We start from the raw sequence: 211,649 nt of genomic DNA, 5'->3' as shown, positions 1-211,649 counted from the left end.
TTACACATTTCATACAATAAAACACTGAAAAAAAATACTGTCTAACCATCTTGGTGCCTTGCTGCAGTCACTTGATAAAATGCCGAGCCTTTCATCCTCACTGCACAACCTGAAGGAGAGCAGAAGTTTCTGTATGTTGATACAGATGTGAAGTAAACGCCAGATTAACTCAATATTCTGTCAGCCCTGAGGCACTTGGTTTTATAGGTGAAGGGAAACAGACGTGTTTTCATGGCTATATGTTTGCACTTGTTAACACCATGCCATACCCTACTTTTCTGGATATTGATCAAAGCCTATCCTACTTTGCTAATTAAAAGTGTGCTCACAATTAATGTGTGATGTCTTCACTGTATCAGCACATATAATCTTCATTTAGGAAGTTAACTGGCTTATAAAACATGTAAATGTCTGATACTTAATGATATGAATCATTACATTCAATGCAAGAGAAAATATCAAGCTAACTCATATAAATAACTGGATGTGATTATCTTTAATTAGGCCTAATACATGTAACTGTGACTTATCACATTATATTCAAAGTATATACTCACCTTAAGTTTACTTTGAGATGGTTCACAAAACAACTTCGAAAACCAATTTCGAAAATCAGTTTTTGGTAATATACATTCTTGCAAACAAAACCTCAAGTAGGTTAGTTGAAAAATATAAAAAAACACACCATAATGTCATGGCCATTCAATGCATTTATTTCTGATATTATAAACAGAATTAACTCATTTTTTCAGGTCTGACAAAGTGGCAGATTAAATATTACACGCCAAAAGGCTCTTAAACCGTTCATTTCATCACAAGACTTTAACATGTACATATACATTCTTACACTAAGCTGTCTTCCATCATCACTGAGGTGTTGGTAATTCTGGTATTTCCCATCAGGCAAAGCCATTCTTTAGCAACAGTTAAAACTATATAAATAAACAAATAAATGTACATCATCTTATCAGAGACATGTTGTGGCAGTACAACTTCAATACAATGCTTCTATAATATAGCGGCATGTCACACTTTTATGAAAATGTCATTAACATTTTGAGTGAAAAGTCCTTGTTATCCTCTTTTCTTTATTCACACAATCGTTTAAGAGATTTTGAGTTTTTCCTTTTCCTATTTGCAGTCCATAACAAGTCTTTTAGGAGAAATATGTATTAAGAAGTCACAGAAATAATAAGCCCAAAAATTTAGCAGTGTACTGTTGTTTTATTTTTAACCATTTTGCAGTTTAAATATCTTATTCATTTTCTGTGTTTCAAGGGAATAAGCAGGAGCTGACAGAACAATAAAAGTAGACACTAACTGAATAATACAAATATTTGACTTCTCAAACATTTTTTGCAAGTTTTACTAGATCTCAGCCATTACACGTCTAAATATGTTGTTGATTATGCTGGTATGGATGTACAGTAAATGTCTTAATGTAGCCTAATTGATGAGATTAATGGCCAACAGCAATTGGCAACATTTTATTTTCAACATTTCCAGCTAATTAATCAATTTTTTGTATTTGTAATACTCTTTGACAGCGAATTATTATTATTTTAAATTGTAGAAAGATCTGTCTTTGGTAGCCTTTATTGAAGGCTTTAAACCTACACTACATTATTGATATATCTTTTTAGGTAGAAACCCTACATACGTAGCTTCAGTATTATGGCTTACAGACAGAATAAAACCGATCAGTCACTTCCTGTTTTGATGAGAGGAGAGGTGGAACAGCCTCGCTAACTGTAAATTAGTTGTTTTTCTTCGTAAAGCAAGGTTTGTTTGAAAAGACTGATGCCTTTAGCAGAACCCCTAATGCACTTATCACAATTATTCTTTCATTTTCACTGCATTGACATGACATTTTACGATGATAATGCTGAGAAAATTAAATAATTTTTGGTTGCTATTTTCCTACGTTTTTGACATTATTAAAATATTATGCTGCAACTCGTTCAGCTGAGTCCACTCTCTCGCACAGTGTCAACATTAGGATATAGGACCCTCTTTGAGTAATAAACTAAAATTAGCTAAATTTTTGCTTTATGAACGGACCCGGGAGTCACTCAGCAGTTACTGTCTCCATGGAAACCCCTATTTGCAGGTGTTACAGCTGATTGAGATGTGCTACTTCTTCCCCTTCTTCTTCTTTGATCTCTGTGGTGATCTCTCTCACAGTAGCTTCTTTACACATGAACACAACAGATGTTATTTACGTGTTGAACCTTTTCAGTTCCTTTCTTTATTCTATGCCTCTCAAGTGAATCTCTAGGTGATCAGTCTGTATTCTGTATCGAGGGCTTTGAGGCAGCACAACACAGGTGTTAATGATCACAACAACAAATATACACATAATAGGCAAAATAACCTCACACTCACATAAACATGGGTATATAGCTCATTTACAACGTAGTTTTTCGTAAGTGTTTCATTAATAGCTGTACAGCACACGTACTGCTCCTGCAGTGCTCATGCCATCTGTCATCGGGGGCCATTGTAATTTCTACAGCTTGTGACACAGCAGTGCTGCATGTTGGTTTATTAAAATACATTTTCAAAATGAACGTTCTGTTGAAAATTCCCATTTAAAAAAGAAATTCTCCCGGTCTAATAGGATTATCATTTAATGCATATATGTTGCCTGTGGTAAATGAAGAGCTTATCTGAAAAGTACATACTTATGATTAAACCAAACAATGAAAAAATGACGACCCTGAATCTGAAGCTTAATGGAATTCAGCCATCATTTATTAAAGTATTTACAGTACAGTAATAATCCTGTATCCAACTTCACATTTTCTTTTTATTTAAGTAGGAATTTGAAGTTTAGTTATTGAGTTGCTTTGTGTATTTTTTATTGATTTACTTGAGATACATCTGATCAAACCACACCCACAGTCTTTTTTTGTCAAAGATGTTGACAATCAATCTGAATATTTTCATAGTATTTAATGTTATTGGATCATTCTTAATGATACACCTACATCTAAAGTTGCATGAAATTTAGGCCATAAAGTATTATTGAGACACAGATATAAAAAATGAGCCTTTGTCAATAATTATAATCAAAAATAATAATTTTGTCACAAATATATTTCCCTGCTACAACACAAGCTTCATGAATTCAGAAATACATTCAGCACAGAAGGATTTAATATTCAGTGCTGCAGCTCCTGAAACACTTGGCTGAGAGTTATCAATGTGCTATACACCTTGTTGTTGTTCTCTTCCACCCATCCACACTCTCAGTGAAGTGAGTGCATCCGTACAGACAAGTTCACCCATACAGACCCACAGCTCAAACCTGTATTCATTCACCACATTCAGTGTACGATCCAAATGAATCACTCAAACAAGACGACGGTGATTCTCTAAACCGAAACAAACCTGTGCCATCCGAGGTATTTCATATTAACGGCAATAAAAGAAGAAACAAGAAAAATGACTTAAAATAGCAGCAGCCGTACCACTTCAGTGTTGACATTTAGAGAGCGTTTAATTTGACAAGCAGGGGTTTTGAGTGAATGTGAGATGAGAGGCATAAAAAGCATCACTGAAGCCTATTTAAGCAGATAAAAACAAGCCCTCTTTTATCTTCACGTATTGGCTCGCTGATTGGATTTGAGGGACCGGAAACGTTCGGGCAGACAAAATGACAGATGTGTTTTATTTCTCGACTCCCTAGTCTGAGGCTGGTGTTTGTGGGCTGGGGGCTCTGCTGGCATTAAAGCGCTCTCGCTGCCCACAGTGCCGTCAGCTCTACAAACATGTAAAAGCAGCCAGTGTGACGGGGGGGGGCGTGAGAGCTGAATGCTGATCATCTCGTTCACAGTCCGGCCACACACCAGCCACACTGACACATTTCATCACCTTTACTATTTACCAAGTTTTTATCTGCCACATACTTGTTGAATTATTCACAGAATATGCTTTTTTCCTCACAGAGTACTTGTTTCCTTTCTCATTTTCTTTGTGATTAACACTGTGTGTACAGCACATGATATCTCTGTGTGACGTGCTAAAGTCTGCAAGGTATTGCACTTGAGGAAATGAATATATATTGAACTGTAACCAAAATATAACAATCAGATATAGTCTTCTGTAATTTGGTTTAAAATATTGGTTTTGCATGCATACAACAAAGTCTTTAGAGAGGGTTTCATTGTCATTGAATACAAATACAATAAATACATGGTGATTTGAATTAACTTTGGCTCACAGTACTGCATATCTTTTGGAAATCACTCTCCCCAATTGTCAGTATAATGTGGACGTGTGACATGCAAGCATAACTTCTTCTACAACATCTTTCAAAAGGAGAACGTTGCAACAAATACTTCATGACATTCCTTATTGTTGCTTCTGAATGTCAAAATAAAGCAATGGCAGCTTCTTTTGATTGTTTTTTTCTCCCTTCACCTCAGTTCAATGTCTTATTCAACACATGATAAGGCAAAAATTAAATGACCAAAACAATTCATAAACAGCATTTAAAGATTTAAGACACCAAAGGGCACTCCAAGGCAGAGCTGCTGTGAGACGCACCGACTTGGCAGTTTTCCTAAAGAAACAGCAGAGCACTTGGATCACACTGAAGCTGAAAAACAGACGGATGCATGAGACAGATAATTGGTGAGACAAAGAGAGAGAAACACCGGATGTGCGAGAGAGAGTCAAAGCTTTAAACAAGTCTGTGAGGAATCTCTCTCCTGCTCCTCTCTTTTAAGACCACAGCCTCACCAACGGGCCACTTGGCTTGTGTAGTCCTCCGTGGTGGTGGGGAACTCACCCTCAGTCCCTTTCTCCGACCCTCCTCCCCTTCTCCCACCTGCATTTCCTCCCCCTTTGTGTTTGGGCGGCCATGGCCTCCCTTGCTCTTTTTGCTCCTTCAGCCAACGCTTCTCCTCGCGCCTCTTCAAGCGAACCTCCTGGTGCTCCCTCTGGCGGGTGAACTGGAATCGCTGGAGGAACAGGTCCTTTGCGTACTCGTACAACTGCACATCCAGATAGTTGAGGTCCTCGATGCGTCTGCGCACGGGCTCGCTCAGGTCCACGTTGGCGGCTCGCGTGCTGTTGATCTGCGTGAAAGCGGCGATGAAGCGCAGGCTGAACGTCCGCTCAAACATGTACTGGGTCTTGCGTTGAAACTCGGTCAGGCCGTAGAAAGCCATGTTCTTCAGGTTGCTCATGGCGCTGCTCAAAAGGATGTGGTTCCGCTGGCTCTCGTTCATGGAGGACAGGTTGTAGCAGCCCACCAGGCTCAGGTCAGCCAGCATGCGGACCTGTCGATTATTTGCCAGGTTGGACGGGCAGTTCATGAACTCCGTCAGGGTGACCCCGGACCAGTCGTCTCCGATGTAGCAGTTTGGCAGCTCGTCCTGGGTGGGCGAGCGTCCGTCACACATATGGAGGGCCGTCTTCCACGTGGCTCCTCGCTGGACGTGCTTCCACTCGCTCAGGTAGCGGGACACGGGGTCGCGCAACATGGTGATGTAATAGAAGTTCCTGCAGCCAAAACAAAACACAGTTAGCGAGTTGTGAGCATATCATTATCATTATCATCATCATCATCATCATCATCATCATCATCATCATCATCATCATCATCATCATCATAGAGGGCTGCCCTGCATTGTGCTGACAGATGGTGACTTTTGTCTGTGTATGAAAGTCCAAGGTTGAATGCTAATTGGCAAACTGGAAGTCTCGCTAATGAGATTATTATTTTAGTTTATATATATTGCCCTTGGAAATTACATCAGAGCAATGATTTTACAAATTTGAGCTAAAATCCTTTCCGTTCCACAGATTTCTCCCACCTGCCAAAATGCAGAATAATTGGGAATCAAGACATAATGGTAATCCTTGGACACACAGAGAGAGAGTTAAACTGACCCAACCAAATCCCAAATATGTCACTGTTAAAAAAATAACGAGGTTTCAGTTTGGCTGCCTAAAATACATTGCACTTTTAACTAGGTATCCAACTATTCATTTGTCACCCAATCACAGCAGGTCATTTTACAGGGGAAAACACATTCGGCTGGCATTTTGGTGGTGAAGAGCTGTTAAATTAGAGCTATTCTTTTTTATACAAACCTCTCCCCTAGAGAGTGTATATGTCCTCAATGTTTGCAAAAGGACAGCCACTGAACAAGGAAAACAAGGGAGGACGCTTAATATAGATTCATCAGTTTCCTGCAGTGTCAAAGGGACATTTCAAATGAGGACTCAGATGAAGCTCTGTGGTGCAGGAAGCTAAATATACATCTTATACCAATACCATAACATTTGTGTATGTATTACAAACAAAGCAAACATTTTCAATATGAATGTATGGTTACAAATCATAGTTGACTGTGAAGTTGATATTTTGCGTGGGAGTGACAGACTGCAAGACGTTTGACCCGACCTTCAAACTAAGGTTGAAGAACTCCAAGGAGATCTACTCAGCTGAACCGCCGGTATGTCAAAGCGCACTCTGATGGAAAACAAAGATTGGACAGGTGTTGTCCAGGTAAGCCACTCCTAAGGTGATGTCCTGTGAGTGCTGTATGAATATTTAATGATGCGACCCCCTCCCCAGAGACAGTCACGGCAGATAAAGTGGAGCACGGCACTGAGATTTCCCACTGACTCCAAAGCTGCTCTCTGCGCTTCTTTCAACACAGCAAACATCCGCACAGTCTCATAAAAGAGGCACACAAACAGCCTCCTGTGCTTACACTCTCTTGTCCTTCAGGGTTGGCTTCACACAGGAATAGTTTGCTCAAACTTTACACAGGTTGTTTAACACGAGAATATCGTTTTTGTTTGGATTACTTTATTTGTTTTTTTGTATAAACTACCGTTTTTGACCTGACCAGTTCTTATAAAGCAGCTTTAACACTGACATATCCCGGTCATAATCACAGTCTGCTTTACAGATAAATGATAAAAGGGCGGGTGTGTCAGGAGTCTATTCAAGAGCTGAACAAAATGTAATCCATTTGGTGATTGAATTATCAACCTTTTGATAATGGATTTAACATCTTTAGAAAGATTCTGTGGCACGCTTCTCCAATATGCAGATTTGCTGCTTGTTTTTGTTACATTGTAAAATTAATTCCTCTGGGTTTGAAACTGTTGGTCAGGCAAAAAAAGGACTTCATTAGTAATGAAAAAACGAATTAGCTAATAAGATGAAGTGATAATGGAAACAGTTGTTTGATGCAGCCCTAGCCAGTACCAGAGATCATGCTGGGATTGCTGTAAATTGCAAAGTGTGAACCTGCTCTCATACCAATAATTTACACATAAATAAAACCTTTTAATATATCCTGAAGTTAATCAGTTTGACAACAAAGTGTAAAGTAACAGTGTGAATGATGATGGGATATGGAAACTTAATTCCAAGAGTTCAATTCCCAAAATCGTGTACGTATATGTTCAAGTTTGCAAACAGCTACCATACAGTAAGTCAGGAAAGACGCTGTGATTACAGGCCTGGTGGCAGCAGCTGTATCCTGGCACTTTCTCCTGCTGGCTTCAGATACTCCCTCATTAGACTGTCTGAGACATAAAAACATGCAGCAAGTGTTGTTTGAGTGCACTCGACAGCCCGAAAGGTCAGTGGTGTGCACCATCAGTGTCAAAAAGCATCAGGATCAGCGGGTCTGCAGAGCTGTCTTGAGGAGGCATTCCCTGAGTGACACAGATGGCTGTCTTGAGGGGGGGGGGGGGGGGGGTAGGGGAATCAGGCCTGTCTTACCTCTGGCCTGTGTTACTGCAGTACCACTAAAGTCAAAGCTCACTCCCCATCAAAATGACCGTGAAAACTTTACACTGTGATGCTGATATCCAGCAGATAATTGTTGGTGCAAATCCATTGCAGAAATCTTAGAAAGCAGTTCAAATGAGACTACTTAATGACATGCTGTCTCTTCTGGCAACACCGAGACAAAGGAAATTAAAGGAAGAAGCATGTTTTGTAGAGTTTTCCTCATAATTTTTTTTATAAAGTCTTTAACCAGTTGCTAAATGTTGAGTGCATCAAAACAAAGAATACAGAGCCATCTTTAAGATTTATCAGCTTCAAGAATGTGTTTGGACCAACATCACATGAACATTTGGAGTATCTGAGATCCTCCTCCTCCTTTTAAAAACACCATAACCAGATGTGTGATGTATCAACACCAACACAAACACACTGGTTTATATTTAACATGTCGTGGGGATCAGTGATGCTGCTCTTGTGCATGGTGCGTAGAAGATGCACAAACTCAAAACGTGTCCACTGTTGTTGAGTGACAGGAATACCAAACCTGCATCGTGTGGAGGGACTAAATCTTTATCTAGGCTTTTGGAGGTATTTGTGACCATTACATTATATTGGTCAGTGGGGGAAGACACATTTCCATATTTCATTTGTTGGGAGGGGCTACGATCCCCTCCAGGTCCCCCACTGCGATGGAGTAAAGAACCCTGTTGAACTCTGGTTAATCATGGATCAATAATGGATAGGAGGCATATTGCAACCCATTCCACCCCAGAATACTCATCTCTAAAGCAGCAGCACCAGCAGCCAGACTTCAGCGGTGCACAGAGTAAATAGGGGCCATTGAGCAGAGATCGAAGAGGAATTCAAAAGTGTGGCTAAAAATGGAAACTAAAGCAAGGAATGATGAGGGCAGCAGAGGAACGAGCAGCTACAGCCTATAGCTACTAAAGCTGAATACTGAAGCTTGGTTTGATTTAAATGGTTATTGATAAATACAGCTTGCATCGAAGCTATGTTTGATTGATACATTTGAGAAGCAGAGGTTTGGCACAACAGTCGAGAAAGAATTATGATATTCAATTAAAACACCACATTTTGAACTGCTCTGTTTTTTTTTACATCTGATCTAAGGGCTACTTTATGCACAAGGGAAATAACATAATCTACAAGGTTTTCGAAATACTGCTTGGAAATGGGTTTTTAGTGTGCTCACACTGGTAACTGCCCAAAAATAAAGAGCATGCATACTAAAAAACAATTGAATGTGTTGTAGATGGAATATATTTTCCCACAATGCAATGCAACAAAAAGGAGCTAATTACAGCTGAAAAGCATCAATACTAATTGTGGATGGTAATGAGACACTTCCCGTAACACCTTAGAAAACAAAAGTGAATCATTGAACTCTCTGAGAAAAACATGTTTTTCTCTCTTGGTTAGATTAACTGGCAACAATAATTACCTGTGCTTAAACAGCTAAAACAGTATTATTGTACTAGCAGAATTATTGAAGATTAGTACAAACTCTGTATATAATTAGTATCTAATGTAATATTGAATTTTGGACACAGGGTCAACAGCTTAGTGGTCATGTATAACACAACAGTGTTTTGAGCCAAAGGCTAAAATCAGCATGCTAACATGATAATACTGACATTTAGCAGGTATGATTACCATGAAAGACTGATATTTCATCCATAGCCTCATGCCACTTTTACAGCTAAATAACAAGCCAGCTCCCTGTGAATATCGTCACTAAAACAGCCCCTGAACCCACAAATAAACAGTTTTATCCTAACCCTATGTCAGAGCAAAAGACAACTGGCTTTTAATTGCCCGTTATTAGCCTCATTGACACAATTTCAGCCCACTGCTTCTCCCTGATTGCAGGCTGCTAAAAGAGACATTGTACTCTCAGCCTGAGAAAGCAGATGAACTAAATTAACTTCTCAAGATTTTAATGTGTGGGGTTGGGTATCATTGCAGGTGCTTCAGGGTGGGAAAGGGAAAAGCAAAACAATATATCTGTGAGCCGGGCGGAAAGTTGCAAAGGCTAACACAGAGGGCAGTAAATAAGTAAAGACAGACCATGTCCCCGTACAACAGTGGAACTGACAGATGTTGGGATGTAGCCTGGAAGACACTCGATGTGTGAGTGTGAGTCAAAGTTTGAGGCATCTGCCGGTAATAAACGAAACTTCTACTTAATTACAATTTTCTAAATGTTCTGTTTTATATTTGCTTTATTTGTTTTATTTGCTCCCATGCAGCCGGAGAATTTAGAAAAATAAACCCTTAATATGTCAAGTTTTTCGCTCATTAAACCGTTCACCAATCAGCTTAATAGGCATGATTTATAATGGGGATGTCTTCTTTCTAAATAGATTTTTTATCTTGATAAGTACTCTTTTGGCAATAAATACAGCATGTAATAGAGAAATACTTAAGGCTTGTCACCATTATCATGTAGAAAACACCTTAATACATTATTGTTTAACGCTTATTTCAGAAGTTACACTTACTTTTTCAGGATCACTTTCCTGTTTGATATGTTACAACAGTGCGGATTTAATGTCACATTGGTCACGCAGCACTATGAAGCAAATGTTAATAAAATGAATGATGGTTCATACCTTCAACATTGGGTGTCCTCCCTAAAGAGGTATAATGTACTAGAGGTTGGGATGCATGTTAGGAGCACATTGTACAGTCAGCCCTTGAGAATAAGGTATTGTGTAATTTTGCACCTCACTTGACTCTTGCCCTTTTCTCTGCTCTGCTTTTCCTCCATGTCCTACATTAGTGTTAGACATTAGTGTTCCCTCCGGATCTATAACCTTTTCTTAAAGGTTGTCACATTAATCACGCCGCTGATTTCACTCGTCAATCTCCCTCTGTATCTGCTGTGGTTATCGCTCTCTATGCTGTGCGTGGTCTGTCCTCACTGCCCTCTACTTGAGGCACTGCATATAAAAAACACCATCGCCCTCTTTCTTCACTCTTTGTTTTGTATGGCTGTTTCCAAGCGACTCCTCATTCAGGTAAGTCATGGTAATAATGATGAAAGTTTATGGGAGGAAGGCAACATGGTGATGTCTGATTGTTTCTCGACAAACAATTTCAAGCTGGTATAGTTTTGTATTTAAAATGTGAAATCAAAATGTGGAACATATTGCAATCTGCTCCTGAGGAAATCAGTTATTTTATTAAACAACAGGATGACAAACAGGGCTACTGAGTGCACAGTTTATGGAACGTTATGAACCCTGTCTGCAAGAAAATATGTTTATTAAACTCATTTCCAAATGTAAGGTTTGATGACAATTTCCATTAACATGACAAACTAAATGAGAACATATTGTTCATAAATGTATATTGCAAGTTGCAAAAATGTTCATGTTTACCGCTGATATATTTCCACACTATTTCCACTTATAGTGAGTCCAAAACTTTGGAACTTTTAAAATATGTTTACAGTTGAGGGATTTCAAGCATTTAGGTATGGTAAAGGGGAAAATCTGGTTTAATGCAGAAAAATCAGATTTGTTGATTAAAAAGACGATACAAATTCTCTATAATAGTCACATCTTTATGCACCAGAAAATGAAATCTAATATATGACGAATGCTTTGTTTAGCAATAAATTAGCGATAAATGGCGTTGAGATTTCTATGAGCTCACAAATTGTCACAGGGATAATGCTGCCCAGATATTTCTTCATTTTTTGGGGGGGTTTTATATAATTGTTTTCGCTTGAATATAAATCAATTTGAACAGATATGATTCCCTTTCTTTTTTCATCAATAGAAACTTTAGACTTGGATTTAGACATTTACTAACGTCTACATTTTCTTTAGTATAACCTTTTTGGATGAAATACTCCTTTATTTCAACAATCTGTTTTGTTAACCGAACCTGACTCCCATCATGCAACTTCAGTAGACAAAAAATGTTTTTGGTGAACAAAAATGGTGACGGTCACAACAAGGATACTTCGGAAGACTACAATATAAATGTAATTGACTGGACACTGGGTTAAACACAAGACATATGGTGAAACATTTCCAGCGAATAGTGTCTGGTTGTGTTGCCCCACAGCCATCAAACATGATCTGAGCTGTTTATGTGATCAGAGCCGGGTGTTAGCAACACAGTGCAGAAATATGTGTTTGCCAGTGGCACTGCCCTCAGCTAAAATACCTCTCAGCTCTCAGTGAGGCGGCTAACCTCACTAACCAACACACAACACAAGAAGTTGCGCTCTAAAAATAAACATAAGGATGTACAATATGAAACCTCATCATTCAAGCAGAGGCTTCAAACTCAAAGGGGATGTAAGGACAAAATGTTTGAGTGTATAACATACAGCATAATGTTGTGAACTCACCTGAACACCTGATCTTACAAGAGCCTTACCGATACTTATTTGAGCAAAACCTGAGGACTCTTATAAAAAGCTTTTTACTTACCAAGATGTATTGTTCTCACGTGAAGCAGAGCCCTATGGGTATGCCCACCTGAGGGGAAAACAAAGCTGCCTTCCACTGCCCGCTAACAGCTCAGCTTTTACCACGACGTGAGCCAAAGATAATTATTGTTTAATTGGATGCAGAAAGGACCGAAGAGACAAGCCTGGCTGTGTCCGTTAAAAAATACCGTCTCAGAGCAAAGACAGAAGGGGAGATTGGGAATTCTTGCAATTAGAAATGCCGCTGCCCCTGGCAAGCACTCTTCTTCTAAACCTGCCATAAAAGTCCATTTATACCAATCCCTCCTTCTCCACCGCAACCCAGGATGTCAATATGGGGTCAACTGTGCGGTTAGGGAAGGTGGACGGTGGAAACATGTGGGAATTTACTTTACTCGGTGACAGAAGATGTTTTATCACTGTCCTGTCACTACTGCCCCTAAAAGGCCAACCACACTATATGACAAGCTAATTAACACTTACATTATCTTTGAAAATACAAACAAACAAAAGTGCAGATTGTCAGTACTTTTGTAAAGGTTAATCTGTTTAGGATTATAAGGGGATGGATTATTCACAAGATGTATGAAAACACCGCCAAAGTACAGCTACAGTATGGCTGGCACTAAGCTGTTTCTGATGATACAAATACAGTGTACACGAGCAGAACCATTCCAGTTAGTTCATATAGAAATAGGATATTTCTATATAAAGGTCATCTAAACACTCTTAAGTGGTAAAGGATGAATGTTTGACTGTTTTTTGCAGTAGCTAAATTCTCAGTGCTAGCCGCCATGATGAAATCTTGACGTAGTGTTATCATCAGTGGGGCCATAGCCTGAGGAAAGGCACATTTTCCTCCTATTTAGAACCAGCAGTGCAAAGAATATTAACAGACTGAGACAAATGTTTACTTTCACCTTCAAATCTATGGTGTATGCCCACATCCATTTGTGTTATTTACAATCTAATATACCTGTGACACTGAACCATTTTACTCATAGGAAAAAGAAGAGCCAGTCAGACCAAAGGAAACAATCAGATCAAATCTCGCTAGAGGGCATTTCAATGTACAGCCTCCTAAGAAATAAAGAATATCCTTTAAAAGAAATGTTTTGCTTAGCAGCCGCTACAGTCCTTATAATATTGGATTGTATTTACCAATTTCTGCCCACTATGTGGCCAAGGACAAATGATCAGACTTAGTTGCTTATCTTTTATTTCAATCACAGAATAACTACACTTTAAAAATAGTTGACTAAACTACACAAAACTGAAGGTATAAAGTGCCATTAAATCATGTCAAACAGTGCCTCTAATTGCTAAGATCTCTGCATCTAGTTTATCTAATGCGTCTGTTTGCCTATTCATTCTTCCCCTTCCTGATAATTCCCTTTCACTCCCTTTTCACTTACTCAGCATGCATTTCTGCCAGTAAATAGTAAACCGTTCACACCATGATGCTTATAGTCGTAAATATGGCATGATGTAAATGGAAAGTACAAGTAATTATGAGCTCTAACAAAATAATTTACCTCGCAAATCGAACTTGGTTTCTATAGTTATTACATTGACATTGACAGAGGCGCCTTTACTGAAATTACATGTGGAAAAGGAAAACACTTTTGAATAGATGGATGCCTCTAATCTATTTAGAAGCTAATTATGACGCCCCGTTTAGTTTGAAAAAGAAAGTATTAAATGCTGCCTTCCCCTGTTCTTATACGAATGTGAGGTTTGGCTAATTAGACAGTCAAGATTAAGATACATAGGAAACAGGGAGATAATATAGTAAAACACTTTGTTGGAATCTAGTGTTTATCATTGGCCTTAAAAAAAATCCAGCTATTATTTTTTTCAATAGTTTATCAGTCTTAAACGGCAGATGGAGTTTTTCTCAGTTGTCACAGATGTGGGAGAGGAGCACACACAGTGAAACCGGACCTCTGCATTTTAATCCATCCTATGACCGGCAGCTATTGTACAGCATCGGGGGAGAAACGAGGGGGTCCAGTGCCTTGTTCAAGGACTCTGATTTGTAGAGGGGGCGGCGACCCTCCGGTTCCCAAGTTAAGTCCCTAGAGACTAAGCTTCTGTCGCCCCTGATTAAACTGATTAAATGCTAAGTGAGTTGGACTTGTGTTCAAATGTAATTTGTCAGATAACAGAATATGTTTGTCCTTATAATATCTCTCTTTAATGTACCACAACATGAAGTTGATGCACACAACTAGATGTAGCTACATTTATTTAGAAAGTGTTATGGGTAGAGAACATATTTAGGGAGTGCCAGTATTAAATAACGGATGTTCTCTGCAGTAACTGTCCCAATCCTTGATGGATATTATATTCATCACACCAAAGGAATCAACAGGCATCTCCGGCATTGTGTAGTCATAACTGATCAAAAATGATACAGTTTAGTGCAGTCGAACTGTTGCACTGAAGAAGTCATGCAGATCATTCTTGTTACACACTCAGTAATGATGATGTTGCTTGTGAGTAATCTTCTGCATGTTGTTCATTACATTTTAAATATTTTCCTGCTGGGCTCCGTCACATGGTCGTGATTCCTGATGCTTCAGCCCGTGGCCCCATAATGTGCCGAGGAACCTTTACTCGACTTGACATTCATAGTCTGCAGGGCTTTCATTTGCACAAAAATCACTGCGTATGAAGGCAATTTAGCTCGCTCATTAAAAAGACATGAACGCCTCAGAACTTAATGGCATATCGCAGTAAAAGAGTGAGCCTTTAGAGTTTTGAGATTACATCTTAAGATTGTCATGCGTATAAAAGCGGACGGGCTGGGATTGACTTTCATCGCTCTTTGAATAAAAATGACCAACATAACAAGCGTGCCGTCATTCAGCTTCTTATCGGTGAAGTTCTGCAGAAGTCAGGCAAGCTATGTGCAAAAAAAGAGTGTTTCGAATCAATAATTTGTATTTCTGTCTGCACAGATATGAACCAAACGAAGGTGAACATGTATGAGTGATTGCGATCCAAATCAACCACAGCCAGCATGTTGCGTTTTGTTATCTCCGCTTTTCATTGTAAAAATCTAAGAAAGGAAGATAATGGATTGTTGTGAAAGCTTCGTGGGAAGTCTCCCCCCGAACAGCCTGGCTTCTCACGGTGTCACAAGCATTAACAAATGCATTTGATTCTAATTCGTCTTGATTAGTGCATCTTTGACCACTTAAGAGATGTTACAGTAAGTGCTATGTGCTTAACCTTGTGAAAAAACCCTGAGTGCTGCACCACACACCCTGTGATGGGATGTTTAAAGAGGAATAACTTCTCTAGGTAATGACTTCCTCCATCCCTGCGGTCTTTCATTTCAGCAGTCATGAAAAGAGACATGGATATAAGCGACGGTGAGTTGATTGAGACTCCTGAGGATTCTCCTTTATCAGTTCACTTTATGAACTGTAACAGTCTCAAAGCAAAACCATAAAGACAATCGCAATATGTTGTAATAACCGAGTGTGGTGTGCTCTGAACGTCGATTCACTACCGTGGCATTCTTTCAGTTCATACTTGTTTAATGGCTTTAGAGTGGGATTATGTGGCCAACCCCTGCCTGAAGCCTCTCCTCAGCAACTCTCTGGTGAGGAAATGTCCTTGGTTTGCGCGAGTGAGGGCGATATTAAGCATGCAAGGTCTCTGCGGTGCATCTGTACATCTCTGGACTGTGCCGTTTCTCTTAGACAAGATGCGAATGAAACTGGAGACATGCATTATTTGTAACCGATATCATTCCTTAATGGTGTCTGGTTGCGCTCCTCCTGGCAGCCCATAATGGACCGTTTTTGAGGTTTCTCGGCATCTTGTTCGGCTTTTGATGGTGATGGAATGGGGACAGAGGGTGTCACCTGGGAAGAAACAGGAAGAACGATGGGACCTTTCATTTACTTGTCAGCAAGCTGGCATTGCGAGCACATGACATGACGTGCATAAAGAGAGTGGTTGTACTGGGAGTGGCAGATAACAACAAGGGGAAGAATTGCCCTTCAAAAAGGGATACATTTCAGTCTTTCTTTTACGCGACAGAACCGGGACAAAAGGGAAACGTCACATATCTGAGGAGAGAATGAATAGCTCATTTTAAAAATAAGTGTAGTGGGTAACAGGTCTGAGTGAGTACTGCAACATAATAAATAATGAGTTACATAAAGCTTTTTGTGGCTCCCCAGTGAACTGTGCAAAGTCAAGTGACAGTCGGAGATGAACACTTCAATTTTGAAAAAAAATAAAAATATGGAGAGTTCGAAATACGTCATCTGAACATCTGATCCCTGGAGCCGGCTCCTCAGTAAGATTACGATTGCGATACACCTTTAATGATCCCAAGCTGAGATATTTGGGAGTTGCAGCAGTACGTGGAAAAATATATACAGATAAGTATTGAAAGTAACAGAAATAAAGAGGTACATAAGCTATAAAAACAGTGTACACCAGCCTTTGTGTGACATCTGTTGAGTTTATAAACCACTGAGGCACAGCTTTAAAGATTTCAAAACGTGTTTTCTATTAAGAAAAACAGTACAAGACTACTAGTTACATCATTATAAAAGGGGTTCTAATATGAAATTATGATAATATAAATATCATTTTGAGTAACCTAGTTTAGCCAAGGATGGATTATGAGGGAAAAGCCCCCAAGTCGCAAAGGAAGAAAATATGAATAGAGGTTTGTTTTTCTGTATTTTCATCTCTTGTGCGAGGTAGTTGTCGGCCTACAAAGAAATCAGACGCTGTGATGCTTGTACTTGTTAACTCTATTTCGAAAACCATCCATGATACTAACAAGCCAAAAACCTCTTGCTTTCTGACTGATTCTGACCTAATTGTGGTTGAGATGCCTTGTGTTTGACGTAGGCACCAAGTTTAAATAGGAGAAGGGAATGTGATTCATAAAATAGGAATGCGCATTACTATTCAATTACAATTTCTACCACTTTGTGATTTCCTTAAGCTAAGACAACACAGAAGCACCTCAGCAGTTACATCTCCCCGAGCTGAAACACAGGAAACCACTTAATGTCAGGATGTCAGCCATGGTAAACAGAACTGCCCTAACACTGTGAGTGTGGAGTGAGGTTTCAGGTAAGAGAGACTGCACTGTCTGAATAAAATGTCATTGGAGGTGACTCTGTTCTGATATGAAATACACCGGGTCATCCCTGCCTTTTATGCTCTTTGTGATGTTCGTGCACCCTGCAGTCTGACACAAAGGTCTGATTCACAAACACAAAATGTGACTTTGCCGTGATGGGCATCAGCACATAATAGCATGGAGGGAAACATCTTTACCAAGAGCAAGACCTATTACAAGCTGTATGCTTTGGGAAGGATGAATGCACCTCTAGAGGAACAGCTGAGGATGCAGCTCCGGGACGGCCCCATCTTCTCAAAGAATCTGAGCGGCTGTGTATCGTTAATGAGATCTGTCATCTAATTTCAGCTCCTGGCATGGCACCTACTTGACCTCCTTTGTTTCTGAGAACAAAGATTTAAGTAGCACTTAAGCGGTGTTGATACAACTCCAGAACTGTGTAGCAATCATAATAGATCTCATATTCTACTTTCTAATGATACGCCATAGTCAAAATGCAGAAATGTAACTCTATTTTACTGCCACTTCCAAGCGGGGTGTTTGAATACAAGTGTCTCTACAGGGGGAAATGACTTTACAATAACTAGAGAATAAATATAGGTTGGACAGGAAATCTAAATGTCCAGTTACATTGGTAAGCGACTCCCTTTTGTCGTAATTGCTTTTCTGTAATACGAGACCAATTAGATATTGTAATATGACAGCACCTCTTCAATTACTGTGATACTGAAGAGACTCCTGTCTAATTATGCCCTCCTTTTAATCGTCCTCTTTCAAAGATCTCTCGAAGAGACAGCGAAGGAGGAGACAAGGCGTGTACTCGCATGGTTTTTGAATTAATAATAAAGCCAAAGGAGAGACGCGAGTACACAGGCAGGCAGAGGAAAACCACAGTACATGTCACATCTCATAACACCGAGCGGGAGACACTGAGAGCTCTCCACGCCGCCATGAGACTCTTATGTCTCGGCCATCATTTCACACGCACAACTCCAGCTTTTCATCCTCTCAGTCCGTTCTTTTGATGTCCCAAACATTTCATTTAAATTCAGCAGTAATGTTTTTTTTTATCATCATTAGAGAAAAATGTCATTATCATTATTACATTACGTGTCACTTGTTAGACACTTTTATCCAAAGTGACTTACATACTCAATACACAGGAGCAATTTGGGGTGAAGTGTCTTGCCCAGACACACAACAATATGCTGACTGCAGCGGGGTTTGAACCTGTGACCCTCTGATCCGAACACTAACGCACAATCCACTGCGCCACACGTCTCCCTCATCATGACCATCATCATCACTTTTGGAGCAATTAGATAAAATGCTGAGGTAGGTCGATCCATCTACCTCTGGGTGAGTAAATAAAAAAAGTGATGGGGAATTATAAATGATATCAGCAATTATCTGACATACAAATCTGGTAAATGTACTCCTTATATCCGTTAGCGTAGCTCGCTAGCACCAGAAGCTAACAACAACGATCTCCGGTACCGGTGCGCTCTAGATCTTGTTAACGTTTAAACACACATTTTTTGGCATGGATTGAGTCAACCGGTACACCACTTGAAATATCTTAACTATCAGATGGATGGCCATGAAATTTGGTACATCCCCTAAATAATGAATGACATCTCATCTAGCGCCGCCATGAGGTTGAGTTTCGTTTAAGATATTGATTAATACTTGATGGATTGACATTTCATTTGGTACTGACTTTAACATCCTATTGAGGATGGGTTATAACAACTCTGATGATCAGTTGACTTTTAATTTAGTGCCATCAAGTTAAAATACTGAGAAATAACTTCAACAATCTGAAGTGATGTTGCAATGTTCCTGCTTATCGAGCCAGACGAAAAAATAATGAATATATTTAATCAAGAACAATTGAGCTGGCATTGATTTTATGACCATATTATTTTACCTGAAGAGACTGGAAGGTCTGCTTCTTTGAGCTGCATGAGAATGTATGACCTCTGAGAGCCGGAGACTGTAATACAACTAACACATTTTTTCATGCTTTTCTCACAAATACCCTAATGCTACCATCAATATAAAATGCTTTTTCAATAATGACTTTAATGCGGTTCGTTCAGATTATAAAGTGGATGTAATCATGACACATCAAAGTTTTAATTTGCTCTTAATACACATTTCTAATAGAAGGACTCTACTGGCAATTTAGCTGTCGGCCATGTTGAGAAAATTGAATGAGGCTTGGTATTGAATCGGCTCTACTTTAGCTTGATGTGTCCATGTATTTGCATATCCCACTATGTTCGATCCTAGAAATACAAAATGCTGATGTTCAGTTTTTGAACAGTTTATTGTCCTAAGGATTTGGTGTCTCCAAAAATCGAGCCAGGTGTGGTTTGAGGTTTCACAGTAGAATGAAGTGAGTGCCTGTTAGATATTAGTGTAGCTCGAGAGACATATGTACATGAGGCTGATTATCTCACTTTCTGAAGCTCATTTTAGTCTCTGCTTGGCACAGAGGATCAAGCCAGCGGCACTGGAGAGGTTTTAACCATGCCGATAATCCTGCCCTGCTGAGAGAATTCAAGAGTGTGTGTGTGTGTGTGTGTGTGTGTGTGTGTGTGTGTGTGTGTGTGTGTGTGTGTGTAAAAAATTAAGGATGCTTGCTAGACAAAATGAAAGGAAAATATAGATAAGGAGAACATGGAGTAAACATTTAAGGTGTAAAACACTGGTGAGAGGGTCAAAATATGTTGAATAATGAATAAATCAAACCACCAGGGGAGGGGGGGTGGGGTATTATTTTGAGAATCGTTTAACAAATGAAGTCCGTTTCAAGTATAAATTCCTATCATTCTTATTTTATAGATCTAATTAATAATGGGGAAGAGCAGAATAAACCATCGCCTCAGCATTGTAGACTAATCTAGTTTTCAATGGGTGTCACTTGATGCGAAGCCTTTGACATACAGTACACAAAACTCAACAAGAAAGTACCTAAAAACTGAACTTTTCAAAATGTGCATCATTTCATGCAATTTGACTGTGGGTCTTAGACTGTCAAGTTAAAACAAAACATGCCATATGAAACATCACCTTAGGTTTCTGGATTATCGTGATTGACATTTTTCCCCATTTTCGACCGCCCCCCATTAAGAATTTATAAGCAGTATAGCTAGATAGAAGAATAGGATCACAGAAGATCTGGCTGCTGTCTTCAGCGCACGTCGATACAGCTACTTATTACTCTAATGAGCACAGTGTTTGGGCTGCATACCCACAACTGTCTCTACAATTCTCATAGACACTTAGGATTTTGCCTCATGGTTAAAATCTTGCTTTGCTTTCATGGCTAATATGATAACGTCGGAGTAAATTATTCACAAGCGATATCTGCTCTCATGTTTAAGGAACTATGGCTATGATCAAATAGTGATGGTTTCTGTCAGCCAACTCTGTAAAAGCCTTTTATCATTCCTACCAAGAATGATCAAAGGACTCATGTAAACACATTTGTTCCATATACAGTCTTTTTGTTACAAGAAAACTGGAAATAGTTACCAGACGGGTTTAACTTTGAGCTGTAAATGCAGATTATATGAGTATGAGACCGCCTTCACTTCCTATGAAGGTATATTTAAGAGGACATACTTATTATGCTCATTTTCAGGGTTGATATTTGTAGTGCTGTGACATGTTTACATGCTTTAATGTTCAAAAAGCTCTTTATTCTTCTCATACTGCCTGTGCTGCAGCACCTCTTTTCACCCTCTGTCTGAAACCAGAGCGCAGTTTGCTCTGATTGGTTAGCTGGCCGGCTCTGTTGTGATTGGTCAAACGTTTAGAGATGTAAAGATCAGGCAAAGTTGGTTGAAGCGTGAACCAATAAAAGCATTACATAGTGATGTCACAGAAGTAAACAAAGGAGTCCATTGGAGGCGTTTCAGGCGGGGGCAGCGTGTGGGAGAGAGAAACTCCCTCTGGAGGGAACGTTGGGATCTTAGCCTTTGCAGACCATTTACATGCACAGAAACCTATAAAAGACACTACAGGAAAAGGAAACCCCCAAAATCATTACAGGGCCTCTTTAATTATGGAACTGGCAAAAGCTGACCAACTGACAGCTTTTTTTTTATTTCTAACATGAGATGACACATAGGGAGGGAGCAAAACCTAAATCCAGATCGGCATGACTCTAAGCCAGTGCCATCCTCATACTTTTTGCAAAACACTACAAAACATTAGAAATAGAAATCTAACATGATGTCCCTTTGACAATTCAAGGTACAATTATAAAGTACGGTCTAAACCCGCCCTTTATGAAAAGTGTTGAATGGTAATGGTTCAAATGTAGGATTTAAAACAGCAGTGTGTAACTACATCAAAGATAACAGGAAACAAGTTAGTGCCATTAGGGGACAAAATGAGTTTTATCAATCAAAAGACTCCTTTTGCAAAAGGTTGTGCTGTTGTGTAAATTGTGTCTGAGGTTTTTGACAGAATGATTCCTGATTACAAAATTGTACTCAAGCTATTCAAGAAAACAAAACTGTAAGAAAACACAATTAATAGTTACTTTCACACACAGCACTGCAGATGTCTCACAGTTTATGTGTTGCCAATGAATCATCACACATATTTCTAATTAGAATTATGATTTAATATTGGTAAGTCTCTTTCCAAACTTTTCCTATTCTCAGCAGATTAAAACTCTAACAACTTCTCTGAAAAACAAACACCAGGAATTAATTAAATCAGTGTTTCAATGACACAAAATCAACAAAAGCTTGGTTTGGCTTTGAGCCCAGCTGCCCTCTTGAGGTCTCTCTGGCACTGTGAGTGAGCAGGATGTGCAAGCTGAGACTCCCAGTCTGTGGAGAGCAGCAACCTTCGGCCTGTATTTACCGACAACAGACAGAAAACTCCTCCTCAGTCCGTGAGGTCAGCAGACAGTTATTTGGATCTGAGATAGACAACTGGCAGAGTTAGAGATCAAGGTGGCGGCATGGCGTGTGTGTATGTCTGCAAGTTGCTATGTCTCTGGAAAATAAGCTTGTTTTTTGTTTGGAAATAATTAATTTCAATCATTATACTCAATCTACTCAAGAATGCTATTAAAGTCATCAGCAGAAGGGGTTCAAGCAGCTCCACGTGTGATTCAAAATGGAAATAAGAAGCAGGAAAAAGCATTATCGTATTGTATGTATCGTAGCATGTGACGTTACAATTGATTTAATTTATTATCTTAGTAGTTATCACTAGATCAAGTATTTAATTTAATTTCACTGTACAATATTTAATCTTACATTCTGTTCTTGTATATCTTATTCTATTTACATGTATCCTGCATTTACTTGCTCACTTTCAACATTCTCTGCATGATTTAGCTTATTTCATTTTATTTTTCTGACATGTATATAGTTAACTTCATCTGCACTAATTGCACACTGGTCTTGCAACACAACCTGCACTAATTTATTCTAATCTATCCTACTCTGTTTCACTTTGCACTATTTTTATTTTTGTATTTGTCTTATGTCCTATATGGTATTGTACTGTTGGAGGAGCTTGGGACTTTTCATTGCCATAACTACACTGTAGCCATGTGCATATGACAATAAAACCGTTGAATCTTGTATCTTGTAACCATCTGTACACGTCTTTTTGTTAACTTGGAGATTTAAGTCTGGGAATCACAGACCTAATACATTAATGGTCAGTTTCCTGTAACACAAATAACCAAAAAAAAACATCAGACGAGAATTCAGGAACTTATGATGAACAACGTCCTTTTAAACCAAAACCCGTACAATTACGAGCTGAAGATTTCTGATGCCTGAAGACACCCTCAGGGCTTTTTAGGCAGCCTACTCTTAGAGAGCAATAAAGCAACATATGCAGATCCAAAGAACAGCACAACCCTGTAGAGCAAGACACTCACAGTGAAGGGAATACCTTTAAGACAATCTGATCATTGCAATATGCAAAGCACTGAATGAAATGGAAAAGCTGAGCACGTAAAGTGGAAATAACTGTCTGTTATCTAATGAAATATTCAACAGGTTTATTTCACTGAGGTCCAATGAAGGGTTTTTCAATATGCTTGGCCTTTGACTTGTGTAAAATAATCCCTGCGTCAGCATAACTCAGAGAAAAACAGCTCTTCAGTTGTGCAGTGAAAGGACTGTTTCGACTCTTCCTCTAGTAGGTGATTTGTTCGTTATTAAATGACGCTGGTAAAGTCAGACAACGCTGATCTTCTCTGGTTCTGCCACATTAGGCAATTATTCATACAGGTTGTGATGTGTGGTGTCAGACTGGCGGCCGTGCACTCTCAACGCTCCACTGACTCCATCAGCCAAAAAGCAGACCATCGCCTGCAACAGAACCCCACCAAAACTACTTTACAGCTCACAGGTAGAATAATGCTCCACTTCTCGCTTTTCTTTTAAAGCAACAATGACTTGTGAGTGACCTGCATGTATGCTTACAGTAAATACAAGACCACACCAAAACGTAATCAATTGGAAGCTATGAAGATTTTTCTGCTTCATTCTGCCATGTCCATGAATTGTAATAACTTCAATGATTATCAGGTCGAAATGAAATGTTTCCACTACGTTGATTTATAACCTGCGAATCTAATCAATTCCCATTAGCCTCAGCCCTACCTTGATACAGTGCTAATTACGCAAATTTAGCATGCTATATATATATTATAAACAAAGACGTTGAACACCATATCAGCCTAATATCAGCCTGTTAGCGTTAAAAATAACACATCACAATATACTATATCAAAATATAACAATGTTATAATATCTGTGCCAAGGCACATGCGGAGGTCTAATATAATTAAAGGGTTGTTACTGATTACAAAATAATAGTCCAGGAATCACTAACAATGTTAAAGGTTTATTACAATTTAGTTCTCTACACAAAAGTGGCTCAGCGAATCAAAATTATTTCCAAGGTCTGTCTGTGCACGTGCCTGTCTGTGCCGCTTTAAATTGGGTTCATTTTCATACTGACCAAATCCGGCATTTTGATAGCAAAGTCCAAAGAGTCTCAGAAGGAAGATCTACTTCTTTCTCAAGCACACAAACACAGGTCAAGTTAAGGCTGCTTGGTCAGAGGGAAAACTCTTTCAACAAAATTAAATGAAGAATTAAGTATTTTCAACACCTCTTACTGTTTGGCCTTCAGACGTTTCTTTAACTTAAATGATTTGTGTCTCTTTTATTGCTACTTGTTTAATTTAGTGGAAAAAAATACAATAAGTATTAACTGCATTAGCTCTCAGTAATCTGTGATATGTACCACCTGTATTTTGTCTTTTTTCGGTTTGGGGGTGTTGGTTATCAAGTATTATTGACTAATAAACACAGTCACAATAATCAGTGTATGGGCAAGGTCACACATGTACAAAATTAACATTCGCTTGCCGTTGATTTCCATTCTTTGTGACAGAAGGGGTGAAAAAGCATGTGCTTCCGGTGGCTAAGCAACTTTAATGAACTTTCAGATTGAAAACACAATTTTACACAGAAACAAGTGACATCATGTTTTGTGCATTTAATACTTTGTGTACCGTTCTGTTTTTCTTATGAGGGCATTATAACCACATAAGTTGATTTTGTCACAGACTGACAACTGAAGATGGTATTTTCATGATGAAATTAAAAGTGCCAGCAATCTCGCTCGTTTTGTAAATGGAATTGTATTGATTGTAAGAAAAGTGTTAGCAAGGCTTTAAATGGTTTCCCTATCTGTTCCTCTGCCTCACATCTTTTATAAGACACTGCAATTGTGAAATGAAGCCTCTGAAATCAATATGTGCCACAGTCAATTTTTACTCATTATCATCAAGATCCCGGGTATTATTTGGAGTCAATACCTGTAAAACCCCATCATCAACAAATACAGGAGTAGCTCATTCTAGCTTTGTTCAACTCGATATTAACACACAATTTCTTTGCATGCAAGCACCCATGGTCAAATGAGAGGAATTCATCTCAGTCTGTCATTTAAATGTTGCCACGGACAGACACTTCCTCAGCACTAAAGATTTATGATATCATAAAATGTGAGAATATATTTTTCATTACATTCAGGAGAACCATAAAAATGCCAGGGAGTAATTTCACACCGAAATGAGAAAAATCACATTTTCTCACCTAAAATTACAAAAAAGATCGAGACAATATATCTTTCAGACTTGTTACCCATTACTCTGGATTAAAAACTGAAAGTGCTGTCAGCTGTTTTTTTTTTTTTAAATGAACTGTCTCTGAATGAAGTAGTTCCAATTATCATTTTTCTAAATATCATTTTTCAACGCTTTGAACATCAGTAACACAATTCCTCTGACCTCTGAAAACGCACATATCTAAAGCAAAGAGCCTCTGCGTGTCTCAGGAAACTGAATGTACTGAAAGTGAGAAAATGTGTTTTTGTGATTTGGCTGATCTAACGCTTTCAATGCAGATGACATGAGGTCAATGCATGCAAACATGGGAGACTTTCACACATAACCTGTTAGTCTGTGTAGCTACATATATAATATATACCCTGGGTAGTTCATCCTTCCTCATGAAAACTGCAAGGTTCATAAATAAGAGATATATGTTTTACAATATACCATGTGTGGTGGCTGTCCATTTCCAGCCGCCTCCTTGGGGATGTTTTCCCTTTGCCTGTTGTGTGGGCGTGGTGGCTGTCACTCTGGCTCCCGGCTCACCTGCTGCAATCAGCTGTTCACCCTCACACCTGATTCTCATCAGCCATCTACAACGGCATATCAGCAGAGGCTCCACAACCTGTCGGCGCCAGATCGTTGTTAAACCACAGTGGTAAACCTCCAGGCTACTCAGCATTATCAGCTACCTTATTTCTGGATGTTCTGACGCTAACGTGTTTTCTTCCTGTGCTCCAGGATCATTCTCTGACCGCCGTGTTGTCGTCACCAGCCTCCACTTCCTCGCCACTCCTGCCGGATTATCCTTCCCGCACCTTTTGTTCACTAATAAACCCTTTTTGAACACTCTGCCGTGTCCTGCGTTTGGGTCCTCTCAGATACCGTAACACCATGATGTGTTGGAAATTAAGCTCAGTATCTAACTGTATAGTGTGTGAATATAAATGTGCTTTAATTGTATGATTAAAGGATTATTTGAGAATCCTGATGTCTTTGGTTTGTTATTGAGGAACAAATACTCCGGTAAACACTCACTTGTTAATTGTTAGTGTTGTAAGATGATGCTTGACTTTACTTCAGATAATCAGAGTAATGAAGGGATTAGTTAATAAATATTCAGCATGACGAATCGCTCTCCTTTGAAGGGGCTTAAAAAGAGAAACAATAAGTAATTAGTGAGTCATAGTTTGCTCATTGATCGTATTTTACAACTCACAATTTATCGTGTTACCAATCTTTCTTTATGTTTTTAGAGTTGCTCTTTGTTTCAGTCTATGAACCCTCCATCAGGCTGATCTCCACATCATTGGCTTGACTCCGCTGTCACAACAACAAAACAAAACAAAGCCAAAGTTACGACCTCTTGGTCCTGCCATGTTTTTTTCCCAGGGCTGTCGGCTCGGATCAGGGTGCAGGAGAACTGTCAAACTACTTGGTCTTTGAGAGTTTCTACAGAGCATTAACACTGGTCTTGGACATAGTGTACTGTCTGTAAGTCAGAGTGAAAGCACTTACAAAAACGATTAAAGGTGTGCACTGCAGCCTGTGTGGAGGTGCTGAGATTCTTTTATCATGAGACTACCACCATTATAAGTCAAAAATGCCAATCTAAATCTGAATAAGAGAAATGAACAATGAGAACATATCACGCTTCAATCATTTAAAAAGAAAGCTGCATCAAAGTGACTTTTAAACTAAATGTATTGCAGCATGTGTGGAGAAATAAGACGGAGGGAGCAACCTTGGTACACGATGTTTCATAATGTCCCAATATCAGAGTTAATGAGTCCAATAAGCTGCTGAAGACCTGTTTCTAGCTGTATTATTGATGTAACAAATATAGCTCTGCCGCACTATCAGTCAACAAGACATGTGAGCTATCTGTCACAGCACATTTCCCAGAGAAAGTCGCGGCCGGATTGATACAAATAACTACTGTTTCAATTATTTAGGCTCATCATGGTGAAATGAAGATTGTTCTGTCTGTATTGCATGAGACTGATGAGCCAGGATGAATGACAGAATGCATATTTAATATCTGCATATATTGTGTTCAAGGATATTTTCCCCTCTGCTTAGGACTTAGTAATACAAAATGACACAACAAACGGGTTCTTCACTGGAAAATATGCTGTTGGGGGTTACTTCAAGGCTTGCTAAATCATCCCTCCCTCTCGCACTTAACTTTGTGCATATTTTCACACTGTTCCCTTTTTCTTTTCACAGAAGAATCACAAAGAAAGTCACAGTCTGCAGAGCATTTAGTACAGAAGCAGAAGCTGAGAGGAGATTTTAAATTGAGTCGTCTGCAGACAATATTCCCAAGTTCTGTCACAATGCTGAGGAATCTTCTGCTGTGTAAGCTCGTTCTCTGTGTGAACATATGCAGAGGTACGGAAACGTTTGACTCTGTAAACAGCAGGAAGTCACACGGAAAGACACGTACATGTAGCAGGTTAGTTACCTGCAGCAGGTTGGGAATATCAACAGTTTATCTGATATGCGCAATACCTAGATGAAAGTGCAGATTTGTTTTGTAGTAAATACAGACTTTGTAACATCCTGTAAATACATTTTAACAAATTACTGGAGGTGTCTGTTCATGGAAAATGCAGTAATATAGGTAATGAAAATAAAGATCTTTAAATACATGACAGACAAATATATGAGCGCCTCCTAAGCCACTGAAGTTGTTATATTATAAAAGCAACCAATTATTTATTATATCCTTCTAACAGCTTCTAGTTTTATTGTTTATCGTACGTGATTGTGATATCAAAGACTGTCGTTATTTGTGCCTTGTGACAAACGTATTGATTCATTCTGTCAACGGAGTACATTTCTCTTTGTTTCATGTCTTTCTGTACGAGTACTGCAGGACAAGTGCTGCAAACATCTGTCCTATGAGTGGTGATTCGGATGTGTGTGAGCAGTGAGGCTTTAAAACAGGGGTGGGGAACCTTTTTCCTCTCAAGGGGCCATTTCAACATCCTCCGAGGGCCGTACAAATTGTTGACCTCTGCTTAAAAATACAAAAATCACAGCCCATTCATTTTGCCTTTCTTTCATGCTGTGCAAAGAAAAAGCAACCTCTTAATCCAGATATCTCACCATGACTCACGCATGCATGCACAGGCATGGTTGTGACATGACCACCAAAACAGAAAGATATGGACCCAAGATGTGTGCAAACGTATTTAGTTTCATATCCATGTGAACATGATTTAAGTGGGGGGGGGGACCTAACCTCCTCTAGGGGGGTCCGGGGGCTTGCTCCCCCGGGAAGATTTGTTGAAGTTAAAAGCATCAATCTGGTGCACTTTAAGAGCAACATGAAGAGATCTATGGATAGATCTCTCAACACCCATATGAAACAGAACTGTAAGCAGACTTTATTTTTCTTTATGGATATTTTACAAATCACTCCCCTTTCAAACTGTATTCTTGTTTATCATATAGTATTTTATACCTGTTTACTTTATTCTCTTATTTTTTATAACTAATAATGATCATATAAAGATGTGCCTTTACCTCACTGGTTGTAGAAAAAGCTTCTTATATTCGTTAGCATAGCTAGCTAACCAGATGCTAATAACCATCCATCCATCTTCTCCCGCTTATCCGTGGTCGGGTCGCGGAGGTAGCAGTTCCAGCAGAGAGCCCCAAACTTTCTTTTCCCTGGCCACATCAACCAGCTCTGACGCGGGGATCCCAAGGCGCTCCCAGGCCAGCGAAGAGATATAATCCCTCCATCTGGTTCTAGGTCTACCCCTTGGTCTCTTCCCTGCTGGACGTGCCTGGAACACCTCCCTAGGGAGGCGGCCAGGTGGCATCCTAACTAGGTGCCCGAACCACCTCAACTGGCTCCTTTCGACGCGAAGGAGGAGCGGTTCAACTCCGAGTCCCTCCCGGATGACCGAACTTCTCACCTTATCTACACATGTAGACTGGATGAGCGTACTCCCAGGCCCCCTCCAGGATCCTTGCGAGAGTAAAAAGCTGATCCGTCGTTCCACGACCAGGACGGAATCCGCATTGTTCCTCCTCAATCTGAGGTTCGACAATCGGCCTGACCCTCCTTTCGAGTACCTTAGAGTAAACTTTCCCGGGGAGGCTGAGTAGTGTGATGCCTCTGTAATTGGCACACACCCTCTGATCCCCCTTTTTAAAAAGGGGAACCACCACCCCGGTCTGCCACTCCTTCGGTACTGTTTCTGACTTCCACGCAACGTTGATGAGACGTGTCAACCATGACAGATGACTGTATGATCAGTATGACAGATGAACCGATCACCACTGGGCTTACAACTACAGTAAAGACACAGCCACACAAAAACTGCGGCATGTGTACGGCTGGGTATTGCAATTTCTGAAGTGCCGGAGCGGCGATCTGGTGCTCTCCGTCAGCACTACACCCCTGTCAGACGAGACATATACCACGTGATGACACGTTAGGCTCGTGTTGTGTTCAAGGACCCTGACCTTGGCCAGGAAAAACAGGCACTCGCTTGTTTAATTCTTTTGCAGTCTAGATTTCTTTAATTTTTTCTTTTTTGCGTGTGTTTATAAATTACCTCGAGGGCCGTACCAAATGGTCTCGCAGTCCGTATACGGCCCGGGGGCCGGAGGTTCCCCACCCCTGTTTTAAAAGAAAGGATGCCCATTTTAAGTATAGTTTAAAAAGTGGAATTTTCTGTTCAAATCTAAGCCAGAATAAATGTTGCATTGGTTGTGAAGTCTTTGACCCTCATTGACTGTAAATAGTAACCTGAGGGATGTACTGTAGGTTGTCTTTTGAATGTCAAGTGAAGAGGGTGGTTGCAACTCACAACTCCTACGATTCTGAAGCTAAATTAAAAGCCTTAAACTGATATCAGATAAATACAGTTATCTTACATTAATTGTTTAATTATTTTTGAGAATATGTAAAACTGAAAGCCACAGAGAAATGTTTCAGTCAGTCTTAACTCGTCATACAAGCAACTTCATGGTGTTTTAAAGTCAAGCTGCAAAAACATATTTTGTTAAACACATTGCAGCATAATGTAGTTAAACCAAACTCAAAATAAAGACATCTTCCACCTCCCCTTTTAAAACAACTTAGATCTATATTCAATTTCGTGACTTTAATTAATGAATGGAGATCGACATTTGGTATTTGTGGATGAATGTGATGAAACCTCACATTTTCCAATATTTTAACAAAGTTATGTTCATCTATATTGACACATCCCATTGCTTCACATTTCTCTTTCTTTGCTCTTATTTTATGAGATACTATGATCCAACCGTGTGTGTGTCTGCTCGATATGACACTTCATCCTGATTATGCAGTACCTCTGCATATTTTCACCCACTGAATGAGCCAATGGAGCAGGTCGGAGCAGATTTCTCCTCATTAGGAACAAGATTGAGAACACGGAGCAGAAGACTCACAGGTTAAATCTGCCCTCAGAGCCTTTGCATCTCTAATAGAAAATGTTTTCAAGATAAAGTGAGGAAAAGCAGCAATCACTAATCACTACTTCTACTCACAAATTGTGAACTCACAATTTGTGAGTAGAAGTAGTACTTTTTTAAGTTGATGTTGTCTTAAATTAGCTTTTTTTGGCTTTTATCTTTGACGATATGATTTGGTAATTGGACAATTTGGGGCATGCCTTTGCAAAAGTTGATGTTTCTTACAAAATACAATTAAACAATTGTGTTGAATTCAACTTCTTGGAGGAAAACCTTCATATTTGATGTGGACAACATACGTTGAATCGGAAAAATAATGAGCATATCTATATTAAAGTAAATAGTTGACTCGTTGCCTCAGGAGAACTGGAGGTAAGGGGCAGATTGGAATAACAGTTTTGAAGTATTACCGTGTTTGCCTCTGTTTTCACCCCGCCTGCCTTGCCATCTAGCATCTGAGGCTCCTCAGCCAATTACTGCTGGTGCTGTGTACTGTACCACTGCAGTCTCTGGGAGGACGTGAGGTCCCTGCCAGCCGGGGCTCAGGATGACAAGGCTTTCTGTTGTAGCCGAACATCCAGCTAATCCATCTCCTCATGTCTCATCCCCTCCTTAGACTACACGGAGCTCAAAGAGCCAAATGCTCAGTCATATTACAGCAGTCCTCCGAGGACCAGATGCAAAATGAGCAAAATTCAGACAGATCTTTTTTTGATGTATGTGATGTATCTCACCATATATTTCCTTGAGAAAGAAGTTGTCACCGTATTCATGAGAATGCATGGATTTATTTACATTAATCTTGTACTATCTCCTTCAGTTCTCCCGTTCTCAGCCTCAATAGCCATTCCAGCATGTGCTTTGAATATTTATATAAAGCGAAATGGGACATAAGGACGGTTGTGGTGAAGGATGAAATGACCTACTGTAATGTATTGCTCTTTCCCTGCCGTATGGAGACATATTCTATATTGAGTGATGTAGCATTCAGATAAAATCAAAGAATGAAGCTCCATTTCACAACAATGTTTCCCCAGGCAAAATGCAGTGAGACCAACGGAGGTGTTTTTAAAGGTGGTAAGAGAAAGAGAAAGAGAGAGAGAGCTGTTGGTAGTGTGAGTGCTGTGTCCTTGGGTTAGGTGGGGTTACAGCCCTTCACTGCTAATTACCACATTGAGACCATGCTGCTCTGTTTGACACTTCTCTCTGCAAAGCGCTGAGATATCAACACGAGCACTGACACAGTCAAAAGGTAAAAATACCACAAACGTCAGAAAAAAAACCTAGGCAATAAATAACCCTGGGAGTTGTTTCAGTGAGATTGCTCCTCGATACAGTTCTTCATCTGAATTTCATCTATGTCCCGATCACCTTTTTTTGCTCCCGATCCGATTCCGATCATTTGATTTTGACAATCTGCCGATACCGATTTTTCCCGATCTGATCTTCATGCAATGCATTAAGAGAAAAAAAAGGTAACAGATAACGGCTGGTCATCCAACGCGATGAATTCAGCTATCTTGGCTGTTCTTTTTTTGGCCTTTTCACTGTTCTGGGGCAGTTTCTCTTTCCTTTTAAAAGTCTCTGAAAGTGTTGGTTGTTTCAGTGCCGTTACCTACAGTAAGTGGCCGCTGTGTACTCGTCGTGTTGTTGTTGGTATTTGTTTCTCAGTTCAAACCGGAGAGACGTGATGTATGGAATACATATTTATTGCTACACGTCATATAAATGAAATGATTGCCATGATAATACAACAGGAGAATGGAATGGTGTTTGGCGATTAGGCCCTGGTTTGCAGGATAATCATTCAGGAGGGAAAGAACCGCTCCGATGAACCCCCCGGGGTCTAGACACTGGTGGTGGTGATAAGTAGGTGGGACCGGTCTGAAGGAGGAAGGTTTAGCTTTGTCCTGGAGGAGACGGGAGGCGAGAGGGGTGGAGGAGGGTTGCATGTGGTCACCTGAAATGACAACTGACAGGAAGGAAGAGCAGGCATTTAAGGAATTTAACGTGTGCAGCAATTGGCTGCTGAGGGGTGACGCCCACGTATTTAATGATGGGGGAGAGAGCAATAGGGTGACGTGTAAGTGACTCATTGTTAGGTCTTCCTTATTGAACTTGCGCTAAACCTTTCATTTCAAACCGGAGAGACGTGATGTATGGAATACATATTTATTGTTAGACGTCATATAAATGAAATGATTGCCATGATAATACAACAGGAGAATGGAATGGTGTTTGGCGATTAGGCCCCGGTTTGCAGCATAATCATTCAGGAGGGAAAGAACCGCTCCGATGAAAATCCCCAAAACCAGTGAAGTATAGAATAATGAGATGAACTGAGGTGATCTGGGGATGAAATAATAGATTAACATATGTATGCAGCAGGAGGCCGGAATCACTGCCGGAACTAACGGGTCATGCTGAGACTCTGACGGCCGAAATCGGTGCCGGTCTTATCTGAAAACGACCTGAGGGTCGCCTGCCTGGCTAGCAGGGCTTGACTACGCCGCCACGAAGGTCGAACGTCCTGCCGAAGCAGGGATCTTGTTTTTACAGAGACCGAAGTCTAAGGGGACCCACAGTCCACAAGACCGAAGTCTACGGGGACCCGCAGTCCACAAGACCGAAGTCTACGGGGACACACAGTCCAGGACCTGACGTCGCAGGGTATACATTTTTACACAGGCACATTTGACCACAGGCCGAAGTCTACGGGGACACACGGTCCACACAGACACGAAGTCCACAACCTAACGTCGCAGGGTATGCATTTTACACAGACACATTTGAGCACAGGCCTGCGATTAGATACCTGCGTGCAGGAGAATGTAGCCCGTGAAATGTAGATGCAACGTGAGACGAGACATTATTCCCTGTGGGCGGGGGCCCGCGGACTAGGACAGGAATGCAGTTTGAAATCCGATACCATAATGAAACATGTATACATGTAAACGTGTTATGAACCACCACCAGTTATATGCATAAATACCGTAGTTAGGGTCTGAGAGATCTTTGGGAAGCCAGTACGGCGCTGAAGTCCGGGCGAATGTAGGTTGTGAAGGCGGAGGAGGACCACCATCCTAGTTGTTGTAGGGATGAGGTAGAGAGACCTTGATTAGCAGCAGAGGTGGCTGCACCTATCCTGAAGGAATGTCCCGAGTATGATATAGGTGATAGGCTGGATTTAATGAGAACTTGCTTGGTTGTCGCACAGCACCGAGATGCGTTTACGGAACCACAGGTGACCCCATACATGGCATGCAACGGCGCTCGGAAATAACTTGTGCAGAGCGGAGGATGAAGCATGATTAGGGAATGACGGGGGCCATGACCCTGCGAACCACTCTCCCTGGAAGAAACCCCCAAAACCCACGGATGGGGCGGCATCCGTGAAAAACCTCATTGAGTCAGAGGAACACACGAGGTCATCGTAAAAGAAGTAACTCCGTTCCAGTGGGCGAGCAGGAGGGACCAGAAACTTAGGTCTGAGCGGCAGCCTTCGTCTAAGAAAACGCAGTCATGGAGGTTGTCGACTGCCGATGCTGCGTCCAGGAGGCGGGAGATGAACGATCGCCCCTGGGGGATGACGCGCATGGCGAAGTTGAGGTGTCCGAGAAGGGAGAGTAACTGTTGTTTTGTGATAACTTGTTGCTCGCAGTATGACTTGGTGATGTCCCGGATGCGTTGCAATTTGTCGGAGGGGAGAGACGCCTTCATGTCTATGGAGTCGAGGATGATGCCTAAGAACTCTCAGCGTGTGTCGGGACCTAACGTTTTCTCTTTGGAGAGAGGGACACCTAACTCCTGAAAGCAATGTTTAAGCTTGGCCAGTGAGATCCCTGAGCTGTCCTGTGGCGGATCTATGAGGAGGAAGTCGTCCAGTAGGTGAAGGACGGAGGGGATTCTGACGATGTTCAGCAGGATCCAGCAGAATGCTTCCGAGAAGGAATTGAAAATGCAGGGGCTGCTTCTGCACCCGAAGGTCAGGCGAACGGCAAAATAGAGTTTGGACTCCCACTTAATACCGAACAAATTCCACTGAGACGGATGAATGGGGATGATTTTGAAGGCATCGGTAATGTCCGCTTTGGAGAGCCAAGCTCCGTGCCCTGTGAACTTGATCATCTTTATTGCGTTATCCACTGAGGCATAGTGAAGGGAAAACTGATCTGGAGGGATGATACTATTGACGCTGCAGAATGTGCCGGAGCGGGGAGCGGACAGATCGAAAATCAGCCTCTTTTTCTCAGAGTATTTGCGTGTGGCTATTCCGATGGGATTTAAACGGAACACTGAGAAGGGGGAGGAGCTAAAAGGACCGATTATATATCCTTTGAGAAGTTCTTTGTCGATGAGCTGGGAAACTATGTTGGGTTCTTTAGCGGCTGACTGTAAGTTTTTTGCTACAAAAGTCACTCTGGGAGATGAGAGGACCCCCACCCTGAAGCCTTGGGAGAGCCCTGACAGGAGATAGTCAACAAACACGGAATCTGGGTGAGTAGGAAGCGCAGCTGCTAGCTGAGGGATGTTAATGGGAGTGGAGGGGTGATATTTCAAAATGTTTTTCCACCACGAGGTTTCTGGCGCAGAGCTACTGTGAGGCAGCGGCTGCGCCTGGGGCAAACGGACTTTGGGTGTGCATCCCTGCAGGAACTGCAGATATGAAGAAATGTACAGTAAGGGTGAGTGCAAACATTTTCGTTAAAACTAGTACAAATCCTATCTTCGTGTCTAGTCTGCACCTGACGGCTTGGTCTATCGTTCCCAGCATACTGCATGTGGGAGGCTCTGGGCGCGGAGAAAAGCACTGAGGGGCAGAGGGGAGCGATGTGGCCCTGCGCTCCGCAGCTGTTGCATGAGATAGCAGATTGGCCGCCGGTGGCCATCACGAGCAGCTCAATGTCCATCACTGACCAATCCAGGCGGATATTACCATGTGCTAGGTGGAGCGCTGTTTTGCTTGAAAAGCTTTTGTGGTACTGATAGAAGACAGATCTCCCGTATCTAATGTTAATATCGCCAATAATGGCCATGTACGCATCTAATTCTACTTTTCTCTCAGGGTAGACGGAGGAGAGAACATCACGGAAGATGCCGAAAGCGACCATAAATTGCCCTAAGCTGATATCTCTGATAAGCCTGGGGTCTGCGGCCTTAAAGACGGCGATGATATTTCCTCCTGTGGCGATGGCTTTATCGCACTCCGGGGAGGGCAGAATAAGGCTGAGCAGATTGACCTCCTTCCCTTCAAGAATTTTCGACCTAAGCCGTGAGGAGATGTTGGTGGCTTGGGAAATAAAAGGCCTACCTGAAGGGGGGGCTGGGAGGGCCGAAGCCAGAGAATAAGGGGGAGCTACTGCTGGAATGCGTGGAACACCCTGACCCGGCAACCCCGGCTGGACTGAGGCAGAAAGCGCTGCTCTGAGTGCAACGGAAGTTGAAGCTCCTGTGACGGAGTCTTCCAGGGCCTGGAGGCGAGCATCGATAGCTATCATGGAGCTCGCCAGGGATTGCAGGGAGCCGGCCACGCTACTCTCCATGAGGGGCGTGTTAGTGACACTCCTGGCCTGGCGAGCCTGGGAAGGGGTGGATTTTGGAGCGGACGGGATCCAGGAGGGCTCGACTTCCTGCCCTTTTTACCTCCGCGGCTGCGGCCGCGTCCTCGCCCTGATCTCTCTGGGGAGCTGACTGGAGCTGCTGCCCCAGACTGGGGAGCTATACTGGAGACCTGGTCCCAGAGCTCTCGGAGCTGAGAAAGAGTGAGGCCTGGGGCTGTGGGAATGCCCTGCTGCAGGAGCCTGGCGATGAGGAAGTATGCCTCTGTTGATAAGCCGCTGTGGGGAGCCGAACCGGGATCGAAGACTTCCAGAGAAGGTTCCTGATCCGAATTGTCCGAGTTGGACATCTTGAGCTAATTGTTTCTTACGGTTTTCTCACGAGGAGGAGTATTGTAGTACTACCACGGCGTGTGGTCACCTGAAATGACAACTGACAGGAAGGAAGAGGGGAGAGAGCAATAGAGTGACGTGTAAGTGACTCATTGTTAGGTCTTCCTTATTGAACTTGCGCTAAAGCTTCATGTGGCGTATTAGATTGGTCGTGTTGAACGTATGTTCTTTCCACCACGCGGAACCTCCGCCTTGCAAACATTGCATCTGGCCGTTACACTGCCTTCGCTTTCAATTTTATAATACTTCCAAACTCCAGACATTTTCTCTGTCCCGACTCCCGAGTCACCAGCTGAACGTAGCCTCTCGTTAGCTCACTGCTACTATTAGACACTGCGCCCTGCCCACTCTGTTGCCAGATTTGAGAGAAATAAGCAACCAGGTCTATGAAAACAAGCCCAAAAGAAGCAACACATACATGATGTTGTGTCATTTTAAACCAAAACTAAGGCCTCAGGATGACTTTAAGACGTGAACATGGTCATTTTTGTTTTGTAACATTAAATAAAATAATAAAAATATTTTATAAAAAAAAAAAAAAAAAATCCCCATCCCCGATTTTTTTCTCCCGATTCCGATCTTTTGAAAATGACGTGATCGGTTCCGATCCCCGATCACGTGATCGGATCGGGACATCTCCAATTTAATCCGCAGTGCTAATACATTTACGAACCCAAATTATCATAACTCGGCTATTACGATTTAAACAGAAAGTCAATGTTGTTGTAATGGTGCACGGATTAGGTTTATCAGCTTAATGAAAGAAAGTGAATTAAAGTATGACAATGTAATTCATACGCTTCCCCAACAATATCCGCTCATAGCAGCTAAAGCATGACCGATTGAGCCACTTTTTCAAAAGATGCTGAGAAATACACCAGCACCCTTTCTTGCAAAGAGTGAATTTGAACCAAACTTGTCGGTTTAATATAGGTCTAGAAGCTGGTTAGTTTAGCATAGGTACTCAATCCCAGCTTGATACAGCGTCAAAGATGGGGCCCCGTTCATTCCCATGGAAGTTGCTCAATAGCGCATGAAGCAAAAAAGGGCCTTCCTCGAATACAGTACAGTGTACCCGCGACTCTTACAATGAAGGCTTGATAATCAGCTCACGGCATATAGGTGCAAGCAGGGGTAAAGTGCTATTTTTTTTATAGTTGGGGGGTGGACCTACCATCCTCCAGGGGGGTCCGGGAAGATTTTTAATATTGAAGTTAAATGCATCAATCTGGTGTAATTTGAGAGCAAATTTAAGAGATCTATGGATACATCTCTCAACACCCATATGAAACAGAACTGTAAACAGATGTCCTTTTTCTTTATGGATATTTTACAAATCACTCCCCTTTTAAACTGTATTCTTGTTTTACTGTCATATAGTATTTCATAACATAATGTTTTTCATTTATTCTCTTATTTGTTCATAACTATATTGATCATATGAATGTGTGCCTCGGAAATAATTGTTTACATAACTCGTGACCAAACCGTTTGAGACACACCACTGAGATAACTGAGACTAAAGTTAACCTTCTAGTACTTTCTCCTTCTTTTCCCCCTTCTGTGTTGGTTTTTGTCAGTTTGTCTGTGTGTCTGGCCGTTTCTCAATCGCGAGGATACTGGCTTGGTAGTCGCATACTTCCAAGTCACTTCCTTCAGAAACGAAGCAAGTATACTTCCAAGCCACGGCTTCAGAAAACAAAGAAGAATGGAACAGGCTAACAAGTGTGCCACTCTCTCTAACGGTTTCAACATAAACTGTACCGAAAATAAATACCTCACGATGTCTATCTAATTATGAACTTGCTCTACTCTCACGGAACACATTTTTGGTGATAACAAATGCTACAAAGTAACATATTTACCAACACATGTTCTACGCCACTACATACTTACATTTAAATGTGTGCTGCTGCGTCGGATCAGCCATTCTCCGCAAGGGTTTTTGAAATTGGTCCGTGCGCAAAGCATTGTGGGGTTTTGAAGGACGCGAAGTGTACCCATATGCAGACTCGAAATTCCCCCCAAACCAAGGACGTGGCCTCGGTGGAATTCCAAGTATGCTGGAGATTGGAACAGTCCTTCGGCGGCACTCGATGACGTAGTATCCTTGAAATATTGGCTTGGAAGCCAGTTTCCTCGCGATTGAGAAACGGCCTCTGTCTTCCTGGCTGGGCGTGGCTGACCTACATTCTGATTCCCGCCAACTCACCTCCTCAGCTGTTGCTCATCTCACTGATTGCCACTACTCACCTGCACCTGCTTAAAACCCTGGTTCCCATCCTCAGACTTCGCCAGTTCTTCATTTATTCTTCAGTGGTAAACTATCGTCCAGGCCTACTAGTATTTTTCCTAGTGATTTTTTGATGCTCTTTGTGAAAGGAAATTCTTTCCTAATCCTGCTTGTTTTTCCTGTTCCAGATCCACATACTCCAGCCGCTCTGCCTGCCACGTCCAGCCCTCCCTCCTGGCTAGCCCAGCTCCACGTCTCCCCTCTATTTGCTCATCTTCAAACTCCTTGCCAGTGTCGTGGACAAAATAAAGCCCTTTTTTTACACTTCACCACTGTCTCAGTTTTAGTGCTTGCATAGCGGGTTCTCATCTCCAGTCACTTCTCTGGAAGCCTAACAGAACGTCCCGATGGCCAGTCCGCCACTGACAGATACCCAGAAGTACTTGTACTGTACTGTAGCATATTCTTTTCGAATCAATCATTTTTCAAATTATGAATTTCACCCATAAAAAAAGACATATATTTATTGGGGGTGCTTAGGGGGTGCTGTCCGCATGGCGCCGCCTATGCCTATAGGGGCTTGCTTGATCGAGGGAGAAACAGCTACACTTTGCTTTCATTAATGTGACCACTGTCCCCATAATTAAGCATATAACCAACCTCTTTTTCATAAAGGGTGCTCCATTTGACTTCTAATATTTGCTCCATAAAAAACAAATACAACAGTTAAAGTTTAAACTACTTTGCCGTGACGTGCAGTTCAACCCACAGACCACAATGGGATGAGTGGCACAGCCGGCCAGATATCTCTGATTCAGTCTCTCTCTGAATCGTACTTGGGCCAAGCTGAACCCCACAGCTTTCCTAAAGCTCCACTTACCCACGAATTAAGCCTTAATGCGACTCTTCTGTCTATTGATTTGTTAGCCATGCATTTCCTGTCCTGCTTTGATGTCATTGTGGTGTCAGTGTATGGAAGATTCCAGATAAAATTATGGAGGGTTTTTAGCTTTTAAGCTTGTTATTTCAGGGGATTATTCGGCCGCAGTTGAATTAACATTTTGATTCTTTTTTAGGCCACAAACTGGATTATGTGACTGTTCTGCAGAGGAGATATCAAATGCCCATCGCTGATATGCTACCGCCATGATGAACCCCCACCATGGACGAAGGGTCCGGTGATGAGAGCGTCTGGGGAGGAGCTCTGTGTGGAGGATTTCACCAGCTTTGCCTGATACAAGCTCTGCAGCACATTACAGGGAAAACTGGGCCTTAATGTCGCAGATTGAGGCAAAAATAAAACACATTCAATAACTGTAGAACAAAGGGATCATTATGTTTTATAATTAAATATTCACTGATGCTGCAGTTGTGCTTCTCTGGGTTTATATGCATTTGTATTACTTTTGACTGAATCTAAAATGCCCTGTTGTTATGGCTCCCCGTTTGAGTGGGAAACAAATATTTTTGGTTTCTTTTGACCCACAGGGACCTCGTCACAGCTAGCTGGGAAGAAGCTGAACTTCTGCAGGAAAATAACCCCCGCCTGCCTTCAACACACTGGATTGGGTCCACTGATCCCTCTGCGGAGCTCAATACACTCTGCATGGTACACAGTGAAGCTCCAAAATACAATACAAACAAAAGGCAGATAAATGGCGAGGATAATCACAACCCAGAGATCTGTCCCCATTTTTATTTTTATGACTCAACAATTTTCTATCCAGTATTGAACTTTTCTCAAAGCCCCACTCAGAGCTGTGAACAGCAGCTGGGCTTCTCCTCTCTGTCCTTATATGATGCAGCAGCTGCAATTCACTTTGTCATTAAAGCGCCACTGAGCTGCAAAATTACATTCAACACAGAAGCATCGGTACAGGATTCTTTTCTTGCAACATACAAGGAACTGTATGTCAAATATTACGAGGGATAGGGGGTTAGAAGAGTTGGAAAGATTTCTTTTTTTCTCCTCCTAAATGTATATCTTATTTTAGCATTGATTTGTAATATCGTTTTTGATTTAATTAACGTTGAATACTTTCACATAATGGTTCATAATGGCGCACTTTGCCACATTCAGAGACACTTCTGTCTTAGTATCAGGGGTGTATTAATGTTTAATTTGTGGCGTACATCAGAAGACTCATTAAGATATTAAAGTTTAAATATGGATGAATGACTAACCTGCAATAACTGCTTCTGCTTCTCGGTGCGAAAGGAAACGGGTTGGGAATACAACATTGTTTTTAAGTTTATAAGGGGAACTTGTTGGAAAACAGTTGCTTATTTTCAAGGATGATAATTTTTACGGAGCAATATTATTTATCATTCATCGCTGTGTTTCTGAAATCCAATATTTATTCTCTTTAAGTTCTATTTTTAGTCTCCACCAACACCTGAGGGAAATATCTTCACCAGCTAGTTGCCAACCATGTCTGTCTTACATTTTATAATGAGCAGGTTGTGTAAAGAAATAGTCTTTTCTCCAAACACATCTGCATGACACATTTATGTTTATTATATTAAATGTAAAAGGGAGTTAAACCATAAGCCGGTCTTAAGAATTGTATTTCCTGCAGCCTGTTATGAAACATCAAATGTTATGTCTGGCTGCTGCAGAGTCATTATTCCCACTCAATTAATTAAAGATGTTTATTCAACATGAGTGCAGTTCTTCTTCTCTGTGTGCCAATATGAAACTCTGCTGTGCTCTCTGAAGGATTGTGAAGAAGGGATTTGTTGTCAGGATTTACAATCAGTAATCAGTAATCAGGTGGTTTGCCTGAGCTCTACAGTACATTCGATGTATCAATAGAGCCTTACTTCACTTGAGGCAGTCAATGAGCTGCTGTGAGTGTGATATGCCAAAGCACATTTTCCCTTCATTCCAGCAAAAGGAAGCACCATTACTGAAACAAAACCTTATGACCTTTTATGCCAAACGGATGGAGTGATGGGCAAATGTGGTACTTAACTATACAAAGTGTGATCATAAAACAGCCATTATGTTATAAGCCATGGAGTTATGGACTCAATCAGGAGTGTTACTTTCAATCCGTGAAACTTGATATTTTCAAATCAATACTCACTGGATGCTTCTCTGTGGATTCTTGTTGTCCAGTTAAAATAATTTCAGCTTAAATACAACTTTGAAATAAAAGCAGGGACGAGAGTACTTATCTGAATTTGGTTTTAGGTGTGTTTTTTTACATTTCAGTTGCAGAGTAAGAGACAATATTTTACAAAATCCTGTAGAACCAGGGCTTCTGTGTATCTGCTATTTTTCTTTATTACTTCTATGCAAATGAGACCTTTTTAACCATACGATGAATGAATATAAAAACGTAATAATAAACACAACGGGGAGAAAATTAAATGTAGGATAAGGGAATTGAAAAACACTGATGAAGGAAAATAATAATGTCCTGTGAGCAAAGTGAAATTAACTATAATAATGAAAATTCCATCGCTATAAACCAGTCACATTTTCCGCATTATAAGGTAATTGTGTGTGCATGATGGTACAATACTCATACCAAATTAAAAGTTATTAAGGTAAAATGTTGTTCTATTTTTTTTTACATTATGTTTAGCTACACTAGTGGCATGGCAATATCAGTCATAGTCGGTCCACCATTACGACTGACATATCTTGGATATATTGAAATGTTCATATTTGTATGTATGGTCCTCAGAGGATGAGTCCTACTGTTAGAACTAGCAAACTAAGACTGAAAAAGAATATTCCATGTTGTTCTCATTGCCTCTTTTGCTAAAAAAGCTATGTAATCCAGTTTGTTTACATCAATAATCTTAATGCACGCCAATCACATTAAATCTTGTCATCTGACCAAACTAGGGCAGAGGAAATGAAACACAAGCATGTACAGAATGTACCACAACAGTACATGATGCAGTTACACATTTGTCTAATTCCGGCATACTTAGTCCTTCCCTCTACAATTTTGAGAAAAAAACACACATAACTTACACATAAGTAAGAAAACCCCCAACCGAGGGGCTTTTGGCTTTTGGAGGCTGATTAACAGTACAACAAAAAACGTATCAAAGCTAATTAGTGCATTGTTTAAAAAATTTCTTTGGCATTTATGTGCTTAAATTAAATGTTCATATTTCCGTGGGTAATGTTAGTATATCAGCATGGCAATTTTTATCTGTCAGGCTCTTATCATGTGGCATTTTTAAAAAAGGTTGTAAAAGCTGACTTACAAGCCCAAACAAGCAGAGTGTTAATTCCTTTCTAGATACAGGTGTAATTCATCACACATCTGCTGGTTGGGCACCTGCTGTCTTGCTTTGATGTTGTGTTTGTGTTAATGACATGTTATTTTAGTACATGTTCACAAACAAACCTACCCAGCAGCTTGTGTTGTTATCAGTGCAGGTTTGTCTGATTCTGACGACCATCGTTTTATGCCCTTGGACTAAAAACAAAAATATAATTAGTCTTTGCTCTTGTTGTAAAAAGATTTAATCTCCAGCTTGAGCTCCACACTGTGTGAGGTGAAAAAATGAGACTGTCAAAATGACCTTTCCCCACGACGCACGGGGACAATTTTAATTGGCCCTGTTTTTGGTTATAAAAACAATTCACCAGTGCACTGTTATGTTGCCGTTTCATGAGGAACAAAAAAAACAAATACATTCTGGTTAAAGATTAAATATAATATTGTAAGTCGCTCTTTATCGACCCACGCAATTTCTCGCAGATAAACATCTTCATACTGATTATTTTCACTACTTTGTCTCAAAACGATACAAGATCAATACCAAATGAGGAGAATAAACAGTGTGCTTTATAGATATAATGTGTATAGCTATAATGGATCTCATCATGCAACTCTATAAGAAAGGTCATACCTCACAAACAGTGAAGCTCCTCCTCAACCGTTCAATCAATACTGTCATTTTATCCGCAGAAATAGATCAAGGAGACATTGGCCTTCAGCACTGCACCTAGTTAGCGATGCATTTAACCTTTGGCTGGGTAGAGGCTCATACACATATGAAAAAAACACTTTCAACCTCAGTATAGCATTATTACAAAATATAGACATTAACTTATGATTCCCTGACAGACGGAACCACATTCCACAGATAACGCTCCCTAAACTTTCCCGATGTGAAAATATTTCACACTTTCAGCTCAGCTTTTCTATTGTATGGTTTTCGATGTTATCTCGTCATGTCTTGTGCATTATCTTGATTTTGCGTTCTCAAATAGACGGACACTCCTAACTCTGCTTACATTCCCCGTTACGCCAGATGGACCCACAGATGGACACAGCGACGTTCTATTGGTCCATCGGCTCAGTCGGCAGCCATGTTTCGGTCTATCATATCTCTCCGTCCAAATACCAGAATTAGATTTTTATTTCTCCGTAAATCACAGATTCCTGGTCATCTCACATATGACAAACAATAAAACTGAAAGAGGCAGAACGTGCTGTGACGCTCAGCAGATGCTGACACCTCCAGCATGTCACACAACAGCCACAAATTCATCCTCTTTTCTTTTTTCAGGGCTATGCTTCAGATGCTTGTTAGTGCAGTGGAGCTTTGTGTCGGGGGCTCTGACAGGGTCAGGCGAATCTCTCTCTCACAGCTCTCACTGTTTGGAATGATGCCGGTGTAAGAGCCCCCAACTCCCCCCCCCCCCTGCCTCCCGCAGTTGCCATCCGCTGAGAACGACTGGACAGATAGGAGTTTCTGACCATCATTATCAGACAAATGTAGCCAGGACTCAGTCTTGCGTTGCGCCATTTGATAGCCGCTTTTGCTTAGTGCTCTGTAGCATTTGCCATTATCAGCTTAGGGCATCTCAGAGGAGACAAGCTGTTCAACTTCCCTGATCACTTAGAGAGCAAAGGAGCACCCGCACGGCCCCGGATCTTAACCTGATAACATCCATGATTTATCTTCTTTGTGTCATGCTGCTATAATACAGTCTGGTGGGAGACAGAAGCCAGGCTCTGGGCTGACAGCCCCACAGCCCCTTTGGCTTTTGTTACAGCCCGATTAGCTCTGATTACAGGGGGAGCTTCAAAAAGCATTCCAGATATTTAACCTAGGATACTGTACTGGCAAAATGAAGATAGCAATGACTGCCACTAGTGTAGGTTGTTAAATATAAACCTTAAAGTTGTATTTGTGCCACTTCCTGTTTGAACCTTTCACAATAAAAGCCTTAGGCATTTTGTTCTAGACTCTCTGGTATGGTTTACCATAGGAACAAAGAGGGAACAATTTAGCTTATAATGATAATAATGGCTTTACAGCAACTAATCGCGGACTGCCAGTTCATACTTTAAACTTATAATTCAATCGGGAAGGTGTCATTCCAGTCAAAGATGTAAAAAGCAATGTAACAATCAGTGAGTTTGGATAACAAATCATGTTACTTTGAAACAATAAGTTCCCTTCACGACTCTAGGATGATGTGTAGCTGGTCAACACAACATTTGTTTTGCAAGCAATTAGTGAAAAAACAAAGTATAAGACCGTTTTAAATATTAAGTAAAGAAATCACCAATGTTAAAATGCATTCCCCTAGAAGGAATACATTTGAACCATATTTCATGGCAGCATGGTACAGTTAGAAGAAACAGAGAAAGATCAAAGAGGTAAAATGTCAGCGTCAGTGGCGGCTGGTGGAAAATATTTTTGGTGGAGCTATGGAAATGATGACAAACCATACTAGGGGGGTCCGGGGGGATGCTCCCCCGGAAGAACATTTTGAGAAATTACCCCTTAAATTATGACTTCTGGTGATGTTAGAGGGGACGGGACAAATTGAGGCTTAAACTTGGATAATCCATAATCTTCAGTGTGGTTAGCTATGAAACTTCCAAAACTTCCAAATAGCCTACCTTGTCCTGGACATAGTTTCTACTGTATAAACTGTGCAACAGTACAGTAGGCCCACACAAACTGCAGAACACTGGTGCTTTGGAAACACTCAAATGATTGAATCCCCATTTAAAATCATGAGACTAAATATGAACATTGTGTGTGTGGGTGTGTGTGTGTGTGTGTGTGTGTGTGTGTGTGTGTGTGTGTGTGTGTGTGTGTGTGTGTGTGTGTGTGTGTGTGTGTGTGTGTGTGTGTGTGTGTGAGTGTGTGTGTGTGTGTGTGTGTGTGTGTGTGTGTCATACTTGCCAACCCTCCCGATTTAAGCAGGAGAATCCCGATTTCATTGCCCTCTCCCGGTTTCCTCCCGGGGTCATATTTCTCCCGATTTCTGACAAAATCAGATTTACTCACGACTGTTTCCACTCAGACTTTAATACAGCTACACCATTGTTTGGTTTGCATGGTAGCGCGTCTCTTTAGCAGCGCGCGCAACTCTGAGAGTCTGAGACTGAGAGGGTGAGGAGTCACAGAAAACTGAACAAGAATCGACAACTCGACCCTCTGATCACTCCTTTCCTGTAAAATACAGGTCCAGCCCACACATATGCTCCATGGTGCTACAGGCATTGCCCTTACAACTACAATAAGCATGCAAATGTTAATCTACAGCTCCGGCGATCCACTAGCACCGGAGTCTCCACCTGCAGACGCAGCCATCCTCATCAAGTACTGTAGCGTCACCTTGGATACGTGTCCAAACAACTCACAGACACACAGGGCGCTGAAATTGGCGCCCTATGACCATCAGATCTGACTACACTGATTGGCTGAAATTATGTTTCGGCGGCATAGTTTACAGAGAGCAACAGTCAGCAATGTGTTGGCTGCTGCTGCTCTGGCTGAGGGCTCTTTCTTAGCGCCCAGACGAGAGAGGGTAATGATACACGCTGCGGCCAGGCAGGAAACATGTGACTTATCAGAAACTTTAGACATCGTAACACAATTTTAAACAAGATTTTATTGTAGTTTATGCATTTTACTGATACCAACTATATAATATTTACCTTGTTCATTAAAAATAAAATATCAAAAAATATTTTTTAACTTTTTTAATCACAATCAAACATGTGGGAAGAGGGGGGGGGGGGCGCCCCTAGCGCCCCCATGGGCCGGCCGCCACCGGTCAGCGTCATCCTCGTGGGATAATGAATGACTGCGCTACATTTCATAGCTATAAACTGAGTTCATTTCAGTCTGGAAAATGTGGTGCACCATCAGACAGAAACCAAAAATGGTATATATTTACACATAGCTGCTTTGTCATTTATAAAACCAACAAGCCAAAAATAAATCAATGAAAATAAAAAAAGAAGATATTACAAAACTGCCGGAAATCACCCTACAACAACAGCACACATCACTATTCCTCCCCTTTTTCAAAAGCCTGAGGCATCACAAAAAATGTCCTGCTTTGTTGGCACCTTCGAGAACACTTTCACACAGATCGGTAAATATATGTTTATTTCGGAAATGCATTTTACGATGAGGCAAACTTTGCCAGTTCCATAAATACAAGTTAATAACCCAGCAGCCCCCTGTGTATTATGTTACTGTTACAAAATGACAGGTTCAATTAGAGTTCAGGTCAAGAGCCAAATATTTGTTCTGCTCGACCTGCACAAAAACATCAAATATTCTAAAACGAATCACTCGTGAAAAGCCTGCTGTAGCCTTGCTATCATCAGAAGGCAGAGTGTAACTGATGTGTGTGACAGATGAGTGGGACTTTGGGTGCTAAGCTGGCTTGCAGACACAAAGTTTCATTGACAATCCGAGTTCAACGACTTGCACAACGAACAAAGGAGTCGGCAGTGCCAGAAAGCAGATCATAGGGCTCCGGGGGAGAAGAAAAAGACAGGAAGAGACAGAGCAAAAGCAAGAGAGAGGGAGTGAAAGAAGGAGACTGACACGTCTGTATATTATCTTTGTTGCTCACTTGTGTCTGATCCTCTCACTGTTGCTCAGCAGACGATGGAACTTCGTCATCAGCAAGAAGCGCAGGACTTGCCATTTTCAGAGCAACCGGGGAACACTGACACTTTGGTTATATCCGTCCCCCTGTGAGGACGACCCTCCTCTCCATCACACTGCTGTCTCGGATATACTGCATGTCACCTCTTGTTTGTTTTCCGTGAAACAAAAACTGATGTGTGCAGAGTCATAACAGTTCAAGAGTGCTGAGCAACTTTCAGGCCAATAGATATAATGCAGTGAAGAGGGATGTGAAACAATCTTTGTTGCTGTTCTCGTGACACTGCACACGAGGGAGCACAGCACAGGAATGACTTGTCATGCCTTTTATGTCTCCCTTGTTCATCTCCAACCCAGGTGAAGCTATAGAAGACACTCACACTTCATTAAATCTACTGTGGCTGCAGCTTGATCACTCTCGTGGGTCAGAGCAAAGTTTCTTTTTTCTTGCAGCTCAGCAGAAACGTCCCAGCGTTTTACTGCTCACTATGCATGCCTTTAATATATGTCGCAGGGCTGTATCAGCAAATGTCAAAGTACTGGATTCGCCATGGCCATGTTTTCTCGATGTATTCATGAAATGTAATTAGAATCCTGCAATTTTAAAAGTGCAAATGTCTGTATTTAAAATGTTGAAACTGCTGGTTCTGGCTTTACATACCAATCACTTCAGAGCTGAAACGATGTGTTGATAAATTGATGGACAGAAAATGAATCTGCAACTATTTTGCTAATTGCCTTATCAAAGTGATTCTGAAAGCAGAATCTCCAGCTCCAGCTTCTTTAGCATCAGACAGCTTTACTTATTTTGATCATTTATTATTTCTACTTATTTTTATAATTTATTATCTGACGATTACTGTATTTCTCGTCTTTTAATTAACTGTTTAATATGGAATTAATTGTTGTACAATTATAAGAAATGACTGTTACAATTACTCAAATCAATCAAGATGAAGTTATTACAATGCTTATTTTCTCCCGACAAATAGTCCAACAAACAACAAATATCTGATACAAAACAGGAGAAGGCACCAAATCATCACATTTGAGAAGCTAGATGAAGGGATTTTTTGCCTGTTTTGCTTAAAATGATACCTAAAATTGATAGAATAATTTCCCAATGGTTGATTACATTGATCACCTTAGCTCTAAAACAGAAGGATCATAGTTGCAGCATTAGAACACATGCATACAAAGTGGAGCATCTTCCAGCGTTCGTAGAACAAAGCCCTGACTACAATAATTTCACGGCTTAAGGCAGAAATAACAAAGAGGTTTACACGTTTCAATAAAGTTGGCACACGTGCGGCTGAGTTTCCACGCACTGTTTGTTTTCATTGTAAATTGTATAATAGTGAGACAAAGTGACCTGATTGCTGAATCACCGTTAAACCACAGCTGCTCGAATGCACACCGCGGCTAACTACCTATTCCAATCAATGTCCTTTATAAGCTGAAGCAATCTGTGTGACACACAAAGAAAAGAAAATCAAAGCCTGTAATATTTTTGCTACTGCACGAGCATTGCAAGCGATCTCTGCCAAAATCACCGAGCCATGCTGCAGGCACAATATGCCGCACAGAGCCAGTGCCAAATTGGATGTTTAAACAGAGAGAAATGGAGGTTAACATTAAAGATGCCGTTATATGTTGACCTCTACTCAATAACAGTCCAAGGTTTTGCCAATTAAGTGGCCTTGGCATCGGAGGATTTGAGGACAATATATCTACACTTTCTCCCCTCTGGCATTTCCAACGGAACACACTTCCAAACACATCCTGCCTCACAGGAGAGACTTTATGGTACCTGCTTCCCAATTACTCACATAGCTTATTCCTCCAACACAATTTCAGGGAAAACACACCGGATTGGCCGGCAGTCATGACAGAAAAGCTTAGTGGAGGTAAATTTGTGGGCAGGGGTGGGAGAGCTGCCAGCTTCCCGACACGCTCTCAGAGGCAGATTTACCGTCGGCGTTCCTCTACAGGCCTCTGTGTGTTTGTCCTGTCTCCAGTGGCTGACTGAAGACCTCGCTCGCCCAACAACAAACACTGTCAGAGATAGCTCAGCCAGCCATGAAATTGATTTTGTATTAACAACAAGGGGATCTGTTTCTCCCGTACTGTTAATCAAATCATTTCGAGGAATGAGGGGAAGATGAGAGTAAAATCATTAACTTCCAACAGTAAATCAGGTTCACTGCCAACCTGTTGTCCCATTAACCCTGAAACCTGTTCAATAGCTAATTAAGGCAATTACTTCAGGCATGACACGCCAGTTAATCATGAATGACTAGCCCATTTATAGTGGTGGCTTCATTACCATTGCAGCATTCACTGAGGCCCTCCTCATTCTCCACACACACACACACACACACACACACACACACACACACACACACACACACAAACACACAGCACAAATCTTGAGGATAAAACGTGACAGTTGGTCAGTTTCCCACACACTTTCAGGGTCATTACAGGAATGGATTGAGGAATTAAAAAAGAGCACTGCAAGTCGTGTACTTAGACTCCCAATGGTCATCTCCCATGTGGTTTTGTCTCAATGTTTTAATGTCAGATGTATTTTTCAGATTTTTTTATTTTTATTTACCAGCAGATATTTGACTGGAAATCAGGGGAGATACTGTTTTATGCAAATTGGAGTTTTACATCCTAACGTGGCAATCAAGCTGGTCATTAAAAACCCTTCTTTTTCAAAAACTATCGCATATGAAACACTTTACATTATCAATTAAATAAAGAAGGAATTATTCAATAACTTATCAATGATTATGGAAGGAACTGATGGCCAAAAACTCGTACAATAACGAAAAGTAGAAGTAAAATAGTTCCTGTATTTGCCACTTGATTCGGATATGTTCCAGAATAGACAATATTATTAAATAAAACAAACTTTAAAAATAAAAAATGTAAATGGATTTTTCATAGAAACAATGGATTGAAAAAAAGATTGAAGAAATAACATTTAAAATTATCCCTAAAAAGGCAAAAAAGAATTGTTTTATTTAAAAAAAACTCTGTTTACATAGATGCCTACACAACCATCACTAATGGCGCAATAGAAGTGCGTTTGCAAGGTCCTGCCGAAAGCCTATTATGTCATATTTCTTCGGTGTTTGAGAGGTTTGTGGGCATCAATTTCTATAAAAAACATAAAATGTTAATATGATAGTAGTACCTGCTGTACACTCACTAATGTCATGCTGGAATTCAATGAGAACATGTTTTAAAGGACTGAAGAAGAAGTCCAACATTTCTCCCTGAGCCCTTTGTCTCTGTCTGTCTGGAGCTGTCCGCGTGCTGGACAAGACTTCAGTCGTTCTCTAACAGTGTGATCAGCGTGGCCTGACACCTTCTTGTCAGCAGTTCCCATCCCGCTTGAGGGACTGACTCTGACAGATAGCGTCGTGAGGAAGGCCCTTGTAGTGAACTGTCCCGAGTGCGAGTATCGATTTTCCTGTTTGTCTCCCCTGACTGCGGCAAGGTGGAGGCGAGGGGAAAATGACTCCCTCTGCTCCGAAGCCCATTGCTCTCAGCTCCCATCAGTCTCTTATACAGACAAACCATACAGTAGGCCCGTTCTGTATGTGCCAGGTCATCTGCTGCCGAGTATTCAGGCAGGTCAGAGGCCGCTCATCCTGTCGCTGTTAAATGTCAATCTCTACACTCCACTGCACATCAATAACTGGCACTGGCACTGCAGGACACCAATTGTGGTTGTTCCATTTCCATTTGCAGCCATGAATATAAATTCTGAACAACCTGACACTCTTGTCAACACAAGGGGGATTTTATTCTGCTGCTTTTCCACTGAGCTAAGGCCTCCAAATGCTAGGCGACATAAAAAAAGCCGCACTGTACTGTGGGTATATTTCCCTGTAGCGCTAGTATACAAGAAAAAAACTCACCTCAAATGCACACTGCTGGCACAGCTTTGACTTTGATCTACTTTTACCAGACTACAAAGCAGACACATTTATTGCTGTGATTGCAAGTGTTGTGCGTTAATTAGAAGCAGCAGTGGTTGCCCTCGCTTAGACGTTGTTTGTCTTCCTAAAGTGACAAAACACAGACACTCATCAGAGCCATGTATAAACAGGCGTCTGTTTGCTCTAACTTATCAAGCATCAACGCTAAGGTCCCGAGGGACTGTGTGGTTCTTTGCCTTTTAAACAATTACACTAGGAGTCAGACATGTAACCTCACTCGGTCACACTTACCATTTCAATGTAAATGTCACGCTGATACATCTTGTGCAAAGTCTCCCTGTGGACAAACTTGTTGTCTAAAGTGCAGCTTTTCCTGTTCTGTTTACACCACTCGCAATGTCGGCAAAAGATTACATTACAATTAAACAGGCATGATGTAAATGAACAGACTATGGAGAATATTAGGAAAAATATCACTCGTCACCGGCTTGAGCTTCAATATCAGGATTGTATTTATTATCCTTGCAAGAATGGAAGTAGTCAGCACACACAGAGCTGCATGGGACAACATAGTTCCCTGAATAGTGTCCTTGACATGCCTTATATACACAGTACAAGAGAGCGTTACAGTCACAAGATGAAAGAATACTGTTTCAAAGCAGTATTCTGGCCTTAGTTCAGTTACTGCGTATGCAATAAACATGACAGTCATATGCCTATCTCCCTATCTCTCTCATGTTTAATCGTTGAACATAGCTATCATATGTTCAACACAGTGTCTCATGAGCTTCTTCTATGTAATCATACATCATGTCAATTGTTGTCACATATGCCTAAAACAGTGTGTCCTGAAGCTCTTCTAGGTAATGATACGTACACAGCTACGAAGGGCCTTTGTTATCATGTGCTACTCTGACATTAGAAGAGTAAATTCAGTATTTTCCCAACAGAGAACATGCAATAACCTTCTTATGGATCCATCTGAGAGGAACCAGCAGCTCCAACACCAGCATACGCATCCAATATGAAGCTGTAAATCAACACAAACCTGCAGAGACTCAAAGGCACCCGCCGTTATAGAGACCTCATATGCTGCGGACCATTTGTCAAAAACCGGAACATGCAACTTAACATCTCTTCAATAATAGTAGCTCTTAGTGTAAAATAATCTTTTACTCTAGCCTTCACCCGGGACAAAAGGAGAGGCCTGCTGCACAAAGGCATATTATTTTGCAGCCTTTAAACACGACCCCCTATTGGGAAAACCATTATCTTGGCTAATGTCAGTTGTTAGAGGCAGTGAGTGCAACCTGCACATGTGGATCCTGGAGGCCAGTCATTAGAGGGATTGTTATGGGGAGATGTGGGGGGAGAAGTTTAAGGACCCTGTGTACAGTCTGGAAAATGTGCTCGAGATATGTACATGATTGAGGCCAAGAAGAAGCAAGATGTCTGTGAAAGTAGGGCTGCTCGATTATGGCAAAAATCATAATCTCGATTATTTGGGTCAATAATTGATATCCCAATTATTAAAAATGATTATCCATTTACTTTGAAACAATCAATTTATTGGAGACAATTTTTTTAACAGTATTTTTTTAACAGTTGATTACCCTCAACTTTAAGTATAATTCAACTGAAAAAACAATAAAAAAAATAAGTAATTTGAAAAAAATAATAATAAAAAAATAATTGTTTTATTTCAATTACGTTGTTTTCGTAATCGTTGCAAGCCATAATCGTAATGGCGATTAAAATATGATTAATTGAGCAGCCCTATGTGAAAGTATAACAAGCATAGATGCATGTTGTAACCTAGTTCCTAGCCTGTGAGCCTCTCACTGTCTCACCCCATGTCTTGTGATCCAAAGCAGATTTAATTATTCATCTTGTTGGTGTAGATTATGTCCTGAAACAATATATCCAGATGAGAAAGCGAAAAAATCCTGGTGAAGAATAATCAAAATTAAATGGTAATAGAAAAACATTTTTCTTGTACTTATCATTTAGAAGTGTATGTTGTTTGCACAATGTAATGACTGTAGAATAATTACACCATGGCGTTCGAAAATTGGTTCCCTGTAAGCCTCAGTTAACAATGCAATTCTGCAAAAATACAGCAGCTACAAAAATAACACCACTTGGAAACGCTAAGTGGGAAAAGTTAAAGACCCAAGTAAGGTGCTGATATACCAAACAGTGAAGATACATTTAGGTTATGAGGTGCCTGATTGAAGCATTAGAAACGTCTTTTGTCAGTCAAACTCTGTTATCATTATTTCACGACATCATCCTCTCTCGTTTTAAGACAGACAACAGCACTGTGTGGAAAGATTCATTCCCATCATTTATTTTTACGGCTAGAGGGACCTGGCATAAAACAAAGGGTTGTTGGCATAAAAGTTGAAGCTGGCTCAACTTTTTCCGCAACCCATTGCATTGTCATCCAGCGAGGCAATTCACTGGCCAATAAAGTTTCATGAACACGGTGTCTCTAATGTCATTTCTGTTGCAATGAAAGACAAAATGGAACTTTATCGTCTCATCACCAGCAGACACAACAAGCCTCCACAGTAATGTTAGAAGTTGGATGCTTTAACTCCATAATGAGACACAACACAAGGCTGTGACACTGGATGAGGTACAAAAAGACTCCTACAAAGTACTGCAGGGACTTATCCCAAAAGTATCTTCACCCCCACTGTCCTCGCTGTTCTTTGCCTCTTACTTTTTCTGTGTAACATACCCCTCTGATAGAGAAAATGGATGTGGTAGCGCTCAACAAGGCTGCTTTTCGTAGACCTGGATGGATAGCATGTAAGCGATGAGATTGGTTTCAGTGTTCCCCGTGGACTGAAGCCTTTGGTGTTTGGTGATAAATGCCTCCTGTGTGGTAATACAGTGTGATTAACGGACACAGCCCAAAGCCTGATCCCTCCTCTCCCTCCTCACCGCACCTGAATCAATCATCAACATGGAAAGGCCACAGTCTTGTGCTGGAACAGCTGCTCAGCTCTCTCCTTTCCTACTTTAGGGGAGCGGAAATGGCTGTAGGATTCACTTTCCAAACACAGTGAATACAAAAAAGTAAAGCACATAAAGTGTTTTCAAAATCACGTTCAATCTAATACAGGGGGTGTCCAAACTGTTTTCACTGAGGGCCATATACAGAGGTGAGGTGTATTGCCTCATAAGTTAAATGATAAGAAAAATCTATCAAATCTATGTAAATTATGCTTGATACTTCGATGTGCTTTTAGAAAACAAACAACCTACATCAGAGCTCTCCAGAGGCTTTACTTTATCTTGTTTGAAGCTCATTCCTTAAAACAGAAGCTTCAGATTGCTTAGAATAAGGGGAAATATGAAGGTTTGTTTCAAGCTTGTTATGGAAATAAGTTATTGGGCTTTTTTTTTTATCAACTAAGATTTGTTTGAAAATGTTTTCACCTTTAATTGACTGAATTTACTTGAAAATTGGGCCTATTCACACGTGAATACAACTGTGTAGTATATTTGTATCTACTTATAATTAAGAAGTACAATATAAGACAAGCACAAGCTTCTGGTGTGGGCCGTATTACATTACATTACATGTTACTTGTTAGACTCTTTTATCCAAAGCGACTTACATACTCAATACTGTGGGCAATCCCCACAGGAGCAATTTGGGGTGAAGTGTCTTGCCCAGGGACACAACGACATGCTGGCTGCAGTGGGGTTTGAACCTGTGACCCACCCTGACCAACACTGACGCACAACCCACTGCGCCACACACCGCCATTATACTTTTGGAATTTGCTGCATGCCGATCCAAAGTGGGCCACAGGCTGCATTTGGCCCCCAGGCCGTAGTTTGGACACCCCTGATCTAATAGCAAATAAAAAAAAAAATGTAGGTGATATGTAGTTTTATTATAACGGATTGGTGGTATCTAGTGAAATATTGTATAATAATGAATATTCTTTTTTATTTAATGTAATACTCTGCTTATTTCAAATGCCATTTCAAATCTATGTAATTGGACCATTGGGTTTTATGAGACAAGGATCAAATGCTATCAGAAATGACTAACAGACACAAGACACAACTGTGTGATCAAATAGATAAAGTGCAGGTGGAAAATTAGCTATTAGCTCAAATCTGGCATAATTAATCGCTTCTCTTTTCTGAGATTAATGTATTTGTATTTGCATGGTCCTTGTTGAAATAAAAACATAACAATAAGTATACCAGTAATCATCATATATTACATCTTATGTGCATGTTTTGTAGTTTGTTCTTTCTTTCAAATGTCCTTATAATGAATAAATCAGTCCATTCTCGTTACACAGAGGTGTCAAGAAAGGTTGAATATTAAAGCAATAACTGGACACGGAGCAGCCTACATGGTCAGGTTCGATATTACAGCCAACATAAAAAAGAGGCTGTGGCAGCAGTTTTACAAATAGCCATGAAACCGCATCATTGGGGGGCGAGAATATGGCGGTGGCATAAGCAGTCAAATCAATCCCTGGGTATTTCTGTGCGAGTCGATAGAGGATCCAGGCTGGGCCCATTAGTCATGTTGGCACCTTGCATTGCCTGAAACGGCTCGCCATTTCTCTTCACATTGTTGCTAAAAGCTCCCAACACACTCAAATTGACTTTAGCAGCACACTTGCTTTGTTAGGTGTATAACAACTTGGAATCAATGCTAATGTATGTCATATGGCATTAATATGCATTGGCTTATATTCCATCTTGAAATATTTAACAAAGGCATAATGTGCTTCTTGATGACAGCGAGGGAAAAGCCATTTGCTGATAATTCATACATGCTGTTCAAAAGGAAGCACTCAAGGACACTTAATATTGTTCCTGCTTCCGTAACTTGTTATGATTCACAGACACGCCTGGCATTACAAGAGGAGCAAATGCCTCCAGTGCTAGGACAATTTTCTCTCACCACCCTTGAAGGGAGAGTAAACAAATTCCCTGCTCGTAAACCGAACGTGAGAGCGGAGGCCTACACAGAATGATGAATGAAGCACCGTCCAGCCTCCACAGCACAATGGAGACTGATGAGAAGTTAAGTGATCCTTGGATTTGCGAGTGGGATTTAAAGCTCTGTTTTGTAGCTAGTCGTCTGGCACCTGGAGACAAGTGACTCGCATTGAGGGACTAGGGCTTCCTATGATGAGGTCGATGTGCTGTATCACAACACGTGCCGAGACATAATGCTATTTGTTCCACACCGACTCTCTGTGATGCCACACGATGTTACTCTACTCTCTAGTGCCGTGCTGATGTGAGGAAAGATCTTCAATCCATACTTATTATACTGTGGACTAGGATCCAATTTATACTGCAACAGAGCATGTGGTTGGGAACTGAAATGGATCTTAAGAGGGAAATCCTTTTCCAGTGGGAAATAAAGTATTGTTAAGTCCTCATAACATACACAATATGTTCTTGGGATTTCAACTAATAAAGAAATGTAGAGCATATGAAAACATACAACATAATAGTTAAGTCAATAAATAATAAGTCAATGTTCGAGTTGTTTCTAATAATAATAATAATGTAATGCATACTGTTTCATAAGAGTTTTATATCAAGTTAATGAAAACAAGTGTTTGCCCGGCATGTTCAATGCCGATCAAATGTCTATAACGATATTGCGAAGTAAAACAGGACTGAGCAACTATTTATAAATACAAGCATTTAAGAGGCAATCTGGACTGCAATCTGTTCAGTGAGAAATGTGAAGTCTGACTGATGCCGCAGCACGAGGAAGATGCAGAGGACACCAGCAATAAATATTATATTGATTGATAATGTATTATGGATTACCATTTTATTATACGCATGCTGAGACTGATTTTGGTATATCTTTACCTCAGTTTACCCTCCTCCCTGTAGTCTAGTTTAATTTAGTTTATTTTATTTTTTTCGAGCGTGTAAAACCAAAGAAAATACAAATGAAACAAAAGGTGATACAGACATGACAGTACTATACAAATGAATGCAATAACAAAACGAAATATTTAATCAAGAATTGAATCATCTGTAGTATCATTGTCTGATATCAATAAACAAAAAAGCTTTTGCTAATTACACGTCCGAAAAGGGGTCGGAAGAAGTTTACATTTATTTAATCCGGCCCCTTCTCCCTTTATTTCTTTTTTTTCTTAATCATCTTAATATATGTTAACATACAATATAAATGTATACTTATAATCTCGAATAATATATATAATCATTCATATAATATATACAGCCAAGTTAGGAGAAAGGTATCTATATATTTATATATATACATACTGTATGTACATACACAAATTCATACAAACACAAATTCATAAATAGAATACAAAACAAGAATATAAACAGTTATGGTTTAGCAATTTCATCCCTGTACCTTGTGAGAATTGTTATAATAGTATATAATAGAATAGTTTTATGTTTGGACATCCCTTTTGCTCCCCACTCAAATTGTTCCAGATCTTCAGTGTGTGAAGGCTTTTCTTCATGTTGACACATTTCACCATTTCATCACAAGCCAACAAAGCACACAACAACATCAAAACATTGAGAGCTTTATCCACCCAACGCAGGGGTTGCACACTCTTGCAAGCAGAGATTAGAGCGTGTGAAGGTGACACTACCTGTGCTTACACTTCAAGCGTGCCAGGTGCTCAGTCAATCTCTGAATCCAAATTGGGGAGCAGTGTGAGGCAGGCAGTCTCCCCACAGTATAAACTTACCTGTCACCAGCCCGCCCCAGATAAGGACAGATGACCTTTCTCCAGGTTGTTATAATAAATCAACTCCAGAGGCAGTTATTCCTGGCACGGCACCCTCGTCAGGCCTTACAGGTATCAATTGAGAAATAACACAGCCAGGCACCTCTGCTGGCATTTTCTGTGTCACTGTTTGATATGTCAATCTGTCAAGCAGAATTGTGAGTATGAAAGAAACACACACAAGGAAGGAAGTTCCCACCTGAATTAACAAGGAGTCTAAGCAAGTCAGCATGGTTTATGTGACTGTTGAACATTCTCCTTTTATCTCTTTACTGTGTTACCTTGCAATGATTATTCCAAAGAATATGTAAGTAAGCATGATACAAAGCCCAAATTCTATTGGATCATTCAGGATACAATTGTAAAGTCAGCAAACATTGCCGAAACAAATTTAGAGTAAACAATATTTTTTATTGGACTGTTTACATGATTAGAGGAAGCACGTGGCGCAGTGGATAGAGCCGTGGTCTGGGGATCAGATGGTCACAGGTTCAAATCCCACTGCAGTCAGCATGTCGTTGTGTCCCTGGGCAAGACACTTTACCCCAAATTGCTCCTGTGGGGATTGCCCACAGTATTGAGTATGTAAGTCGCTTTGGATAAACGTGTCTAACATGTAATGTAGAGAGCTAGATTGTTATTTTCTCAATTAGAGGAAAAACAGAGCCACAGTGAATTGCCCCTCTGAAAATAGGAGCATTTGAGCGGCCACCAGGCCTCTCGAGAACATTAAACACCACATCTCCGAATCGCTGCAGCAGCTGATTCATTCTCCCCACAATGATGACTCCATTTAAGTAAATCGGTGTGAGGTGCTTTGCTTCTCTTCTTTTTTATTTCAGTCTAGGGTGTGATCAAACACTGATCAAAAGCTGACTGGAAAGTAGGAGTTTAGCTCCTTGACAGCACCTCTGGGATCTGAGAGTTCATAAAGGCAAGCTGTTTAGAGTTAAAGCAAGGTATTTATCATATGTGATTACATGCATCAAATTAAGAAAACCACACTCATGCCAAAATAGTTGAACAGCAGTATTGTGACATTTCCATTACATTTAGTGAGGACATTTTGCCACAAAAATAAACCACAAGATACACAATTGCAGTGATTCAACATTTCTTACACAGGGAGGATCTAAGTCTACAAACCATCTTCCAGAACACTGCGACACAGAGTCCTTGCCAGGCACTCAACTTAAATGCCACATTTTAATCACACTATAAGAGCTGAATCAGACAATTGGAGATTCATATTTGCCGGAGCAGCAAGTATTTGACGGCAGTTTCAGAGAAGCTGCAAGCCTGGTCTGGCAAGCTGCATGGCTTTCATTACCTAGAGTGGCTTTTAGGGAAAGACGGTAAGCTCCATCCATACTACATCTGCACCAAGCCAAATATACTGTATATCCATAGGAACTCAAACATATGCAACACTTTCTCCATTCTCCAAATGCTAACATTGCAGTGGTCTATAAGGGCTAAGTTATTCAATCAATGTGCACTGGACTATAACGTTTAAAGACAACTCCCTGTTGGGTGCATCCTGTATCCAGCAGCAGATTTCCAGATAGAACTGGGCCACTAATCCCCTTTCCAATTGAAAGGACATCGCATGGCAAAAATAATAAATACATAATCTTCCTGATACTGATTAAAAACTTCCGAATACTGGGTAAAGTACTGCACATCTTTACTGAGAAGAATAAGAATGACAGGAAAGACCACAGAGATGTGTAGGTCTAGTTTGTCAAATAATAACAAAATGATGTCTTAAACCTTTGTTTCTGTTTGTTTTTTCTATTTACAACATACATATATATATATATATTGTTTTAACCTGCAATAATAGATTTTTGGCCACTTGGGCTGGGGGGATGGTGCGAGAAGCTGTAAACACAACCTTGTAGGTTAAGATGCTCAATCTGATAGCAATCATTTACCTTCTTGCATATTCAGCCCATATGGAGCAACATCAGCATTTCATTGGAGTTGTTTTTCTAGCCACCTGCTAAATGTAATGGATGATTAAAATCCAGTGTCTTTTTGTTCCGTTTTTAATCTCCAACTCCTGCGGTAAATGTTTTGCTTCTAAATTCTCCACTATTGTCAATCAAAAATATAAGCAAATATGTTAGCTCTCCTTGAATGTTCTCAAGTCCTTCAGTAAGGAAATTGATAAAAGTTTCTGTTCCTTCTCCATAGTCTAAGTTGAATCACATTTAATGACTTGTTGTTGAACAAGTGCTCACCATATGCTGTTCCACTCTCTGAAGAGGTAACACTTAATTATCCATCCAACCGGATTACTGCTCAGGCCTGCCAGGAATGACGACTTGAATTAACGACACATGAAAAGCAATCTCCGCACCCTGGAAGTCCAAGGCCTGCAAAGGCACCCACACCTCTGCACACAATAAACACCCCATCATTGTGATGAGCACTTTGCCTCTTACATCTTAAGATACGACCAGAACTGTAAATCTGCTCAACTTTCCCCCTTCCAGTTCATCTGGGTTTGGAGGGCCTCCAAATTACCCTGTTGCTTTACTGTAACTCATGCAGCTTTCACTTAGAGGAGTACCGCAGAGAGGCTTCAGATGACACAGAAGAAAATTCCAGCAAGATCATTTTTCAATTTACTGATATAACAGCATTTTGTTGTAGTTTCAACAATTTTCGTAACCAAAATGCAATTAATACTTGCAATTTTCAAACATTTTAAACCTGTAATACCTAATTTTTTTCAAAAATGTGGGTGCAGCAAAAACAAGTTGTGAAAAATATTGACATTTACTATAACATTATTGTAGCGACAGCAGGAAACAAACTAAGTCGCTGAGAGGCTGAGGCCGGGCCTGCTTGCTGTTGTATGACACGCTAAAAAAAGTACTCGCTCAGATCTGAAGTTCTGTTTCGTAGTATGGTAGTTTAATGAAAAAACTCTGTGATCAGATATATACATTGTTATAATCAAAGCAATTGTAATCTTCCGGTCAACAAAAATACAACGGCCCTGTGTCACCCTCTCTTCCACAAACCCACACCTCACACAGGTGAACAGGATTATAATGAGTGCCACCCATACCCATGTGACCCAAGCCAACCAATCAATATTGATCATGGCTCCTACAATTATATTTACTTTAAAGTAAATATAATGTTATAGGAAACCTATTTACACGTCACGTTTCTGGTCACCTGATGAATGCTAGTCCAATATTGACTCTCTTTTATCTCTGGTTTTGCTCTCGATCAACTCCTTAAGGAAATATGTTTGCTCTCTAGCTTCTAAATGCTAAACCGTATCTGTCATCTTTCTTATTAATTATTAATGTCTGAGCCCAAACCTAAAATAGGTGACCAACTCCTTAGGGAAGTATTTCGGTGTTAAGCTGGTGAATGGTACACTGTTAAGTATATTTTGTGCTAAGCGGGTACTATATTGTACTATATATTGTTTTTAGAGCAAAACAGTTGCCTGCTGTGGCCAAGTATGACACTATGAGAATCAACCAAACTGTAAAGCTAATGGGAACTTCATATTCATCCTTCTATATACATGGTTAATGGAAATATTGTCCTTAATAAAAAAAAAAAAAATCTACAATTACAATGAGGCAAACTCAGTCTGATGAACATAATGTGATAAGATTTAAACCTCTGAGCTTTACAAATATGACTTCAAATATGATAGATTGAATGGAATTGTAATAATAATTAAATTTGCCCACACATTTTGTAATAAAATGAGGAATCAACATCAGTGTTGGCAAAATGAAAAATGTAATCGCTGTTTAAGTTCATTTGAGTCGGCTTTGGTAATGACTCCCTCCCACATGCTGATTCAGGGAGATGCCCAGGTAGAAGTCATGCGCTGGTACAATAGTAGATAGATGTAGACATGCATGGTTCAATGACACAAGCTGTAAATGGAAGTGTTTGCAGCCCTTGCTGTATCAGTCATTATGAATAAAATATGATGTGTGGTGTTATTCAGCAAAGGACTGGTGTACATCATTGCTGTGCCCTGTAAGTAATAACTGTCTTTCAGTACCCCTGTAGGATTGTTATAGAAACTAAGGAAATGTTATTTTTATGATTGGTGGAAAATACATGTTGGCAGGAGATTGAATAGTTTTGCAGTAAAATAAAAATAAATAAAAATAAACATTGATTGATTGCAGTACTTTTCATCTATTGGGACTAAGCTAAACTAAAGCTACAGTAAGAGTAAGTAACTAAGCTAGAGTTTCCCTTATTGGCAAAACTTGTGATCTTCAGCAAACTGGAACAGAGATACATGAGGCCATAAAGCATAGAAGACTTTCCCTTCAACACCCAAAAGACTGACAACGATTATGTAAATGATCCCTGTGAAGCAGCATTTTGAAAGCAAATTAACAGCAACTATGATCAAAACTGTTAATGAACATCCTTCAGTCTGTGACATCATTAAGAAATAATTTTCAACCAAGAAATCACAGTAGTTGCCATTGTTTTTTTACTATATGCACAACTTTCAAGACAGCTTTTTAGTCCACATGACACAAAAAACCTCGAGGACACAGTGATCTAAAAACATCATTAGAATCACAGCAGAGGACATCCTCTTTGTCATTGCTACATAGGCACATTCTCTCTCTCTGTGCTTCATCAAAGGAGAGCATCGAAGAGCGTCTGCACACCACTTGTGTTTTGGCTTTGGTCTCTTTGTACTTCTGAACTGAGCATTCATTATGCATAGGCAACAAAAAAGCCTCTAATGAAGATTTTATAATTGATCAAAACGGCAACATCAGCATATGCATAAAATTACCATGAGGCCACAGTTAAAAGGGGAACAACTAACAGGAATAGAAACAGGAAAAAGGCTGTGCTGCCCTTCACTATAAGTCTAAAAAGACCCATGATATTTATTTTATTGCTCTGGATGTTTACTGCCTGAATCTAAATAGATTCATGTACCTGCTGAATATGTGGCAAGGGATAGTGCAATTAGCAAGATTTCAAGGGACACCAATAAGCATATGAGCAGATTAACTAATGTGTTAGCTTGGCTGCCTCAGCATGATAATCAAAGTCAAGTTTCTTTTGAATTTTCAAACCCAACTTCAATTGCTAACAACATAGTGGTACGATTTTTCAACTGGATGGTGGGCTGCTGTAAACAATGGCTTGACGGGATAAATACATTTGTATTGAATTTAACAAAATAGAATTCAAGGAGTCCAGAGAGACAAAGATGATTTTGGTTTTATGCCTGACCATTCGGGAATTATGGGACCCATACACACTAAAACTAATCATTTTTCCTCTTATGATTAACTAACTTACTTAAATCCGTTTTGTAGTTTATGCGTTTTCTTGTCATTAACAGAGAGGCAGAAAAACATGATGAATGACATCATGAGTAATGAGCTGACTGAATTGTCAAATCTGCATAATAAATGCTTTTCTTAATTGAGACATTGCTTTGCCACATTTTTTGAGAAAAGATATGAACACAGTTCTAAGTTCTACGCTAATTCAAATACTTTTTATTAAACGTCATCAAAATACCACCATGAAGAAACATATGCATCAGCATGAGCCTGATTTATTGTATTAATTGACTTTGTCAACAAAACATCCACCTTGACGTTTCTATGAATGTCAACCATGTGAAATATATGTTTTGATTTGCTATTTAACCACATATTCAGGGAATCTGTAAAGAAGTAAAACTATGATAAAGAATGTTGAATAAATCAGGTAGAATCAACAGCAAGTCATTTGTCTTCTTCTGATTTTAACTTAAAAACAAACAAACCGTGCTCACTCTCTGGGTGCTAAGAGGATGTTGTGTCCTCAGCTAAACTAACAATTTCCTCTTTCTGTTGTGTGAATGACAATGCACAAGCATGAATCTGTTGTGTTCTGATTGAGGGACCTTGTGCTCAAACAGAAGATCGTTATTCTTCTCAGTTTTCATGATGTATAACAAAGGCTTGAATGGCTCTTCTGAAAGTATCTCAAATGTGTTTTTGTCATTAGTATTACCGGTACATGTGATCATTTAAAAAAAATAAAGAATCTCTAGCGTGAAACATCAACATTATCTTTCATCTGCAGGGGATAAGAAAAATAGTGGTTGGTATTTGCTCATATGCAAACATTCAGTGAGTAATCTGATCAAAGAAAAATGACAATACCCATATTACATGGACAGCACTGAGTTCACTGCTACTTTATTCATGGCGTGTAATGTATGCTGGAGGAACTTCTGACTATGTTTGATAATCAAATGTCCTTTCATCGTCGAGCAGCTGTAACAATAAAAAGGTATTGTTGTTTTTAATCTCATTGACAGACATTCTGACTACACAAGGATGGAAGCAAATATTAAGCTGAACAACCGAAAAAGCTCAGTCTTATTTGAATGGAAAGCAACATCAGGTATTTCTCAGAAATACCGACCTTGTCAAAACAATTCTAAAGACACGGTTTACTCGTCCATATTCCATGTTCATTTTTTAATTGGCCTTGTTTTTGTGTGTTAAATTGAATACATCTACTCGAGACCAAACAGTTACTGTATAGCTAATGAGGATGTAACAATAAGAAATAATGTAAGCAGCTCTACACAGTGAAGGTCTCTGAAATCACTTGAGACGAAAACAACCTGCTCAGCAAGCCTTCTTAATGCAGCAGACAAAGTAACGCCAGGACGCTCCCCACAAAGCAACTTAAGAGAACAGCACTTAGAGGTATGTTTCTCCAAAAAGCCTGGAAGAGAGTCCAACTCACTCGCTTCCCTTCTCCCTTGACTGACAGCAAACTCCAGAGGAGCCACGCCGCAGGACACGCACACTGATCCAGTCTGACACGCCTGACCTTTCCTGGGCCGCACGGCTGGCTCTCCGTGCTTCATGCCCTGCCCGGCTTAAAAGGCCACACAACGCCAGGCAGGCAGTGCCATCCAAGCCCACCTCAGCTCCCCTACTGCCATCTCAAGAGCTGGCAAGGTGAGGACCTGGGACTGCGGAAAGAAAGCCACTCAATCTGAGAGGCTCTCAACCGAAAAACAAGGGTATGCCATCTGAATTTGGCAGTGATGTACACTTAGTATTCCCCATTGCACCCTTAGGTAGAGTTAAGATTTTATGGATTATTTATTGCAAATTAACTATTCAACTGTACAAGGGTGTTTTTTTTCTTATTTTGACCTTATATAGCATTTGAAATATTTTAATTAAGGCATTGCACACAAAATTATTACGATTTTGCATTAAACCGTTAGTCATCTTAGTAATTATGCTGTGTTGGTGAAGGGGTCTAACAGTGTGTCTGCCAACAGGCTTGGTCGAGGCAGACTTATCTGAGAATAGATGCTGCGGGAGCCAGCTAAAGAACAAGGGATGCCAGGCCTAAGTGCAGAATAGATGCTGCAGCTGTGAAATGAGGAGCTGTCGCATCCACTGAGCACTTTCCTGAGTAAAGGAAACACTTGGCACAGCAGAAATAAATCATGTGCTCATGTACTTCAGTGTACTGTAAGATGTTTTTTTCAAAACAGAAAAGGAAATTCTTGTGTTTGTGACATTTGGTGTATGCTCTTTTCTAAATGTCAGTATCTCTGAGAACATGCAACTGACTTAAAGACTTTTAACATGTATTTTCTCTTTTAATGAATAGTCTGCAATGCAATTTAAAGAATCAGCAACTCTAACTGCATTGCAAAATGCACACATCTATTCTGCCAAGTGAAAACACACACACACACAGAAACACTTACACATTGCTCATGCAGTGACTGGTTCATTACAATGCGGTCGCCTTAAGTAATTGTACTAACTGCATTCATTTTCTCAAATTAGTAGTTAGCAATGGCAAATGTCTTTTCTACTGCAATTTCAACAGAAAATGTTAGAAGGAAAATGCATATCAAATAAACAGGTTCTACTTTTCTTTCACGCTCAGATATCTTTTGTCCATCTAAACCAAACATCTTTGGATAATCTGAAGTCAGTCATGAGATAAGATGGCATCTGATTTAAAGACTTTGTGTGATACAACAGCAGTGCTCCTGTTCTATAAGCCAGTGAGAACACCTCAAGGGACTAATCACACAATGCAGGGGAATCTGTGTGTATGGGTCAGGTTTGAGTGTGATACACCCTTATTATGGACAATTTAACCATTAATAAAACAGAGGGGGATACCATCAGAGTCAAAGAGTCAGTCACTTACCCTTTAACTTACAATTATGAATTCACAGTATGTTTGCTTTCATGAAACTCTCAGTCAGTGTTCAATAGGTGCCATTGGAGCTTTGATCCAGAGACAATGAAAAAACTGCAGTGTGCCAAATTGGACTGCAGGCTTCCAAACATCATTTCTGCTGTGAAAAGGGATTCCTTTAAATGCTTGAGTACAATTTGTGAATAGCGCAAACTGGTAGAAAAACAGCACTGGCACAGCTGGACAGAACCAAGTCCATTGTGAGAGGCAGATGTGAACACAAAAGCCAGACAGATTTCATTTCTGAAGGTTAAGGAAGGTAAATGTTGACTTGGTACAATATTTTATGATAAAACACTTAACAAACTGAGTTGGTTGCTGGGTGCTGGGTTCCAATGAATTGCCATTTTACAATCAGTGTATTGTTTCTCACTTTCTGACTAAACTACATCACTCAGGAACACCTTCCCATCTAATACTCTTCACTTAAAACAACAAATCACAACTTGGATTGTTTACATTTATCGTGGGGTTCTAGTGTTTGCATGCCTATTTGTACACATTTACCTTTTATTCCTCTGGGCTTCCTTCTTATCCATAATGACAGGTACACAGTTCGTCAGCTCGGTCCAGTCTGCATGCAGCCCGCAGCTCCAGCCGGTAGAGAACCGGGAGAAGAGCCAGGACTCCTCTTTCCCTGGTCGGTGACATGTGCATTTCTTCTGTCCTGGCTTGCAGTCGCACGGCTGCTCCAAGCGAATATTCCTCACCAAGTGCCTCCCGAAAGTGGTTCCTCCGGTCTTCTGGATGTGCAAAAACACTATCACGTCGTCCCCTTTGATGTTGAACTCCACGTGTCTGTCAAGGTCTCTTTCGGTGAAGTTGAATTTGGACGGTAGTTTAGGAGGGCTGTCATCCTCCAGGTCTTGATCTCTGTAGAAATCATCGCTGTCCTGGTACGGGGTGGAAAGTAGGCTTACCCCCCTTAATTTCTCCTCAGCCTTAAAGTGGCATGAATTGCTGCCAGCGGGACATATGTACTGGTAGCCTATCATAACAAAAAGGACAGCTAAGATAGGCGCCAAGATGAGCTTACTGGATCTTTCGTCCATCATATCGAGATAGTTTCTTCATTCCATTACTGTGAATAATAAGTAGCACCCACGGGTTCTTCAGGGATCGATAGACTAATGCTCCATGTCTCAGAAAAGACTAGAGGTGCCCATTAGGTGCCACATGTTGATCAGCTAATAACAGCCTCCGAGGACACATAATCGGCACACAAGGGAGAAGTCCACCTTTTGGTTTCTTAAATACTGCACTGCGCTGGAAATGTTGTCTAAAGTCAAGAGTCATGGCATTCAAATTGCGGGCTGTCCAACTTCTGAAGCCGGTGTGGAGCTGCATCCGAGCCGACGACTCCCATACTCCGGTATCAAGTTTTAAATGAGGCAGCGGATGATGAGAGTTTTTAGGTTTGACCCCTTCCTTGTGTGTTTTCCCGTCTAAATTGCAGTGTGGCTCGTTTCGGTGATAAGACTTACTTCAGCAGAGATTTGCGGGGCTGGATCCTCCGGCAGTGTCCTCGGCGGTCTGACTGACTGAAGCAGAGAGGAAGCTGCTGCATCCAAGCCGACAGATGCGTTATGCTCTCGCTGTGGTTGCGCTGAGAGAGCTCTATAGGCTGCATCCCATCCTGTCCACCCCATAATCTTGTGCAAAGCCAGAAGCACACGGACACTGAACTGAGGCAACATGGAGATTTTAACCATATAAATATAAAATCCACTCTAACTTTTTTAAGTGCATTCAAGTTAGACCTTTGATGATTACAAAAAGCACTGGTCTCCATGCTTATAGCTTGTGCAATGATACAGCCCATCCTTTTTAAATACATACATTTGCTTAAAAAGAAGGAAAAAAGGAAAAGGAAAATAGACAGAGACAATAAAAAATAAACATCTGGTGTCTTTGCAGCAATATGGTTATGTTCAGAAATCCATTAGAACAATAAACATTGGTAGGCTATACATATTTTTTACGAATGTATTATCTTTTGATTAACTGATCTTCATTTTTGTCAATGGTGGCAACCATTTTTGCATTTCTTCTTCAAAGTAGGTCTACTTCATACAATTACACAAAAAGATTAGAAATCAAACTAAAAGATGAGAAAAAAAGAAAGATAAGGTGTAAGCTATACAAAGGTTACATTATCAAATTAGAAATGTGTTTTTTAAGGTATCGTAGATGACCATATAGTTGATGGCTTTCTGATTCGTAAAACCTTTAAGTGTTTCATTTCATGCGTGAAGTGTTGAACATTGGATTTCCGTTGAGGCCATTTGCATTTATGGATATACTAATGCAAAAGGAGAAACATATTTAATATAAAAATACCTAAATGCTTCCAGATCCTATTCCCATAATAAAGATGAATCTTCTTCTGCAAGTCCAACATTTATTCAAAAATAATTCCTACAGTGGAAATAAACATACCTAAGACCTTGTGTGTGTGTGTGTATATATATATATATAGCCTACATATAATAATAATAATAATAATACAACATAATAATTGTTATGCATATTTTTATATATATATATTAAAATATTAGTCCTACTGCATAGAAATTATTATTATTTTTAAGATTGTGGATGCAGTGAAATGGTAACCTATACGTTGACAGTACACTGCATGTTGTATTGCTACGCTGCCAACCTTTCTCTGGTTCTGCATAAGCAGCCATACAAGCCACAAACACAGACAGGGTGGGAACTGACCAACCAAGTTAACATATGGAAAACATACATCCTTAAGAAACCAAAAACACATAGCTGATAATAGATGGAGAAAATGCATTCCATATAGCAAAAACATAAATTGTATTATTATTATTATTATTATTATGAGTGTTGGGGCTAAAGCACTGAGCATGTTTTCTTTTGCTCCAGTGTATGCTAATAATTGTTTGTTATGCTGACCTGCTTATTATACCATGTAAATACGTACATGTCCACAAGAGTGTGTGTGTAAGTTTATGAAGAAGTGTTAGTGTGTAGGAATATGTCACATCATCCCCGTGTTTTGTTTAACCTATGAACTGTATGAGCCATTGTTTTGTTATCAGCTCTAATTTAACTTTAAATATATCAACGCTACTTTTTATTTTATTTTTATTTATGTATTCATTGTTATTTCATTTTGTATTTCAGTTTTGTTTATTCCTGTTTCTTTGTTGTGATCTGCCTACACTTTATGAAGAACAAATATAGTTTGTATTCTGAACAAAGGGCATCTGTTTAAATAAATTCACCGATAATGTTAATGATAATGAATGCTAATCTCAAGTACTTCTTCTAACAAAGACAAAAACATCTCTAGGCTATAACATTACACTAACACACCAACTCAGTGCAATGGTGTGCACTCAGCAGTGTGACGTTGGCTGCTGCAACATGCTCCAGTGTTTGGTTGATGTTTGAGCCTCAGCCTCTTTAGCTGTCTACCGCTGTGCCAGAATAAATTACAGCTTTACCGTCCGTTTTTTGAATACTTTAGGCTGACTATTAATTATTGTGCTCATGCAAACACGGTGACAACACGTAAGTTAAAATAATGAAACGATTTGATTTGTTTTCATTTCATAATTGTTTCTAACACGTATAACGGTTAGCGCGAGCCACCACAATACGCTGCTACCCCGGCAACTTAAGTTAGCTAGCTGTGCTGTTCGCTGCCCCAAATAAATGAAGCTGGCTTTGTATGGAAGAAAGTGGCCAGCATCGCTAACGGGGTGAGGGATATGTTATTTGTAACACTGCCTACTAATGGTTATGTATTTTATTGTACACAGCTTTGTATTAGGTGATCTTTGTAGTCTCTAAATCACGGTAGTACAACGTTTTCATTCACGACAGGCTGTTTACTTTTATGCTACAGCTAACTTCAGTCGGTCTTACCCAATTGCACGTACGTTATTTTAATAGTAGTAAGAAGTAAGGTCTAGTTAGAAATACAGGTCAATGCTATTTTCACATGTAGCTAGCATATTCCGCAACCATGTACTGATTGTGTATCATGTTGGAGGGCTTTGATACAAGTCTACGTACACCGGTGTTTCTTGTTAACTTAATAACATAGTAGAGTAACTACGTGGCACTGACTGGCACTTCTCAAAAGGCAAAAATAACTAGCTAATGTTAACCTCTACTGACGACGCTGGTGTTTGCTTTCTGCCACTGTAGGTTCATGTTACGTCTCTCCAGAGAAAATGAGGAACGTTATTGTGCTTTCCCTGCTGCTGCTGCTGCTGAATATACATCATGTCACATCGGCACCCAAAGGTGTCACTGCCAGTCTTAGAGCAAAGTGGAGCATGACGCCTTTCCTGTTGGAAACAAGGTACTACTCACCCCTCCACATCATGCTGCACTCAGACCTACAGACAGGGCCACAGCCAGGATCTCAGGGTTGGGATAACTAGGCCAAAGCCCCCTAATTGCATCTTTTATACCTCTTAAAATATGTATTTGTTTAGTTGAAGATATCATTATGTAACATTTCAGCATTGATATGTCTCAAACATCTAAACCTATGTTGTGTTAATATATGTGTACTTGCGTTAACCCAAATGTTTCCAACAAGTTAAAAACCTAGAGAAATGTGTCATTTTATTAAGTTGATCTCTGTTATGGCGTTGTCCCCTTTTCACCTTATGCTTATCGGCTACAAGCTGTCATTCATTTACTTTTTATCAAGATTCAACACATTGTTAACACAATGTTTTAGAACTTAATTGTTGTAACTATATGTTTTTACTGAATAAAGGATGTTAGTCATCATCAGACTTCACCCTCCTACGTTCAGAGAAGCTGAGCAAACTTAACAAACTTGAAAATGTATTGGGGGGGGGAAAAGATCATCTTAAATCAAAAGTCAATTGTGTAATAAAGTGCAGTTTTATCTTAGATTTTCATAAGAGCTTAAATAGCAGCCAAAAGTTGTTCATATGTTTAAAATTCTCCTTTTATGGTGTTACTAAAACTATTGGTCATGCTGCATGCCTGTAATGGCTCACTTATTATCTTAAAATATAAAAAGATGATGTGGCAGACAGAAAATGATTACTTAAGTCCATACTGTGGTGGTTACTGAATAATGCTAACTAATATGTTCCTTTGCAGTGAGTTTATTGCAGAAGATGGGAATGAGAAATTCTGGCAGTTTGTTGACACAGTGAAAGAGCTCACCGTATACAAGCAAGGAGGTATGTTGTGTAAATCTAAAATGTATTTTAAATTGTGATACTCCTGAGAGGTCTGCTTCTCTTAAAAAAAAAAAAAAAAACTAATTATTTCTAAATTGTGTTGATGTGTCTCAGAGTCTGTACGGTCGTACTACAATTTGATCATTAAGAAGGCTGGCCAGTTCCTCACAGATCTTCAAGTTAATCTCCTCAAATTCGCTATGTCCCTACGGTCGTACTCACCAGCTGTTCATGCATCCCAGCAGGTATGTTGTAATTACAATAGTATCATTATTTCATAACTCTCAAGAGCTGCATCGTAACATTACAGTGAGCCAGCTCCACTTCTTTAGCGCTTGTTATATTGTCCGTCTAACCAATTCTTGACCAAGGTAGCTCTGCAGGCCTTACTTAGTGTTTTTCAATTTCTTTGACACATTTCACTTCTACTTTATTATTTCAATTTTTTTAATTTAAATGACATTAGTTTTAAATATATGACTCAGTAAGCTGCTGTGAACTATAGTTGATGATAATACTGGGTGACTCTTAATGAAATGTACACTGTGTTCACAGTTCCTTAGCCTATACATTGCAGCTTCAGCAATGATGAGGAGTAATTTCATTTTGGTGACAGCAATACACTGGTTGATGAATTTCTCTAATCTAAAAAGATGTTTAGCACTTGAATGTATAATAGTCTTTTGTTGCTGAAATGAAGTGGGATTGAGAATATCGAGGATAAATAAATAAATTTAGCTGTGATTCAGTTTGGCCCATTTTAAAGAGTGAGGGGTCGATGCTAGACCCTAGCAGGGTCATGTTGTTGTTTGTGTGTTATGGATCATTCCTTCACTCCTCCACGCTCTTTTACAGATAGCCAGTGATGAGCCTCCGCCTGAGGCTTGCCCTGCCTTTGTCTCCATTCATGGTCAGCATAGCTGCAGCACCAAGGACATCAAGAAGCTCCTGAAGGCAGCTGCAGGCAGGTAACACTGAATGCACTGGCTTGCCCTCTGTCGATAAACTCTATCTGTATAACAGACACATATGAATAGTTTCACAGTACATTTTTATATGAGTGAAGCTTTACTGACTTTATGTTCTTCTGTAAGAAACATAATAATTGTATTCATGAAACGTCTTTAATAATATTTTTTAAATGTTTGCAGGCCCAAACCACATTTATATAAGAATGACCACACATATCCAGGAGTCAATACCACAGAAGTGCCAGTGGTTATCCTCTACGCTGAGATTGGAACCAAGAAGTTCACCGTGTTTCACAAGGTGCTGTCAGAGAGGGCTGCAGAGGGAACGCTCGTATACGTGCTGCGGCATTTCGTAGTGGTGAGTAGCAATCTATCCACTGATCCAATGTTAGGATTCCTGTTAGTAACAGTGAAAACATGCATCTCGTCATCATAATTTGAAAAAAAAAAGGATAAGGCTTGTGATATTCATTTTCTTTCTGATTATCAACAAAGTAAATTAAAGTATCACAACTACCAATTAATTGATCTTGCTTACAAGTATTGTCTTCACAGCCAAAATGTAAATATAGCTCATTCTTCTTTGCCATAAGACCCTTCTGTTTTATCTTTACTTTAATAGCATTTTTGCAACAGTCGATTCCTCAAAAAGTAACGGATACAAATGCCTTTGAAGGAATGAAAGGTGTTCTTCAAGTGAACACTTGGGTGTGAAAGGCATATGAAAGCATGATGCAGTGCTTTGAATTTCAGTGTCAAGGTTCAATGTGGGTCAATCTTAAGTTTCTTCTGTACAGTATATGGGGCCTGTGTTTTTCTTGTTCCCACTGGTAAATTGGATTATAAAATAAGTTTTAATGACTGTGGCAGAAAAGACTCCTGGTTAACAGTTGGTCCATCATATACAGTAGCTATACAATGGCCAAAAGATCCTGGATATTACAGCAATATGCAATACACTTGGCTGATGTTTGATAATAAAGTCTGATTTAAATCCAGGGTTCTGAAAGGTTTCTGCTGGGGGTCAGGGCTCTGTGCAAGGCAGTCAAGGGTTAACTCTTTTCTTAATTGGAACAAGTCAAGCCCAAACAATAAAACCCTATCCAAGAACATTAGTCCTCCACAACCAGCTGTGTGGTTGCTCCAGATCAACGTTTCTAAATTCCACCAGAGTCCAATAATGGTTTGCTTTATACAGAACAAGCTGACTCTTGCATAGCTAATCGTGGTGTTTGGCATGTGTGCTGCTGTTTAGCAATAGAGACCCTTATCAGTTCTGACTAACAGGGGTGGAGCGCTATTTGTTTAAGTCCTGAAGTACGATTAAGAAGTGGCTCGTTTTGAAGGCAAGTGGCAAGTTGGATCTGTACATTCATAACCCTTACTAACAGTGGTTTAGAAACATTAGGCAGCAACGGATACATGCCTAATCTATGTTATTTAAATCCACATACTGACCAAATTGGCAAAGAATAATATGTAATGTGGTTAAAGCAGAAAAGTCAGTACAAGTCTGCATCGGTTTATAAAGGGTCTTACAGCAAAAGCTATCCACAGCTGCTTTATAGTATGATAAGCTTCTCCTTCAGTTCAACACATGGCGTTTTGTTTGGGTGGGCTCCTGCACCTATGCCCACTAAACTGATCATTTGCTGACGTTGCTTCAGGAGGCATTTTGGAAATCTGTAGTGACTGCTGCAACTTTCAAGTAAAGCCAATTTTTGTGCGTCAGCATTCAACCTACTGCTGTGCAGCTAAGTTGTTGTTGCTCCTAGGCTTTTCTGTTTCACAATAACAGCACTTACAGCGTACTGTAGCAATATCTAGCAGACCACCAATGTAATTATCTTATTAAAGAAGAAATCTTATCACAGTGCCTCTTTGAAAGTATCTTTACTGTTACCTACTCCACTCCCAATGTCTCTGAATGGAGAGCATAATGTCTGTATGCTTGACTTGATTTGCCTGCCAGCTAAACCCACTAATAAGAACAGCTGTTTACATCATGTTTTTATTCAATTGTATATAGGTATAGGCAGACAGCATTTCCTATGGGATGTGTCTGCAGTCTATTATCACAGTACCTTTTGACAGAAAGCATGAAAACAGAACTCTTTTCATTAAAGCCTTTTCTCCGCTTCCCGCTGCTCGCAGAATCCAAAGCCTCAAAAGATGCTTTTATCTGGGTACGCTGTTGAGCTGGCTATCAAAAGCACTGAATACAAAGCTGTGGATGACACCAAAGTAAAAGGTCAGTTTTGTGACTTATCAAACATTCTGTGCTGGACTCAGCTGAGTCCACGGCAATACAACTAACATCTTGTGCTTTGTAGATTCACTTGTAAACGCGGAGGATGATAATACCGATGAAGTCCAAGGGTTCGTCTTTGGAACGTTAAAGTGAGTTGCGAAAGTGGAACATGTCATTTTACCCCAAATACTTTTTCTCTGTTGCACTTTCTTGTATTTGAATGTGCTTTTGGTGACTTAATGATGAAAACATATTTGTATATGTATCTTCCTTTTTGTTTTTCCTCTCTTAAGGAAAGCTCACCCTGAACTCCAGGAGAATCTTGTCGAGCTTCGAAAACATCTCCTGGAGAGTACCAACGACATGGTTCCTCTCAAAGTGTGGGAAATGCAAGGTATTTATTTAAAATATATACATTTAGAATGCATATGAATTAATCCAATGTTAATTAGTTTGTTTTAGATTTGCTGCATATTATAATGCTATTGTTGACTGGTGGTTATTTATTTGTTGTGTTATTGTCTTCGACTGAACACTGCATATGGAGTGACATTTCCATTTCATGTGTTTCATTTGTTTAAATATAATGTGCATTTGTAAATGTTGATGAATTGATTGATCTCCACAGATCTGAGTGTCCAGGCAGCTGCCAGAATCCTGTCCGTGCCAAAGTACGACGCTCTGAAGCTCATGCGAGACCTCAGTCAGAACTTCCCAAGCAAAGCCAGGTCTGAAAGCTCATCGGATTTTCTCTTTCTGGCCGACTGGATAACACATTTGGGACCATTCCAAAATCCATATTGTCAGAAGCCTACTCTGTGTTACAATGTGTGAATGGAGGCACAACAGACGCTGTTATTAATGTGCACATGAAATATGTCTTCTATTAAACCATTCATTTGAGCATTATCCACAATAAATATAACTCACATACAGAGATGGAATCAGCTTGTTGATGTTTGCTTATTTTGGCTTAGGCAGTTTGTAATAACTCCAAAAAGTGCTGAGTAAGAGTCAGGTGTTTATAGGGAATTGACCATCTTGAGGGCCGACAGATTTTTGAAGATTAAAACTGGCATTTTATTGCCTGCTTGGGATGTGGTAAAAGCTGATGGTGACTGTACATGTTTTACTGTTCCCACAGATCACTGACAAGAGTGGCCGTGAAGCAGGAAATGAGAAAAGAAATTGAGGAGAACCAAAAGGTGCGCTATAATAAGCCGTGTTTCCACATTACAGTGCAGGAGGCTTTCTTTAAGAACATCCTTAGCCATTGCACACATTTTATTTTAACTATGAGTTACTAATCTGTGTTAAACAACATCAGACTTGACATTTTATTTCCCCCCTTCTTCTTAACGGACATTTAATCCCTTGTGAATACAGCTTTATCCTCTGCACCTATTTTCTTGAGGAAACATCAGACATTAAAGGTAGAAAGGGTTTTGGCATTCGACTTAAAAACGTTGAGCTTTTTCTTTCAGCGTCTCGCTGAGACCGTTGGTGTTCATCCGGGAGACGGGGAGCTCTTCATCAACGGACTGCACATTGATCTGGACGTTCACAACCCTTTCAGGTAGGAACACAGCAGGGGAGAGCAGGTATGTCTCTGCTCTCCCCAGGGAGCCGCAGACCTTTTGCTCTGCCTCAGTAATCCTGTTGCAACAAGATCAAAGTTTAGTGCACCGCAAAACCTCACTGCTAATTTGTATGAAAAAGAAAAACTAACTTGTGGATTTTTTTTTTTTACAGCATTTTAGACATCCTCAGAGGAGAGGCCAGGGTCCTGGAGGGGCTTCATAACCTGGGCATTAAAGGGGAACATCAGGGCAAGCTGCTGAGGTTACCTGTGAACGCTGTGGATGACAGTTATGCCTTAGATATCAGAGATCCAGCTATAATGGTGAGTCCTGTCCAAAAGCATTATTCTTCTGGCCCACATCCACACTGTAGGGGCTTTTTGTTCTTTTTACCAGTGTGTGAATTATTCTGTCAGTCATCAGGCTACTGCAGCAGTCTCCAGCCTGCCAGAAACTCCAGGTATTAAATTGGAGATTCAGCCAAGAAAAGCTATCAAATTAAAGACTTTTCATTTTAGCCCCTCTGGCTATTTTAATATTCCCTGAACTAGAAAAAGGGCAGAGAAATTAATTTTTTAAACATTTCCATATTCAACCAAGAGGTCTGTCGGTTAAGCTTTTGTCTCCCCTTCTAGGTATGGAGAGTGTGTAACATTAGGTTGTTAAGAAAGACACACACACACACACACACACACACGCACACGCACACACACACACACACACACACACACACACACACACACACACACACACACACACACACACACACACACACACACACACACACACACACACACACACACACACACACACAGTTAGAGAGATAAGGATAGTGTGCCAGAGAGGCAAACGTTTGCACCGTGGGGAGGCTTATACCCAAAGTTACAGAGAGGAAAACCACTGTTAGTGCCAGTTTGGAAATGATGGATCGTTTTGCAACTATCATTATAGTCATTAATCATAAAGAGCCACATGTAATATTTTACTACTGAAGAAGAGCTTGAAACAAGTGTACATTAAATTAAATTCTGTCCACCAAACTGTTCACTGTGCAACGCAAGAGCGTTGTCTACATGCATGCAGTTAGTTACCTGTATATTGAGAAGAGGTTACTCTGTCCTTGAATTTTATTTTGTTATACTATTAGAGACTTATGTGTCTGAAAAAGATCACATTGAATTGACTATGTACATTGTGGTTTAATATCACATGTGTAAAGCAGGAAAGGGAATTTTAGAAAAGTAACCTGTTCGATATCTTGGTGCTTTAGACAATTAACAGGGTATGCTCATCACCACACTCATAATGTAAAGTACAGGGTGAACCTGCTGTTGGAAATTCATATCTTGCTGCCGGAGGTTGCAGATACAGAGTACTAGGTCAAACAAAAGCATACCAAGTATTTTATATACTGACACATTTGTTTTCAGAGAACGCTAAGTATTCTTGTGCGTCTGAAGTTGTGTCATTCAATATTCCAAGGTTTATTGTCATGACGACGGTGTAACTATGTTGCGTATGAAAAGCTTAGATCGCAGGTTCCTCAACAGTCGGTCTTCATTTTTAGATTTCTTTGATAGGTACAATGTCACAAAAGCGCATTGAGCACCAGGAAAAGCGCTATATAAATTAAATGTATATTATTATGATAACCATTTGAGAAATGTGAGCACAATGTAGAAAAACACCATTCAGAGATATTTCTACTCTAGCTGATCTGTTACTTGTATTTAACTGACGAATATCACATGTTCTCACATTCCGTCTATCTTCATGCCCTTTCCAGTGGATAAACGACATAGAGAACGACCCTCCCTACCACAGCTGGCCGCGAGGCGTTCAGGAGCTCCTCAGAGCCACTTTTCCAGGAGTCATCCGGCAGATCAGACGCAATTTCTTCAACCTGGTGAGTCCCCTGATGGCCAGAAATGCTGCAGGGTAGTGGCGATAAAGAGTGTGGAATTGAGAAAGGTCTCCATTGTATTGAAACTGTAAAACTCTTCAGATGCGTCTCACTCTTTTCTGCTAGACAAGGTCAATACAAAAAATGGAATCGTGGGTTTCTTGCAATCCTAACATTCCAGTTAATACATTCAGAGAAATGGAATGCTGAGTGCATTTTGAATACCTAACATGTGTATTATCCAAACTGTGTTTTTTGTTGTGTCTGCTCAACTCTTATTCATTTAGGATGCGAGTTGAATCAAAGGTCATATGGAAAGGTATCATGATTCAGATTTGACGATGCCTCTGTTTTTAGGTGCTGTTCCTAGATCCAGTACGGGAAGAAAGTGTTGAGCTGGTGAAACTAGCAGAGCTTTTCTACAAGCATAAGATCCCACTGAGGTTGGTGCTGTTATTTCTCACATCTCCACAGCTGTGTATATGGTCCACCCGTAGCATGTATAACCTTAACCAGGTAGTGATTCTCATTTCACCTGCAAATTGAAAACTTGTTGTGTTCCCCCCCCCTCCTGTAGAATTGGATTTGTGTTTGTTGTCAACACCGAGGATGAGATTGATGGCGCCTCAGACGCAGGGGTTGGATTTTACAGACTGCTGAACTACATCGCAGACGAGTATGATTTATCCCAGGCTCTGATATCCATGGTGTCAGTAAGTAGATCACATGTCTACATTTGTATTGTTTTAGAAAGCAGTTTTTTAACAACATCTAATCCAAACAAACTCCACGCCAGTTCAAATGTCTTCGTGCCTCCGAAGTCAGTTATGTTATTGTGCCTTGTGTTCCCATGGTGTTTGAGACATTATTGATGAGAGAGATGAGTCAGTTGGATTTTGCCTCTCCTAACATCTCACATTGAAATAGCCACTGTTTGGAACTATTGACAGTTCCAGGTGTCTGAGACGGTGAACTCCATCTGACTTTCCACTCTCCTACAGTTATACAACAAAGTAGATGTCGGGGAGACGCTGTCTGTTGACACAATCTCTGATTACCTCAAGAGAAAATTCCCTAAAACCGACGCCGAAAGGATTCTCAGTGTAGAATCTGAGTATGATGACAAAAGAAAGGTAAGCAGACAGAAACGAGCTTTCCTTTTTACATGAACTGCTTGTAAGAATGAATGAAAAACTAATAATCAGGAGCAGCCAAAGATGTAATCATTGATTTGTGTGCTCCAGGAGGGTGCCTTGTTCTACAAAAGGAGTGGCCTTGGTGCCCTCCCGTTGGCTTTATTTAATGGAGTCCCCTTGAGCCCCGAAGAGATGGATCCAGAGGAGCTGGAGACCATTATCCTGCAGCGCATCATGGACACCACCAACGCCTTCCAGAGAGCTGTCTTTATGGTACCACACGAAATCTTTGACAGAATCTGTACAGAAAGTGACTCACGCTTCATGTTCCACCTGCCAGACCTACATCTCTCTGAGCCAGCAGTAGAACATTTAGATAAATATAGAAAAGGATACACAGTATTAATGAAATGAAGTAGAGAAACCCTAGATAAGTGCACCATTAGCAGTTGGTCTATAGTTTGCATACAAGTACAAGTAATATATATCTTATTTATTTGGCCCTTTTTGTTTGTTTGTTCACCATGTAAAGCAGCCTTGGGCCCTTGAAAGGCGCTATACAAATCTAATCTATTGTTATTATTATTATTGCCAGGAATTTCTATTAGAGATTGGTCTATTGCAGAATATATGATCAAACTGAGCTAACCCTGTGTGCTAAATATAATTGGGTAAATCTTTAAACATTTTATTTTGCAGTTTTACATTTATAGTTTATACCTTTTCCTTCCTAGCCCTCAACATTACGGCTTTAGCAGACGCGTGCATCACTGTTAACTTTTTAGAAGTGCGGAACTGGCAAGATCCAGTATGAATGTATGGATTGCTGTTCTCTCTCTACAGGGTCAGTTGACTGAGGGCTCCGATGTGGTGGACTATCTAATGGAGCAGGCCAACGTGGTTCCCAGGATGAACCCTCTTATTCTAAGCACTGACCGGAAATACCTCGACTTCACTGCCAAGCCAGGTGACCTGTGCATCCTAAACTATTTATTATTGATTCCTTGCCTAGGTTCCTCTCATTTCCTCCTAACACTCCCAACTCCTCCACTTCCTTGCTTTGCAGTTGTCGATGAATGGGAGGACACCACTATGTTTTCATACTACGACTCCAGAGACAAAACGGCAGTGGTGGCCAAGAGAATGAAGTACTTTACAAATAACGGTAAGAAGTTGCTTGTTATTGAAATCTTGGCTCCTAATGAACTGAAGAAAACACGTGATTTAATTTCCACAATGACTTGCAACAATTCAAATCATTAACTCAAGCATCTGAATTCTTTCCTCTGTGGACCAACCACTCTTCATTTACATGTTGATTTCTGTAAAATAAGCATTATCTGAACCAGAAGTAATCCTTCACGGCTTTACTGATCTATGAAAGTGTGAAATTGACCTTTTGTAAAAGCCGGCTGTGCCTCCAGTAAGATAATTGCTGGGTCTGCCGACTGGCTGTGGGCCGACACTCTAAACGGTCAGAGCTGCATTTCACTGCTCAGGCCTGCAGTGTGGCTGTCTCAGTGAGGATGAGGAGGCTGATTGCCATCCTCCTCTGTGGACTAGCTGATCGGCTGCTTGCTTTTCTGACTGACTGACTCACTAACTGGGGGGGGGGGGGGGGTGATATAACTGTGACAGGTGGCACACTTCTCCACTCATACACTGAGCTCTCTGCCAGATGCCTCACTCCCTCTCACCTACAAAACAAACTGATCATTCCTAATTCCCCTTCTCACTTTCCATCGGATTCTCGTCATCATGAGCCAACCCTAAGAAGCAGCTTTCAGCATCTATGCTCTACAGATCTAGAATAAACTTCCTGAAGACAGGAGGTTAGCCCTAACCCTGAGGCTAAACACTTTTTCTGTTTAACTGCTGCTTTTCCTAAGGTCATTTATTTGCATTAATATGATTATATTCCCGCACACTTTGTGTTTTGCTCTTTTACCCTAGATGAGGATGGGATGAGTGCGGTGAGCATGTGGATAGTCGGGGATTTTGAGCAGATCTCAGGAAGAAAACTTTTATTAAATGCTCTAAAACATATGGTGAGTATCATGGCTGTTCCTCATTCTTTCAACCAATCATTAACTTTCCAATAGGGACCACTTGGGAAGTCACACATTGACCCACCGTACATATATACCGTAATTTACCAGAGGGGATTGTCGGGAAAGAGATGGCTGTTTGAGGAAGCTCCCATTTATTAACATTTCAACAAACAAGTTGCATATTTGCATAACGTATTCAAGTGTTAGCATTTAGTGCAATAGTAGCTACAGAACATGTGCTGTGTAAACTGTACTGTATCACATAGCGTTTCAGACACACAAACTTTTCAACTTTCAAACTTAAACGGTGCGCTCCCAGCGCACGTACCGGCAGTGATCTACAGCAGTGGTTTTCAACCAGTGGTACGGGGACAAACTGTCTCGCTCTCGTAATGTCTGTCTGTCTTGCTCTCGTTCTGTCTCTCGTACCACTCTCGGTTCCACTTTTACTTTTGCGCGCTACCTGTCTCACTCTTTTCCGGCCTCCAGCTTTTCCTGCTGGAACCCGCCGCTTAAAGGTGGGGGGCGCGGACGGGCCATAGAGCCCATCGAGTTAAAGGTGGTGGACGTTAGCTGTAAAAATCCATAGATTAGCCGCACTGTTATATAAGCCGCAGCGTCGAAAAATGGGAAAAAAGGCGCGGCTTATAGTCCGAAAATTACGGTATGTGTTATATGTCGGTTGTTGTGCGTTTGAAAGCATACATACTGATATTATTGGAGTGAAATCAATTTACATTACTAATGAAACATTTTTTGTAATTAAGTTTTGACAATATATTACAGGCCTTAATCTAATTTAACTCAATCAATAACCTTTTTCACATTGGTCTTTCTTTGACACCAATTTTGATGTGACAAAACTGTACATCTAAACCTCACTTACAAGCAGGAGAGACAAAGTGCATTTGTATGTTGTGTGAACTGCTTAGTGCAGAGCTTCATGACCTACAAATAGGGACATTTCCCTTGAAAATAAATTACTCTCAAAACTCATCAATCCAGATGCTTCTACAATGAAATATTCACTTGTTGACACACTATGGATGAAATAAGCTTAAAGGCATTTTTCTTTTATCATGAAAAAAGATTCTCTGCTGATAAAATAAGCAGACCAGGAGAAGCCTTTCCGGTTACTTTTAAGCAATCCGCTTCCTCTCCTCCCAGAGTTCTCAGTCAGTGACACCTGGGGACTAAGAAAATAAGGGAATCTGTGATATTTTCTGAATTATATCTCTGCTGTGTGTGTGTGCAAGCAGAAGGCCAGCCCTGGAGTGCGAGTGGGGGTGATAGATAACCCCAGCGGAAAGCCCAGCGAAGATAACAGCGTGCTGTACCGGGCTATCTGGGCCTCTCTCCTCACCCAGAAGAACAAGGCTGCAGCAGAGTTTGTGCAACAACTTGTGAAAGACGAGAGCAGCCAGCTCCTCCAACAGGGGACCAAGATAAAGGACCTACTGACGCAGGTAAAGGATTGATCAGGAGTGCACTTATCTCCGTTTCGTCAGATCCCAGATATATGATTCCAGATATTTAATGTGCCTTTTATATATTTCATATTTCAATTAAATGGAATCCGTTCAGATCGTGTATTGTTTGCCATTACATCAAATATCATGACATTCATAGCCTGGTTTTCTTAAGTAGTTTCTTACTTGGGAAATAATAACTTAGTCATTTTAAATCAAAGCATTACCACGTTTAGACTTTATTTGACCAAAGCTCCTGTGGCTTCTCTTCAAAGATGGAGCAGGTTTTGTAACGGAAAACTAAAACATATAAATATTTTTATCAAACAAAAGTTCTGCTCTGGTATACTGTTGGCACCAACACTCTAAATCTTTAATGGTCTGAGTGAAATATCTCATATTATATTGATATACATCTGTATTCATGTATTTCAAATGTGGTATTGGTAATCCTTCTGGACAAAAAGAAAAGCCAAACCCTGAAAATAATTTCCGAATGGCGTCTGATCACACACATCTACGCATTTACAATCACACTGCTATGAGATTATGCTTACATTTTCCGAGTTATTTATTCTGGGCAGCATGAGCACATTGTGGTGTAATTATGGAGTGTTATTTGAACCTGTTTGAGCTTACTTTATTAGCAAGTAGCATAACCAAGATGACACATCCAAGCTGGGTTTGGAGCATGTGTGATCTGCCTCCTGACTGAAATGTTCTCACTCTTCGTATAAGAAGGATATCGGCAAATTAGATATTTCTCATCCCTGCCACCACAATGTGCTGTAATGTTTATTTAGGTCATACAGGTATACAGAAATGTTCTGATGCTAATGGTCGAGGCTGACTTAGAAAATTGAAAATGATAACCTGCTTTGTTAAACACATGAAGGCCTTTTAGCGTAGGTGGAGGCGAACAAATCAAACTACTCAAAATGTATCAATTTGACAAGTGAGATACCATCAGGTTATTTATAGATATGAGGGGCGCGGTGTGGGTGATAAAGATAACATCTGCAGTTGCACGTGCAATTTAAAATGACCATATTGATATCTTTTTTGGTAATTCATTTTCGAGAAATTCAATATATAAACAATTTATAAACGAAACCACATGTAAATATCGGTTTTAGAATAAACCAGTGTGAGAAGTAGAGTACCTGAGGTACTTCATCACATTGCTGCACAGTCCTATAAATCCAATGGCGCCATAAAACAGTCGTGCTCATTGATTTGCAACATTGCCTGTCACGGACTAATACAACCAGAGATATGAAAGCGATAGCTACCCAAATATAAACCGTAAGCTCCAACCGCCAATACATTCATATTGAGTTATTGTACATAGACCTGTATCATCCAACCCTGAAAGATATGCAGGACTACAACACCGGTGTTACTGTGTGTACAGTTAGAAATCAAATATTTTTGATTCGTTGTTTTTAAGTGAATGGTGCATCTCTGCAAAATGGGAAGTATTTGATTGGACACTGATAATTGATAACCTTTTTAAAGCAGAATTGATGAGCATAATGACAAAAATGAGGAAAACAAAGGTTGGATATATCCACTTTACAGAGATTCATCTGCCACTGCTTTCTTGATTCAAATGCACAGTCAGTGGAAATGGTGATTGATGAGCCCATCTTCTCGTTCCCCTCCTGAACATCAGCTAACAGAATACATTTAAGGCACGCACAACGCTCCACAGCCTGTGGATGCCACTCAGTTCCACTTGGTCTGTCACAGGGCCAGTACAAGACGGGCTCCACATGCTGAGTCTTTCATATAAAGTGCCGGTGGATACCTGGCCTCCGGACCTGACGAATAGCCGAGCTCCTGTTCGCCGTTCAGGCCTGTGTAAAAAGTCACATGTGTTCAGCCAAGCCTGACCATCACTCTGCCGCTGTGAGCAGTCTACAGCCACTACTTTTCTCCATGCTCTAGTGTGCAGTATCCACCCACACAGCTTTACACACAAGAAAACAAATTCTCATGCTCTAATCAACAAATCAGCTGACAGGAGTGCTCCCATCTCTTCCATCAGGAATAAGTCATACAGCACAGGTTACATCTGGGACCAACCATAACAAACTGGCCTTCAATTATACCAGCCGTAAACAATGGGGAGAGAATAGGCTGGAAATAGCAATGAAAAGATGGGTAGGAGGTGGCTGTGTGAGTTGAGACCCAGAGTCGAGGGATATGAGTTTATTATTGGCTGCCAGACAGACTTGCTGACTGGATTGTGCTGACGTTATTGGTATTTCACCTGTTCTCCTGAGGAGGGATGTGGGAGAAACTAATAACCTGACTCCACAAACCAGCCACACTCCCACACCTAATTTGTTATGGACAAATATGGCCGAGGCTTAATTAAGCGTTTGTTATATTAATTACAAATGGATTAATCTCATTTTCACACATGTGCATTTCTGACAGCTCGGCCCTGGCTGAAGTAGTCCTTGTTTAGAAACTGCAGTGAGTGCGCTGAAGCAAGACATCAATGATGTTGTGAATAATGTTTTGGCCTCACATACATCACTCCTAAGGCCAATGCATCACTCGGATGTTGTTTTGGACAGGCTGTAAAGGGAGAAAGGTCCTTGAGCTAGTCTATTGGATCTTGCAGCACATCACAAATTCAAATCTGAGCCAATCAATTTATCTAACATCCTAAACAAACATTTGTTATTCTGCTCTAGGGCATGGACGTTGATGCCTTTGAGAAGAAGTTCAACACATTGGAAGTGGATTTTATTCGTAGTCAGCAGCTGTTTTGTCGAGGCGTCCTGAAGCTGAGCCCAGGACAGGGAGCAGTGATCAGCAACGGCAGGGTGAGTGGGCTTCAAATAAGCATTGCAAAAATATTGATCTCTGTATGTCTCCCTAAAAAGTCAAACAGACCACAATATGTTTGAGAGTAAGGTAAAGTGTTGGTTAAATATTTCTGGTGTTCTCAGAGTGCTTCTTTAGTCCTGTCAAATCAGCATGAATGTTTCTCAAAGGTCACAGGTGGCCCACACTGCAGTGTGTGTGTGTGTGTGTGTGTCTCTCTGTTAGTGTGTGTGTGTGTCTCTCTGAGTGTCTGTATGTGCTGACTGTGTGTGTGTGTGTGTGTACAGAGCTGATGACTGATGCCTCAGCAGCAGTGAGGCTGACAGCCACGGATGAAGAGGCCAGCCTCTGCCATGGCTGTAACAATTAATATCATTTCACATTCCTCTGCTGCAGTGGCAAGCCTCCCAAAATAGAAAGGAGGGAAACAAAGGCACCATCACTGAATAGCATGACTTTTAAGTGGATAAAACACTGTTACAATCACATTAAATGTAAACTCCCCTTGGCAAGTGTTTAATAATACATGCTGGGATAGGAATTGTAAAAGTCGTGTTCTGACTGCCTCATTGTCTTCATTTAGATCCTCGGTCCATTTGGAGAGCAGGAAGAATTCACTGTGGAGGATTTCCAGTTGCTGCAGAAGATTACTCTGAGTGGTTCTGCAGAGAAAGTCAAAGACAAAGTGAAAGTGATGGGGCTGAAGTCAAAGCAGTATGTTTGTATTTGTATATCTTTTTGCATGAAAGCTACTGCATCTGTCTTTATCTGTCACCGATCAACATTTGAGCCCTTGCATTATTGAATGAAAATGGCAATTATAATGTGACTTGACACGTTTGATATTTGTTCTCTTTGTGCCACACCAACACTCTCATATGTAACTCTCCAAATGTATCAAGTGTTCTGTAATAAACTCAATATCAGCTTCTCAGTGTCGAGGTACAGAAGCCTGAATATATGTATGAGGCTACCTTGTTAACAGCTTGGCATCAGATGATGTGAGCTTTGTTTGACAACTCTTCTAAAACCTAGCATGAATAAATGATGGACTGTCCCTGTTACACCTTTTTTCCCTTAGCGCCAGCGACTTAGTCATGAAAGTCGATGCCCTCCTTACTGCAGCCCCCAAAGGAGAAGTCAGGAGGGATGTCCAATTCATCAAAGACAGTCACAGGTAGGAAACTCTGTTTACTGTCCTATTGGCTCTGCAGTCTCACAGCGAAGGGTTTTCTCTTTTGTTATAATAGATTTGAAAATTGCTATGCCAACATTTCAAGCAGTGCAGAAAGGCAAATCTTTTGATTTGCAGTTGTGCTGAATAAGGGTTGTTTAACCTTGTGTTGCTGAATCCGCTTTGGTGTGCTGTTCTCCTCCTCAGTGTGCTCCATCTCTCCCCGCGTGAACACGAGGTCTTCTATGATGTTGTGGCTATTGTTGACCCCCTCACTAGGGAGGCACAGAAGATGTCCCCGCTACTGATTGTAAGCTGAAAAGAGGATCATTTTTCTTCCCTTCCGATTCCTTATCCAGAGGGACCCTTTAAAATCACTTTCACTCAAAGGAAGGGTCAGAAACACAAAGCTTTGCAACGTTCAAAAGAGTAGATTTAGACCATTTATATTTCATTCTATCCGTACCTGGTGCTATGACCACATGTTTACTCTTAAACACATTGTCTATGCTCAGAGATAGTTAAGCTTTCAACAACTCAAAAGCATTTAGTGAGTCTGCTAAACTTATCTAAAAGAAGTATCCTTACTTATTTAAGAGGACTTGGAAACTGGTTTCGTAGTAGGCTTAGTTTCACTGCATCCCCTTGTCTGCTGCATCTTGCAAGAGGCTCGCTGTGGAGAAGAAAATGACTTGGTTGAATATGAAAACATGACTCACCATGCTTTTACAGACAGTCAGACCGCCACATTCAGTAGCTGTTGTCTACAGCGCACACTTCACAAAAGTGTACTGCAGTATGCAGGAGAAATGAAGATGACGGCATATCAGCATTAACGCTGGTTTTAAGGAAGGTAGGTCAATGTGCTCGAGGCCACCGTTGTATCGTGAAATATGTGATTGTAAGAATACATGTGCCATGACATCAAAGAACCCTTTACATTTCAGTTTAGTACGAGTAATGGTCAGTGAAACTAAAGCATGCCTTCAGTCTTTTTGTTCAGCTAAAGGCATTGTGTGTCTGACACCGCTCTGCTGGACTTGGCTCTGATCCGGTTTCCTATAACTGGGTCTCTTGTTCTGTCACTCCTGCAGGTGCTCAGTCAAGTGGTCAATGTGAGACTGCAGGTGTTTATGAATTGCAGGGCCAAGTTGTCCGAGATGCCCCTCAAGAGGTAAGCTCCTGCTCCAACAGTAATTACATTTTCCTGTTTGGCTTGTTTGTGTATCCTCTGTCCGCTGCATCTGTGCCTCGCTCCTTCCCTTTGTAAGATTATACTGCAGCACAGATGCAATCTGCTTAATAACACCACCTTATTGCTTTGGGCCTCCCTTTGCATCCCGGGGCAAATTGCTTACAGCTTGCATTGTTACGTGCTCAAGACATGCAGTAAAAACAACGCGATTAAAGGTTTGAATGAGTTCATTAACATTTACACCACTGAGTGAATGTTAGTCACTATGTTATTTAGGTGTTTCCTTCTTTAATTTGTTCCATAATGGATTGTGTCCTTAGTAATGATAGTTAGAAACAGTTATTTATTTAAGTTAAATTCATCAATAAGATGTCCTGTAAGAGCATTTTCTTTAATTCATTTAATTAATACCAAATGACAGAACATTTCCGGGAGGTTAACCCTCACATTGGAGGGACAATTTATGGTTTGTATGTCTTCTGCTAAAACACTCCTGACTCATCACACTTCCTGTCTTCAGTGAAAATGGCCATGGTACACAAGTTCAACTTTGAATGTTATTCCTAACATAATTGTTCTGCTTTCTAAAGTGCTGTCCTCACATTCACAAGTCATTACTATTGATCAAGAATCCTAAAACACTACCACTTAGGGATCTGATCACCTTTTTACATGACACAAATAAATAGGATAATGCGCATCCTTTCAGTCTTTTTATGTTGTCATAGAGATACTGGTCATAAAATAATGATATCTGTAAATGAATTCCCTGCTTGATGTGATTGGCTTTATTGTATTCACTGGTATACTTCTCATAGTGGTACGACCGCAGCAGACCACAGGGCTGATCTCTGATCTCTTTTTGACTTTTGGTGGAATTGATCAGCTTTCAAATTGGAACCAGTCCAATGAAGATTGTGTGTTTCCCCTGGTGTGCGAGGTTTCTCCTTATTACCTGCAACACCCCCCTCACCACTCTCCTGTGCGGTGCTCGCAGCCTGGACTCTGCCCCGGTCCACAGAAACATGGCTGCTGTGACTAATACATCACTTTTAGATAATCTTTCTGCGAATAGGAAATGTTGTGCCTTAGCTTTGAAAAATAAGAAGGCATTCAAAATAAATATAATTAGCATTGGTTAGGTTTATCATCAGCTACGGTGTTTACACTGATTATGACTTCTCTGTGTCAGAGGGCATACTGGAATAAAGCAATTAGCATTAATATTAGCTCGGAACTAGCCTCGGTGACAACTCTTGAGTAATAACGAAGGAAAAGAACATTTCTGGTACACAGACCACCCGCACATATTCCTGTTATTGGCCAAGCAGGCACACTGGCAGTAAAAGCATTAGATTCCTAACTTTTAGGGGATTGTATATACACGGCTGTCACAAAAGAGCCTATCCCTCCTGTCCTAGAAAAGAGACGATTGCACTATATGTCATCATTGTAATGGTTTCTGAGGTGCACTGTGTGTTTGTTGGATGGAATTGTTGACTCAGAAAAAAGTCCTGGAGGATATCCATCATTTTATGTCTTTCAATGTTCCTCTCTACTGTTATATATTATTTTAATCTGCAAGGCCAGCACTTATATTTGAACCAATGGTTGTCTGTTTTCACAGCTTTTACCGCTTTGTCTTGGAGTCTGATGTGAATTTCTTGGCCAACGACACAGTGTCTCCAGGACCAGTTGCCCGCTTCCTGGATCTCCCAGAATCCCCCCTCCTCACTCTCAATATGATAACACCGGAGAGCTGGATGGTGCAGGCTGTCCGCAGTCCCTACGACTTGGACAACATCCTCCTGCAGGAGGTATCCCGCTCCCCAGTCATTGTTAGCAGCAGTCTAATCGCTCTCACCTCTTAATTCGGGCCGTGGTGCATTCTATTAATCATCCCCTGTTGTTGTTCTTTCTCTTCTGTACTTTCTTGTTTGGCTCCAGGTGAGCGGGATGGTGACAGCAGAGTACGAGCTGGAGCACCTCTTGCTGGAGGGCCACTGCTTTGACCTGTCGACCGGCCAGCCCCCCCGCGGACTGCAGTTCACCCTGGGCACGAGTCGAGACCCCATCATGTATGACACTATTGTCATGGCTAACCTGGTCAGGAGCTTTCTCTACTCAAAGCTAAAGTTACCAAGACAGTTTCTTTGCACTGTGTTAGATATTGTTTATGAAAGGGCTATCGTCGTAGTTAATCACCGTAGTAAGTTTGATACAGAAACTGTGAAAACAAGTGTGAGTTTAATGCTTACAATAATTACTCGAGCCCCTGCTGTTTTAACTACAACAGGGATATTTCCAGCTGAAAGCCAGTCCTGGTGCCTGGACCCTGAGATTACGTCAAGGGAGATCAGAGGATATTTATCAGGTTCTCACGTGAGTATTCACACCACTTTCAATTCCTATCTCTTCCTTACAGACATTGATATAGATATATTAAACATATCATATATATTAGGTAAGGATACTAATCAGGCTGCTTCGTAAGTAGCACAGCATGAAGGTTGTTTTCAGCTACCTCTCCATGTCATGCCAGTAGCTATGAAGCCCATCACTATGGTAACATAGAGAGCTGCTGACAGTGTAGCAGCTGAAGGTTTTGATGAGTGCAGGGAGTTCTGCTCGCTACAGAGCGGAGAGAGACAGGTAGGAGGAGAGGGATGCTATTAAAGAGAAGACAAAGTGGAGGGATGATTCAGCTGGTCACCTGCCATGCCAGACAGCGAAATATCAGCAGAATGTGTTTCAGTGTGGACGGCGTAGGTGTCAAAGGCTGCATATACTAGACACAGCGTGTTGGCGTTGTCTAATTTCCCCGGACAAATAAAAACAATATTGTGCTTTGGTTGCTTTGATGCCTTTTGAACAGAATACAAAAAAACATCCATGTATTCTTTTAATTCTGGACTTCTAATTGAGAAACAAGTCAAATTGACCCAAGCCAAATTATTTGTAATTTCTTTTAAAGAACGAATAGCTCATAATATAAATTCTGCATTACATGATAATCAAGAACCCTGAATCCAGTCTGCATACTCGGCTGTACTGCTTCCTGTACGAGGTGTCCCAACAATCACACATATTGTCCTCTCTGGCTATCCTCACACAAGATTTAGGACACATACAGCCCTTGGTTCCTCTGGAATCATATCAGACAACCAAGATTTATTCCCCAATCCTCCAGGTGAAGCTAAGAGGTGATGTCATTTTTCACCTTGGCAGTGTCATTATTCTTGTGGTTAGCGGCACTCTGCTCTGGTTAGGTGGCCGATCAGAGTCTAGTGGGAGTGTCTGTGCTCTCCGTTCTCCGAGCCTGCGTTTTTCCTGTTCCGCCCCGCGCTGCCACTGCGTCTTGCCCTGACAGCGACGAATGAGATGGCCCGCTCTCCTCTCCTCAGAGCAGGGATACAGATTGATCTCTGGCGCTTTCTAACACAAGCCCTAAAGGCTGAGTTGCATCAGTGACAGCAGAGGAGGCAAAACACAAGCAGCACTTTGGGCCCAATGAGGAGGGGGCATTTATCATAGTGATAAGGTTAGTTTTTTGCCTTTAGTAAGCACTGGAGTCGTAATGGCTCGCTGTGCATCGTAGCCTTTTGCTCGTCTCTCCCTGAAGCTTGCTCTCTGGTGTTTCACAAAACACATTCTCCACTGGACACATCTGTCCTAAAACAATTACAGTGAAAGGCAAGTGTTATACAATCAATACAGAACAGAGTTTCTCATTAAGTCTGCCAGTATGTGGCTGGGAAGTAGTGATGGATAACATACTGGTGAGGTAATTCTAAATGATGATGATGATGATGGAGGACAATGAATATGATCAGAGTGTGACCCTGGCAGATGTCCCATTATCTTCCCTCAGTGCATGCTCTCACTGTCAGATAGTTGTATGTCCATTATCTGCTGTTGTCTCCGTAAAGAAAGGAGCTCATGCACTACACTTTTCTTTCACTGTTGCTATGGGTAAAACATGCAAACCAATCTCCGTCACTGGAAAACATGGAATCAAGTCAGACGGATTGGTTGAGTTGCTTTATTAACTTCTTAAACTACAAGGTGATGCTGATACAGACACTTTATATGTAATAACAATAATGACTTTGCTCTATATTGTGTCATTGTATTTTGTCCCTAGACTTTTAGTGTACACTTTTTAATACTGTCAAGTTTAAAGTTTGGGATAAAATATTTCTGAGTTCATTATTATATCACAATGAATATGTATATCATAAAATATACTATATAAACATTAGTATAACCGTATCAAAATCGAACAGTTTCGCACTTTAATGTGTCCAAAAACACACATTTTATCATTTTCTGGAATTGCTATTATTTTAAATTATTTCATGTTATTTTGACTGCTGATAGATTTTTTGATGATAGATTCGGTTTGTTAAGTTTGAATAAAGATGCGGCCTTCCCTCTGTTATTCTCACCAACTGCAGATCTGTTATCTAGATTTCCTCATTCTTTGATTTCCAATCTTAAGTGAGTGTGGTGATTTTTCCCTCTTCGTCCACTTTTTCAGGCACGATGGAACGGATTCCCCTGCAGATGCTGGTGATGTCCTTGTTGTGCTGAACAGTTTCCACAGTAAGATCATCAAAGTCCGAGTGAGTGTTTTTCCAGACCTTTATAAAGCACGTTAGATTTCTAGTAGCACTGGGCATTATGAAGCGTGCAGTAAAAGGCTCCAGCTGGTCACACATTGAGGATATGAGGATGAAGTTAAGCAGTTTATAATAAAACCACTGATGCAATGATTGTTGTGCGTCTCCTTCCACATTATAGGTACAGAAAAAGGCAGAGAAGATCAATGAAGATCTTTTGAGTGAAAACAGTGAAAGTAAAGGCATATGGGACTCCATAGCAAGGTGTGTAATCGATTCTCACACATCTTACATTTGGTTGCTTTAATAACTCTCCCTCAGCCAACTGGGAGTAACCACTGTGGGCTCATTGATTTGTGGGTCTGCTGATGTTCCTTCTGTTTGTCAAATATACCTTGTGGTTTCAGGAGATCTAATTCCTCCCCTCGATCCAGACTGCAATATTATGCTGTAAGATCTAGTCTTGCAAAGAATATGTGCTTCTGTAGGTATGTGTGTGTGTGTGCATTTGTGTTTCCCCCAACACTTCCTAACTGTGTGATCCTGTCTCCTCACTTAATGCCTGCTGTGTGAAGTGTTTGGAGCACTTTTGAAAAAAGGTAGGCAGTGTTGTTGCAAACCATTTAACACTTAAAGCTTCCTCATATTCATTAGCATGCAGTTATTGGTAACTGTTTGTAATGAGAGAGAATGTTTTTATGAGAAATTATAATGTAAAGCTGTGTTTAAATAGGATGTTTCATTTTCATGTGCTCTTTGGCATTCATTCATTTATCAATGTGGTCATTTTCAGAATATCAACAGCACTCCATGAAATGGCGTATCCTGATTTATGTCCATGTCTAAGAGTATGACAAATATACCTATAACTTTACTCCTTGAGTAAACATCAGCTGTAATTGTTTGCTGACGGAAACATTTAAACTATTTCCACACCTCACTTTAGCCTCGATTTTCTGCCTGACAAACGTTTCTAGAGCTCACGGACAAAAGCCATCAGTCACAGAGTGGTGTTCGTATCTGCTAGGGCGGCTGTGGTTCAGTGGATAGAGTGCTGGACTTTAAATCAGGGGGTACGAAGTTCGAGTCTCACTGCAGTCAGCATGTCGTTGTGTCCCTGGGCAAGATACTTCACCCCAAATTGCTCCTGTGGGGATTGTCCACAGTACTGAATGTATGTAAGTTGCTTTGGATAAAAGCGTCTAACTAATGACATGTAATGTATGTGTGGACTGCTCAAAGATAGCAGACGTTTCCTAGAAGTCTGACAGGCTAAATATCTGACCCTGTCATGAGCAGTTAGCCAGCCAATGAGAGCGCAGGACTTGTGACGGAGGAAATATCGCCTCTTGGCTGAAACGGCCACATTTACAGCAACGTCTATTAATGTGCACTGTCCCTGAAATAAGGGTAAACCTGCAGGAGGGGACGCCTGTAGCCTTTAAACACAGACCAAAGTTATGTTGCTCACGCAGGGTAATTGGTTAAGAGTAAAGATGTGTGGAAACATTCAAAAGCATGAGCATTGAACCAGTTATTTACTGTCATGCCTCCTGTGTGTTTTAGTGAAGTCAGCGGGGATTCCTCATGGTGAAAGACGATGCTCATGTTGTGTGAAAACCACATGGACTTTAGTTCTTTCTATACAAAGACAGCCAGTTGTGTAGTGTGAACAATGAAGGGACATTCTGATCATGTGACTTCGGACTAGCCGTGTATGTTTACCGTCATACTGTAGAGCAGCGGTTCCCAACGTTTTTCAACTCAGGAACACACAACAAAAATGTTTGCGGCCCACATTCAACCATAAACAATACGGAGGCTAAATAAAGTTTTGATTGGTCAATTCAGAACATGTGACACATTAATCCAGTAGTACAGACCACTGTCAAGGACTGTAATGGCCGTTGCTAAGGAGGATCAAGAAAAAGAAAGGAAAAGAGGTTCAAATAAAAAAAAAAACTTATGATTTTTTTCCACACAAATCATAAGGTTTTGCAAATTATTTGGCGGCCCACTTGCAATGCCTTCGCGGACCACTAGGAGGCCACGGCCCACAGGTTGGGAACCGCTGCTGTACAGCAGTGCTTCTCGAAGTGTGGTCCGTGAGCGCCCCCTAGTGCTTCGTGAGTATATTGGTAAAATGTCACATTTGAAATAAATAAATGTATTTAAGTTTTCCGTACTCTCGCGGGAATATCTCCGCAATGGAGCGAGCTTAAGTTCCACTTTCGATTGCATGATATAGCCCAGCGCAACACCTTCATCACACATGTTGCCACTTGTTTGTACCATTTTCAGGCGATTTGTAATCTGTTCTAGATATTTGTGGAGTTAGGTGGTCCGCGAGGTTTTTTTTTTTGGTTAAGTGGTCCTTGGTATGAATAAGTTTGAGAAACACTGCTGTAGAGGTATTGGTAGTACAGTGATTCTTATCTTTATTTAAGGGTATTGGAAGGTCTTTGACCATGTTTATCCAGGTTATCTGGGAACATCGAGCATGGTTGGGCGATACTAGCCTTTGGTCCCTGCGTTATTGCAAATAGAGCTGTGATCTCAGCAATACATTAAGAGCATTCTTGGTTCTGCTGTCTGATCGGGAAGCTTTCTGTAAAGGTATTCTGGGCTTGTCCATCTGGGAGGGCAACCCCGGGCGCAAACCGAACAAAGTGAAGGGATTACAGATCCCTCCTGGCCTTAGCATTTGCTTTTAGGAGCTCCAGGACCTCATTGGGCTACACTTTACACTCTGTCATGACCAAGGGGAAAAGAGCTGGAAGTAGTGAGATGGATGAATAGATTTATAATTGAATGTAATCTTAAGACCATTTCCCATGGTATGGCTGAATTTGAGTAATGATAATACTTTTAACATTAAAAGGTTAAGTAATAGGTTGAATTAGCTTGTTCCAGGAGGCATAGCGTCTTCTTTAGTGCCAGTGAATCATATTAAACTTAACCACATTTCTACACATTGCTCTGGAGAATATAACAATAAAGTCCTCATCAGTCCTACTTAACATCCAGTGAAGGTTTGGAAATGATGACTAAATAAAGCAGTCATTGGACAAAAGATGAGCAAAAAACACACTGGAAACCATCCAACACAATTAGGTTTGTTTTACAGATGACCCACACAATGAAATCAGTGTTTTGTCATCGATAGAACAGAATGCTTTTGCATAAATATATTTAAAAACATTTAAAAATGACTGCGCAACTTAATAATAGCGACAGAATAACCGCAGTAAAAGGGTCTGAAGATTTCAGCAAACATTATGTACACCTGGACGAGTTATCTTAGAAAGTGTTGGTGGTTTAAAAGCAAAGAAGTCTTTTTACCCATCACTTCATTTGTAACCTCAGAATGCTTTGAGGGATTTGCTTTGTTTGGCGGGACTGAAGGCCATGTATTGATCGAACACATCTGAAGAATTTGTGATGTGGATCGAAATTTGAGTGAGTGAGTTTTTACAAATGATCTCATCTCTAAGGAGAGTTTCATCTGTGTAGAGTAATAATGAGGCTGAGTGAAAATAGATTTATTTCCATTTCGACATGCTCGCAAACCTTTTTCTTCTTTGTGTCCGGCTGGAAAAGGAAAAATGAAGGAACAGAGCTGTCTCCCATGAGTGTTGGGGGTCTCTTCTTGCTTTGGTTGTGGGTTGGTTTTGAGACTTTTCCATGAGGGTCTCACACCCCGGCAAACGGCAACAGTTAATAGCTTGAAGAGTAATAGAAAACAAAAGGTACAATACATCTTCTATCAGTTTGTTTGTGTGTGCTCATGGCAAACATCTTGTTCGTGTCTTTGTAGATTGAGCAGAGTAATTACATCTGTGTGGAGATCATCCAGAGTTGGAGGAAAATGAGTAGAATTGTGTCCTGGTAGTGTTAGTGTCCATCGCTCAGGATTTATTCAGAGCTTTGTGGATACTTCCAGAGGTCCAGATTATCTGGACAGTCAGCCAGACGGGTTCTCACCTGACTCTCTAAAGCTGCTTATCTGCGGGGTTTGGGGGGGGGGGGGGGCGCCTTTATAATGGCTGGCTTAGTCATGGCAGGCAGCCGGTATCCCCAGACCCTTCTGATGTGTGGTGACTTCCTGAAAGCCAACTCAACCAGAGAGAGCTTTGGTTTGAAATGGGAGATAAACACTCTGAGCGACGTGCAGCATCATGGGCCATTGTGTGTTTGTGTTGTATGGATGTTACTTGCTAACCAGACAGTTTTTTACTCAGTATTTGCATGTGAGAGTTGCTTTTAGAGGACGAGTAGCGGTATGCTCCCTTCACACCTCCCCCCTCCCCCCCCCTCTCACTGGTGTCTTCCTGGAGCCTCGGGCCCAGCCTGTGTTTGTGATTGAGTGTGGGAGAGACTCTCCTCCCCTCATCAGCAGTCTGTTACCGACAAGGACACACAGTTTGACTGCAGACACATCCACCCTCCAGCACAATGCCGGATTTCTGTCCGCTAAATGTGCCCGGCATCATGAGACACTGCTCTTCTATAGAGTTAGGGTGTGGAGAGTGTCCTTCTGAAATATAGGGTTTGTGCTGGTATCTCCACACTGTATTCAATTCAGTTTTTTAAACCTTGATTTTCTAATTGTTGGTTAACCTTTCGCTAACACCTAGCTATTTACTTCAGTTTCACTATCTTTTAGCAGGCAGGATTAATAAGTGTCCCTTTGGGCTATTTCCTTCCTCTAAGACGCAGTGATTTATTTTCCCTTTCTTGCTGCTTTGGTATTTTCGTGTCCTGGGGTACTCCAACGTGGGAGGAGCTGCTCCACAGTGGACCACATGTCATGTCATTTGCTTCAAATGGGATTTGCACTTGGACCATATCAAAAATGCACTATGCACAGTACACCCATGTTGTGTTCTGTTTTCATCCCGTTCATTAGTAAAAGCAGCCATAATACACTTCCCTTTTGAAGTGTTTTCTTTATGTCTGCCAATTGGCATGTTTACTAAATTAATGAATTCCAACAACCTGTTTAAAATAACTGCATCACTAACTCATGCAGTGCAAATGAACAGGGTTAGAGACGGTAACATCCTTTGGAAATAGTTCATTCAGTTACATGAGAAAATGATCATTTAAACCTCTCTGTCCTATAATAAATGAACCCCGTCGGGTCCCACCAGGTTATCAGGCTTACCAGAGTTACCTCCGACATAAATGGTGCCTCAAGCTTTGCATTATTAATGGCGCCGTGATGTGTAGCTGAAATGTTTTGGAGAAATGATGCAACCACCGGCTTAAACACTTTCCTTTGTCTCTTCTTATATAAACATTCTTTTTGCAATGGGTCCAACCTAATGAATATATACCAAATATTAACTCGCCGGTTTGTTTAAAAAAATAGAACCAGCGAGGCAGAAAAACACTAAATCACAACAAAAGAGACATGCCTTCTTGTGTAGGTCCCTTTCCTAGACCTACTACCACTACTCTCTCTCTCTCTTTCCACCGATCGCTCGGAGTTCGAATCACTCTCTGCGGCGGCCGAGCTCCCTGCCGTCATTACGGCACGTTCAGCTTGACCTAACGTTACATTTCTTTTTCAATCAATGCATTTGACGTTGTGTGACTCCCATCATGCAATGCATTCAGAGAAGCAGCTCAGGCCAAAGAAACAGCAAGCAAGGCAGACAGCGGAAGTAGTGCTGCCTCTTTTTTCACAATCATTTTTTATTAGATTATGTTTTCCTTTTTTTTTTTTTTACAAAGCTGTGCAATGAAGAGCGCACTCTGCAGCTGTATCCTCAAGCTGAAGCCTAAAGTGTTTATTATACATTTATGTTTATAATGTTACCAAAAGCTTCAAATCCATGACACGCTTACTGTAGTGCTCCCGTTTCAAATGCAACAGCGTAACTTTGACTTCATTTTAGATAATGCTCTTTGTATGGTGGGCTAAAGTTAACATGTCACAGCTACGTCCAGTGTCTCGGTTATATCACATAATTATCTAAATGATCTAGATCCTGCAGAAATCTACATTGATATGAAAATCATGGCCTTCCTTACCATCGATTCATTCAAATGAAACGCCACTGCTTCACGGTATTGCATGGTTTGTCTGGAAATGCTTTTTTTCTGGGTGTTTATAATAATGATTGCTCCTGGTTTTCTAAAAAAGCATGGTGTGTGCGCTGGCTTAGTCCTGATTTAACTTTCACCGTGAATACGATATCAGTGGCTCACGTTCCGTCCTCTCTTTCACAGCATCACAGGTGGCGGCTCCAAGAAGGATGAGGGCGAAAAGCAGAAGGAGGACGTTCTCAACATATTTTCTGTGGCCTCAGGACATCTGTACGAGCGCTTTTTGAGGTGGGTCACCTTGAGTTCACAAACACAAACACTCACACGCTTCCTTCCCAGGCCCTTCATGCTGCATTCCTTTTAGCCCTGATCCTCGAGCTCATCCTTCAATCTTCCTTCACCATTTCAGAATAATGATGCTGTCCGTCCTTCGACACACAAAAACTCCTGTTAAGTTCTGGTTCCTCAAGAATTACCTCTCACCGTCTTTCAAGGTACTTCCCCTTTCATTCTGTTTTTCCCGCCTCGAGAATAACAGGTCCTTCAGAGCTTTATTTCGATAACGAAAAGGAAATTATCTGAGGGTTGTTCCCTTTTTGTAATAGCCTCTCAGTCTTATGGCCTTTTTATTCTTGTAACATAATGTCTGGAACTCACAAAATAACCAGCATTATATTTGTACTACTGGGCTGAATGTGTGTAATATTTTTTTCATTTCTTTCTAAGTCCTCCTTACAGATGTGTGTTAGCCTATCCACAAGTATTAATATAATTGTAGCACTTTTCTTAGGTGTTTAGTTCATGAGAAATGTGCCCTCATATTGGAGTTATTTAACCTCTGGTGTGTTTTTAGGAAACCATCTCTGAAATGGCCGAAGCTCTTGGCTTCCAGTACGAACTGGTGCAGTACAAGTGGCCCCGTTGGCTCCACCAGCAGACTGAGAAGCAGCGCATTATCTGGGGATACAAAATCCTCTTCCTGGATGTCCTGTTCCCGCTGGCTGTGGACAAGATCATCTTTGTGGACGCCGATCAGGTAGGCCTCAAATGAAAGTGTCACAGGAAGGAGCTAGGTGTGAGTGTGTGTTGTTGAAAGTGAAAGACAGGTCGAGATGTCGGTTCCAGCGCCGGTGTGAAGATTGGATGAGAACGCCGCTGAGGGTGGTCACTCCTCTCCGGACTCACCAATGCTCTCGCTCTTTCTCTCGCAGATAGTTCGGGCTGATCTGAAGGAGCTGAGGGATTTCGACCTGCAGGGAGCTCCTTATGGCTACACTCCGTTCTGTGACAGTCGCAGAGAGATGGAAGGTTATCGCTTCTGGAAAACCGGCTACTGGGCCTCGCATCTAGGACACAGGAAATACCACATCAGGTAGTTCTTTAAAAAACTGTGAAGGGAGAGCATAGCAGCACCAACTGCTTGACTTCTGATATGCTACCTAATGTTCTATTATATACCATCAACATCAACACTATATTCCTCTTTCTGATATTTCCCCAGTTTAGAAATAAATAGTTGTCTCCATTTATTGGAATTGATGTCCTTGGAGGCTATTCACTCAGTATTTATTTGAGGACTGTTATCACATGTGTCTATGCTTTGAAAAGCAGAATGAAAGGAAGTCTTTAAAAAAAAACTAAACATATAATATATCTCTCACAATGATGGAAATACATTCTCTCTGGCTGACACTGCCCGTACCCGTTGGCTTCATCCAGTAAAAAAGAGTCTAGTGGAATTATTCATCATTTGGCAATAACATGTTTTTGTTGTTCCTTCTAAGTTCCAGATATAAAAGAGGAGGAACTGGAACATGACTTGTGTATTCTTGTACTTCGAGGCTGGAAATACTGCTGTTGTTTTGTTTTTCCTCCTTCCTACGATCTATTTGGATCTCAGAAACTGTAAACCCAAGAGAAAGCTTAACGTTTCCCACAGTGTAGTGTTGCATCTCATCCTACCCACGCAATATAATTGAACCAATCTGCCAGAAGTTCGCTCACTTTAATTTGTCAAAAGAGCATTGTTTTCTTCCAGATTGCTTTTTTTGCAGTCAAAAAATATATACACCATTTGAATGTTCCAAAAAAGAAATGGTGGCTGTGCTACAGTACTGTGTTCATCCAGTTTCCATGGTGATTGGACCTCGCCAATTATAGTTGCAGTTCTTGTGGCTCTGAAATAAAAAGTTCAGATTAGTGTGGCACTGAGTTCTCCCTCTGTCAGTGTGATGGCAGCCAGTGGCTGAGCAGAGTGCAGAGCTGTCATTTGATTGGATGCCAGCGTGCTGCTTAGCTCTGTGGGGGGGGAACAGATGCAGCGAGGGTTTAATGATCTGCATCAGTGAGCCCAGGTAAAGAGGAGGTGGTGAAATCAGCTGGCAGGACTCAAACTACAAGCAACCCAGGGAATCCTTAAAAGTTTGTGAATTTGAGGGGGAAAGAATACAAGTTGAAGTTAAATGGAAACATTTAGTTCTGTAAAGCCTCATCATTCTCATCCTAAAGACTCTCAGGGTTGTAAAAGTAGTCATTGTGTCACAGTTCTTGAATTTGAAAGAATGTACCTTGAAAGTAATTAAAATCCATGTCTATAAACAGAGGTGCACATAACTGGTACGCATGCGCGGCAAACATCTGAATTGCGTAACGTCACTTGTGTCACTACGCGCTTTTGCGTACCTCAAAACATCTAAACAAAACACATATTTCGTCTACACGCGTTTCTTGTCAACAGTCAATGGAGTAAACTACGAGACATGCCGAGAATAAACAAAGACATTAGCTACGTTGCCGTTTCGCTCCCTGCAAAAGATCTTTGGACTTTCTGTGACTGACTGACTGGGTGCTGGCCGCGCCGCGCAGGACATAACCGACGGACCTGTGAAGCTTTACAGGAGGCACAGGCTTAGACCACCGGACCACAGAGTTGGTCACTGTGTGCACAGACAGGGTTAACGTCGGTATGAACAACAGAATTGTGCCAAAACTCCGCCAACTGGCTGCAGTGGGAGACTCCCCCTGAGCACATTCTGTGCCCCGCCCACACATCGGAGAACTGCACAAAATCAGCTGATCACAACGTTCACGCTTTGTGGTCAAGCTGCTGCAGTTTGATTTACAACAAAGTGGAGTAAAACACACAGCTGCAAACTTACTCAGGGTGTTATGGAAGAGTTTGAGACAGAGGTGGAAGAAGTACTCAGATCTTGTACTTGAGTAAAAGTAGAAGTAGAGTGTTACTCTGTTACAATAAAAGTCCTGCATTCAAAATGTTACTCAATGTTACTAAAATTAGAACAGTATTATCATCAAAATATAGTTAAAGTAAAAGTAGTCATTGTGCAGATCGGTCCATTTCAGAATAATATATATGATATGTTTTGTAATGGAGGTTGATCATTAAAGTATTCTCAAAGCTGGTAAAGGTGCAGCTAATTTTACAAATGGATCAAAGTCAAGTAAAGTACAAATATCTCAAAATGGCACTTAAGTAGAGTACTTGAAGAAGTGTACTTCGTAACTTCACACATCTGAAATCAGATATGACTTCAAGTCATGTGATCATTTCTTAGTATTTGATCCTTCAACTTGGCCTCAGGAAATGCAATGACTTCACAGTTTTGGCAACAAGTTTTGGAGAAAGCAAATCGGAGGCTTGAAAAGAGACAGGGAGGTGCATCTTCATCATCTTCGTCCTCTCACATTCAAAAAGTGTAAATAAAGGACAGTGAAGGAGACACTGAGGAGGACCACACTTCATGTGGGGTGAGTACCAAACGCTGTCTCCTGGTACTCATCTGAGTAACTCACTAAAAAAGTTATATGCACCCCTGTCTATAAAGGTGTGGGAGCCCTGATCTAATAAGTGAAACAACAAGGTTTACTACGTTGGTTTATTAATATGAAACATTAGGGTCAATTATCCAAATGTGTCTAGGGTATTTATCTTTATTAAGTCATTATTTGTTTTATGAAGTCATTCCTACGGGCCTTCCCTTCAGGAAATGGTTTCCTCACACCTGCTTTTTATGTCTCTCCCTCCTATATTCCAACCAGCGCGCTGTACGTAGTAGATTTGAAGAAGTTCCGGAAGATTGCCGCTGGGGACAGATTACGAGGCCAGTACCAGGCCCTGAGCCAGGACCCCAACAGCCTGTCCAACCTGGACCAGGTACGCCGCTCTGAGGGACATCATAGCATTCTAAACACGCTGTTGAGATTCCACATTTGTGATTTATGTTTGAATGTTTCTTTAGGACCTTCCTAACAACATGATCCACCAAGTGGCCATCAAGTCTCTCCCTCAGGAGTGGCTGTGGTGTGAGACGTGGTGCGATGAAACCTCCAAAGTCTCCGCTAAGACCATCGACCTGGTGAGTTCCACAGCCGTGACATCCATTATCAATCACATCTTTTTATTAGCAACCCCGCACTTTAAATGTTCTTTTAGTCTTTATTATTTACCTACCTTTTATATTGTTTTATTTATTTTATAGGTCTTAAAGGATTTTATCTCATTTTATTCATCTAACATGCTTCAAAAGCAATATTTATTTTTACCTTGGTATATTTGAATTCTTAATCGTTTAACCTTTAGTAAAATGATGGCATTTCTATTACCATTATTTTTCTATTTGTATTTCTGTTGTGCCTATATGTTCACTTTGTTTTATGGGGTTTTATATTTTATATTGTTGCATGGATTCAGTTGTCTTGTGTCTTCCAGAGAGAAACCATTATTTATTTGATTTGTATTCATACATTTCTTCTTCTTTGTGTATTGTAGCTTTTGTCTTGAATTTCTTGTTTATTGTGAACGTGTGATGCGTCATTTTATAAAGCACTTTGAGCTAGGGCCGCTCAATTAATCGTATTTTAATCGCAATTACGGTTTGCAACGATTATGAAAACAACATAATGGAAATAAAACGATTGTTTATTTTATTTTTTATTGGTTTTTCAGTTGAATTATACTTAAAGGTAATCAGGGTAATCTACGGAGCCCTGGAGGGTTCATAGAGAGAAAAATAAATAAAACGTGGCCACGTTTTACTAAAGCGTGCGCACGAGTTACTAAAGCGTGCGCACGAGTTACTAAAGCGTGGCCACGAGTTACTAAAGCGTGCGCACGAGTTACTAAAGCGTGCGCACGATTTAATAACTAAAGCGTGCGCACGATTTAATAAAGCGTGGCCTCGTTTTGTGTGTGTGCGCGCACACGTGTGTGTGTGTGTGTTTGTGTGAGGGGCGTTTGGGTGGGGGGCGGCATTTGTTTATGATAGTATCGTTCGTTCCGGTGTACTCCGGCAGGACTATCACATCGAGATTAAGATTAAACGAATTTCTTTCACTTGGGAATACACATATAACTATGGAGAACCAGATTTGTGTAAATTACTGTTCGTGGTCATTTGAAAACAAATGCCGGTGGTGTCGGACACACACAAACACACCGAGCACGCACACAGAGCGGAGCTGAGCGTGCGCACACACACACACACACACACACACACACACACACACACACACACACACACACACACACACACACACACACACACACACACACACACACACACACACACACACACACACACACACACACACACACACACACACACACACCATGCGCCCCGGTGACAGGACATCTCCTTCATAAAACGAGGCGGAATACTCTGGTAGTTCGATGTGTGTAGAGGTGTGTGTGGTTAAACGTAGCAGCCTCGATCTCTATTAAGCGGTTCTAATGAAGGGAAACACAGTGAAGTAAACAGTAAAAGGCACAGCTCTTTGCAGCTGGTGCTGCTCTTCTCAGATTCTGCTGAGTTACACGTTACTGCCTCCAGAGCCCTGTACTACGGAGCCAGTTCAACAGACCCTGGATATGTTCGATTTACCCGGCTTAACTAGCCCTAACAAACGCAATGTCGATAAGCGGTCCTGCGAAGCTGGTTATCAACTCAGTAAATCAACCAGGGTTTCTCTGACCGGCTGAGAGCGCGTTCACGTGAAAGGGACGGGGTTAGCAACATTTGACCAATCACAAACATGGAGACGCGTGCTGACAGCGCAGTGTCATACTTCATGAATTAATAGTGTAAATAGCGAATCCTGCTTCGTAGCACAGGCCACTGGTGCCGCAGAGATTTCATAAAGTGAAGGAGGTTTTCCTTCTATAAAACAGCTGTGGGCAGCAGATACTGTGAGTCACGGACAGGAATCCCTCAATATAAATAAAACAAGGCCAAGCTTTATTAACTCGTGCGCACGCTTTATTAAATCGTGCGCACGCTTTAGTTATTAAATCGTGCGCACGCTTTAGTAACTCGTGCGCACGCTTTAGTAACTCGTGCGCACGCTTTAGTAACTCGTGCGCACGCTTTAGTAAAATGTGGCCACGTTTTATTTATTTTTCTCTCTATGAACCCTCCAGGGCTCCGTAGTAATCAACTGTAAAGATCTTCAAAAAAAAATTCAATAAATTGATGTTTTCAAAGTAAATGGATAATCGTTTTTAATAATCGTGATATCAATTATTGACCCAAATAATCGAGATGACGATTTTTGCCATAATCGAGCAGCCCTACTTCGAGCTGCATGTGTTGTATGAAAAGTGCTATATATATAAAGCTTAATTATTAATATCAACAACCTTTTTTAGATGGTAAAATCCCTTTTTCCTTCTTTTTAAAAATATGTATTGTGTCTTGAAACATGCTGATAATCAACAAAGGGCTCATCTCACTTTCTAGCCATGTTTGCAGGGTTTTCCTGATAATGGTGAACTGTATTTGCTGCAGCACTAAAAGACTGGATTCCCCTCTACAGTGTAACGTCCATGATGCACTTGGCATTTAGGAAACTATTTAGGAGCAATCCTGTAGTCTCCTAAACTCCTTTAGAGAATGACTGGACGGGCTCCAGTGGATTGGAATGGGAAGCATTGTCTCATCGTGGTAATTCAGACACAAGACATGGGCTAATGTCCTTTTAACAGAATTGGAAATCAAATTAGGTTCCAATGCTCGCCACGGACAGTGCTGGGAACGACACAACGACTGGTTAGGAGGAAGTGGCCTGCGTGCTGTGAGTGATGCGCTTTGTCTCTCTGCTGCAGTGCAATAACCCGAGGACCAAGGAGCCCAAGCTAACGGCCGCAGCTAGGATCGTGCCTGAGTGGGTAGAATATGACAACGAGATAAAACAGCTACTGAGGCGGGTTCAGGGACAGGAGGACACACCAGCGCCAAAACACACTCCCACTGCCTCACAACATGAACAAGGTTTGAAATCAAACATCATGTATTCCAAGTTTTACAAGAAAGAAAAGTCTGATGATCTATTCTACTCATGTATGATTAACCTTTCTGTCTCTCTCTCTCCACTGTGCTCATTTTCATTATTCCTCTCCTACCTTCACCCCTAGACAACCAGCGTGATGAACTTTAGTGCCTGCCAGCCCCGTCCTGGAGAGGGTGGGGGGGGGGGGACACAGAACCTTTTTGCACGCAGCCCACCTGTGAAGCTTGACAGACAATTCCATCTAAACATAGCCATGGAGCGTTGCATCCCCAGCAGGATGTGATATTTTCTGATGCCATATCTGCTACTACAGTCTTACAAAATGAACACATATTGTAAGTGTTAACTGCTGACTGGGAACTTACGGTGGTGCTTTCATCACTCTAATAAGTTCGTTGTTAGGATGTGGTTGCCATGGTAAATCAAGTTAACTATGAAGGAACTTGACAAGAAATTCCATAAGTGAAACATTATTTGTGATCCTGCCCCACCCTTCCATCACTTTGGATGAATACCTGGCATGTACTGTTATCAATTATGTAATCATGCTGTCAAACAGATAAATAAATCAACAAACCACAATATCCTCATAGCGGGGGTAATGGTGGGAGGTCAGTCAAAGCACTCTCTCAGGCATGTGTTTGAAAATCAAAAAACAATATTGCACTTATAATGTATGCAAGAATCAAACGGAGAGGGCACATTTCTAAGACCCTTTTTGTTCTGTTTTTCTATCATGGAAAACTTTTTCACAAAGTTTCTGCATTTGCGTATCAATTTGCCAAAACCAAAGTGGGGATAGACATAAAGCCAGTCTGTTTTTAAATGTCCTTTCTTACTGTTAAAGTGTTACATTAGTGGGTATCATTCTTATTCTTGGTCAAGAGTCTTTTGTTTACCTCAAATCTTTTTCAGTTTAGCCTTCCCTTGCAAGATTCCTTATACAGGTTGAGTTAATACTTATTGATCATCTATAGTAAGTAGAATATCATTGGTCCACTCTCCTGTCCAGTTGCTCCTTTATTATAAATCATATCAGAAATCTGAAACAAAAGTCCAATATCTGAATATTACTATGCACGTTCAGCATCACTCATTGATCAGTATGAACAGTCCTGCTAACTTGTATTTATATTGGGTGAGGCTTTATTAGGTTAAAGAAAAATTAAATATCTTATGTTGAAATTCAAATGTATTTTTAGGCTTTTTGTTTTATTTCAAGGTGGCTTGGAAACTATTCTCAAGCCCTTCAGCAGTCACACATCTGGAGCCTGTTCAGTTTCACACATTGTTCATTTCAATTCTTGGATGGACGTCTTATTACCTTTGTTTTATTTGCCCTAAATGTGTTTTTGAATGCTTGTTGGAAGGGTACTCCCTTTTGCTTCTTCAATTTCAAATAGAGGTTCCAATTCAACTTTAATTAAAGCTGGGAGTGCCATGTTTTGTAAAATTACAAATTCAACCCCTTTGCCCAACAGCAGTTACAGTTGGTTAAACCCCGCCCCTGATTAGCGATTATCCAATGGCAGGACCTCATTGCCAAGGTGTGGATCAAAGGGTCCTCATTTGCACACTAAAGGTCATGGTCTATTGGTAGGATTTATGATTTTAACTTATTACAGTATGTTTACATCTTAGCTACATTTGGGTTGTAGAAGTTACTTTCAAATATTAGAATTCCACAATGAACCAGTGTTTTTGTCTCAGGAATAAAATGGGTGATGCTGCTCAGTCAAAGCCAACTGTCATTTTTCCTTGTCTTAAAGCCAATTAAGCATTTTCACTGTGCTGTGTCAAATATAATTGTTTATATTTCTGTTTGGTAAAAATAAATCTTTGCTACAAAACCATCATTACTGAATCCTTTGTTTAATCTGTGGTCAGAGGATCGTGCTCTGTACGGGCTACAAGCGATGAATTTCCTAACAATGTAATTTAGTTTCTTGCCATAAACCATTACATCATGTGAAAATACATTTATGTGGAAAAGAAGCCGTAAAGATGGCTGTAATTTGGAAAAGGTTAAATCTGATGAAGTACTGTGGCTTCGCTCCATGAATGCAGTAAAGTACCTCTCTGACCTTTCCATACAGCAATACTCTTACCCGTATATTCAACTCAAGGTACATAAATATTTCTTTATTTACAGTTCAGAAAAACTCCATTCATATAAAAAATAGCAGTGTACCTATTTACAAAGTGCACCTTCTGAATGGATGTGTATCTTAGTGAACGTGGAGAAGATGTGTCAGAATTAACTACTTGACATAAAAAACTGCTTCACACATGGCAGATATTTGTTAGCATAGCAACAGACCTTCCCGAAACGGAATTCAAAGTTGTATCATTCAACAACAAAAATGCATTATTTAATTAAGGTCACTAAATTAAAGTCACAATTTGCTCCACATTTTTTGAGAGACTTATGGCATTTCTTATGTCACTGATCTGATCTCCCTTCTTAGATGGGGAGGGAAATAGGAGAAACGCTCCAGCTGTGCTGGATATGAGCTCCCTCAGTTGTGGTTGAATTTGAAGTTGAAGGATCCAGAGCCAAATGGATTGAAACCCTGATAGCCTTGATGGAAGTGCTGATGGTGAGAATGACCCTGCTGGCTCTCTGGATCCATGGGGTCCTCCCCGTGGTCAAACTTGGCTCTCATCTCTAGAAAAAAACACAACATATCAGAACACACAATTCCACAAAATAAAAAACATATATTCATTTTGAATAAGAAATCAATCCTTCTAGGAGTTAGTATTAAAAGAAATGTGGCTAATTCATTACATTACATGACGCTTTTATCCAAAGCGACTAACATACATTCAGGAGCAATTTGGGGTGAAGTGTCTTGCCCAGGGCCACAACGACATGCTGACTGCAGTGGGACTCGAACTTGTTATCCCCTGATTCAAAGTCCAGCACTCAATCCACTGAGCCACAGCATGAAATTCCATGCAAACCCCCCCTACGCTCATCAGAAAATGTCGTATAGCACGGTATAAGGCTACTAAGCGCCAAAGCACGCTCCAAAAGTCTTGTCCAAATTTTAGTTGGAGACGTCTTTTCAGAGACAGAGCGTCTTTGGTGTGAAGGATATAAATGAATTAGGGAGGACACATAAAACACAACATATAGGCCTTTATAATTACTATGGATACCTGGCCTGATTTCAGTTGAGTTAAATTCAGGAATTAAGCTCACATTACTAAAGCCCCATGTGGATTACTGCGATGTGCGATTGCTAATTCTAACTACAAAGAGACATGAGGGTGAACTGTAGTGTTAAGATGCAACCTGTGAATAAAACCAACTACAAATATGACATTGTATTTTAGTGAAATTAGGAAATGAATAGTGGTAACATTTCCACACTAGGACTGCCTATACTATACTATACCTCTTTCTGCAAGATGTTTGAATAAAACTATTTACTGAAAAAATGGATGCCCAGTGAAATAATAAAGGGTCTCAAGCTGCTTGAACAGAACAGAAAGTAGCAAGCTGTTCACCGCATCCCCTCGGAGGCCTGGCATTTACCGGAGACTGACAGCAGAACTTTCCACCGACTCTGCAGAACACACAACTTCTTACCTGGGTTAGTGAGAACCTCTTTGGCCTGAGCGATGTCGATAAACTTCTTCTCAGCCTTCTTCTTTTCTTCTGGTTTCTGGAAGTTGTCAGGATGCCACTGTTGTGCCAGTTTCCTGTAGGCTTTGGTGATCTCCTTTTTCTGTGCATTTCTGTGACAATGAGAGGGGGGGGGGGGGACATTTACTATCAAAACAAGCTGGACCTAATAATGCTTGACAAAGAGTTGGGGTTAGAAGGCTTTCTTAAAATGTAAAATTAAAGTTAAGTAAAGTTAAATTGTCAATTGTACATTTTTTTGCAGAGCAACGGTTGTTATACAGTCCCAAAAGAAAAACAAATACATTTCTGAAGCAGCCTTGCAAAGCAACTCATTTGGCCCAAAAAAATGAATAAGAAAAACCCCAATTATTCTCATATTAATACTTCCCGAAAATAATTCCCTGTCTGGAAAACACCTATTTAAAAAGAAACCCAATAACCAAAACTGCAGTGCCCACCTCTTCACTCCCAGGATCTTGTAGTAATCCCTCTTGTGGGACTGTTTGAGAAGTCGCTGAGCTTTCTCCAGGCCTTCTTTGATCTGCCGGTCGTTCTCGCTGTGTTTTGAAGCAGTCTCATAATCCTGAATAGCTGGAAAATAAAAAGGGAGGACATAATAAGTATTGCTTTCTCCTCCAAAGCAGCTAATGGGAAGTTAAGTACAGTATTACAGTACAGTAGAATGAAACACAGGACCTTTAGACCTCATTGTAGCAAGCATCCATGCTGCTAAAGTGTCTATGAGCAATGCTCAGGGTCATGTTGTGTCTGAGCCTTCAATTAGATGATAAACCAATCAGAATTCTCACAAGAATGTACATGGATCAGCTAACAATAAGTGAATTATATTTCAATCTGGTCCTTCATTTCCTCAATTTAGCTGTCGTGACGCAAGTCTATATCTACTTCCTTTTACAAATGATTTTGAATGCTGGCACTGCATTTATGACTTTATGACTAACAGTAACATTAAAACACTTTGCAGAATCACCACTAGATGATCTCATCACAGGAGACTTGTGTTTGTGTTAGCATCCCAAGAGAAGGCTAATAGTCTACAGCCATGCTATTAGCTTTGTGAGGCACTACAGCACACGAGCACAATGCTATGCTGATGTTTGCCGCAAGGTAATCATTATTTATAACTATATCAAAAAACATGTTAATATTTAGCAGGTATGATTCAGATTTTCTCTTGGTTCAGCATACTGATTTTAGTATGTCTAATGATTACCATTCTGTCTAAACTAGTGTTTAAGCATGCTAACGTGCGAGTGTAATGCATGATTACATCGCTAACGGTTTATCCTGTTAACCAACCTTTGCTAATTAGCACTAAATAAAAATCTGAATGTCGTCAAATTTAAATGATATCATAAAAAGGTTAGAGAAAATATATTACAGAATGTTGTCAAATTAATCTTAAAGGTCCCCTATTATACTGTTTTTCATCAATATATTATAAGTCTCAGAATTATACAAAACATGTCTCTGAAGTGTTTGGCTCCAAATACCAAACGGATCATTGTAGCATCCCATAAACCCCTCTGTTTCAGCCCCGTTTCAAAAGTGCTGATTCTCTGTCTGTTACTTTGAAAATAAGGAGATACTCCCCACGCCCCTCTGAGAGATATTTGGTTACAAAGAACACAATGGTGCTCTAGGAGGAGATTCAGGTGATAATGGGGGGGGGGGGGGGGGGGGGGGGGGTAACTTGGTTGGTGATTGGCTAATGGTTACACAAGCCAAACAATCGTTATGACATCATATAGTGGCCAAAATCTGATCAGCTCATTTTCAGACAGATTTTTATATAAATGGATCAGGACGAAAAGTGAGCGAATTATTTTTCCTGAAACTTTCAGAATCTCTTTACACAGAGGGGACACATATTTATGTATAAAATACATGAAAATGTGTATTTAGCATAATAAGTGACCTTTACGACAAATAACTGCACAAGTTTTGCATTGAAGGAGGGTCTTTAAATCCACTGTTGAGGTTTTCTGAGACTGTTGTGATAAAGATGTGATTATCTATAGTAAAGTAAGATATGTACAATCAGCTGTAACTGTCAAGAAAAACATGTACAGTATTAGCCCTGGTTGAAAGATATTTTTAATTTTAATAAAAGTGTTGCTAGAATCATTGGTATTATAGACTTTTTCCTCTCCACCTCATGAAGCGATACGACCAATGTAGCATTTTCGACCATTATTTGTGTCCTTCGTAAGGCCACCCCTGGAAATCCCTCTTGCTATTAAAGAAACCACTTTCTTCATCCTCACCTTCAGATCATGTTGCTGCGGCTCCAGGCTGTTTGTGTGCGCACGTGTGTGTGTGCTTTGAGGCTTGTTTACCCTGTGAGGCGTACTGAGGTGAATTTAACACCCATGGGTTCTGACACTTTAAAAGCCCACATGAGGTCTAGGATTCCACCTGCTGATGCGTTCATGCCATGTAACGACAACATACACAGTCTGTTATTTCTCTCTGGGGCTAACCGGCCGGGAGTGATGGGGATAGAAATGGACGGTGTATTGGACATTTGTGTATGTTTTCTTTTTAAATACGATATGTTAGGCAGTAGCTGTGTGTGCTCATGTAAAATGAAGCTAAATTCACATTTATTATAAATTATGGAACGCTCTGCCCGCACACCTACGGTCCGCTGACTCTGAAGACTCTTTTAAATGTCAAATTCCTGTTTGGGCAGGCGTTTGGGTAACTTGTGTGCTTTTATTCTATTGTATTCTATGTTCTTATTGTGTATTGTGTTTTTTTTCACAATGTGTTTTTTTTTTAACACTTCTTCATTCGTATGATATTCTAATGCTTTGTCAAGCAGTTTTTGATTATGTCTGTGAAAAGCGCTTTATAAATTAGTGTTACTTACTTACATATTTGCGTTCTAAAATTTATGGTAACATAACATGGGATGGATGATTTCGATGCAGTTTACTGATTTTATCAACTAAACTACATTTCAGCTTCATGTTAGCTTTGATGATTTAGTAATGTATCATTTATATTCATCTCTATAGAAAATCCATATACTTGGAATAAAAATGTTGCTTTAAAAAAAAGCTCCACATCAGACAAGAAAGCCAGAGGGCACAAAGTGCACTCTGGCTGTTCTGTATACACCCCGAGTCTGGCTCTTTCCTCGCCTCTACAACTTAGCTATTCTGGTGATTCACTCCGTGCCACAATTCTAAAATCACACAAAGTCGTAGTTCTAGCAGTGGTTTCATTTGAACTGGGTTATTTTCTTCACAGATAATGTTACATTGTGAACAGCAAAACCATTTTAAGATTGAAAGGAGGAGAGCTACTTACCTAAAGTTAGCAGTCCTGCTTGGCTAAATCAAATGTTTTGTTTATTGTTCTTATTTAAATTCAAAGTCAAAGTAGATCTGGTGATGAACAGAGAGATTACGTTAAATGGGGATTTAATTGGATATGAGCATCCATCCTTTATTTGACTGTACGCTGCCTGACAGCATTATCTTTGGATGTTTACATAAAAATCCCATTTCCATTTCCATTTACTTTCACAATGAATGTTTCTGCAGGGTTATAAGGACCCCCTGTGTTAGACTCCTGCCATGACACCCCTGTACAGTGAAGTAGAGTTATTACAACCTATTCGCAGTTAGCTGGCTGACTAGCTGGAACTAATGCTGTCTGATTGAAGCAGCCTTTCATGAAATCCTCCCTTCATAAACGATACAATTGTTTTGCGTTTAAATGAAATGTATAATGTTTTACTGACAGGTGTTCTATTATTTCATCCGCCCAACTTATATAATCGGTGAAGACTAAATAAAGGAAACGGCTCTAAAATGATCACACAGTTGATTAAGCACAGTCTTCAAAACACTATAACATCAATGACAGTAGGATGTATGTATTACACTGCATTAGGTACAGTATAACCAGGTGAACCTAATAAACTGGCAACTGTGTGTAGATTTCAGTAACTTCTTGAATATCGCTCATCACAGAAAACTTCATAATAGAAACAGTCAAAACGGGGGGCTATCAAAAAATAGAAATGATATTTGGTGTTAATAAATTAATACACTTTGTTTTCACTTTGTTATTCTGTCCATATAGTGCCCATGGACTTTGTCAAGTGAAAGGGAATATTCCTACTAAAGGTTAGTAGACTCAGCAGCATTAAGTGCGGATATGTAACATATTAACATTAAATGAACTACCGTAATTTTCGGACTATAAGCCGCGCCTTTTCCCATTTTTCGACCCTGCGGCTTATATAACGGTGCGGCTAATCTATGGATCTTTACAGCTAACGGCCACTAGGGGACCTCCTAAATCTATGGATTTTACAGGTTACAGTCCACCACCTTTAACTCTATGGGCTCTATGGCCGGTCCGCGCCCCCCCACCTTTAAGCGGCGGGCTCCAGCAGGAAAAGCTGGAGGCCGGAAAAGAGTGAGACAGGTAGCGTGCAAAAGTAAAAGTGGAACCGAGAGTGGTACGAGAGACAGAACGAGAGCAAGACAGACAGACATTACGAGAGCGAGACAGTTTGTGCAAAGGTGTTAAACGGTGCGCTGGGAGCGCACCGTTTAAGTTTGAAAGTTGAAAAGTTTGTGTGTCTGAAACGCTATGTGATACAGTACAGTTTACACAGCACAGTACATGTTCTGTAGCTACTATTGCACTAAATGCTAACACTTGAATACGTTATGCAAATATGCAACTTGTTTGTTGAAATGTTAATAAATGGGAGCTTCCTCAAACAGCCATCTCTTTCCCGACAATCCCCTCTGTGCACGAACCCTTACATATGGTAATTAAACATTAAAACACCTGCGGCTTATAGTCCAGTGCGGCTTATATATGTACACATCATTCAATTTAGCTGCTGCGGCTTATATTCAGGTGTGCCTTATAGTCCGAAAATGACGGTACATACAGTTACATGTGACAGGCTTACCTTCTTCATACTGTTCCTCCTGGATGTAGGCCTCGGCTCTGTCTTTCAACACGTTGACGTTCTCCGGGTCTGATTTGAGGACTTCGCCGCACACTGAGACCGCTCTGCTCGCCTGCTGGCCCTGCACAACACGCCAAGACAACACGCTGGTTAGATGGGTTATTTAAAGCCAAAGAGTGAGGTAATGCATCTCATGGAAGCAGTAAGGGGTCTTACCTGAGCCAACGCATGACACATGCGCTCCTTGGCAAGGAGAGATAAATGGTGCACGTTGGGCTCGGTCTTCATCACGGCTTCATATTTGCTCACTGCCTCTTCATACCTGAAAGAGCAGGAAGCAGATGGGTCTTTGAACAACGCTGTGTTACACTGTTGATACGGCAACATGGATCAGTGCACCCACAAACATCATGTTATTCGTTGTTTAGTATTCGGAATATAAAATCATATTCATGTCACCTATGACATGACATGTATTCACAATAAAATGGGATTTGCATGCTTGTTTATAAAATCTGAAAATCTGTGCTGAGGGAGAGGAAGCAATCATTTTGCAGCTGATGCAACACATGGTATTCAGAGATTTTTTGTATTCACAAGGATATACCATTCACACACACACACACACACACACACACACACACACACACACACACACACACACACACACACACACACACACACACACACACACACACACACACACACACACACACACACACACACACACACACACACACACACACACACACACACACACACACACACACACACACACACACACACACACACACACACACACACACACACACACACACACACACACACACACACACACACACCTCTGCTCTTGGATGAGTTCCTCTGCAGACCGGATTTGTTTGTTGAGCTTCTTGACCTGCTTGTAATGACTGTAACACTGTTTGTGATCAGGATCAAGCTTCAGGCACTCGCGCACCTCACTGCAAATCAGACGAGAGGAGGAGGGTCATAACACGCAATTTCTATATTATCAACTCATAGATAGATAAAAGATAACTAACACTTCATTGGAAATATAATTCTGCCATGTTTTATTCTTAAAGAAACACTAGTAATGAACAAGTTATCTCATAATCAGACTTTGTTAAATGCTAGCTCTTACAATCCTGGTCACAATGTCTGATATTGATAAGGTGTCACAAATAAAGGAGCAGTCTGCAATTGGGTCTTACTTTAGGGACATCTCATGGTCTCCAAGATTATAGTAGATGATGCTGAGTTTGTAGAAAGCCTGGGTGTTGTCATTCTTTAACTTGGATGCAGCTTTGAGGTCACTGACGGCTTTCCCCATCTCTCCCATTTCAATAAAACACTCTGCTCGCATCTCACGAGAGGTCACATCCCAAACGCAGGTCTGTAACAGGCAGATGATATCTCTTACAAACTACTGTACAACTCTGCAGCAATGATAACACAGACAATGTCATACTTTCCGGAAAGTGACGCTACGCCGACAAGATAGGTATCTTACCTCAATGATAGTGTCAAGCTGGGCGGCAGCTGTCACATAATCCTGGCTGCTGTAGCTCCTGCGGGCCTGAGCCACCAGTCGCTGCATTTCATCTGACTTTGTCAGCTGACTTTTGGCTTCTCCCTCCTCTCGGTCGCTAGGGCTGGAGTTCAGCTGGAATATTGCAAAGCTAGACATTAAATGACCTACTTGTTGTCATGATAAAATAACTGAGACAAGTTAGAGTGACTGTGGAAAATTGTATTCAGTCCTTAACAACATATTCCAATTTGAGGTTCTTCCTTTGCTTTGCAACTTCAAAGCATTGCCTATCACAGCATTAGCATCCCTAAACCAAACACCTCATAACCATCCTTATCATAGAGATCATCATATTTATAAGAGCAATCACATCTAACTACATATCATTTACAATTGAACCTGGGAACCCTTTAAGTGTTTCCTGCTTAGCATAGTAAAAAGTGTAATGCCTAAATGTGCATTAAGCTTTGCCAATGATGGGGCCGTCTGAAGGACAGCACTCACCTCTTTCCAAATGCTTTGACATTATATCTGAACATATTGCCCATGTAAAACTATAACATCTCTGAATGGCCTCTCCTGAAAATGTGGCTCTTTGCCTTCTGGAGAAGACAGTAAGACAGGACTAACACTTAAGCTTCAGACATATTAACACATTTTAGTTTTTTTTTTTTTTTTTTTTTTTTTTTTTAATAAATTGTGTTTATCTGTCTGTTCAATAAATATAAAGGAAAGGCCCATCAAATGCTCTTGGCACAATGTGACACATACATTCACATTCCATTCCCTTATAGAAGATAAACTGAACTTTTGCCTGCACCTTTACCTCACCTGAGAATACTGCAGCTTTAAACTGAATCCAAGAAGGAATGGCAGATATAACAAAGGCATGTACAGTATGTCTTCTGGGAGTGTTCTGTGTAAATATGGTGATGCTAAAGGAAAATACATTAGCATGCTCCAGGCTTAATCCTCAGCAAGCACCTTAAAGATCATCCCTGAGGGCCTAAATCAGTGTTCACTGCCAATTTATTTATAATCCACTTGTTTTTAAATAGCATATAGATGCAGGGTATCCCTTTATATGAAGTCTTATCCGGCCTATGTTTTCACTTTCTAGTTTATTTTAAAGACTGTTAAATCCATTCAGCTCTTCAATCTCTGAGATTTTCAAACTCATAGCACAAGTGTACAAAATAGTAAAATAAATAATACAAATAAAGTGTTCACAGTTCATAATACAGAAGGCAACCTCAATATCTTCCACAACAGTAAAAATAAAAATGGAATCAACCTTATTTCAAATCGAGTAGAACGTATTTTACATTGAGTTTTCATGCTTGAGATTAGTTTCCCTTTAACATCAGGAAACAGTTCAACAGTGACACCTCCTGGTGATCTCTGCTTTTACACCAAATTGTGACTTCTTAGTGTTGTTGCTGTGGAGTTTAAAGTGGACATTCCTGTACTTACCACTGTCTTAAAGTCCCTCTCTGCTTCATCGAGTCCTCCCTGCTTCAGGAGGAGATTTCCTCTCTGGAGGCGTGCCTGTTAAGATAGGGGGAGGACATGTTTTGCATAAAGTACAAATAGACTTATCACCACAGCTGACATTACTGGCCAGTTTCCCAGCACAGCCGTGTGTCTTAACTATAACATTTGCACATATGTATATTGTAAATGCAAATATACCAGTTTCTTCCAATTGTTTGATTAAACCAATTGCTCGCACAGTTCTGCAGTCTGCAGTATGAATTGAAGCTGTGCAACTATGTAAAACATATCATTTCAGACCAACTGAGGTAAAAATAGAAACTTACAGATTTGAAGTCTGGTTTGAGTTCAATAACTCGGCTCAAATCTGGCAGTGCAGACTTTGACTTCCCCATTGCTAGAAACACTGTGGCTCTCCTGTAGTACGCCATGTAGTTCTTGGAGTCTCCGTCTGACATGACATCGATGAAAACGTCATGGTTTAATCATATTCCCTGTTGTACAAAAATGTTACACCTTTTTTGCGTAAAGAATGTCTGCTACTTACCCACAGCAGCATGGAAATGAGAGAGAGCATCGGCTAGCTGGCCAGCAGCAAGCAGTTTCTTTCCCATCTCCATATGATTGTCCACACTCCCATCCCTGCCACATTTCACTCCTGAAAATAACACACAATACTGATATCCTGCCAGAGGTGGAAGAAGTACTCAGATCTTGTACTTAAGTAAAAGAGTGTAGGACTACCCTCTTACAAGTATAGGTCTTGTAATCAAAATGTTAATCAAGTAAAAGTACAAAAGTATTAGTATGAAAATATATTTAAACTACCACAAGTAAATGTGTTCATTATACAGTACACAATAGCCTATTTCATAATAATATATAGTATATGTTTTGATTATAACTATTGATGCATTCAAATATTATCAAAGCTCGTAAAGGTGCAGCAGCTAGTTTGAATTCCTTTGAATGTTGCAGGGTAGATTGTGAATTGTACATACTAAAGTCTTATTTAAGTGTTAAATTGTATTTCACATCATTAAACACAATCTGTAAAGTAACTGAAGGTATTAAAGGTATTAAATGAATATGTATTGTAGTGGGGTAGAAGTACAGAGTAGCAAAACATTAAATTACTCAGGTACTAGCTTCTCAAAATGTTATTCAAGTACAGTACTTAAATCTACTTAGTTACTTTACACCACTGTATCCTGCAACACAATACGGAGCATATTGCCACAGAGCAGTAAGTACAATACAGTTCTCATGTGCATTGCCTCTGACATGCGGTACCATTTAGCATAAGTCAGTAGCGTTGAGTGACAGAGAGGTTACTTTGACATGTAGGCTAGGTTAAACTAGCTGTCATACTTTGTGAGTTAACGATAGGTCAGCTTACACAAAGAGAATAACATTAACAACCTAACGTTGCAAAGATGCAATTGATTGTTCAATCACGCATAGGTTAAACGTTGTTTAACTAATCAGCTAAAAACGACAACAACACAAGTGATAAGCTAGCTCTATGTTAGCCATCTGATATCGATTTTACTAGCTAACGTTTCCATTGACATGACTATAAACAGTTTGAATACAACCAGGCTGTCTAAACTGTGTTCAAAGTTATATGCTAGTTGCCAAGTAAAGTATAACGTTATTCAGCTCCTTACCTTCATATCTCAGGTCAATCAAAACAAGAACATATGGGATGTAAGTCAGTACTTTGTGAGCAACATGGTCGATGGAAACCATGGTTAGATGTGCATCAGATAGGTCCAATCCCGCTATGTAACACACACTTCAGCAGATCTTATTTTAAGTAATGTCTCACTTAATTCTACACAGACCCATGTGTTGACTGCTATTGAGCATTGCTTCTCCTTTCCCAGTCACTCACGAACCCTACACAGTGGGGCAGCAAACGAAAGCGGCCGGTCGTGGGGGACTGTGATTGGCTGGATTGTTTAGAAAGCCCCGCCCACCTCTGTTGGCTCAACTGAGAGGAGCCACGGCAGCACAAGATATGTCATCATTTTTTGTGTGTATTTGCGTGTGTGTTGGGTTTACTACATTTGTGGGTCCCACTCAGGATCAGGCAACTGTTGTGGGGACCAATATGTAGTGATGGCGACAGGAAGCCTTATGAAGCTTTGAAGCCAATTGGTTCGTGAAAGGGTTCACCCAGCGCCGTATAGATAGAATTATAGGTATTTATTATAATATATACAATAATTATAGATATCTATTAGGGCTCTGGGTTCACCCATAGACTATAGGGTTCACCTCATGAGGCTTCATTTGAACACAAACCCCCCTGTTGGTCAACGTGTGTAAAACAGGCAGATATGACATCTCAACAGTGTGATCTTTCTTATACCGAGTTTCCAATGAGTAAAGCCTTAGAATAACTCTAAACAATGAACATGAAATCATATTTTCATGTAATCAATGTGTATCAATATTGTACAGGCTATAAGACTATCAAACACCTGAACTTTTTAAAGAACATCCATTAACATTCATCTGTTTTCATTTTGCTAATTATTTATCTGATATACAATATTCCATTTACTTGCTTATAGACTCTTCTTGCACTATTTCTTTTTTATTTGTATTAACTTGCACATATCAAAACATTCTCTTGCACTGTTGTATCTGTTTTATTTGTTTTATGTCCTATATTCATGTTGCGCTGTTGGAGGACCCTGTGACCTACGTTTTTCATTGCCATATCTAGGCTACTCTGTAACTGCTGTGCACATGACAATGAAGCCTTGAATCTTGAAACTTGATATATTCCAGTTAAATGATTGTGATTAAAAAGCCTAAGGAGGCTGGAAAACTTTGCAAAGAGGGATCTTTATTCTTTAATAATATTCATAAACTTAAAGGTGGGCTCGAGTGAGCTAGAATTTGAAAATACACAACCGGAGAAAATCTGCCACTTCCTTACAGAGCCCCTCCTCCAACACACACAAACGCGCACATGACCAATGAGGGCACGAGATAAGTTTGTGCACAGATGGAAGGCTGACAGGCAGGTAGGCCATCCAGTTATTTTTGTATGATTGGTCGTGCTTTTTGTTATAAAATGATTGGTTGTGCTTTTTCACAGTATTTTTTGTCAAAGCACTTCATTGCTATCGGGATGTTAAGAGCATTCCATAAACAACATCGAAGAATACATTTATTAACTACATTATTACATTTAGCTGTAGCTTTTATAAGCAGAAAAAAGACTTTGACCGGTTGTTGAACACGGGACCCTGCGATTGATAGTCAACTGCCTTCCAGCTGATCCACAGCCCATGCTGATCTACCTGAAAACACTTAAGGCTTACTTCATTCTTAGTATACTTTGTCTTAGTTTATTATTTATTTATTATTTATTATAAACTTGAAGGTAGAAGCTTTTAATGGAAGATAATGTTATAATGTAAGATAATAGTAAGATATTAATGCAATGTGTGGGTGTGACTTTGGCTCAAGGGGCTCAAGGGTGTACATGGATGTCTTCCAACCTGAGGGTCAGTGGTTCAACTCCCAGCATGCTCTAAAATTTTTGTTATTTTACCTACTTGAGCTGCCGGGGAGGAGTTCTTGCAAGTTCTTTAAAAATAAAACTCTTGTAAAAACGTTTTTAATTGTGGTGTAACAAAATGGAAAAAGGTAGAAAGACATTTAGGCTTGATTCCAGTTTTTCCTAAAGGACATATTCAGATAATCAAGTCCAATTCTAACCCTAATATATAAATGAGCCCAGCTGGTAACACATTACGAAATGCATCTGTGTGTATTTGGCACAAGGAGTAAATGGATACCTACCAATGTCGGGGTGGAATTATTATGGAAATAAAGAGGCTGTGGCAATGAAGTGAGATAAATAAGAAAATGTGGTAAAGTTAGAAAGAAACAGAGGCTTAAGTCCAGTTTTTTAATGACATATCCAGGAAACCCAGCTCCACACGTCCTGGTAGCCTTGGGTTTTTCTGAACTTAAACGTCCTGGATTACTCGAACCACGCACTGAAGCCTCGGCCCAGTACGTAACATCATTACCAATATGCTGGTTAACAATTTAGAGTTTAGATACAGACATTTTTGTAGAGACATCCCTGATGTGCATGGTGGTTCTAATTAAACATAGGAGCATAGTATGTTCCATTTAAAAACTGTGCTCAAGTAAATGCACTTTGATACTTTCCATCATGACAATTAATACAAATTATTTCTATCCTGATGATGGTCCTGGGGAAACAAAGTGTAATATATAAATGTTTTTTTCAGCGTTTAGCTTTATTGCAAATTTCCGAAACATCTTACAATGTTTGTTAATATATACATTGTTCAAACTATTTATTTGATAAATAGTTCACTCCAACAGCAACATATTGAAATAACTAATACACAGGTTTTGGGACACAGAGCCATTCCTTATTTGTGAATGTGTCTGCGGTGGAAAACATTTTATAATTTCAAATAAATCTAATGATAAGCCCACCCATGTATTTCATCTTTTTTTCAACCTTTGAAATTAAGTCATACATATGCATTTGTGGCGGATGTGGATGTGGTTGAATTGATCTCAGAAATCCTGCTCCCAATACTATCACTGGTGGTGGTCCTTGATTTGCTTCCATAAGATGTCGCTGTAATTGCCACAGACGCAATACTCTTTTTTGTTGCAACACTTCTGTCGTCCTTAGGCAACTGGTAGTCAGGGTATTTTTTAGGACTGCAAGGTTCGAAGTCAAGAAATAGATGGTTATTTTTTAATCAATAATCAAATGATGGAGAAAAAAACAAAGTATACAGTGGCAGCATTTTTACCTTGAGTTGAATCCTTCCCTCCCTGCAAAGATACTGTAAATAAGGCCTCCAACAACAAGTAAAGTGGAGCCTCCCCAGCCAATAAAGACACCAACACCTATTTCAAACCTGGTAGTTCATACAGGAAGAGCATATTAATGTACATTTCTTTCTTCATAGATTAATGTTATAAATGTTGATATTTGAAATAAGGCACGTTTGTAGTTATCCATGTCACTTAAAAATAATACGTACTTCTGAGCTTTGTAGTTTGGGTTCTGAAATTCTGCTCTGATTTTGTTTCCATAATAAGAGAAAGCGGTCATTGAACACAGACCTGAAACACAAAAAATAAACTACATTATTAATCTTGAGATTAATAATGTAGTTTATTGTTAAATGACTTAAAGAGGTCTATGTAAAGTCTTACCTCCGATAAGGTAGTTCATCCCACCAGCAAAGGTCACTCTTGCATTAACAATCTCTGATCCCCCAACTTTAGTGCACTTCATTCCCACCAGGACCAGCACTGATCCAAAAAAAGCCAGGATAATAGAGATGATGATGAGAGCACGGCACATATGTATGTCCCCTGTCCAAGGACAGCAAAAAAACAATATTATGCATACATGACAAGATGCAGTTACAAAAGATTAAGGATCTTTTTTAATTATTTATCATCTTTTATCATTTTACTTACAGTTTAGTGCAAGCAGTGATGGAATTCCTTTGCAGTCAGAAACTCCAGTTGAATCAGATACACAATCCTTCCACAGGTTGGAGAAGTAGTTTGAAGTGGTCAAGACTATGCTGTCTACCTCCGACCATGTCCAGATCTCTGTGGGCATGGTGGAGCACACCAGGATCCATCCAAATACACAGACAATAAAGCAGCCAATCTCCATGTACATCACCACAGTCCTGTAACTCATGCTTGCCTTGAAGTTGAGTCTCTAGACAGAGAAAAAGCAAATACTAGCAATGGCACAGCAGCTCTTGAACACTGCTGAAACTGCGCACTGTGTTTCCAGCACTAAAGGGAACACACACATACACACACACACACACACACACACACACACACACACACACACACACACACACACACACACACACACACACACACACACACACACACACACACACACACACACACACACACACACACACACACACACACACACACACACACACACACTTGCACAAACCACACAAACAGGCCCAACTTGGTTTGTGTACATCATCACATGCTATGCCTTGAATTGTGATTCCAATGTTTTGTGACAGTCACTAAGGTCATGTGTTTGTTGTTAGTACAATACACCTGCCATCATCAGCTTATCAATTCCACAGAATAATAATAGTTCATTAAGAATATGTTGGCACATCATGACAAGGACTTTCCTGAGAAATATGATTATATAATACATAACATTCGTTATTGTTAATCTAAAAACGTAACATGCAATTAAAAGCTGTCAACTCTGCTATGAACAAAAATAAAGGAGTTAAGTAAGTTCATACCTGGATATAGTTCATATATATATTATTGTGCATACTCTAAATGTGTTCTCCATGTTAGTATCAAGAAATAATAAACGCACAAAACATTTCTGTAATTTAAGCAGAAAAACTTTGAAATATGGAACATATCCTGCTCACCTAATTATAGTCAGTTCAGTTACACAGTTCTTGTTGTGTGAATTGTGTGAATACATATTACACAAACTATTCACCTATACTCACCACTAAGTAAGAAATGTACACCAGCCAAAGCAGGCAATTCTGGCTTTGTTTTTGTCAGTTTCGCCAATGTTGTTGCATTTAATTCCAACAAGGACTAGTGTTGAAACAAAAATCCCATGCATGCTTGTGCAATCAGTTTGACTTACTTTGGCTCTTCTCCGGGGTTTTGCATTTCCTCCATTTTCTCATCAATGGGTTACTGACCTTGCAACAGATTGACACCTAAAGCAAGAAATATATCTTGTCACAAGCAACCCTAATTGTTTTCAGGCATTTGCAGTCACTCTTTTGTCAAAAGGGTCCCATTCATATTATCTTGAAAATTACCCGCTGAAACTAGTGAGCCATGGGAGAAACCGCCCAAGGCTCCTGCTAAATCTCTTTTATAGTTTTCAAGCTTCAACACTTACGTATCTGGAAGTGAACGAGTTGTTCCTTAACTCATTAGGCCTTAGGATATCTAAGTGCGGAGTAATAATGAGCTTATTCAATTCATTTGAATTAGAGCTGAGGTTGAACACTTTTAAGACACTTGGAAACTGGGGATTGATCTGCAGCACTCGACCACACATAGACATGTAAAACAACCTAATGCCTGTAAGGCTTTCTGATGACAGAGTAAAGAGCATATACAATGGACAACTCATACAACCCCAACTTAAAAATGCAATTAATTTCATCCATTTAATATCCGCTTTTAAACAAAAAAACGATCAAGTGCCATCATGGACGGAAAGTCTTTGCAGTCAGAGACTCCAATCAAATCGAAAAGATCTTCCACAGATTAGAAAAATGTGTAACTGTGGTAACTACTGATCCATCAAGTGTAGATAAGTGCCAGTATTCTGTCGGCAAGGTGAAAGACACCAGCACCCAGCCTGACATGTGAAAAACAAAGACCCAGATCTCCAGGTACATTAAGTAGCCAATTAAGTTGATGAGACTTGAAATTGATGAATTGCTCCCTTGCCAGTAAGCGTGTTGAACATGTAGCTATGCTCTTCAGGTTTAATAGATAGGCTGTGATTGAAAACGTATGTATTGCGGACTGTTATAGGGAGGAGTTTGACCATCAACATCAACAAGTGGCCAATAGTCCATTATCATCCAGTACAAGTCACTTTGACTCCCTGTCATATAATGTTTTTTTAAGCTCTAGGATGTTATGAAAATGTAATAAACTGTGTACAAACCAAGCAATGCTCACTTTTGTGTGTGTCTTTTAGTGTGTACCTTTTTTAGTTGGCATATAAACTATGATGGGTATGGGGTCCAATACTTAAATTAAATAATGTAATGCAACCCTGTTTTTCTTTTGTTTTCTTTACAGTAAAAGAAAACGCTGGTCAAATATTTAACCTAAAAAAATGCATCGTACAGTATTTTGCATGTATACGTGTTGTGAGCCAAAGGTACAGTTTATAGTGTTTCTGGTCTTTTGTTTGTTTGCATCAAAAACAATGGAAAATAAACAATAAAGAAAAACAATTAAATTAATAATACTCATATGGTGAAAATGCTTTGTTTATTATATACATATTAGATATTCAAGAAACATTATAACTTTCAATATGTTCTTTGTTTGAAAAGAGAAAGGTTAACACAAATGATGAGTAAACACAGGGCAGTGTATTTTAAACAGAGTATGACCTGTTTTACCAAAAGAAAACATGAGAAACAACTGAATTAAAATTATACATGGTGCATGGAAAATAAAGCAGAGGGTTTTGTCATTCCACCCGTATGTCATAACCTGATTGCTAGTAAATCCCATTTCAAGGTAACTTGTTTAGTGAAGTTTGCACGTTTGTGTTAAAATAAAACTGTACATAAAAAATTGCTTTAAACTACTATACAAATGCGTCTCTTTCGGAGAGTTTCGTGGGTGTTGTCTGTGACAGCTTTGAGATTCTGGAGCTGTTGGATGGTCGTGAGCCCATATAAGATCCATACTGCATGGGTGGTTTGTAGTATCCGGTGTACAGGGTTCTTCCTCTGGAGCGAGGCGCCATGTATGTTCCTCCTCCATATGCGTACACTTGCCTGAAAGATCAAAACATTGCCAACATGTATTACATGATAGGAATTCAGCAAGCACTGGAAATTAGTGAAGGTGGAAGAATATTCAATGAAATGAAATACCTTTCAGGGAAAATGACTCGGTAGACTGTAACAGCGTAAAACAAAGCCCCTAAAAGAATTAAAAAACATCCCACCAATCCTAGAAAAATGGGAGGTCCTAGGTCATACCTGGAATTGGTTCAAAAGGAAGACAAAAGTCATGATACATTTTACATACTGTCCATATTGTAATATTTTTCTATAGAATTAAAGAAATACTCTTATAAAGTTGTCAATTTTATGAAGAAAATCAGTGTACCGTAAGACTCCCGGATCAACAGTGGCAGCAAAGGTTGTCCTTGCGACCCTGTTTATGTATAAGCAGTAGCCAGAAACATCTGACACACCTGCATGCAGAGGTTTCGTTGGTATTAAGAAATAATGATGACAAAACACTTATTTCATTTACAGAGGCAAACACGTGTTTGTTTTGAACTCACTGCCAGCAATATGAAACACTGCTCCAGCAAGAAGAAGTTTGTCCTTGGTTTTCTCAGCTCCTCCAATAAAAGTACACTCCATACCAAGAAAGCAAAGTACTATTGCGAAGAACCCAAGAGTTAACCCGCACATTAGTAATCCTCTCACTCCCTGGACATAAGCTTTGAGAAACAGAAATAAATAGTTCAAGTTAGAAAACAGCCTTACAATTCAGTCAGACACAAAATAATCTAGAATCAGGATAAATACTATATAGTTTCTGCTTTTAATATTTGTCAAGGCTTTGATCCAGGCAATTCACACAAAGAAAGGAGATAATGTTAAATCGTGGGCAATGTTATGCCTAAAGATGGGATGACAATAGCACAAGTAAAGAATCCCAAAATCAGCCAACTGACCCAGTAATGTTACAATATGTCCATGACAATATCAAGCTACAGTTAGCAAACATTAGAAACCAAACCAAATGGTCACACTATATCAAATAAAGCTGCTAGGGGGCAGGTGGTTGCTTATAGAAGTTCAACAATTAACTTCTTATACAAAGATTGTATTATTTCATCTTTCTAAAGTCAATTAGTCTCACTTCAGGCAATGGTGTAACTCAGTTTCATTGAGACCACTTACCTATGACTGTGTTCTGCTGTGAGTATCAAACTATGGATCTGTTAATCACTTTGTTAATTCAAAGAGAAAGACTTAGAAATATTGTATTGCTAATGCAACATGTGGAGAACTTACCGGTCACACTCCAGAGCACGGGGAAATCTCTACAGTTGGTGATAGCCGTGGAGTCTGTGAAACAATCCTTCCACAAGTTGGACCAGTACCAGGCCACTTTGATGATAAAGGAGCCTCCTTGTCCTCCTAATTGGACGATTCTCCAGTAGTCCATGGCCATGGAGCAAAGCACAAACACCCATCCCAGTGATGACATCAAAAAGCCAAGCACTTGGATCAGACGTTTCTTCATTTCTGAAATCATTAAATTAACCAGGTATCTACCACTCAGTTGAACAGAAGCAGAAAACACATTTAACCATTACTCTGTGGGGCAAAGGATGATGAGTGGTTTCCTGTTTCAGGACAGGGTGACATTGTGTGTTTGCCGTGTGCCATTGGTGTTGATGAGGGCACTCTGCAATTGGGTGAGTTGTTTACTGTCAACTTTCTGGAGTGTGCTGACCGCTTTAGGCAATTCACATCAACTCCTGGTTTTTCGTTTCAGGTTTATATCCAGCAATGAATGGTACAGGTACATTTAATTTGTATTTACAGTAGTTAGAAAAGCCCACTTTGTTTCTAAGACACACATATTTTTGTGTCCAAAGTGTTATTTTCAAGAATCTTCTAAGAGAAGGTAACACAAAGTACAACACTGCTGCCCTCTTCAGTCTGCTGAAATTCAAATGTATCTTTTATTCTTACTCACACACTTTTATATAAAATTGATACACATTTCAATCAGAAAATACCATGATGCTGTCCTTTCGCGACCTTCTTCATGTTAGCTTGGAGCATTACAATCCTAGTCGCAGGAAAATCTGTGTTTTAAACACTTTATAAATATTAACAGATTAACTAAACGTTAAAGATACAACCAGCAAAATAAATGTCTTAAAACACACTTTATTGCCAAATACATTAAAAAAAAAAGAATATGCAATTTTTCAACATCAGAGAGTAAACTGTATCATACTACTATGAACTACTGACCCCTGGAAGAAACACTTAAATATTTAAATGTAATTCCTAATGAGCTACAGATTAATCTCAGTACATTTGTGTGCTATTAGACAGAAACCACCATGTTTCATAGTATGCTGTATCTTTTACATAGTATAGATTACATATTTTAAGACTCATTGGTGGCTTCAACTTCAAGTGTTTTATATTCACATCCCTCACACATAAACATTCTTATCAAAGTGCTGCATCCTGGAGGAGTTGCTGTAGTCTGGGGGTGGCCTCTGGGTCACAGGCTTTGCCTGCCCTCTCGGGAAGGAGGAGATATGAGAAGCAGTACCTTTGTAGATATAGTTTGCCTGACTGCGGCTGTGAAGAGACAGAAACAGATTAATCTACATAACTCAAACACCTACATGGCTCAACTAAATTGAATAATACATATATACTGTATAATGTTAACATTATTAATAACAGTTGGTGTTACCAAAACAAACCTCTTTGAACTTGCGATGGAGAAACAGAGCATGGTGCCCCCGAGGATACAGAGGATAGAACCGGACCAGCCAATGAAGAGAGCGGCTCCAAGTTCATACCTGCAGACAAACACTGATGCTTAATGATCATAAGTGTTTAAGTTACAATAAAACAGTCACTGGGTGTCAGACAGTTCTTACTTCTGTGCAACAAACATTGGGTCAAAAAACTCCGATGTAATCCGGTGAGCATAAAGGGAGCAAGATGAAAGTGAGCAGATGCCTAAAAAGAACAAGAAAGAAAAGGGAATGTAACTACATCCAAAAGGAAAAAGATACAGATATTCCATAGTACATTTGCCCACACTTACCACTTAAAAGGAAATTTACACCTGCAAAGCAGGCAATCCTGGCTTTGTTTTTGTCGGTTCCTCCGATTTTGGTGCATTTCATTCCAACAAGAGCAAATGTGGAACCAAAAAATCCCAAACAAATGGCTGAAATCATCAGTCCTCTGCAAGCTTGGATGTAGCCTGAAAATGGATCAAATGAAGGTCAAATCTGTGCAAAGTGTTCTTTGGTTTTGCATGTCCTCTACTTTCACAACGGCCCACTGAAAGGTCAATGGGTTATTGAACTTGTGATCAATATACACATAAAGCAAGGAAAACTATTTGTCAAGTATCCCTACAGTGATTGTTTTCAGACACTTTGCGGTTACTCTTCTGGTATAAAATGTCCCATTCAGATGTGAGGCGAAGATTACCTTGGAAGTTAACCCCTAAAACCAGTCAGCTGTGGAAGAAACCACCTGAGGTTCCTAGTAAATCACCTTTATAGCTTTCAAGCCTCACGAACGGGGCTAAACATTGACATATTTGAAGGTAAATGAGTTGTTCCTTGAATAATAAGCCTTAGGGTATCTATTAGTCCCGAGTGGCAATGAATTTCAACAAGTAGGAACTGAGTTTGAACACTTATATGGCACAGAAATCAGAAAATAAACTTCAACCTGATTGACCAGAAAAGTAAAACTAAGAATCAAATAAGAAAGGGAAAAATGGCCGACCATCCAGTGCCAGCATCGAGGCAAAGTCTTTGCAGTTGGAGACTCCAGTTGAATCGGTGACGCAGGTCTTCCAGAGATTCGACCAGTAGGTAGCTGTGGTGATAACTGTTCCATCAAGTGAAGAAACCTTCCAGTAGTCCGTCGGTAAGGTGGACGAGACCAGCACCCAGCCCGAAGTGCTTAAAATATAGGCCAATATCTCCTGAAACATGCTGCTCTTTCTGCAGAGAGGACTCTTCCACTCTGCTGTGTGACGGCCAATTAGGTTAGTGAGACCTTCAATTGATTAATGGTTCCCTTGCTAGTAAAGCTTGTTAACAATGTAGCTAAACTCTGCACCAGTAAGTTCCATGAATCGGCTGTGATTGATAATTAATGTGTTGTGGACTGTTATATTCTGTGGGAGGAGTTTGGCCTTAAACATCGACAAGTGACCAATGGTCTATTTTCCTCCAGTGCACGTGACTGTGACTCGCTCTCATAGATGATGGGGACTGAATGTTCTGGATGTAGAAAGTATTGTGACATCGTCAGAAATGACTTTTAAAATGTATTCATTGTTTGCTCTGTGTGATCTTTTACTTAGGTGTAGTAGCAATACCGCTGTGTAGAATAACTGTCTTACAAGTAAATATATATTTTCAAAAGTATACATGTACAGAAGTACTAGCATTAAGGTATACTTAAAGTTGCAAAAGTTAAACTTATTATTTATGCATTATCGTGCTTAAAATAATAATAACACATGATATTTGTTGATTATATCTGGCATTCAAAATGTGCATCTGAATCTTCACATATTTTTGATTATTGTGGGGATTAAATAAAAAACAGTTTCAAGAAACCAAAGATACAGATCAAACATTTGCGATGGGTTACAGTACAGTGAATTTGACCCTTTGACCTTTAACCTTGCTCTGCCACCTACGATTAATACTCAACAAGCGAGCAGTCACTTCCTGAAAAACCTAAAATAGACACAGGATTTAGATAACTTATTAACAGCATGTCACTCACTACGGTGTCCCAGCATTTGGATGAAACAAGCTTTCTGTTACATTACAGAGACATGTCTTAATCAATGGAGAAAAGGCTAAATTAAAAATATATGCTTTACAGATAAGAAGCAAACAAGAGGGAAATTAAGCAAAAAGCCTTTTTCTAATTTGAAAAGGAGCCCCTTCTGGTGGCATTAGACCATATTATTATAATGTATGTATTTCAACAAGGACCATGCATACAAATATATTAATCTCAGAAAAAACATCATATGAATTATGACAGATTATAGCTACTAGCTCATTTCCATCTGCAGTCCTCGGGCAGGTACATAACAATCAACAAAGCATAATCTCTATCACACAAACAATTATAAAACATGATTTAAGTACAGGTCAATAAAAGAATACATAGTACAGTGAAAATATAATATTACAATACAGTTACAATTGAAAAACTCAGATAATGTTGGCATGACTGGTTGCTTAATATACATGTTTTATTATTCATATCATGTTACTGTAAGCACACAACAATCTGTAATAGTTGTTTATTTTTTAAGGTATGCCGTAAAACAACATCTTCCTGGATTAAATGATTGTAAAGAGACATTTATATGAAGCATATGTTATCTTAAAATTAAGTTTTAAAGACAGGGGATTTGAATATTTTCAGCTTATTGAAAGAAATACCAGAAAAGAAAAGAACAGAAAATGGGTTAAAACTATAAGTTATATAAAACGATATAACTAGCTAAGCATTAAACTAATACAACTCCCTAACAAACTAGCAAAAAGAGTAACTCGTTGTGCATATCAAGGAATGTCTAATTATGGACAAACATAACTAAATGCCTTCATTATCACGCATCAAGTGTCAAGTATGTGAATAAACAACATTACAAATAAATTAAAGGATGCACAAAGTAAGTGAATTGTTTGAATGGAAAGCAGTCTGACAATTATTTCCTTCCTGACTGGTCCGTTATTGGCAACAACAGGTCTGTGAGTGTAAACTGTGACACAGACACTCCCAGATTGAAATGTCCAAAAAAGGGTTAAACATTTGCTGCAGTTAAGACCTGAGCCATAATCTGGAACTCTTTTTCAGCTTGAATTTAGTTTTTTCTAATCCTAAATTTGAAGGAAAAAAAATAGTAGATTGTGATTATATAAACAATCACCAGTAAAATATGTTGATCATTTCATTATGGAAACAGGTATAACTTGTTTTTGTCTTTTACATTTTTTAACAGATATCTGTGACCAGCGACACAATCTGAGACTCAAGATGAACAATTGTTTCATTTTTCGATTACAGAGATAATCTGATTATTTCCCTAATAAATTGAAAGAAAAAGCTTTCAGAGCCATCCTCCACGAGAGATACTTAATAACAACCACTTAAAAATTATGTTTTTGATGAAAGTTTACTTATTAGATTAATTTACACTGGGTCTAAATTCTGAATAAATGTTGCCAACAAATGAATGGTTCTTGATATAGCACATATTTGCCTCTGAAACAAAGGTGATACATTTGTTCCTGTAGCCAAGAATATCTAGTGTACATTGTGTCATTAGGCATAAGGAACATTTCATAAAAACCTTCCACGGTACAGTATATCCCCTGCACCCGAGTGAGAAAAGACCAATATGTGGACACCATGAAACTCGGACCCTTACCTTCCAGCTTGAAAATAGTATGATGCGGTCTGCAGTGCAGCGCTCCAATGGCATTTCCAGCACAGTTGTTCCAGAGACCCTGGAGCACCCAGGTCGCTGTGATGACTGAGGATGCTCGGCTAGTGGCCCTCCATTCGTTGGACACCGTGGCAGCGATAGTGGCCCCCAGCCCGGCCATGCCGCTGAGAAGAGCCATGATCTGCAAGCTTGACATTTGGAGCTTTACGATATGTTTAAAGTCTTTTAGCAGATTCAGGAAAATGAGAAGAAATAAAATGGCCCCAGGCAGGCAAATTACACTGTGGACATGTGTTTCATTGAGATCATTAACAAACAGGACATCTTGACCGTGTCTCTAGTGGCGAGGGATGGACACAATCTGAAGGAAAAATGAGCTGTCAGTTATTCATTAAATGTTGGCAAGCAGTGTTTCTACAAATAAGGTCAAGTACCATATTAACATAACAAAAATAAAGGAGTAATCATTAATCCTCAAAAGGAGAAGAAATGTGACAAAGTCCATTTACTGGTTCATCTATTTCTACATACAATAGGATTCAAGCAGTAGACTAATGATTGTCAGCTTATATGTAAACATATGTTGTTGTCACTCATGAGAGCATTGTTTTTTAACCAAAAATAGAATAAGAAAAATAAAGCCACTAGTAAAAAGAGAGAGGAGAACAAAATCAGTTCAATTGTGTCGTCGACCTCAATAAATAAATATTGCGTGAAACTAAGACAGTAGGAGTAGGTTCATATTTGAGAAAAAATTAAGATCAAAAGTTTATTGGTAAACATTTCTAATTCAGTAAATTCGACAGAAATTGTTCTTAGGACCTTTAATGTCAAAAATCTTCATTTAGACACAAGGTTGTGAAAAATAACTCTCTACCTATGTCAGTTTTCTAGGCCTACCTTCCTTGAAAAATAAATATGTATATCCTGAGACTACTATCAGTCAACATTTTATATACACATATATCTGTAAAGCACAAAGAAGAAGAAGAAGAAGAAGAAGAAGAAGAAGAAGAAGAAGAAGAAGAAGAAGAAGAAGAAGAAGAAGAAGAAGAAGAAGAAGAAGAAGAAGAAGAAGAAGAAGAAGAAGAAGAAGAAGAAGAAGAAGAACGAGAAGAAGAAGAAGAAGTGATTGCATGTTACTGAGTCATTAAAGTCTTATTTTCTTCAAAACTGTTTGAAGAATACATTTATTTTCTCCTTGATTCTTGATTCAAAGATTCTCACACTTTTTTCTGGGAAATCCTTGAACCAAGTTATTGAAAATATTTAAATAACCTCACTACTAGACTGGTAAACTTTCCCCTTATTATTTAAAAAAAATTACTTAATATCAATAACATAGAGTAGTTGAAATGATCTCTAACGAAACCGGCTAACATTTAAATACTAAATACAGGTGAGTTTTAAAATAAACTAAAACGCTTACAAATGTAATAAAAACAATTCAATGAAATAATCTAGTATAACAACAATACATCAAAAATCATATACACACTATCAGTATAATTCATGCATGAGAACTTCTACTTCTGATTAATTTCGGATGACATTTCACTTTATTTGTAGTACTTTTGTGTACATAATGACTGGGTAAGAAAGGACAAGATTTCATTAAGGACTTTGAGAAGTGATGGAGACTTCAGTGAGCCAATCCTGAGGCGGTGGGCGGGGCTAAACGGTGCCCCGCTCACCTGACTTCCAAACCAGTTTTTGTGTCCTTTAGTAATCCTGTCCTGGATGTCTGAGGGGATGACATTGTCAGACATTGGAGTTCACAGCATCTGTTCTCTCAGGGTTGACCTCCTCTGAGTTTCTGTCGATATCCCCCCGCCACATAGCCTGAAGATAAAGTCCTCAGGTCGCTTTTACTGGTGGGGGGCATGGAACAAGTGCGGAAGGAGGAGAAGGATAATCCGTTGGCTTCAGCTAATCTTCTCTCCAAGATTTTCTTCTGGTAAGAGAAGCGGCCTTCAGGGACTGCCGTGTTTGACATTAATTGAATGGAGAGCTCTCCTGTGTGACTGTGTGTGGCAACTCAAAGGACTGTCCACTGGATGTGATAGCAGGTAGCTCATCATCAGTCCATGCGAAAACATAACCTCACTGTTCCCTCCCACACACAGGAAAGAGCTCAGGCTTTAGGTACCTGTTTATTCCTATACACTTAAATGACAACAGGCAGGTCTGTGGAGTACTTCTAAAGTAGCATGACACATACAAAGTGGGTGAATATGTTTCAATAGTAAAGTAAAAAGTAGCTTTTACTAGCATTGATTACAAAAAATGAAAATGAGAAACAGTAAATATTATATAATAACATTTGTTATTAGTAGTAATTAGTGGTAAGCAAGTTTTGTAAGTTTGCAAAAAACGTTATTAATAAAGAAAAACATGGATTGCACTTGAATTATTTTTAACATCTGCTCTCTAGTATTACACCCCCTTAGTGTAACACCCGCCATACAAATAAACCACTTTCTTCCACCAATATCTTTATTTAAACAATTCAAAAATCCATACACTGTTTTTGAGAATGTATTCAGTATTGCAAAACATAATATTGTGATACCCAGGTGTTAATATTTTCTTACACCTTTCATACAAACATACTACTTACATAAGGTACAGTAGCAATACATTTATATGTTCTGGTAAAAAACAGTACTTTTATTTTCATGTTTTTTTAATAAGGCTAAATCTAGGTGTCTATAGATTCTTTGAACAATAATTTCCATATTATATTTTAACTTCTGAGCATGCTTTCATTGACTTTCTCTCTAGTTGGCTTAACCCCTTGTTCAGAACTGGGTACAAGAGGAAGTTGGAGGAAGATGACATGTATAACGTTCTCCCAGAAGACGCATCAGAAACACTCGGGGAGGAGCTGCAAGGGTAAGATGTTGAGTAGAGTTTAGTTAATTACGTTCAAATACATATTTACTGTACATTTTCCAAAGTACAAAGTAGCTAATACGATGGTTAGGTTTAGATTCTTGGAGTCCGATGCCACAGTGATCTATTTCTGCATGTACTAAACATACATTCTAGTCTCGTACTATATACACTGATTTGGGTTTAACACCTTTTACATTTCACAGGTACTGGAACAGAGAGGTTCAACAGGCGGCAAAAGATCTGCGCCCACCCAGACTTGAAAATGTTCTTGTACAGTGCTACTGGAGATCATACGCACTCATTGGAATTTACATCTTTATAGAGGTACAGTTACACACATCTACAGAAACAATACAGTTTTAAGACTTATGTTTCTCTCCTTAATCTAATTTTCTATCAGGAAGTTATCAAAGTCATTCAGCCGTTGCTACTTGGGAACATAATTGAGTACTTTGAGAGAGAAGACCGCACCGACAACACAGCTGCGGTCCATGAGGCCTACAGATCCGCTGCGGGCATCTCCTTGTCCTGTATCAGTCTGTCTGTTCTTCATCATCTCTATTTCTACCATGTCCAGCGAGTGGGCATGAAGATTCGTGTGGCCATGTGCCACATGATCTATCGGAAGGTCAGTCATTATGTGACACTAATGTATAATGTCATCGTCTGTCGTATTCCTTTGGTTCATATACATCAATTAACAACTTTGTTTTGCAAAGGCTCTTTGTCTTAACAGCAAAGCATTTGCCAAAACTACCACAGGACAAATTGTTAACCTCTTATCCAATGATGTCAACAAATTTGATGAGGTAATTATCTGAAAGCATGCTATGTTTATATTTTTGTATTCATATTTAATATCCAGTAACCCATTCAAAAATACATACCTTACCCCAATCATTTGCTTTTCATATTTTTCTTACAGGTAACCTTATATTTGCACTTTCTGTGGATCGGGCCTCTACAAGCTGTAACTGTGATATTATTGTTGATGTATGCTATTGGCCCATCATGCCTTGCGGGTATGGCTGTCTTCTTCATCCTGATGCCTGTACAGACAATGTTCGGACAGTTGTTCTCTAGTCTCAGGTTTGTAGTTATTACACTGTAGTTCAAATCAAGAAAATAATTTTTCATTTTACTGCATGTGTTGCACTGGTGCCGTTGCTGCAATGTTTGTCTGTTGTTTTAGGGCTGACACAGCAGTCCTAACAGATGACAGAATACGGACAATGAATGAAGTCATCACTGGTATCCGTGTTATTAAAATGTATGGATGGGAGAAGCCTTTTGCTGCATTGGTGGATGAGATCAGAAGGTACAGCCAAAAATAACCTGCTTTCCCTTTTTATCAAAAATAAATTTGAATCTGACATCCTACCCTCTTAATAAGCTCATTAAAGTCAAAGGCCTGTGTTAGCTGACACAAATGTGCATCATGTTTGTTAAACAGCTTTTACTGACAACAACTCCTGTTATTGTACAGAATGGAAATCTCCAAGATCATGAAAAGCTCCTATCTGCGTGGTCTGAACATGGCATCTTTCTTTGTGGCCAACAAGATCATCGTCTTCATCACCGTCTGCGTCTACGTCCTGACAGGAAACCAGCTGTCTGCCAGCAGAGTGTTCATGGCTGTTTCCCTCTACGGGGCGGTCAGACTCACCATCACGCTCTTCTTTCCTTTTGCTATAGAGAAGGTTTCTGAGTCTCTAATCAGCATTAAAAGAATTCAGGTAAATACACCACACAAAAACCTTATTGTACCCAGTGTGTGTTGAATACGGTCAATGTAAACTAGAGCTCTGAATGTGCTTCCTTCTTCTAAGACTTTTCTTCTGCTCGATGAAGTTGCTCCTCAGCACCTGGGGCTTCCCTTTTCAGACAAGAAGGACTGTTATGTGAAGATTCAGGACTTAATATGCTACTGGGATAAGGTGAGAATTATTGTGGGCAACATGTCTCCTTTCTATCTGTACATAGCTCATGTGCTACAATCCTTACAGCCCTCAAGTAAGGATAGAGAGTGTTGCTATGCAGATTGTGAAGCCTTGAGGACAAACTTGTGATTTTGAGGTATAAGTAGGCTTAATTCGACATTAGCAGTCTGAATAGTTATTACATGACAATTTCTGTTTATTTACAGATGCTAGAGGCTCCAACATTACAGAATGTGTCTTTCACAGTGGCGCCAGGGCAGCTCGTGGCAGTAATCGGACCTGTTGGGGCTGGAAAGGTCAGGTCAATTTTGTACTCTCAGGCTTATAGTCATGCTGCACATGTGACATGTCAAGTACATTTGAAATAGTTTATTATATAAAGGTCAAAGTGGTACTATTAGTACAGCATAGAGTCAGTGCTAGGTTTGACTTTTTTACCAGCAGTCGAATGCCATAAACAATTTCACTAGGGCTATTGGCTTATACTGATACAATGGAGACATTACATGTTTACATTTGTAAGAAATACAAATGAAATACCATGCTTTTACCATAAAGGAAAGCTTTTGCAGGATTGTATTGTAAGCATCTCTATCTAAAGCCAGGCTGTTGGATAGTTAGATTGTTTTCAGGCATCACTCACTATACATTATCTTCCTCAACTGAAAGAACTGAAAAATACATACTTATTCACTTTATTACCGAGAGTTAAACGAGAATAATAAGCCGCTCTTGTTTTTGTGTGGCAAATACGGAGCTAGGGCAATCGGATATTGGCTTGGCTTAACATCAAGACTGTAAGCAATCAAGAAAACACCTAGAAAAGTTATAAACATGTGGTCTGTTATTTCTTCTGTGTTTGTGCATGTCAGTCCTCACTCCTCAGTGTGGTTCTGGGAGAGCTGAGTCAGGAGAGTGGTGTGGTCAAGGTCAGAGGAAATCTTACATACACCTGTCAGCAGCCCTGGATTTTACCTGGTACGATTCGAAGCAACATTCTTTTTGGGAAAGAGCTCAACCCCCAGAAGTATGAAAGAGTCCTGAGAGCCTGCGCCCTCAAGAGAGTGAGAATCACATACCCTGCTGCATCTTCACACTCTGTAGTCTAGGTGTTAGTAAAGTTTAGTTGGAAGTGAGTTTCTTGTTAATGTGAATGACTGGTAACGGTTGCATTTGCACCCTGTTCAGGACCTGGACCTGTTGCCAGGTGGGGACTTGGCACTGGTTGGGGACAGGGGGGCCAACCTCAGTGGAGGACAGAAGGCAAGGGTCAGCTTAGCAAGGTTTGCTATACAAATGCAGCAATGTACATTTTTATTTGGTGTAAGTGATAAATAATGACAATAACCTTCACATGTGTGTACTTTTAGAGCAGTGTATCAGGATGCAGATATCTACCTGCTGGATGACCCGCTCAGTGCTGTGGATGCTGAGGTGGGACGGCACCTCTTTGAAAAGTAAGTCTTGTTATTAACATCTCAATATTATTGTCTATCACTCCTTTAAAAATCAGTTAATCAGGTCTAAGTTATGGAAGTATGTCAGCACAAAATATATATATATATATCTTTAGGTGCATTTGTGGACTTTTGAGGAAGAAGCCTCGTATACTGGTTACTCACCAACTACAGTATCTGAAGGCTGCGGACCAGATTGTTGTCTTAAAGCAGGTTTGTGTTGATGTTTGTGCTTGTTTATAAAATACTGTATATAACATGTTAAAAAGGTGACCAGGTGGTGATAAAATATAAAAAATATTATGCATTGAATCTGCATTTAGTATGTCTCCATGCATATGTGCTATTCAAATAGTTTAGATTGTGATCGCATGTGTGACAAGGTGTATACTTCTGTTAACAGTCACTGTATTATAACATCACTTCGGCCTCATTTTACAGCTCAATTACTTTCTCAGTAACTACACAAGCTAAATGTATCTTTTAAGTAACAAACACGTACCCTCTCAGGTATTAAAGGTCGCTTTAACAAGTTTTAAGTTACCCATAGGGCATCAACTGATTGGATCTGATGTCTTATGAATATGCCTTTCTTTGGTTGCTATCTTTGTGGTTTGGAGCCAGGCACTCTGTAGTTCACAAGTTTTTCTATTAAAACAAAAAAAGGATTTGATTTGATCTCTCAGTCTGACCCCTTCAAAGCTACATAATCATCTCAATCAGTGTTGAAATAAAATACAACAGATATTGATGATTAATTGGTAGCAGCTTTTACCACAATTGTATTCATCAAAGGAAACAATACTTTCTGTGCAGTGTTCAAAGGTTAGACGCTTGATGTTTTATAAGTTAACAATATAATATTCAGAACTAAATTATTAATTTGACTTCCATTTGTTTCCTACACTATATGTATTGTGACTCTTGTTATTTCAATACTTTCAACACGGTGAAGGACATTCAACAAGTTTTTGTGAAAAGACTATTATTCTCTTACTTAGAAATACATTTCATATATAAATGATGTGTCTGTGGGAGGACTTATAGAAGAGTTTTGAAATTACCTAGGATAAAAACGTACATGTTTTGTAAGTTAAAAGTTTCATTTCCAGGGGTAAATCTTCCAGCAGTAGCTGAAATGTTCCTCACATTTGTCTAAATTATGTTTAATTCTTCCATCATTGTCAGGGTCAGATGGTAGCACGGGGAACCTACAGTGAGTTGCAGGGCTCTGGACTCGACTTCACCTCCTTGCTAAAAGATGAAGAGGACCAGGAGGAGGACAGGAAGACCCCCATCCCTGGGACTCTCTCCCGCTTCCCCCATACACTCTCTGACAACTCAATATCCTCTAAGTCTTCCTTATCTTCCTCTCGGTGCTCTTTGATAAAGGCACCAGAACCAAACCAAGTGGTAAGTGTGTTGAATCATTCTTTAAAGTTGACCATCATTTTCTTACTTACTTCATCAAACTTTAAAGGTCACCTATTATGCGAAATCCACTTTTTCATCTCTTTTATACATAAAACTGTGTAAAGACATTCTGAAAGTTTAGGGGAAAAATATTTGCTCACTTTTTGTCCTGCTCCATTTATATAAAAACCTGTCTGAAAATGAGCTGATCAGGTTTTTGGCCACTTTGTGATGTCATAACAATGTTTTGGCTTGTGTAACTATTAGCCAACCTACTGTAGGTAACACCGTCCCACCTGTTTGGTATTTCAAGCCAAACACTTCAGAGACATGTTTTGTATATATCTGAGACCTTTAATATATTGATGAAAAACAGTATAATAGGGGACCTGTTAAGCATATGTGTATAGCAATCTCAATGTATGAAAAGGGTTTGTTGTGAGTTCTGGCAGCCACTAGAGGGCAGAAGGAGCTCACATTTCCCTGCTGCCTGATCTTAAATGTTGCTCACTGACACTAGTGTCTATCTGAAGGTAGTGCAACCAACAGAGGAGGAGAGCCGCTCAGAAGGAAACATCGGCCTGCGTATGTATATGAAGTATTTCAGGGCAGGCGCTAACTTTCTGGTCCTCTTCATCCTCATTTTACTCAATGTCCTAGCACATGTGAGTCAATTCTTTCAATACATTTTTTGCGTGTGTTCCATGAATTTTTTGTAAAATACAACATATAATCGATCTAGTCATTTTTAGACAAAAGAATACTGTAATAGATTGTCTTGATGAATGTTCATTTCATGTTTTTTTGTGTTTGCTTTTTAGATAACATTTGTGCTGCAGGACTGGTGGCTTGCGTGCTGGTGAGACATTATTCATTTTACACCTTGTGAACACATATATGCTTGCAAGAATATCATGTATTGAAAGGCTGACTGACTATTTCCAGAGACTGTAAATGGTGGATGATTTGGTAGAAGAAGGCTGAACCAAACATTTGTTCTTGGTATTATCTGTCACTTGTTGAACTGACCTTGTGCTTCAGGATAGGAGGAATGTTCTGTTTAGTGCCTTCCTGTTGCAGCGTTCTTTATTCGTTCTGTTTATTTGTCCTTGTGGATTTTTGGTTCTTTTGTGGCTGTCTTGCAGGGCCTCTGAACAGAAGCACATCAATGTGACAGAGCCCCTCAATGGCAGCCTCCCCCGGCAGCTGGACCTTGACCTGTACCTAGGTGTTTACGCAGGTGAAGCTCACTGAGCGCACACTGCTTTTTGTGTACTGTTGAGGCTCTAAATATGCCAGCCATTCAATGAACAGATCCACAGTTCTTTGGCTGTGGACCAAGGCCTTCAAGGCCCAGTGTATGTGTACATGGGCCTCAGCTGTACAGGGAGATAGCAGTGCCTTTCTTCTTCTCTCCTGTTGAATTGCTCTGATTGTCTCCCTGTGATTCCTAGCCTTTTCACTCTATCAGGCTTTGTATTCACTGGGACAGTTCAGCATTCAAGACACAAGTGAACATCATTTGAAGGCAAAACTTAAGTGGAACTCTCTATGTCATTTCTTATGCCATTCAAAATACAAAATAATGGAAACTTAAATGCATAGCTGACCTTGGAACAGGTACAAGGGAAATATTTTAGTGTGCTGATGGATTTTTCTTCTTTGCTTTTGTCAGGTTTAACAGCCACTTCAGTAGTGTTCGGCTTCCTTCGCAGCTTGGTCTTCTTTAATGTGTTGGTGAGCGCGGCCCAAACCCTACACAACAGCATGTTTAACGCCATCCTCCGGACCTCGGTACACTTTTTTGATATCAATCCAATTGGTAAGTGACTCTCATCAATACTGATTTATGTAGTACAGGAATAAAAGGATGCTTTTTAGACGTTAACATCCTCTGGGGCCTAAGGTTGAGCTTATTGTTCTAATGTCTCACCACTAGAGAGCAGACTGTTACTTACTTTCTTGTCTTTCCATCCACTTTACACATATCCACTAACTTGGCCTTCAACTCCAAAATGTGTTATTGCTATTAGATATAAAAAGGATGATATATATAAATATAACAGTTTTCAGATTAAATGTAAAATTGTATACAATTCAAATCTTTTATATTTTAATCTTATTATTGGAATGTTTATGTCATTTCTATATATAAATAAAATGCATATCTGAAAATTAATCAGTATAACTATTATTATCTATAATTAATATAAAGGCTGTACATTTAGTCACACATGCTTATAGATGGTGTTCTGTAAGTGGGATTTATAGGTTTGAATATCTATCTGAAGAAACTGGCAACACAAAAGTCGCTGCTGGGAAGTAATGCCTGTGTAACCAGGAAGCCAACTCAGTCAAAAAGCCTTGAGATATGACTTTATATATAGCCGTAATGTATTTACAAATGACTAAAGGGAGTGTTATCTTTTTTTATTGTGAGCTTGAACAAAAAGCAAACAATCATATTGAATAAATGCTGTTTGCACAAGATCTTGGTCAGTGTTGTGTTTGGACTGTAGAGCTGTGTAAATACGGACGTATTTGTCTTGTGCGCATTATCAGAAATCTTCGATTTATTTCATTAGCTTTGTAGGCTGTAGCTGCTGGCTCAATGGAGTAGGCAGATGGACAAGATTTGGAAAGTGAGCAAACACTCCAACTCGCCTGACTTTACTCAGGGAAGGCTGCTGGTTTTCCTTTTGGCGTGTTTTTCACTACCATTTTAAATAGATATTAATACAACTGAGAGCGTTTTCTCCTCTTGTAATTTTAGCTTTATGATGTTTTGGTATTCATTATTTTTAAAAAGGTGAAGTACTGTCACTACAATCTGTCATTCATATCCAAAGTCAACTGTCAAGTGGCCCACTTTGATAACTTTAATTTTTCTGGAGCATGGTTCACCTGTCAGCAGATAATTACTCAGCCTAATCTCTTCATAGTGACATGCATGTACTACACAATCAGCTCGGGTGGGAATTCTCAACAAGAAGGAAACTTGTTTCTGTATAATGAGTCATAATAAGCTGCTAACACAAGTCTAAATATGATTTGAGGGTGTTCAGAGCTTGCGGTTTCTTCTCGCTTTAGAAGTGGGTGCAGCGACAAAGCTTCCCTTTGCATAGCTGTGTTTGGAGCAAACACCACAGGTCTTAATCTTTGGCTTTTGTTTTTACTGCTGCCGTTGTGTTAGGTATTGGACTACCTGGCAGCTTATCTGGGTGTGCCCTGCTTTGTAATCTACGCACGGGAGGAGAACAAACACTTTGAATAATGTAATAATCTGTTTAATAGTGCAGCAAAAGAGAGGCTTAACAGACAGTGCTATCTGATTGCTGTTGTGCGGCTATCAGTAACCATTGTATGTCCAGTCCAGTCATTACAGCTTGGCCTCTAGGCTGGCTAACAACACTGTGTGTCTGACTGCATATTTAGACAACTGTCCCAGAGAGGGGGTTTCTTTTGTCCTTTGTCCAGTCAACAGTAGATTAAGCATGACCGTGACATTTTTTTTGACAATATAAATGACTTTCACTGATTTACGTTTTTCATTTCTTCTCTCGCTCTGTATTTTTGACACCTTTACTTGAGTGCGACCAAACAGAAAAGACCAGTAAAAAGCTGTTGTCAGCTCTGCCACTTTTCTCTCACTCTTCTTTCTTTCTTATCGCGCTGCTACTGTCGAAACCATTTATTCTTCTTTCACACAATAACCACTTCTCCATCACAACTGTTTCCACAACTACTTGTCTCATGCAATAAGTGTGAGCCATTTGTTGCTGTGTGCCTATGTGTTGTTAAGGATTTGACAACTGTTTATATATGTAAGTGATAGGTGCAGTGCTGCTGAACAGGCCCAGTGTTTGATAACTGTCCACAGAGTGAAAGGTTACCATTTCAAGCGTCGCTGCACAAAGGTCTTATTTGTTATTCTGTGAATGTGGTTTATAACAATAGAGTACAGCAGTGGTGAATTATGATTGATGGAGAGGCATTGTAGCTCTTCTGTATCAGACACTGAACGCCCCTTCGCCATTTGAATCATGTGTTATCTTTTGTGTGGAAATAGTTGATTTCCAAGTTTTGTGATTAAACCTTTTTATTTTGTAACGGAAATATATGGTCGGAAGACATCCAGATGAGTTTGATAAAACTACGGACAGATCTTTGCTCTTCTATGTGAATTTATATAATCTAATATATTCATGTTTCTACATTTTTGAAATATGTACAGCTGTTCTTCCAAATGTGATCCAGTTAGAGCAGCAGAGACAGCGGTGGATGTGTTGAGCTGATGTTGATCCCTGTAATTTAGTGTCATTGAGTGGGCTAATCCCCTCAGAGACTGCAGGCCAGGGCTTCAGCTCATCGGCACAGTCAAGGAGTGGAGTTTCAGTCTACACACACACACACACACACACACACACACACACACACACACACACACACACACACACACACACACACACACACACACACACACACACACACACACACACACACACACACACACACACACACACACACACACACACACACACACGCACACACACGGCATATTGGGCCACCTCAGTGCCAGGTGTCACTCAGTTGCTGTTGATGCAGGGGAACATTAGATCCTCTGTAGTCAGTGAAGTGAGATTCTAATTGTGTCTACAGAGGCTATGTTTTTAATGTCTGTATTTCAGGTCTTGGATGCAAGAGTGTTAAGAGCGAAGTCGAGGAAGTACTGCAGAGAGGATGATGATATCGAGGTGTGTAAATTGAATGTGGAGATGGAGCCGTGTGTGTGTGCAGTACGGCTGATAGGGCTCCCCCTCGCTCGGCACTTCCACTATTTAATTGCATGAAAGGGAAGCAGAGGAGATTGCAGGAGCCTGGCGGTGTGAGCGAAGAGAATGGATTTAGAATGTATTAGTATTGGCAGCAAGGTGCCGGCGGTGGGAGGCTGCCCCAGGCCCCGAGGCCCTTCATGGAAGTGCAGGTGAGCTGTGCCACCTCCAGCCTTGGCAGCCCCCTCCCCGGTATTCCTTCATTATCACACTTGCCTGACTGAAAGGCCCTTCCAACTGCACTGGGCCCACACATGGAGCAGCTCTGAGTCGTCCCCTTATCTTGATGTTTACAGGGAACAGCGATTTGCCACACGCCCTGCTCCAGCCGGACCCCACTGTTCCACTTCTTTAACTGTGATTGGGGGCCCTGCTTTCCTAATATCTCCACCTAAGGGGCCACCTTAGTTGGGAGGGCTTGATATTTCCTGAGCCTGAAAAAATGGTGCAAATCACCCCTGGAGTCTTAAACCATGAGAAATTGTTTGATAGTAATGCTGCTGATATCCTGAAACGTCTATACCCCTTTCTACACAATAGGTGATATTGTTGACAACCACCCATAGTGATTGAAGCCATTGTCCCATGCCGATCTTACCTCATAGGCATTTCCATGCAGTGAATGTCTTTGTGTAACTGCATCACTGTAATGTATCCCCTCTATAGTCCGCGGTGGATGGAGAAGGCCTTTACTTCATCCCCTCTGAAACCCTCTGTTAACTGAGCCGCTTGTCAAACAGCTGATAGCTGACTGATGTTTTCTGTTTTAACACCCTCTAACCATGGTATGATGTAACCCAGAGAAACCTATCCTCTTCTTGCTGGCATTGTTTGTCAGATATGCATGAATTTAGGTCATCTATGGCTTAGACAGTAAAATTACATAAAATATTATTGGATCTTCCGCAAACACAGTTTGACAAATACTCCCCCCATTCCCAGACATAAGCAGCGATCTTCTACACTACTTTTGTAGCAGCTCTACCCCCTTGCATGAACCCTCCCCTCAGGATGTCTGTATGCTAAAGGGGCACTCACACTGTGAATAAGATTAGTCTGCCTCCGAGTGTACAACATGCTTACGCCACTTGACTTTGAATCAGTACTGATTTGGAGCATTGCTGGATTGTTGCGGGGAATAATGCTCTGGCTGGGTTTATGCAATGGCTGTTATGGGGAGCCCGGCCTCGTCTGCATGCATGTTTTTTAGGCGGGAGCGGCATTTTGGATAAAGCTGTAAGCTGCTTATGGCCGTGGAGAGAGGTGATTACAGGGCCCACCTCCATAAGACTGACTGGGAGGCTCCGAGGCAAGTTTTAGGTCAGTGGTGCCATGGCTTCACTCCACCACGCCTCCAGAGTGCCATTCTGCCACATTCTGCCAATGTGCCGCTCAGCTATTTCCTCTCTTGGTCCCGTAACAAGTCCCACCCTGTTACATAGCCAATTCTGTAAGCATGGATAAACACTTCCGCATGCTTGCAGGGATAGTTTCACTTTATCATGATTTTTACAGTAAATACTGTATGCGAGTGCTGCTTTATTTATATTCTCTTCAAACTGATATTGTTTGCTTAAACACCAAGAGAGACAATGGGTTGCTTTATAGCTGAATCAAACATTATGACACCATTTGGGAGTTGTTTTGACAGTGAATATACATTAAACTACGCACAATACTGTATATCTACTGGTTGTTGGTGTTGGGCGCTGTACAATAGCTGCCCACTGCTCCTAGTACTAGACTCCTGGTACTAGGATGTGTTAAGTGCAGAGAACAACTTTCACTGTGTGTGCTGTGCTCTGCATGTGTGACCATTAAAGAGGGTTTCATCCCTCCCAATTCTTCTTCTATTTGACCTGTAGCCATTTTTCCTATTGTGGCACTGCAGGCACTGCTCTGGTACTCCTTGTCTGCCTCTGAGTCTGAGTTCTTCCTTCAGGGACAGAGATAGAGAACGCCTTTCTGTATTGCCTGCCTTTAGGAAGTGTAGCCTAGGGATTTACTTTCACTGACCCTGCTGTAAACATTGTGGGAAAGCAACTGGAGTGTAATCTTATGTACTGTGGGATCAGAATAGGGGAGCAGAGTTACTAAAATGGTCACAATAAAGGACTGCCACAGCACCTGCGAAGCACCAGACAAAATAATGAACACCTGAGCAGATTGGAGGCAACTCAATTAACGTCACTGACACTGCCAGTCAGAACATAAAGGAAGGTACACAGCTTCTGTTGCCCTTTTGTTTCCAAACAAAAGGTTCCCTCGTGTATTCAGCCAAGAGTAGGGCAGTCTTTATGAAATGCTATACAAATAATGATTCATTGTTTACTCTAGATAGGCCTGTGTTTTTCATCTGATATCACACTCTGTGTATAAGCTCTTTTCTATTAAGTTGGAAGGGACTTTGGTAACAGTTGCTCAATAGTCAAGTGAGTACAAGGAAATTGAAACTGACTAAATATTGTTATCAGTGGATAACAGAGGGAAATTCCCAAAGGATAAACAATATTAGCATTTGATGCAGATTTCTTTTCTAATTTCTATCTGCATAATACAATTGCACAATACAGTAATATATCTTGAATGTCCCCTCACACTACAAAATACATTACATTATCTTATTTTTCTCCAATAATTCAGATGTCCAAGGCTACTTTATAACCAATAAAAGAATACTCTGCTCTCAATTGTGGGATTCTATTTTACATATATCCACTCTAATGTCTTATAATCTGGACCTTTTGTGTTGTGTTGTTTTCCAGGAAGAATCCTCAACAGGTTTTCGAAGGACATCGGTTACCTGGACTCTCTGCTCCCATGGACGTTTGTGGACTTTATCCAGGTGAGTCTCACCTCGGCAGGTTTGGTCGCTGGCGCTGCAGCATGGGAAGGCCATTTCATGCCTGGCTAAACCTGCTTTGTGGTCCGGGTCCCCTAATCTGGAAACAATTACTGTAGGATTACCCGCCAGCGCGGCCCAGCGCCTGCACAGATTTAATAAAAGTGTGCACATAGGCTGAGGGCGTGGCTCCCACAGTGTGACACAACAGAAGCGGCATCTTCAGAGAATGTGTTTGGGGAGTAAGCAAGTGATTGGGAGAGAGAAAGGTGTCAAAGAGGAAATAAAGGCCGCAGGATGATGGGGATGATGTGGAGAAAAACAGTGGGTATGCGAGGAGGGGGGTGACGAGGATGATGAGTTGAGTGGCAAAGAGAAGAAGTGTGAGCAGCAGGCGTGCGATGTGTTCGCAGGAGTGGACCTGGAAGCGTGGTAGAGGGGAAAGGGGGACAGGTCAGTTGGAAAAGATCCAGAGTGGGACTTGCCCCTCTCAGCGCAATTCACCTACAGTAATGCACTACAGTCTTCAGGCCTGGTAGCCAAGGGCCACCCTGGTGCATAACCAGGTAAGGTTACCAAATGCCACCCTGCCACCGTGACAGCCATCTCCCACGAAAGCCTGCGGAGATGAGCCAGCTCATGCACCTAGCACCACAAAGACGGGAATGTTCGCTGCACAATTCGAGGTAGAGGAGCAGGCGTGGCTCTTTGGTTAGGGCCAAAGAATAGAACAAAGGCGTGCTGAAAACGAATCCCCCCTCCACAATGCCTGAGTGATGTTTGTGGCAGATACCCATCTCACAGTAGACAAAAGCCATCTTAAATGCTGAAAGCACAAAAGATCATATGCACAAAAGCTTTTTGTCTGCTATAGTTTCCCTCATTTTGATAATAAGCTGAATAATGGCTGGGGTAAAATAATAAGTTTGCAGAAGGCGCATAGCTCCTGAAAGGAAAACAGTGAAAGTAGCTTATGTCATAACTAAATACAGACTTGTATGGCACATGTGTACTCACTGTACTTCAAGTATGACTTGAACAGTATAAGATATTACCTGCTTTTTCTTGGAATATAAGAGACATTACTATTTTGTAGCGCGTTGTAGTGAAGAATAGCTTTTAGTAACTTAAGGGCAAACTTTCAATAAGAGAAGGTGTTCTGATTGTTTCTGCTGGTCTTTTTGTGGTGAGCAAGTGGGAAGTGATTGTGACTTGGGACAAAGGTGGCATCCTTTCAACAGAATACTTTTGCTTTCTGCTCTTGTTTGCAGGTGTCTTTCATGGAGCGGTCTTTAATGCTTTCAGGAAGGACGATTTTCACTCTTTTTATCAAAGTATTAGCCGTGCAGAAAAGCTGCTGATCCTGACTATTGTTGCTCATTCGCAGAGGGACGTTTCCCCATAGTCATTGTTTAAATGGTTGTCAGGGGGGAATAAAGTGAAACTTCATAAACAATGCCCTAACTGGTTTATCTCTCTATGGGGAGAGGCCACTTCTGTGCAGGGATTTGCACCAGAGCCTCCACCTTTTTGGTGGAGTAAGGCCTTCAGCCTCTCAGCACTGCCCCCATACCCGCCTGACAAGGGGATTCCCTCTAGCTGGGTGAACCTGGTTACACCCCAGAGCCCTATTTTTTTCACAGGTCTCATTTAGTAGTAATTTGGTGTATGGAGGAAAAGGCTTTTTCTCTTTTTCTCTTTATGGTCATGGGACAAAGACAGAAATGTCAATTAAAAACACCTCGGGCTTCGGGGACTGTCTGCTTTTGTGTAGACTTGACCTTTAAATCCTGGGTTGCCATTATTTTCACAGAGGGGTCAGAGGAGGAGGGCAAGACAATAAGGGGTGAGTTCAGGGGTCTTTCAGTGAAGGGTTTTGTGTGAAGGCTCTTGACCAAGTCACAACACTTACTGTGAGGTCCATAGCTACTTTCACAGTTGTTCTTAACCATCCACGCAAATTCAGTTTGTCAGCATGTGTATGTAAGACACCAGCTGAAAGCTACTCTCATTTAAGTGGGACTTAGCCTGGTCTCGGCATTGTTTATGGCATATAAACATGCATAAACAGTAGCTCATAAATCAATTGTGCAGCAGTAAAACCTACAGTCATCTCGAGAAAAGATATAACACTTTATAGTGCGTGTGAGAAGAAGAGGTAGTGCGTGGTATACAGACACAAACCTAGCACCAGGACACACACACACAAACACACAGCAAAGGTGGCTATTGTCTAAAAACACTGGCGGGTGGATCGCTGTGTGAGTCTGTATATTGTGGCACATTGTGTGTCAGGCCTTTTCAGCGGCTTTGTGGGATATGAGAACTGCTGACGTAACCGTGAGTGCTGTAGGATGGGATTTCACTTGCTTTCTCTGCTTCTGTACCACGCGGGTGACAGGAGAAGTGAAGAATGCTCTGGCTCCAGGCGTTACACAGGTTAGCCTGAGAAACACAGAAGATGGTCCTGTGCAGAAATATATACATGTAGGCTGTAAATCCCCCTTTGACCATTGTTTTATGACATTGCAATTGTCTTCATGCACAAGTAAAAGAACTACGAGTGACACAGAAAGGTAACTATGTTTACTATGTTAATTATTCTATTTACTTATTTGTCAAATTAGATTGTTTTGATTAGACCACAAAACAGCATTGTGTTTTTGTCTGCTTATGGGTGTGTCTAACCAGCCACTCAGCAATACCACACATGGTCATTTGATGGCGAGCATTGGCCAGCAATATAGCATTCAATGTGTGTATGTGTGGTCTCCCATGATGCTGCGGTCCAGCACCTCAGCTTCTCTGACTCAGACATACAGGGTGCTTTGAGCCTGGGAACTTAACAAACAAAGTCCCATCTACTAATCTACACTCTCACCTCATGTCAATATGACAAACCTAATGAATTCTGTGCATTCTGCCAACTACTTTTGTTTTGGTGAATTGCTGTTTCTTTGCACATTTGAAAATGTTTTTGTGTTGTTTTAACAGAGAGAGAGAAAAGAGCAGTGGCTGAATGAATGCATTTGCTGGACACAAGTGATTTATAGTTGAGAGAAAGGGAGAGAGAGAGAGTGAGTGAGAGACCTCATTTCAAAGCCTTTCTCTTATTTCCAAAATGGGGTTGGAAATCAGCAGCTTGACTGAGCCCAAATAAGTGACTTCTTTTACCTTTTCACAGCACACAAAGGCCTAATCCTAGGACTACTTGAGCCACCAATGTAGACAGCGACTGAGACCACCACAGTATGTGTCAGACCCTCCTCACCACACACAAAACACATTGACTGCAGCTTTATGAAGTGAAAATGGCCCAGAAAGGGAAAATGTGAGGGAGGTTTCCACAGTCATTTCTCCCAAAGAAAGGGCATGGCATCTGGGCATTTAATGCTAAAATAAAGCCCAAAGACAGAGTAGAATGGATTGGGTCACTTCTTTTGTTCCAGAGCCCGAGTGGAACAGCCCTTTTTTGTTTCAGTACCACTGACCCCTGCAACTTATTGTGCGGCTCTGTCAGGGAAAAGTGTGGAGAGAAAAAAAATTCCAGCGATGACAGAGGACTTCTTTTGAGGAATTTTCTTTGCTATGCTTTCCCCTCATTTCCTGTTTTGTTTGCTCTCTTTTTTGTTTCACAGTGGCAAATATTGCACACAGTCAGTAAATAAAGGGAGGATGAATAAGGCGTTGTAAAAAGCATACTGATTCTTTGTGTCCGGAGGGATGTTTAATTAAAGGCAAGTGTTTATTTTCTGCTGCCGAACAACAGTCGCTATCATTGCAGAACACAAATATAGCAATTAACTTCAATTTTCTGCATTTACTTGGACATCAAAGAGCTGATAGAATCATTGAGAAAATAAAGCAATTAAGGTCAGCAGAGATCTCAATGGTCTTTGGACACAGCAGTGCGCCCACTGTGCTCGAATGACTGAATCACATGCGTGCAGAAGCTTTCTTTTCTTGCTTAAGAGCAATTAGCGCTAATTCTTTATTTAAACAGTTTGTACACAAAACCTTTCATCCTTTTATCCACTTTTATGTGCAGCGGGAAGTGGCTTTGGGAGTTTTCTGTTCCTGTGTGGTTTCATAAGAGATATGGATGTGGTCCGGGGGGGTGAGGTGTACGCTTGTTGGATCACTTATCTGAGTCATCTGTGTGTAGTGTGGGTGGGGGCCCACGGTGTTCCTGATGCGGACATGATAAGCGGCAGACCACGCAAATGGGTCACATCAAACGGGGCCCTGACGACAGAAAGCCCTGGGGAGCAGGAGGAGGCAAGACTCCTATCTTAGGGGTTCCTGTTCCTCCTCTGTTGCCTCAGATGACCCCACTGTCAGATAAGCCTGTCTCGGACCACCGTGGCCCCCTCACTGAAATGGGCCCAATTAGAATTTAAATAACCCAATCTGCAAACCTGAATGAGCAGTGTTCGCTGTGTCACCAAAGAACAGCAAAGAAAAACAGTTCATTTGATAAGACATTTGTTCAGTTAATATTTGATCCCCTCAAGGGAAGGCTGGATAACATGCAGTAATGGCTCGTGTGTCACCATCTCACTTTGCAGTCTGGTAGCCTTCCATCAAGGCTAAGATTGAAACTTATGTACTGTGAAATTCTTGGGATCAGTTGTGCTCAGTAGCCTCCACTCACTGTTTGATTGTGTGGGCTCCACTACAGCAATGGTTAGACTAGTAATACCCTCTTATCTGAACTGCAAATGGAATTGAGTAGCTTTTCATCAGGAAACTACACTGAAAGTGATCATGCCTAAATGTGTGCTTAAGTGGCAGATAACATCCGTAATTAAGGTGCTAAATTAAATGTTCATCTCTCTGGGCTAGTCTGAGACCACTGAAGGTAACAGCACGATCTTAATCTCCACGTCTTAGGCTTCATCTTTTAGGATGTGTTTAATTTCAGGGTGTGAGGTTTCAGTTTTATCATGTACCGTATCAATCGAATATGAAATATGTAACACAGTATACTTTTCAGTTAAGAAGAAACCGTGTCTCAAATGTTCACTGGTGGAAGGAGTATTTCCTTCATTAATTTAAGGAAAAAATATTCTTCACAAAGTAAACAAACAAACAAACTTGAAAGATATGCATTACATATCCAGTCAATTAAAAGCATGGCAATACTATCAGGAAGATGTAGGCCCCTTAGTATCAAAAGTACAACTACTACCAAATGACCAATGTGACTGATATGTTATTGCTATTATGTACAAATATAAAACAAGTTGTAAAAAAACATTTGCCAGTCAAATGCACTAAAGCAGAAGTATATAATTGCTTAAAATGGAAACACTTAAGATGATACACAGTATACTATCATATATATATATATGTTGATTCCCCAGTCCCAAGTTAATCATTAAAGTATCAATCCATATATCTATCTATTTAAAAGTATAAGGACCTCAAAATTCACTTAGGTACTGTACAATGGAGAATATTAACCACAGGTGGGCTTTGGTAATAATTTGTATATAATCATATTGATGTTTTTATTAGATTCCGTTTCTAAACAAAGTGCTTTGGTGTCGTCACACTCACTGCCTCCTATCCTGCTCAGGCAGCTCTGGTATCCTGGTCTAGATGTGTCACAGAGCCATTAACGCGGGTGATGAGTCACTGTGTTGTTGAGGGCTGTGTGGTTAGAGTGTGATGTATCAGACACCCACAGTGTGGTTCCCAGAGCCCTCTGCCAGTCACTGTGGCCCGGGCTGTTGGCTGGCTGCTCTGCCAGGGAGGCTTAAAGGCCAGAAGTGTTGAAGGGAGGGCCCAAGGGAGCCAGGGATATGAGCTGCAGTGGCCAAGTGGTAAATTCTCACCTGCTACTAAGTGAGAATTAGCGCTGTGGTCGTTTTCCTTTCACACTGTGAGTCACATAACCTCAGTCCCACAACCTGCTGTTACCTTTCTGTGTGTCTGTGATGGTCTCATACGTATACAACTGAAAGAGTTTCTCTTGTTTAGCCTAAATAAATAGTTTTGCTTCCCTGGTGGTAGCCACCACAGCAGCAGTGGAGCTGTTGACTCTGTTGCTGTTTGTTTAGTATTGTTCTCCTTTCTATTTATCTTTCTGTCCCAGGTATTTCTCCAAGTCATTGGAGTGATTGCAGTAGCTGCCATCATCATCCCCTGGATCCTTGTTCCTGTTGCTCCACTTCTTGCTGGCTTCCTGTTTCTGCGATGCTACTTCCTTCAGACCTCCAGAGACATCAAGCGCCTAGAGTCTACCAGTAATTCTTTTTTTTTTTTGGTGGTGGGGTGGGCATGTCCATTTGTGGTAAGAGACAAAAGCTGACTGCAGGAATGCTAATAGACCATTGAAGAAAGCCATGGTCATTAGCATAAAGGCTAAAGGTGGCGGTGGCCTATGGCTCGGCCACACGCAGTTTCCTCAAGAGACGGGAGTTCATGACATCACATACAATGGGGAAAAATGCCAAGTGGGCATGACTAGGCCATTGCGGGCTTTAGTTCGTCTATTTTATTCTGGGCTGAGAGCTCAAATGCACATTGGCCAACAGGTTCCATCATCTTAAAGAACAAAAGTTCTAATAAAAAGCCCAGAGGAAACATTTAGGTTTTGTCTATGGTTTTGTGAGCCTAACAAATAGAAACAAAAGACCACTCTATTGCAACCTTTCTCTAAATCAAAACTCTTTGACATGAGGGGCGTTTTCAATGTGTTTATGACGCAGTTCGTATTTCGCAATTTATAACCAGCTCACATTTTCTTTGTCTACGCCTTCTGAAGGAGAAAATATTAAGAAGAGAACCTTAAAAACACCAAGTAGATTATAATATAATAACTAAATTAGAAATACAGTTTATTACAACACAGAAGCAGTCAGTTATAAAAGCATGATTAATTAAAGAAAATATGTTTTATGTGTTTAGTATAGAATAGTCAATGCATTTGTGTTGGAAAATGTTGTTGTTGAATGTAGATAGTTAATTTTACAGATGCATGTTTGTTTAAAAGCTAAAACATGTGGTACGTATATATATATATTATCTTTCAGCTCGGAGCCCCGTATTCTCCCACCTTTCTTCATCTCTCCAAGGCCTGAGCACCATTCGTGCTTTCAAAATTCAGGAGAGGTTTCAGCAAATGTTTGATGAATATCAAGATCTTCACTCTGGTGAGAAACATTTCATCATACCTATAGAAAGCCATTCATACTAATTATGGTTATTATTTCTATGTATCAGCAATATTTAGCTCTAGAGATTACATTGTGTGTATATTTTCAACAGAGGCCTGGTTCTTATTCCTGACCACTTCTCGCTGGTTTGCCGTGCGTCTTGATGGAATTTGCTCAATTTTTGTGAGCATCACTGCTTTTGGCTGCATTTACCTCAGGGATGGTACTGTATGGGTTTTGATAAACAACAATACATTATTATTTACATGTGAGTCTTTATTAGTGAAACTGTAATGATAAGTGACTGCATGACTGTGTGACTGCATGTTTGCTTTTTTTTTTCTCTGATACTACAGGATTAGAACCGGGTGCAGTGGGTCTGGCTTTATCTTATGCAGTGACACTTACAGGCATGTTCCAGTGGGGTGTCAGACAGAGTGCAGAGATCGAGAACATGGTGAGAGTTTTGAACTGCGGGTTATATTTTCAGTGGATCATGTAATGGATTTTTTTTTTATTATTCCCAACATTTAACAAACAAATCACAATACAAGTTCTTGGCCCATAAATTCATAGCAAAACAGGAAAGATAATATTTCAGTATATATATTCTAACGATCAAACAAAAGAGGGAACATAAAACTAATACAAACTGATACAACTAAAATAAATTACCAATATATCTCATCTAGAAAATCCCCCCTATGATGTGACAGCCACTTGGTACATTCTGATTGGCCACTTCCTGTATTAAAGTGTTCTGATTTAAGTGGTGAATCTTTTGCCCCGGCCTACCAAGATGTCCAGCAACAACCAGCAATGGCATTCTCAGCATTGGTAACTCAAAGAATAGAAATGAGAACAGCTCGAGGCTAACTCAACGAAAGACTAGTGATGGCGAGATGAAGCCTTATGAAGCTTTGAAACTTTCCAGCCAATTGGTTCGCAAAAGGGTTCATCTCATGAGGCTTCATCAGGCTTCATCTGAACACAAACCCCCCTGTTGGTCAAAGTGTGTAAAACAGGCAGATTTGACATCTCAACAGTGTGCTGTATCTCATACCGAGTTCCCAATGAGTAAAGCTTTAGAATAACTCTAAACAACGAACATGAAATCATATTTTCATTTCCAGTTTAATGATTGTGATTGAAAAGCCTTAGGAGGCTGGTAAACATTGCAAAGAGGGATGTGTATGCCTTAATAATATTTGTAAACGTAACCATGTTGTAGCCTGAGAAAAGCTAAACCATATCAAAGAATACATTTATTAACTACATTATCTCATTTAGCTGTAGCTTTTATAAACAAAACAAAAGACGTATTGAACAGTCGTTGAACCAGGGACCCTGCTTTCCAGCTGAGCCACAGCACACGCACTGAATCCATCTGAAAAAACGAAATACTATTTATTCCTGTATTTATTCATTTATTTATTTATTCATGTTTTTATTCCTACATTTATTTATGCTTTTATTTATTTATACTTATGACATGTTCCGAGTGAGGGTCTGAGCTCTCTTAATTCCATCGTGTCACCGGGCCCGGGTACAGGTCAGGAAGGGTAATATTTATACCGTTCTTATTATACATCCATTGGTAATATGAGCGTTGTGGTTCAACCGATCTAAAGCACTTTCTGAAGCGGTCACGTGGTATTGAGGGGCAGCGAGGCTTCGTTTGTCATCGGTGACGTCACTGGCCCAAAATTATACAAGCTTCGATACGAGCTTCACAAAAAGCTTCGGGGATTACTCGACACACGCTCCGAAGCCTAGGCGCAATACGTAACATCACTACTAAAGACCAACCTGAGTATGAGGTTGGTTAGCTTAAGTGCCTACACTACAAATAAAAGCTAAAATAAACTATCATGTATGGAACCAAAGCTGTGTCTCACAATGCATCTGTTCGCTGATGTGTGTGTATAAGGTGCATGAGGTTCAACACATTCAATAAGAAGAAAAGTACCTTCTAAACTTTAAAAAACTAAGCTGTATACAGGAGGGTTACAAACATTTGAATCTGCTGTGTGGCAGTAGGTGTTGCATTGTGGGAAATTAAGGATCATTTGGACGGTCAACACATCTCAGCCTCCTCTGTTTTATTTGGCCAGTCCCTTTTTAAATCTATGGAAGTACAATTATATGAATGGAGTACTACTTTATAATACGTATTCACTGGTTGAATGTGATTATTTTGAGACTTAAGAAATGCCAGCAGGGTGTAAAGTTTACAGTTTTTTGTTTAAAATGTAGGTTTTCTGAATCTGAAGTACTGCTGTGGTTTATTGTTTCAAAGGAGCAAAATGTATATATTTGAAATATGTCTTTACAACTACAGTCTTCTGTATTTTGACACGTTTTGCGATAATCATTTCCTTATTTTGTTTAGATGACATCAGTGGAGAGAGTGGTTGAGTATGCAGAGCTGGAGAGTGAAGCACCCTGGGAGACGGAGAAACAGCCTCCGCATGATTGGCCAGAGGCAGGCTCGATCACCTTTGACAGAGTGAACTTCTCTTACAGTCCCAGCGAGCGTTTGGTCCTAAAGAACCTGACTGTCGTCTTCCCATCCAGAGAAAAGGTTCTTGTCTTTATTCCCACCTGTGCAAGCTTACTGGTGTGCACAGCCCATGACTTAGATTGATATGCAGCTAGTGTAGAAGGCGTGATGTGATTCTTTTTATGTGGCATTATTTTCAAATCAATTATTAAAAGGACACCATATTGTACTGCTGAATCTTCAGGACTATACCATTTGTGATTCATGGAATACATATCATGTAATTAAGACTGTTCAAGTGGATCCATTTGTTCCCAATTTGCATTTTGAGCTACCTGACGGTGACAACTGTTTATTCACTATAAGAGAGAGGAGAGGCCGAGGGAGAGGGGCGAGGGAGGAGAGAGAGGGAAGCGGAGGGAGATGGTTGAGGATGATTGAAACTGTGTTTAATGCAGGGGGTGGGTGTATTTTGCATGGCTATGGTTGGCCAGGGCGGCTGATTTCACAATGGATGGGTTGATAAGTGTAGAGGCCCTGGCTCTGACAGCCCATGGGAGGGATCTCTGCCACATGCCATGGGGGGGAAAGGCTTTGTGCATCCTGACAGTTCCTCTGACACCCTTTCCCAAGAAAACCTACAGTACAAGATCCATCCACTCCGGCCATCATTAGTATCAAGATGTACATAATCATATAAAACCAAACAACTAAATGCAACACCTCAGTTGACCTCCCATCATTGAGCGAGAATTGGATTAGTAGGAACATATTGCTCATTTAAAAAAAAATCAAGGGTGCACAGTCCTCCTTTAAATTTGTACTATGCTAAAGACAATATTATGTAATTTCCACTAAGGTTTCTAAAGTGCTGATCTGAAATAAGATAACAAGATGACTAATAAGACTAATAAGATGTTTGATGAATGTTAAGGAAAGTGTGACCGACCAGTTCTGAACCATTTTCAAATCCATGTTGAGACGGTTCTTTTAAGACAGTCAATATTCTTATTTGGTTATACTTTTAAAAAAAATTTTTTTATTCTCTTTCAATTAGGAATTAATTGTATATCCTTGATGAAAGGGCATTAATGCCTCTTGCTTTGGTGTCAACGATTTTTGTCTTCCTCTTAAACATTCAAACAGTCTTTTCCAGTTCTTACTCAAGTAGCTAATATTGGGCATGCTCACTCCATGGCTTGGCTTACTGGGAAAGTTAAGTCATGTTAATATTAACACCTGTGTATTTTCTGCTCTAAAAGTAAACATATCTGCCATACAGTAAAACGGTCAGTCATTGAGTATGTTCAATTATTTTTGTTAAATAGTTCAATAAACACCTTATTTGTTTAGGTTTGGAGATATTGCAAATCATTTGAGAGGATGTAAGCGAGTGTATGGCTATAGGCATGGGCCATCCTCCATTTGCTATGCCCTTGCACCGATTTGTGTTTGCATAATGTTAGCAACTTTGTTTTCCTTAAAAATGGCTTAATTAGACAGAGATGGAGTTGTGCCCGGCCAGGTACGGGCAGCTGGCTCTTCCTGTGGTCCCTGTGACATGAGAGCAATTCAATTCAAGCCCAGTAATATTAAAACAAGGTCACTTCCTCCTCCAGCAACTTTATGCAACAGTTTATAGAGAGCAAAAAATGTCATTCGAGAATATTTCTTTATAAAAAAGAAACGTACAAAGAGCTTTAGAATTGGAAAGAATCACAAACGTCTCAATACATGTAATGCTTTATAGACCATGAACCTGTATGTTGACTAGCAGAGTGAATACTCTTCTGCTGAGAAAGGATGACCCAATGTGTGTAGCTCCCATTCAGCAGCTCCTTCTGTGAGTCAGTGGTTGCAACAATGTTTTGTTTAGACTATTTTCCCTTTGAAAACATTCCTTTGAAACCTTTGTTAATACTAAATATCTAAACCTTTTTATCCTTGCTACCTGGGTGAAACGCATATGTCTGGATTCTAAGATGTTTGTGTGTGTAGGATATTTTGGCACTGTGGTGAAGCCTTTTCAAATCATTCTTCCACAATACCCCTTTTCTGTTAAACAAGGAGGTTGCTTCTGCTGTTAGCAGTTCAATCATGTCTGTACACTCTTTGCTGCAGCTTTTCCACAAGAGAGATCTGGTATTTTCTGTTTTCACAGCAAATATGTTAGTGAGATGTTCTTGACATGCGGTCACAAGGGGTTTCAAAACTTTATTTGCCATTTGCTCAGGCACACATGTTAAAGGTAATTGGAATACTCAGAGATTAGTCATACTAATAATAGAAATACAACAATACAAAGTAATAAGAGATTCACAATATATTTACATGACAATAATTATGTCCACAACAGTTCATATTATTCACAGAGAGGATTCTGTAAAGTTATTTTTCTTTTCGTCTCAAGGATTTTGAGGTCAATTGTAAAGAAATGGTGTTCACGTCCGCACTCGGCTTGTATACTTCTCGATCGGGTGACTTTTACAGTACATAAAACACATACAAAAGATCAGTAGCCTATAACGTTTTTATAGCCTTGTTTAATTACTTTACTTGTAATCATAAAACTCGAGTTAAAATGACTGCACATTTGACCAAAATAGAGAAATGAGCATGTGCTGCATGAAACTATACTACATTTATTACATAAACGTGCAAAAGGTCTGAAACAAGAGGATAGTTGATGGTACTCCTGCTCATGTGATAAACCAGCAAAGATAAGGACATCAATGTCGTTTTTAAAGTGTATTGATGTTTTCATATTATTTATTATTATATTCTATTATACTTAGACATACTGTAGGAGTTGCTTCCTCAGTGATATTGAACAAAAAGAATATGTATAATTATTAGCCCAAAAGAGCAGAAAAAGTGGCTTGTGAATACACGTTTTCTTTCAGATTTAATAAATGTTGTAATTTCTCCACTGAAGGTTGGCATCGTTGGACGCACTGGTGCTGGTAAAAGCTCCCTGATCTCCGCTTTGTTCCGGCTGGCAGAACCCGAGGGACGAATAATGATTGATGGCTTTCTGACTTCTGAGATTGGCCTGCACACCCTGCGCCAGAAAATGTCCATCATTCCACAGGTGCCCTTTTAACATTGGCCGTGACAGTACATATGGTAACCAGTGGATAAATGTAATGAAATATAATAAAAATATATACGGTATATATAGTTAGAACCACCCGAGAATGCAACTTTCAGCATGGAATAACAATGCATATAATGTATTTGTCCTTTCCTTAAACTAATGGTGTTTTACTTGACATATATGGCCTTTTTTTATTCTTCTTGATTGAGAAATTTCAAAACTGTAAGATGAATAATTTTAAGTCACCTACATGATGTCGCCATTTTTTTTTATATGCCTGGCTTTTAAAAAGCTAGAACAAGTGAGGAAATGTACAGTCGTCTCTCAGGGGATTTCTGAAAGTGAGACAAACGGATGCCTTGAGACAGTTTAACTTTATTTCCGCTTGTTGAAACTGATACGGCATTAAGAAAATGCCAGCCTGCGGGTGAGTGTCAGCAGAGTGGAGGGAGGGGAGAAGACTCCCACGGCCTGTACTGTGAAGAGAGCAGTTCCCCATCCCTGACAGAGGATTAGCCCTCTACCCCCCAAACATGGGAAAGCTGCTTAGAAGAAGTCTCCCCCATCCTCACAGTCAGAGTCCCCTTGTACACCGTCACTTAGCCCAAGTCTCAAACATTTCCAGGGTGCAGCCAAGATGCCCTAAAACAGTTTCATTAATGCTTTTTTTTTTTTTGGATTTGATAGGTTTCTGGCACTGCTTCTTCTTCAGATAAAGTTTAACTTCCCAGTCTAAAGTAGGTTGAGATGGATGTGATGTGAGTTTGATGAGATTTTGTTTACTCTTTCCTTCTCTCCTAGAGGGAGAGAGTTGTACAAAGTGGCAGGTTGCAAGTCAGAATGTAAACTTCATGCTCATCCGTATCACATACAGGATGGCATTTCCATGATATGAAGTCCTAGTAAGGTTTTTCAGTATCATTCTCTTAGTTTTACAAACGTATATAGAGCAAAGTCTCTTGGATTTACACAAATCCATCTGAAAGCCTTTTTATTTTCCTGCGAGACGTCAGAGATAAGTGTCAGCCTTTCACTTGGAAAGAAATCTTGATATAACTTGCTATTTTCCTTACCTTCTCATGTGGGACTTTGAGTGTGAAACTGTATGTATACTATACATTGTCAGTGAGTTTCATTATTTGCCACCCACTGATTTTATTATGATAAGCTTTTATTAGCATATGGCATTAAAAAAGGATCCATTTCAGCTTCTATTGAATTCTCAGGAATGACTGAGTAAAAATGAATTCTGTGGCAAACAGAGGGCTTAGAATTGGTGGAGCACATAATCGGTCTATAGAAAGCTGTGCTTGAAAGCAGTTTTTCCGACCTAACATTGAATCCTCAATTAAAGTGTGTCACAAAACTAGTTTGAATTGGGACTTCAGCTGGCTTAATGACAAGGTGGTATTTTGGTGACAGAAGGAAAAGTTCATTGGAAGTAAAGAGGTGGAACATTTTCTAAGGCGCAGGTAGCAGGGATGAAGTCCGGAAAGCTTTATTCTTTCTACAGGAAAATTAAACAGTTAGTCCAGAGTCTTCTGACATACATGGAGGTTTGTTGAAACATGATTTTGTATATAAGGGATGTGTGCTGTGTGTACAATGAATGTATCTGTGATTGTGGCTGTGACCTGTAAGAGAGCAGAAATGAAGGTGAGTCACATAAATACAAGAAGCCAGAAACCTTAAAGCAGGACACTTAACCTTTTAGACTCATTGTGTACTCAAACTCCTGGTCTAATCTCACAGTTGCCAGGTGAATAATCCTATCTTGGCTTTAGGTGAGATTCATAGCTTGAGTAAACTGGAGGTATTACTGTACTGTATAGCCTTGACTGTGATGAGGATACAGTTGAAGTTGGTCAGTTCTTGTTATGGGCAGTAGCTTACTGCTATGCGTCACCTCTGTTGCTGTGCCATTTATCATCACAGCTTTTTTCAAATAGCCATTATAACCATTTAGGTGTCATAAATTCAGTTTCATGTTTCAAAGGAAAGCGCAGCTGTTTTTGTTCACTGATAGTAAAAAAAAGCTTATATGAAAAGCTTATCTAAAGCAGCTTTGTACCATGAGAGGCAAGACTGTCTCTGTATGAGGACCTGGGATAGTAAGAGGAAAGTGTTCAGTAAATCACTTCAACACTGAAGCAGGATTTACGAATACATATCTGACCTGACACGAGAAGATGCCGGCTCACGCCTGTTTATCAGGTTAACCACGAACTGAGTGACATGTTAGAAAAGTGCCTTTGGACTTGTGGGCTCGTTCCTCTGTGCTGTAATAAAGAGCTTTATTTACTCTCGTAAAGATGACTGTGCGGCTAAACCTTGATACAGGTGTGTGGCTCACCATAAATACATATCTTTGACATCCTAGCTGTCTTAGATCTTAGGCTGTCCTTTTCTTGAGGGTAGACAACTGATGCGATAACCCCTCCTGACAGATGCTTGTGCGTTTGACAGAGTAAAGCTGTTACTTTTTGCCAGACATTTTGAGATTACCATTTCTAATACACCTACTGTATGGAAGTCTTTGTACGGTAACTAGATGGCCCTTGTTGTTCCATCTTATATATTCCGACAATGTCACACCGTTGTTATCCACCAACACTAGCGCACCAGCACCAGCTCTGGTTTTCCAAGTAAAAAGATCAACTTATTGAAGCATAGTTTGCCAGAACATTGAATAGCGCTCCTGAGAGGAGCAAGCCTTTTGTGAACATCTTCCCTTCAAACCTTGCCTAGCGGCGCTCTATAAAGCTTGTCTTAACCCTTTCATACATCTTCCCCCTTGTCATTATCTTAACTGGCCACGGCCTTCTCTTTCTATATCCATCTATCCACAGGACCCAGTTCTCTTCACGGGCACCATGAGGAAGAATCTGGACCCTTTCAGGCAGCACACAGATGAGGACCTGTGGAATGCACTCCAAGAGGTACTCCAGCGTGGCTCTGAATGATTCCCCCTCGCCGGCCCAGGGGGGGATCCCTCTGTCCCCCCATACAATGCTGCCATTCAGCCTCCCTGCTCGCCACAAGTCATGGGGGGAAATCCCATTAGGGCCATGGGGCCCAGCTCAATGTGCGGCTTGTAACTGGGAACCATTGAAAGTGCTGGGGGAGATGTGTTTGGGCAGTCAGGCCAACCAGGATGAAGGCTCCCCCCACAGTGAAGGGCTTCAGCTCCTGGTCCTGCCTCTGAATGGGCTTGGTGGCCTGGATTAAAGCTAGAGGCTGGCCACAAGAGAGTACTGGCCAAGGTCATCAGTGGACCTGGCCCTGCATTGTGCCAAGCGGTTAATGGGTGTGTTTGGATAGCTCTTTAAAGACATCCCCACAGGAAGCCTTTATGAAGGGGTAATGAAGGGTTGGGGCTCTGCTCTCCCTCTCTGCAGGTGCAGATGAAGGCCGTGTTGGAGGACCTGCCCAATAAGCTGGAGACGATGCTGACGGAGTCCGGCTCTAACTTCAGCGTGGGCCAGAGGCAGCTGGTGTGTCTGGCCAGGGCCATCCTCCGGAAAAACCGCATCCTCATCATTGATGAGGCAACAGCTAATGTGGACCCCAGGTCAGAGGACACTCGAGTCAACAAGTGAAAGATTCTACACTTTTGTTATACAAACGCAAATTATTCCTAAAACAATACATTAGTTCCAACAAATCTACAAATAAATGAATAGCACATTCAAGTAAAACATTCAAAGTCATTAGAGGGGCCACACATCTAACCCTTAGCCATTAGCAATGTTCAACCAATTGCCTGATGGGAAACGGATTATATAAAAGGATGATATTTTGTTATTATATCATTGAAGCATACGCTTATCAATTATTTAATTATTCATTTACTTGTTCATTTGGATCCTCATTAGTCACAACTACTTTTCTTTGAGTCCACAACTATGATGTTGTGGACTTGTGTTGTGCCACACAGGGTTGAATACATCGAAATGCAACTTAGTAAACCAAAATGTAAAAATTACACATTTAATACAGTATGACTTCTAATAGGCAGAAAATGATTGTAAACCATATAAAATCTAAGTATTCCAAAAGAATAACACGAAAAACAATGTCTAATAAAACTAAACAATCTTCACAAAAGTCAAAATAAACTGAACCGATCTTTTGTTAACTGAAGGAGCTTTTCTTTCCTTTGTTTTTTATGCCCTCTATTGCACATACCTCACTGCTGATGAGCCATTGTTCAGTGTTAAGTAAAAATCCCTGCCCAAGGGTCTAAAGGAAGAGGTTTTTTGTGCTGAGGTGTTGTGTTCCCTGCTCCCTTTTTAGAACTGACAGCCTCATCCAGCAGACTATCCGGGACAAGTTTAAGGAGTGTACCGTCCTCACCATTGCTCACAGACTCAACACTATCATTGACTGTGACAGAATACTGGTAAGTAGCAGTACATTTCCATTGTCCAGCACTTAAATCAACATTTTAAACAAAACTCTTCTCCTTCTGTTAGCAGTTATAAGAAATTATGAATAATGACACTTTCAGTTACTACATTTAACGATTTCCCTTCACAAACATGTTCCTTCTCATCAATTATAATAAATGTAGCTTCCATTGTGTGTCAAATATGTAGTTCAACACTGACACACGGAAACATAAACCCTATATTCACTTCCACTGAAGCATGTCAAACACACCTGAGATTCAGAGCTTACAAACACCTCCTCCCTTCATTGCAAGGAGCCTCCTGCACAATCTTTTAATTCACTTGCTCTATTTTGCAACAGCTGGCCTGATTCACCCTCACAGCGTTCCCTTTTTGAGCCTCTGCTCAGGCCACTTGATCTTTGGCCCTCTCCTTCTACTGCCTGCAGAGGTGCCAATTAGTGCCATTTGTGGCAGCATTTGTTAAGCGTCTATGGAGGACAGGGCACAACCTTGTGGCTGCTCGGTCTCTGAGAGGGTTGCTGAGGAAAAGCCAAATATCACACAGCGGGGGACTGCTTCACACCTACACCCGCGTTATATATGCCCCCAGATTGTTGCACACTCTGGGAGAATTGTTTTGGCCCCACCTGGATTGCATGGTCTAATCTTAAGCTTTGCCATATTTAGACGCATAATGTTTCCAAAATACAAACTCCATCTCCTTGTATCCTGTTTATTATGACAGCAGCTGCAGAAGTCTCCCTTTCATACTTAATACACCTTGAAACTTGGCTTTAGTGATAACAAACTGCTCATTACCACTGTAAGGGGATGGAGCTTGTTAAAATTTGTCTGTGATATAATTGTAGTCTTTTCCAAACTGCTTGAATTGGCACTATTCGTTGTGTGGTTTATATGGCATGTGATGACACAGAAATGATGGTAATTGACTAGAGTGTCTTAAAGGTGTGATTGTTGGATTTGACTGAGGACCACCCCTGAGCTGCTGAAACGCCAGGATAAACACATGGATAAATCACTGATCTTCAGTCTGTCAGAGTCAGCGTGCTTGACTTTCACACTGCTAACAGGACACGCTCATTGTCAGTCACCCTGTTGAGCACAAACAGGCACCAATGTTTGCTGTTGCATGAGTCACATGAAATGGATGGTTCCTATGTGCAGAGACTACCGTTCCCCCCATTCATCTTGCACTGTCTGCATGCATCGCTCAGCAGGGAAACAGCTGATATGTCAATTTTCCCCAAAGTAAAGTATACGTGCAGTGATGCCCACTCACACCCAGCATTGTATGTGTGATTGCAGGTTCTAGATGCCGGCAGGATCCAGGAGTATGACGAGCCATATGTGCTGCTCCAGAACCAGGAAGGGCTCTTTTACCAGATGGTCCAACAGACAGGCAGAGCCGAGGCTGCCTCACTGCTACACACAGCCAGACAGGTAACCACACCCACCTTTGTCCCAGGACTGGCTTGTGACTAAATAGAGTCCAGCCGTGCCACACTAATCCCAGACTCTCCCTTTAACTCCAGTCTTCATTGCTTACCTCCAAAATGATACAGTTAAGCAGAGAAGATGTGCATTACCCTGACAATGCAAAGACACTTGATTACCATTTTAATTTAAAGTGCCTACTCGGAGCAATGCAACACCATAACATTAATTTCAAGAGAAAAATTGTTCCCTTTGTAGATTTCCATCCCCTGATTTTATCAAAGAAACTCCCCTTATAATCTTTTTTTCATAATGTAATTTTGAGATCATTTTACAGATGATTCCAGAAAAGCAGCTTTCTTTGCACTACATCTATTTGGAAATATTGGGTTTAACTTCATCGCGATTTGGGATAAACTTTCTATGGGGATTACTGTAATGGAGAATGTCCATATTTTTTCCCTGTGAAATTCATTTGTGATGTATTTCCCCTTCAGACACTGAACAGATAAGAGCTGGCTATTCATTGTTCAATTCCATTTTATGTGCATCTGTCTGGGACTTCAGATACCATATTGCAACTTCAAACAGGTCTTTGTGAAATAAGAAAAAGTAGGCATCATTTCATTTTCTCTCTGTCCCTCGCACAAATTTATCAGCGGAACTGTATCTCCTCCGCCAGAGGAGTGAAATGAGTAAAATACTGATTTCAAAGACTCAGCACACTGTGGTATTATTCGGTATCGTCTTACCCTGTACACTGGCGGATTGGTAGTGACATTGTTCAAGCCCTTACGTTTTCCTTTCTTTATTGTAGGGTGCTCTGCTTAGATCAGATTACCACGGCATCCATAACTGTCTAGCACCACTTATTAAATACTGAGATGGTCCACATGTTGTGTGTCAAGTTTCTATAGTTGTCAGTCAAGGTTTAAATACATTCAATAATCTGATATCAACCTCTAGCTCCTTTGTCCGTGTTGAAAGAGAATCCCAGAGCAGAAGGTATATCTCATTCTGAGGCCGACCTGTTTTCACCTGTTTTCCTCTTTTTCTCAAACTTTCTCTTATCGTTGGTCTGTCAGAGCCTCTTTGTAGTAAGAAACCATGTATTTTGTAAGCAAACACACAGGTGAAAATGAACTCAAATGGAACAAATAATTTCAGTGATTATCTCTGATATTTTCTACCGTGAATTTCCCAGAGCTAAATAAGCCACTTTTGCATGCTTGAGCGGGTGACAAATCCCTTCACCCAGCTCTGACTGGATCTGTCATGAATCACACCCTAAATAGATCGTAGCTTAGATTGGACTGTGTGCTTGTGTTCTGTGACACTGCTTCCCTGATGCGCTTCCAGGTTTACATCAACAAAAAGCGAGTGGCAGACGTGCACTGTGCCAAGGACATCCATGTCATCTTTGAGACGTCTCTTTGACCGTTTGGAGAGTCGCTGTGGACCTCGTACTCGCCATCACTGACCAAATCTTTTTCTGGATATTCTTACATTCCTTCCTGTTTATTAAAAATGTATTTAGATTCCCAGTAGCTAGTGTGTAGTATGTGCTGTGTTTGATTGGCGTAATCTTTTGATATAGAACAACTAGCTGAGGCAGGGTGTGCCTTTTTATTGACAGGATTTTACTGCATGGCTGTTTATTGATTACACCCTGCTATGTTTATGTATGTGTGTTCTGGCCTCTTGGGTAGCTTCAATCCTGCACCGGTGCTCAAAAGAGTGCAGATATTGGATGTGATTATCCTGGTGCAATAAATTATTGGTGACTTAAATCATTCTTTTAAGGCACACATTGTGCAATAGGTCTGAGGCGTTTTTATTATTCAGGAAATGCTTGAAAAGACTTGGAGAATGTGAGAGGAGAGATGTTCTCAGTAATTATTGTGCCTTAATCAGACTATTGATTCTTGTTTTTAATTGCAGTTTTAATTAAGTATCCTTCCAGCACTCAAACGATAGTGGTTATATGTCTACCTCAACTCTTGTCAAGAGAGAAGAGTACAATTTGAATGTAACATTTCATGCACGGGCAATCACAATGACCAACACTAAGAAACGTGGGACAGAAGTGTGTTGCATCTAATACATTTTAGAGACTATCAACTTTCCCCCTATTTTTGTAAAATAGGCTTTTGTTGCTTTTTAAAGCATAGCATAGCTTAGCTGTTTCTTTGGCAGTAATAGGACGTTTAGTATGACTATTTATAGCTCCATATGTACTTACATTGTTTTCTCAGTAAATGTATTGTTTTGTTATATGTCATATTTGATGGAGTTGCACTTTGTAGTTTAGTAGTAAATAAAAATTATTCTAAAAATAAATGTCTTCATTTTGCATTTAAACCATTATCTTGGCTCAAAAACATTCCCTCAATAACCATTTCCTTCTGCTGTTGCTCAGCCTGTGTTCAGCTGTCTGAATGGTGTTTGCTTCAGTTCAGTGGTCTTGACCAAGATGCTACAAATTGGTAAGTGGTTAAGGAGAACAACCTAGTGATTATCTTCTTGAGTCAACTGATTTCTATGATGGTAAAATGGTACAGCCATTTACTCTGTTATTTTAGAAAGCTGGTGCAATATGATGATTACACCCCCAATTAAATTGTGATTTTCTCATCACCAGCGCAATTAGAAACGAGCTGTTTAATTCCCTTTCATACAGAAAAGAGCAAAGCTGGTGATTATGCGTTCAGAGATTGCTGTCAGTAAACACTTAGCTTGCTATAAAGGCTGTATTTAACCAGGCCCAGATTTGGGTGGTGAACTGCGGGACATCAGTTCCTTTAAAAGCTGAGTGATTTACACAATTCATTAAAGCCGGTGAATCTTCAGCCAGCGTCATATTAAATGGTTACTTACTCTCAAATAGCCCCTTGGGAGTTGAATTGTTGGCTCACGAATAGATTAAAGTTTACATTGAAAAGAGAAATTGAATTCAGAGGTAATCAATAGCATAATGGGCCAGTGAGAGGAGCCTGCTGCCTCAAATGAAATTACCATATTTTTAATCTTAATTTTCCACTCTGTTTATCTGACAGTGTGGATGTGCAATCCAAACAGATAATGAGAGAGTGGGATATTGACAGAGAGGTCCTCTGGAGTGCTTGTTTCAGTGATTAAACGCTGTGATCTGTGATTACTTTGTGTCTGGTGTCAGGCTGGCAGCCAGGGCCCGGGGAGACACAGGCCCAGAGCAGCTGGAGCATCATGGGTCTCTGAGGTGCTAATGCACCTGACACAGCATTGACAGCATTCAAAATCCTATCAGGGACTGCGCCACACGGCAGCTGCCACAATAGGAATACTCATAGCACTATCTACATCAGAGTCAGCATATATCCTCTCTGCTCTCCCCTCGATAACAGCCGACACAAGAATGGCGACAACAAAGTTTGCACAATAAGTATTATTAACCAGATACCTTCCGACGTCCCCCAATAATAGCACCATTTTACGACGTATCTGAATAGGTGTCCAAATAGCAATGCCGTCAACATAGTGCCGATATGGCTTTAATAAATAAATGTGTGAGAAACCTGGCTGTCCCTACAATGAAGTGTAATCCCAAAGAAATAAAACACAAAAAAGGAGTCTGCACAATGTGGAATCGGCGAGTGAAATGATGCATTCACACCGTAGCATTTAGCCCATCCACACTTTAAGAGAGGAGTGATACGTTGGTGCTGATTTGAGGATGTGATACGCGTCCTATTCTGTTAAAGACGTTTTTATTGTCAGTCGAGGGAAGAATAATGTAACAAGTATCCACAACAACAGAAATGGTGTAAATTGTTTAAGGTTGTTTTGTTATGGGCCCATAAATAAGTAGTGTTGAGGCCATTTTGGGTTGAGGAAACAATGTTTTTCACAAACTTTCTGTTGTGCCAGCATTTTCTTTTGTGATGGATACTGCTGTTTGACAAATGGAAACAAATTGCATGGTGCAGGCGCCTGAATGGCAGGGAGTTGGGGAGTGTCAAACTCGGTGCTGAAAGACGATGAAGCAAGAGCCTCAGGTTTTTGTGGGCGACTCAGACCTGACTGATCCCAGCATAAAGTACTTGTTGAAGAGAATGAGAAAAGGAGAACAGGATTTCGACAGGCTGCAGTGAAATTAGGAGAATTGACTATGGCGGCTTTGTTCCTGGCTGGTGACATGGGGTGGGGGAGATGGGGAGACTGGAGCGATTCCCCGGAGACTCTGCGCTCAGCCTTTCTAAAGTGACTACAAACTGAATATCTGACAAGTTCCCAAGGCCTGACATGACTCTGTGGGGAGCTAAGAAAAACAAACAACAAATGGCATGTTTTCAAGATACATGTAGTGACACTACATGTCTGTTTAGAAAACGGCTTTTTATCTTGTTAAAAATAGGTTATCAATTTGAAATAAGGATGCTATATTTTATAGTATGTCGCAGCAACCTAGTTAGATTTAGTTTTTCCAACAGACTTTGTGAAAGTAGAAACTACCAAATATGTTGTATTGATTTGCAACTTATTAAACGTCTTACTGTATACCTTCTATTTCATCTTCAAAAAACAGAAGCTGCCACATAGTTCTTCCCATGCTTGCACACGTGAGTCTTAATAAGCCTCACTGTATCACGGTGTCTCAGCAGTTTAGTGACCACACTGGACTGGCTCACTAATACTGCTACAAACAGTAATTACAGGTCACATGTGTAATGGATGATTGTGCTTCGTAACCTCCCCAGGCTGTGGTTTGTTTCAAGCTCTGTAGAGTGTGAGTACATTTAATATGCTCTGGATAATTTCACTCAAATGCAACACCAAACAAGTGGTTTCAAAGAAGCCTGGATTCTTTTTGTAATTTCACCTGCCCCTGCTACTTTGAACTAAACTGGCTAATGTGGTCCTTTGAAAGGCCACCAAATAGGAAACCTCTTTGCATGCTTTAGCCTTAAATCCTGGGCATGCTCTGTCACCTTCAAAAAGTGCTGTTTGATTCTTCAACAGTGAGAGAAAGAACCAAAGTGGAGGGCTAGACAATAGCAGAGGGCTTATCTCATCAGTAAATACGGCTTATTGCTTAAAGCTATAAAGGGCTATGCTTATTGGTGATGTCACCCCTTTGTGGAAGATTGATGAAGCTTGAGGCAGGGGGCATAATGTGAGTGTGAATGTGTGGAGGAGGAGGAGGAGGAGGAGGAGGAGGAGGCCTAGTGCACCAAAGAGTTTCCAACTTTCCCCTTGCAGAGTTTGATATAATTTAAAATGTATGACATATATTTTAACTGCTGCTGCACCAAAATTGCAGTCTTTGGAGGTAAACTAACCCAAATATACTTCAAAGTTCCCTCTGGCCAGGGGGCTTTTATCCCTGGCCATGAGAGCGGTTGATGTTCTGTGCATGTAAACGTGCAGCTTTGGGTAAAGGTGGGGACAGCTTGTGTCCCACATTTTTGTCTGGTTGCATTTACGTAGGTCCAAGGGTCCACTGTGTCTTTTCGGGTTACTTTCTCATCATTTCTCCTAATGTAGAGACCCACAGGGTTGGTGGCAAGCGCACAATGCGGCTGTTGTATGGTTACTGTCAGCTCTCTCAAATAAGGCTTCCTGTTCATTAGACTTCTTTTCACCTCCACACAATGCGCCGGCTTTGCAGCAATAGTGAGTCGACGCCCATCTCTTCAATGCCTGCTGAATAGTTCTAAATAGTGTTTATGCAAGCCATTGTTGTCTATTGTGTGCCTAGTCTTAATGCACAGTGATTTGACTGCTTCTGTAGCCTGGGATACATTATCTTGCCTATGTGGCCTCAGATGCAGGCCTGGCCTTTGAACAAGTAAACAGTCTGAAAGTTAACTCCCAATGGACAATGCTGGAGATGCCTGATAAAGTGGGACAGAGTTTACTAAATGCCCCTCGATAATTGTGCAAATGGCTTTGTCGTCTTCTAAGTACGTATCTGTTTTAAACTTTGGAATTCCATTAGCTGAGAAAAATACTAAACTCTTAAAATGATTTCTTGTTGTTTTCCCCCTAGAAAATGTAATAATTAAAAAAAAGTTTGGAAAAGAGTCAAACCTCAAATATGGTTTGAATCGTAATCTTTGAGGATTATTCTTTTTTTTATTTTTATAAAAACATAGTAGAGTTGATTCTGTTGCTTTGGGAGATTACACTGACACTATCTGTTGCACATCTGGTGAAGAATGTCCATTCAGTAGGAAGATATATTTAAACCCTGTGTCTTTATTCTTCAGACTGTCAGTGTGAAAATGAAAAGGTAATACAGATAGACAGCCAGGCGGATAATCCGACGCAGATCACAGTCAAAGAATACAAACTTTAACATCTTGAAGATAATGTCAAAGCCATATGTCTTGCATTGGAAAAGTATGTCTTGTGACTCCCATCAGTCATGTAAACATAGAACTTTTTGTGAAATTGGTTTAGTTTATGTACATTTGTATTTGTGTTAGTACAGCTATATTTTCTCTTTGTGGCTCATCTGTTTTTATATTTCACAATGAAGTTTTCTTTCTCTATATTTTAAATGTTCAATTTAACTTGAGGTTTCTCCCTGAGCACTTGAAAATATTATTTCTTATTAATTTGATCAACAATTAAAGTCTTTCTCAAGGATTTGTTGGCACCAAAATAGTTTTTCAAAAATAAAACAAAATAACCCTTCAAATTGAGAGAGCAGGAACTTGGCAGCATATTATAGCCTTCATCTGTTTGTGGCCTTGTTTGAAAGAGTGCACATACATCACCTCCAGAGAGTAACTGATAGGTCTAACCATTCACTTCTTGGATAGATGCACAAAAGCAGAAGATATCTGCGGCACAGATTACATTATTCCCATTTCAAAAGCATTCACTGTCAAGTATGCAGAACTGGAAAAAAAATATATTTGTAATGCCGGCCAATGATGCCAGGTGAGTGATGTAACTGATAGTTGGCCCATCATTGTTCAGAGATTTGGTGTATTTGACCCCCTGAAGCATTCGGCTGCCAAGGGAATTCAAAACAACCTTTGGACTCGGAGGAAAGGAATGTTATGATTGCTCTCAGTGACACTGATACAACATTGTCACATCCCTGACTCCCGACTACAGGAGAGGCTTCACTGTGTGACTGTGAGTCGCATTTCACCAACACTTAGCAGCAGACATTTCATTAACCTGTCACAGAGAGGCTAAATGTTGCTTTGTCTTTAATTGCCACATCCCCAAACCTTCATGCTGCTGCTTTTACATTTGACCTCCATTAGCCCACCAGGTGTGTTTCACATTTTATTTAATGAACTGTAGTCATGAGGTAATTCATTTCCTGCAACATTACTCCTTGAAGCAAGTTTTTTTTTTCTCACACCAAAGTAGTGATATTGACTTGTGTTGCTCCTGGGCTGATATTTTCATTAAAGGCCCTCTTATCAAATAATGAAATAAAGAATCTGTTTCTTGCCCAATGCTATTACCTCCCACAAATCAAAAGGTTTCAAGTGTAATGTCTTGCCTCCCATGCCAGTTAATTAGGTAGCGTTGTGCTACATACTGATGCTGCTTTCATGGGAATAATCTGAGACAATAAACCCCGTCTCCTTTGTGTCCTTCTGCAAGCCCTCTTAATTAATATCAGCAAATACAAACCAAAGTTAATTGAAATTTGAACATCCCATGTTTTATACTTTACAATGGTACAATCGCTAGTGTTTTGTTACTGTTGTTGAATAACTATAATAGCTGGCATCATATCTCTATTTAGTATATCATTGATCGCTCTCAGGGATGCAGCAGAAATATAAAAGAAAGAAATGTCTTAACCATGAGGAAACATAGGAGGCAATATATGCAACCCCATCATTGATTTAGACCGAGACATTAATATTCACACTCCTCCAGATAATCAAAGCGAGGTGTACATGATTTGTTTTCATTGATTAAGTGACATTGCTCCAGCTTCTCACACCATGGTTATTAATATAGTTTGCATTGATATTATTTCCGCATTAACAACAATTTCACCAAGTGAGGGAGATTACGGGACTGATGCAAAACAGTAGCATCTCCATGGCCGAGAGCTTTAATCAGAAACTCTTTTGATGCAAAATCTTTACAACTTTAATCAATCTTTATGGACGAGCTTTTCAAAAATGTATGCAAGTTTGAATAGCTTAGTTTTAAAGAGGCTGTGCCTTCCTGTCAGATACCTGATGTGTTTTGCAAATTAAAAATCCTTCTAGGAATATGAATTAGATTGTGCATCTTCGAATGTTCTTCCATTTATGGTTTGCACAGTTCAGTTTTCACTTTACATTAATTCTCAGTACCAGATAATGTAATCAGGCCAACAATTCCCAACTAGCGTGGGATTTTAGTACACAGACCCACAACAAAGCAAAATCTGGCATGCTACTATTCCAGTAGGATATTTTTTTGTCCTCGCACTTCTTTTGTCACATTGGCCCATGAACAGAAATAGCTAAACAAAATAAATAAATAGATAAACAGTGGGTTGTCTTTATAGCCTTTATGCAGGGATATGTCTGAGCCAAGAACATTTCCGAAGTTAACAGCATTTATGTTCCGGTAGTGTTGGTCACAGTCTGTCACACATTATTTGCATCTGCATGTCCGATTAACAAATATGACATATTCCTAAGATCAGGCTCCTAGCACTCTAACCACCCACCATGGCAATTAGCTGTCTACTAAGCTAACAAGCGTAACACACATGCCTGATGCAAGCCAGTAGAATATCAAGCTCCTAGATGTATCCCTGTTTACCCCGTGGTGCCTCTGTGAACACACAGTACATGTGCAGGCTAATTCAAATGTTGATTAAGTTGCAGCTGTGGACGGAGGGTATTTATTCTCGCCAGTATCTTGGAGAGCAACTACTAGCATTTCAAAATTCACTACAGATAGAAGGAGCTGTCATCCATGTTAGGGAGTAGTGAGACCTTGTCAGGATGAAAAGAGTTGAGAAATTCAAAGGATTCTTCTTAGCTTTTCCGTGTATAACGGACTGTAAAGTAGTGAATCTAGCGGCACTGATAGCCTCTTCTGTGTCCAGCTTACACGCTAAAATTAAACTGACCTTCACCGTGTGCAGGCTTGTTATCACTGCTAAAGCAAGAACAAAACCGCTTGGAAATGCATGAATACTTACAAAGAGAAATTCATAGCAAAGAAAGGTCAGGCGTACAACATTCAGTCAATCTTATTGTGAGTCAGGTTAAGAGGGCAACTGGATTGACAATAGCAAAATGGAGGCCACTTATGAAAGAACATGTTGTATGTCATAACAATGAAACTTCAAGTGTGAGCTCATTTGTTTGTTCCAGCAAGTGGTCTTAACCATCGAAGACATTGTGTAGATCCTTGGATGCAATTTCACTGCTGCTGTTGAATCAGGGTGGGATTATATCCAACATAGAATCTCAAGGTAGAAGGGTTTTGTAATAAATTCATTTTTTTTCTAGATTGCCAACTAACTAAACTATCTGTTCTTATTATTTTTAAAAAGCATTGACCGCCGGGGCATAGCCAATATGGAGGTTAATCCATTCTAGTGTCTATACTATGGGATGCTTATGGAAGCATATTTGCTTAGGGCAGCCATGCAAATTATTACTTACTGCCCTGTAAGCTGATAACACAAATTAGATACCCATTAAAGTTGAACAATGTATATAGAATGAGAAAAGATTGCAAGTGATACCTGAAGGGATGCTTAAGTCGTATGGCACTAAAATATGCCTCATGCTCGCAAACTTCAAAAGTGGAGAGATGTTTATCCTTGGGATTGGAAGATGCATAATAGTAATCTCATATGCACAGAGGCAGCTGCCAGGTGGAGGATAGCACACTGCATGTTTATGAATAGAAATCATTACAGGGACTGGGGAGCATACCGGCATGGACCAGTGACACAGAACTTTTTTTATCATCTACCCCGCGTTAACTACAGCACTTAAAAAGTTCTTGTGCTGAAATGTTAGGTAAGGCATTAGTTGAGCTGTGGTCATTCTATGCTGTGTTTGATTTGCTGTTTGTGGGTTTTGTTCTGCATGTATTCGCTTGTTGAAGAGATTCAATTGTGAAGAAACATTTGTAAAAGTCCCTCCAACTTTAAGTCCTGACCTGAATGTGGGTTGGAGTTGAGAACAACAGGGCTGTTAATTCGATCCTGCCACCTGAGGGGCCTGTGAAATCAGAAACATGCCAGCTTTTAAACAGCAGCGCCACAGCTCCACTGGGCCTCCACCTTCACTAGCCTCTGCTCTTATCAGATGAGCCACTTTAATTCAAACACCTCTCTGAGGGCGAATACAAATGTACAGCAGCTTTAAGGAGGTGGAAATGCCGTTTGTGGCGCGTTAGACTAGAGAGGAAGTGCTTCAGGCCGGTTTGGGAACCCCGGCTAATTCTACCTTTGACATGTCTGTTGTTGTCTTTGAGCCCCTTTCCCTTTCTGCTCCTCTGGCCGGCTGATAGTTAGGGATTCATCTTAAAACCTCCCCTTTGTCTGACAGACCGTGGAGTCAGCAGTTATTCTTCAACTGACGACTTTCAATGCTTTGTGGTGAAAGAGATGAAGCTGAAACACAAAGGCAAATTAAGGGTACAAAAACACTCGCCATTGTCCCATTGTTGAGGGTCACAAATCGTCAAGTAAAAGCAACACAGCGTGGTTGAAATGTATTCGCCTCCATCCCTTTCCCCCCTCCCTCCCTTCTCCTCTCTTTATATTCATTAGATTCATTATAGGCCACAAAGGATTGCCAACAAAACAGCTTGTGATTTTAGTTGAATTCATCCCCCTCGGAGGCCTGCAGGGAAATTAAAGTAGGTGACTATCACTGGAGGGGGAGCAGGCTTGACACATCTGAAGCTTTCAGTGATGCTAATAGCCAAGCGTATCCAAAATACACAGGAGTTGACCTCAAACAGATTGTGGGGGTTTTAAATCATTAGTTTGCAAATGAAGCAAAAGTACATTGGTTCTTTGGTAAAATCAGCCCACTCTGAACCTTTGATTAGTGTTTGTCAACTCCCCTTTCTCTTCATATTCCTCCACCCACTTGCAATCCAAAAATTAATAAAGGAGATATAGCGACACTTTGGATGGAAATGCTTGAATCTCCAGCACCTGTTAAACAAATGCACTTAAGGCAGAAATCAAATTGCAGGCAGGTTTAAATTGGTGTAAAATCTTCATTTAGATGATGTCCCCGGGGCCTGCTTATTACTTGAGATTTATATAGCATTAGTTCTGCCTCGCAAATGTGGTGCACCATTCCACCTCAGTGAAATATGAAGAGGTTTGATAAAAAGCTACAAGAGATTCTCTCATTAAAAAAAACTAAACCTTTTAAAGATTCATTAATTTAACTTGTGGCATGTACAGAGTTCTGTGCCTGTGCCCCTGAGCGCTGTGTGTTATGCGGTGTAAGATGTTGCTGTGGCTCATCGGCAAAGGTCTCTGAGAAGAAGTGCGCTGACAAATTAAAGTACCTCCAACACTGAATACATCTCTTTGCATTGCAGATGTTCATTTTGACACATGTACTGATGCAGAAAAAGCTACCAATGAGGAATTCTGTAAGATTCTTTGCACCTGTTGTTGTTGTTTTTTTACTCCAAATTTGAATTTGGTCACACTTGCTATTACATGTCATGTTGCCGTGAATGGCACACATCATACTGAAGGCTGGAAGGAAACTACCACAATGGCATTTCATTTGTAGCAGTGCCCCTATTGAGTATGTCTGTTTCAGTCACCAATCTGTTTTGTTCTCCGTCCTTTTCAATTTGTTTACATTTGGCCCCTACTGGAGAGGGACAGTCTATTGATTTATTGTCCCCGCTTCCTGAGAGTGCCGTTAAGAGCGCACAAGGCCCCCCCGTCTTCAGGCCCTGCTCTTACATTGTGTCGCTTGGTTGCTGGCTTCTGTTACAGAGACAGGCTAAGGAAAGGCCTTGCCCGAGCATCACAAGGACCCCACAAGAAAAAAAGCCTGAACCACACATGGCCTGAGAGAGAGCACGGCAGCACAATGTAGCTCCGTCTGAATAGCAGACGTCGTGGGACATTTGCCTCCCACAGAGGGCTTTTTCCTTCTGCGTTTTCAAACTGTTAGATTCTTACGCAAAACGTCCATTTCATCATAATACCAGGAATTTAATATACACGTATATAAATATGTATGTGTGTATGTGTGTATATATACATATATACATATGTATCTATAGGCCCTATATATATATTTATATATATATATATATATATATATATATATATATTTGTGTCTGAATATATATATATACCGGTATACATTTATGTATTTTTTGCTGTATGTATACATACACAGGCAAGGACACATACTTTTTCTCTTCTGTCACGGTGGTTTGTATTCATGTTTTGTGACATCTCCTTTTGCAGATTGATATTTTTTATGAAAAGCATCTGTCTGAAATTCTACAGAACAATTTATACGAGTCTAAAGAATCGTTTCAGATGAAAGTTGAAATGCTATTGTGGAATAGCCTTTCACTCCTCCCGCTTGAAGATAAACAATTTCCCATGAATATATGGCTGGGCCCCCTATCTATCACAAAAATCAGAATGTGTCCCATACTGAGCCTATTGTAGTCTATTAAAAGAAATCCTTCCCTGTGGCAACCATTTTGCAGGTTTCAAGTAGATAAATGCCTTCCAAGAGGGATAAGAATGCATTTCTACAAAACTGCATTAAAGAGTAATGTTTGTCAACTACCCAGATAAAAACTTCACAGTCACAATTCTTTTTAGACGCGGCAAATGCATTGGCAATGTGTAAAGCTGATTGGTCTGGGGAGGCTGCCTACAGGTTAGCAGGCCTCATTTCCAATCTCTGACAGCAATATGTGTCGCTGTGCGCTTCATCCCGATTGCTCATGTTCAACACAAACCATGGTCACTCTATATATGGAAATCTCTGTCTTCGGGGCGAAAAAAAATTAAAAAGGTGAGATTGGCACTTTAACCTCCATGCCCCCCTGAAAATATGTTTTAGTCTGATACATTATACTACTGCGAATTATTTATCAAGAAGATACAAGCTTGATATTTCAGAAAAATAATGAGATGTTGAGGTGGCAGCTGGAATGTTCTGGTCCAGTGAGCAGCATCTATGAATCGGGGGAAATGAAGTAAATATGGCTGGCTGGGACACGCCATGTGCAGAATGTGAAGGAGAGGACTGCAGCGTTTAGGTGGCACTGACCAAAACTTAAAATCTCTCCTTTGTGGCTGTCTTTGAGTCTTGTTTAGAATAGTAGGTGCATAGTAGACTCTGAAACGTGTAAATGTAGCCGTGGAATATAACCAACATCCAGATCACACCAATTAGATATGCATGAATTTATTCTTGGAAAAACACTTTTTGCCTAAATGTTGTAAATGCTTTGAGCACTTGTACTGCAGAGACGTGTCAAAAAAATGGTAATGGAATATTTATTACCTGAAAAAATGTCCTATTTGCAGTTATCATGTTTTGAGCTATTTGATAAGTCCAACATGGAGTTTGGAATCTATCAGGCAAAAACCAAACGAGTGTTGTGCTAAGTTGAGTTGAAAGAGCCCACCTGTCGACACGCTGCTTTCAGAGAACAAGTCATCCAGTTGTTGCTGTTCATACAAAGCGAGTGAAGAGAAGAAATCCATTCACACACTCTGAATACAGTTGAAGTGTGTCTCTCCTCAGATGACAGTTATTTGTTAGAACAAAACAAAGAAAGGCTGCGTATTAATTCACTTCAGACCCTGTCAGTCATTGCTTTCACTCCTTTCGAGTCCTCACGCTTTGATGAACACACGGCAATCAAGGTGAACCGTGACTTGTTGGATTTTTTTTTTAAGGCAGTAACAATTTTTTTCTACAGAATTCATTTTACTTACACAATGTCTCTTAGAACCGAGATGTGATTTTAAAGAGATGATTGTGCACGAACATAAAAAGGACTTGTTCCTAGTTATGTGTGTTTGTACATACAAAACATAATTCTGTTAATGAATATAACATAATAAATATTCATTTTGTATTTTAAACTGTAGAAACATCAGGCTTGTATTTAGAATCAACTTGTTGACTGAATTAATTAAATCAAATGACAAGAGAAAAAAAGCTTTATTTTGGCGCTTTCCCCCTCCTCACCCGAAACTCTTGTCTTTGTTTTGATTTATTTCATCCTTTCAGAACATCCCGCTGCTTTTCAGGGCCCCCTTTGTTCTTGGTGAAGGGGTCTTTTATTTGGGAGAAATCTCCCATCTCAGACCAGCGCGTTGCCTTGATGCAGATCTTCATTAATCTCCGGGGCCGCTGTGGGCTCTACAGCAGCCTGCCGTTTTGATGGGAATTGAATTTGATACCGTATTGTGGCTTGTATGGAAGCTAACAATGGCCTGTGTTCCTTCCTGTGTCTGCGCACAATCAGAGAGACCCAATTAAATAATTTGGTACAATAAAGGGGAACAAAAGGATACCCAGGCATACAGTTAGGGCTCCAACATTTGCATTCTACCTATTTCTGTATCATGTTAATTAATTCGCTTTGAAACCACGGGGGAAGGCACAATGGAAAACAGTGCATCTCTTTTCAAAGTATGTCTGAGGATGCTTTATATTCAGGTGACATGCTAAATCAACATTTTACTATAGAAAAAAACCCAATCATTTCTCTCTGCAGCGCCATAGACAATCAAAGTGTGACTTCCTTTATTTGAATACAGTTTTCACTAATGAAAAGTCTACTTTATAAGGAAGTAGTCATTATTTCAAAATTCCATTAATCACATTTTGTGTTAATGTATAAATTCTATTTTGTAGCTCAGCTAAATAATCCCTCTGGTTGAATAGAATAATTTTGCATCTAAAATGACTGTCACCATAACCTGCTCTTAATTAACAATGTGTGAATTGTGTGATATATAACTGCTTTTGTTGACGGTAATATGTCATATTCAATGAAGGGTAAATGAATTATCCACGAGTGGCCCGTGATAAGCGGTGATGGGACCCATATGGAGCTGTCAGTGGACCGCTGGTGGGCTCCCCTAGTCCAGCCGCTGTAATTGAAAGAAATGAGCCATGGAGCTGACACATTAGCAGTCTCCCCAGAGATGGACCACACAGCACACACACACAGGCTCGCTGACACTCACACACACACACACATATTCTCACTTTTTATACATGATCTATACAGACTCCATCTCCCTGAAAGTAGAACCCAGACAATGTCAGCTGGGCTGCGCAGGACAGCGCCCTACTGTAAGTGAGACAGGGTGTAAGATTGGGTAGGTCTCCGTCTGGGTTAAGGGGATAATGAGAAACTGCCCTGCAGTGAGTTAATCAGCTCATCGCTCTCCCAGCACTGCCATTTATTTGCTGTTTATTCCCCAGCACAGGGGCCCCAGGGGGAGGCCTGTCTGCGAGGCAGCACCTGCAGCTTCCCCAACGCCTGATTTAGTGCTGTAAATGCTGCTTGTGGGCCAGATTACACTGGACAGTGATCAAACCTTATTTGCACTCTGATTAGACGAACTGCTCCCTGCACTGACCAGGCTAAAGCAATTCTCCTTAAGCAATGTTATACTGCTGCCCTGCGTAAAAATGATTAACACTGCCTGGATAAATGTGGCAGAAATTCTCCACAGCCATATTCCTGCATAGCCTTGATTCTGAACCAGGTGACACTCTGCTGCTGCTATAGACCAACTATTATAAATATTATAATAACAGCTATGAAAATGTATTTTATATTCGAAAATGCCTTTTTTGAAGGTAATTAGATATCACACTCTTTCTGGTCACATCAGTGTGTGAAAAGACTGCCATTTCTTCAATGCATATTTCCTTAGGTATGTCTTGCTGATTCTGTATGAAAAAAACAACTTTACCTCTTAATATCTCATAGTCTACTTGATGTTATCTCACAGTTTGCCAACTGAAGTTTAAATGAATTGTTAGTCTAAAACATGGATCTTGTGAATTTCCGGTGCGAATTGAGCCCGGAAGACTCACGGCAGAAATAAAATATGTGAAATCAGAAAATATATGCAGAAGATAATGTAAAGTACGTACAGGCAAGACAAACATCAGATAAAAAGGTATTTCAGCCTGGAAGACACTTCACGTACAACGCTGAAAGGTGATAAATATTAGGTCAAACGCCAATGTGTTAGCTATTCGACAGAAGTCTAATTCAAAGCAACCTTAAACAACTAACAAAGTCCCTATGTGCAATATTATCTGCCTTACGTATTATTATTATTATGTTTTATTTCAAAATGTACTTTTTTTTCTTTCATCCACCCCCTTTGCAACCTATGTATATGCACACACTCTTAAGAGCAGACAAAACATCTGTAACCTTCAAACGTATTGTGTGTAGAGTAGGTCCCCTGTTGCATTCAGAGTAGAAAGCACTGCAGCTCGGTCATTGTAAAGCAGATTTTCATGCTTTAGTCCTACACAAAGCCTGCTCTTTCGATCAAATGATCGGGCCATCTTAAATGTTGCACCTGAGACTGAATAGGTATACGTATGTAGTGCATTGGCAAGGTCTCTTTTCTTTCATCTACTTCTGCAAAGGCTAGTAAAGTCTTAATGAAACCATTTTCTGATCTGCTCTCTTTACCCTGATCCTCCCCCACATATGCCTTTCTTTCATTTTCTCTAGTATTTACTCTATTACCATAACCCTGATGCAAGACCCATTTAGAATTGGGCATGAGTGACTGGGTAGTATATTAAGGCAAAAGGAAATGATTGTGTAGAACATGTACAGTATAAACAGCTGAAAATAATAGAGGGCAGTGCTCATAATGGTATCTGAAAGCTTTCCTTTTTCCCTCATTGTCTCTTCTTCCTTCTCTAAACAGCCTTCCTTTTTTCAGCTATCAGAGCAAAGTTCTTAGAGAGAGAAATGAAGTGCATTCATGCATCCTGAAAGAGGCTTTTAAGGTTGAGTACAGCTCAAACAAAAAGCAAGGTGAGCTACGGCTGGACCTGTATGACTCAATGTTTATAACCTTGCCGTGCAGAATTTAAGAATGCTGAGGGATTTGAATGAAGCTGGCTATAAAGCACATCTAAGCCACAATGGTGGGAATCTTATTGCTATTCATTATCACATGCAAAATGTTTCTGGATAATTAAACTCAGCTTTCAAAGCTGCAAACTATAGCTGTTGAAATTGAGTTGGAAAACTGACAATGGCAGAACTTTCTTTTTTGGGAGAAATCATTCTTTAGAATAGTATTATTGTATTTATATTGATTAAGAGTGCGCAAAATATATGCATCTTGAAGATGAATGTACAGCTGCGATAAGATACAAAGAGTATTTTTCATAGCTGTCAGCCCCCTCCCATCGCTCCCAGCCCTTTTCTCTCTTCATTTTGCTAACTGGTGCTCAAAGCCTCTCCTCCGCTGACCAAGCATCAGCTTCCCTGTGCTGATAAATGGGCTTCTTTGAATTGATGGCAGGCTGGAGGAAAAAGAGATAATCCTAGATAATGTGGACACAGTTTTCATTTCTTGTCACCCAATTAAACTGCAATTATCCCAAGTGCAGGAGAGGAGAAAAGTGGAAAGAATGGCCAAAGAATGGGAGAGTGAGGCTCCCTGGGACACTCTCTACCAGACACATTAGCCCAGATTTGCTCCATCCTGATAAAAGAGACCCATTTCTTGCACTTGGCAGTGCACAGCGAGTGGCAGACCAGCTGCAACCTGGGGTTTAGAAAAGAATGCCTGTGCAATGTTTGTGCCATGCCTCAAAGTGGCTGGGAAGAAAAAGATCAAAATGTATACAGGTTGTCGTCCTATTAAAGCACTATGGCTTTTGTATGGCACTCCATGTGTCTTTAGCTGAGGACATCAAGGTTTTATCCCTTAACAGCCCATATAGATTTTTTTGATTATTATTATGCAAATGTCTAAGACACATTGTCGGAGAGAACAAGTGTGCATTTTGTGAAACCTTTGTCATCACTGACTGATCAATGTAAGAACCCTGGAGCTGACTACACAGGGGTTCAAAGACCTTCAAACAATCCCTTAGCATATCCAAAAGTGCTTTGACTGAGAGCTTGTGTGCACCTACTGTTCCCTAAAAGAATCGACCACTGCTTTAAAAAAAGGGACGCTTCCTCCGTGAATTGTTTCCCTCCAGATGAATCAAGGCTGAGTGAACCTCTCCCTTGGCACAAAATCTAAGAGGTAAATTAATGTCTTTTGTAATTACAGTTCCTTTTAGTAATTATCACACTGGACAATTTATGGATTAACATATTGATTTCACTTGACCCCTGGCAAAGCTTAATTTGGACTGAGAAGATACTTTTGGCCTGTGCTGCCAAATAGCCCTCAGGGCCCCCGCTGGAGCTTTGCTCTTTAGGCGTGTCATAGCATCTTTAGCAAACGTCCCATGGGATGATGATCGGACTCACAGAGGGTCACAAAGGCTTGGCTATCTATTCAGAGTGTTGCTCTGCACGGGGATTGACTTTAGCCAAACATAAAATAAACCTGGACAAGTGAAAACTGAAGGAGCATTCATAAGAGTAATTCATTAATCTTCACGCAGCCGATTAGTGCTTTGAAGTCTATGATTTTGAAAAGCTGTGCTCCACGCTGTACTATCCCTCCCCTCACAGGCTGTTTAGATAAACATTGGAAATAAACAGATTAGTTTAAATCATTAGGAAAACATCTTAACGCACAGACTGCCTGTTTTTGCAACGCTGATAAGTGTAACCCCTCTGCAAAGGCATCTAATGATGTTGTCAGGTGTGCTGTGTGCACAGAATCAGCGTTGGTGGCAGTAATGCATTGGTGATTATGGAGAGGGGGAAAATACTCTGTCAAAATATGATCAATATTTCCTATAAGTGCTCCCGCTGCTCTGCATGAGTAATGGCCTGATTAAGCGGGCAACACGAGAGAGGCTAGTGTGAACGCAGCCCTTCCACTGCTGTGTCCATCAAATAATGAGATCACCTGAGACAGCCACTGTCACTGCCCCCCCTCCCCCCCCGCCCACCCCCAAACAGGACGTGCTGACAGGACACTTGCCCTCTCATTGATCAAATTGTCATTCACCCGGTGCTTGGAAAACACATGTACACACACACACACACACACACACACACACACACACACACACACACACACACACACACACACACACACACACACACACACAAACACACACACACCCACACACACACACACACACACACACACACACACACACACACACACACACACACACACACACACACACACACACACACACACACACACACACACACACACTATCACACACCTGTTCGGATTCAAGCAAAAATCCAAATTGCAGTGCACATATCACTAATGTCTCCCCGTGGTATGTGTCTGTTGTAATGAACTCTTACACCGGTGGTTGGAATGGCCATAGTTTTTGAGGTATGTCAGAAAACACTGTTATACAAGACTCACCTAGAGACATGTGACATTCAGGAGGAACAATGAGCCATCTGCAGGAATTCACTTATTTCAGTCTTTTGAAAAAGTGAGACTTTTTTTCTCTCTCTCTCTTTCTCTCAATGACATGGTTATTATCTTGGTCACTTAATCTCCTCAAATAAGATTGATTTGTCCTTTCAGGCTGTGTTAGAGATTCTCTGTCAGAAGGCGCTCAGGCCATGGGAACCATAGAGTTCCAATGCATCCTCACAATTTTCCCATTTGATGGAGGTCACAGTCACTCAGGCTGCTTCTTTGACATACTGATGAGTAGAGGCACAAAGGCCCTTTCATTGTTACAAGTGATAGAGAAGAGCACGGCTTTACGCACAATACACGACAGGAAGAAATGCAGGGGTTGTGAATGTGTCATGCAAATGCAGACATGCACCCTGAATTGTCAGATAATTGTATACTTGGATAATAATAATAATAATAATCAACTGGCAATTATGGCGTGATCGTTTAAAAAAAACATTTTAACACTTGCTTCTTATTCTCTGTTTGTTTTTAAGGTGACATAAGCAGGTGAAGAAGTCAGTAAAGAGGGGAGAAAGACAAAACAGCTAATGAACACTTACATTTTGAATGCTTTCTTTGTTTTTAATATTCTTAATATATCTCAACTATGCTTGTCAATTCAATTACTGTCTACTCTATTCCCCAAACTCTTAGAACACATCAACACTTAAATAAGTCTTAGCTGAGAGCGGCAGTGTTTGGTCACAATATCAAGGTCACTGTTCTGGTGCTAGCTGAATTAAAAGATTTGTTTTTTTAACCTTTCTTTCTTTTGTGTAATTTTATTGAGCGTGTTTTTCATATATCCGTTTCGGCTAGACTGTGAGGTCTAGCATACAATAGACAATGATTCACACAAAGCAAAAAACTGAATCATAGAAGGCCATTTCAAACAGGCCTGTGAATGCTTTTAGCAGTTTTACAATTTGATTTGATCTTATTTTACTTTCACCTTTCATTTGCGAAGACTTTCGCATTAAAAAAGCTGTTAAATTAAATCCATCTTGACCCCTTTTTATTATTTCCACCTTCTATCCATTCAACCCGGATGAACAGAAATCGTTGGATTCAGCTTTGCATTTCCTATTCATAACATTAGGGAAACATAAAATAAGGGTCAAAGGTGTTTAATAAGCTGGAAGTACTATACTGTCAACTTCTAAACAAGTGTGTTTAATGTTGTCTACAATGTTAAAGATTAACAAGTCACCCTCTGGATTTTGTTCTGCTCTGAAGGACGATGGCACACTATGAAAGACCAAATAGCGTGTTGCTGCACTGCCACGGGTTCAAGGAGATTGGATCACTTTTTGTTTGTGAAGCGGCCTCAATTCAGCTTCCACATAAAGAGCGAGAGACTAGGAGAGGACTGAGAGAGAGCAGTCTTTGTGGTGTTGAAGGGAAAGGGTGGATAAAAAATTGCCTTGGTGCATCAGTTTTCTCTGATCCCAACTGGAACTATAAATGTATCGGAGAGATGAGCTATCTGTGGCGGCTGTGCCACAAGCAGGCCTTTTCTTCCCTCTGTCCCTATGATGAGTTAGCAGGACCTGGAGTGATAAAGCTGATAGAAGGGCTGCTATCAGGTGGCAGTCTGGGTAATTACAACTCTCTATTTGGGGCTTTGCAGAGATGCTGTGGCGATAAGGGGAGTATAATGAGGAAGAAAGGCCGAGCGATAATGTATCCGCTAAATGGTTCAAAATAGTCTATCATGGGAAAAGTCATCTCGGTGCCCGGAGGAAAACAAGTATGGTTGGATTTGAACCACAGGGTTCTGCGACGGAGAATATTAGGAAGGTTTAAACCAAACATACGCCCTGCGGGGGGTAGCATTAATCAGAGTTCAAAAATCATACTATTCACAAAGGGTAGGGTAGGCCGTTTTTTTTTAATGATCGAGGAAGTCGTTTGATTGCCGCTGCTGTTTTGTTTGCCCCTCAGGGTGTGGAGATATTCTGCAGTGTGAGATTACATATAATACTTTGACAAGCGGCGGTTTAAAGATGAAGGTCTTATCAACCTTGCGGACTCCACATCCTTCTGTGCAGCCATTCTCCCTCCATAATGTGCTTTCAAAGTTTGTTGTATCTGTCAGTTCAGGTCCTCGAAGATTGAACTGACAATCACTCCTCTTTCTTTCCTATTTACCATCATTCAAGCATACACACACCTACACCTACACACACACACACACACACACACACACACACACACACACACACACACACACACACACACACACACACACACACACACACACACACACACACACACACACACACACACACACACACACACACACACACACACGCATACACATCCTCAGGGCCATTTGCCTGTTCGTCTTTAATTCACAGTGCAGTGTGGCTGTTTTATTGTGAATTACAGATTCCCTCACTGGGATCATGACCACTATCAATAGTATTTCCACTAATGTGATTAACTTAATACTGTGCTCTATGAGAGGATTATTTCTCAATTCCTCTTGATATGCGTAATATTTAGGTTGTGGTTGAGTAAATATTTTGGTTCTTCACCAAAATAATTCCCACTGAGACAAAGACACGAAAGTCTGCCCTGAGGAGCAATAAAGACTGTATAATTAGAATGATTAACAAACTGCACAACTAATTTGGCACTTATTGAATATATTTTGAGAACACAACGTTCAAAATAGGTCACATATTTAAGCCACAAAAAAAACATTAACTTTATTCACATTAATTATGTATTTATTCAGACATCCTGTGTGACTCATTTGAGGTGATGCTGGAGTCGGCATTGTCTCTTTACCAATCCGATCATTATATTGCCTTGCACTTAAGCATATTTTCTACATATTGTGGAAGCTGTAAAGATACCTCATTAGACAAAATGACTTCTAATCTAAATGCAATCATCTTTAAATAGTAATCAATTGGATCCCTTACAACGCTAAACTGTTTGTCATTAGCACTTTATCAAAGGCTCACTTAAGATAAGATTCTGCAGCTAATGGCGTATGATAGTGACAAAGTGACTTTGAATGCTCTCTACATCATGCAGGAAACACTTTTATCTCTGTGTGTAGAATGTTTGCTTTGCTTTAAAATGCATTCACCCTTTTTAGATGTTGTTTCCTCATACCAAAAAGGTCTTTGATATGAATACATTTGTCTTAAGCTTCCGCAATTTAGATTAACCAATGATAAATCAAATAGGCTACATCATAAAGAAAATAATTAACTGAAAATAAACAGTGATTATGTAGCGAACAATATTATATTTCTTACTCCTCAAAGCCTCAGAATACCAGGCATGGTTTACACATTTTTTTAAAGCTAAATTAATCAAGTATTCAGATCCAGATTTGTGTATTTATCTGCAGCATTAATCCTTAATCTGAAAATCAAAATAGAGCAATCGGCTCAATTCTAAAAGGATTATTGGAAATCCTCAGATGAAAATGAGATACCTTTTTTACTGAGAGGTGTATTCATTGCTTCTGCTTTGGCCCCGGCCTGCATTGGAGCAGCAATATATCTGAAAAGGAAGGGGAAGATCCGGGCAGAGCTGTGATCAGACAAGCAGAAAGAAACCACATCAGGTACACAATCAGGACCCCTCCCTCTCCCTTTCTTCAAACCTCCCAGATAATGAGCAAACTTTCATGTGATTGTAAATACTCCCCACTCTTTGGGGTTTGAAGTGGCACACAGAAGATATTGTTGTTTATCCGGCTCACTTTATTTTCAAAGAAAAGCCATCTGATAGCAGGAGGTCAACTTGTGTTCCCTTGAAATCCATTTAATTTAAGACTTGAGTCCCCTCCCACCACCTCCAACAGTACCACTTTGGGAGAATAACAGTAAACACTTTGAAAAAGAAAAATGAAGTAGAGTACACTAATCTTTGTAGATGAGGTCTCTTTATGCAGCCCGGATTATCCAGGGATCCTCATCAACTCTCTCTATAATTTCTTGTGCTTTCTCCCAGAGTTAGTGGAGTGTTGAGCAGAATAAACTGTTTGGTGCTATCATGAAGATTGTTGCACCTCCAGGGGCTCCTATTTCAGAGTGATGGCTTTAGCACTTTAGAGTGAACTGTGTGCGATCTCTCCGGGTAGGAATATGTCCCCATGGGCTTGTTGTTGCTGCTGTCTGCCTTCTATTTGCATGATATTTTTCTATTCAGTCTTATCATCAGTGTGCTGTGAGGTGGGAGTGCTGGCTCCGTCTCAGAGGCTGGACCCGGTCTTTATCGGCAGGTAATTCTGCGACTCTCACTAACTCATCTTGAATTATTTAAGTGTTATTTCCAGGACCCAGGCTGAGGTAAAAGAGGGGGGGAAACACAGACTCTTGCTGTCATTTTTCTTCTTCTTTTTTTTTTAAATCAGATCTTCATTAAATTACTTAACTGAATAAATTATTGTTTTTTCTCAGCCTGCAAAATAACAAGCTGTTTTGTAGAATAAATACAACGAATCTTGACATTTTGATGAGTAGAAAACGTGCTGCATGGCTGCACCTGCTCCTGTTATGCAGGCTCAAAATAGGCCCTGCATCGGATGAAATCATAACACGTTATTACAAAAAATAGTGCCATAGTGATGTATTTTTCTACATGGTCGAACAATAAAATTAAAATAAAACTGCAGAGAGGAGTAAAAAAGTATGAACTCTTTAGTGAGAATGTGCACACACTGGATTCCACACCTTTATTGTCAGCTCCCGATAAGAACTTTCCACCGTAACTTATTCATATAATTCATAGCAATTTTTGCCCGTTTGTGTCACGAGAGGCTTGTGCTCGTGCGGAGTGAGTGGAGCGCTTCATTGCAGTAATGTTATCGAGGTGAATGACAAGCCGACAAAAGGGGCGCACGGTGTTGAGAGATGCTGTGGCTCAGTTTAGTTTAGCTGCAGGTTTGTCTCTCATCTCGTCCTCTTGGCGCGGATCATCCTCACCTTGTCGGGTTTCCTACTTGAGACAAAAGAGCGATCCCTCAGTGAGCTTTTTCTGCAGTGCAATAAAACAACCCAAATCCTTGTTAACAGAAAATGTAAAACAAACGCAAACTGCAGCGATTTAGGGCGCTGTGTCTTAGAAATTGCGCACCACTTTTGGATAGGTCAGCGTCATCACTCAACTTCCACACTTCCAATAATATGCTTGTTAAAATATACATTATGTGTACAATATTTGTATTTTATTATAATCATAATTATAATAATAACAATTCAACATTGTGTGATGTATAAACTGTCCTTAGATTATGCTAATCCGTTAAATAAGAACAACAGTAAGTCTACAGTAAATTTAATTTGACATCCATTTATATCCTAATTTAAACGCTCGACCTAAAGCCTAATTCCTGATTTATAATATTGTTCGATACAGCCCTTCTCTATTTCCTTTTTTGTACATATATAATTGTGTACAACGGGGAAGGTGCGAGAACAAACCACTTAAACCTACAATTTACTCAACAAGTCCCGCAGATAACTGTAATTGCTTAGTTGAATATTCGACAACCTAATTTCAGTTGTCGATTCGCTGCCCTTGGGAAAGTCCTTTGAAGTGAAAGTGAAAAGGGGGATTTCAGGAAAGTAATTAATTTCACCAAGCGCGATTAGAAACACTTCAGACCTCCTCAGCATTTGAGTATTTACGACAAATGCCACAATATCAGAAAATTAAAGAAGACATTCTTTACCTCTTACACACTAGCCTACTTTGTGCCGCGGATGGGTGAGGGAAGAGACAGGCAGAGGGACAGTGGATGAAAGGTGAGAAAGTGGAGTGACACCAGATTGTCAAGTAAACAAATGAAACAGGCGTGTAATAATAAATGTTGTAAATAAAGGAGAGTTCAATTAAGTGTTTGATGGCTCAGATTCAATGTAAGTTGAACTTCCAGAACCTGTCTGCTGCGTTCACTGTCAGTGTATCAGTGAGATGCTTATACGTGCTGCCACCCTCAGGTATGTCAGGTGCACCTGTCTCTTTAAAAATGTTTAATTACTGTGATTAAACTGAACGATTCCAATGAGACAAGTTTATCATTAGCTAAATGAATTGAGAATATGAAGCTAATGAGATTAATAAATGAAGATATATAATACCACAAGAAGTGTTTCCCGTTCAAACAGGGTGGGATTTTTCAAAAATCATTCAGCAAGTCGCCTGCGTACTCCGTGCCAACTGCGCATGCGCCAGTGGTACTTTCACTACCTGCCACACAACCCTGTATTTCACATGGGGCAAGCGGGAGTTCTCATCCATTCGCGTAAACGCAGCTGCTGAGTGGTGGTCGGAAGTCTCTGGCGACGGGAGGAAAACAAGACAGCTTTTTTTTCTTCTTCTCTTCTTTGCTAAAGGCGTATCACCGGTGGATTCCACCATGGAGCAGAAAACATAAGTTGAGCTTTCGTAAGGACGCTGCCACTTGTACTTTACTGACGATATTCATCGGAGGGATGAAGAACTGAAGTCTAAGTAAGTAGCCAAAACAGGAGTTTCACTTGTTGTATAGTTTAAATTAACACAACTGTATTTCACAACTTTCTAAATGAGTTTTGTGTGTGGTTTTGTTCATATTTGGCAAGTTGTGTATACTTAAAATTATTTTCCAAATGTTATTCTTACAGATAGAGTTTGTGCCAACATGTCTAAACCAATGGATCACGTCAAACGCCCGATGAATGCTTTCATGGTCTGGTCCAGAGCCCAGCGCAGAAAAATGGCTCAGGAAAACCCGAAAATGCACAACTCCGAGATCAGCAAGAGATTAGGAGCGGAGTGGAAACTTCTCAGCGAGTCTGAGAAGAGGCCATTCATCGACGAAGCCAAACGACTGCGAGCGATGCACATGAAGGAACACCCAGACTATAAATACAGACCGAGACGGAAGCCCAAGACTCTGATGAAAAAAGATAAGTTTTCTTTCCCTGTGCCCTACAACCTCGGGGAGCACGACGCGCTGAAAGTGAACGGGCTTTCCGTTGGACTTCATGAGTCCCTCATGGGACACCCGGACAAGGCAGCAGCGGCAGCGGCGGCCGCAGCGGCGAGGGTCTTCTTCAACCCCTCCATGTCAAACCCCTATTCCTTTTTTGACCTGGGATCCAAGATGACTGAGCTTTCTCCGCATTCGTTTCCGTACGGGTCTCCGTTGGGCTACCCGCCGGGAAGTGCGGCTTTCGGGACTGGCATTGGTGGGACGCACGCCCACACTCACTCACACCCGTCCCCGGGAAACCCAGGCTACATGATCCCTTGTAACTGTACGGGCTGGCCCACAGCAGGACTGCAGCCGCCCTTAGCATACATCTTACTCCCCGGGATGGGAAAACCTCAACTTGAACCGTACCCTGCATATGCTGCAGCATTATGATAAGGCCCGCGTTGGACTTCTGAGAAAATGAAATGTGAAAACAAAAACAAAAAAAAAAGCTATTCATGCAAGAGTTTTATTATGCATGCACAAACCTTGTTCATGTGATGAAGTGCTCGTCGTCTCAGATATCACATGTGTATGTATATTGATTAATGCCTTTATCTAAGGTACTGCTTATTTAGAGAACTCTCTAATCTATTATTACCCAGCAGCCATCACCTCTCACAGCCCACAGGGGAAGGACTAAAGGATGGCAAACATTTGAGGAAAGGGTATCAGAGCATTTTGTGAAAAACCCATTTTGAAAGGTACACCATTTGATTTCTATTTTTTGCAAGTTGCACCTGCTTTGCCTAACCTGTTGGAATCAAAGGCAGCATACACACTGACCATAATCACAGGATTTTCTCTCAGATACATCGGGGCTAATGGGTTGTAATTAATGGATCAGGGAGGATTTATCACAACATTTCTCCTGTCCTGTATGACTGTAAATGTGTACAGATAAAAATGACTCTAGTTTATTTGCCGTTATAGGCTTAGTGTTTGAGATAGGGCCAGGAACCTACGCATTTCACTAGAAGTGCTGTGTATATTTTGAGTTTTTAAACCGTTTTATAGATGTCTGTAATATTTATTGTTTAGTGGAATCTATGGTGACCCAGACAATTTTAAAAAGGACACGACTAGTTCTGTAATATTTGCACATGAAACGTTGAGGATGTAATTTATTTTCAATGGGATATTCAATTTCAGTGGGTTTGATTTATTAAACCTTTTTTTCACTTCAAACTGTAAAAAAGTTACAATTTAAATGCAAAGGGAAGTTTGTTCAAGGAGTTCATCATTTCTTGATCATCACCCACCCACTCCTCGTATCATGTGCAGCAGAAAAAATACTTTTTAACTAACTCTTATGGAATTTGTATGTTTTGTGTTTTCTTTAACCTCCGTTATGTACTTCAATACTGTTCACTTGTTGAGCGAAGGACTACAATAAAGCCTATTCGGATTAAACGGAAGGGAATCGCAGCTGTAGTTCTTGATGAGATGAACAAGATGGTTATCTTTTCTTTTCCTGCTCCTCAGTCCAGGTGAAGTGTAAGGTATCCTCAACAGGCCGCTTTTGTCCGCGCTTTGAATGGCAATACTGGGGGGAAATCTAAATCAGCCCATTGTAATCAAAAGCCAAAACCTTATTTATCACAATTTTAATCGTGAATAGGAGGGAAGATAAAACTGTGTAGTACTCTGAGCTTTCTTTTCCCATGCAAGGTCGAAAAAGAAAAAAGAGCTGCTTTTAAGCTGCAGAACAAGCTCTTCTTTGAGGCTTTAAAAAAAACCTGAGCCGAGTGTCTCTGCGCACCCAAGTCTGAAAAGAAAAACAAAGTTCATTTAATATTAATTAAAGGCTCGTGGACAGAAACAAAAACACGCTGATCACCTGTTCTAAAGAGTGCACGATCTCGCGTGCGCGTACATGTAGAAGGTGTTGGTGCACTGCATTTCATATTAGATCTATAACTTGTATTGTTGTTTAAGCGAACTGCCCCTCCTATGTTACACTGAGAGATTAATTCATAAGGATCAGAGCGATTATGCAAAACTAATTTGGACAGTCCAGGGATAATTATCTCCGTCACGGTTAATTAAACCCTTTCAGCACTCTGTTCTCCATTGTAACACCCCGATCACTTCTCTCCACGGAACTTCCTTCTTGGCCCCGAAAAGAACGCGCAAGTGACCTTGTGTTTCATTTACAGTCTTGAAAACATCGGTTCAGAGTTGTTCAAAAGAAAATGTAGATTATTTTCTCTAAGTTATAAAGTGCCTTTGAGGCCATGCCTATATATATTTTTTATGAATAGTGAAATTGTGCAATGTTATTTTTGCTTTATGCCACAAAATTAAATACATTTGAGTATCAACGTGTATCAAGGCTAACTTTTAAATAATTATAGGTATAATGGTAAAACAGCTTTCTGATCAAAACACAGACAAGGTCGTCCTTTCTGTAAGAAACTTGCATTACGAGTTCAGTCAGTGGCCATTTCTTTCTCTTTCTTTTGCCTTTTTATTATATTTTTTTCTTCTGGAGGAAAAGGGGAAGAAAGCTGAAAGAACCTTTTTTCTACTCTGGGAGCGTTTAGACGGTCGAGGAGGTTTTGTCTGGGAACAAAACGTGGGTTGGGAGGTTTTGTGAGAGTGTTGTTTGTTGAAGTGGAGCTCAGCAAAAGCGGCTGCTTTCCCTCATTGTGATGAAAGCAATCAGTGGTATTTGGAAAACTGTTAGCATTGTGCACTTCTTCTGTGTCCGTTGTGGAGGATTTCTTTTCACAAGGTTTTTTCAGCCGATCCAGCTGGCCGGAGTGAATAGCACTGCAATGTGTACAAGCTTTGTCCCTGCAAGCCCTTCAAGTAGCCCACATTGAATAGAGTGAGTTGACACTGCATGACAGTGAAACAACATAATAAAAAATACATGAGCGCATGAATAGAAGCAGGCGCATAAATAAATAAAATGGGTGGCCAAAACTGGATAAACTGAATGACAAAACGGTGAAAGGGGAACAAAAAGATATTTAACACGCTAGATTAGCATTAGAATGCAATCTACAAGACAGAACAATTGATGAATAGGTTTACCGGCCAAGAAAGAAATGGACTAAATGCCTTTTGAATGGATAGCCTATGTTTTGTTTTTTTCTAAGATGGGAACTGAATGGGAAAGGTGGAGATGCAACTATGGAAATAAGTAGGAGAAAACTTTTTCTTTTAAAATGTTTTTCACTCCTGAATTTAAATTCCTCAATAAATCAGGGTCAACACAACCTGTTTCCCACAGGATTTCAGTTAAGATACACATATTTATATTCAACCAAAATTATGTAGATTTCTCAGGGTTTCAGCCTCCCTTTACTTTAGTTTTTTCACCTTAAACAGGCTTAAATAGCTTGTGTTTTTTTAAATTGTTGTCAAGGAATAACTTTTACAATAACTAATTTACATATGGCCTGATAACCTTAATTTCTTTCAATCCACACAATTAGTTGCTAAATATTATGTGGTTATAGATGATAGATACATTGTGATAAACATCTGACCTGATGTAAAAGCTGCTATACAATTTGAACTCTTGTCAAAACACAGGATAAACTCAAGCGGGCAGGAAAACATTAAATAAAAATGTTGTTTAATTGAACACATTTAAATAAACTAGCCATTAAGTATTAGTCATGTATCAAATATAACTTAATTTCTTCTTGGCATTAGGAGAGTGTTAAACACATATAAAGTGAGAGTGTTTAAAAAGAATAGTCCATCTACAGAAGCAGTCTTCGTATGAATTTAGTTGCATATTTATTGATTTCTGTCTAATTCAGAGCCAACAGGAAATCCAGTTCTGAAGTGATGACACTGTCAGTGGTTTTTATTGAACCTATAGGTTCAATAAAAACCAGTTTATATATATAAACACAATATGCATATAAACACAATATGCATACATATGAGAATATATATATATAAACACAATATGCATACATATGAGAATATATAAATATATATATATAAACACAATATGTATATGGCTAGATGATGCAAAGTCTTTTTTATTTAAATCAGTGATTTAAACTCTGGTACTACGCGTGTTTTTATATATATTGACTGTAGATGAACTTTAACTGGGGAATTAATCTTTTAATTTTGTATTAAGAAAATAAAATTTGAAATCCTTACCGCACTTGTCTTGCTATTTGACAGCCGGTTTAAAGGTTTCTATAGAAGATTTAAAGCTATGGCTGCCCCATGTTTTCATAAGCCCCCCGTCTGATGCCCTGATATCATTATGTCTTAGTGTTAAACCCTTTATGTGCCTGTAAGACATTTGTAGAAGTGAGATTAGGCAAATTAACATACATATGTATCACCGGTTCAACCATGTTGACCTTAGAGGGACGTACAATGGCTTCCTCATCCCTAATTCGCCCAGGGCTGCCCCACAAGCATGTGGATTATCACCTGGCTTCAATAGCTTGAGATGGATCATTTTAGATTTTTTTTCTGACATGAATAATACATCAATATCATCTCTTTGAGGATATTTTCTCTGTTTATTTGCAGGAGTATGCCTCTTGCTAACCTGGTTGTTAAAGCATGTGTGCTGTGTGCAGCGCTGGGAGATATTCAGCCAGTGCTGGCTTCTCGAGGAACCTCAAAGGGTCTTGATCACTGACTTCCCCATTTCATTTTAGGCAAATCAAAGTGTGAAAAGTCTCACCTGGAGCAATATCTCCATCATCAGGTTGGGTCAAGAATGTTTATGAAGGCTGTGTGCCATATTACCTGTAATCTCCAGAGTATGAAGTGCTGTATTTCTTACTTTTCTATGCTCCCAGGAGGGAAAAAAAATGCCCAAATTATCTTGCATTGCACCTTTTCCGTAACCCCTCAACGTGGCAAATCAAAGCCTCAAAACCGTTCATGTCACTGTGCCCAAGGTCACCAAGAGAAATGAGAAATCTCTGTGTACTGTACAGACCGTGCCTATAAACATGCCACAGCCTCTGAAGTCTGACTCTGCTTTAAGAAGTCCAAGTTTGTTTAATAGTACATAATGCAATATGTCGATGGACCCCTGCTGGAGTTCAGAGGGAGGAACGCTTGAATTAGATAGGGGGCAGGTGGGTGGGGGTAGGGGGGTGTTTGAGGTAATCTAGAGTTTTGCAGGTGAGACGAGTGATCTGCCCTCTTAGTTGTCTGGTAGATTGTCTGGCGTTAATGCTTCTGAGATAGAAACAATAACATAGCCCAGCTCTTATTTATCACTATGTTAAGTGCATTTCAGGACGCTTCTTGAATGAGTAGAATATTTATTTATTTTTGATGTCCTGATCGTAGCTGATGAAATCATAGACATTATATGGAAACATACAGTAATGCCCTGTAGTTGCTGGTTTAGGAACACATATTGTTGGGGGTAAAACAGATGATCTCCTTTAAGTCTATTGCTCTGTTTGGGGGCTTGGAAATCAGGGTCCTTTGTAACAGCTGAAAATATATTCAAATACAATTATTATATTTTGTATTTATTTAAATAACAGAATATTACATGTTAGATCTTTTCGGGATGTCAGCTATGTACAATTTACTTTTACATCATTTATATCTGACTGTGTGCAGCATTTCCCCCAAATCCCGAATAAGTGTGTTCACAAACACACTTGTCAGAATTTTATATTACTTTAATTGGACTTTTACATAGCTTGTCAACAAGAGGTTTATAGCAGAAAATGAAACCTCTCTGGCATCTCATTAACTTGAAATAAAATAACTTGTCTGTTTATGACAATTTGGCAAAACATAATATATGCATTTCCTCATACATAACTTTATAACATATTTAAATTGAAACATATTATTCTTTGGTGCAATACCAAAGCTTGTTTTAAATTGTTTTACTAAGTCTGCTTCCTCAAATGGTCAATCCCATAGTTTGGCAAAAGCAAAGAGAAACCACTTTGCCTCCTGGCCCCTACATATATTGGATATTATTAACTCAGAAGAAAATAAAACACATAGGAAACATATATTGAATACAAAAAAAAAGTTTAATTTAATTATTTTACATTATTTTTGCATATGAAATGTGTGGAACCCCGAACAATGAGGAAGTAAAATGTCAAACACAAGCGTTTACTTTTCTTATCAGTAAATGAACAAGGAATATCCATGCCCCCACAAAATCTAAAAAAGTCGGGCGGATTATTTTAAGAATAATCTACATAGTCTGAGGTCTTTCTAAACAGATAGAAGAAAACCTTTTTGAGATTGGTGTTTCCAAGTCAGTTTAATACAGAAGGAAATACTTGAGAAGCAGACTCTGAAGCTCCCACTGCTGTCTAAAGGAACTAACTGCACTGATAACTATTTTATTCAGATTCAGTTTTATAACAAGCAGAATCATTTCACAATTCCTGCTCAAGCATGAATATAAGACAAGGCTGGTTTGAAAATACACACTTTAATGTGAGAATACTACATACAAGGACAAGTGTTTTTACTTGAGGAAAAAGAAGTGCAGATGTTGCCGCTGACACAATTGAATTCCTGACACGATTAGTCTTTTTCAAAAGATCCTCTAGCTGCTGGGTACTCACTGAAATCATTAAGTTAATAACCCAAAACACGAGGCATAGGATTATTCTATGAATCCATCAATAAATTAGAATAATGTCAGTGAACAGCCTTAAAAAATGTTCTTTAAACTGACATGACATTTTTTGTTCCATTTCCAAATGACCGCTGGCAGAGATTGCTGGCTCTCGTATTAATTTGCAGGTTTTTCATGAAAAAATATATCTATCATAAGTAGAAATAATGAAGTTGAAGAGCTGATGCCCCGAGGGGCAGTCACAAAGAATGATATCTTTCTATAACACAGGACACAGGCAAAAGATAAGTACCTGTCAGTTGGCATACTTTCTGCTACATGTGCCTATCAATAAAGAGATTATTTCCCCCAGTTATTACAACAAAGATCTGCAGGGCTCGAAGATTGCACCTTTAATGAGAAGCAATGATTTCCTCCTGCACACTCACAACCACACTTGAAGTGAGTGAGCTGTAATGCCATCAATTTCCCCTCTTTCTCCTGTTTTTTCAAAATCATATTAAAATGAAATATTGCCAACATTAATTCACAGGGATTATTTATTACATTTTAACAGGATTATGGTGTGCAAAGCTTGATTTGGGATTCACACCCTGTATTGTGAAACCGCGGTTTAGCTGTCATATTTCGCAGACTTGTTGTAATTAACGGTGACAAAATAGATCATTGCCAAATGATATGTCGCTCCGTAGCTAATCTTCGTGTACTGAAATGTTGGAGTACTGGATAATGCATTCAGTGGATGGAAACTTGTATTTTGTCTCTATCAGTGGAGAGCGGCTTGTTATTTTTCGTGCACTACTTTTTTGTTAAAGAGATTCCAGTCCATATTGCAGAAGGCAATTTCTTCGTAGATGTTTATGGTATTGAATTTTAAAGTGTCAAGTGTAATGGTGTCTAGTCGAGCTGACATTGATCTCATGTCTGTCGCTGCTTTTCTCCACAAACACAGTTTTGCAGCCATGGTGTAATGCACTGGAACAACCATATAGATGCCTCACTAATGACGATATAAAGAAGGCAAGTGCGTGTACCTTGATGACAGCAAAGCAATCATTTGTACGGGCACCTTATCACAGTCTGCAGAAAAGCCAAAACATGCAAACAGCGTGTTTCATCTCAAAACATGGCTGCTTCATGAAATGTGCCATTACTTATACTGATGAAGGAGCATGACTTCATACCTTAATTGGAAAGTAAAGCGAAGATCCTCAGAACAAATCTATTATGAATGCTCCTACCAGACGTCACGTGCAGGGGTCCTTCAGACATCCCACAGTCTTTAGCCCCATCATCACGCTGTGCCTGGTCATATTGTGCAGTGGACATTTTCCATGTTCTTTGTTACCACAGAAAGGGTTACATTGAAAGTAATGGCTTTTGAACATTGCATTTATATTTGCTTTGTCTGCTTGTGTGTGGGGAGAATGAAATGGATCTATAAAAGGATGTGAAACAGAGAAAGCAATCACAAGTTTGGCCTTCACTCTCACTGTGCTGCTAATGAAAATGTTACAAGGCTATAGAAGCTGCTGAAGTACCTCGCCACTGAGAGGTCCTCCTCTCTAAATGCTTTTTTTTGTATTCTGCATGTAAGATTCAGCCTCTTCTCTTTCAAAGTAAAAAGTTGTCCAGATGAGCCACAGTAGGCCATGTATACAAGTATGGTATGAATAATAATAATAGCATATTACATTGAAATGTTGCTACATGCGACTATACATTTCAGCCTTTACATTTTAACACACTGCCGTTGTTTGTATGAAACATTAAATTGGGTCAAGTGGAACATTGCCCTTTGACAGGTCTTTTTATATAAATGGTATGAAACCGTTGGAATAGCAACACTTTTTTTTAAAGGAGATGGCAACCATACAAACTCTTACAAGAGTCCCAAATAAACTTGAATGTCTAAAAGCAGAGCTCTACACTTTGATATCAGTGCAGACAGGTGTAAAAATATACATAGCTGTAGAGCAATAATAAGAGATGTGTGTATGTAGGGCGCAAAGGAAATGCAGAGCCGCTGCCTGGTGCTGTCAGGTTCATTTTCCTGTTGCGTCATTCACCATGCCAGCACACTGAAGCCAAATATGGCAAAATCCTCTATTTTTCATAGCACATGCATCATGATCTCTTGTCAGACAAACGGATGTCTGAGCACCGTGGATTGTTGGATGTTTGTATAAGAAATGTGTAAACAGGTTGAAATATTTCCCCCCTTAATTTGATGCACAATACATCTTGACAGCTAATTCAATTCATGCAGATTTCGCATCCAGTGTCACATGTCAGGTCTTTTCTGCTCAGATAAATAAGTTAGTTTAGTGGCAGGCGGGTAATAATCCCATATCTCCACTCAACACGGCAAATCAGGCATTTCTATTTGTCCTGTAATATTATCACCTCATTCTGACCCTATCTAACCTTTTGCCTGTACAGTCAATACACTCAGAGTTGATAAAAGACCACGAGTGAATGGAGAGTGTGTAATGTTGCAGCCAGCAGCGATTACAGAGGTAACATGAACACTTGGAAGCGATACTGAGACATGGCTTTTTGTGCCTCCTAAATTGCTGGACAGCTCCGGGGCTGACATTTAAAACATAACACCGCCAAACAAAAACACATTAAAAGAGAAAAGCCGAGCGGGGGGCTTTAAGCAAAACCTGAAATTCAAGTTTTGGCTAAGGCAACTGACCCACATTTCCTGCCCCTTCTTCTCCTTAACATGCTTCTGCAAGCCTGGGCCCTGGGGTGACGTATCCCTTACACAGGGATTGCCAGTGCATTTTCATAGCATGGTTAATGAGAGATCAACACCAGGAAAGCGCCTTGAATATAAAGCTTTCTTGTAAAAATAATGAGCGAGCGATTGATCCATACTCAAACAAGCCGGTTTGCTGAGTTAATACCAAAGGCAGATTATAGCCAGTGCCAAAAGTGCCCTGGCGTGCGACGCTTTTTGCTTAGAGGGTCCCCAAACTTGTCATCACATTAGCACATGGTCAAGGAGTACATCCTGCCACTCTCATAATCTGCTTTCCTGCACAATTAGCCTTCTATAATAAGGCAGCTGCCTGACAGCCGGCAGGGAGAAAGGAGGGAAATCACTGAGTTTCACGTGGGATGGATGGATCGTTCACTGCCACTGAAATATAGACTCACTCTGAGGGGATCCTCTCTCCTACTCATCTGCTCCTCACATTAGGTCTGAACGTTGTGACAACATGGAGGCTTGCTACTCTTTATTGTGCCAAGCATCTATTGCACTTTGATGAAGCCAGACAAAGGAGGGGAAGCAGGGTTGGGTGGGGGTGTGGAGGAGAGATAGGGAGAGGGAGAAGAGGAGAGAGGAAGAGCACCCATGGCCAAAGAGAGATGTGTTTTTAGCTCAGGAAATCGGAGAGAATCAGATGCTGGAGAGGGTGGAATGGCAGGAGATGGCAAGTTTTTCTGAATAAAATAATAGATAATTTCATTCCAACAAAGGCGAGGAAACTATGGGCAAGAGAACAAAATAGCAGGAAGGGATGGAGAAGGGAAGGGGTTTGAAAAGAATAAGAAGAATTCAGTGCTGCTTCTTGCAAGGGAAAAGAAAAAAAAACATTGATGACACCCGGTTCCATTCTTCCGCTCTCCCCTTTCTCTGCTCCTCGCCTCGCAGCACGGCGGGCTAAGCTGGGAGCTGTAATGTCATTAAATTGCAAATGCTTTTTTTTCATTTCCGACACACACTGTTTACTTATCTGGCAAAAACATATGTTGGAAGGAATCCGTTAAATTCTGCCCATTGCCTTGGGTGAAAGTGCAATAGAAACGGGCCCACTGAGCTCCTTCTGTCGTCTCCTTTTAGCACTTTGCCTTATCTACAAGGCTGCTTAGCAGCAAACTGGCAAGTTCAATGAAAAATGAAGATACAGTGCAAGATTAGGGAAGAACAGTGAGGGGAGAAATGCTTGGAGAGAGGGTCATCCCATTGCAAATGATTTCACTCCTCTCCATCTGCATAAATGACTATTTTTAAGGCATCTCCAGCGTCTGTATATTTTTCTCACTCTGCCACACATTTAATTTCACGCCCCGTGTTCTGAATATGCTTAAATGCATATCTCTGATGCACCTTTAAGCCAGAGGAAAGAGGATGGGGGGAGAGGGGAGGGTACGAAAGCAAAATTAAAGATAAAATGGTGTGATTTGCACTACAAGTCTATTACTTTATGGCATTTACATATAGTTTACCTCTGCAATTCCAAGATTTTTTTTCCTACCACCTTCCTATCAGTATTTGGGCTTGTATAAATATGTATAAATCTTTGTTGAGAAAAAATAGAATTCCTAGCACTGCACTGGAAAGTTTGAAGGGTGCACTTTCTTGCTTCAACTTCTTCTCTTGCTCCCATGAGATTGTCAGCGTATCTGCTGGGGGTGTTCTCTCCCTGCTTGCCCTAACAAAGACACAGGCTTGAAGCACTTTGTGCCCCGTGATCCCCAGATACTCCTCCCCTCAGTGGAAGGAGTGGGGAGAGGGATCCTGGGTCAGGGCTTGGCCATGGCTTTAGAGGAAGGGCCTGGAAATGCAAAGCCTGATGCAGGCGAGGAGCAGCATCCTTGTCAAATGAGTGGGTAAACAGCTCTATGAAAACACAACATGAACTGCTTGTATGTCAGGAAGATTGTAATAAACGGTATTTACAGAGGACCCCTGACTCCCACGCAGGTCTCTCACATTGACATGATGAATAGTGACTACATGTGTGCTGCTACTGCTATCAGGTGTTGTTCTACAGAGGAAGTTTGAGCTGCGAGTGGAAAGCCCGCCCCTAACAGCAAAGAAGAGGAAGGCTGTGAATTGGCCTGGGAATGAAAAGGAGAGAGAGAGAGGCTATTCAGAGCACGATTCCTTTCCTTCATTGTCTGCCCGCTTAGATTTGAATACGCTCACTCAAAGCACACGAGAAAAATGCTTCAGACCCTCGCATTGTTGGCTTTCTCTCTCTTCTTTTCTATTTGCAATTAAATGCATTTCAAATGGAACAACTGTACAGAAAGCATTTGTGATAAGAATGAATTCCATTGCCTTTAACTTCCTTTGTAATGGCTTTGCAATTTTTGAGCACTCTTATTATGAGAATTGCACAATCAAAACATATCTTTGAATAGAAAATGCCATACAACTTAAGTATTGCTTCATTGAAAATTAAATTGCATTTAGAAATCATTTTTAGCCCCCTGTGTTCCTCATTTCTTAAGCCAATCTTAGTGTTTCTGTTTTGTTGCTTTGTGTGTAACATTGTGCTTTGACAGGACCCTTGTGTCCTGAGCAGTATCATACACGCTGGTCCTGAGCATGAGATGAGATCAGTCAATTAGAATTAATGTCATCTGGTCATTTACAGCTAAACACCCTCCATATGCATTGTGTTTGCTTTGTGTGCAAAGCATCAACTGCAAAACCAATCTCATCCTCCAGACATGAATTTTTGAAGGATTTGAACGCTGTAAATAACTCCAAACCCTCTCTTACGAGGTTTACCCCTGGAGCACTTTGTAACTTATCAGGGCTGCCTTGTGCCTCCTCTAATGCCTGCATTATGCTCAAATGTAAATCGGTAAGCTGCCAGAGAGGTGGGCGGGAATCACTGAAGAAAGAATCACTGAAGGGCCTAGCCAATATTCTGATTGGGGCATAGCAAAATAAACAGTATAGTTTTTTTGTATTTCTTTTTCAGACTCAGATGTTTAGTTTTGTTGTTGTTTATGAACACAAATATACCACACTACTCTGTTATATTTACACACAATAGTTATTTATTGTAACACACTAATACACATTTCAGCTTAAGTACTAAAAAGTGATTCTCCCGCCTTCGGATTTTTCTAATATTTGCGAAAGTTTTGAAGGTTGAAGGTTTTAAAATGCCAAGCAACAAAGTAAACTCTGATATATTCTCAGTGAATGATGCCTAAGGGTCGTTTTGTATTTCTAATTTCCATCTCTAATGGTACAAGAGACTGATTAGTAATTAGGAGAAACTCATTTAAATGCATGTAATGAGCATTATAGGTTTCCCATATACTGCGCACTTCATTCTGATAAAAAATGGATAGCATCTTTGTCAATTTGAACGCATGTTGACCTTTAATGGCAATTAATCTACAACACACTTCTTCATGCTGCTTGTCCTTGAATTGGCTTTATACTGTAATGAGTTTATCACTTGCATCTTCCAAATAATTGACCTCAAGCATGTTTTGCAGCATATATTAATCGTATTTTCCAGTGAATAATTTGATCACTTCGCAAGAGAAGAAGAGAGGGCTTTACAAGTACAAACTAGTGCAGAGGGATATGTGGCCCCTAGATATTAATTTAGAGATGGATAGGAGTCTTAAAGAGGATTAAAACTCTATGCAGCTAGTCATTTCATACGACAGCATACCACCCAGCCGACTGTATATACTGTCAGTCACCGCCTGGCATGGTTGAAATTTGAAATGGTGACAGTTAAAGTACAAAGATGTCCAATCCTAGACTATTTCATGGCATATTTCTCGGAGCATCCTGAAGGAAATGCAAACTGTTTGGGCCAGTCATTGCAGTGAACCAGGGCCAGCAGGAACAGCAACACTGCCCCCTACTATTGTCTACAGACACTGCACCCCCCTCTCTGTGTGCACAGTATCTCTCATTCTCTCACACTACAAAATACTCAGAGTGAAAGTAAAGAAGCCATACTTCCATAGTTACTACAAGTACTGTCAAAATGTTAATAGGAAGATGTCGTTTCGGACATTTGTGGTTGCCAAAACTAGAAATGTAAACTCAATTAATACAATTAATCACGATAACATTAATCATAGAGACCGTTTTATAATGTGTACATAAACAGAGGATTATGTACTTTGTGAAAGGGATTCATCAGACAAAGTATGTTTAATCAATAAAGAGTTATTAAAAAAATGCCACGCCTGGATTTTTTTTAATGCACATATTTTATTCCCAATGTTGGAATAATGACAGACATTGGTTGATTACAGGTATGTTGATAATGTAAAGATAGTTAAATATCTGTCATAAATGTATATTGAACTTTATGTAATTTACAAGCAATCACATGACCTGTGATATGTTTTAAACTAGCTATAAACTACTTGTGTTATTTTTGAAATGTAACTTTTTTTTGCTGCCTATTCTTTTATAATTGTATATTTTTGTTTACGTGATGTTTCCTTGAAATGATTGGACCAAAACAGCTGATAGGCTACATGAGTCATGACCCATACTCCCTTCTACTTCATTTTAATAAAAGTTTAGTTTATTTGCATTTTCACAAACACATTACATTTAGTGCTCAATTAAAAGAACAACAAAAAGGATAATGAATATGGAGAAGTAAACCAAAAGCCCACCAGGGGTTGTCGAGTGGTCGCTCACGTCACACATCATTAATGAAATAATAGCAAACAAAATCCAGCAAAAACGTATGAATTGGTTGCTTTTAGACAGTTTCCAGGACACTGAGCTCAGTTCTCTGAAAATGTAACTGAAGAGGCTTCAATTAAAAAATATAAAAGGCCTTCTCTTGTTTCGCTACGGGATATTCCTATAAAATGTATGCAGAGTGGGTTTGGTGTTAAGTGCAATTTCCACAGAGCTGTCAAGAAAATGGAAGCGTTTCTTTATCCACATGGTAACAGGTATATCATTTAACAAATGAATAATCACCTCTCTTTGAAAGACTATTAACAGAATGGTTTCATTTGTCCTGCTTCGAAGCACACTATTATGATCACCCTTATGTTAGACCTGAGAAGAGGAACTCTAAATGAATAGACAGTGAATAGATGCATTGAGTTTTATACCTCATAAGTGAAACGCTCATGAAAAACGTTTCTTTCTACGATTCCTTTGTTTCTTTTGTAATAAAAATATCTTTGATGTCACCTTAAAACATTATTTTCTAATAATAAAACGATGTTAATAGTTATTCTTATATTATTATAAACTGATTAGCAGATATTTCAATACAAAATATGTTTTATAATGAAACCCATACTCCTTTCATTAAATACATTAGTCACTCAAGCATCTTGCCATTCGTCTATTTGAGAAGGCTTTCCCTTCATGGCTCTCTGGCACCATCCTGTGTCTCAGGAGGGATAATGGATTCTGTTCATTTACACATTTTTTAAGTCAGTTTTGGGTATAAAAAAAGAGACCGAAAAGAACCAACATGTCAGAATGAAAAATCCTTTTGTTAAGATAATTTAAAATGACATTGATACGTAAGCAAGAGATGACTGGTGTATTTCAGTGTTATTGGAATTCTGAATATTTTGAATAAATATAATGAATTGAGTTTATATATCCTTTCAAAACATGTAAAGGCTAAAACTATTGAATAAAATGGAAACATAAAAAACAAGCAATTTGAAAAAAACCCTCTAAGATGCTTTATCACAAAAAGTTACTAATCCAGTGTTTATGAATATACCTATTAATGTCAGCAAATTATTTTTATTTACAATTATGTTTCTGTTCTAATTCTGTACAAGAATGACAGATACTATCAGCGAATGCATCTTGAATCAGATAAATGAGTTTTAATAACAATAATAATTTCAATTGTTATAGCGCATTTCAAGAGACCCAAGGATGCTTTACAATGGTAAACAAAACAAACAAAAATAATAATAGTCACACAGATACACAGGTTTGAAAAAGAACAGGTTGCTGGGTACTGCATTTTAGCTTTTACAGTGAACAGATGGTGTTTGAGTTGATTTTTGAAAGTGTCCAGAGAGTCGGCATTCCTGATTTTACTTTTATTTGTTCTCTTCATTTAGTTTGTTTACCTTTTGGGAAGGCATGAATGTCAATTTGATAACTTTTGCTTTTATCCTCTCTTTAAGATGATTTGGGTTAGGCTTTTTTACACACACAACATATTATGTTCGTTTCCTTGACAGGCCATGACGTTGATGAACAACGAGTCATTGTTAAATTCTTTAGTCACACACACCTCTGACCTGAGCTTCCATTTTCCTCTCAGTTACACAGTTAAGGATATTTTTCTGACATAAATGTGAAATCATTCCTATAGAAACATTGAAATGCGTCATTCCAGGAATTCCACTTGCTAATCCTGTGAGAGCAGTGAACCTCACATGATCACACATGAGTTTCTTCATCAGGCCGTGTTTACGTCTGTCCCCATGTGCCGACTGTTAGGGTGTTTCAGACTTGGACTCTTTATCATTATCATAGAAAAATAAAATGTTATTTTATATCTTTATAGTTTTATAGAACCAGGATTGTTATTATGAAAAAGCTAAACTGTTGGATTTCTATGCAATTGCAGTGAAATAATGTTCTTATAGGATATGAGTTGACAGAATGATTCGATGCTTGAAAGTCAATACATTTATATGATTGAATTATGAGTGTAAAAATGAAGAGGTGAGTTATGATGAGCAGCTAATTCACCTTATAGTTCCATAACAACCGTTCCAAGTAAAAGTGTGTGACGAACTCTCGTTGGCTTTCTCTTTGGTGTGCTGAAGTACAGAGGTCACATGCCAGAACACTGCATAGCATCATTCAAAAGGCATCAGGAGTTTCTCCCTTTATAAAGCCTCCTTTATGATTAGACATCCTGCTCCTGAATAAAGGCTGATTCAAAGAAACAAGTGAAATGCTAAGTATCACTTAGAGGCATCGACAACAATCATGTGCATGCACAATGATCATCACCTCACACGAAAGTTAAGAACAAGTGATGATGTTTCTTGTAAATCACAAGTGTGGATGCTCGAGTTTGAATCTGTGTGTGGTGACGGATTTCCATGTAAAGGTTGAGATCAGGAAAAGGAAAACATTTAAATAATCACCTTTGTGCTTTTTATAAATACAATTTGTACGGTTGCTTTCTCTTTCTTAAATTAACATTTACTTTATTACTCAAAAGGGAACAACATATTTTGTAAAACGAATAAAAGCCAAAATAAAAACATACACAAAGAAACAACTAAATACAAACTGGTGATAATACAAGAGAGACAATCCATACAAATGTTGTGTTTGACGTGTCCACCTCCCTGAATTCAGTTTCAAACTGTACTGGTGACGGTGGACACGACACTAGCTCAAATGGCAGCCTTTCATGAATTCTCAGCATCATTGACGTCATTCTCTGAAGTACTCTTTCAAGGAATTATTGTCACAGAAGGTGTTAGTGTTTCTGTTCTAGGAAGAAGCAAGACAGCCTTTTGGTCTGCTCACTGTTGTTTAGGTTTCATTAGGCATGCACTGTAATATAGATGTCCGTGCTAAATGTTATTTAATGTCACACTGAGCAACAATTTTTAAAATAATCTCAGTATGAATAGACTGCATTCATATGTGTTTTAATTGTTTATTTAGTCCGATTAGACATACAATTAAAAAAAAACACCAGATTGATTTATTACCTGAGACTAAATCTTTCGTTACTGGTATTCAAATCCAAAAGGAACAAATCTTTCAGCGATATATGCTTTAAATGTCAAAAGTATAAACACTTGTTCTACTGTCAAATCTTCCAATTACTGATATATAATGTGATGTTATAAGATTGTTCAGACTGATGCATCAGTGTGTCTAAGACTTTATATATCACCAGATACACCTGGGGAGTTGTAAGAAAGTTAATGGGGTATAGGATAGAGAACAAATCTAACTAGATTTTATTACCTCCTTAGACTTGAATGTAAATTAAAAACATCTGAGAAGTTTAGAGGGGAAATGCCTTATGTCTTAAAGGGACACAAGCCAAATCATCAGAACCAGTTGTTTAATCTTATAGGTATTGTGTTGTAGAAGCTTATTTCTTGTTTAACTGAAAAACCCCAGTCTGTAAAAAGGAGTAAAATAGATAGAAGTATTAGTTTGATTAAAATGTTGAAGGGCGATAGAAGTGCATCAAAACTGTACAGTACTTTTTC

General features: G+C 40.1%; 8 protein-coding genes across 17 annotated transcripts; 3 read left to right on the top strand and 5 right to left on the bottom strand.

Moving 5' to 3' along the window:
* Window positions 1–703: 703 nt before the first annotated feature.
* On the bottom strand, window positions 704–68,736 carry hs6st3b (heparan sulfate 6-O-sulfotransferase 3b). The gene is made up of 2 exons (XM_079666536.1): window positions 67,611–68,736; window positions 704–5,511 (listed from the first exon to the last, which is right to left on the bottom strand). Exons 1-2 carry the CDS (start codon window positions 68,156–68,158, stop codon window positions 4,743–4,745), a joined length of 1,317 nt encoding a protein of 438 aa, XP_079522662.1. The 5' UTR covers window positions 68,159–68,736; the 3' UTR covers window positions 704–4,742.
* A 1,775-nt stretch (window positions 68,737–70,511) lies between these two features.
* On the top strand, window positions 70,512–108,721 carry uggt2 (UDP-glucose glycoprotein glucosyltransferase 2). 8 transcript variants are annotated; one of them, XM_079666058.1, is made up of 41 exons: window positions 70,512–70,649; window positions 71,292–71,448; window positions 72,231–72,313; window positions 72,428–72,558; window positions 73,169–73,281; window positions 73,465–73,642; window positions 75,439–75,535; window positions 75,618–75,684; window positions 75,829–75,929; window positions 76,164–76,263; window positions 76,680–76,740; window positions 77,020–77,111; window positions 77,288–77,438; window positions 78,902–79,021; window positions 79,376–79,461; window positions 79,596–79,731; window positions 80,020–80,151; window positions 80,263–80,427; window positions 80,998–81,121; window positions 81,221–81,319; window positions 82,108–82,202; window positions 83,462–83,671; window positions 86,383–86,514; window positions 87,099–87,229; window positions 87,597–87,692; window positions 87,897–87,999; window positions 88,784–88,863; window positions 90,512–90,701; window positions 90,832–90,990; window positions 91,181–91,266; window positions 93,425–93,509; window positions 93,688–93,770; window positions 93,914–93,994; window positions 99,744–99,848; window positions 99,970–100,054; window positions 100,414–100,596; window positions 100,772–100,932; window positions 103,620–103,734; window positions 103,820–103,936; window positions 106,681–106,846; window positions 106,990–108,721. In XM_079666058.1, the coding sequence occupies exons 2-41, from the start codon at window positions 71,318–71,320 to the stop codon at window positions 107,010–107,012; spliced, it is 4,653 nt and encodes a 1,550-aa protein (XP_079522184.1). In that variant the 5' UTR covers window positions 70,512–70,649; window positions 71,292–71,317; the 3' UTR covers window positions 107,013–108,721. The 8 variants fall into 8 exon arrangements, with proteins under 8 accessions (XP_079522184.1, XP_079522189.1, XP_079522190.1 ...); XM_079666057.1 differs by lacking the exon at window positions 70,512–70,649 and adding an exon at window positions 70,679–70,840; XM_079666059.1 differs by lacking the exon at window positions 70,512–70,649 and adding an exon at window positions 70,680–70,840 and having other exon boundaries at window positions 83,465–83,671.
* Window positions 108,722–108,992: 271 nt separating this feature from the next.
* dnajc3a (DnaJ (Hsp40) homolog, subfamily C, member 3a) lies at window positions 108,993–120,419 on the bottom strand. Its single transcript, XM_079666065.1, has 12 exons — window positions 120,167–120,419; window positions 119,044–119,154; window positions 118,823–118,947; window positions 118,476–118,550; window positions 116,982–117,134; window positions 116,683–116,864; window positions 116,311–116,430; window positions 115,685–115,790; window positions 115,469–115,589; window positions 110,961–111,093; window positions 110,464–110,612; window positions 108,993–109,533 (listed from the first exon to the last, which is right to left on the bottom strand). The coding sequence occupies exons 1-12, from the start codon at window positions 120,246–120,248 to the stop codon at window positions 109,385–109,387; spliced, it is 1,506 nt and encodes a 501-aa protein (XP_079522191.1). The 5' UTR covers window positions 120,249–120,419; the 3' UTR covers window positions 108,993–109,384.
* Window positions 120,420–122,448: 2,029 nt separating this feature from the next.
* Window positions 122,449–124,284, bottom strand: LOC307030795 (claudin-10-like). Of its 2 annotated transcripts, none has more exons than XM_079667448.1 (5): window positions 124,005–124,284; window positions 123,735–123,896; window positions 123,560–123,641; window positions 123,326–123,433; window positions 122,449–123,230 (listed from the first exon to the last, which is right to left on the bottom strand). In XM_079667448.1, exons 1-5 carry the CDS (start codon window positions 124,234–124,236, stop codon window positions 123,035–123,037), a joined length of 780 nt encoding a protein of 259 aa, XP_079523574.1. In that variant the 5' UTR covers window positions 124,237–124,284; the 3' UTR covers window positions 122,449–123,034. The 2 variants fall into 2 exon arrangements, with proteins under 2 accessions (XP_079523574.1, XP_079523575.1); XM_079667449.1 differs by having other exon boundaries at window positions 123,735–123,833.
* Window positions 124,285–126,632: 2,348 nt separating this feature from the next.
* cldn10l2 (claudin 10-like 2) lies at window positions 126,633–128,652 on the bottom strand. Its single transcript, XM_079666986.1, has 5 exons — window positions 128,354–128,652; window positions 127,612–127,773; window positions 127,431–127,518; window positions 127,193–127,300; window positions 126,633–127,093 (listed from the first exon to the last, which is right to left on the bottom strand). The coding sequence occupies exons 1-5, from the start codon at window positions 128,595–128,597 to the stop codon at window positions 126,901–126,903; spliced, it is 795 nt and encodes a 264-aa protein (XP_079523112.1). The 5' UTR covers window positions 128,598–128,652; the 3' UTR covers window positions 126,633–126,900.
* Window positions 128,653–129,046: 394 nt separating this feature from the next.
* On the bottom strand, window positions 129,047–133,755 carry LOC307028944 (claudin-10-like). Of its 2 annotated transcripts, none has more exons than XM_079664355.1 (5): window positions 133,527–133,755; window positions 130,146–130,307; window positions 129,976–130,057; window positions 129,796–129,894; window positions 129,047–129,667 (listed from the first exon to the last, which is right to left on the bottom strand). In XM_079664355.1, the coding sequence occupies exons 1-5, from the start codon at window positions 133,738–133,740 to the stop codon at window positions 129,517–129,519; spliced, it is 708 nt and encodes a 235-aa protein (XP_079520481.1). In that variant the 5' UTR covers window positions 133,741–133,755; the 3' UTR covers window positions 129,047–129,516. The 2 variants fall into 2 exon arrangements, with proteins under 2 accessions (XP_079520481.1, XP_079520480.1); XM_079664354.1 differs by lacking the exon at window positions 133,527–133,755 and adding an exon at window positions 130,844–131,222.
* Window positions 133,756–135,296: 1,541 nt separating this feature from the next.
* Window positions 135,297–169,828, top strand: LOC307030181 (ATP-binding cassette sub-family C member 4-like). The gene is made up of 31 exons (XM_079666460.1): window positions 135,297–135,501; window positions 136,329–136,439; window positions 136,646–136,766; window positions 136,843–137,070; window positions 137,162–137,251; window positions 137,368–137,531; window positions 137,635–137,760; window positions 137,929–138,178; window positions 138,272–138,379; window positions 138,589–138,678; window positions 139,255–139,446; window positions 139,571–139,665; window positions 139,753–139,839; window positions 139,956–140,052; window positions 141,028–141,252; window positions 141,786–141,917; window positions 142,074–142,111; window positions 142,398–142,492; window positions 142,928–143,074; window positions 148,850–148,929; window positions 155,027–155,177; window positions 155,967–156,086; window positions 156,202–156,312; window positions 156,446–156,546; window positions 158,482–158,673; window positions 161,528–161,683; window positions 164,539–164,628; window positions 165,088–165,260; window positions 165,986–166,091; window positions 167,409–167,543; window positions 168,897–169,828. The coding sequence occupies exons 1-31, from the start codon at window positions 135,428–135,430 to the stop codon at window positions 168,972–168,974; spliced, it is 3,963 nt and encodes a 1,320-aa protein (XP_079522586.1). The 5' UTR covers window positions 135,297–135,427; the 3' UTR covers window positions 168,975–169,828.
* A 23,527-nt stretch (window positions 169,829–193,355) lies between these two features.
* Window positions 193,356–195,513, top strand: sox21b (SRY-box transcription factor 21b). Its single transcript, XM_079665608.1, has 2 exons — window positions 193,356–193,590; window positions 193,743–195,513. Exon 2 carries the CDS (start codon window positions 193,760–193,762, stop codon window positions 194,486–194,488), a length of 729 nt encoding a protein of 242 aa, XP_079521734.1. The 5' UTR covers window positions 193,356–193,590; window positions 193,743–193,759; the 3' UTR covers window positions 194,489–195,513.
* Window positions 195,514–211,649: the final 16,136 nt, after the last annotated feature.

Source organism: Notothenia rossii (assembly GCF_949606895.1).
Source record: "Notothenia rossii genome assembly, chromosome: 2".
Classification (NCBI taxonomy): domain Eukaryota; kingdom Metazoa; phylum Chordata; class Actinopteri; order Perciformes; family Nototheniidae; genus Notothenia; species Notothenia rossii.
The sequence above is the reverse complement of the archived record's forward strand: the minus strand, read 5'-3'. Positions and strand labels throughout refer to the sequence as shown.

Coding starts and splice junctions, on each gene's coding strand:
- hs6st3b (XM_079666536.1), bottom strand. CDS start 68,158: ATGATGGACGAAAGATCCAGTAAGCTCATCTTGGCGCCTATCTTAGCT. Junction 5,512..67,610: donor GAAGCCCAGAGGAATAAAAG/GTAAATGTGTAC, acceptor TTTTGGCTGCAG/GAACTTCTATTACATCACCA.
- uggt2 (XM_079666058.1), top strand. CDS start 71,318: ATGAGGAACGTTATTGTGCTTTCCCTGCTGCTGCTGCTGCTGAATATA. Junction 80,428..80,997: donor TCCAGAGAGCTGTCTTTATG/GTACCACACGAA, acceptor CTCTCTCTACAG/GGTCAGTTGACTGAGGGCTC. Junction 90,991..91,180: donor CTATTGTCATGGCTAACCTG/GTCAGGAGCTTT, acceptor TAACTACAACAG/GGATATTTCCAGCTGAAAGC.
- dnajc3a (XM_079666065.1), bottom strand. CDS start 120,248: ATGGTTTCCATCGACCATGTTGCTCACAAAGTACTGACTTACATCCCA. Junction 118,551..118,822: donor TCAAACCAGACTTCAAATCT/GTAAGTTTCTAT, acceptor CTATCTTAACAG/GCACGCCTCCAGAGAGGAAA. Junction 115,590..115,684: donor TGTGTCATGCGTTGGCTCAG/GTAAGACCCCTT, acceptor CGTGTTGTGCAG/GGCCAGCAGGCGAGCAGAGC.
- LOC307030795 (XM_079667448.1), bottom strand. CDS start 124,236: ATGAGTTACAGGACTGTGGTGATGTACATGGAGATTGGCTGCTTTATT. Junction 123,434..123,559: donor CCAAACTACAAAGCTCAGAA/GTACGTATTATT, acceptor ATGAACTACCAG/GTTTGAAATAGGTGTTGGTG. Junction 123,231..123,325: donor AGGGAAGGATTCAACTCAAG/GTAAAAATGCTG, acceptor CGAACCTTGCAG/TCCTAAAAAATACCCTGACT.
- cldn10l2 (XM_079666986.1), bottom strand. CDS start 128,597: ATGATTTCAGAAATGAAGAAACGTCTGATCCAAGTGCTTGGCTTTTTG. Junction 127,519..127,611: donor AGTGTTTCATATTGCTGGCA/GTGAGTTCAAAA, acceptor CTCTGCATGCAG/GTGTGTCAGATGTTTCTGGC. Junction 127,301..127,430: donor GTTGATCCGGGAGTCTTACG/GTACACTGATTT, acceptor AACCAATTCCAG/GTATGACCTAGGACCTCCCA.
- LOC307028944 (XM_079664355.1), bottom strand. CDS start 133,740: ATGTCAAGCTTGCAGATCATGGCTCTTCTCAGCGGCATGGCCGGGCTG. Junction 129,895..129,975: donor CCAATGTTTGTTGCACAGAA/GTAAGAACTGTC, acceptor GTTTGTCTGCAG/GTATGAACTTGGAGCCGCTC. Junction 129,668..129,795: donor TCCATCGCAAGTTCAAAGAG/GTTTGTTTTGGT, acceptor GTCTCTTCACAG/CCGCAGTCAGGCAAACTATA.
- LOC307030181 (XM_079666460.1), top strand. CDS start 135,428: ATGGAACAAGTGCGGAAGGAGGAGAAGGATAATCCGTTGGCTTCAGCT. Junction 138,679..139,254: donor GACCTGTTGGGGCTGGAAAG/GTCAGGTCAATT, acceptor TGTGCATGTCAG/TCCTCACTCCTCAGTGTGGT. Junction 165,261..165,985: donor ACAGCTAATGTGGACCCCAG/GTCAGAGGACAC, acceptor CTCCCTTTTTAG/AACTGACAGCCTCATCCAGC.
- sox21b (XM_079665608.1), top strand. CDS start 193,760: ATGTCTAAACCAATGGATCACGTCAAACGCCCGATGAATGCTTTCATG.